Source organism: Rissa tridactyla, chromosome 1 (genome assembly GCF_028500815.1).
Source record: "Rissa tridactyla isolate bRisTri1 chromosome 1, bRisTri1.patW.cur.20221130, whole genome shotgun sequence".
Classification (NCBI taxonomy): domain Eukaryota; kingdom Metazoa; phylum Chordata; class Aves; order Charadriiformes; family Laridae; genus Rissa; species Rissa tridactyla.
This window is the reverse complement of record NC_071466.1, coordinates 145,279,881-145,557,181: the sequence shown is the minus strand read 5'-3', so window position 1 is coordinate 145,557,181 and position 277,301 is coordinate 145,279,881. Positions and strand designations below refer to the sequence as shown.

The window sequence follows — 277,301 nt, the reverse complement described above, 5'->3', positions numbered from 1 at the left end:
ACCGTGTCAAAATTGCTTGGTCAAAGTGCTTGATGATCATTGTAGTGTATCCCACAGCTGCCTAGCAGGTTTAAAAGCACTATTTGATTCCTGAAGCAATTAATCTTATTCAACATACACAATCCCATGACAGAAAGCAAACATAAACCAACTGCTGTCGACATACCGGATCTCCTTGCACTATAACCACTGTGCATATGGTGGTGTATACTCACCTGAAGGCTGAACTTTGCTTTTTCATGTTTTTCCTCTAATGGAGGAGGGTGTTCCCAACAGCCGCACAGCTGTTTTGTTACTAAGCAGGGTGAGAAAGGGAAAAAGTCTACGAAGCAAATTTCACTTAATTTCATGTAGAGTTTCTTAAATGCGTTCCCTTTAGGAGCAGTCTCCTTAGGCTGTGGTGCATACATGGTAAAGAAAACATCAGCCTGGAGACTTTGCTTCTTTGACTCTTGTCACACTGCCTCTTCTGCCGGTCAGCCCTTACTCTCTTGCCACATTCTCTTACCCTCCTGCTTGTATCCCTGAATGCTCCTAATTCTGCCTGTGGCCTCCCACTCCTTCCTTATTTAGCTCCATACCCTCTGCTCCATTTCCTCTCTGGCACAGCTCTGCACTCAGAAAAAAAACTGGTTTTCCCCAGCTTTCTATCATAACACCCCTCTTCAGGGGGACACTTACTGTAGTGTTATCATTTTGGATTTTTGTTTGGGTTTTGTTTTTTTTTTTTTTCCCAAGCATTAAACTAAGCAAGCTTTCATCATTGTGATATTACGCTCTAGAACTTCCTTTTACTTAGTTTTTAATGCAAACACTGGCCACACGTACATTTCTTTTAACTATGGACGGAGGAAAATCATCTCTGTGAGAGATCCTAAATTATGTTTCTCATCTCACATGCATTTCTTTTCCTGTTAAGTGTTTCTGTGACAGAAGAAGCAAAACAGGAGTAAGATCCCTTGTTGCCAGTCATAGGAGTATAGAATCATAGACTGGTTAGAGCTGGAAGGGACCTTAAAGGTCATCTAGTTCCAACCCCCCTGCCCTGGGCAGGGACATCTCCCACTAGACCAGGCTGCTCAAAGCCCCATCCAGCCTGGCCTTGAACACTTCCAGGGATGGGGCATCCACAGCTTCTCTGGGCAACCTGTTCCAGGGTCTCACTACTCCCACAGTAAAGAATTTCTTCCTAGTATCTAACCTAAATCTCCCCTCTTTCAGTTTAAAACCGTTACCCCTTGTTCTGTCACTACACTCCCTGATAAAGGGTCCCTCCCCATCTTTCCTGTAGGCCCCCTTTAAGTTCTGAAACTGCTTGTGCAGCTGTTTATGGAGCCACAACAGTGTTTCTCAACCTTTGATTTTTCAACCAGTGGGTTATCTTTCCCACTCCTTGAGCTGAGTCTAATGGCTGGCATAGATGAGACTGCTCCCTTCATGGACGTGGCCTTTCATCAAACTAAAACAGCTAGCGGCTCATTACTGCTTTTTCTAAACTAGCAATATCCCATACAACCTTTGCATTTATTACTGAGCCAAAGCTGACTTGTGTTGGGAAACACACTGTCGGGGTTTTACGTAGTTCTTAAAGCAGCTCCACGAGCCTCTGCCATAAAGCAACGCTGCTGACAGGTAGCAAGGGGAAGCTCTTCCCTCCTCAAGATCCAGTGCTTAAAACAGATCTCTCCATCTATTCATTTTGCTGGCGATCTACATCAGCACAGTGGACGCTGGGATTCATCTAAGGTGAATCATTTTGAAGATGTTTTCCAGGCAATTGCAGCTTGAAAGATGATGAGAATCTCCTTAAGAATAGCTTTGCCTGAACCACTTGTGTTCTGCTAATTGTTATTTATGCTTCAGGGATTTTGGGAGCATGACAATTGTTTGGACTTGACATTTCAAACAATACAGTTACCAAATAGGAAAGTTGCGATTTTTTTTTCGGGTTTTTTTTTTTTTTGAAAGGAAATAAATCAAGTCAGTGGCTGTAAAGACTCCTAATTCTGAGCTGAGTTGCTGATTTTTTTTATAACTTCAAACTTGTTTAATATTATAGGTTATTTCAAAGAGTCCCTTATAACTAACTATTCACATTCCTTTCACTTTGTTGTGAAGACCTCTTAAAACCACCTGGGTAAGTTTGCCATTTGATGTCAGTATGTGTTTTCTGTGTGTGTGTGCGCTTATATACAAAAACACACACGTGATCTTTTGTTCTGAAGAAGAAAACGGTACAAGTAACACAAGGTTATTTTCCTCTCTGTTCAGAAGAAAGGTTTTCAGGAACAGAAGTATGCTTTTTCCAACGCCAGGCACAGATCCAGGTCAGTCAGTCAGTGGGATGATGCACTCACTGGAGGTGCCCGTCTTTCACCCACGTCTGCAGGAGTCTAGGCAATGAGCTTGAACTAGACGTCTGCCTTTTCAATCGCTAACTTTATAGCCTCAGGGAGCCTCTGAGAGGGCCGAGATCGACAATCAGTGGGATTTTTAGCCATGTGTAAACCAAAAAAGATGCACTGATCCACCAACAGTTCCTGCAAGGCAGACATCCCTATAGAAGTTTGGGATAGGTCTGATAAGCCAGGGGCATAAGCGAGGCAAAGTCTGCAGGGAGAGGTCATTGCTTTGTTAGGCCAAATCGATACGCAAAAGAGGTATCATCTCAAGTGTTTATAAGTTCTAGTTTCATTGCAGACCTGAAAAAGCTCTTTATTTGTGAGAGCGTGCCTCCTTCTTCCAACTGCATCATTCAGTGCTTGGATGGGCCCCTTTTCGGCTAGTGTAAACTAGCAGAACACCTCTGCTGTAAATTAATGCCCTGAATTCAATCAGTACCAACATGAATATGGCCTAAAGGATTTGGCATCTCATTATACGTAAAACCTCTGTCAGCAAAAAGTAATTGTAGTGAATTATGTTTTCTTAAAATACACGACATCCATTTTGAACGTGGTCAAGCAAGTCTCTTCAAACTTCTTACACAATAAATTGTTTGATTTACGCAATTGTGTTCTTTTTGCTTCCTAAAGCAACGGGCTTTTGTGCTTTGTTGTGAACAGATGCCCATACGTTCACATACCATTCTGCTAACGTGTCATGAGAAGCTGAGGGAAACGTCACACACACATTTTACACAAGCTATGTCGGCATTTTATCACAAATGGAGATATAATGTATTTGAGGCAAAGAGTTAACTTTACTGAAAAGCTGTGGACAAGGGCCACACTTTCATTATGTTTCCGTTATCCAGTGGCAAAAGTTGGAGTGTGTTTCCCTTGCAAGCACTATGGCCCGGTGTCCCCAGTGTGATACTGCCAATAGAAAACACTTCTAAAATATCTAGCGAAACCACACTGCTACTTGTTAAAATCTCTTTGGAGCAATGATTCTCCCATAAATGTGTTTAAAAGCAAAAATTAGTTCAGCATATTTGCTATTTTATATCCTCAAGCAGTACCTTTTGAAAGCCTAATTTAAAATCAAAATATGTTATGTAAATTCTCTGATATGAATTCAGTGATGGCACATAAAGAGCTCTTCAGTATCTTTGGAAATAAATCCTTTCGAAGGCAAAACTAAGAGCACTAAAAAAAGTCCGAAAACAAAACTGTAAATCAAATTCTTCATTGCCATGCAAACATCCCAATCATTTCCACACTGGTTTTTTACTGCTCTGTTTTTTCTCCACCAGAACTGACCTCTGTGTGGAATCGTGGGGAAAGATTATCAGGTTTTCAAATTATCAAAAAAACTGTTGTGAGGCAGAAGTTCTCTGACTTTTACAAATTAGCAATGTGCTGATGCTGTTTTGGCAGGACGGCTTCGAGTATTGGCTTGTACGAAGCCATGGAGTTCAGAGAAGCTTCCAAATGTAATCCTTCAAGAGAGTAGAGATTTTTAGAAAAGCCTTAATCTATTTACTACACAGTTATTATTAATTATTCACTATTGATAGCATCTGTCTGCTGCTAGGCACTACCCATGCAAACATAACAAGACATTCCTGGCAGGAGCTGTTTATTTCTCTAATGTAACAAGCCACACTCTGAAGAGACTATAAACAAGCAGTCATTTAAAAATATATATATATATTGAAAAAAAATTAGTTTCTATTTGGTGTAAATGACATTCATCATGTGCAAGATGCCTTCTTTCATTTTCATCGAACACAGAGATTTTCACCCTGTGAATTACTATTTAATAATGCAGCATTCAGCTCACATGTTACCATGTTGCCCATTTCATTGAATTCATTCCCATGTATGTATACTAGTTGTTTTTATATCTAAATACATTACATGGCTATACATCCTTTGGATAAAAGGTATAAATAAGTAATGAACAGTGCCAGTTAGCTCTGCCCATAAGAGTGTCTCATAGCTATTCCCATGACATTTCTTAGCTCTCCCTTGAATTTACTTCAGGGTTTTCTGGCTGTACCAGCTTACATCCATAAATATCACTTAAACGTCCAGTAAAATATTTAACCATGTAACTAAGGAACTAATGCAGCTTAGTGTAAATGACATGGTCCAGAACCACCACCCTTCAGTCTCACAGTTACAGATGCCCCAAAGCAGCGTATTCTTTGAAAAGCAGAAAATTACAGATTCATGTTGAACTGTTATATGTGTTTTTATCGTACCAGCTAGACGAGGCCCCTACTCTTTCAGCAATACCAACTATGACCATTAGACCTCTCCCTCAGAGGCAGGAACCTGAGGTTCTAAGAGGCTCTGTGTACTGCAGATTTTCATGGCTGAACCTTTTGGGTTTGGGGCCATCTGTCTCTCCAGGTCCCACCACAGTATCTGATATCAGAGTGTCTTGGAACTGCCAGTCATTCTGTGATATGATCTGAAGACGAGAGATGGCATCTATCTTCCATCAATGGCATCATCTTAATTTAACCCTCACTCTGCAGCCAGCAGAGATATCAGTCACTTGTAGGCAAGGGGACCTGTAAGCACAAAGATGGAAATTAAAAAAAAGTTCCATTTCACAAATCAGAAGAAAAATCTCCTTCAGCTGGTGGTATGGCCCACTGAGCCAGCTCCAGACTTCTCGAGGAGATGAAATTGTATTGTGCTATTCTGAGGCTGAAGCCAGCCAGATGCCTTCTGACTCCTGCTACAGAAGAGCAATAAGCAGAGTCTGGACAAGGAGATGGAATGAAAAATCCTTGATACCTGGCTCTGCTGCTCCAGGTACCACCAGAGGAAAAGAAGACAAGAAATGGCAGCTATCATTTGTCCCAGCAGTTGGAGCACATACCCTCTCTTAGTTTCTGGGGTTTTGCTGCCTCCAGCACTTTGCCTCCTGTTCCTAGAGCCTTACCCATTCCCAGAGCCAACTCAGGGTCTACCTCCACTGCTAAATAAAATGGGAAAAGTGGCACTGCCCACCTGTTACACCATCTGTGTGTCTAAAAGCACAGCTATCCCAAAACAAGGTTGCCTTGTCCATCCTGTGCATTTAGAACAGTCTCTGGACCGTTCTTGGGGCATTTCACACCCCAGCCATACCTGGATACTGGGTGGGAGGGTGCCACTTGACACAAGCCAAAACTTTGCCATGAAGAACTGGAGAAACAATACTGCAGTGGAAGACGCTTTAAAAAATTCAGGTATTGGACACTTTGAGATATCATTTAGTGAGGAAATCCCTGTCCCGAAAGACTTAAAAACCAAATGTTGTATGGAAATCTGGGATGAGACTGAGCAGACGGAAGAGGGCAATGACACCAAAGAAGTACAGAGCTGTGCCTGGTTGCTGAGGAGCGGGTTAGCAGACGTTGATCTGAGACTTTCTTGAGTTTGGAAACAGCTCAGATGCCAGGAGAGCTCTGCTGTTTTGCGTGTAGTCTGCTATGGGTAGACCTATGGGGAAAAGGGGAGAAGTGCAAGAGGAAGACGTTAAGGAGGCCAAACCCTCATTTACCTTTTCCCCAATGCCCTGATGATACGAAGTACAGCACCGAAGCTTCCCACCAGCTCTCACACCCCAGCTGCTGGGAGGCACTTTGGCACTGGTCAGCCGTTTAGGAGCTTGTACGAAGTTCTCCTTCGCTGTGGTTTGACCTGTGAATGAACTTAAAACATTTGATGCCTCCATCCGATGACTGATCGTAGGAGTTTGGCAGAGCGGGAAGAGAAACATTCACACCTCCACCAGCTAGAGGAGGCAAAGAGTTCACATCTCTGCTCAGCCTATGTGGATGTTGGTCTGGCCCATAAACTCAGAAACGCAAATCGTCATAGACAGATGGATCAGCAGCCCGTTTTTCCATAAACAAAAAGTCAGGGAAATAGCCAGTGAGCCAGATGGAAGAAGCACCTAAGGGAAAGAACACTCCAGTGAATTAGCAACACAGCTAGACACTTATTCTAACCATGTTCAACCTACCTAGAAACTGATTTACAGCCTTTCCATAAGTTACAGCACAGGGAGACAGACAAAAAAAATCCCAAACTGGTCTCTTCCCAAAGCATTAGAAGAAACCCCTGTTGCGGGAATGGGCATGTAATGAGACAGATGCACTTCAGGGCATCAGCTATCAGAAAAAGGCTGTACCACTGTGACAATTGCCATCTCATCCTGTAGCAGAGACTTGGTAAGTCCCTCATGTGACAGTACAGTATTTCTGTGCTTTGAGATAAGGGCTTAAATTGAAGTATGTGGGAGTTAATATCTGCTGTGAACTGAAAAATGAGAGGATTACCTAGCTTTGCCGGTTAGGGATCATAGAATCATAGGGTTGGAAGGGACCTCTGGAGATCATCTAGTCCAACCCCCAATACCATGGTCATGGATACCATGACCTAAAAGGTGGACTGGGTAAAAGCGGTGCCAGTGCTCCTGATTCGGAGATGATGCGACAGGCTGAGTCTCTGTAGCACTGAGGCTCAGCAAAGTGCAGCCTTCGGTTTTCAGCCTGCACTAGAAACAAGAGATCTGTGAAGAAACGAACACACAGCTAAAATTAAAGACAAAGATAGGGAGACCGATAAACAGTGTGGGGCTGCAAGAAATCTTGCTGGGTTTTGCACGAGGATTTAGGATGACGTGGTCATCTCTAGAGGGAAATGAGGCTAGGGCTTATGGCAGAGAGTGAGTATAAGGTATATCCTGGAGCACAAGGCATCTCTTTCAACTACCCCTTTCTTGGCTCATGCATGTCCCTGGAGCAGAGGTGGAGTTAGGGAAACAGAGGCTAAAAGATGTTGGATTTCATAAATCAGATGACTGAAGGAACCATCTGATTTGGGTGTGATAATCCTTCCTCTCCTCTCCCCGCTCCTCCACCCACACTGCTGACCGTGCAGGGGACCAGGGGCAGCAGCCCCAAAACGGTTCCCTGCCGGCTCTCTCACGCTATGGGGCTGAATGTGTTTCTCTAAGATCACGCCCCCTCTCCTCGACACATGCTGGTGGCCCATGTGCTGACCCTCTGCAGAACCAGGCAAGCCCTCAAAAAACAGCAGCACTTCTTAGAAGAGGCCACGGGAGCCAGCGGGGCCAGAGGAGCGTGTGTCGCACTGCAAGCGGCATTAGGGACCCAGCTCTGGGCAGGTTTGGCTGGAGTACCACTGCGCACCAAGCCCACGGAGCCCCCTGCGAGCAAAGGTAGGCTGAAGTCAGCCTAATTCTGTTCAATCTATAGCAAGCTCAGACCTGCTTGAGGAGCTAAGGACATGCTCTTGGGGGATATAGCTGCTGCCAGTTAAGACAGTTCACCCAAGATGGTGTGGCTCTCTTTTTCTTCCCCGTGCTATACAGGGAGCAGATACAAAGGGAGGGGATACCTTTCCCATGGCCAGCAGTGCTGTATAAGCCAAGCCAGCCCGTCAGCTGATGGAACTGCAGAACCTAAACCATAACCTGTCACCCCATCTGCTGCCTGGTGACCACATGCAGGGAGCTGGAAAATACTAAACTCTCGGTGACAAATGCACCAGACCCTGTTTGTCTGCTCTGCAAGTACCATAACAGAGATTTACAGAACTGCCAACATATTGCTAGCTTTGTGGAGGGTCGACAGCCTGCACCCTGTAGCCTGACACACACAGAGGAGTCAGAGTACCAGGTTTTGTCAAACAAGGCAGATGTATCACTTCCAAACCAGATAGTTTTAATGGGAAACGATCCCTCTGCCAGCAAATGCACAGAACATCTGCAAACTTCACTGTGTGGCTTAGTAATACTGGATGAGGGGCACCAGTTACATGTATTTTGATGATAAAGACTATTTTTGTCCTGCTGCTCTTGCATGAAACAGAAAAAAAAAAAAAGCTGGTTCAGGGTAACAGATGCCCTTAGTTTGCAGTTTCTGCTCTTTCATGTTTGATGGATCTGCTGCCAGTTCAGCTGGGGAAGAGTTCATCCATGCTATCCGAATATGGCTTATCAGCTTTGCGTCTTTGTAGAAGCCTCGTGCTGAGTGCATGACATCTCTGGACGCCTGCAAAGTCATCCTATCTCTAAGCTAAGATTAGAATTTCAAACAAAACTTATTACGAAGCAGGGTTTTCTGAAAGGGCTGGACACAGTTATAATGTGGAAATTTCAGATTCATGTCTAAGCACATTATTTAATCCTTTTTTAGATAGGCATAATTGCAAAGTGATATTTACCATAATATCAGTAACTCTGGTGGGTGGAGGGGAAAGGAGCAAGATGCGAGAGGCATGATGGGCCACAATAAAACTGGACCCAAACCTGCCATCAATTCTGATCATTTTTTGCCTGAAAAGGCTGTGTTCACAGCACTCAGACACTATGTTCCTTACAAAAAGGGTTAGGAGACATTTCGGGAGATTTTCCCAGCTATTACTTAAACCTCAGACTTAAATGTGCCTGTGGCAACCAAACAAGTATTTAAAAGGGCAAAGGGGAACATTTTTTGTAGCTGTCACTCTCCAGAGCATATTCAGACACTGTAACTTGGGGAAGTGGATGCGGTTCTCAAAATCATGTCTCATAATGTTTAACCAGGAGGAGAGAATAGTCCCGGCGCTCCTGATCATCACACCCCGGACGTCGGGGCCCAGGCAGGCTACCTTGAAGCTAATCTTAAGTGTAAGAGAGGAGGAAGGCATCCCCCCTCGTGAGGGGGGAAGCTCTTTCGGTATTGAACAGGCAGAGATGGAAAGAGACGATTTTATGAGCACTTTTCTTCCAATGTATGGTGACGGAGAAAACGATCGATAGCTTCGGTTTAGTCACGCTGGAGTTGTGCCAAGGATATTTGTGTGCGTTTGGTGGGACCCCTTCTATCTCAGCTGCAAAAAATCCACCCTCTGAATGGTGCCCAACTAAGGGGGAGGAAACCTCCAGCAAGTTAGCGGGGCACGAGGGGGGCTGAGAGGCCGTAGGGGTCTGACAGTACCAGCGCTGCCAGCACTTTCTGTTCCACCTGACCAGCTTGAGGAAGGTCCCTCCGTGCTCCCACCTGCCCTCAAAGATGACTTTGGACCATTTTGCCAAACTAGCTGCTAATCCACACGCTAACTTGGTGTCGCACAGCCCCAGTCGCTGCCAGCAGAGACGGGGCGAGGAGCACCCCGGCAGCAGCTCCTCTTGCCTCGCAGCCCAGCACGGCTGAGGGGCCTCGGCAGAGTGAGAAGGGGCTGAGGCTGCATACAGCCTCAAGGCGGCAAGTAAGTAAAAGTGACATTTCTTGGTGTTTCCGTGTCCCTGTTTATAAAGCTGTGGATTTTGACAGCTTCAGAGGAAACTGGGCGATTGGGCACGTGACACGAGTGAATCTGTGTCAGAAGCAAAATAGTACGATTCGAGGACCTTATGAAAAAAGGAGGGGGAGTTCCATGCAGTTCCCAGATAGTTCTTCATTTTTTGAAATGCAGCTAGCATCCATACTGGGCAACATCAATCTTGTTTCTAGACCTAGCACAGAACAAATACTTCATAGGAGCTAAAGGGGAGAAAGGAGGAGGAAAAGGATAAGGAGAAGGAAAAAAGGAAAAGAGAACAGGTATATTTTTTTAATGTGTATTAAATCAGTTATTCCCAATAGTTACACACAAGTGAGATGCACTTTTGGAAGCTGCATCAAACAAATGAGTCGGCTCCCCAAGACCAGTCTCTGCCACCCCATTTGCGGCAGGGTAAAGTCCCGAGTTCTCCAAGCCCAGCCCATGAAGTGCCATAGGTGGCACCGACGACGCTGATCCTGCAGATACGCACCCAAATGACTTTATGTTTGTGTACTCAAAGTCTGGTTAGAATCTAGAGGAAATTGGTTCAGCTCCTGATTTTTCAGACTGGCGCTGGTCATCTGCTTAAAGTTAATTTCTTACACAAATGTTTAGCTAATTGCCGAATATGACTGGGGCTTTTGAGTTTGTCTCTTTTCTGACTACTGGATATCTGGTATTAGAAAATGATAGTGCTAGAAAAGTTTCCAGGAATCACTCATCTATTTAAAGTTGAGCACGTGCATGTGTTCAACAGGGTAGATATCTTCAAGCTGAGGATTACACTGCCTGTCAAATGTACCTTCTCAATTTTTCCAAGCCTGAATATACTTAAAACCTTCCTGATCGCAGCAGGCCTGTCAGGCATTTCTTTCTTTCTCTAGTTTACAGAGAGAAGTAAGGTATTTTGTTCTGTATAAATTTTATACCGAATTACAGGTAATTCGAATGATACACAGAACAGTTTAGAAACCTCCCTAATGTCCACACACACATCCCTTAGACACGGGGGAGTTAATCTGACACAACAAATTCTCTGCACTTTGCTTCATTAAAATCTAAATTTAGATCTTTTCATAAAGTTGATGCACTGTTTATTCTTCCTACTACAAACCCTAAGACCTCGGGGAAAAAAAAAAAAGCTACAATTTCCAAGAATGCAAGTTTCCATTCAACGCAAGAGCCAAAACTGTAAACCTTGACCTGTGGGAAAAAGAATGAACTTGTGCGATTTCAGTGCTTGGTTTTTTGCCATTGTGCGTAGTTTCTCCTATACCCATCCCATATACAAATATCCATCTGCCAGTGCCCCTTACACCAGCTGAACATTGTAACGGACCTGACCCTGTGCCCAACACGAGCTGTGAACTATAAAAAGGAAAAAAAGGAATGCTTTTTTTTTTTTTTTTTTCCTTTCCCCTTGCAGAAACAGGTAATTAAGTTTGTCAAAAGCAGCAAAGGCCGTGAGATTCTGGCTACGGTCCTCCAAACACTTACGCACATGCTTCGCTTTCTGCCTGCCAGCTGCCTCGCCGAGATTGGAGGTACGATAAAAGTTAAAAAGGCGCAACCGGCGCCGCTGCCCTGCCGCAGCCGGGGGCTTGCCTTTGCCCGCCCACGCAGAACCACCTCCCCACCGAAAAGGCACAAGCAGCCAGCGTTAAGCACCTCGCCCTTCCGCTACCTTGGCTGGACCCAGCCTAAAATGCCCCCAACCCTCCCAATCTGCCGCGCAGGCACCGCTGGGCGCAAGGAAGCGTCTGCCCGTGTGTCCGAGCCCCGCACCGCAACCGGGGGCTGCGCTCCCCGCCCGCTCCCGTTCGTTCCCCGCCCGCTCAGACCAGCCCCGGCCCGGCGCTGCGGGGCCGAACCGGCCGGGCCCCGGCTCCGCTCCGCTCCGCCCGCCCCGCTCCGCCCCGGCCCGGCCGCGTCCCGCCCCGCGGCCGCTGAAGGGGGCCGGCCGAGCCCCGCGGTTGTGGCGGGGGGTCCCTGGGAAGCGGCGGGGGGTCAGGCAGCCCCGGCCCTCCCCTCCCCCGGTGGGACGGGCCAGGCGGCGGGGAGCCGCGGGGAGCCGGGCTTTCCGTAGGTTCGTTCTGTCACCCGTTTGGGGACAAAGTTTGGGAATAAAGGGAGGGTTCCCCCGCCTAATCCCGGAAAGGAAGGAGAGCTGCGAAGGGGAAATGCGACCGCCTGCTCCGCGGAGTCCCGTTTCCTGCCTCCCGCACTTCCAGCTCAGCTCCTTCTTGTGATGCTTGCGGGGGACGGGACGGGAGCTCTCGGCAGGGCTCCTGCCTGCGCTGCGGGGCCGGAGCCATAAGAAATGCGTCTCCACGGTCCCTCCGCACACTAGCCTTGGGTAACACCGGAGAAGTCTGATTCTTCACGTCCTGAAGGATGCGAATCACTTAGTGCTCCACGTTGCGGTACCCACCCGGGCACGGCTACCTCCTGGAGATACATCCTGAGGAACCGACCTGTCGTACGTCGTGGTACTTTACACCGTTTGCAAGACTGTTCTGCAGCCTGCCTTCCTGTAAAGAGTGTCAAAATAGCATCTTCTGTTTCTGTTGCGAGCTGATACCACTTGCTCATTTAAAAATGATGGTGTGAAAGAGGGAGGGCACTGTAGAATAAGTAGTCACGCAGTGACATTTAATGTAATGGTACAGGGGTACCTACTCGGGGCTTCTTGCTGTAGTGCATAAGTGACAAATCTGACCAGGTTCTCTCTTTTTGCAGGGTAGAGTGAGCCCTGCGGAGACGCACTAGAGGGGACCACCCCCCATTTCGCATCTTGCTAAGTGGACTATGGTGGCAGGAAGATGTTGGCTCGGAAAAGTATTATCCCTGAAGAGTATGTGTTGGCACGGATCGCTGCCGAGAACCTGCGCAAGCCGCGCATCCGAGACCGGCCACGCAAAGCCCGCTTCATCGCCAAGAATGGGGCATGCAACCTGGCACACAAAAACATCCGCGAGCAGGGGCGATTCCTCCAAGACATTTTCACCACCTTGGTGGACCTGAAGTGGCGTCACACGCTGGTCATCTTTACTATGTCCTTCCTGTGCAGCTGGCTGCTCTTCGCCATGATGTGGTGGCTGGTGGCTTTTGCCCACGGTGACATGGACCCAAGCACAGAAAGCGCTACGAACAGCACAAAGTGGACGCCGTGCGTGACGTGTGTCAGGTAAAGTACTGTCAGTGGGATGACAAAAGGGGGGGAACAGAGCTGCCTGCTGTCCTGCCAATGCCTAACATGCAGCTTTTGGCTTACGTGAACCGTTGTGTTCGGTTGAGACAATTGAAAAGTGCGGTGTTTTCCTCTAGATTACGTAAATTCAGCAAGCCTTCTGGGCTTGGAAAATACTGTACTGTAGATTTCTTTGATTCCTTACAGGATCTGAAAGAGGGAGACCTGCTGCTTTTCATGTGTCTCCACACTCTGTGGGTAACATACCTTGCCTGTCGAGATAAGAGCCTGCTACAAGAGTGGGTATGTGTTATATGTATTGTAACGTTGTCTTCGGCAGTGGGAGCATCCCCAGTGTGGTGCGAGCCGCTTGCCGTGCCGGCGAAAGGTGGCCACCCCAAAAGCGGTGTCTGAGAGGCAGGGCACTGGCCACGCTTGTCAGGCAGGGCTAGCAAGATAAGTGCTGCTTAGGGCAAAACTAGATGTCTTCCAAGATGGGGTGCTTCAAAATACCTTGGTGAAGCTTTAGGCCAGCAGTTTGACAGAGGAGCAGTTTCCATGGCATGCATGAAGTGTCAGACAGCGAAAATTTAAGGGACTACTAGATTAAATGTCACCCATTGAAGTATTTCACTCCCCATCCCCAAAGCCACGATGATTTTCAAGGCACTGATAACCTGACATGTACACACACGGAATTAGAAGTGTGTTTGTTGACTGGAGGTGGGGGTAAGCAACAAGATTGCTTTGTCATCGCATCAATAAGATCTCTTTTTCCAGCACGAGGTTTTTCGGCAGAAAAATCCTGATTCGTTACAGCCCCGCTGCCCCAGATCAGCCGCCGTTACACATTGTAGTGCTGTGAGGGACTGGGGGTGGGGGGGGGAGGCGCTGCAGGGTCCGCTGAGACATCAGGGTATCCGCTCCCCTCTTCTCCTTTCTCCTGCACATGGGTTTGAGGCACCTCACCAAGTGTGAAGGGACATTGTATCTGGCTCACGAAGGAGCGGAGATTTCATTCTCCCTTTGTTTTGACGCTTTTTTGCTAAATGTGGGTTTTCCAAGCTAAAGGAAATGGGGATTTTTCCAAGCTAACCTTCATTAGGGTGGGAGGTTGGGGCAGGGGAGTGGGAGGGGGGGGTTTCTGTCTTGTTTCTTTTCCAATAAGTGGCCCCAGGCAGTCGCCTCTGAAACAAGACATCACAACCCAGCTTGCACCCGCCGGGGTGTCAACCCCGGCGTGTCCGGGGTGTGTGGGATTTGTCCAACCCGAATTGAGTAGCTACACCCCGCCGGTTCTTCAGGGTCAGGCGGGGGGACATCCTTCCACTTGGTTGGTGGTCCCCTCGGCTCAGCCCACCCCGGGGGGCTCCTCCTGGGGCTCCTGGGCCACCCTGCAGAGCCTGAGCCGGCTGCTGAGGGCTTCGTGCGGCTGGGACAGGGCAGCCCCACAGCCATGGCTCTTCCAGGAAAGCCGGTAACCTCTGCTGCAAGGACAGCCCGGAGGGGTGTGAGAAAGCAGAGCAAATAAATAGGTGTAATTTTCTGGTTTAGCCCACGACAAAGACACACGTCGCTCCCTCGTGCGAGTACCTGGGGTGGTTCAGCCAACAGCTGCTCAAGTGTCCACGTCCAAGCCATGGAAAAAATCTTTTCCCTTCATAGTGAAATACTTCATCTTGTTAAATCTGGCTACCGCTTTGGACAAAGCCATGAAATCGCAATATGATTGCTGACATTTTTAAGAATGGTGAGCTGTTAAATGTAAAATATATTTAACATTGCAATGATATGTATGCCAAAATAATGGCAAATATTTTTTAACCTACTTTCCTGAGATTTAGGCTCACAGGTATTTCAGGAGAGCTTTCCTGGGGAAGCGCCATTACAGATTTACAGGACACCTGGTTTGGGAAATTTTAAACCAGTGCCTAAAACTTGCACGGTGCTTTAATTTTTCAAAGTACTGCAGAAATTTCTAAATCTCACAGTTCTTTTCCTGGAAAGCAAATATTTTCCAAAGAGGAAAACACTTACACAGCTCTAAGGGGAAGGACCTGGGAATTAGTGTGATTTTGAGTTTCTGGCTCCCTCTTCACGTGGTCAAAATGCTGTACGAACTTGCGGCTTCAGTTACTTCCACTGTAAAAAGGTGGATTCTCTTTTCTTAATTTTTTTTTTTTTTTTGAGAAGGAGTACTGTTAAGGGAATCAGAATAGTTACTCCACAGGTAAAAAAAGAAAAATTTACTTAAAAGCAAATTAATTGAAAAGCAAACCAAAGCCAATGAATGGTTTAGAACCGTCTTTATGGGCAGGACGTATTTTCCATAGGTAAAGCCACGCTGAGCGTGGTGATGCTTCAGATGTTGGTGGATTGCGCTGTGTTACAAGGGTGACTATGACATTAGTTCATATGAGACCCACTGTGCTGCAAGTCTACCGGATAAACCCCAAGGTACCCATTTTAGACAGTAAGAGACTTTGGTGAAGGAGGTACCTGGTTATAAAAGGAAACTCAAGGCCCTGGTATATACAGGGGATATGATATTGTGGACTACTGTAAATAATGTATTTTGGAAAGTTTGTAGACGGCATCCTCTGATGTCAAGCACTATAGCATATTCGGGACATTTAACTCAACTCACACTTCTACAACCCACTTCTGTGTTGAAAATTTCCACCTAGTCTTGCCATGGCAAGCGAGCTAAACCCGAAGCCCGGGTCACAGTGTTGTCCTCCTGCCGGGATGTGCAGAGGGGACTGTGGAGGCCACTGGCCCCTCTCTGCAGCTTGATCTTGCAGCCTCAGTCAGAGGGTGAGCAAGGGTGAGCAAATTTCCTCCAGGAAATTTTTCTCCAGGAAATCCTGCTAAAGGGGGTCACGACTCAGGTAGTAGGAGTGAGATGCTGCAATTTTCCCCTTTTCCTTTCCCTGCAAAGGCTGGTGGAAGAATCTCAGCGTGCCAGCCAATTGCTCGCTATTGCCAAAACCACTGCTGTCTACCAAACGCTTCACGGGGTGGAGAAGGTGGAAAGCCCAGGTGTTACAGCACTGTCAACCAACACAATGGGTAGTATGTGTTCCTGAACAGGGGATCTAGTGAGCTTCTCAAGGTTACTTAGTGTTACAGACGGTCTTTTAGGAGCTCGGGCTCTGAGGTCTTCCCCGTCACCATCAGATACTGCATCAATCATACACGAACAGAGTCACTGAGCACGCAATGCTTTTGCTGGTGTTAACAGAAGGCTTAAATGTACCAGGACTGTACAAATAGGTCCTTAAGTTTGTTTCTGGAAAGTATTTGTTAACAGCTTCTCAATTTGTGTTCAGTGTCCTCAGAGTTAACTTTGTGCAATCTTCTTCTCCAGGTCTTTCACCTCCGCTTTCCTCTTCTCCATTGAAGTTCAGGTGACCATTGGTTTTGGGGGCAGGATGATGACAGAGGAATGTCCCTTGGCCATCACAGTCTTGATCCTGCAGAACATTGTGGGTCTGATCATCAACGCTGTCATGCTGGGCTGCATATTCATGAAAACCGCACAAGCTCACAGGCGGGCTGAGACCTTGATTTTCAGCCGGCAGGCGGTCATTGCAGTTCGAAACGGCAAACTTTGCTTCATGTTTCGAGTGGGAGACCTGAGGAAGAGCATGATCATTAGCGCCTCGGTGAGGATCCAGGTGGTGAGGAAGACTACGACCCCTGAAGGAGAAGTCATACCCATTCACCAAGTAGATATCCCTGTGGATAACCCCCTTGAAAGCAACAATATTTTCCTCGTGGCTCCCTTAATCATTTGTCATGTCATAGACAAGCGAAGTCCTCTTTACGATATCTCTGCTGCCGACCTGGCGCTCCAGGACCTGGAGCTCATCGTGATACTTGAAGGAGTCGTAGAAACGACCGGCATCACGACGCAGGCAAGAACCTCCTACATAGCAGAGGAGATCCTGTGGGGTCACCGCTTTGTGCCCATCGTCACCGAAGAGGAAGGCGTGTATGCAGTCGACTACTCCAAGTTTGGTAACACCGTCAAAGTGGCGGCGCCGCGCTGCAGCGCTCGAGAGCTTGATGAGAAGCCGTCCATTCTCATCCAGACCCTGCAGAAGAGCGAGCTGTCCCACCAAAACTCCCTGCGGAAACGCAACTCCATGAGGAGAAACAACTCCATTCGGAGGAGCAACTCCATGCGGAGAACCAACCCCTCCCTCATCGTGCCCAAGGTGCAGTTTATCACACCTGAGGGGAGCCAGAGTGCCTCAGAAACGTGATACACAGCTCCATGTGAGGACGGTGGGCTTCGGAAGGAGGCAGCACCCGTGGTGTTTTGTTTAAATTTTCTTTTACTTAAGGGAAAAGAACACAATGCAGGAAAGAACCATGCAGGAACTATTTATTCTATTACTTACTGAAAGCACCACCTAATGGCATTAGGAAACACTTTAGCACTTAGTGTATGAATTAATAAAAAATGGCACGTACACTCAAGAAAACACAGTTCACTCATGTAATATAATGTGTATTTATACTTGTTTTAATGGCATGCTAACTTTTTTAATCGTGGTTTTCCTACCAAGGGTCTCTTTCTTATCTTTTTCTGCTGGCTGTCACAAAAAGTGCTTTTTTCTATGGAAGTGGGTCACCCACCTGCAGGCAGAAGTGAGTCCTTTTTTAAACCTACTGCATACAGCAGCTCCCACAGATTTTGTGCGAGATAGTTGGATATCGATCTTTTGGGGATTAATTCCTTGTACTCTTGAAAGGAGTCGCTAAATTCCTCAACGGTTTCCCTGGAGAAGAGCCAGGATTTTACCTTCAGTTTTCCAGATCTTTTCTTTCCATTGGTTTATGGCAAAGGCATTTTGAGAGCAAATTCAGGTCAGCTGAAGTGACCTGACCATCCCACAGGAAAACTGGTGCCGCTCTGGGCAGCACCAGCAGAAGAAGCAGCGGAACAGCACGGCCTCTTGCAGAGCACTCCTCTTCTTCTCAGGGTGCCATACTCTGCTGCGGGACACCATGCGTCTGTAACGTAGCCGTAGCCCAAGCTGAGAAACTCAAGTCCTCCCAGCTGCCTCCTGAGCATCCATTTCACTGAAATTATTCAAGCTGAAAAAAAGCACACGCCTCCTTTAACATCCTCTTCATAGCGGTGGAAGACCAAATCCTGGTTTGTTTTCTCTTATAGGTGCATACACTGAAAGCAACGAGCGTACTTCCTTCACTTCCAGTATTTTTTGTAGGATTAAGTCTGTTTGCTTCAGCAGAAGGTTACTTTTTGCCAGTGGTAATTCACAAAGGGGAATGAGAGGGAACCGTGCCAGTAATATTAAAGACAGTTTTTTCAAAACGATCTGAATAATTTTCAGGGGAACTTGGGCGCTGCTGTTGAATTACTGTTTTTCAGCAGTGTCTCACCCGTGTTTTTGTATGATATAGCATTGAGAATTGGTGGTAAGCAGCTTTTCTTCAAATTAAAATGGGCGTTTGGTATCTAGATACTTCCCCAGAATGTCATCACAAGTTCTTGTAAAAGAATAAATATGTGTATGGCAACTAATTGTATCGTATTTGGTAATGCTAGAATGATGAAGGCTTTTTTCCTCTGTGAATTTGAAGTCTAATTATGGACAAATTCACGTTCAAATTTCTGACAGGAGTTGCCTTATATCTGTGGCTCAAGAGACATACTAGCCCTGTGCTGGCCCTCCGAGCCACTCAACCACTTAAATACTTTTATAATTTTAAGTATTTTCTTATTCCTATCAGGTAAAATAGTCAAAAGCAATGCTGGTTTCTCTTTCTCTTTGGAAGTCAGTTCATCAGCACTCGTAGGGAGGGTTTGCAGGCTTCGTGCGGTGTTGGGTGGTGGCACGGAGGGGCATTGCTCCGTAGCGTAGGCTCCCTGCATTTGGAGCAGGTGCCCTCCAGAAAATAAACACTGACAACATACTTCATCTGAAGCAGTAGCGGAAACTGAAGTTTCTGCTAAAAGCATTCATTCCTTGGCCTGCCCGTTAATGTTCTGGGAGGATGGATGGTGAACATCTGGAGACGTTAATCTGTCTATTGTGTGCCCAAACAATGAACATCTGTAGCTTCCAAGAAGAGTCAGAGCGAAGCATATACAGTTTGTCTCTGGCCTCTGTTTCCAGGGCTGTGAATTTCTTTGAGGCTGTCTGTTTGATCAATGGTTAAGTCAGATGCTGTACAAAAGCAAATTTTCTACAAAATAAAAAAGTGACAATAATGATTTCTTCTGTCTCAGATTTTTCCCTATTTCTTTCCCTTTTTTTCTTTGTATTCTCCATTGATTCTTCTATACTCTTAGTCCTTCTTGTATCCCAGCCTTTTCCATGGTCCTTTTGAGTAGTAGTTTGACATTATCTCAGTACTCTCTCAGTACTTCAGCTGAGATTTTTTTTTTACCTGCAATCATTTTCTCGTTTTCTCCTTAAGTACATTCTCCCTTCCAATTTTTATTTCGCCTTCATGTCTCTCTCTGCTTTACACCTACTGTACTCTCTTTCCTGTAAGGCTATTATAGGGATATTGGTATTTTGAGATAACACTAAGGCACTTCATGTGCAAGGATGCTGAATCATAGAATGGTTCGGGTTGGAAGGGACCTTAAAGATCATCTAGTTCCAACCCCCCTGCCCTGGGCAGGGACACCTCCCACTAGACCAGGCTGCTCAAAGCCCCATCCAGCCTGGCCTTGAACACTTCCAGGGACGGGGCATCCACAGCTTCTCTGGGCAACCTGTTCCAGTGTCTCACCACCCTCACAGTAAAGAATTTCTTCCTAATGTCTAATCTAAATCTCCCCTTTTTCAGTTTAAAACGGTTACCCCTCATCTTATAGCAGATACACAAGGCTGAATCATGACAAGGCATGTCGTGAATGTCACGTTCATATGTGGTGTGCCGCTGCTCCTTGCAGAAAATCCCTTAGAGCAAAGCCCCTTCCTTGAGCAAGTTTGGAGCCCTGGAAGAGGTCCGTGGCAGAAGCAGTCAGGGTACAGAGAGCGGCGGGCAGGTTTTGGGGCTGCGTTCCTCACTGAAGGACAGGTTTCAGACCCGGCTTTGCAGCGTCATGCCTGCTGAGAGGGAGTGAACTGGCAGCACCACGGTTCAATATGTTTCATTACTTATTCTCCCTGGCAACTTTGTCAGATGAAAGAGGCTTTATTTTAAATTTGAAGTTTTCTGTTTGAAGTGTTTGAAGTACACTGCCAAGTTAAGGATGACAGTTGAGATTTCTACCAAATACCACCGGCAGTTCATGCCGGCATTTAACTCTCTGTCTCTCTCATTGTTAATAATTTAGAAAATTAGAAGCAATAATGTATAAGCATCGTCTCACTGTTCTCCCTTCACACTTATTTGTGTCCCTGCCATTCCCATCCCCCAGTAACATGGTGTAACTGGAACTGCATTATTTGACATCGCTCATTCCGTGCATTTAATATGCTTTGGCTCTTTGAACCGCCCTCCAGGCAGATGTCGCTGTCACTGGTGTAGCCTTCTGTAGGGAACAAAACTATTTACGAAGAGCAGAAAAGTGATTTTTAAAGTCCTTCCAGGACAGACGTAATATCTGGGACTGCACTTTATTTTCTCTTTCTAGTCTTATCTTAAAGAACTTCTCTATTTTAAACAGAAAAATGGCAGCGAGACCCTTTGTCCTCTCTGTGGACACTCAGGAGATTCAGGGTTACCGTGGTGAGGACGTAGAGAGCAAACAAACACAGACAGCGCTTACAGGGGATATAAAGCTTAATGCTCCAGGGTCGAAGCCAGCCTCTGAGTAATAGGATTTGGAGGAAAATTTCCCTGATGGCAGGTTATTCTGTAGCTGTCACCTTCAGGATTTCTTGTGCTCTCTTTCTGGTGTGAGCCAAGGAGAGAGGCAGGACCCTGGCGCAGGCGCACCCTGGGCCAGGCGGGTCCGTCAGGTCTCTGCAGGAGGGCTGGCACACCGCAAACACGAGGGCTCTTCCTTTCCTCCCGCCCGGAATGATGCTATCAAACCCCGCAGCGAACCTAGCTGCCAGACAGCCCCGCCTGCAGCCAAGTCTTGCCAAGATGGTCATCGAGCGCTGCCCAGAGCCCAAAAAGTCTGGCTTCAGGGAGGAGCCCTCAGCACCTGTGGCGTAGAGGAGAATGCTGCCAAACCAGAACAGGGCTCGATGTGGGGTTTGGGGCTGCCCACTGGAGGGGGTAACCTGGCTGGGTGGGACTCCCAGTGAGTCTGTGCCACAGGCAAGGCAAGGGGGTTGCCCTTCAAGCCTAGGCTGGACCAGGGCTGCTGAAGACAGAGGCAGGATAGGCACGTAAACCTTCAAAGATGATGAAAAATGAGATTGTGACTCAATGAGTGACAACTGGGTGTATTTCAGGTGCCATGGGGCATCCTGTCTGGTCCCCAAAGCTGCTTGGATGGCCACTGGTCTCCCATCGGGACCATGACACTCCTGCCCACTGAAAGCACCCCTCCTGGGCACCCTCCAGTGCACCCAGCCACATCCTGCTCTGCGTACCAAGCCCCCATAGAGCCTGCTGAAGGCCACACTTTGAACCTCTCCGTAACACTTGGCGTCACTGTGGCCTTGTAGAATGATCTCCCTGCTGACCGTTGCTTCATGGGCACATGTTGCACCACAGCAGCTTGCCTTTGTGAATGCTTGGCTCCATCCACAGAAGGGTTATCCCAAGCTTTCTGGGATATTCAAGACATCATACAGCAAGAGAGCAAGAACTATATTCAGATTTAGTTAATACCTCATGTATGTAATAGGCCTTTATCCTAACACCATGTCTTACCGTAGTCCATGAGATCGTTTCAGAAGCACGGGACTCAACTTACCTCACCACTGTCTTGAATGATTTCACAAAAATACAGACCTTTTTCAATACTGCATGAAGTTCAGGTGAGGATTTATGCTTTTGCTTTTCCATCTGGAAAGCAGTATGCACACACCATTCTGCTGACTGCAAAAACATGGCTAACGTTGCATATCTTTTCTTCTTTCACCAACTAAGATTGAGGTCATTTTGTGAAACCAATTTCCAAGCTGTCCAATTATTATTATTAGCAAATGCTTATTGCTGCAAGCTGACAAAGTAGCTAGTGCAAGACCAGAAAGGAACTTCAGAGAAAAAAACATTAGATATTAGATGATGAAAGAAACAAAGCTTTCATTATTTTTGACAAATTATATTCTCTGCGGAGCCTGATATTTTCAAAACACTGGTGGGGGTTTGGAAGAGACCATCAAGCAATAAATCCTGTCCTGCTAGACTATGTTTTTGTGCTGTGCTACTATTCACAACAGAGTTTTGTCACCCCAGCACGGCATCCTACAAGTGTGCATCAGCCTGGTCTTTAGATGCTTGCAGTCACCAAACATGATGCTGGGGACTCATGGTGAGCTGGGTGGTGGCTGACTGCGGGAGCTGTGGTCAACCAGAGTCTATGGGGAGTGATGCTGGAGTTCGTGGATGCCGGGATGGGGCTGGAGGCAGCAAAGACCCTGGTGTCAGTGCCCTGGGTTGGTGACTTGTCCCCAGGAGCAGACTGGGAAGCAGTGTGGCTCCCCAACTGATTTACACAGTGTTCTTCACAGGAAGGTATCATTCTTCATGTCAAGCTGGTGGGGGACACTCATGCTGTGTGTGACAGATGGCAGTGAAATACAACATGATGGAGCAAATCCCCACTTCTCTAAACCTGATTTCCTGGTCTGGGTTGCTTGCATAGCCAGGTGAGAGTTAACTTTTTGGCCCCCAAATGCTTATGTTAAAATATATTTTCCATATATGTGTGTTTACATCACATCCAGACTAATCTAAGCTGATAGGCAAGAATTTCTAATACCCCTAGCATATTAATAATGCTTCTCGGCCCTATCTCTCTGAATTATGTTTCCTACTTCCCTTTGAGAATTCTTTGAACTTGAAAAAAAAAAAGATTTCTCATGTGATAACTGGACAGTAAAGATAAGAAAGATAAAATACGTTCCCACATTCTCTTATTGGACGGCGTAGAGAGATTTAGCCCGCAGAGACAAGATCAGTGCTGTCCAAGAGAAACAGCCACTGAGATTGAGGCACTCCCAGTTAGGACACATCACCAAGGGGCTTGGATTAAAAGAAATATTTAAAAATACTAAGTATTCAGCAGGTTTTTGGCTGAGAACTCTCCTTTCAGACCATTGAGTTGGTGGTCTTTCAGAGACTGCTGAGTTATCAGTTAAGAGTGAAGGAAATATGCTAGGATCATCAAGACATACTACAACGTAGAAAAAAGACAAAAAACATGCATTCAAGGAAAATATTGTCCGTATTTTAGTTATTGCAACCAATAATTTTAACATTTAGGTTATTAAAAATTCAGAGAGGCAGACAAAGAACTGATGGATTCTCTCTTCACCTTTAACAAAGGTTTAACAGCTTCTTTTTTTTTTCCTCTACTCTAAAAAAGAATTGATCCAACTGAAGACATTACTTCTACCCTCGAACATGGTGTAGTTTTCCAGAGGATACGTGTTAGCCTGAACAGACTTTTCTGGGCTCAGTGCAGGAGTAGCTGTGTTTGATGTCGTGGCCTGTGCTGCTCAGGAGGTCAGACGGAGTGATCTAATGGTCCCTTCTGCACTCCAAATTTATGAGAATAGGGAGGGTTAATGAGTTTTGGTCAAGAGAAAGGCTTCTTCTGATTCAAAAGTCTTAAATTAAGCTCCCACTGAGGAAATAAACAAACATGAAAGAACCCCAAGGGTTAGGTATCACCAAATGGTTGATTTGTTTTGACAAATGCATTTCAGTGCTAATTACTGATCCTTCAAACAGTACTGACAAATGTCCCTGGGAATAATTTGTAAAAATTAGGATATCTTATCATTACAGGAGTTTACTTTGTTTCTACTGTTGTTAAATTTTGGCTTAGTAGCAAGGATGAAAAAGCCAGCTTCTGTGTGGGCCAAAGTGAAATTGTATTTCTTGGCTTTATGGTCGAGGTCTACTGCAAAGATCATTAAATTGAAGAATGGCACTGGAGTGACTGCAAAGGGCTGACGCGGTTTGGGGCTCAGTGTCTTCCCCACCCAGGCAACATCAATGCTCTCCTCAAGTGCTATTTTTGTAACCACATTAGCCACGAAAATTAATTGCATCCTTCCATGGCCCAGCCTCGTTATTCTTCAGGGTATATTTTTTGATGTTAGGTCTTTGATTCTGGGTGATCCGGGTTGGTCTGTCAAAAAGGGGTTGCTTCTGCTGACTGTGACAGTTTCCAGATTCAGCGAAGGCCAGGATTTAAAGCAAAACCGAAGGGTTGCAACACCCAGAAAATGAAACTCCACTGAATGTGAGGGAGAGCAAGTGATAATTGTTAGCCCCTTGGGTGGTCAGCTTTGCATCTCATAGCATTTTAAAAATATATCAAATAATAAAAGATGTTCTGTGCTTAGCCTTAGCCAGTGTTTCTAAATTGTGTTATAAACAGACACTATTCCTGGCTGATCAGATTAAAGTGCTTATGATGTGCTATTTTTTCCATATACAAAATCTCACCACATTCTCTAAATCTTTTGTGTTAAATTAAGTGAGTAATAAGATTTCTGAAGCTCTCCTTACAGTCAGCCTCTTTGTACTGCCTATACATCAAGGTGAAAAATGGAATACAAGTCTGAATGGGCTTTTTGAAATATTCAATTTAACCTAATTTTAAAGACACGAGTATCCTTCCGTTTATATCGGTATTAATTATGTCATTATCAGTCATGGGTTTTTTTCTGTCAAGGACAATAATCTGTTCAAATACCAATTCTGATATTCTGGTTAAAGATAAAGAGTAACAGGCAATGAGCAAAGAGTAAGTTTACATTTTGATCAACTGCTCAAATACAAAAAAATTGCTTATGATATTGCATCATGTTTCTGTGAAAGTTTGTAGTAAACTGTGTGACTGAGGCCAAGTTTTTCAGTGTGTCATTTTTCAGGGATTAAAAAAAGAAAAAAGCCTTCCACAATCCATTTTATTGTGGTACATCTTGAGGAATGACCCCAAGAAAATATACAGTTGGGCACGAGTGCATTTATTACTGAGGTCCAGCTCAGTACTACAATTTGCCCTTGATTTTGAAGGACAGCTGTCCCATCACTAAGCGCATAAGGCTATGCCCAGTATTAAAACTGGGTGTATTTTTTGCTTGAATAAAAAAAGTTTCACCGGTTTCACCTGAGGCCAGACAATCCCTGAAAAAGCGTTAATGTGGAGTAAGAGGTTGCCATCCTTCCCTTAGGGGCATGGGCACGACATTAACTTCACTGCATGTTGTGTGTCTGCTGTAGGCCAGGGTTGACTGGCACAGGACGTCAAGTTTACGCGCAAGTTGTCATTCAGTCACAGCCTAAGTCAGGAACGCCAGCCTGGTTGATAGAGAAAACCTACGTATGTCACCTACAAGACATAAGACACAGAATTAAACCAGGAGTAGTAAGATGACCACGTAAGGCCACAAAGCGGCTGCCAGCAGCTGAGCCACATGACCTTTAGTTCTGCCCCTTCTGTCAATGAAAGCTCCGGGCAAAGTGGGACATCTTCTGGGGTTTGTCTTTCCTTGCTTCAGTCCTAACAAATGCTTCACCCCCGTTTATTTAAACTTGGAAACAGTGCAACCCAAATGATACACAAAGCCCTGAAACATTTTGTCACAATAGTTTAGAACTTCTTACATTTATAAGTAATGGAAAATCCCACATTTAAATGCAAAGGGATATGCTTTACATTGTTTTCAGGGGGAGCTGGAGACAGTCCAGGGCTAATATACTTCAGTCGTATCAAATAGTAGAGTAAAGGCAGGAAACCAGAGTAATGAGAAGTTAAGATGACTAAAATAAACATTTCCTGACCACGCACTGAATGGTAAGTAGAACGGTCTTCAAAGCAGAGGTGGCACAAACTTTACTGATGGAGATGTTTAAAGTGAGACCGTACACAGACGTGTACAAGCACAATAATGTAGCAGGGAAACCTGTGGATTAAATCAACCGTATCTTTCTCTTTTCACTTGTTGACATCCGGACAATTCACTGAGAGGCTGCTAGCGATGTCCACAAAATAGAAAGACTGTCTTAAGTAGGTAGTCACACCTTCCACACTGCTTGCAATTCACTGCAAATCTCACAGCTAGCAACTACTGATAACTCCTTATGTCCTTCCAACATAATACAGCTATGTAGATTAATACATTCTTTCCTATTCCACCTCAAGCACAGGACTATTAATTAGTCAGCAAATTCCTTAAACTTAAATTCTCCTTGTGTACATTATCAAATCAAAGGAGAAAAGCTTGTTTAATTTGGTATTTATATAAATAGGTATTTATATACAGAGGTAAGAGTTTGCACTGCCAGATTTGGCAGTAGGGATTCTCCAGGTTATTGTAACTTCGGCTTTCCAGCCCATAGATTCCACTTAAAGCTTGGTCTCTGGCCACACAAATTTTTTTATATGTGTATGTATTTATATGTAGGTACGTATGTGTGTATCTCACAAATCCTTATGTCTCAGAGACCCCCCCATGTGCTTTAAAGAGGAAAAGACCATCACTGTAATGGACTTCTCTCCCATCCAGGGCTTCGACTACCCACATTGACCTTTGAGCAAAGCTACCAGCTCCATCTGTTCTGGCAGACGTTAACGAAGGTCCAACACAACAGAAGATGCATTGTTTGTTTGGGAGAACATGCCGTGAGGGGGGAATTTTCATCCTTATTAGGGCAACCTAGCAGTGATTAATGTGACATGATGTCACTGGTTTTGAGACTGATTTTTGTTTGTAACTCTTAGCAATGTGTTGGTTTAGATTTCAGTCAAGTGCCTCGGAGAGCTTCACATGACCGCTTTCCTCTTTGAAGTTTTCAACTTGACTTACGAATGTATGCAGTGGCGGAGAAAGGCCGGTATGTGCCAGTGCGCCATCTGGACAGAAAATGGGGCAGGATAGTTACAAAGCAAAGATTATTTTTCCTCCCCGGTTCGGATTTCCAGGCATTTTGTATGGATACTTCAGAAATGTCATTTGGAATATTACACAGGGCAAATAAACAGTAATGGGAAAATGTGTGCATGTGCAAGTGTGTGTATGCAAACACTCATGTAAAGACCATTTATGTTTTGTTCATGAACTTTTTTTGTGAAAAAGGAAGGGTTGTTTTAGTAGAAACAGATTTCAGACCTCCCTTTGAAAAACTTGCCCGTAGTAATTTGGTACAGGAAATCGTCAAGAGGCTGTGGCAGTTCAACTCGGTGAACTTGCCTTACGTAGGGACCCATCTTCTGCCAAACAGCATCAGTCATGGCGTGCACACAAATGAGGGTACGAATGGACCTTCCAAGGGGTGAAACATTTATTAGCAAAGACATGGCAGGCATGCCAAATGGTTGCATTGAAAAGATCTGAGTTTTTAAAGGCTAACGTTTACTCTCAGTGGCCCCAGGGAGCTCCGTGAGCGCTCTCAGCCACAGGCAATGCCATGTGGGGAGCTGCACACACCGTGCAGGACATGCACGTTCGGCCACGAAAAGCGGTAGCAACCACACAGCTACGTGCCTCCCTGTTCACATCAGGCAGGGACTCACTGCCAGCTGGGTCGCATGCCGTGGCCATGCGGATTTCACAGAAACAGTGAGGATCAGCCCCAGATCTTCTTGCTCTCAAAAACACATGTGCCTATAATGTCCCCCCGGGGAAGGCTCGCTCGGAGCTGCCAGAAGCACAGTTCAAAGGACTGTGAAAGACAAACCAGATTCCCGATTCCCTTCCGCAGCTTTTGCTTTGCTAAACAATTGATGATTACATGTAAAGGTCTTGCACACGCTCTGAACTGGAATAGTCCCTTGTGCCCTCTCACTGAGCAGTAACCACCTGGATTCCCTGTAATAAATAGCGGATAGTGAACACTGAAACAGTTCCTACAGCATCAGCTGTGCCACTATGGTGCATCAGCTCAACAAAGGACGGCTGGGCAAAAGAAAGAGAAAAACAAAAATGGTAGGGCAGCCGTCTTCAGCACATGTGGAGTATTGTAAAGAAACAATGACAGGGCAAGGAGGAGTCCAGGGATACTGGAGACCAAACTACTCCAGCAGACTTGAAGGAGCACATCATCCAAAGGAGGAGAAGACAGCGCCTCCAGGGAACCAGGCTAATGTGGGAATGCACTGAAGAAGTCAAGGGATGGATGGCTTTTAAAGAAAGCAGAAGTGAATATCAGTTGTTCACAGTTTTAGAAATATTTCTTACTAAATGTACTATTCTTTCTGGTAAAGTGAATGTGATTTTCGTTATTTCAGATCAAAGACTGCTGAAAGGGAGATCTGCAAGTACTGGATTCCGGTTGCTGTGCTGGGTAGGACACGATAGGACATCAGTACCTGACTAAAGTGTGAGCTATAGACTACCGTCTGCTGAAATGAATAGATGTGACCATAGATACAACACTGAGGATGCTGTTACCCAGTGAGATGGAGAGAAACACCTGAGCACCTCTGAAATCCCAAAGAGTTCATCAATCTCTGGAGACTTGCTTTAAGTCCCTTCCAAATTAGAAGGGTTCTCAAGGAGGCCTCTGAAGTTAAGTACATGCTTAAGAGAACAGAGTGCAGGCAGGAAGAGCACTCAAAGTGAAAAGTGGCAGGAATCTCCAGAGCATAAATCTGTCTAGCAGAGGAGTTTTCCTAATGCTGAAGCAGCCCTTCCCGAGCAGCGTGGGTGTGTGCCTTCCATCCCCAGAGAGTTTTTTAACCCTAAACTTGCATACAAACACTAGCATCTTTGTGTAGACTTTTCAATGCAACCTCTGCTGGAAAGGAAAACAGCAGTAAGGTTTTAGCTGCCCTTTCCATATGACAGCAGTGTACTTTTGTTTCATAGATTTCTGGTAAGAAAAAGAAGACAGGAGCTCAGTTAATAATGAAAAAAAAAATATACATCAGTAATCAATCAGCAACAAGATTTATCTTTCCCTATTTTATACCTGATGGTTCAGTACTGGTTTCGAAAGCGTTGTGTCCTTTTTGATAGAGACAGAACTACAGACACTTCAGGGTAGACTGGTGCTGTTTGAAATGGCAGATGTGAAGGCTGAACAATGAAAATAAAATTAGGTACGCTGTTTGGATCACCTGTGTGAATTTATTAGATCTGTCCTTCCTGTGAGCCTGCAAAGCGCCTTCCAAATGCTGTGATTGCAAGCAGCTCATAGCAGAAAACAGTATCAGGTAGAAAGTGGAGGTCCAGGTTAGCTAAAATTTGTGATCAGTTCTGACATAATCTGAACATAATATGAATCTTTCTAATCCTAGCTCCTAACTGGCACAGTGTGGTCTTCTGTGGAGGACTTCAGGTTTTCCAGATGCAATTCCAACGTATGTTACAAGCATTATTCACGCTAACTATGCTGTACTTCCAGAAGATAGAACAAATATGTGTTTTAATTTTATAAACGAAGCAAAGTTTGTTTCTGGTTCAATGATGTAATAAGTACACCGTAGTTGCAGCAGGCATAAATCATCACTAGCCCCTTATGCCATAGATGCTGCCCTGGTTTGCGCTCAAGTTTGTTGTCTCTGGCCCCCAAATTCCCCGCGGGGGAATGTATGAAAGCGGGGATATGCGATGGCTCAGTACTGAATGAGGATTTGCAGAGCTCGCCGAGCTACCTGCCACCAAAATGCAGCCAAAGTAGCCCAGCCCAGCTCAGTCTTGCTCAAACAGGCACTGGGAGGACAAACTCCTGTATATCTGCTGTCATAAGCCAATTTAGCCTTAAGCGTAAAGGAAAGAGCCTTACCATTCCATAATTACATGTACTACTTGAAAGCAGGGAAAGAAAAATGATTTCTCTCATCCGAGCACAGGCACAGGAATCACTGGAGAAACTAAATGTCAAACAAGAAGCATCTCCAGGGTACTGAGCATTCCCAGAGGAAGCAAGAGACACATTTCTCCTTGCGAAATTTTCCCACCGGCAGTAAGCATGACCATCACGCAGTTTATATAACAAAAAATTTAACAGATCCCAGTAGTAATAGATCAACTGAGCTTTTTGGGGGTGCGATTATTTTGTTTTCTTTGTTGTTTTTTTTTATTTATTTCATAAACCTGAAATTAAATATCTACAAACAATATTTATATTATTTTCCTGTTGATATGGCTTTCTCTTTGCCATTTAAAACAGAAGAGCGAGGCCATTTAAAACAGAAGAGCGAGGATTGCAATGCAAAATCGCATCAATAGCAAAACAAGACCACACTGCACTCATCACTTTCGAACATACATTCTTATATTATATGAAAGGAATTGGAAAGCATGATAAGGTTGTAATAACTTAAATCACAGGAGCCGGTTTACTGCTGAATTCTCCTCTAGAATATGTCCCAGAGTACAGGAGAGGGAGGCTCTCTCTAGTCCTTCGTGCACCAGCCAAACTTGGATTCATCACAAAAAATGGAGAAACACCCTGACACCCAAAATAAACGCTGTCTTTTGATATAAACTTTCCTTACTGAGTGCTAAACCCCAACATGCTAAGGAGAAGGATAAGTCTTCTTTCCCTTGCATAATAAAATGGAGTCCTGGAAAATGACTACTCTCTGAAGTACTCCCCTTTTCTTTCCTCAGTCTAGCCCTAGGCTTTGGTTACCTCCACATACCCATGCACACCCCCTCTTTTCCTCTGACTATAGTCAGCCCTGTCCTTTCCCGCTTCTTGTTCCCATATGGGCAACTCAGTGTCTCAGCACGGAGCTGCCGGTCTGGGGCTGCAGCCTGGCTCGCACCACCCTTCTGGAGGCAACGTGACCATGGTGCCACATGGTGACCCAGCACTGGCGGTCTTCTCTGGTGATTAGCCTGGCAAAAAAAGAAATTATCAGAAATGTAACTGAATTCCAAGAAACGTTAAAAATAAATTTCTACTGAAAAGCCATAGACTGTGAGAAGACAGGAGAGGTAAGGTTTAAATTCCATGCCTTATCTCTTTCACTGTTCAGGTTTCCAGGGTCAGGGCTTTTGGGGTTTATTTCTCTTTGGGATGGGAATCTCTGATCACTTGCAGAATACTATTAATTTTTAAATATTTGTAGCCTGAAATTTGACTGAAGATGCTAGACTTCTTTTTATTTTAAATCGGAAGACAACACAGATTTTAATGTCATGGTAAGGCACTACTATGACATTTTTCACACTTCTGTTTTGATCTGAACTCAAGGAATCACAGGAGTGGAGACAGAGATATTTCCCATTTGCCTTTCTCTTAATAGCCTCTTTCATTGGATTCATGACAAATCTTGCTGGAAATATGTTTATCACACCAACTGAAACAGCCAAACTATTTCTGACAAACTATAGGGTAGGGTGAAATTATAGACATAGGAATCAATTCTTACTAGTGATCAAGCCCGGAGGCTGTTTATCAGGCTGGCTTTACAAGAAACCAAACCATAGAAATCCCCAGACATCCATTCCTTTCCACAAAATACAAAGCTTTGGGAGAGTGGAAAATCAGAATAAACATTCTTTACTCTGTGTGTCTATATCTATATAAATGCATGCGTATATGTAGCTAAAGGAAGATTTAAGCAGTGAAGATTAACAGATACACTACATTAGTCCTTCATGTTGATTTTCTAAAAACTGCAATGGATTTCTTCTGAATGCCTTCAAAGGATGGATCCTGATCTCTGCTGTAGTATTGACTGGATGGAAGAGGATGCAGAGCAGATCAAGACTCGTGTAAGAAATACAACATTGTCTTGGACAGAACAGTATTAGGAAATAAGCCGCTGAGACTGTATGTCATCCTTCAGTGATAAGGAATTATTAGGTCATGCCTCACTCAGAAGAGAAGGCATATTGCAGCATATTTCTTGTGCGATCATCAGTAAGAAGGGCCGATCATTCACCAAATATTTTTGCAATCCATTCTCTGAATTTCCCAGCAGACGTATTGTTCCGTAACTTAGCAATGTCCTACATCAGCGGTTATTTCTCTTACTGAAAGACATGGGATAGGAGTTGAATGAAACTCACTTGCTTTCCTCATGCTTTTGTCCCTGTTTTGGCGGAGGCAGACAGAGCTAGACAGGGACAAACAGAGATATTCAATAAACACACCCATCATTTTGTTCGATGAAGAGAAAAATGGTGGATGGATGAACAAACTTTCTTGACTATTAAGGGTAGCTGGGAGCATTGCATTCTGCAGTATCACTGGCCTGTCACCTTGGGGAGTTCATTTCCACATAAATCAAACGTTAACCAGACAGGGTAAAACTGTTCTCACTGTCACAAAGGAGGCAGCTGGCCAGCTCAAAAGGACTAGATCTCTGTTCCTCTGGGACATACGGAAATGGTCATTACGAGACAATATTTATTTATAAACACACTTGGCCCCGTCAATTGGGCTTGAATATATAGAGGAATGGAGCTTATTAGTAAGATAAAGCTTTCCCATGACCTATAGAGGACACTGCATAGGGACCACAGATGTTCCGTATTAGAAAAGCTGGAAACTTTAAGTCAATGGCCATGAAAAGCCTAGTTTGAAAATAAGTAAATAAATAAATAAGGAGGTCACCAACAAAGACAAGGTTAAGGACACTGGAAAATGGATCTTCCAGGATATTTAACCTTTATTTATTTAATTAAGTGGAACAGATCCTGGCCTCGACTGCATGTGTCTCTCCTGAGGAATTTTGCTAAAGTTACCAGAATTATTCTGGATTTGCACCGGTGCAGAGGCAGGCATACAGCAGCCTCTGTGGTAGCTGGTCTGTCATGCAGGGGAACGCACACACACAGAGGTTTGCCTTTGCAATGAGATTCAAGTAGTGCCAGGAAAGGGCCAGGGAAGAACCGTACTTCTGAAGTTAATCCGTACCACTTTCCATACGCAGGTGTGGAAAAAAATCTGTCCCCAACAGACAAACTCATAAGGACTCAGCTTCGGCTGCATAACTTAAACCATGGAGCTTCTTAACACAGAATTTGTAGCCTATTTTAAGATGGAAAGCCAGAGAAAGCTACACAAAAACATCAGAAGACCCGATTCAATTTTTATTTAGTGGGGCCTGTTTCTTCAGATGGTGCAAGCTGGCCCATCTAAGCCCAAGGATCATTTCTGCTCACACCAGCTCTGAATCTGTCCCTGACCAAATGCAAACCGTATCACATCCTGGCTGGCCCGAAGCCTTGAATCAAAGGTTCTGTGTATCTGTGCAGGCTGTGCTCATGAACGTCTGCTCATGAAAGGCTGATATTGTTTGTACAGCTGTAGGCTCACAGTACACCTGCTGTCTGGCTCACAGCCTCCTTCCGCACCTCAGCTGCTTCTTCCTCCAGCATGACATGGAGCGATCAGACCAGCATCTTCTCACCTATCTGTACAGCAAGGGACTTTTCTGTCACACAATAGCTCCTTGGGCAGTCTTGGTCCTCCCATCTGCCAGAGGGTGCTGGCTAGTTACGTTCCAGTAGAGCATTCTGAGAGACATCCAGCATGGACTACTGTTTTTTCCAACCATTAAAATGGCCTTCTAATGTTCAAGTGTGCCAGGCCACTCACTGATGCAGCAGGAGAAAAAAAATCTCTGTTTTTTCCAGCTAGGGCTGAAAGAAGCCCCACTAACCTACAGGAACAGGAACAAGGCCACAGAACACGTGGGGTGGTGAGACATCTTCCCTACCACAGTTCTGCAATGAAAATGCAACAGCTGTCTCATGGCTGAGAGCACCACAGATGTGTGAGTGACTGACTGACCACCATCAGGCAACCGAAGCCTAAGTTCTTTTAAACCCTTACGGTGCTGCAGGAGACTTCCAGCTTTTCCTGAAGGCCAGACAAGCATTTACACAACTACAAAATAGGGGTGCACCTCTGCTCGCAGTTTGCCTGACTTTCTGTTTTTCCCTAAGCACCTGGTCTCGCAGATTTCCCCACCTTTCAACCCACTACAGTCCAGAGTTACCCAGCTTTCTCCCAGGCATGGAGAAGGCAGTATGTCCTCAGCCAGCTGCCTACAGAAGCATGGGCCCAGGACGACGTGCTCCCATTCTCCTAGGACCCACTGGTGTGGACCTTCCTGGTAGCACCGTTTGCACCGTGGTGGATTTCCTGCTGGGCAAGAGCTGGAAAATGCCAAAATGAGGGCACTTGTCTTGCCCCTCCCAGGGCAGTGCCTTGTGAGGCGATGGAGGAGCAGAGGACTGTGAGCACCCCAAAATTGAAGCAGGTGGACACCTACTAAAGATCAGAACTTGTTGTGTTAAAAACCAAACAAACCACACTGGAGTTCAACATTTTTTAGTATTGCTTCCCATGATACAATACATATAAAATATCAGTCTGCAGCTCAGGCTGGGTTTACTGCAAGGGCAATTACTGAAGAATTTTTTTCTTTTCCTGTGAGCTTGGTATAGTTTACACTGAGAGAAAAATCCCACAGTCCTGTTTTGCAGACTCATTTTCTTTATGTTTGTTCTGTTTCAACTTTTTTAGGGTTTTTTTTTTCCAAGTAGTCAAGAAGAAACAAAACACTTGAAGTACATATAGCCCTCTGGCTTATGAGAATTCAAGCAATTCCCACTAGCTTTCAATGCTGAGGGGAAAATTTTCATCTGGAGCGTAATAGTATCTGCAATACGGATTTTGTTCGATATGGTATGTTCAGTTCAGTCTTTGATCCGTTGAATCTTCATGGGGACTTTTGCAATTGGATATAAAACAGGATCCACGATCATTTATTATTTCCAATAAAAATACAAGACAGAAACAAAATTATCATCATTTTTATAGCACATCACCCTTGAGGATTACCAGATGTATCACAAACAGGAACTGCAAGCATTTCTTTAGACAAGTGATACTTTTGTCAGTTCTTTGACTCTCCTTTGCCATCATTCGTCCCCTCAAACTTGGAATTTTTTCACTTGTCAGTGAAAAACAAAACACTTGCATGGCCCTCTCAAAATCCTACAGTATAAGACAATATACAGAATCACTGAAGGGCTGAGGTTGGAAGTCACCTCCGGAGATCACCTAGTCTAAACTCTTTGCTTAAAGCAGGATGAACTGCAGCAGGTTGCCCAGGACCATGTCCAGTTGGGTTTTGAACAACTCCAAGAATGCAGGCTCCACAACCTCTCTAGGCAACCCATTTTAGTATTGGGTCACCATCACAGTAAAAAAAGTTTTTTCGTATGCTTAAGTGGAATTTCTTGTGTTTCAATTTGTGCCCAGTGCTTCTTGTCCCATCACAGGGCATCACTGAAAAGAGTCTGGCTCCCTCTTCTTCATCCCCTCCCATCAGGCATTTATACACATAAGTAAGATCCCCCAGGCCTTCTCTTCTGCAGGCTGAACAGTCCTAGCTCTCTCAGCATTTCCTCATATGAAAGATGCTCCAGTCTGTTAACTGCTTTCATGGCCCTTCACTGGACTTGCTCCAGTATGCCCATGACTCTCTCGTACTGGCAAGCACAGACCTCGACCCAGCACTCAAGATGTGCCTCACCAGGGCTGAGTAGAGGGGAAGGGTCACCTCCCTCAACCTGCTGGCAATGATCTGCCTAATGCAGCCCAGGATGCCCTGGGCCTTCTCTGCCACAAGGGCACATGGCTGGCTCCTGGTCATCTTGTCCACCACCCCCTTCAGCTCCTTTTCTACAGAGCTACTTTCCAGCCAGTCAGTCTCCAGAGTGTACTGGTGCCTGGGGTTAATCCTCTCCAGGGGCAGGACTTTGCATCTCCCTTTGTTGAGCTTCATGTGATTCCTCTCAGCCCAGTTCTCCAGCCTGTTGAGGTCCCTCTGAAAGGCAGCACAACTATCTGGTCTATCAACCTCCATTTCTGCAAACTCACTGAGGGTGACCGCACTGTGCCCCATCATCCAGATCATTAACAGAAGTTTTAAACGGCCTTGTCCCCAGTATCAGTTCCTGAGGTATACCACTAGTGACTGGCCTCCACTGGACTTCATGTCACTGATCACAACTGTTTGATCCTGGCAGGTCAGCCAGTTTTCAGTTCACCTCACTGTCCACCTATCTAAACCTTACTTTATCAGTTTCTCTATGAGGATGTTCCAGGAGACAGTGTCAAATCCTTTGCTGAAGTCAAGATAAACAAGATCCACTGATCTTTCCCATCTACCAAACTGGTCATTTCTTCACAAAGGGTGACAAGGTTGGTCAGGCATGATTTCCCCTTTGTAAATCTGTGCTGACTACTCTTAATCACCTTCTTGTCGTTAATATGTTTGGAAATCATTTCCAGGATTAGTTGCTCCACCACCTGCAGGGATGAAGGTGAGGTTGGCTGGCTTTTAGTTCCCCAGATGGTGCTTCTTGCCCTTCCTGAAGATAGAGGTGATATTTGCATTCTTCCAGTCCACAGGAACATTCCTCGATTGCCACAACTTTTCAAAGATAATCAAGAATAGCCTCACAATGACATTGGCCAGCGTTTGTGGGAGGAACCCATCAGGCCCCATGGACTTGTGTCTGTTTAGCTTGTTAAATACAAGTATTTCTCCTTAGGGAAGGAAAATACTGACAGTTACTCATTTGTTTTCATTGGGTTTAGGCTCATTTACCTGTTTTACTTCTAGAAACACTGGTGCTGAACTTACCATCTCACAGTTTGCAAATTTTTAAATCCATCTGTCATCCCATCCAATGGAGTCAGAAGTTAGAGACTTCACTTTTTCACCACTGCAGTCTTCACTTCTTCATCCCTGAAGGTATTCCACTGCTTCATCCCTGAAGGTATTCCAGTTTCTAAAAACACGAAGAACAGGGGATAAAACCATTTTAATGCTGTTCTTCGTGCTTTTAGTTGCAACGAGAGCCCAGAACCTGTCTGTTGGTGTGCGTTATTTACCCTCGCTCCCCTTGAAACAACCAGCTATGTTTCTAACACCAGCACTCCCTGTTTTGACACTAACCTCTCCAGTTCTCACAGAGGCTATTCTATGTGGAATTAGAAACACTGATTCATCCCAATTAGTCTATGGTTAGAGCCATTCCTCATCTTCCCATGCGAGATTCTGAGCAACCCACAAAGGGAAAAATACTATCACAGTGCAACCTTTCTTTCCAAATCCTCTGCTGTCCCTGGATACCACAGGAGCCCATTTCAGCCACAGCAGGGACAAAGATATTTATTTTGATTTGTGCTTTCCTATCTGCTCCCCCTTAGCCACAAGAAGCTGATCTCCAAGCAGACGCATCATCTCTGCGTGTATCTGCTCCCCAACCAGACAGTGACCTATTTCAGAAGTCAAACTGAGATCAAATGTTACTCTCTGGTTCATGGGTAAAAAAACTTTGAATCGCAAGAGGAACTAGAGGAAAAAGATATCCATCCTGCACACTGCTGTGTTCACAGTGAGTACGGTTGGTTCCTTTCCCACACATCTTTGCTGTTTATTTGGTTTTTTGATTAAGCTAACATGCATTTCAACAGCTGGATCCTTGAGACTTTTAAAACAGATCAAGAGTAGGCTAACCCATTAACAAGAAAATAGGACTGGGAGAAAGAAAAATTCTAACCTGGCAGATGCTGAAGCTTGTTTTTTTTTCTAGTGGCTCCATGTACTCAAGGAAGCGGTGAGGTAAATGCATGTGGGAAGATTTCACAAAGCACATAAACGACAATTCAATGTGTGCTGATCGGCTTAAAATTTTGTTACATCTAGAAGGAAAAGGAGACAGAGAGGCAGATGGAGAAGGAAAGGGAGATGGAAAGGAAGATAGAAAAGGAAAAGGAAAAGGGGACAGGAAAGGAAAAGGAGATGGAAAAGGAGATGGAAAAGGAAAAAAGGAAAAGGAAAAGGAAAAAAGAAAAGGAAAAGGAAAAAAGGAAAGGGAAAGGGAAAGGGAAAGGGAAAGGGAAAGGAAAAGGAAAAGGAAAAGGAAAAGGAAAAGGAAAAGGAAAAGGAAAAGGAAAAGGGAAGGAGAGGGGGAGGAGAAGGAAAAGGAAAAGGGAAGGAGAGGGGGAGGAGAAGAGGAAGGGAAAGAAAGAAGAGATAAAAGGGCCCAGCCAAACCTCCTTATTTCAGCAAATTAAAGCTGGAGCCATTGACCATAAATAAGCCACTTGTAAGATTGGTTCTGAGTCCCAGAGTTCATATGCATGAACTGGTAGCTCATGGTAAGGCTGAGGCTCTTAAATCAAGGTACTGAAATAACATAGCAATAGAGCCTCCTTATATTTAAGAGTATTTCGACTTGAACTCTATACCCTCAGCTTCTGGCCACTTCTCCCTTTCCACTTCTGTTGCACCACTAAAGCTTCACTTTTTTTATGGGTTTTGCTGTGTACAACATGCATGAAGAAAAATGATTCTCTGCACTCCAAAGCCACTGGCTGAAGTGACCAAGCCATAAATTTTGTCTTTGTTCAATATGTCATCAAAATATCAATTAAATAAACTTTCTGTTTCTTTTTATGTTCCTTATATAAATAATGCAGAACTTTGCCTTAACAAGGACAGATTAAATGCAACACGCCTATAGTTTGTTGTTTGGATTGCTTGTCTTTCTTTCTAAACCAGGTCCACCAGTTATTTGTCTTAGATGGAAACCAGTGAACCTTTAAAAAATGGGTGAAAAAAAGGAAGGATTTGTCTGAGAATTAAGGAACTTCCTGGTACCTGCCCTAAGCTTGATCAGTCCAAATCTGTGTTATTTTTTACGGCTACTCATATTCCCGGTACTGGTGGTATGAAGTCACTTGGTAATAGGGGCTCAATCTGATTCCAACAGAAATAAAAGGAAAGGAGTGATTTCTCACATGTGTTGCCCTAGAAATAGCCAACACCATGTGAAAGGCTCTACTTTGTTATGAAACACTGCACTAGCACAATGGTTTGCCCACAGTTTGTTTAAAGAGCAGTGGAGACAGGGAGAACGTAAAAGAAAACACAGGTTTACATCTATTCAGGATAGAGGCACAATTATTTCCAAACAACAAAAAGATAACGTTGCTAAGTGCTGTTTCAAAGTTGACTTGCCTGTTAAACACATCGAGGTTTAAAAAAATAGAAAGCAAGAAAGAAAGCAAGAAAGAAAGCAAGAAAGAAGGAAGGAAGGAAGGAAGGAAGGAAGGAAGGAAGGAAGGAAGGAAGGAAGGAAGGAAGGAAGGAAGGAGGCAAGCTAGCTTTAAAGTTTTAAAAAGCAATAGTAATCACAAGCTAATGTTTCAAAAGCAATTTATGTGCCAACTTTAACTAACTCACATTACACACACAATTATTTTCTTCCAGGATGTACCGTGCTAAAGGAGTGTCTGAAAATGGGCTCTGCAATAGGCATGACGGATGGGGCTGAGGGAGTGGGCTTTCTGGGGCTGTCCTGGCCAGTCCTGAGGGACCAGCTCTTCCGTGTTCTATAACCCCAGGAAAACAGAGACTGGAGGGGGTAAACCACTAGATCAAAACCAGTGACACTTCTTGGACAGAAATTGGTGAGCAGTCTGCTGTGGAGCAGCCCACAGAAGGAGAGATACTCATTTAAAAAATGATCATTCAACCCGATACAGAGAATTTCTGTGGTATGTTTCAACCGCCTCATTCAGCTCCTATAAAAAAAGGGTTAAGACTGCGCAGCCTTACCCACTTCTTTGATCTTGTAAGTGCAGATTTCCCTTGCTAAGAAAAGGGAAATCTTTTTTCAGATTAGCCTAAACTATGCATGGGCTTAGTAGCTGACCCTCTCATAGACACCAGGCCCTGAGCTGGTTCAACTGGCAAACAACACATGCTGATAAGAGCCTGCTCCCCTTGTCTCCTGCGCCAAATAAAACCCAGTGCAGGTGGTTCAGGGACTCTGAGGATACTTTTGGATTGCTTGAGTCCTTTGCCACAAAGAAAGGGGACTAGATTCTTCTGGCTGGGAAGCAGAAAGCATTGCAGAAAACCTGCTTATAAAGGCATAGAGTTTAGAATAAAGTGTGTAAAAACTCACACTTAATCAGAAAGCCATGCTCTCTACCACTTTACAGAAGAGCTATTTTTATATATACATCAAATATGAATGAGTACATAGAAGACTTCTTGACCAGACCACAGATTGTAACAATAATCTAGATTATTGCCATTTTTGAGAGAAAGGATTTCAAAGAGAAACAAGCAATTACTTGAGCAGCCAAACTAACGACAACTCCTTTCATAAGGTTTTTACGGTTTTAGTTACTTCACTTTGGTGTCCAAGGATGTAAGATTTCCAGGTGATATTGGGTATAATTGGGCATTTGTTTATAAAGGCACTCTCTTATGCAGGTTCTCTACTGACTACAAAGATGTAGGCTTACACTACAACCCTTCCCCAGTAACAATGCTAATAAAGTCTCTCTCTTCTACTTGGATACTTATTTTTACAAAACTTAGAGCATCTTAATTAGCCTTGAAACCTCTGCCCTTTGGGGTTGATTGTTGCCAAAGGATCTGCGAAAACTCTGTAACATAGTTTCGGGGCACGAAAACCAGTAAGTTTTATACCTTCTTTTTTTTTTTCATATGGGGAGAAAAGTGGTAGGAAGGATAAAAATTAGCTTCATCTTTGGGAAGACCCAGTTATCTTAGACTAAGGTAACACAAACAAAAATATGAGTTACAAGTAACAGAAACAATATACCTGGGAAGAGGTGAATGTGGCAGACCTTAGCAAGACTGAAGATATCTCTAGCCTGCTTTCCCAAGCCTCTGAGGAAGGAGTACAAGGTGTCTTGCAGTGACAAAGTGGAGGAATGCCTGGGCCAAATCTCCCTGCTGGGACCTGTAGTCAACAGGCTGTTGAGGGAGTTTGCTGCTGCAGGTAATCACTGTCATTATCAGGCATCCTGGTTCTGTTTCTCACTTGGACGTGTGCTTCTTTAATCCTAGCTGCCAGCTTTTGTTCTGACTTTGTCAGATTAAGGGGCACTTTAATGTAATCTTTGACTGTTTTTCTCTCAGCCTTTTAAAGTCACACCTCAATAAACTGAACAGATTTAAATTTTCCTTAGTCTCCCCATTTTCTTTAGCACTGCGTCAGTTTTTGTGACACTCCTTCAATGACCCCAGATTTTCAGCCTTCTTTTTAAAGAGCAAACACTATAAATCTCTTACTTATTCCCATGTTGGTCTCATGACTGTCACATACCAATACAACTGTAGCTCCTTGCCGCTCCTTACTGCACCCCTATTCCTCTATCTGTGGATCATTTTTGTCCTATCGTAGTGTCAGATGGCATTTGGGTTTTGTCCCTACTGATCTCAGCATTTGGTAAGGCTTGCAGTGTTTCCTCAGTCTGCTTTTCTGTTTATCCTGTCCTGCTGTGAATTTGGACATAGCTTGGGCACCCAGAAGCTTTGAGTAACAAAACATAAGGACACCGTATAAGAACAAAAGGGCATATGTACTCAATCAGACCAAACGCTCCTCTAACTCAGTAAGTTAGAGGAGGTTTAGTTATGATCAAATGTGATATCTCTTCTTAATGGCTTAATGCAAGAGATGCTTGCTGTGAGGACTTGCCATTAAAAGGTTTTGTTGAGCTGGGAGACAGATCCATACTCTTCCTGTTTATTACCCAGTAGCACAGCGGCCCTTTTCCACAGAAAAATGTCCTGAAGTGACCGATAAAGAGTGTGCAGGGAGCAGGTAACAGTATGCGCCCCCAGGAAGCTCTACCAGCATTTACATTTTGCTGTCCAAAGGCCTTCTGAGGCACAGGTGTGGTCTCACAACCCCAATCTTTTATGGATTTTTGTTCTCTGAATTTGTTAAATCACTTTTTGAATATGTGTACATTGATAGCATCCACCAGATGGTGCAGCGAGGAATGACAGCTTAAGTATATTTTGTGTGATGGATCATATAGTCACAGAATGATTGAGGTTGGAAGTGACCTCGGGAAGTCATCTTGTCCAACCCCACTGCTCAAACAGGACCACCTAGAGCCAGTTGCCCAGGGTTGTGTCTGGATGGCTTTTGAATGTCCCCAAGGATGGAAGCTCCACAGCCTCCCTGGGCAACCTCTTCTAGTGCTTGGTCACCCTCACAGTGAAAAAGTGTTTCCTGATGTTCAGACAGAACCTCCTGCATTTTAGTTTGGGTGCATTGCCCCTGGTCCTTCACTGATCACCACTGAAAAGAGCTGGCTTCATCCTCTTTGCACCCTCCCTTCAGGTATTAATATACATTGATAAGATCCCCCCCACCAAGCCTTCTCTTCTCTAGGCTGAACAGTCCCAGCTCTCTCATCCTTTCTCACATCTGTTTGCTTGTTCTGAACCTCCTCTGACAGTTTGAAGTGATGCCCATTAGCTTGCATTAGATATAGTGAGAAGCCAACACACATCTTAGAATCATAGAATCATAGAATTGTTAGGGTTGGAAGGGACCTTAAAGATCATCTAGTTCCAACCCCCCTGCCATGGGCAGGGACACCTCCCACTAGATCTGGTTGCTCAGAGCCCCATCCAGCCTGGCCTTGAACACTTCCAGGGATGGGGCTTCCACCACCTCTCTGGGCAACCTGTTCCAGTGTCTCACCACCCTCATGGTGAAGAACTTCTTCCTAACGTCCAGTCTGAATCGTCCCATCTCTAGTTTTAATCCATTCCCTCTAGTCCTACCATTACCCGACATCCTAAAAAGTCCCTCACCAGCTTTCTTGTGGGCCCCCTTATCTTCTAAACATCTGCCACGTGCTCCTTCAGATACCGCTTTTCCAGGCTCGGGGATCCTACCTCATTTACTCCTTCCACTTTACTGATCACCCTTGTTGTGTTTCTTTCAGTTCTACCATGCCTTTTCTGAACTAGGAGGACCAGAACTGAATACAGTATTCAAGGTACACCATGGACCCATAGAGGGAGACCATGATGCTCTCTGTTTTCCTTAGTTTTCCTTTCCTAATGATTCCCAACATCCAGGTGCCATGGGGCATCTGAAGCAGAGGTCTCCAGGAAGGATGCTGTGGTTTGTGCTCCTGAAATGCCAGAAACAAGGAGTGAGGATTTTGCAAGTAATAACTATCCTTTTCCACCAATGGTTTCAGCGGCAGCCGTGTGAACTGATTAACAGGAAATTCAAACCCTCTCTTTTATCTTTGACAACCTGAGTTCAGGCTCAGATTCACTCATGAAGCAGCGAGGCAGATTTGGGGTTTTTAAATGCTCGCTACTTGCCTACCAACATCATTAGGTGCCCAAAGAGTTAAAGCCTGGATCTGAGGGTTTTGAATAAAATCTACAGAGAGACAAGGTAATTAAACTCATGCTTTCTACTTCCCATGCTAGTCAGAGTCAGGGCAAAAAGACACACAGTGGCTTGAGCTGAATGAATCGCTTTCTGCATCAGCTCATCCAGCAGCACAGCGAGCTAAATAGAAAGGGGGACTTTCTTTAAAAGGGCAGGAGAGAGGGGGACTTCTCTGCCCGGTTTATCAGCCTGAGCAGCTCCAGGATGGGTGCGACAGAGCAGGATCGGCACAAGCCAGCGGGCACCGGCCTGGCTGCGCCGCCCGACTTCATCGCCAAAGAGGTGCAGGGACCCTGCTGAGGGCTCCCGCGCTGCCCACCCATACCCGGGTGCTGTGCCCCCACAACCTCGTATCTCCCACAGGGATGGGCCCTCCCTCCATGGCTGTCAAACCTGCAAACTGTCAGCTTGTAGAGCCGCTGTTGTTGAGCAAAACCCTAATTTACCTGACAAATGCAATGACAAATGATAAAGCTTCAGTGTACTCTGGCTTATTTGTTACTAGCTGTGGTGCAAATGTTCTAGGAAAACAATGTTTAATACCGCTGTCAGCTAATAAAATGGCTTTTTCGGTGGTATTTACAGGAAGGGCTCGTTTCCTTTGAGTAAGTTTGCTTTGATGTTATTGGGAGATGTTTTGTGGCAGATATTTACACTCGACTGAATTCCTGTGGCATCCTCCAAGCGCGTTGGACACAGGCTTGGGACCCAGGCTGCCAGAAGACGAAAGAGCACTTTGCCCAGCACCTTATCAATTTGTTGTGCTGACTGAGTGGCGTGATTACTTTTCCATGGCCGGGAAGGCTGGCTAACCCTCCCTGAACCATTAATCTCAGGACAGTTTGAACTAAGAGAGATCTCTGTAAAAATAGACCACAAAGAATGCATCAGAGAGGGGAGGCTTTGCGTCTTTTGCAGCTTCTTGACCTCTTCTGGGTGGATTTTTTTACTAATGGGAAGGATTAAACGGAATATCCTGGTGCCTCAGCGCAACGCAGTGACCGATTTGCACAGCTGTTCTTAGTCACGCCTGCAAACAGCATGGCTGCTCGGGCTTTGCTACCGAGCTCACAAAATAAGGGCCTGACTCATCGCTGCTTCAGCTCGGTTTCTGACGAGTAGCTCGGATTTTTCAGGTCTCAAACTCAACCCTGACGTACGCTCACTTTTTTGAAGCTTGGTTTCACTGGAACCAGGCTGGAGAAAAAAATGGAGGAAAAGGGCAAAAAAGGCACACGTGAGAAGACTGCTATTTTCCTAGCATATAACTTTTGGCTAGTTGGTGATTAGTTGTGGTGGCAGGCCACCCGGGTCCAGTATATCACAGCACTGAGGAACCATTGCACACCCAGTAATGTAAGATTCATGACAATAAAACAATTGAACGCTAATGCAACGTATCCCACAATTACAAAACTATGAAGTGCATGGGGCAGGGAACGATTTGCCTCAAACTGGGAAAAAAAAGCCTCCTACTGTTTAAAACTGTATTTGTTGTATATGGTTATTTCTGTAGTCATGTATTTTATCTGATACCATAAAATAGAATATAGCTTTTATATTGTGGGAGAAATGCACTCACCTTACCAAGTGAGTCTTGGAAGGCTTCATAAATTTAAGAACTGGAGTAGTAAAGATTGCAGAATATGGAAGTGGTTCTTTTCCAGGGTTCATTTTGCAAGTGCAATAATCAAGTAAGTCTTCAACACAGATTACCATTGGGCATATATCAGCATAGCTCCCTTTATTTTCATATGCTTTTAGCTAAAACATCAAATTCACTGCTAAGTGGAATGAACACATAAGTAGTTACACCAGCTGAAGTGCTTATACCGGCAGATATATATGCTAATTTAGACACACACGGAGGGTGTTCAAATTTTACATCCCACTGTGATTTTTTTGTGTCTGTAAAGCCCGGTTGCGCTACGGTTGTTGGCGTGCTGCCCGGGCAAGGACGTGGCTGCAAAGGTGAAGAAAGTACTTGTGCAGTACAATGACTGGACGTTGCTCCAATGAACACAGATTCATTTTCTTGATTCGGTGAGTTTTCTGTATGAAAAACCTTAACTATTGGGGAATGCAAGACCAGGGGATTGGTCAAGATACATTTGAGCCTACATTAGCTTCAGTTTTGTTCCTTTGGAACTGAGCCAATGCCTAGCAGCAGTCTTATGGCCCAAAGCTGCAGACAAAAACCCACTCAAGCAAACAGTAAGAGAGATCCTTATCTTATCCTCTATAATATATTTTATTTAATTTCATTTTTTTTTTAAAAAAGTAATTCGGTTGGGCTTTCAGGTTTTAAACTTTACACCAGCTGAAGCTGCTGCAGCATGAACCTTACAACGCCTGGGTGCCGACGTGAATATGGGTACCAGTGCAAAAGTGGGAATTTAACAATGAATCTAAACCTTCAGCCTTTAAATACAGAAGGCATTTAAAAAGTAAATCTGTAACAAGCAAGTAAACAGTCAGCTTTACAGTCAGCTGCTCTGTAATTAGCAATATCTACTCTATCTCTAGTTTCTTTAACTGAGCTGTTTGTGGCTTTTTCTGGGGGAGCCACATTCTTTCCCACTGCTGGACTGTGAGCCTGTGGTTTCCGATTCACATCTGAAGCCTGGTGGGTGTTTCATCACCATTTAACAAAGTGTTCACGCGGTGCCATGAACACATAAAATCGTCAAATCTTTCCTCAAAGAAAAAGAAGAAAAGAGAAAGAAAAGAAAAGAAAACAAAACAAAAAAACCCACAAAGAACAAACAGACAATAACAACAACAAAAACCCAAACAAAACAAAAAATCACCAAGAAATTGCGTTGTTACCACCATCTAGTGGTGCTCTTGGTAGACTTGCAGCAAGCACTTTAATTGCATAAAAACTACTTCAGAAAAATACGATGTGCACATGATTTATATGACCTTTCTTTCGATTCCTGGGTCTTTGGTGTGAGTACAAAGGGCCCGCTAACTTTTCCACTTATGCTTCTCTTAACTTGCTTTTAACGATTCAGGAGGCTGACAAGTTTTCAGTAAATTACTTACAAGCATCTTTTGAACAACTTGAAGTTGAAGCTGTTCAGAAGCCAGCTGATAACGTTTCTAGAACGAACTTCCAGAGTCATTACCACACACTTTAATGTCTGTCCCTTCATGGTGTTTTTCAGTAGCCAGCACATCCTCGATGAAAATGAATGGAGTCTCAAAGACCTAGAGACAACTCGTTTGTAAACCCCAGCAAACAGAAATCGTTTTCTCCATATGGAGACAGTCATGGCTCTCCTAGAAACTGTCCTGACCTCACTTATTATCACCATTCTTCCAGCACTCCTGGTAACTTCTAGGAGAGGGAGTACAGCACGGCCTGTCCACCAGGCTGGGTTGCAGCGGGACTCCAGAATAGGAGTTAGGAGTAAAGAGCATGCATTAGGCAGCAAAGAATAGGTTTGTAGGATATGTTTCTTTTTCGGTTTTCCAGCAGACTCCTCAGATTCCCTCCAGGTAGGTGTTAAGACAACACTGTGTTTAAGAATGTTGCACAGCTTCAAACACAGGGCAAGGAATACGGGCAGGTAAAGCCTGAAAACAGTTCCCTGTGGATTACAGGGAACTTTGAGAATAAGGTATAACAAATAATGAAGTCCATTAAATAAGCATGATCAGTGGTCATAATAACACGGCCGGCTTTCACCAGAACAGAAACTGGCAGCCTGTGGAAGAGCAGGCTCTGATTATCGACTGAAGTGGACCTGGACCTAGCAGGAGTGCTGCTGCACAAGCTCCACACCTGCACCCAGGAAGTGAGGGACTGCTGTCACCAACTGCTAAAATCCGGTCACGTTCATTCCCCAGACCAGAGGTGGGATAGAGAGCCCACCCGTCTCTGGTTTAGACTGTCTGTTTACTCTGACCTCTCCCTGTGGGCTCGGCTCCTCCAGAGACTTGGGGAAGTGGGCAGGGGTTGCTGTGCTGCTCCCTGTGTCTGTCTGCCACAGCAGCTCTTGGAGCAAAGGGAGCTGAGGGGTGCGCTGCCCCTGCACCCTGCCCTCTCCCAGCACAGCCCCCAGCACAGACCGGCTCCTCTGACTGGAAACCGGGTACCAAGAAATCCCAGGGGAAGTGCTCTTGTCTCTCCTGTTCCGTGAACTTGCCTCGGGCCTCAATTTCTTTATAATATTAAATGTTACATTATTAATTTTTACAATAAATTAATTGATGAAACGATATCATTTAAATATAATCTGTATACACATACATACAAGCAAATAAAAATTCAGATGTGGACACCTGAAGTCAGGTTCACGCTGACCAAGACCAGGACCCTACGGCCAGCAGGACAGAGGATGCACACCAGGGGGTGAGCCCTGGCACAGAGCACGAGATTAAGGTGTCGACAACTCGCGTCCTTGAAAACCTGGTTCCTTCACATGCTGTTGCGCTGTGTCATATCAGACACCGACAGAGCCACGGCTGAGAGCAACCTCTCTGTGAAAGACGTTAGGTTGCTCCTTTATTCCTTCACCTCAAAATGTGTCGCAGTCAAGCTGTTGGCAGGAAAAATGTCAATGAATCGGCAGTCGCTTCTGACGCCGATGAGGGCATTGACCAAGAGCTCTTGTAATTCAATATCTCCAATAACTACATCCGAAGTTGTATTTTATTGTAGGTGGCATCGTTACAATCCACCACTATCACTATATAGACAAACAAAATAAAGGTTTAATAGGGGAATTAATACATCCAGAACTGCTCATTGTATTTTTCTTCATAGTGGCTGGACAGCTTTCCACAAACAAATTATCAGGTCCACTTTTTAGGGATTTTTTGGGGCAGAAATTTCTGTCCAGCCCTCTGCTCTCTAGTTTGCCATCACCTCTCTGTAAGGGAAAAGCTCAGGTTTCTAACCTGTAGTGAAATATATGTAGGAGTTGGGGGGGGGGGTGTTGCCACTAGAGGTCAGCGTACACCTCATTAAGTAGCAGCCATTCCTAGCTACTATAATCTGAATTAAAGGGGAAAATCCTGGGCATCCAGGACCCCGAAGGGCCATCCTCTAAGGACGCAAATTAGTCACGGTGAGTACAGATGGGGCTGAAATCCTTTTACATGGGGGGAGAAGATTTTCTGTGCGACCCAGTCAGGTCAGCCAGGGGTTGGAATGACTCATCACTGTGTAAGAAGCTCTCCCTTTCCCACCTGTAGAACGACATGGAGAATTCAAACCATGCCTTTATTGTGCAAATGAAATGAGAAACCCAGGTCTGGAGTTTAAGATTGCTCTGTGATATCCGCAGAAGCATGGCACAATCGATCTGGACTTCATTGACAAGGGGGTTTCTCATCCCTGCCTGGAGCCATTTTCCCAAGTACGGTGCTTTCCTTCCTCCTTTCTGAAAGCCGTGTTCAAAATGTTCGATCCTTTCTCCTGCCTTACCCAAGAACACCCCAAACCCAACCTCAAAGCACTGTGCAATAACAGCCATAAAATGCAAACTGAATTGTACTGCTTATACAGATTGTGTCTAGAAAGAGTTTTGAAAATATGATGCCTCATAACGGCACAAACTTTTTCCTCATTCTTTACGGATGTTTGTGCTCTGATGATCTTACCTCTAAATATTAAAAGGGGCCAAAGACTCATGTGAGTTATTGGGGTTGTTGCTGAGGTAGTCTGACAGCGTAGCATGAAGCATTTACTCTTTAACCTAAACTTGTTCATTTCAGAATAGGTATATAGGCGTAGAGTAGATATTCTACGTCGGAGAATGTCTCCCTTACTCAGCTCCAGGAAACTCAGGGCCCGAGGTCTGGGGTTTTTTGTGCGTGCTCCTTTTGGCCTGACCAACGCCAGGCTCGTGCCTCAAGCTGCAAAAGCTGCTGCAGCTCTGCACCTCCGCACCAACAGAGAAAACCCACAGCAAACAGGACCTGGCTCTTCTGCGCTGCGTACCTAGGGATGGGTCTTTATCGCTTGCAGTCTTTGTGCTTTGGAAAGTGCTTTGGCTGAGCCTGGCCATAAACACATCTGCCCATTGGTTTTAGCAATGACTGGGATTTATGTATTTATTTATTTAGTTGTGGCTCCAGGACTTGCCTTAAAGGAAATAGATATAATAAATGAATGGCAGGCATTACAAATAGAGAGAGGCCTGGCCGACTCTTGACAGAAGGAGGAATCAGAGGATTCAAGATATTCAAATCAATAGATGATACAGCAAAGGCAGGTTGGGTGCTTGTTTTTCTTGTTTCTTGTAACACAATGAAGTGACAAGCAGGAGACTTAAAATTATTTCAAAAAGATGTTCCTACAGGTGTCTAATACCTTGTTTATTTACCTGCTCAACAGATAATTAAACAAGGTATTAGGGACCTGTAGGAACTTTCACAACTTCCAGAAAGACTTCAAAAGAAAAAACTTAAACATTTGTGCTTTGGAACGGGTGAAACCCATTAACAGATAGGCACGTGACAGGCCCACTGGTTTCCTACATGCTCTCTTAACTCTTCTTCCGAAATGTTTGGTACGCTCTTCAGACAGAGAAGGATTAATGGGCTTCGATGACCAATCGTGTGATATTATTGACTTTCACATGTCTTTAACGAGGGAGCCTGGAAGACAGTTTTGCTGCCTGCTTATCCAGCTTCCTCCGCAATCTATTTATTTACAACACAAGAATGAGACTTGTTTCTGACTAAAAGTAGATCAGATATTTATCCTGCTGATACCAGCTCATGCAAGTTTTTCTCATGCAAGCTTTGCCAGTGCAGCCTTGGGACTGAATTTCCTCCCAGGTCATGCCTGCTGCCATAGGGACACAGCCTGGCTTTCCATGCTGTCCCTGGCATGAACTCGCACCCCTTAAGTAAGCACAGCTCGTCTACAGGGACCTGTAGCCTCAAAGGTCTGGAAAATGTAGTACAGATATACTGGGATGAACACAGTGAACGAGGCAGTGATGCCTGGGTGATGCCGGCAGTGGAGTTTCTGCTTGGCTTTCTTTGGAGAAACGCCCTAACACCACGCCACGGATCTGGATTCAGGATTGCTGAGCAAGAGGAAGATCCAAATTTTGCTATCAGCTGTTGCTTTTAGCATTAAAAGACACAACTGAACACAGTTCCCGCCTGACAAGGCTGTGTTTCTTAACTCGGCCGACAGATGTCGGCGATACACATGCACACTCGCACGAGGACAAATTTTGAAACCAAAAGGCTTCAAGAAAAAGACGGCACCCTTTTTTTTTCTCCCTGGCGTCAACATGCAGCAGCTGGAAAAGGGTAGGAATGAATGTCGTTCAGAGAGAAAATGTTCCTGAGAAACATTTGAGATCCTTGTGTCCCACTTGCGAATACGATGAAAAACTGGGCAGTGACAATTTCAGGAGTGACATATAATTTCAGTCTGAATTCTGGAAAGCTTTCATTCATTCTTTGTGAAAACATGCATTCTCACCTCCCTTTTTTCAGACTAGTGCCTTCCGCGCAGCTGTACGGTTAAAAACTGTATTATGTTTAAGTTGTTAGGCGAATCCTAAACATTTCTCTACTGAAAACTAGTTAAGGACTGACTCATTACATTTCAGCGCAGTTTATAGTACAGTTTATTAATAGCACGGTTTATTTTGCCAGCATAGTAAATCAGGCAGGCGAAACTGGACATCTCATTCAAGAATAAATACGATGTGGCTTTTTAAACCTCCAGAAGCTTCATGGCTTCCCAGCTTGCTGAATTGCTGCACAGTGCTGCAAAACTTTCCAAAAATCAGCAGCTCAGCCCAGAGGGTCCTAGACGAATCATTTGTCATCCCCTTTTGCGCCAAGTGAAGCACCAGATTCCAATGAATGTGCCAAATGGTAAAGCGTGACACCTTAGCAAATCTCCCAGAGCCCTTTCGTCCCCGATGACCACAGCTGCAAGTCCATCAGCTCTGAATCGAGTCTCCCCTGCACCCAAAAATGCTCCTCCCTTGCGCTTCCAAGAAATGGAGGTAGAAGCATTTTGGGCTAATGCTGGGAGAGACCCAGGCCCAAGACTGGGCGAAGGTTTCCAGCAAATGGAGATAATAAGGGGGAAATTATGCATCATGAATAAAAGTATAATGCATATAGATCAAAGAGGGAATTATTAGAGCGCTGTTGATGTTTTTTTCTGTTTTTAATTTGGTCAATGCAAAGGAAATCTGTGACATAATCACTATTTAAACTGTCTTTGACCTAAAACTCAATTGTAGGTCCCACCCCAAGTTTAGATGGGGACATGAATGCTACACCTCTAACCGCAAGTTCCTCATGCAATATGCATAGCAGAGGCAGAAATTAAAATCAGTTTAGATCTTGTGAGTGCCCTGGTGTGACCACACAGGTTTAGCAGGGCTGTCTGAACACTGCCAGCTGAGTACAGCAGCTGGAACACCTCAAATGAGGGCACTCACAACATTTGCAGGGAGGTTAATCCTCTCCTGATTACAAAGCTTCATACACCTGCTCTGAATGATCGAGATCTGTGTCCAGGTTTGCACTCATTCTGTTTGACAGAAATGGATTGACAAGCCATTGACCAACTGGCTAGAGACAAATGGACGCGACACCAAGATGGATAGGGGCCTGGAGTGTAACGTGTATGAGGAGAGCCTGAAGGCGCTGAGTTTGTTCAGCCTGTAGACATCTCTGGGGAGATCATAGAACCATAGAATGGTTTGAGTTGGAAGGGACCTTAAGGATCATCTAGTTCCAACCCCCCTGCTATGGGCAGGGACACCTCCCACTAGACCAGGCTGCTCAAAGCCCCATCCAGCCTGGCCTTGAACACTTCCAGGGATGGGGCATCCACAACTTCTCTGGGCAACCTGTTCCAGCGTCTCACCACCTCAGAGTAAAGAATTTCTTACTAATATCTAATCTAAATCTATCATCTTCCAGTTTGAAACTGTTACCCCTCGTCCTATCACTACACTCCCTGATAGAGTCCCTCCCTACCTTTTCTCTAGGCCCCCTTTAAGTACTGAAAGGGCACCATAAGGTTTCTTTAAAGCCTCTCTTCTCCAGGCTGAACAACCCCAACTCTCTCAGCCTGTCTTCAGAGAAGAGGTACAGATGAAGACAGAGGAGACCCGTCTGTACCCTCCACTACTTCATGGGTGAGAAGGCAGAGTCAGGCTCTCAGAGGTGCACAGTGAGGCTGTGAAATCTCTGGCCTTTGAACTGCTCAGAATTTGACTGGACACGGCCGTAAGCATCCCGCTCTAACTGCAAAAGTCACCCTGGGTTAGGCAGGAGGCTGGACTAAAGGAGTTCCAGACATCCCTTCCACCAACACAAATTACACTTTGATTCTGTTCTTCACACAAACATTTGGGGAATGGCTGTTCTTTCTGAAAACACAGGCATTCGCACACAGCTATAGCTGTATGAAGCAGGGGAAACTAGTATTGCTTGGTTATTACTTTTTACTTGCTTTTGTTATTTATACTCTCCGTGGGCAAAGAGAGCACGTCAAAGAGGGGAAATGCTCCTGGTAACACCAGCTACCATTCATCTGCCAGGAATACCAAGTGGTGGAAGTGAGTATTTTATTATGATCTGCTTAGGAATCGTTTCACATCTTTTCTATATGACTACCTTGGCCACCTGCATTTCAGGTAACTCTGTCTGTTAATTACATAAAGCCCACAAACCCCAAAGAGAGAGTTCTTAACATGCATTTAACCCAGCAATCGTCGTTGAAGCCCTTGTGCCTGAAAACTTTTCTTTTTTTCCCCTGGTAATTTAATAAAAGAGAGTACCACTCACTGCAAGCTTTACATGTGAAGCAGTGCTCCTCAGAGTATTTCTGGTGTAAGCATTAAACTATAGAACAGGCCTCCCATGCTATGCCGGGTATTACTATCCATTCATTTGCACTGCTTTTGTGTTGAATGCTTCCAAGCTATGAATACACTAATCAAGAGGAAAGAAAAAGTTGATGCAAGCTTGCTATGTAAGTGCAATACTCATTTTTTTGTTTTATCTTTGCCTTCCATATACGGCTCACTCTCTTCCTGAAGCTCCTCAACAGCCTGAGTACCCCTCACGGGAAGCATGTGCGCTTACGGATTGGCACCAAAGGAGAAACTGGCATCAGAGGACAAAACATGATTATGAATTGGCCCTGTGCAGACCTCAAGATGCCTGGCTAGGAATAAAAGCTACTTTAAAAAACCTTGAGCTCAGCACTGAACATCTGATGGGCAGAATACGAAGCCACTATGCTGCCAGCTGTCTATGTACATCTCCATCACCTCTTCCTGCTCTGGCTTTATTCCTAGGGGACCTTTCCACAAATGAATTGTCTTACCAATTATTTTTTTTTTCTAAAATCCTGGCCCACCTGGGAACACTAAAGGAAGATCAGATTGGCTTAGAGTCCTTGCAGCTTCCAAACTTTTTCAATACACAAACAAGTAAAAAGAGTCAGTGACAGTATTAACCCTTTTCCATGAATAAGCCAACAAAAGAGCTTTCATGTGCTTGCTTCTTTTAGTTGTTGACACACCTACATACATATGTGCACATCCAGACACAGAGCTACAGATCCCCGTTTGAAAACCGATTTTCCCGAAGGCTTTCTCTGAAGGCAGTCATTGACAAACTTTTCAAGTACAAAAAAAGGTGGCTTTGAAGACACATGTCAATCGAGGAAGCTTCTTACTAATCTGAGATAGTTGGAAAATGACTCATTCTTATGAATAAGGACATACATTTCTCATAACCGTTTATCTGGTATAGTGTAAAAGTAGATATCAGTCAAGGATGCCAAGTCCTTTTCAACCTCCTCTTGCATCCTGACCTTGTTTAAACACTGTAATATCAAAAAGCAGACCCCATAGGCGGACTGCATGGGGTCCGTTCCGTGAGTTTTCGTTTGCCTGCTTCTTCGTTTGTGCACCACACTTGGAAACACCTCGGAAATACTTTCTTTAGAAGTTAGAGTCTGTTAAACTGTGAAAGGAATAAAGAAAGACGGGGAATAAGGGGCAGCACTCATGCTGCAAGCTCTCTGCAGAGCTGGGCTGTCAGACAATGTTCAAGCCTACACCCCTGGCTATTTTTAAGAGCTGGCCTCTCTAAAACCTGCTATCTTCCTTTCTAACTATAGCATAGACCAAAAAGGTGAAGCACTTATGAGTCAAACTTTTATACACCTGCCTTTTTTCTAACCACTTGCTTTATGGGGATGTTTCTTTTTTAAAGGGATTTCTCCTCATGGCACCCACATCTAAGCAGCAGTCTTGCAGAACTGCGGGCAGCTGAGTCACCCTGGAGGATATGCAGGCTTGGTATAAAAGGACTTTTTGTTTTTAAGGAAAATAAGGTTGGGGAGTGTTTTCAGTAGGGTTATGGAACAATTGGTATATGAGCAGGGAAGGTGCTGTAAGTTGGGGTGTAGCAACCCAGCAGGACTTTTTAATCTTCTTGGTAGCGTGATCAGCTCCTGGTATTTGAAGTCATTAAGCACTCTGCTGTTCTTGAAATAGTGCAATTTTGTTAAGGCTGTTTTCTGTTGTCTCGCTTGGTTTGGCTCTCCGTGAGCTTTATCTGGGCAATTGTTAGTTTTGTTTCTTTTCCCCTTGCAGAGGGAGGGAGCGACTCTGGGGCTGGAAACTGCCCCTTCAAAATGAAAGCTGGGGCTGTCTCGTGTCTTTGGATAATTCAAAAGAAAGGGAAAAAAAAAAAGGGGATTCTACAAAAATGCGTGGATTGGCAACGGCTTCATCATAAGTGGATTCCCCTTTTCTCTTCCTTCTCTGTCATTTTATAACTCCAGAACAGTAACCTGACTTTCATGTCAGTCATATATTTTTGCTTAGCCCACGCAGGTGTTGGGAGGGGACCAAGACGAGATGATTGCGTAGTGTTGGGTGTTTAAAATACGGGACTGAATTAGTGCTGCACTTCCCCCTCAGTGTATTACACGATCATTTGAAGTGTTCAGAGAGCATTTTCTTGTCGTTGTTTCTGAGTAACTCTTACGCAACTGAGGGTGCAGAAAAGAGGACAAAACAGGAAAGCAAACAAACAAACAAAAAAAACAAACTAGAAACCTTTTCTGGAAACTACTTATTTTACTACTATTTTACTTTTTTGCCTCTCTTGAGTATTTTTTGCAGATATTCCATATCAGTTGTGTACTGCCAAATAGAAGTCCCATAAAGGATTAGGATCTTTGCCGTTAGCAAAACAGACCCATCAAAAGTGAAAGGCACAGCTTTTTTTTCCCCAAAAAGTATGGGGCTCCTGCAGCGTTTTACCTTTACGATTAATGTTGCATTTGCCTGATGCAGCTAATTGGTGCAGCAATTAATGCAAACCTTTTGTCCTTTAACTCCGTTTGTAAGCTAACTAACTTTGGAAGCATTTCTCTGCTGACAGTACCACACCAATGGTGTGTATACTTCAGCATTTTTTTATATAACATTTGTCCTTTGCTATTTATGCTGTGCAATCAGCAATGGGGGTTTTTGTTTTCTTTCTGCACATGGGCGACTGAATTGTTAGAAAGCGTGTGTGTTCCTCAGATCTGCTAAATTTGCTGTGAGTGCCCCACTCCATTTGTGACTACGGTATTCAGACCCAGCAAAGCCATTCCCCATGTTCATGGGAACCCTTACCCGCTTGTGTGAAGGACTGAGGGACTGAACAAAGGCCAACTCAAAGCACTTTAGAAATATTATGTTATCTTCTGTGGGTTTTTTTCGGTTCCCCCCCTCCCCGCAAAAAAAAAAAAAGCAGGATGAGCAGACAGAGGGAAAAAATCTGCAGCATACCTCTGTTTAGTAGGTAAATATCCTGTCATCTGGGAGATGGATAGATTGTGACAGGGAGAAGAATGATGCTTTGCCAAATCCTCGTCTGAATATCGCATTGCAAAGCTGTCATGGTTTAACCCCAGACAGCAACTAAGCACCACGCAGCCGCTCGCTCGCTGCCCCCATGGCGGGATGGGGAGAGAATCCAAAGACTAAAATGAGAAAACTCATGGGTTGAGATAAGGACAGTTTATTAGGTAAGCAAAAGCCACGCACGCAAGCAAAGCAAAATAAGGAATTAATTCACCGCTTCCCATCAGGCAGGTGTTCAGCCATCTCCAGGAAAGCAGGGCTCCATCACGCATAATGTTTACTTGGGAAGACAAATGCCATCACTCCGAATGTCCGCCCCTTCCTTCTCCTTCCCCCAGTTTATATACTGAGCATGACATCACATGGTATGGAATAGCCCTGTGGTCAGTTGGGGTCAGCTGCCCTGGTTGTGTCCCCTCCCAACTTTTTGTGCACCCCCAGCCTACTCACTGGTGGAGTGGTGTGAGGAGCAGAAAAGGCCTTGACTCTGTGTAAGCACTGCTCAACAATAATGAAAACATTTCCATATTATCAACACTGTTTCCAGCACAAATCCAAAACATAGCCCTATACTAGCTACTACAAAGAAAATTAACTCTATCGCAGCCAAAACCAGCACAAAAGCCTTAGGACATCTCCCAAAATTGCCACCTTTGAAGTCAGAGTTAGTAGCAATCGATTCCAACTGATGGCTGCCTCTCGGCTAGATTTTTCTAGTGTTCGCTACAAAGGAGACGGGGCTGCAAACAGTTGGACTCGTGCTTATCCAATACATCTCTCCACGCTCCAGGGTACAGTGGGACATCTCCAGACACTGCAGTTGTAAGCTCTAAGCCTCTAGGATGCTGTGTGAGGCAAAACTGGTCCAAACTTTTCTTGGGAGAGAGTGTTGGTTAAGTTACGTTGACTGAACTCTTCTTGCAACGTATGCATAGGTGTAGGAGAAGGGGATGACCTGCTGGGGTGTAGATGGGATGATGCTGAAGGGACAGGGACACGTGAGGCTGCCCTCCCTGGGGCAGCGAGTTGTCCTGCTCTATTCAGGCCCATAAAACCTGCTCTAAACAAGACTCTTCCAGACACTAACCAAGGCACCAAACGGCATCAAGGGAAAATGACCCTCTTGGAGTCCAGGTAGATGGAAACATCAGACCCTGCTGTAAATACCATGAGATAAAGGTTGTTCAGCTTTTGTTTACGTATAATTCTCCATGTAACTATGGAAATAACCTTGTTTTACTCACTTCCATTGTTCATACCAGTTTCCAGGCAAGCCTTCAGCCCATTACCTTTCTCATCTGAGCTCTTCCTTATCTATTGCTGTCACCTGAAATCTTAACAAAAAGTTTCCTGTAAAAGAATGTGTGTTGTATGTACCTTATTCTCTTGTGACAGTCATCCTAAAAGATTGAGAGAGAGATGTCTTTTTCCCTTTTCTTGTTTGCTGGAAATTGCCCCAGCTTTGTTGCTACAGAAATAAATGGTAACAGATGTCTCAGCACCCACGTGGAGCTATGAGAACATCATATTCAGGCACAGTCCAGAAGCTCGACGGAGCTGAGCAAGGGCTTTGGGCTCTTTTTTCAGCTGGTGATTGACTTCAAGTAGAATGAGGTGAGACCCCTAGCTCTTGCAGAAACAGCTGCTCATTTGTGGTGGCTCTGTTTGGGGACACCATAGATGTGGCGAGCAGCCCCAGCCCAAACAAATTCAGCACAGCAGTGAAAACCAGACTTTTCCTACTCTGGGTTGGGCAGCTAATAGCACCAGCTTTTTTTTTCTTTCCTTTCCTTTTTGTGCCATTGCTTATCTGGCAACAGTTAATATGATGTGCTTCAGGAGGTGCTGTGAGGCACAAGTAATCTCTGTTTGCAAAGCACTTCAAGGCGCTCGACTGGAAGACGGTAGGAAAGTGTCACCCCTGGCTACCAACAGAGCTAGGATCTACACAACAGCTTGGCCCTGGAAGCAATAATTTCTGTAGAATGACATGCCAATAGTCGCTTATTATACCTCAAAGCAGCTAGCACTCTAAGGTACATGCCCTCTTTCGAGTGGCAATCTATCTGACACGTGTTTGTGCACGGAGGCTTTAGCATCTGCAATGGGCTGTATGTAGCAGCAGGTGCCCAAATAAGAGAGTAACCTTCCACTCTGAAAATGTCAGTAATGGCCACTCTGACAGCTCACCTGGCCTAAAGTGGATGGTAAATATCCCCACTGTTATTTCCATATATGCCCAGAGCACCTAAAAGCCCCCACGCAGCTCAGGACCCCATTGCATCAGGAACCATTCTCGGGCAGAACAATGCCAGAGGTGGCCCAGGCAGCTTGTTATCTTGCACAGGTGGCAACAGATGGATGCAGGTCAAACGGAAAATAGAAGGAAACAAGGAGAAAGCATCAGGCAGTACAAGTTATGTCACCCTGTGGTCTTAACCGTTTTCCAAACTTTTGCTGGCATCCCTGCGGGAAAGTTCTGCTGAGGTCAGATACAATAGGGGAATGGGAAGGGGGGAATGATGTGTTTTCTCTGAATGCTTCTCAGTGAGTTGGGCATCTCGCACTGAAGCTGGGGGGCATAACACATGGCTGCTCTTCAGGGTAAACGAAACTACAACCAGCTAGACAGTCTTTGACCAAAAAGGGGAAACAATAGAAAAGCCACAGGGGACAGCAAAATTACTAGGCGGAAGCTTGCTGGATGACCCTGGGAGACTTTTAAACTAAGGTTCAAAACAACAAAGGGGGGAAAATTGGTATCTTTGTCCCCAGTTTCTCCCGTGACCAGGCAAACGGCCCTTTGCTATAGGGTCTCTATAAATGAACTGAACTGTATCAAAGAAATATTTGACTCTGTTATCTGGTTTTCCCTCAAAAGGAGACAGACTGCAATTGCTGAATCCCGGCTGCCTGCTTGAGCCACAGAACAGTATATGCTTGGGTAGAAGCAAGGTGCACAGGCGATGCTCTTCAACACAAGCTAGGCAGAGCTGATATCATTAACCTTTCCTTAGGTGTTTGACACTTTGGGGAGGATTAAAAAAAAGAAAAACACAAGCAATTTTTTTGCTTTCTCACTCTTGTTCTGAACTTGGGCATTTTTTGGAAGCAGATGCAAGTTAAGTTTGCTTAAGTTTTGAGTGAAAGCATGCCTTTGTGTCCTGTTGAACAGTCCCCTGAGAACAGCAGCATGCTTTTAAAAAATACCACACGTTGCATCAGAACAGCTCATCAGAAAGGAGCTCTTCAGTTCATCCCAGCACTTAGTGTCTCCTTCCTTTTTTTTTCCCCCACAAGTGAGATCTTAAAGTGGGCACAAAGCCCACCCAAATCCACATCAAGTCTCTTCAAGCAAGCAAACTCACTGCCGTTGGCCTTGTGAGTGCCTGGCCAAATGGCTCCCCCTTGCCCTGTGTCGGATGGATGACAGAAATTAGGGACGTGTCTCAAAGGTCCTGAGTACAAGGCTGTGCTCGGTGAGGAGCACCTCGGTCAGGAAGACCCTATTTCCCATATTAAAACATCATTCTCATAATACCAAGAGACTGCAGAAGGTTAACTTGTTATCTAATTTAGCATAACTCTATTGTAAGTAGCTGGCATCCAGAAGATCGGAATTACCCTTTCTTTGTATGATAAAATGATGATAAAATTCACTAGGAGTGAAACGAGTTTCTGCATCTGACTACAACACGACAGATATGAGGAAATGTGCCAGGTTTCTGTGCATACACTGTTCTCTGTGCTCCTTAAATTTGTTGTACGTATATTGTGGAATTTGGACAATGAGGTGAAGTCTCTGTGCTCAAAGAGCAATTAAGACTGGCTTTGCTATCTCTTGTGCAACCCAGGGGAGTGAAGGCTTGTCTGGCTATCACAGGATACATAAATGACGGGGTAGTCTTGGGGAGCCAGGACAGCCCTGCTTTTCGTCAGCAGAGACAGTAAAATCAAGATAACAGAGACTTTGTGTAGCTCTTTGTTTCCTTGACAGGCTGCCATGCCCGGTAATTGACCTTTGCCTTATTACCTGTGAAATGCATATTAAAGTTGACACCCCTGTATATGCTAAGGAAGATTTCAGAGATCATGCTAAACATATATGACTATAGCACTCGTCTCTCCACCCAAATCATACTACACGTCACCTAGGGGAGGGAAACCTTGTAATTTGGGGGATAAAAGGATGGAGAAAATGACTGTTCAATTGGGAGAGAAGAAACCTGATACCTGACGGACCAGTGGACGGGCTGCGTTCTCTCCCTCCACCCCAGGCAGGGACGCCTTTCTGGGTAAGCGCTGCGCCTTTCACCCTCTGGTGAATGTTACCCTGCGTTGTTGTACTATCGTTATTTTTGCTAGCAATATTAACCTTAAGTAATTAGCGCTATTGTAGTTAGTGAATTTATCAACGGCAATCTCGAATCTGCCACTGTCGCTCTCAATAAAATAACTAATTTCGATTATTTGTGAATCTGATTCAGTGAAAATCCTTTGGTGGGACTCTGATGGTAAATCAGTGAAAGTCCTGGGACTCTGACAGACAAATATCGAAACTACAGTCCTTTTAACGCAACATATATAAACACTTAATACCTTAAAAGGAAAATATACATACACACATACGCATATGCGTCTATATACGTATTGGTGGATGGGGGAAGTAAACTCCTAGCATCTTAACATTTCACAAAATACTCTTTTTGGGTAATTATGCAGAGCCATTCACTGTTTAGTAGGTTGGTTTCGTAACAGACCAGTTCGACTGTAGTGGGTTAGAACATGCCAATTAAGAAGACAAAGAAACATAATTCTGCTTCATAAATTGGCTAATTACCATGAAAGCTTTGCAACTTTGAAAGTCTGAACTGTTCTGCAACAGACAGTGTGTAAGAAAAGCAATGTTCTGGTTTAAGTTGAAGCCCTGCCTGGGGGTACCTGGGGCAATAGCAAACAGCAATAGCAAAAGCAATAGCTCCCTTACAGGAACAGCAGCTATTTCCACCACTATGACCCATGACGGAAGTTTGGGTGGATTGCTCCATTCCCACTCTGCTGTGAAAAAAATCATAGTAAGCCTTTGTCTCCTAATTTTAAACATCGAACTGCTACTTGCCTTCTGGCTTGGCTTCTTCAGAGTGCAATTGGATTATTTTCTTTCCTCAAACTTTAAGTTAGAAGAGGTGATTTTCTCATACAGTCACACAATCTCAGGTGCTATGGACTTTAAGAAAAATTATATATATTCGTATTTCTATTTATAACCTGAAACTTCTGGTAGAATCACAAGAGTTGGCATCACTGGCTCTTGGAGTACCTGGACTTTTTTTCATGTGAGGACAAAGCTTTATGTACCTTTTCTTTGATTTCACTCTAAACACAATTACTCCTTTGTTGGTCACAGAAGTGAATAATCATAGCTCCATGGAGTTCAGCATGTCCTTTATTTTCATTGAATCGAGCTGAGTCAGTTCACAAGTGAGATCTTGGCTCTTAAAATTCAGTTCACCAAAAGCTCGAATGCAGTCTGTGCCGTGGGGGAAATACTGGAAAAGCCTGGAGACCTCTGCTCGGGTTACATCTGGATACCTGCTGTCAGATCTCATCATCCTTGGGATAGCAGCATAACAGGAAGGCTAAGCATGTATTTTCCACCACAGATGCCATTAGGAACATCAGAATAGAGCCTTTGGTAACAAACTCAGCAGCAATACTCACAGGAGTCACAAACCAGCTAAAAAGAAAAGACTAGTAGAGAGAGATGGAAGTGCTCCCTCAGGACAACCAAAAAGTACTTTGTTGGAGGCAAATTGTTACAGGTGGCCCAAGGATTAGAAGACAGATAGGTATCTGAGGCAAAAAGACCCAGATTTGTGCCCCCACAATTGAGACGCCCAATTCAGAGCACAGGCAGTGAAGAGAGAGAAGCCTCTCCAAGGAACAAATCATAACTCCGATGGGATAAGCTGGGGCTAACATCCTCGTAAGGGACATATTCCTAGTGTCTGCATCTCCAGCTCTGTGTGTGAACTTCAAGTAAGGCCCTGGTTAATCTGTTTTAGTTAGAGGTACCGCTCAGTTAAAGCCATTGCAGTCACACCTGTAAAGAGGTGCTTGCTGTCGTATCATAGGGTCATAGTTGGAAGGGAACCATAAGGTCTTCTTTGCATCTTACAAACTCCGATAACACAACAGCTTTATATTGCAACACCTGCCCTCCCATTTTGAGGAGTACCAATGGAACACGCGTCTCTACATGTACATCACGCCAAAATGCCACATTTTATATGATAGCATAATGAGACAAACTCAGTGTAAATTGGCTGGTTAAAATAATATCAATCTTTTAAATTCTTACTGCTTGCCCCATTGTACTTTTACTGGCATGGGTAACACTGAGCTGATATTTTGGTAACAACTCTTGGTGCAGATCTTTCCTGGAGCTAATTTCATAGCTCATGGCTGGAGCTAAAGCAGTGTATGGAAGTAACAATGCTTTGCTGAGTGCTTTTAAAACTCTTGCAGAACTGAGGACGGTCACATCCAAAATGGTTCTTACTGATCTGGAAAGGCCGAGCTCACACCTGCCCCGCTCCAGCGGCTCTCAGGAGGAGATGACGGCATCCCCGCAGTAGCCAGCAGCAGCAGGCCCACAGCTGACACCTCTCCTGAGTCTGCTCACAAAGTGCTGATGAGGAAACACACAGCACTCTGGCAGAAAGCCCAGGCTGGGCTGGCTTTGATAGGCCATTGGAGTTACTTCCTTGAGATTTATACCATCAAGACCCAACACATCATGGAAGAGGAAACGCAAAGACAAGCTTCCAAGGACAAGGTCACCATACTTGCCAGTAGCAAAGGCAGAAATAGGAACAATGATGCCTTCTGTCCCGGTGCCTTCATTATTCTAAATAACTTTATATTATGAATGTCACTAGGACACTAGTGGGCAAAAATGATGAAAATTAAAAGACAACAACTACTGGAATATAAAGTGGAGAAGTTATGGAACAAGGTTTTCAGAAAATGACAAAGAACTGACAAGGTGGTTTAATGCTGGGTAAAAGAGGAGCCTGGGCAGGAACTGATCATACTTCTAAGACCAGCATCAATATGAAAGAAAAATCTGCAAGAAAGGAAATTTTAGATGAATGACTCATGTGATACTTGTTTCTGGCAGGGAAAATGGCAGTCTGCAGGGTGAACTGGTGTGTACTTCTCCAGCTCCACAGCAGCCTGAAACGTGAATGCCACGACTGCAGCTCATCAGGAGAGACCAGGCCTCCAGAGAGACGTGGTTGTCCTGAAGCTCTGGAGGTATAGCTCTTGAGGGACCCTGAATGAAAGATTTCCTCCTGCTAGCCCACGCATGACAGAGCCCTAAACTCTTGGCACCACAAACAGCGTCTGTCTCAATATGGTGAAGTGAAAGTCAAAGTCAAGAGTGATTAGTATGCACGGCCATGAATGTGCAACTGAAATAGGCCAGCCAGTGGCAGTAAATCTGCAGTAAATAAGAGAGGCCAAGAGACAGCGCAAGGGGTACCCTTTGCCTCCCCTTCCAACAGGAGGAGGCCAAAGGCTGGTGCAAGTCTCTTTGAGGCTAAGGGGAGCAGCTGTCTGTTGTCCGTGAGCCCCTCTCACTCCTTGATTTCTGACTCGGCTCTCAACATCATAGGGGCAGTGCAATTTAAGGGAGAACAGAAGGCATGTTAAGGAAACCAAAGTCTCATTTCCTATTTAATATATGCATCCCAATTATCTGCAAAATAGGGGACTTTCACTCTGTTAATTACATGTGCAATGACAATTCAGGTTACTGACATGAAAGAGTATATAATAATTGCACAGCAAACTCCAGTGGTGCTTTCCAACCTTCTCCCTAAACAGTTACAGATTTCTAAACATCATACGTCTCTATCGTGAAAGTTATACACTTCCATTATAAAAACATGCCCTTTTTTTTTTTTTTTTCCCCATTTTACTTGCCTTGTGTGTGCATCTTGGTACGGAAATGTTACATTTCTTGTAGAAGTCTGCAAAACACAAGCACTGCTTTTGCCTCTCAGAACAAACCTGCTTTTGTTCCCAGATAACAGCATCACTCTTTTTAGCTCAGATAGTAGGGACCGAAGGGTGAGAAAAGAAATCCTCAGACATCCTACCAAAGACTCAAAGACTCTGCGGTACTTTGATTCTGCACAGCATCAGAGCACAAAAACACACAGGAGAAAAAGCATCCATAGCTGGTCCAGTGCTTGGGGTGAAACATTTTTTAAAAGCCAGGAATATTACTTTTGGAGCTATTGTCATTTCAGCTTCTGACATACCGTTGCACACCGCTACAAAGCAGCATTAAAATTTGAGGTTCGTCTCCCAAGGTTCAGCCTAGAATTAGCTCTGTGATTTGAAATAGCCGCAACTCACACAGCAACAAAGCTGAAGTGGAAGCTGCCACAGGAAAACCTTTCCTATGGGATTTCTACTCCAGCTTTCCTCAGCCTGGAATTGCCCTTTTGCTGAGTGTGAGCGGGACAATGAGACTATTAATCAGCTCAGCTTTGTTTTCCATGCTATCGAAACCCTAAATCCCTCCTGGGAGAGGATCCCTGTAAGAGGAGAAGCTGCTATTAGCATCTGTAATCAAGCAGTACAGCCAGAGAAACAAGTCGCCTCTTCAAGGACGAGCCTTGCATCCTGTGCTTTACACCGCTCAGCTCAGGCAGCTCCTCGCTGCTGCCCCTGATAACGCTGGAGAAGCTGGACTCCTTAAATTAAGTTTGGCTGAGATAAAATGAGCAAAGCCTACACTATCTGTATGCACAGAAAATATTTTACCTACTGACAGAACCAGCTGAACTTTCAATATCCTCTCTTTTTTTTTTTCCTCCCTGCCCTCACTGTATTAAATCTAACAAAAATTGTTGTGAAATACACTTTAAGTAAAAAGTGAATCAAAAAGGCTAGAAATATGAAAAACGTGCCCTGCCGTGAAATCAAAGGCCATTACTGGCAGAGTGTATAACAAATGTTTTGAAAAGCACTGAGTGCTTTTTTTTTTTTTTTGAAAAGCACTTAGTGGCCAAATGTGAATGAGGGCTGGGATATACGTCCAGCGTTGTTCCATCTGGCATTCAAACCCCACGCTGTTCCCAGCCCAGCTCTGACTTCAGGCAGAGTACTGATCTGCTGCCTGCCAGGGACTAACAAAAAATATGCCTTCCAAAAATGTCTGGCTTCAATAATATTGGATATTAAGTGGTTTCTTCGCTGTGTTTTGTTTTTGTTTTTTTTTTTTAACTCCACAACATCAAACATTGTCTACTAAGGAATGCTGAACAACAGCCCAGCTGGAATAATCTGACTTCAGGAGTCAAATCCTTACGCAGTCTCAGAGGAGAAGGATTCCTGCACATTTGCATGAGCATGTCAAAGCCCACAAGGAAACAACAGAGAGGCAGCAAAGGGGGACAGCCCTGCCAGATAATACTCAGAAGCGCTCAAGCCACAGCAACAGGCCATCCGCAACCACCACCTTATCACGCAACTTTTCATTCATTGCACCGTGTGATTGCATCTCCAGAGCTTGCCTTGGATCATCTTGTTTACGGTCCCCTTATTTGGAAAAAAAGCTGGCTCCCAACTGTATACTCTTTCTGCTGTATTAAAGGTAGGTGTCCCATGGCTGATGATGAGATGGTTCATACCGGGAGGTTTCCTGGCTCGGACTCATAAGCTGCTCTGCGTGCTTATGGCACAGGTGTACGCTGTCCCCCGGGGCAGCACGGGTGGTTTGCGGAGCCCAGTGGGTGGAAGGGCTTTGCTGAGTTCATCTTCGTTTTGCTCAGCCTTGCCTTATACAGCCCTTCGTCTCAAATCTAGCCTGAGTTACAACTAATGAGCTCATGACCTTCAGGTAACGCGAAGAGGGAACCGAGGGAGGGCATCAACACGGTCCAGACTTCAAATGTAGCATCAGTCCACAGACCAAAGCAAATCTGCCTCACCGGTTGGCTGCAGAGGAATCCTACACCACCTCCCTCAGCGCTGCCCACATCTGAACTTAGAGCTCTGCTGTTCGCCATAGCCCACATCTGCCTCCGAAAGAGGTTCTCACTCATTCCTCCTGCCACAGGGGCTGGTACCGGGCTAGTGTCTAAAATCATCTCCCCTAGTGGAAGGCAACTCTGTTGTTCTTAACGATGCTAACTGGGTTACTTGGAAGGTATCACCTGTTGCTGCTGTGATGCAAACCGCTTTGCTATAGTGTTGATCCTCCCGATTGTATTTGTACACTTGTCAGGCTTAACCATCTACCTGGAATTGTCACAGCAACATCAAAATTAAAGGGAATAAAGATAAAACAATTAAAGGACAAATACAAAGAATTAACAAGCTTTTTGCAATGCCACCATGTGCCAGCCAGACATATTAAACAAAAAGCTCAGGTTGCTTCAGCTTAAAACCAGCAAGGTTTTGAGTTGGATTTTTTTTGACAGTGTTATTATAAGCATCATAGCATAAACAATGAAGCACTGGAAAATAAACCCTAACATGCTAATCAGAGTATTGAGCTTTAAATCCCACTGATGATGCTTTTCATCTCGTTTCCTTGGGGAAGAAAGGCTAAGGAGGATCATACTGTCCATCCCATCCTGTCTGTCTTTTCCTTCCTCCTCGTTCCATAAATGTTGAACCACTTGACCAATTTCAACCAACTTGACAGAAGACAGAGAGATGAGGTTCCCAGAAGTTTCAGTAGACAGGGACTGGGTAGAGGAGAGAGACCTCCTCGTAATGCCCTGAGCAATGAAAAGGCTGACTAACTCACCCTGTACTAGACCTCAGAGAATCCACAAATGACAGAGCCATTAAAAGTGAAACCTATTACTACTCCCATTACTGGAAGAACTTGGTTTTTCTTGAAGCACAGTCCCTATCGTGCGGATCTTGCTAAACGCCTTCATTAACATATCTTAAACGGAGCTGTCAACCAGCTACAGATTTCTAAGCTGTGCATCCCTGTGCAGTACAGCCATTGCGGTATGCAGTAGTCCACCCTTGCGGCTGATCCCAGAAATCACTTAAAAATTATTTTTCTAGGCCTTTACCACTACATAAGTGAAACAGGCGTGATGTTACTGAGTAGTGGAATTAATGCTGTCTCTTGCTACTAAGATTTCATTCTGCTTTCCCTTGTTACCTTCTTTATCAATCAGAACAAGCCCCTGACTGCTAAACACTGACCTCTCATTTGGTAACTTGGGCAGGGACCACCTATTCTTGTGGAAAAAGACAGCCATAGGTTTGGGATGGTAACTAACTGAATTTGGCCATTTGCAACCAAAGCAGGATTCGAGATGATTTAAAGATAAAAGACTCTGTATCTCATTTACCAGTCTCTCGAGGCCACCTGGCTTTCTGATAAGAAACGAAGCCACAGAAATAAAGAGCCAAAAATTAAAGTACACTCTCGTACTATTAGCTCTTTCATTTCATTCTTATTAAGATAAAGAAGAACTCATTTTGAAAATCCATAATGCAAGACCTCATGCATTGTTTCCTTGAGAGGTACAGATATCTGAAAAAAGCTTTCTAATTAAAATAGGACATCTTTAACATTTGGTTTGCACATCCTCATAGATGCACACTTACCGAACATAAAGTTAATAAAAATTGTGTCTACCACTAATGTCTTGGATTTGTACTTTAGCAGTATTAGAAATTTTCCGGTGTCTCCATCATGACACCCAGATTCACTGGAGTTCACACACGCCAAAGCAAGACACTGATTTTGTGGAAAGGTGTTACTACAACCAGAGGACTAAGCAGGCTTGTCTTTGCTTGCTGGCTTCTTGGTCCTTCCTCCCCTGTGCCGCTTAGGTATTTATTTCCCCCATCCACAAGCTAACACGGACACGATTTCACCTCACGAAACCTTCGACACGGTGGTGTCACAGAAAAGCAGAGATTGCTGCTGTCGCTGGGGTCGTGCCGCAAAGGGACTCGGTCCTGGCTGCCTTTAGGCACCGCCAGGAGCCAGATGTGCACCCCAGCACGTCCCCCCAGCACAGCCCTCTCTCACACGCTGGGAAAGAAGATGCTTGAGAGCGCTCAGGGAAATGCAAATTTAGCTGGTTCAAAAAGAAAACGAAAGTCAGAGGGTTTGCGCAGGAAACAGCCTGGGGGCGGGGAAAGGAGGCTGAATGCCTTTCATTGAAATGCAAAGTGGAAATTTTCCTTCTCAGCAAGAGCAAAAAACCCCTCAGGGCGGTAATTTTTTTAAGGGAGCAGGAGAGTAAGTGGTAGCAAAACCCACGCTAGGTTGGTCCTGAGAAAGAGTGTGAGTTAAATCATCCCTTGTGTATTCTTGCGAACGCAGCCCCGCTGCATCGTACTTTCTGGTTTTGTCGTCGTCGCTGCTGGCTTTGAATACACAGAGGAAGAAAAAGCCTATCGGGATTTAATGAGAGTAGAAATGATGCAAACAGGAATCCATCCAAACTGATACCAGCATCTCCCAAGCACATCTAGCAATTGCCATCTGCACGTGTTCCCCATTAGCTTTAGTCGTTGATCTCTTCAGCTGCCTGCGCTGTGCCGCTTCTTGGTGGCTGAACCTCTTGCATACAAAACCAGCAAATGCAGAGGCCCCTACTGCAGAACGTGTGGGTGGCTGCTTCACAGACAGCCATTCTGCCACCCTTGGAAGCTTTTTTTTAGCTTTGTCAGGCTGTGTTTGAGTGGATTCATCCTATCCAGCAAATGAGGAAAAAAATGGGAGTGGGTTTGACGGGCAGAAACAAATTACGATTTGGCTTAGTCTGAAAATGAGAAACACGCTGGTACAACCAGCAGAGAGTGTTAGATGGCAGAGGGAGCAGCTAAGCGGAAGGTGTCTTGGAGGGGGCACTAAATTCAGCAGGAACCGAGCCCAGTGAGCAATGGTGTGTATTGGCACATGGGCCAGCCATGGAGGCACAACCCCTATGGCCGGCACTGCTGGCGTCATTTCTCACAGAGCACTTGTACTTCTCTTTCAGACTTACTTGGTCTCCAGCCACCGCTGCTGATGCACTAATTGGCGACACATCTTCACAAATCAGCCTTACCTCCTGGTTCTTGTCCCCAAGGTTTTGTTTTACCATTGCCCTGACCACCCCGGCTGTGCAGCACTGACATTACACAATTGCCTGTCCTGTTTCATCAAAGCCCTGCCCAGCTGAAGAACAAAGAAAACAAGCTGTGTGGGCAATGCTTTTTCCACTAATTAAAAAGCTAGTAATTTTTTTTCACACTCTCCTTTGTCTTTCCCAGCCACCCAGTTTCTGCTTCCGCTGCATGCTTTTCACTGTGTGTGCATGCCAGCCCACACCTACTCTCTGTCCCATTCACGTGATGGAACCGTTGCTGCCCTGCAGTGACAGGAGTGGCAAAATCTGCTGATTCTTCTGGTGACCGTGCATGTTAAAAAATGCTACAGGCTGCAGAAGGAATGTAGTCTCTTTCCAAAATGTCTCTGTCGCATGGATTCCTTAATGGCTATGAAAAAAACAAACTCATTAACTTCCCATGTAGGACGAAAGCATGAAAAATTCTCTCCTGGTCCTCTTTTGCTGAGTGTGTAGAAAGTTAGTGGTTTCGAGAACCCTACTCTTCTCCGATGTGTAACTGAAATTGCCCAGGAGTTACTCAGTAGTTCTCAGGAGAGAACAGAGCAGCAGTCACACAAGCAGAGCCTGTAAAGATGATCAGATTTGATGCTCTGTTACCTTTTAGGAGACAGGGCAGGTAAAAAACAAGCACCCTAGGAGAGGAGGAAGAAAGTGCTGGAGCTTCGCGTCTCCACAGCTCTGATCTGAGGGTTGATGGGAGGGGTTGGTACCCTGCTCTGTTTGCTGGAAGAGAGAGGGCTTTGGGCAAAATGCTTCAACATTGCTTTTTTTGTTGACTCCAATAGGTATAGCAGTTACAGCCATCCTCTTAAGTACTGGAGATAAAGATTACCTTCAGTATAACTGGAGTCAACAAGCATAAAGAGTGTTAAGAGTACTGATGTATCTAGGTAGCCCTTGTTCACAAAGCAGAGAGGAAGAGTTAAGCAAACTCACTACAGACTTTGGGGAAACACAAGGGCACTTCAGATTTTTGTGTGCTGAGTTAAAGCTTCTGGTAAAATTTTAACCTAGCCTTTCTTCATCTGTTTGCTTTCTTAGAAAAATCTGTGTGGACCTATATGAAGAAAGAAACAGAAATGTCACGAAGAAAATTTAAAATACATATAATTTTTTTTTTTTTACTGTCACTTTCTAAAGGGAAGGAACAAATCCAACTCCAGGAAGTCTAACTGAGAGATGGGTTAAATGTATTTGAGTGTATTATGTTTTTAAACTGAAAGAGGGGAAATTCAGATTAGACATTAGGAAGAAATTCTTTACTGTGAGGGTGGTGAGACACTGGAACAGGTTGCCCAGAGAAGCTGTGGATGCCCCATCCCTGGAAGTGTTCAAGGCCAGGCTGGATGGGGCTTTGGGCAGCCTGGTCTAGTGGGAGGTGTCCCTGCCCAGGGCAGGGGGGCTGGAACTAGATGATCTTTAAGGTCCTTTCCAACCTAAACCATTCTATGGTTCTATGCACTAAAATGTGATGAAATTCTATGGTCTACCTTTTTTCTTCTGCTGCTGTTGTTCATGTATATTTTAGGCTCTCATTCTGCCCTGAAAAAGATGGAGTTAAAAAAAAATGAGTCTTTGTAAGCTTCCTGTGTGGCTGTGTACGTGGAACAACCTATTGAAGAGAAATGTCAATCATAAGCACCTAATAATTGGTGTTACGTATTTCTGGATTATTAATACTTTGTGGATACTCTGTTTTACTAACACAACGCTTGAATAGATGGTGGCCTCTTCACTGTTGATCATTTCTATTCCTTCTTGGGATGCTGCTTTGAAATTCTTTCACTGGATTCAGTGAATCCAGACTCTGAAGAGGAGGAGCACTGCTTTGTGCAGTTGCTTTATCTTTTGAATTTCCTTGCTTAAATGCCTCGGAGCTTACTTCTGCCTGACAGGCAGAATATCTAAATGAATGGCCCCTGGCAAAACGTAAATATCTGACATTGTGCTGGGGGGGGAGAACACAAGTTATTTTAACAGTGAAAACAAGCAAATACCTATCTAAACAATACTGTATCTGCTTTAAAGAAGTAAATATGTGTCACTAGATAAGAAATGTTTAAGAAATTTCTCAGTATTCATTTTAAGGAAGAATTGTAATAAGCAGCGTGAACATTAGTATTTCCTCTCCACATTGCCAGCTTGCACAGGGGGTCAAAACACACTCTTGTTTTGGCCACTTTATGATGCCCTCATCAGCCCTGATTACTTTGCAAGCAATCCCATTGAGTTAAATGGAACTAAATAAGGAGAAGATTATTTACTCCAAGGTAAAGAAGTTTACAAGCCCCTCAGACAACAAGGTTGCAGAAATAGGATCTCTGTCCTTGAGAGGGGTCATATGAGCCGAGGAAGACGGATTTGCTTTCCAGAAGGGCCAGTTACACAGGTAGTGGTATTACTTGCTTGTGTCAGTGAGCAGTTTAAAATGCCTGAGACGATCACCTTCCTTCATTCACAGCACCACAGCGGGGCTTTGAGTTTTGCCTGATAGTTACTTCCATCTATGCTTTACTGGAGATGCCTTGTTCAGAAAAATTAAAAAAACACCTTTTATACAACTCGCTCTAACCGCAATGTAAAGTTACAACAAAGCAGACATAGCCATAAGCTGAAAATGTTTCTACTGAGGAATAAACTTGGATTGAATGAGCTAGGTCCTTTCCATTCTGGGACTCCAGAAATTAAGTTCTTCGAACATGGCTGGTTTAGATCTGTGTTTTTGTACCGGAGCTCATTCTGAAAAAACTGTGGCCAGATGTCCCCAAGGTTTAACCACTGTCCCCTCCTGCTGCTGATGCTGCTTTGGGGACTCCTTGCCAGGGTGTTGTTAGGACTTTACCATTGTGAATTCCAACACATGACAGATTTACCAGCAAACTCCATCCCTGGTTGCTGGAAGTTAGGACGACATACCAGAAGTAACTTCTCTCAGTATTTGTCACGCTTCTTGTATTCCTTTTTCACTACAACAGGCGTCAAGATCCTGGACTAAATGACCCATTGCTCTGACCAAATATAGCAGTCGTTAAAAATCCATTCAGCGCAGCAGCTTGCTTGTTTTCTGCAAATCTCAAAGCGCTTTACAAGGAGCACAGGCGCAGAAGCATGTCTCTGAGAAGTGAAGGGACTTGCCAGCAATCTCTGAGCAGACTGACTCCTAGCACTCAGGAAAAGCACACAGATCTCCTTAGATCCTTTGTGGTATTTCTTTCTCTTCTGTGGCTGTTCCTAATCTGGCTTTCATAAAGTCCCTAGTTTATGATTTTGTTGGTGGTGTTTGTAAACTGCTGTCTCAGTTGTTCTGGTAAGTTTGACACCCCTACAATCTCTAGTGTGCTCTCTCAGCTTTATCCGCGCACTGATTCTATGATTACCACCCTTCCCTTATTTATTTATCTTGCTATAACATGAAATGCAGTGGAAATAAATAATAACAGGCTGTCATTCACAGTGCAAATAATGCATTGAGCTCTTTAGAGGTCTTGAGGTTTTACTACGTGATAGCTGTCTCGCTGTCATCCTCATTTGGTAGCAAATCCAATTACATATAAATTATAAGCCCCCAGGCCTTGACACAACCTTTACTGCCCCTTTTATATTGCCTCTTGATACCGCCGTCTCCCAGACGGCTTACCCTATCTGGAGCCATCTATTTGCTGTTTGCTTACGTTTGCTGTAGCATGCTGTATTCCCTCCATAAGAGATCTCAAGCTCCAACTGTAAGTTTGTGCTTTTGGATCACAGAGTCTGAAGACAATTTGTTTCTGGGTTCACGTTCTTCTGCACCTAGTGGATGAACACAATTAAAAAAAAAAAACCCACAACAATGCATTTTCAGAGAGTATGTATATATGCCAAGAAAAGTATCTGGAGCCAAGAGGAAAATGAAATATCAGTCAGTGCTTGGGTAAGGTTTCCTAAGGTTTCTCAGGCTGAGAAACACACCTTGAAGGCAGGACCAAAGGGAACTTAAGTCTGGATATTACAAGCATCATTAAAGACAACGGAGCTTTCATGTAGATGATTGACACTGTGAATGAAAGAAAAATCAGCTCCATGGTCAAAAGAGTAACTGAATAACAGAAAAGACCATGAAAAGAAATTACCACTGAGATATGATCATTACAAATACTTTGGAGCTGGGTGTATGCAGCACACAAATATTACCCTGACATGGAATTCAGGACAGAGTAGATTTCACTGAGAATAGGAGTGAACCATAACTTTGGAGGTGGCAATGGTGCTGAAGCAAAGGGGCAGCCAAGATAGGCAGGGTAGGGATAGATGCAATACGCTGTGAAACACCATAACCTAATGTTGCTTGTGCTGTGATTGTGCTTGGAAATCTGAATCAGACTGTATGATCCTAGAGCCTAAAATGCCACACCAACTACTCAAAGGCAATCCCCCCGCACCAAATCTTTAAACCTCCATAAAAGCAGTAATACTTTTTGCTCCAGCTGGAGTTCCCACTGACTTTCAGGCTGAAGCTCCAAGTAGAGCATAGAGCAAAAGATACTAATCAGGAGAATAAACATTACCCTGGCACTCCCTGAGCTGACTAGCTAACAAATTTATCCCTCCACAGCACAAATCAGAAAGTTGTCATCAAAGACAGATGCCAAGAAAGCCATCGAGATGTATAGGTCTGATCTTCATTTTCCACCTGAAGGAAACCATAGATCAGTACAAGCTGGGCTATCTCCAGTGTGATTTTCAATCTTCAGACCAGTTGGAAATGGATCAGAGTAATCAGGAGACTCCGCACACTCAGAGTAGGAGTGGCAGCAATAAAGGGCTTATAAGAAACTCAGCTAGTCGGAAGGCGCCCTTTTATTTCCTGACCCAGATACCTGAAATAGGGGAAGGTTATACTAGTGTCAGTGAGGGCAGCACAATGTAAACACCAGAGATACAGACATAACTACTTACATAATTCGAAAACCTCAGTGGCTCCTGACATATGTACTTCACAATTACTTATTTAAGAGATGTTGCGATTACCTTGCTGCTTGAGATAGAAATATCCATAACCTTTTGCAATACTAAATGCTACCTTGTAAGACATTTTATTGGTGAAAAAGCATACTGGCCTAAATAGCATAAAACTCCCAGAACCAGTACCTCTGAGGCCCTTAACAGCCAGAAGCACTTAGCTTTTCTCTTTTTCTGTTTCTGTGATGATAGCACTAGTGTCATTTTGCATCCTGAAGAGCCATCAGTTCCCTAAGGACTGGCCGACCCTAGTTTTACGGAGCACTCTTTGCAAGAGTCCACCGTGTCATTCATACAGTAACACAATCTGATTTCATTTTTTTACATCCGCTAATGAGATCATGACAGAATTCACTGTAGCTGTAAACCAGACTTCCAGCACATGAGCACCAGAGGGAACCTGAGCTGGAGATGGTGTTCCTAGACCTGCTCATTTTCCTTTGTTAGTTTGGGCACTGAACGCTGCTAATGGCACTGCCCTGCTGCTATAAATACACAGGCAGTCACTTGACCTTGGCAATTGCTTTGGCTGGAATAATTCTCCTAGAAATTGGCAAGGGGACAATAGGAGCACGTGCCTACCGTTCCCTGCAGCCCAGCGCTCAGCTGGAATGAATGACCTTCGCTTTGCTCTGAAGGTGCAGCTTCAAGACTGGCTTATGCTGAGTTAAGAAGGGCTAGTACCAAAAATGGTGATCCCATCTCCTCCTTTTCCCCTGCTATGTGTCCCTAGCCGCTTCTGTGACTGATCAGACTGAAAATGCATCTTTTTCTCCCCCCCCACCCCCTCAGTAATTCAGCTCACTTTTAGAGCGAAGGGAAGGAAAAATGTCCTTGTAGGATTCAATGCATTTGTCCCCGTAATGGACACTGAGATTAAAACAGATGAAATCAAAGTAACTTCTATATTTTTCCTTTCACTGTAAGGTGACTAGACAGTTAGAAGTCTATGTTCGGTTTATCTAAAGGCAGATGAGATAAATTCCATCATTAAAGTGTGTATTCATCTCTTCTACATCTCCCCATCAGGAAGTTTTCTGAGCCAGCTGACCAGAACCGTTTATGGTCCTAGTGAGAGGTATGCATCCCTACAGGCACTTCATCCTCTTAACCTGTATTTTAGGACTAGTCAAATTGCCCTCAGGATCAAGCATCAGGTGCTATATTGTGCCATTAATGTCTGTAAGGATCTGTGTTTTCTCCAATTAAATTCCCTAGGTCAGCAGTTCACTACTGAGAAAGCCCAGGATGGCCTCTGTCACGTCAGATTTCAGAATCACAGTGTCAGCCTCATGCCAGACAGATCCTTCAATGAGGTGCTTTCCTTCACTGATCAGCCATCCATGGAAGAAAATGTTGCCCAAGTTCACTGCCCACAGGTATTTTTCATGGCAAAAACAAGTGGAAAAGGGATGGGCTCTTTCTGCATATTTTTTCTGCATTCCTTTAATAGCTAACATATTATAATTTATATTTAGATAATATTATAGTTCACAAACTACATTAAAAGGCAACTGGGAAGTCGTTCAGATGTCACAACTGTATTTTTTTGTCATTTACTGCACCAAAAATAAAGCAGAGCCCTGGTCTATTCTTAGAATTGTTGCTGCTACAGTAACACCATTTTGAAGCTTGTCAGAAAACTACACCGTACCAATCGAACTTACTATATAGAATAATGTACTTATACTATAGTATAACTATTCTCTAACTACATGTACCCACACACAGACTAGATATCAAACGTAGTTTGTTTGACACGTCATGTTTTATATACAGAGGTGACATAAACTGTCCCAGAAACAGGATCTTGCTCTCCAAGGTGAGCCTCCACCAAGAGAACTGGCTGGCATACTTTCACAGTCTAACTAACTGCACTGCCAAATCCTTTCTAGCACTAATGACGTCTTAGCATGGACGGAATTACAATAAAAGAGTTAGTGCAAAGAGTAAACAACAATAAGCAACAGATGAAGATAAGCATCCATGCTCAGGCAGGTTGTTCAGTTGCTATTTAGAACTCATTACCTTGTACAAATAGGGACAGATGTTGAGTTTCTTTATTACGTGAAGCAACGTTCAGGGACACAGGGCTGCAAATGTCCTCTTAGTGTATTTCCTATCATATGGCAAGACAATTTAATTATGTTTTGTACAATGATGAAACTAAAGAGAAGGTGGAATGTAATCACTTTTGTGTATGTATTTGATTTGAAAGGTAAGCACCGCATCCCCAAGTAGATACAACAGCTGCAATGATATTAAAAATCACTTGTGTAATAATACAGGCAGATACAATATACTTTGAAATGCGTTAAGCAGCATCATATATTCAATAATTTCAAAGGGGAATAGGTTTGCAAAAGTGAGCGACTACAAGGTGCACCAGATGTACTGAGGAAAAGTAAACATTAAGTTTAGGACATCACGTAGTTTAAAGGGTTTTTAATCCACTCACTGATGTAGACATAAACATGACATTCACTAAAGATGGCAATGAGTAGGGTGCCAATCTGTAGCTAAAGGGATGAGTTGGAGAAAAAAGCAGGTATTTGATACCTATCACATAATGTTCTTTCATTTTCTGTCTTTGGTGCTATGAACTTCTCAAAATAGTCAGGGTAAGGATGTCCATCTTTCAGGAACATAACAAGCCCGAGCAGGCAGAGCAGTCACAGTAAAAGTATAAAAGGATAAGACAATTCATGGTCACACAAAGTACAGTTGTCACCTGCTTTCAGAATGGCTTTCATGCACAGTGCTTTCCTTTTTTTTAAAACTTTCAAAATAAACCACTTCTTGTTGCACCTCTGCAAGCCAAAAGCCCCAGCCATCTAACATGCACCCTTTTAAATCTATTCATTTTAATTACTATTCCAAGTCCTGATCAGTAAAACTAAAATCCAGGCAGGGTAAATTTCTACCTACTCTTCTTAGGGTGCTAGAAAGCAAATCAACAGTTTCCAGGGAGCTTGTGACTTTCTGAACCTATCAAAGCTCCTGCTGCCAACATGCACATGTCTCATCATTAGCCAGGAAGTTTACAATGACACAGAGATTTCAAGAGTACAAACTAAACGCACACAGCAAATCTCTGGCACATGCCAAGGAAAAAAATGTTGTGCTTATCTAGCCAGTGTTAGCTGATACCGCTGCTGGAGTTGATTATGCTATTCAAGACAACTTAAGATAGTTTCTCTACGTGAGTTATTAAGAAGCGTTGGAATTACAACACCGGGTACAGGAAGAGGTATTCACATAGACTAAATTTAGCTGAGTGAAGCTAATTCCCATCCCCAGCTCCTTCTGTAGTCTGTGGAAACGTGTGCTTCTCTAGAAGGCAGCTCAGAGCACAAGCTTAATTTAGGCTGAAGTTGCAGGAGAGGCAGAGAGCTGATTTAGTGTTTCTCAGCCACAACAAAGGGAAGGGACCCCCCTTGCGCCTGCTCGTCCTGGCCCTTCTTGAGCTGCCTCTGGTGTTTGCTGGGCACTTCACTGAACCCACTCAGCTGGCTAACGAACAGAGAGTTACTTCAAGGAAAGAAAAATTATTTAAGGAGCTGAACTCTTTTAGGAAGAGATTAGAGAAGTATCAAAGCTGGTGGGTGTGAGGGATGAGCAGGGGTGGAGGGCAACACTTTGAGACTTGCCTGTTCCTGCAGCGCTGAGCTGATCCTTTGACTCAGCTCTGCTGGATAACTTCACCCTTGGCTGCTCTGTAAATAGATGGTTTTAATGGTGGTAGTGGCTTAAAGGAGTCCCTACACCCACATCATAATTTCCCACTGTTCTCATGCTGCTGTCACTGTCATGGGGCTGGAACAACAAACTGAAAGAAATTATCTCCCTGAAAACAGGGGTTTGCTTTCGAGCCAGTGCAATCGCAGCAGCAATACAGATAAGACAGCAGCAAACAGCGACGCAGAACTGGAAGCTGACAACATGGGGCAAAAACATCAGAAGCTGGCTTAGTTTCTGAAGCCAGCATATTTTACTATGCCTTGAATTGCTTCTGGAGGAGAGTTTCTGCTGACTATGGTGGGGGGATGAAAATAGCTTCCCTGGGCAAGAACTAGCATTTGGGAATAGGCCCCCCAGAAGGTTCCATTTATTCACTCACTATGGTGAACTCACACAGGAGGGGTTCAAGTCCTCTCTTCCGTGGGCATCTCGCTTAGGTGCGAGTCAGAAGGTCAAAGCTGGGAGTCTGCGTTACGTGCAGACAGCAGTGGGTGTCTATGGTGGGCGAGCAGTGCCTGGAGGAGGTGATGTGAACAATGAGAACATGAGCTACATCTTAAACTTGCTTTGGGGATGACTTTCTAATGTCTTGGCTTCTTTGCTTAGACGAGAGGGATATGAATATCCAAAATAATGGTACTTAGATGGAGTCAGACAGTCAGAGAGCAACATCTTCTGATCTCTGCTGGTTTGACCCAGTTTTGGAGCAATGAGTTTGCATTGAAATCTTCCAGGTCACATTACCGAATTACAGCCATGAAGCCTTTCACTGGCTCTTCTTTCAGTATATAGTAATGGCGTGTGCTAAAGGAAACAACATTTCCTCACAGCATTTTCCACAAAGCTTGCTCTGTGAACTGAAGAGCAGTATGGGTCCAGAGTGCAATATGGCAAAGGTTTGTTAAGATATCAATGGACACTTCCCAAAAAGGGGGGTGGTCGATCAACCTTGACCCTTAACATCAGCAATCTTCTTCAAAGGCAGTGGCTGGAAAATTAAACAGAAACTAGGCCCAATGCCAAAAACAAGGATTCATTCCTTCACCTAAAACTGGGGTAAAAGAAGCTTGCAGAATTGCCACTCCAAGATAATTTTTCTTTATTGTGTGATGCATTTTCCCTTCAAATGGAAAATCCAGATGAATAACCACAGAATTAAAACATAGGTGGACCAGAATTTTAAGTCAGCATCTGACAGCATTGTACAGACATCAGAACTTTGTGATTTCCAGCAAGTGAATTCAGCTCTCTGTATTTTGCAAAACTGGATCACTGATTCTTATTTCTCCATTACAGTCATGTGAAATAATGAACATATCCATCCTGCAGTCTAATGACCTGATCAACCAGGTGTGTCGCAGTCACGTAAGATCACCCTTTACTTGATGTTCTCCAGCCATCAAGGTCTATATCCCATGTTCTCGCAGTGTAATGGGCTCTTTCCCTTCCTAGGTTATATTCTTCATGATGTTTCCTACCTTAGGACTACGGCCATCACCAGACCATGGCCATCAGGCCATCAACAATTTGCTGTAGGAAAGGGTTCCATTAATAGAGTTTTTCAAGTGAGATCTCTGTCTCTAATCAGATTTAATTGCAGTTTTGGAAAAAAAGAAACAGCAGGGAACTCATATCTACTTTCACGTGTTTTAGGAAGATGATGGGACAGATGCAAGTAGTGGAGTATCTCAGACTTATCTAATTACAGACTCTGTATACAAACCAAAAGTTAAATGTGATTAAAATGTACACACAAAAAAATGTTGTAACTGTATGAAGGTTACCAGGCAAATTTATTTAGACTCTGTCCCTTAACAGTAGGGTTTGTTTTTCAGGAAAACTGTGCTTCGTCAAAAATACCAATGTTGCCAACTAGAGTTGAACTTTGAAACTGTGACCTGTCATGAAGAAACTTCCCATGTGACCCTGGGGAGATCTTTTCCCCTCTCTGTGCCTCAGTCCTCCATCATCTGGAACAATAACTAACTAAGATCAGGAACAGGGAATAATCTTTTTTCTGCTGTCTTGCACCTGGCTTGTCTATGTAGATTGCAAGTGCTTCAGGAAGGGGATTAAATACCCCGTGCTTCTAAGACTGTGAGCAAAAGAAGGCATGACCTAAAGGAGGGCCTAGGAGAGCTGTTCTGAGATGTGGTACATGGTCTGGTCTGCTTTTAAAAGCTTCGGAACTTGCAAGTAGGAAAGTAGCATTTTCCTCTGTATTTAATTACAAATGCTACTATGATAATTGATTGTTGAATGCTCATAAGGAGTGAGAATGATCCTGTCCAAAGAAGACATAACGCAGCAGCGAATGCTGCTCACTACAGGCCCAGGCGGGACAAGCACAGCCCCTTGGTTCTGGTTCAGGAATGAAAAAGTCTTGCTCTGATCCTTTTCTAGCCTCTCCTGTATCTTTTCTTCTCCCTTCCCCCTTCTCTTCTTAAAGTTAAGCTCTGCATGTTCTCATCTCAATTATAGAGGATAGACTTTCTCACTTCTACATTTCATTGTGTAATTATTATTTACCTCCAGCTCCCACTTCAGCTGTAGTTACCAGTCTTGAATTTATTTGCTTATAGCAAGTCACTACCTGAAGTGCCCCGTGGATGGCTTAACTCATTCCTTTCCCCCAGGGGACCCTTTGTAATTTCAAAAAATGTAAAGAAGCAAAGTAGGTCATGGTTGGATTGTCATTTAAAGCCAGCATGAGTCCGTACTGCTGCCCAGGAAAGCAAGTTTCACCCTTTCCTCACCACTCTTGCTCGCCACATCTCTTGTGCTGGCACCAGCGTTTGTTTGGCTGCTTGGTGAGCCAGAGGGAATTAATCCAGTTGTTACTAACCTGGCAAAATAGCTGGAAAAAAAAATAATCAATGAAACTAATTTAAACTGGCCACAACAACAGGAAAAAAAAAGGTAACCATAGTCTTAGACGGGAAGGGCTAGGCTCTCTGCCTAGTCACGTTTAACCCAGTGACTTATTTGGGAGGACTCTGGAATCTACCCTTCTGTTTTCCCTCTTGTGAGAGAGTTAATCGCGTGTGACGAGGAACCTAAACCCTTCATTTTTGCTGCCAGTGAAACTGGAAATACGTACAATTCAGTGTTTTGTCTCTACTTTCTCCATTGACAGCTAGAAAGAAGTGGTATTACAGCATTAGGAGAAAATATCCTTTGCTATTCTTTCCTGTTTCCCATGCATTGCTCCTGCAGGAATTGCAACAAATCACTTCCTCCCCGTTCAGCAACCGCGGGAAATTGTATACCCCAAATTTCAGTTGATCGATTCCATAGGCCAGAGGAAAGGCGTGTCATATCGTCTGATTTTTCCTGTTACAATGACAAATGCGCTTATCACTTTAACAAGGCCCAAAACTCCATTCAGGTTCCAGGGGCTCATTCCACGGGCCCCACAGATCACAACTTTAAAGTGATGCTCCCCTGGGATAGAGGGAAAGAGTCAGAGACAGCGTGATGCCGAGGGGAGGGGGAGCGGTTGTGGCACCGCATCAGGTTACATTCCTTCTTCCTCCAAAGCATTTCTCTGCGCCTCCAGGCGCGCCATTCTCCCCTCGCGGACAATGAGGGGAAGGTGGGAACGAAGCGGGGGAGCCGGGGGCGGGCCGGCGGCACCCTTGAGCCTCCGTCCTTGGCTGGGATTGAGCGCGGCGGCCGCCGCCCCCCCAATGGCGCCGGGGAAGGCGCGGGAGGGGGCGGTGGGGGGCGGCCCGGCCCTGCCCGCTGGCCCGCCCCTTCCGCTGCGGAGCCCTCATTGCCCGAGCCCTGTTTGCTTGCGCCCCGGACGGCAGCGCTCCTCTCCTCTCCTCTCGCCGCTCTGAGCCTCGCCGGTGGGTACGGGGTGAGCGGAGCTGGCGGGGTCCCCTCCCCTCCCCTCCCCTCTCCGGGACGGGAGATGCTGCAGGGTCTCCCGGCCCTTCCCTTCCTTCCCTGACCCGGGCGGCTCGGTCCTGCCGGGCGCCTTCCCTCGGGGCCGAGCATCCCCGGGCGGCCGGATGGCGTGTGGGGCGGGGGGCGTCGGCGCGCGGTGGGTCCCAGCACCGCTGGGACGCGGGGGCCGGTGACCGGAGCCAGGCCGTGGCTCCTGAGGGAGGTTTGGGCGGGATGGCGGCAGGAACCCGCGGGGTGCTCCCCTGTGCCGGTCCCGGCCGCTCGCTGGGCTGCGGCTGGCGGGGCGGGGGCAGACCGCCGGCCGCGGGAGGGAGGGAGGGAAGGAAGGAAGGATGTGCGGGTGGGCTGAGCGAAGGGAGCCGTGGGGCCGAGTGGAAACGAGCCGGGGAAATGGCATCAGGCTGACTGGTCCCCAACTGGGTCCTGGTTTCATGACCAGCCCCGCCGGGCGCTTGGTTCCCGCTCGCTTGCTTTGAACCAAACCTCCCTGTCTCTCCTTGCAGAACACCATGGCAACGCTGAAGGAGAAGCTGATCACCCCCATCGCCGCGGCAGCCACCGTCCCCAACAACAAGATCACCGTTGTGGGGGTTGGACAGGTTGGCATGGCCTGTGCCATCAGCATCCTCACAAAGGTACGGCTCAAGGACAACGTGCTGTTCGAGTTCCCGCTGCGGTTATGTCTCAGCGCCGCCTGTTTGTCTTAGCAGGTGGTGGGAGACTGGGTAGGTTAGTACAGGAATGAATCGCTTGCAGTTGGTGTAAGCAAGCAGTGACCTACACTGGTCATGCAAGGTTGACCTCCCCATTCAGTTTCTCTTTGTGCCATCACCTTTCCATCTGTGCTTAGCAATAAATCAGTCGTTCGGCAGAGTTATTTTGCCGGCTGCTGGGAAAATGTAGTGAAGCCCCTGCCAGACTTTCCTTTCTTTTTTTAATTTTCTTATTCTTCCACAACAAAGCTAGAGTTCACTTGGTGGGAGAGCTCTGCTGGGCAAAGAATGCAAACAGAGCAGGAATCCATGTGAAATATGGGATAGGAATCAGAACTATGCATGTTTGACTTTTACTCTTTTAATGCATATGTGCTGTAGTAACTGAAAATACTGCGGTTCCCTTCCATGGGCTTTATTGTTCTTAAGCTCTTATTGCTTGGTTGTAAGGCTTTGTTTTTCCAGAGGGGTTTTAGCTAGTTTAAAAATAGAGGGCTGGACTTAGAGGTTATTCTGACTTTTCCTGTTAGTGGTTTCAGGATTTTTGGGCAAATCTCATTTTGTAGTTTTTGAGCAAAGCAAAGGCTTATTATACAATAAGGATCTCTTGTACTTTGTGCTTTGTTTTTAGAGAATATTGTGAATGACTTAAACTTGATTCCTCTCATGCTGTTTTTGAAAAGACAAATGGGAGCTGCAGATTTTTTATTTTTTTTTTTTAAAAGAAGGTGCAAACAGATATGCCCTAGCCACTTGCAGGGGCAGATCTTAAATCAAGTAGCTTGCAGTGAGATAAAAAAAATCTTGCAGTTACTACTAAACTAGCTGTAACTTATTTGAAGATGATCCCTTCTCTACCTGGTACCTTGAGGATGCATATCTTAGAGTACTGGGGTTTTAAATATTAAACATTTTTTAAGGGTTTTGACTTGCTGATATTCATGAGGCAAGGAAAAAACTGTCAGACAGTAAGAAAGGGCCACAGTGAAACTAAGTACTGATGTGAAAGTAACAGTTTTTAAAACTATAGAACTAAAGAAGAAATTTAATGGAAAACCAATGACAATTCATTATGGGTATTTATATTTTTTTAAGCGAATGTTTGCCTCTGTCTGAACTCATTTGTTCTTGAAGGAGTACTGTAACCTGTAAGGTTGGCAGTGAGGGAGCCAGGTGAAGCTACCATACGCTTCACTACAATCCAGCATTCGTCTGCTGCTCTAAGCAGGATCAAATTGTGCCTTCAGAAATCTAGGCACAAAGTTTTACTATTAATGAGTTGTATGCACCAAACCCAGAGTAAAAACTGATTTTAAATTTTTCAAGTTTGGATTATGGCATGATGGAGTTTATTTCAACCAGGCTTCTGCTCTCTTTTATTGTTTAGCAAGTATAAGCTGCAGTAAAACACTTTCATAACAAAACTGTCTCATTCTTGTCACTGAATTAGGTGTGGCTTTGATTTGTGCATGATGGTTGGCTCCCAAGATGTCTTTTTTTAAACCATGGCATAAAATTTTGTACTTAATTTCCAATACTTTAATATGTACATGTGGTTGAATTTTAGATGTCTCTGGCTTTTATAAAACTAAACAGTGTGTTAATACTGATTTCAGTTTACTGGTGTATTTAATATATAAATTTGAATGACGCTAAAACTTTCACATTGGTTATTTTTAGCTCCCTCTCAGAAACAGGTCACCGATGTTGCCATACTGTTTTAGAAATGGAAACATCTCCACAGTCACAAGTCAGCTGCTTCCAGTGAGAATATTTAAAGCTGCATTTGGTGATTCTGTAGATTTCATTCCTGTGTGTGCTAATAGTGAGACGAATTCCTCTCTAGGCAACTCTGATGCAAATTCATGAAACTAGTCATTGGAGCTCTTCCAGGTGCTCTTGTATTTCAGTGAGAACTGGCTCCTTGAACCTGCTGACCCTGGTGACTATTGGTTGCAAGGTCTGGAGTGAGAAAGTCCCATATAATTAGACTGCCTATGTATACATTGATCCATAATCACACACATGCACACAGTCTTCTTTCAAATTCTGAATACGCTAACTTCTTAACACTAGTGACTTCAGTTAAGGACACTTTTTCATAATATTTAAATAACTGAGACTTTAACTTTACCCTGCAGACTCTTTCAAGAAAAGACCAAGTGCAGATACAGACTCTTAGGGTTTTTATTCAGCAGTTGATGAATTCAGCTGCGAAACAATGCAGAAAAGCAATAAACTCTTAACATGACTTCTAGAGTATGAAATGAAAAACTGAAATATGCCTGCTGTTAAATACATTTTCCCACAGAAAAAACAGCGCATATTGTTGCTTGTTTGTAGTAGTTTAGTTGATGGGAATAATTAATATTTCCGTGTGAAGTAATGAGTGTTAGCTTCTTACATAAAAGTAAACAAAGAAGCTTGCTGGTAGTAATACACTTTCAGTAGCATAAATATGTGTTTACTTTTTTCAAATGGGATGTAGATACCTAGGAAAATAGAAGGAAGTAGTAGCTTGAATCTCAGTGTGATTTACTGAATGATAAGCCTTAAGTATAGTAGAATTTACAAGGGTAGTAAACACTTCTGTCAAAAGGCAGTAAAACTTTGCATTACAGCAGAATGCCTTTTTCCTCCACCTCTGTATTTCCCTATTTTCCTGTTCTGAGACTATATGATGTCGTCTCCCAACTTAACCTGGCTGGACAATGAGCATATGTGGCTAAATCTGTTCTGCAAAGTAAATATAGTGTAGTAGCTCTAGTAGAGAAAGTTAGGTGAAGACTCTGTTTTCTCTTGATACTATTTTTACTCTTGAGGAAAGTCTGTTCCCATTCTACTTCTTGTGAAATGAACTGGTTGAAGGAATGTTATCAGAGAACATTAATTTGATAATTATGCGGTTTGCTGTTAGTATTTAAGTATTTAAAATAAGCATATTTGCTGGATAGATTTAGGAAGTTTGTTATGACTCTGAAAGATGCAAGTTTTTTTCTTAAGTGCTTTACTAGCAAAGGGTTAGCTGTGCACTCAAACTCCCCACAAATAATACCTTTTTTTTTTTTTAGAGAGTCTGAGTTTTATGAACCTGTGCTGTAGTAGCCTCTGACTCTGTTACTGTGAGACACATCAGGACACTAAGACAGTGCTGTGCTACTGGTTTCCTTGGGAGAAGAGATGCTTTCAGATGTGTAACATGTCACTTGAAAATGTAACATAGCTTAACTCAGGGGGGACTTTAAAATGCAAGTTAACTGCTTCATTGTCTCCTTCAAATTTTGCTGTTTTCTTCAGGATCTTTGTGATGAGCTTGCTCTGGTTGATGTTTTGGAAGACAAACTAAAAGGAGAAATGATGGATCTACAGCATGGCAGCCTGTTCCTTCACACTCACAAGATTGTGGCAGGCAAAGGTGACCCTCTGTCTTTTGTTTAATACTGGTATTCTGTGAATTTCCTTAAGGGTGGAGCATTAGTTGTGTAATCTTAAAGAACTCTTAAAGCCTTGGCATTGAAAAGTTAAAGTGTATGAATAGGGCTGAGATTTCAGAAGAACACCGTAACAAGGGGTTAATGGTTTTAATGGTTAATGTCTCATGGTTTTTGGCTTTGAGTGTATGCACGGTGGGGAAGCTACCTATAATGCCTCTATGAACACAATGCTATTGAAATTAGTGATAAGTCTATTTAACATGTTCTGTACCTCTTCCCCCATGCTGTGTTGTAGACTATGCTGTCACAGCCAACTCCAAGATTGTGGTAGTAACTGCAGGAGTTCGTCAGCAAGAGGGTGAGAGTCGTCTCAACCTGGTTCAGAGGAATGTGAATGTCTTCAAGCACATCATTCCTCAGATTGTTAAGCACAGTCCCAACTGCATCATCCTGGTGGTTTCCAACCCAGGTAAGGCAGTCTTATCCTAGAACACTTGTGAATTCTATTTGTTGGAGAACCAGTGTTTTGTTTTATCAGTCTTCTCAACTACAAATTGAATGTTGAAAATTAATACTTCTGTTTGTGTGGACATCTGCCATGTAGTTGCTAGCAGCAGAATACAAAGAAATATTCTGTACTTTGTGATGCTCTCTTTATTCAGAGCTTCTCATGGTGTCTGTACTTTAAAAGCATGCTTCACAGTAAATATGTCAGTTCTTTAAGGTCCTTTGGCTTAAGCAGTTAGGTACGTTAAAATTTTCATCTCTAAAGGAGACCTCCATTTTGCTCTTGAAAGTTATGGTTTACAAACAATTTTTTTTGTCTGGATATGATATGGTGATTTTTTTTTTGGGGGGGATGAAGAGTTTACCCTCTAGTCTTGGCTATATTTTCGGGAGAAAAATATCTGCATTATGAAGGTTATGGTGGGGGAAAGGTTAACTGTACTAGATCATAGAATCATAGAATATTCATTTAGATTATAACTGATTGTAATATATATATATATATATATTATATATAACTGAGAAAAGTGTTATAGCTGATTGTACACATCTGTGTGCTCACTTGCAAGTATCTCTTTGTACTCATACAGCTGGGACACTTGGATGTGTAAAGCTGATATGCTTTGTAGGGTGTCTCTGTAGGGCTGTCTTTGCTTGAATTGACATCTGAGTAAAGCCCTTACTACAGAGCCCTGGCAATGAGGTAACACTGCTTTTGAAGGTATCTCGGCAGAGTCAAAGCAGTGCATGTAAAGCTAGTGACTCGGTGGTTGAGTAATTAGCTGTTAGACAATAACTACTACTGAATACTAGTTTCCTGAGCAAGTGGCTACTGTGCAAGTATAATAACTTATAACAATTTTAAACACTTATCCAAAAATCAAACTGAGTCAAAGATAAAATTGTTTTTGTTCTAGCAAGGGTGAATTCAAACCATAGACATTTCTGCAGTGGAGCAGGTGTAGGAGGAGAACTGCATGTTGCTTTTTCAGAATTATTTTTATACTGCTTTGTTTTGTCAATGTGTGGAATTTTGTCCACTGGTCTCGTATAGCAGAAGTTATTGTGAGCACATTAGAAAGGACTTCGAGGGTGCCAGAGCGTCAGGGGTGTCTGCTGCCTGTGTGTTGGTGTGTGATCTGATGTCCTTCCCTGTTTAGCTTCCCTAGATCTGCCTGGGCTCTAGCTTAGACAGCACTGTCCGCAGCCTGGCCTGACTGGGAAGCCCTACTGTAGGCAAACGATGAGATTACAAAGCACAGCTCAAAGTTTAGGGGTGTCTTGGCACTTAACTTGAAAGCCAGACGGTGCAGACCAAATTTAGGTGTTCAGTAGAGAGGTACTCTGTAGTCTGTACAAACTACTGTGATCCTGGCAGGAACTGCCTCGACTGAAGCTGCAGGGAAACTATGCCTGTGAGCATGTTACTTGCAACAGCAAGGTGTTATATATGTGTACACAAATACATTCCCTTCTGAGAATTGGCTGGCTTCTGGGAGTGCTGGAGCCATAATTATTGTGATGTGTTTATTATTGTTATGTTGAGCTACATGTTAGACTTTTTTTTTCCTCCCTGCTCACAGCCTTCTCTGTCTGCCCCAACCTAGGTTTGTATTTTTTTCTAAAACTGTATTTTTAGAGCCACCTGTAGTGAAAGCACAGAAGCATGGAGCTCATCTGGCTTTTCATGCTACAGAGACGGTGCAAAAAAACTGCTTAATGCACAAATCTGTTTAAGAAATGAACCTGAAATAGTTACCAACTAGAAACAGAGTATGTGAATTTCAAACACATTTCATTTCCATTTGCTTCACCTCTTATTGTGATGATAAAGTAGAAGGTAACATTACTTCAGGAAATTGCTTGAATGTCTTAGCCATATGGAGAGTTCAGTCCCAATTCTGGATGCACTAGGGATTTAGCTGTGACAAAAAAGTGCCTCCAACTTTAGCTAGCAGGATGCTAATCTCCAAAGACCTTCCTCAATTTTAGCTAGATGGGTCCTAAATTTCCAGCAGTCAGACCCCAAATAGTCAGACCTAATATGCTGTGACCAATGAGCCCAGCTGTGTTTGGAGTCCTCCTGATTGCCTACAGCAAAGTAATTGTTGTAGCATTCTTCCTGGTGTATGTGAATTGTGTCACTCACTGTGCATGTTCTTCTTTTCAGTGGATATATTAACCTATGTCACATGGAAGCTGAGTGGCCTGCCAAAACACCGTGTGATTGGAAGTGGCTGCAATCTAGACACAGCAAGATTTCGCTATCTGATGTCTGAGAGACTTGGTATCCACCCAGCTAGCTGCCATGGCTGGATCTTGGGAGAACATGGTGATTCTAGTGGTAAGGAGCCCTTCTGACCTCCTAGGGAATAAGCAGGACTGTGTTAGAGGTTGAGGCCTAAGCGGTGTTGCCAAATTCTGAAAGAGCAGATGCAGCTTGACCTTGAGTAGCTAGCACTTTGCTGTATTTTTATGAAGGTCAGTGGTGAGACAAGTCCAGGAAATCTAGCTATGCATTTTTAATAGAAGTGTCTGTATGATTAAACCCTGAACTGAAAAGGCCAATTTTGTTAGCTTAAGTTGTGTTCTAAAGACAACAGCTTATACTTCTGTTTATCCTCAGTTTTTGGAGCGTCATAACATAGTCTGTAGCACAGTTCTCTGCTGAAAGCAACACTAGCTCTTGTTAGGTTAACGGCAGAGCTTGTTGCAAGTAGTAAAAATAGCTAGCAATCCAGATTCAGGCTAACAAAATTATCCCTTAACTTATTTTGTAACTTTTGTCCATGCTATTTAAGAGAAGATAGATTTAAAACACTGTGAAATCAAAGAAGCTTATTTGTCTTAGTTCAGTCCGATGTGATGCAGCAGAACACCTGTGTAGATTGGTACTGCTCTATATTTTAGTGATGTGTATTTTTAAGGGAGCCATCTTTTCAATGACCCATTGTGTTTGATCAAAGTACAATGTCTGATCAACAACGGTGTTTATGGAAGCCAGGCCTACTCTGTAGTGGAGGCAGAGGTTGGATGAGCATACGCAGAGCTCATCTTGCTTTGGTGTTACAGCTGCTTTTGCTTTGAAGGAGCTGAGAAATTTCCTTGTTAATTCACAGGAACAGAGAATAAGTCTGCCCGTAAGCTTCCAATATGAAGGGAGATGTGCGAATTCCTCTTCTGGTAGTCTTAAGTTTGCATATTGCTATCCTGTTATTCAGGGAAATAAGAGTAGAATTCTTGAAGGCTAACCCTACTACCGAGTAGTGGGACAGCAAATATATACTTGCTGCAATTTTGGAGTACAATTAGTGTTAAAAGGCTGAACAGCTAAGATGTGCCTTTTTGCTAGACTTGGAGGTTTCTGACTTCAAAAGTAGCTGTCTACACCTTTCAAGGACTGAAAGTTCTGTTGTTCATGTGCTGCAACTGATTTGTTAAAATGTCAGTACTAAAATAGTCTCATATTTGAACCCCCAAGTTCTCAGAACTAACTGTATCACAGAATGGTAAGGGTTGGAAGGGACCTCTGGAGACCATCTAGTCCAACGCCCCTGCAGGGTCACCTAAAGCAGGTTACACAGGAACATGTCCAGGTGGGTTTTGAATGTCTCCAGAGACAGAGACTCCACGACCTCTCTGGGCAGCCCATTCCAATGCTCTGTCATTCTCAAAGTAAAGTTCCTCCTTCATGTTTAGATGGAGCTTCCCATGTTCAAGTTTGTGGCTGTTACCTCCTGTCCTGTCACTGGGCACCACTGAAAAGAGCCTGGCCCCATCCTCCTGACACCCATCCCTTAAGTATTTATAAGCGTTGATAAGATTCCCCCCTCAGTCATCTTTTTTTTTCCAGACTAAAAAGACCCAAATCCCTCAACCTTTCTTAATAAGAGAGATGTTCTGGTCCCATAATTATCTTCATAGACCTGCTGTAGTCACTGTAGTGAAATGAAAACTTAAAATGTGTCCCAAACATTATTGTTTCCTATGCAATTATCTTAGACAGGAAAAGTGGAGGGGGAGCTGCTAATGGCTACTGAAACTTAAGTCCTCTCTCTGTTACAGTGGCTGTTTGGAGCGGAGTTAATGTGGCAGGCGTTTCTCTCCAGGAGCTGAATCCTGCCATGGGAACTGACAAAGATGGTGAGAACTGGAAGGAAGTCCACAAGCAAGTGGTTGAAAGGTACAGTGCCTTGAGGAATGAGGTGGATATTTGTGAGGCCAAAAAAAGCTAGTCTGCCTCCTTGTCACTGCCTCTCCGTTCTACTGCAGCTTTCATGCCCTTTTATTTAGAGGACTGCCTGAGTAAGTGCAACTGCTGGTTTAAACACAGAAACGCAGGATTTCAGTTGGTAAGCTTTACGATCCTGCAGCGAGACAAGCTATTCCATAACATATCCGCTGCAGTGCTTAGAGCCCTGTGCACTTGTTTTCTCACAAATAGCTGCTGAAATGCTTAACTTTGTTCAAAGGACACAACAAAAGGTGGTATGTTTCTGTGAGCAGAGTGGTGGAGTTGATTTGGGCAAAACTTTGTTCATTGATTTCGTAAAACTTGTCTAGAGGTAACTATTCATGTTGCTAAATCACTTGTCTCACTTGTGAAATAAGGACCATACTAGTATAGGGCTTCTTTATTACATATGGTATGGTGTAGGCTTAGTGCTTTATCCTTTAATACTGAAATATGTCACTCTCTTTGATGTTTTAATTACTAAACTTACAATGTGTCACAGGTGTTTCAGATTTTTTTTAAATGGGAAACACTCATCTAAGACTTGTCATTCTCACAGTATCTTGAAGACTTCTTAACACAACTGTATTTCAATATTTCCTTAGTGCCTATGAGGTAATCAAACTTAAGGGATACACAAACTGGGCTATTGGCCTTAGTGTTGCTGACCTCTGTGAGACCATGCTGAAGAACTTGTGCCGCGTTCATTCAGTCTCAACACTGGTAAAGGTAAGGAGTGGTGGCTAATTGGATGCTCTGGTTCGTTTTGTTGTTACGGAAAAGCTATTTAGTCTCAAGTAGCAATGTCCTGAACAAAGGAAGCTTTGTAAAATACTACTTTGAATTTAAAATGGGAGCTTTGAATTTTGTCCACTATTTGCTATATATATAAGTGAGGGGTTTGGAGGGTTTTTTCCCTGAAATCTCCATCTCGGCATTGCCAACCACTTGGTCTAAAACAGCTCTGTACTTTTCATTTTCTCAAATACATTGTGACTGAAAACTTTCTGCATGTTGCAAAATAATTGCCTTGAGCTCTGCTCTCAGAAGGCTTCCTGCTGTAGAAATTAAAAGCAGATCCGGTGTGATGGGTTCTTGTCTGATCTCTTTTCTTTGTGGCAGGGCATGTATGGTGTTGAGAATGATGTCTTCTTGAGCCTTCCTGCTGTCTTAAATTCCTCTGGATTGACAAGTGTTATTAACCAAAAGCTGAAGGATGATGAGGTGGCTCAGCTGAAGAAGAGCGCAGATACACTGTGGAACATCCAGAAAGACCTCAAAGATCTGTAACTCATGAGTGTTAGATTCCAGCAACAGAAAAACAGCATGTTGTGTGCGAATACACATCCTTATGGTTAACATTTAATGCTCTTCCAGACTGAGCTTTGTCCACAGTAGCTATACTTTTGCTTGCTGTAACGCACAGGCCTTATGAACAAATAAAGCAACTTTCAAGCATGTTTTGTTGTCCTAGTGACTTGCTTTCAGTATTTAAAGTATCCAGGTTACTCTAGCCTTCTCCTTTAATGATTGCCACAGACCACATGGAAGTGTAGACACAGATAGCCTTTTAAAAGGTTAGAAACAAGGTAGTAATCAACTGTGGTGGCATTTCCCTAATACAACCTTACTGGAAGCCTTTTCTCTATGACTTAGTTTCAATCCAGGTGCTGACTAAATGTAGTTCATTCCTAGAGTTACTTCTGCTACAGTTAAGTCTTATTGTTTCCTGACAGGTAGAGGAATTGGAATGGGGATTTGCCACAGGACACCTGCCCAAAACATGCCAGCATTAAGATTCTGTATGCCACTGCTCCAAAAAAAGGGTCCTGTAGATCCTTCTCTCTCCTGGATTCAACTCTTTGCTTTGTTATTGGTGTCTACTTTTCATAATGTTTAGCAAGAAGAAACAAGATTTTTTTTTCTATTTTTGATTACCAAAACCCAAGGTTTTTAAGAGACTGGAGTCCCATGGTAATCTTCATAAAAACAAGTCAAACTGGGTTATTAATTTCAGCATGATTGTTTCACAAGAGCTTATATACTTAAGGGGGAGGACAGATTTTAAAAAAATACCCCAGGGTTTTATTTCTTAATCGCTTACACTTTTGGAGTAGATATAACCATAAAATAGCCAGCACTTGCTTGGAATGCCTGGAACTGCTCCACCTAAATCTCCAGGGGACAAACAATACCAAAGCCATCTATCTTGTATCACCATGCAGAGGCCTGCAAGTCTTGTTTCATAACAAATGAAGAGACTAAGTTGGAGCAATTTAAAGGCCTTTTCTATCTCTGCTAAAGTGCTTTGAGTTGTGGGCTAAAGCACTTTCGCAAGCAAGTAGCTTGATTTTTTGTAGCTCCTTTTCAAAAGATTGTGCGAGTCCTGTTGTATTGCAAGAGAACTATCCTGTGAGTCAGTCAGTACCATGTAGTTAGTGAAAGATTACGCGTGGCACTCTGGTGACAGCATTATTTACTAAGGGTATCCCAGGGAGACCTTGGGAGATGTTTTATTCTCAGCTGCAGGCTAAATGTCAGGCTTCTTTACAGGAAGGAGAAGGAATATTATAGGAATAGAAGGAATAGGAGAAGGAATATTATAGTCTGCTTTTGTAACTTGTTGTGGAGATCTTACTGGAAGCCCTTCCACATCCTTGTAGCTTAAGTTCCTGCTAATAGCTGTTCATGATCAGCTTTGCACAGTTCCTTCTTGCCTTTGTTCTTGGTTAGTGGAGTAATTCAAAATTATGTTGTGGGACGTCATCTTGCAGGATGCTTGAGACTGATGTGCATGAAGAGGCATCAGTTGTCTTAGAGGAGAGGGAGCAGGCCCTTTTCCCCTTTGATAGTGAATCTTGGCTTTTAAAGGTCGCTCCACCTACATTGAAACTGGTTTTCTCCCTGATTGCATCAGTGTACATGCCTCACCCACTAAGTGTAGGGTCATACTTTGTTTTGTGGCCAGCAAACTGAGACTCAAAGTAGGTTGGGACATAGAATTATAGAATGATTATAGTTGGAAGGGACCTTAAAGATCACTTATTTCCACACACCCCCCCCCCCTGCTCTGGGCAGGGACACCTCCCACTAGACCAGGCTGCTCAAAGCCCCATCCAGCCTGGCCTTGAACACTTCCAGGGATGGGGCATCCACAGCTTCTCTAGACAGCCTGTTCCAGTGCCTCACCACCCTTACAGTAAAGAATTTTTTCCTAATATCTAATCTAAATCTACCCTCTTTCCATTTAAAACTGTTACTCCTCATCCTATCCCTACACTTGTCCTTCCCCATCTTTCCTGCAGGCCCCCTTTAGGTACTGGAAGGCCACCATAAGGTCTCCCTGGAGCCCTCTCTTCTCCAGGCTGAACAAGCCCAACTCTCTCAGCCTGTCCTCATTGCAGAGCCCTCTCATCATCTTCGTGGCCCTCCTCTGGACTCTCTCCAACGTGTCCATGTCCTTCTTATGTTGGGGGCTCCAGAGCTGGAAATAAAAGCTCATACACACCGCCCTACGCTACAAAGAAACCCGCTGACATTTCTGCCCATGAAGTCCGACAGCGCCTCCCCGCGCCACCATTCCGGGCGGTGCGAGGGAAGGCCGCGGCCTGACATGGCGGCCGTCCGGTGGCGCCCCCTGGCGGCCGTCGGGCAGCAGAGGGGCCCGGCGGGAGGGTCGGCGGGGCGGGCAGCAGCCCCCCCGCACCGTGAGGCGGATTATGGGCTGCCCGCCACTGCTGTCCCATGTAAAACGCCTACTTTTAGGGTGTATTCGTTGGCACAGGGCTGACGGAAGGCTCTGGGATTGGGGTGGGCTCGTGGGCTGCTTTGTTCTTATCTTCTCCACCTGAGGTGGCCTTAGTGATACTGGCCAGCTCCAGGTAGTGAAAGCCACAGGTGCTCCAAAAATAATGATTCTCAGCCTGGCTTTTTTTCATAAAATGGTAAATAGGGCAACTTGAACCATTGAGACAAAAGGACACCCAGCCACTGAAACCCCGAGCCAGGCTGTAACCCTGGGCAGGCTGTAATACCTTCCCGTTAACCGGGAAGGGGAAACCCCTTTCCTCCGACCCACGGCCCAGCTCTGCTGGCTGGGTGGCCAGGGCAGCATTCCCTCTCACCCTTCCCGCCTCTCCCTGTTCCCAGCCGTGCTGCTACATCCTCTCTTGCCAGGCTCTCTGCCGAGGCAGCTCTAGTTCCTAACTCAGCAAAAATTTCTGCATCCTTAGGTTAGTTCGGTGGGCTGTGTCCGTCAGCTCAGGGAAGGGGCTGACCACCGTGAGCGCAGAGAGGGCATGGGAAGGGTAAGTGGAAGAGCAAGTTTTTTGGGGGGGGATAGTTAGCTGTTAAAGTAAGCTCAGCTGTATTATATTATGTCCAAGAGACTTTTATGCAGATGGACTGCCTGTCTTCTAAACCAATTGCCTTGGACTTGTCTTTTTTTTCAAATGAGCTCAGAGACTTTCTCTCTATGCTCCTATGTAGTCTGTGCCTGCTGGTGCAATGTTATTCTCCGCAGTACTAGAGATGCCCTGGATCTCACCTGGAGATTTGCTCACTGCTGAGCTGCGGATTTTGGGTAGGCTGTGCTCTAAGCTCAGAATCAGATTCAATTTACACAGCTGTCCCAGAAGCACTGGCTTCTCAACCAGATGCGTAAGCACATAAGCATCTTCCAAACTGGCAGCTGCTTTGTGGAGCTTTGAGGATCTTGGGTTGTGAGTTAGGGACCAACATCTCTGCAGATGTGTGTGCACCGCTTGCAGCATCCAAGCTCTGTGCTGGAGCAAGACAGGGGCATACTGTTCCCTGTCTTACTACTCACTAGTTTCCCTGGGCAGAGGACACGGGCCCAGTGGCCAGAAAAGAGCTGTGGCATAGGAACCAGGCGGAAAATCAGGGACCGGGACTGCCAAAGTGCATGCCAAAGTTGGGATAGAGCCTTTGTAGCTCTGTTTGTAAAAGCTGCAAGGCTGCTCGAGAGCGGAATGAAGCCAAAAGATTGCACAGAGACCTGGCAACACAGCTGGAGTTAATTGTGAAGGAAGGGTTTGAGGTAAACTAGTGCTTACAGACTGATGAACTGAACAAGAATAGGTAATGGCATTTAACCTGGCAAGTAATCTAGGAGACATCGTGTAGAACGAGTCTACTAACCCAACGATAAGTGGCCAGCAGATAGAGAAGGTCCATGGTTGTTAATGGGAGGGTATATCTGAAGGGGAGGACTCAGGGGCCGGACTCAAATCAGGTGGTGAACTCAAAGCGTCCTCCCTGCTGGAGTTTGCTCAGGGCAGTGCTGAATTTACAACCATCGAGTTTCAGTTGTCCCTGAGGTCGTAGATACTGAATGCTGTGGCTGAGGAGCTCAAAACCATTTTTTACCTCCCTCTAAGAGAAGAAAACCAAAGAGCCCTGGCCCCAAAACAGTCAAGACCTTTCTCAGGTCAGTCTTAAATTCTTACCTCTACCAGCAGCTGCTTCTCAAGCCCTGAGGATTTCACTGAGCCAATTTAATGCCGGTGGTCAGACAGTTTAAACCCATTAGCTCCCAGCTATCTGAATAATTTTCTCGTCGGAGACCAGCACACCAGCAGATTGCTCAAACCAGAACTGGGGAGAACTGCCACGTTAACTGGACATTTGCTAACTGTTGTGGCCGGCGTGGTGAACATCCAAGGGCTGAAGAAAATGCCACTGGCTAGATCACTGTCCATGACTTCTCTTAACGGGCTTCCTCAGTGGGAGGATGAAGACCTACCAGTGGAGGATTTGTTGCTTTTTGAAGTTTCTTGGGAAGTTACCAACAAAGGTTTGTACAACACACTTAGGAGTTAGTATTGCTGTTTTCATAGGAGTGGAGGGAGGCAGGAAGGGTTTGGACAAGAAAGGCATTAAGGGGAGCTTGGGGAGAAGTGAGCTGCAGAGCTATTGTGTTAGAAAGAGCGCACGTAGCATCCGTGTGTAATCGTGCGTGCTGTGTCTGGGCTGCATCTGCCTGTGCTTGTGTGGGATGAGCGTATAGTTAGGACGTCGGAGTGTCTTTACATGTTTAACCACCAGGGACAGGTTGTTTAAACAAACATCTAAGTGTTATGCCTGGGTGCACAGATGTATGGATATATAGATGTTGCTTTCTACATATTTATATTTTTACCTTACATGCAAATTCACTGGGAATGTAGTGCATGAAAATGAGCTGTAAAATAGACATCAGATTCAGAGCAGTTCAGCTGTCTCCCTCAGCCTTCTATAGCAGTGTAGAGAAGAAGCCAAATTTGAAACAAGTATAAATAAACATAGTTGCATTGAAGCCACGGAACAAAAAACACACGTCAATGACCGGCAGTCTTTATGCCAGCTGAAATCCTTTTGGACTGTTCTTTGCAAACACAGGTGGTGCCAGACAGGGACTTCACGCTTTGTGCATGTGTACAGATTCAAAATCTGTTCACTGCACAGAGCTTGTCAGGCAAAGTGCACGCTGCTTATTATGCAAAGATCTTTATGCCTCCATTTCTAATTCACTCATTAAATCATCCTCCTTCGCTAGGTGTAGTTCACCAGGGGGGAACAGGCCCCATTTTTGCCACAAAAGTGAGTTACTATGAGTAAATGATTGACCTCATGTGTCTTATTGTCCTGGAAGATAGATTAGTCAGGAGAGGGGATCAGTAATCTGTTAAGATTTTAACTCTAAGGGGGAAACATGTGAGAGGAACAGACAGTGCTAGGGTTTATCCCCATGGGGAAACTGGAATTACTATTCTGTGATAGCTTCTGGTATTTAATCTGCGTTGCAGCGCAATTTTACGTTGCTCTTTTTAGGGTGGTGAGGAGTACCACTACCCAGAAGTAGTACAGAGTAGCTTTTGCACTTCAAATCCCTGTGGGCTTATTTATCAGTAGCTTCAGTCAAGCTTTTTGAGTTAATTTACTACTATCGCAACTCAGAGCATGCAGCATTTAATTTTGCAGTGTGCATGATAAGTAAAGCACTGGCAAGCAGATGGCAGCAGAAATCTAGCAAATTCAGTTGTTCTTGCTAACATCTCTGAACACCATTTATTTTCTGAGTCATCTGGACCCACTGGTTATAGATATCATACAATATGTTTTAAGAAAAAGTAAAACACAATTAGATTTATCTGTCTTTCTGTCTATGTACAAAGTGCAGTGAATCATTTAATGATCCATATAGCTCTTGTTGACTTTACTGAAGCCAAATCAACTGACACAGCTAAAATTTATTATTCTCACATTTTATGAGAGAATTAATATTTATGAGAGTGAATATTTATTCAGTTAGTTTAAAAATAAGGTGCTGTTACTTACACCACTTACCAAACCCATATATTCAGACAGGGCTGACTGAACTGCTCATGGCAAACAATTTCTTTGTTAGAACTGGTTCTCTGTGCAAAGTTTGTGTTAACCAAACTTGTCCGGAAACATTTGTGCAAAAACTCTTTAATAAGCCTATTTCAGCTTATTTTTCTGGTAAATTCTTGATACTGAAGTGTTTTTTCTATGTCTTCCAGGCAATTGAATGTCTAAGTCATGTTATGAGATACTGTTCCCTGGTGACCTAAGTTTTATAACCGGTTCTTGGAAAAAGTTAGGGCACTTTGTTTGTTAGGAGAGAGAGTAGCCAACAAAATATGGGGAGAGAGATCACAGAAGATACATAGGCTTAGGAAATAATAGCTTATACTGTATTTTTCCTGCCTCTTTTATCAGAAGGAAGAACGGTTTATTTGACTAAGTAGGCTGACCCCATATAAATTTAGTACTGCTACGTGTTTAGTGTTTTAGTTTTAATGTTGCTATATGTATTCCTAATATAGAGGGAAAGATAAGCATTAGCTGGGTTTATTGTCTGACAAGCTAACTCTGAGCATTTAACATGAAGGTTTCTTTCTTCCTTTCTGGCAGTGTAAAGGTGTGTCAGCATAGTTCAGCATGAAGCTTCCTTGCACTGCTGAAATGGTGCAAAGCTGCTGTTGCCTACAGGAGAGAGTTCAAGTCTTTGTGTTAACTTTATGTGCATTACTAGGTGCTTTGGGTTCATTTTCTCCTTGACCCATGCTCCTTCTCAGTGGTTCCTCCAATTCTCTGTGACAGTGACAATAAAGCTGAATGTCTTCTTCCCTGCGAGGAACATACTACCAGAGCTCACAGATGCCTATCTGTTCCCACAACTGTAAACAGAGCACTTTGCAGGTGTTGAGCTGTTTTCTGAAACTTTCAAATATATTCTCACTCAGAGATTGAGGATGATGAAGGAGTCCTGCAAATTGGAGCATGTCTGATTATGTATTGTGAGAGGATCTTCATGTTCCAGGCTGCCCACAGGGAGTGTGCGTTTACTGGGATTTCCCTGAGCAGGAGGTAGTGCTGGTTGGTACTGAGGCATGAGATGCAGCTGTAGAGAAGGACAAGTCAGTTGTATGAATGCAGTGCTCGGAGATCTGCAAGTATCCATTATTTCCAGAGTCTCATCACTTCTTTCTCAGTAGCTGACACAGTGGAGGCGTCTCTCTTTTTTTTTTTTTTTTTTTTTAAATCTAGATCATATTAACACATGCTCTAACTAGGCAGAGCTTTCTACTTCTTTTTATATTCTCTGTCCTGGCCACTGCCTGTGCTAAGTGGCAATCTTTGACATATATGTTGGAAAGCACTGGCAGCTCTTCTTTCTCCTTTTCTGTCTCGAGCAAGGAACACAAGGTAGTTGAAAGAAAGAATGAGAAATAAAAAAGGCTTATTTGCCAGTGACACTTTCCCTGTGAAAAGGAACTTGCCTCCTAAACCAAGCACAACATTGAAATCCTCTTGCATTGAAAGTCCCCTGCCAAAGAAACAAGAAAAATATAGTTAGTTTTGCAAGATTTTCCTCACTTTATTTGACTCTTCACTGACGGGTAAGACATATACTGTGAAGTGGATCTACTGTGTTTCTGTGGCTGAAGGGGGAAAAAGCGGGCAGGCAAGGGTGCCAGTGCACTGCAGTACCACATGGTTTGGTGGTAATCTTGGGGAAGCTCAGTTTTTTTCACCCTTCTGCTTCTCAGCTGGCTGCCGTGCTCCAGTAAAGCCAGGACTGGTCACATCTCTCTGCGTGTTGGAAAGGAAAACTGCTTTTCTTTCACCCATATCATGAAGACTAATAAAAATGTTAAGGACAGGAGCACAAACCAAGTGGCTACAAGCTGTGTAGATCTTGTGTCTGAAGCCCCACAGGTGGAAATTGTCAACAGGGAGCAGCCAAAGGCCATTGCAGGAGTAATAGCAGCAGTCCCTTTTTCCCACTGAAAATTTATATTTAATCTGGGTGTGGGGGAAGTCTAATTCTGTACAGTTAGCTGTAGCTTAGTGTGTTTTCTGATACATTAATGAGAAGGGATGATAATGTTCAAGATCGGGTCTGTGCTCTATAAAGATGTCTTTAAGATCATTCCAGTAATATTTAGATTAGCATCTCCTGCTGTAATGCTAACAGCTTTTAGATAGCAAATAGAAGAATGCTTGAAAATGCTGGGCAAACAGCCGGTGTGTATCATCATTCAGCTGTGAACAGATTAGCTCAAGAGTCACTGATAGATGAATCCTAAACATTTTTTCCCATCCCTATTGGAATGAAGGCTCTGCTAAAAACAAACCTTGGTTCAGTTCTCCCTGGAGCAGAGCTCTAGGTACAGTTTCTCTGGTGAAAATCTGGACTATTGGAAATTAAATCCTGAATCTACTGAAGTCAGTAGGACCAGCATTTCACCCCCTGTGCATTAAGCGTCGTTCCATGATGAAAGTTTCTTGGGAGAAGGTGACACACCTGAACTAACACACTGTGGGGAGTGGGGATGTGCTGGCATAAACTTGGCATAAGCACAGCATCAAAGCCCTGTGCATTTCTAGAGTGGGGTGGTTTGTCAATGTCAAATCAATCTCAAATGAAATCTTGTGCACCGGGAGTGATGCACACAGAAATAGCTTCTGTATTGTGGACATCTGTCATAAATTTCAGTGTTTTGGTATTATTTCAGAACATGTTTGGAATGCCAGAATTTCACAGAATTCAGAGAACGTCTATCTTCTGATGAGTCCTGGCCAGAAACGTAGCCAAAAATACATGAAAAACATCTGCTGGGGCATCTGAAGACCCTGTTTTTTTTTTCACCTAATGTGTTTTACAACCTTACTCTAAAAATGATCCCCAGATAGCTCAACAGGCAATCAATAAATAAAATTCCAACTAATCGTTAGGAACAAAAAAAAGTTTAAGCCCAATTTTATCACATCTCTATAGATCAGAAATACATTCTGAGGAGAAGGTGTGAACGGATAGTTGAAGTAACTAGTAATTGTGGCAGAGAAGTCAACCTGAATCCTGAACCTGGGGTGCCACGGCTTTCTTGGATTCCATGGCAGCTCTGGTCCTCTGGAAAGCTTTAGTGATTTCAGAGTGGCCTTGTCAGGCTATAGCAAAGAAGCTGAAGAGCCTCGGGAGCACTCTGATCCTCTGTCTCTGTGTAGCAAAGGTGTGTGTGGAAGGGATCTCGCACCAATCGGTGACAGTCTACAGTTATCTCTGTCTCACTTGCATAGCCACGCTTCCTATCACTCTCCTTCATTTTTGGTTTCTGCTGCTCCTTGCCTCTGTCCTTCTGCAATGTGGGCTGGGTGGGAGAGCAAGTAAAATGAAAGGTGGGTATCTCTGTCAGTTTTGAGAAATATGGGTAATTCAAAGCTCAAAGGGTTGCACCTCCAGAAGACATTTTTTGTCAGCCCAATTCCTGTGTAATCTTGGAAGTTGTGGACCCTTTCTCATTGGGTGACAAAAAGCATTGGAAATGCATCTTTCCATATAAGCTTGCAGAAGAAAGAGCACATCTGCATACTAGATCTTGCACAAAGGTCTTCAGTTGCACAGTTAGATCTCCGCTTCTGCCTAATGTTGTCCTCAGTAGTGATATAACATCAGGACACTGTTCTTGACTCACAGACTTTTAATTTATTTAGATAGTTCTGATGTCTATGCTGAAGGGCTCTAATTGCTGCTTGGATTTTAAATGTACAAAAGAAATAATGCACCAGGACCTGAAATAAGGAAAGAAGAAAATGACTGAAGTGATGCAGAGAACTCCTTTAGACAAATTCATAGTAGTGGTAGCATGTATGAAAACATTCAAGCTTTTAAAAATAATTCTATGAAGTTTTCTGAGAAAATATTTTGGTTTCATCTTCTATTTTTTAAAGAGGTCGCTAAAAGAAAAGTCAAACTTATGTTAAATGAACAAAACCGTTCTTTCCCAAACAGTTTAGTTTTCCTTTCCATCTTATTTTTTCCCTGGAAGAAGACGAAGAATGGAAAGGAAATAAATGGGGGAAAAGACTTGTTGTTGATTTCCTTTTTAACTTGATTTCCTTCATTCCAGTGGAAAAATGAAAAACACATCTTAAACAGAAATAATAGAAATATTTTTTCGTCAAGGATGCTTTAAAATAATTAAAACTTAATGCTTTAATAAAATAATTAATGCTTTAAAATGCTTAAAACATTTTATGGCAATCAGAACACTAAACTAGCCCTGTATCCACATTTTACTGCTAATTCCCCATGTCTGTGATGATCCAAACCAATTCTCTGGATCTGTTCTTTCCTAATTCTGCATCTATTTTTCATTTTGTCTTTTACTGTTTGTTTTAAAACCTGTTTCAAAGTACAAAACTTCAGAGGCTGCATACAGAAACTTGCAACATCATGGGATTTTGGTACACCCCTGTTGTTTGGAAAAGTTTTCTGTTTATAATGTGACCTTAGAACATCATATTAGAGAAGAATAAGGAGGTTTACTAAATTGTTGGAAGTAATATGAGAATTCTGTTAGGCTCTAAGTGAATATATAAACACTTACTCTGTTAGTCAGTAGGATATATAATGCATTGCTTACTAGCACAGGTATTTCCAGGGAATTCAAAGTAACTGGGCAGATATAAGCTATCTTTTAATATATAACGTGTTCCTTGAATTTGCTCTGGAAAAGTGTCATTTCAAAAGTCAATACATTATTCTAGATGTTGCTCTGTTCTTCTCAAGATGTCTTTTTTTAAGTTATGCCAAACACTTTCCACATACATAGTTTCACTTGCACATTTTCCCTCTCCTGTCAATTAAAGCTTATGCAAAGACATGCTTTGGTGAGTCATATTTCCATAGTAATGGAGAAGGCAAAAGCAAGTTTGGGGACAAGGTAACCCAGAGCTTTTATCGCAGCTACCTTCTGAAGAGTTTTCACAGTCCATAAAACATACATTTTTGTTTTTATCCTAAGTACTTAGTTTCATGACTAAGATTTCTACCAAGCCCTTTATTTATCCATGTTGGATTACGGTGCTTTATGCTCGTATGACGCACTTCCACCCCATAAGAACAGACGTGTCATCATTACTGCATCACTTTATGGGTTGTACATTCTGACTTGTCTCATATAATTAAAATTATATGTTTATCTGAATGAAAGCTATTCAAGTAGTCTCTCTCAGCTTGTGAGCAGAGGAACTTGGAGGGAATATGTAGTATCACTTACCTAAGATTTCTCTAAGTCCCTGTCCAGAGCAGCCATGGAAGAATATGGTGACTGTAAGTTAGTTTCTTAGCTTTCTGGTCCTAGTGAAGTGGAGAAGAATAGTCTTGTGCATAGATTTCCGTCTGCAGTTCCATGTCTATATGATGTGAAACTCTTGAACTGTGAGCTTGATTTAGGAACATATACCTGTGAGACTCTTGTCTTCTTAGTCTTGAATTACTATGTAGGGTAATAATTTATTATAATAATTCTATTTAGCAATCTGGGAGATTAGAACAGCATTTGTTTTTCTTTGTAAAATGCCTAGCGTCCTGAGACAGCTTGACATAAAAATAGTAGGGTTAGGGACCCTTCAAGCATTCAAAACAAATGGTATATTTCTTAAGAGAAGGATTTCAAGCACGTGGTTTCTTTTCTAGGAGCACAATTAAAAACATAGCTCTGTTGTTCGGTTCCTCGGGTCTGCAAGGTACCAGGCTTGGCAGGAGGCTTTCTGCAACTGTCAGGTGATACAGTTGAATTAATCTGGGAACTAATCTCCCAAAGTGCTGAGCAACATCAGCTGCTGTACAGTAAATAGTGGTCATTTGCTGCAGATTTTTAAGGAGAATCAGGTAATCTCTGAAGATTCTTGCTATGTGCAATTGCATGCAGTGCATTGGCACCTCCGGATGCCCCAGTACCTTTTAAAAAGTAAGTGTGGAGTACCTGCTATCAATCACTGGCAACTTGCAGTACTGACTTCTTATGTAATTTTGATGTCACTGCTGAAAGGCATAGCAGAGTCTTCTTGCCTGCAGCATTACCGAACTTTTTCAAATTCAGTGGAGGATGAAATTTTTAAGTAGGAACACTAATTCCCTTCCTGTTCCTTCCTTTGTTGTTTGCTTGTACCTGTTGAGCTTCATTTATCTTGCCGTGCTTTAAAATCACTGGAGCTATGCTAAACTTGTCTCTGAGGCAGCTACCTAGCTTCTGATTTTCTTTTCCCTTGCCTTCCCTTCCATTTGCTGGATTCATGCATGTTCTGTTGTTCTTCTGAATTTGTGTTGGTGGAATGCCCACTGCCTGGCTCCGCAGGTCTCATGGCAAAGGGGGCTTTGCAAGGCTGCCCTGCCAATACATGAATTATGGGGCTGGCTATGGAAAACTGTGAGGAAGAGTAGCCAAGTGAATGTTGCATACCATGCACAAGACTAGCTAAATCTGTACTGACTCATCAGGGGATGTTGTTGTCGCATTCTTTTATACGTTTTATATTGTTTTTATTTTTAAAATGGACAATATTTTGGTGGAAAGTGCTGCAGACATTTATATTGGCAGTGTAGGCTATGTTCCTTCCAACTTTCACTACTCTTTAGAATGGTGATGACACCTTTTGCCTTGAGGATATTGGTTTAAATTTGTTTTTATAGTCAGTAGTCAATATCTCTCAACTTCTCTCAGTGATTTGTGTAAAACAAGCTGGAAGTGCTAGCTCAGTTCTCACCACATGTATTTCCACATCAGAAAAAATATGTTTGAAAATTATATCTGCTGCAATAAAAAAGCAGAAGGCTGTAGTTGGGATGCAGTGGAACCAAGATTAGGCATGGGAGAGGGGAAGCATGAGCCCCAGGATTTGAATCCCACAGTCTGAATGTAAAGATTTAAAGTTCCAAAAAAGTGGGGAATAAAATAATAATGAAATAATGTATTCATTGAACATTTGTGGTGTGACTTTGGCCACCTAAAATAAATTTAAAAAAATCACAGACTAGATAAAAATAAAAGTTAAGGATAGAAAGCATCCATTTGAGATTAGAGGAGAAATTGACGGAAGCCATATGCAGTCACCCGGGAGTAAGCAAAGTGTTAAATTGTCATTCAAGAATTATACATAGTCTACTATCTGTGCATACTCCTAAGTTGTATGGTGAAGCTCTGATCCCATTTAAAAGACCGAACTTCTATTTGTTTGATAGACTCTGGGTTTCACTTAAAATCTGAATATGTGAAGTCATTTAACTGGAGGTATATCTGATCCACCAGTGTGTTGGACTTATTTCAGATCTTTGTGGCCTGTACCCCTTTCTCCTTCTTGTTCTTTGTGATCTTCTTTTGCAGTGGGAGGCATTTACACTGTGATCCAGACAAAAGCGAAAATTACAGCAGATGAATGGGGTGAAAACTATTTTCTGGTTGGTCCCTATTTTGAGCACAATGTGAAGACTCAGGTGGAAGCATGTGAGCCTCCAAACCCCGCAGTTAAGAAGGCAATGGACACCATGAAAAGCCAAGGGTGTCAGGTAAATAAGATATGCTACTGCTTCCCAGGGCAACAAAGCTGACTCTGAGGAGATTACAGTTTTGGTTAATGCTCTTCCCGTTCCACTTGACACAGCAGTCCTGGTCAATGTCACAATAGGAAAGGCTCAGAACGCACTGTTAGAACAGTAGAGTCAATTCATTAAAGGTTCTTTTTGAGGAAGAACCAGTTTATCCAATTACAGGTTTTAACAGTCATTTATCTGCAAGTCTACTTAATTGGATTACTGACTTATTTATCTAGTCTCTAAATACAGTGAGATTTTAGTAGATATAATGTGACCTTAGTTTGACTAAACCCTTATGTTACATTTGATGTTCTTGTGCTGGAGAGAGAATTTTTCTTATATCGCATTATATTGAGTTGAAAGCCAGAAAGGGACAAACCACAGGTGGAGTCAAGAAAAGCACCCAACTGACAAAGAATCTGCTTCATCGGATCAATGCAACTAGTTGTCTTTTTCCCTAGGAAGAGAGGTTAAACCACAGCACAAGGAATGAGTTCATCTGTGTTTCCTACGCAGTTTTTAACCAGTGTTTTCTGTGTGATCCCAGTCAAACCTCATAGCCTCTCTGTGAATGTTTCTCCAACAATAAACTAGGGAAAGGAATAGAATCTGCTGTGTTGGCGGGCAAGCTACTAAGCTGCAAGCAGCTGCAACCTTGATTTTGATTACCTGAAAATGAGAGGAAAATAACACATGCTAAGTCTGACCTCCTTTCTTGAAAGTCCTCATCAGATATCTAGAACTCACCTTCACTTTGATTCAGCATTGAGTCCCTCAGAGATGCTAGCTGGCAGGAGGAAATAATGTTTGCTTGAGAGGCAGCAGCAAGAAAGCATTCTTACAAGCTTCTGTTGCTGAGGGGCATGACACCCTTTAATGTAGAAATTCATAAGCTTCGTGGACTGACACTAGCTGTGGCACCGGCAGTGTGTTATCTCCCTTTGTAACATCAGTTCTGCTGTTACTGGGATCCAATGTCCTATTGCATATTATGTAGAAGTGTATTGTTGCAGGTTTATGTGCCACAGTTTGGGAAAGTGTCTGTTGGGGACAATAACATTGTGTGATGCTTGCATTGTTCAGGTTGATGTTCCAACTAAAAGGTCTAATCTAACTGCCATTTCTTATTTCTAATCAAATTTTCCTAAGTGATTGGTCAAGTTTTCTTGTTGCCTCTGTTGCTTACAAAGAGATGTCTCTGCAAGCTGTGTAACACTCCTTTGGAAAACAGCTAAAGATTTGTGGGGCAGATTAATTGCAATGCTATATCTATACACTGCTTGCTGTTCCAGCAATACATTCAATTTAATCGGCCAACCCTGCCAACCAAACATGTGCATTGTGCTGCTGGAGTATTCACATATAACAGCAGATCTGTCCCAGGTACGTCAAGTATGGCTTTGATCTCTAATAATGACGCTCTAGTTTCCAGGAGCTGTGCTTATCCTATTAACATTTATGTCTGGATTTTGCTTATGCATCACAATGGATCCCTGTAAACCAGGGGACCGAGGAACGCTTCCAGACTTCTCAGGTCAGGTGCATTCCTTGCCACAGCCTGACTTCATATTTAGGTGAAGTCTGGGTTCACACAAATTTCCTGCTATTTAACCTCATTTTCCTGAATAAGAAACCTGGATATCCTGAAATAAGTACATAAGGAACTGACCTCCTTCACACACCGGTCTTTGTTACACCCTGCATTTTTTGTACAAACAGGTGTAAGAGCTTTTATCTCATTGTTTTCAAGACTTGACCTCTGTTCAGCACATTCTAGCATCAGGGCTGGGTTCAACCCCTGAGGTCCCAGGGGTTGGTGAATGAAAAGAAATTGAACAGTGTCATAAAATATTCTTCTGCATGGGGTATAAACTGCACTAGTCTCCCTGTAGTACCTTGTTCTTCATGGTCACAATGTCTCTGCTGCTTAGAATCACAGAATGGTTTAGGTTGGAAGGGACCTTAAAGATCTTCTAGTTCAAACCCCCTTGCCATGGGCAGGGACACCTCCCACTAGACCAGGCTGCTCAAAGCCCCATCCAGCCTGGCCTTGAACTCTTCCAAGGATGGGGTACCCACAACTTCCCTGGGCAACCTGTTCCAGTGTCTCACCACCCTCATAGTGAAAAATTTCTTCCTGATATCTAATCTAAATCTACCCTCTTCCAGTTTAAAACTGTTACCCCTTGTCGTATCACTACATGCCCTTGTAAAAAGTCCCTCCACAGCTTTCTTGTAGGCCACCTTTAGGAGCTGGAAGGCCTCTATAAGCTCTCCCCAGAGCCTTCTCTTCTCCAGGCTGAACAACCCCAACTCTCTCAGTCTGTCTTTATAGGAGAGGTGCTCCAGCCCTCGGATCATCTTCATGGCCCTCCTCTGGACCCACTCCAAGAGGTCCATGTCCTTCTTGTCTGAGGGCTCCAAAGCTGGACGCAGTACTGCAGGTGGGGCCTCACCAGAGCAAAGTAGAAAGTGAGAATCACCTCTCGCAACCTGCTAGCCACAGTTCTTTTGATGCAGCCCAGGATATGGTTGGCCTTCTGGGCTGCAAGCATGCATTGCTGCGTCATGTTGAGCTTCTTATCAACCAACACCCCCAAGTCCTTCTCCTCAGGGCTGCTCTCAATCCATTCTCTGCCCAACTTGTATTTGTGCTTGGGATTGCTGCCACCCAGGTGCAGGACCTTGCACTTGGCCTGGCTGAACTTCATGAGGATTGCATGGGCCCACCTCTCAAGCCTGTCCAGGTCCCTCTGGATAGCATTCCTAAGCCTGTCCAGGTCCCTCTGGATAGCATCCCTTACCTCCAGCGTGTCAACTGCGCCACAGAGCTTGGTGTCATCAGCAAACTTGCTGAGAGTGCACTCAGTCTCAGCAATGTTGCCAACAAAGATGTTTAACAGAACCGGTCCCAGTACCAACCCCTGAGGAGCGCCACTTGTCACTGGTTTCCACTTGGACATCGAGCTGTTGACTACAACCCTTTGAATGTGGCCACCTAGCCAGTTCCTTATCCACCAAGTGATCCATCCATCAAATCCATGTCTCTCCAATTTAGAGACAAGGATATCATGTGGGGCAGTGTCAAACACTTTGCACAAGTCCAGGTAGATGACGTTGCTCTCCCGTTATTCACAAATGCTGTAACCCTGTCATAGAGGGTCATCAAATTTGTCAGGCATGACTTGCCCTTGGTGAAGCTATGTTGGCTGTCATGGATCAGCTCATTTTCCATATGCCTTAGCACCGTTTCCAGGAGCATCTGCTCTGTGATCTTGCCAGGCACAGAGGTGAGACTGACTGGCCTTTAGTTCCCTGGGTCTTCCTTTTTTCTCTTTTTAAAAATGGGGGTTATGTTTCCCCTTTTCCAGTCAGTGGGAACTTCATCAGACTGCCACAATTTCTCAAATATAATGGAATGTGGCTTAGCAACTTCATCCGCCAGTTCCTTCAGGACCTGTAGATGGATTTCATCGGATCACAGGGACTTGTGTACCTTCAGGTTTCTTAGATGGTCTTGTACTCAACTTTCACTTATGGTGAATGGTTCTTCATTCTCACAGCCCCTGCCTTTGCCTTCTGTGACTTGGGCGATGTGGTTAGAACCCTTGCTGGTGAAGACTGAGGCAAAAAAGTAACTGAATACCTCAGCCGTCTCCATATCCTAGATGACCAGGTCTCTTGCTTTCTTCTGGAGAGTGCCCGTATCTTCCTTAGTCCTCCTTTTATCACTGAAATACTTACAGAAGTTTTCCTTGTTGCCCTTGATGTCCCTGGCCAGATTTAATTCTATCTGGGCTTTAGCTTGCCTAACCTGGTCCCTGGCTGCTTGTACAGTTCCTCTGTATTCTTCCCAGGCTGCCTGCCCTTGCTTCCAGTCTCTGTAGGCCTCCTTTTTGCTTTTGAGTGTGTCCAGGAGCTCCTTATTCATCCATACAGGTCTCCTGGCTTTTTTGCCTGACATTCTTTGTTGGGATACATCAGTCCTGAGCTTGGAGGAGGTGATCCTTGAATACTAACCAGCTTTCTTAGCCCCCCCTCCCCTCCATTCCCTTATCCCATGGAACCCTACCAAGCAGATCCCTCAAGAGGCCAAAGTCTGCTCTCCTGAAATCCAGGATAGTGAGATTGCTGTGCACACCCCTTGCTGCCCTAAGGATCTTGAATTCTACCATTTCATGATCATGAAGCTACCCTTGAGCTTGACGTTCCACACTAGCCCCTCCTTGTTGGTAAGGACAAGGTCCAGCATAGCTCCTCTCCTTGTTGGCTCCTCTACCACTTGGAGTGATGCATTGCAAGAATTTCCTGGATTGCTTGTGCTCTGCTGTGTTATCCTTCCAACAGATATCGGGGTGGTTGAAGTCCCCCATGAGGACCAGGGCCTGTGAATGCAATACCACTCCTATCTGTGTATAGAGGGCCTCATCCACTCTTTCATCCTGGTCAGGTGGCCTGTAGCAGACCCCCACTGTAATGTCACTTGCCCCTGCATTGCCTTTAATCCTGACCTATAAACTCTCTGTTGGCTCTTCATCTGTCCCCAGGTGGAGCTCCATGCACTCCAGCTGTTCATTGACATAGAGGGCAACAGCCCTCCTCATCTCCCCTGCCCGTCCTTCCTAAAAAGCCTGTATCCTTCCATTCCAACACTCCAGTCATAGGAGCCATCCCACCATGTTTGCGTGATGCCTATGAGATCATAACCCTGAAGGCGTGCACACATCTCTAACACCTCTTGTTTGTTCCCCATGGCCTCTGCCAAAGGGCATCAGCTGTGCTGCTTGGAGAGAATGAGGAAATGTCACAGTAAATGCAGTTCCCAAGCACCCGTCCTACATAATCTATCTCCAGTAATCTAGCATAAATAGCGAAAGATTGGTGACAAATCTGACAGAAAGAAAGTAATAATTTTGAAATAAGAACGAAAATGGCACAGGTACTTCAATAAGAACATAAGACCTCATTATTCAACCAAGTATAGTCTTCCTAAGCTTGTTTTCATTAAAAAAAGTTAACATTGCAACAAGAATCTAAAATGAAAGTCTTAAAACCAAAATGTTCTTAAAGATTGGAGTTTCCTTTTACCCCTGCCTTTGGTCCAGTATTACTCCATGTGTTTTGCAAGGATAACCACAGATCTTGGGTATGTAGGACTATGATCACATACTCCTTATGTAAAATACTTAAGATTTGATGGATCAAGATGGTTATGCTAACTGGCCTTTACATTAACATTTCCTGCTTATATCCTTGCCTCTTTCCCATAGGTCTTTTTTGGAAGATGGCTGATAGAGGGCAGTCCATATGTCTTATTGTTTGATATAGGATCAGCAGCTTGGAATCTGGACAAGTGGAAAGGTGAATTTTGGGATGTCAGCAACATAGGCATCCCTTTTCATGACCGAGAAGCCAACGATGCTGTGATTTTTGGATCATTAACAGCATGGTTTTTAAAAGAGGTACAGTTGTTAATAAAGATTTTCAAACCTCAGCCTTGTCAGCAGGACAAAAAAGCTTTGGAATGTGGTTCCTATTCTCCAGTTTGAAAACTATGATTTTAAGGAAGTTGATACCTGATGTAGATCAAATTTGTATTTAAAACTTAAATCTTAAGTGGTCATTTAACTGTGTTTTCTGGGAGAATGTGGGGTGGTGGTGGGATACTGACCTATGTGAAATCTGCTGTATCTTTACTGTCACTTCCCTCTCTCTTTCTTCTCAATTCTCTTGTTTATCACTGGATGCCCTTACAAGTATGATCTCAAACTCCCTTTTTCTCTCCAATGGTAGTGAATTTGTGACACTGACAAACTGTCCTTGAAGCCAGTCAAGCCGTATCTCAGCGATTAGGGTACTACCTTGCACGGGGAATGTAGACAGACAGCAAGAATTAATGATAGCACTGTGACTTCACATGTCTCTCTACCACGGCCTACCTGAAGAGAGGAAACTTTGTTAAGCTGCAGAATCATTTGTGTGTCACGGGTGTTTATGGTTTTCTTATCCAAACAGGAGTTTCAACAGCAGAAGGGCAAGTTAAAAGAAACAAGGAGTGACTGTGCTTGCCAGAGCTCCCCAACACTCTAGGAAGGTTACTGTTCTGAGGCACTAGTGTGCTCCTTGTGCTAAGGATTAGGGCTGATGGCAATCAGGATGCATCACCACTTTAAATGCTGTACTGATTTGTCATATGAGAGAAAGCAAGCACACAGAACAAGGCATGAAAAAAAGAGGTTTCTGGGGCTTGGATGATGAGCAGGATAATGTGTGTTTCATATGTTCTTTCTAATTATTTTCAGCTTTCCTGTCAATTTGATGACAAGCCCAACATAGTTGCCCACTTCCATGAGTGGCAGGCAGGAGTGGGTTTAATACTGTCTCGATCTCAGAAACTTCCTGTTGCCACAATTTTTACTACCCATGCGACTCTGCTTGGGAGATACCTGTGTGCAGCCAATATAGATTTTTACAACAATCTTGACCAGGTAAGAGTCATTTTTCTCATTCCTTCTTTTTCCAGTTAATCAGCTCCTGGCTTCTTTTCTATTTACTGTCCTACGTCATATATTGTGCAATCACTTCTGTTTGACCCACAGCTGAGTCTTAGGCTGTCCGTTCCAGAGCACAGGAAATAGTATTTGTAAGACCATGTGGTGTCTGGGTAGGAGTGCCTTTGTCTCTGTATCAGCAGACAGATCTTAAAGCTCAGTGGAGTCTAGAATACTTGCACTACCTTCAGTGAATTTTGATTTATCAGATTCGCCCTGGTAATTCATGCAGAGTAATGAGAGTAATTCAGTCTCTAGTCAAGTCAGTGCCTTAGTCCAATCCACTGATACATGGAGTAATATTTCAGCAGTAGGAGACTGAAAAGAAGGTTAAGAACCTCTGTTGGCAATGGTTTGGGACATTTTTCGAAAGCAAGGGGAAAGTTACAGGCCCAGACATTGCTGCAGGTCAAGCATCCTTGAAAAGCTTTCCCTTTGTGTTCAGGAAAGGCATCAATTGCTTGAGTTGATTGCTATGGTTTGGGAATTACTGCTAGCAGCATGAGTAACCAGTGAATGTAAAACCTATTAAGCTGCACTCATCATCTGACACTTCAGGTGCTGCCTCACAGTGGTCTGTCTTAATGAAAGGCAGTAGAAAAAATAGCCAGTAGCCCTCTTCTTGCTGAAACTACCGTGGAATTCTATTATTTTGTTTCTTTCCCCAGCCTACTACTTAATTCTTCCAAATCGTAAATCCTACTGTCAAGCTTCTCAGATTAGGCTTAATTTGTAACTGGAAAATGCAGGAAGTATTTTCTGAGTTCAAAAGACCCACATCTGTTTCTTGGAATTTTTGTAAACTGTCTAGTGGTTTTGGTTTTCACTGTTCTCTTTCCGCTCAAAGCATAACACAAACCAACATTTCAAGGACACGGGTGTCTCTAGCACTGCCTTCAGCAGAGGTACATTACTTGGTCTGAGATTTCTAATACAGTTACAGACACACGGAGTTCAGGAGATTTTTGCATTCCAGCATTTACTGAGGGTAGAGGTAGTTAAAAGGCTAAAACAACTGCTTTATTCACTGTCCATGCATTTCCTTGGCTAAAATAAATGAAAAAAAAATTACTCACTTGGCAATTTTCAGTTCGATGTTTGAAGTTTGATACTCTGTGAAGCAGCATCTTCCAAAGACAAGGCCCAAGCAGTAGTGTGCTACTGGCCTTATTCAGAAGCACAGAATAGATTGTCAGTCCATTGTACTCCATGGAAACAGTCATTCACCTTACTCTTTTTTTTTTTTTTCCTTTCACACCAAAGGCAATTATTGAATCTACTGAACACACTAAGAGTAAAAGACACTGTCTACTCATTTACTCATACACGTAAAGGTTGCAGCATGGTGGTGTTTAGGGGGAATTCTCTCTGCCCAATATGAGATAACTAACATAGGTGGTTACTCCTCCTAGGCTCCATCTGTCATCAGTGGAATTACACTGGCCTCTTCACAATCAGTGAAAGGTAAACATCCTCAAATTACCATCTGAAAGATCTGTCTCCACCCATCACCTAGGAAAACTAGCCTCCTGCATCAGATACACTAGTTAGGCGCTTTAAGGAGGCAGTGTGAATAACCCAGTCATACTGTCAGACCCACGTTTCAGGAGTCTAGACATTCCTACTCCCTCATATTCTCCTTATGTGTATATATGCCAAATCTAACTTTAAAGTCACATTAAATTATTTTTCTCTGGACAGACCTAGATTGAAAGAACTAAAACCTTGCAGTTTCAGGTTTAACACTTGAGAAATTGGTGACTCTTCGGCATTCATTCAGCCTTGCATCTTACAGATAATTTGTTAGTAAGGAAGCCATAGTAAAAAAAGGAGGAGGGGGTAATACTAAGAATGAGAAATTAGAGTTTTTAAAAAAAAGAGAATGCTAATTGTTTTACAAACTGATGCTAAAATTACTATGTTAGAGCCTTGTCTTCCTTTTGTAAAGGAAATACAAAACAAATCAAATTTTTTTTTAGACTTCTGGTTAATTTGGTCAACTACAGGTATTCTGGTAAAATAGCCTGCTTTTCTCAAAAGCAACCTTTTTTTCTCCTTCATGATAACTTTGGGGACCTCACCCTTGTCTGTGGAATCAAAAGAAAAAGTAATGATCTTACATCTTACAGATTTTAATACATTTATAATCTAGTCATGGTATTAATATAATTTTTACTGCTCACACCTGACACAGCCAACTTTATGTGATAAGGTACTGTCCATCCTTCTGCAAAGCTTCACAAGTCCCATTAGTAACTATCAGCTGCATGATAAATACATAAATTTCTCTTCAGATTTTATTTTATGAATATATGGAATGAAACATATGTATCATTTTGAAGTATTATTATAAACTGCTGTAAATAACATTTAAGGTAGGAAACTTGTGGATTTCTGGACCTTAATGCTTTATGCCCTCTGTGGAGGGATTGATATTTAAAGGTACTAATGCCCACCTGTTATACTACTGTTTAACATGCTTATAGCATGCTAAAGCTCTCCCTGACAAAGTTAACTTTTAGTAAGAGATCAGATATCTTAATGAGGGCTTTTTTGGCTGTAAAAAGGTCAACCTGGCCCAAAAGTCAGTTGAGAAACATGAGAGGTTGATCTGGAGTACAGTAATTAAATGATACAGATGATAGCTAAGTCTTCAGAGGCTATTCTTGTTGGTGTCTTCTAGTAGTAAACTATTAAGGCCAAACAAGCAATTTGTCCAGTGGAGAAGATTATTCCAGGCTTCCTAGTGTTTAATCTTTAGATGAGGCAATATATTTTTAGGGTGTGTCATCCTCTCCCACCCCAAAGTAGAGTAGCTGGTTTTCCTGTTTCAGTGCCGTTGCATAATTTTCTTCCTTTAAAGCACGATAATAATAATTTACTTTAAGTTCTCACTTTTGATCAGCGTTTCATGGTTAGAACGCAATTTCTGCCAGCTCTGAGCACAGCAGCTGCGATGTATGGGAAAGATGCAACTGTAGTATGCGCTGTGCCACATAACACAGAAAAATGCTTGCAGCACAAAAGGAAAGGCTATGGTTTAATTGTGCCTAGAGACAATCAGGTATGCACAGCTACTGCAGAGGAAAGAGGAAACTTCCTGTTCCCTTTTCTAGTCCACAACACAGTCCACAGAAACCTGGCTCATAACGCCTGCTAGAGAGAGCTCTACTCACCCCTCTGAAGCCAAGTGCTGTTCTGCAATGTCGAAGGATTCAACGGCGGAATCCACAGGCAAAACCGTGCTATGATTGTTTGATGACTGATAAAAGATACTAAACCTGCATCTTCACAGTCCTTTCTCTCTCTCTTTTCACAGTGCCCTGAGTGTGTGTGGCCAGTGTGGTGTTCCTCAACGTAATATTTCCTGTTAGTCCTGACACTGTAACACACTCTCAATTTGTCTTCCACTGTCCATCAGCCCTGCCTGCTCTGCGCACACAGACGTGCATGTGCATATGCCCACACAGTGCAGCACTCTTCCGCTTCAGTGTTAAAGCACCCTGTAGATAAGCAGGACCTGAAGATACAAGATGAGTTGAAAGGTCCCTTTCTAAAAATGTAAAGGATTACAGAGATTTTCTTTCTTTCTCTGGATTCCACTGTGGAAAATACCACTTTAATTCACCATCCTAGCAAGGCTCAATAGGTGCCAATTGGCACAAGTATAGCAGGTACACACGTATTCTTTGGAGTAAGCCAGTAAGGTCAGTAGCTTTAGACCGGAGAAGACTTTGGACGAAGTCCCAGCCTGTTTGGAGTGAACGTCAATATCAATGATCAGGCAAAGGGCTGTGCAGTGCAGGGTGGCTGACATTTTCTCTAGCACTTCTGTGAACAAAGAGCTCAAGTCAACAGCCCCTGTCAGGTGATAAAGCTGGAAGGGGAGGCTCCATTGTGCTCTTCTGATAGCCCTCACAAACACCGATCCTGTGAAAACTTGACCTTCAGCCTTACTAGTCTTTTGGGGAAAAGCTAAGAATGACTTAGTGAAGGGTTGCCACGCTGTGATGCGTGATTCTTATGGACTCCCTAAATCCTGTAGAGGCCTGAACCGTAGGCTACCAAAACTCTTTGTTTTGTGAGCTGAGGGCACATGTCAGCCTGTGAGCTGTAGGAGGATGTCTTCTGGGGAACTGAAAACCTAGTCAACCTAGTAGATTAGAACAGTAGATTCCTGGAAGATAGGAGGGTGCACTCTCGGTATAATGACTGTAATGTTGTCTTGACTCATGACCTCTTCCCGAGCCATCTGCCCTTTGCCTCAATTAGAGACAGGATCCTGGTTCTTATACAGCGTTACTGTATGAGATTATACAATTCTTATATTCTTACAGTCTTAACTGAGTTCATCTGGACTGGGAGAAATTTAGCTGCCTCTGCTCCAGTGGAAACCTGGGTGTTAAACGCTTAACAGTGTGCACGGGAGCAGTAACACTGTTGTGTTCTCAGCAGCGTGTAACAAACAGAGGGCTCTGTCTGAGCTAAGGAACCCTGAGCCGATAACCTTGTAACAGTGATTCAGTGTCCGTTTCAGTTCCTAGATTCACATTTAAATCACTTTGATTCTGGAGGAACCAAGGCAGGGAAAACAAAAAGAACAAAACAGAAGGTGACTTGCATGGTGACTGGTACACTGAGTGATATTTTTATTTACTTTTAAGCATCTGAAGAACCCATGGTAAATGTCTGGATCAGGGACTGCTAACCCTACCTACAGGTTACTGGCTTGAACTCTTCCAAAGTCAACACTTTATAATTTCAGTAACAAGCAAGGTATGTAGTGAGCTTAATTCCCAACAGAGATATTATCATAGATTTAACTATGCTTAAGAAGTTTCACAGATTTAAATAGTCCAACTGTGTCATGGTTTGGGCTGGGCTGGCCAATAAAACCAATGACAGATGCTCGCTTTTACTTCTCTCCCCTTCAGAGAAGGGAAAGCATCTCCCTTCAGGGTGAGAAGGCCATTGAAGAAAGAGGGTTGACCCTTTGATGCCTCAGCTTTTATATTGAGCATGAAGCAGATGGGATGGAATACCCTGTTGGTCAGTTTTGGGTCACCTGTCCTGTCCCCTCCTCCCCACATGCGTGACCCCTCTAACCTTTTCTGCTTCTGACCCTCTAATAGGGCATGTATCAAAATTAGCTGACCTTGGTTGTTATAGCAATAAGTACAAGAAAGAGTCTCTCTGTGTACCATTCCTTGGTATACATTTATAAACAATCAGGTCTCATTGCTCTGGAAGCGGTTTACTGTCTTAAAAATTACTGAACAGAAAATTGTTTCTGTTTTACCTCAAACCAGGACAAACCAGCAATGCATTTTTTCCCATTGTCCCCATGTCCAGTGTAGCTTTTATACCGCAGAAAGTAAGGTTATGTTTGTTGCTAAGATAAACTGAACCAAAATAGCTAATCCAGCAGGTAGAAAGTTCTGTAAAAAGGGTCCTGAGCCTGTGCAGCCTTTTTCTCTTTGGGAGGAACTGACTTCTCAGCTGAAGATCAAGAATGTTAATCATCTTTTATTGCTTTCTCCATTGTTTAAGGGGACTATCTGATTTAGTTGTTTGTTTTTTTTTTTGTCTGGTTGTTTGGTGGGTTTTTTGGTCTCATTTCACCCCTGTGGATTTTTAAATAGACCACCACCTTTCATAAATTGACTGAGAGATACTGATGATCCAGGCTAGTTCAAAGGTGAATAGACAGCTGTCTCGGGAGCAGTCCTTTTTGGCAAATGATCTAACCTGTAATTTCATCTGAGAGGTGACCATATGAAATGGTTTTGTGGACCACTGGCCTGGCATAATGGAGAAATTTGTAGGCTTCAGCCTCTGATGCTTCTTACTAAAAAATCACCTTAAGTTATAATGGAAAAAGTGCTCTAAAGAGAAGAAAAAGAAATTAGTCTAATTCTTCATTGCCTTTTTCCCTATATAAGATTGACCTGATAATGCGTAACACTTTTATTTAGACCTAGTAACATTTTACATTCAACTCGTACAAATGCAGATGAATCTAGTTTGCAAAGTGGTGGAGAATTCTATCCCAAGAGATCTCAAAGGAAAAGTACTAAAAATCCCAATGAAAATGAATAGTCAAGAGCTTTTATGCTGACAATATAGGAGCACAAGCTCTCATTCCACTTAGTACAGTACTGTCCCGGCTGTCACTGAGCTCGCTGTTATGCAAAGCTGATCCGCTTTGTTAGTAGAGCAGCTAATGGAAATCTGACTTAAGCCAGGAAGTGTGAATTTCATTCTTACTTGCCATGGCAGAGCTATACCAGAATGAAAATTCTAGTTGCACAAGATAAAATTCAATGGGAGTTATATTTGACGTAAACTGGATTTTAAAAAGAGTAATTCTTACATAATTCAGGCAATGGCAGCCAGTGAGATTATGCGAGAAGTGAAGATCTTTCCATTCTACCTTTTGTTTTGTTAGATTAGGAATTTGAACTTCAGGCCTATCTCTGACTGTTCCTGATTCCACTGCAGAATCACCTTGTGAACTTGAGTGTGCCACTGATTTTAAAGACCAGAAGAGATCATTTCTTTCTCTGCTTAAAATCCTCAGCTAAAAATTTGTGCATCAAACCTATACCTTTTGTTTGAGATACAAACTACATACAAAAATATTATCCACTCTTGAGGTAAGGTTCAAGTGGTGAGGGGAATCTATATTATTTATGCAAAGGTGTCACAGTTATTCATTATCAAAACTATGTATTTTAATTCCAGTTTGAATTTGTCTTGATTTAACTTCTGTTGGCTTTCATCATACTTTATTTTTTTTCTTTTTGAAAGCATAATCTGGTATCAGTATCTATAGATTGTATGCAGACTGTGACAAATAATTTATCTGTCTTTCAGAAAAGTATTTACATAGCTGGTATAGTCTTTCCTGGTTTTCAACTCTCAAATCATTCTTCTTGCACTTTTGTAAATTCTTTGAAATTTGTCTTTATTATTTTGAAGTAGGAATGTCTGATTTGGATTTTTTTTTTTAATTACCTCAATGACCGCTCACTGTTTCCAAGAGAAGCATAACGACAGTATCCCATAACTGCTTGATATTCTCTCCTTTTTGCATTCAGAGATCATCTTAGATGTCTTAACCAGAATGTCATATTGGGAGGTTCAGTGGTTACTTACTGTGCCCTCTAGCATGCTAAATTTTGAGACGTGAATGAAATGTTATGCCCATCACTTGGATCCATAGAAAGAACAGAAACGAGATGAAATTTTTCCTCAGAATTGCATTGCAACAAATGCAAGTTTTACTCCAAAGCCTGTGGAACATCTTCCTGGTTTGCTTTGAAATTAGAGTGGCCTTATAAGGCAGGCCTTTTCCCCCCTTGCCATCATGTAAGTGCTAATAATCTGCTTGGTTTCTAACAGTCAGAATGGGAGGGGATCCTCACTGGGAGCAGTGGAATATTTACAGTGGAATATTGAAGTCATTAGTCTTTAAAAGTCACTGAGGGAAGAAATGGTTGAACTCAATGATCTTAAGGGTATTTTTCAACCTAAGTAATTCTATAAAGAGTTAATTCTGGCATAGACACCTTTCTCTTGATGCAGCTTTCATTTGTGACTTTGCTAGTGTTCCCGTTTGCTGATAACAGCAAACAAACAAAAGTAAGCGTGACGCACTTCACAGGTATTTTGCTTTGCTCTTGCTGAACATGAATGCTATGGAACATAGTTCACAGATGCCTGAGCTACGGCAGACAAGCATTCAGACAGCAGAGCCAATTGCTGAGCAGAAAGCGTCGTTTGAGGGTGAAGAGCAAACTAGCTGCACTAGCGTTCCGCTTCATTTCAGCGTATTGGCTCAATACGGTGCCATGCCCCGTGTTGCCTCTAATTCTGGAGATAATACTGTCACAGCAAGCTCAGCTGTCTTTGCACAATACTGTGTGGACTAAATTTGTTTCCTGTGCTGTCTCATCAATTAAGTTCCATTTAACCTGCCCTTCAACTTGTCTAAGGCTTATTTTCTGTAGTCACTCGTCTCGCCTGCTCAGAGGTGCGCAGTGAGGTTTCTAACTCCACACTGTAAGTGAAGTCAAAGGTCAAGATCTTGCTTTACCGATCGGTGGAGGGAACTGCTGGAGAGTGAGAGCAAATGAAATGTGAGAACTCTGTGACCTCAGTTTATACTTGCTAATAGGCATGGAATTATGTACCTTTGAAAAAGCGTGCCAAAAGTCATGCAAGCATGTGCAAAATAAAATATTTCCCATTTTCAGAAGATGAAAAAATGAATAGCAATGAAGAAATAAACAACAATATGTGTACATGTTAAATGTTTTATATGCTTTCATGCGACCAAAGAAATAAAAGCTACCAAGAAATAAGCCATAGTGCGAGCAACCCTTTTATGAACATTTCTAGTGTTGGCGGGGGTGTTTGTTTACAGTCAGTGTATATGTCCCAAATTTACTTTTTAATTACATTTTATAAAGAACCCATTCTTGGTGAAAGAGGGAAAAGAGAGCAAAAACCTCGTAAAGTTTGGCCGGCTATTTGTTTGCTAGCAATTTTTGAATCTTTTTTAACACAAAATCAGATGTATTTGAAAAAATTTGCATAGTTTTGACTGTGCAGTGGTATCCCACCCCATTTGTGTGTTTGCCGAGCATGCTAAAGAACTGTCCTATTTTGTATCTTTGGTACATAGAATGGTTGAACAAGCATCATGATTTTGGGTTTCATTATTGTTCAATATGCAGCTTCCTACCTTATTTACAATGTGTAATTAAGATTTCTGCTTTGAAGAACATATTTCTTAAGAGCTGTTTTGCAGCATTCATCAGTGGTATCTGAATGCTCCGGAAAATTAATTAGTTTATCACACCCATATGAGGGGAGATAGCTACATCATCCACTTTTTCTTAGGGAAGCTTTTATTTGAGTTAACAGTATGAAGTGCATTATAACCTCAGAGCATAGGTACGTTGGATTTCAGATGCAGATTTGAATGTTCAGCACTTCAACAAATCAAACTTAAAGATACCAAGGTAGTCTCCCAGAAAAGGAGGAACACACAGTTAAGAACTGCATGTGGAAGATTTGGTTTAGGGTAAGCAAAGCATCATGCTGGAGATCTGTGGCACTCTAAGGAGGCAATTTAATTCAGCTTTATTTTTATCTTCCTCTACCCTCCTGCCCTGTGCTTTTTCTACCATTCAACTTCTGTGACAAATGAGATGTTATGTTCTGGAGAAAAGATCTTTTGTGACATGGTTGCATTTCATGCACCAAAATTCTCATGGTGAACGCGGCAAATACGATATATGACAATACAACTGAAAAAATGGTATCATAATGTATAGCATGTTATGCGGTAAAGCATATTTCCTAGGTTTTCTAAAAATCTCTTTGGTAAGGTTAGAAACTCTTGACATGGAGGATCGTCAATACCAAGAGAAACCATCTAGTTTCTCTAGAACTTTTCAGCTGAAATTTTTCAAGACTCCTTTTCTTGGTCACATTAAGATGGCACTTTCAAATAATATAATGGAAGCCACTTTAGAGTGTGCCTTAGAGTTCTCGGTGGATAAAAGCACTTAAGTTTCTTAGCAAAACAGTTTTAACATATCTATATCTACATCTATACCTATCTGAGTAAAAATAAAAAAATATTTGCTTAGATCTTGTTCCCTGACATGGTTCGCATTTGCTTATTTAAGAATTATTCAATTTAAGAAATTGAAATTTCTTAAAATATCTTCTATACCAACGTTAAGCATGTACTCAGCATGAAAAGCTGTGGTCTAAATAGCTTTACTTCTAAGTTCTAAAGTTCTAAAAGCAACTAGCCGTGGCAAAGGTCATATAGTCCTAACTATAGAAAGTGCTGCCTGCCTGGCTTCTAAGAATGGTTAAATCTATTATGGTCAATGAAGTTACAGAGTCAAATGCAATCAAAATCAGACTGCACCTAGCATTAGGCAGTGATAATGACAGAGCTCATTGAGAGTCACTGTCACTCTCATGTATCTCACATAGTCTATTTGGTGCCCATGCTGTTGACCTTAGGAGGTCAAAGCTTCTGTTCCCAGAAGTGAAACATCATGTAAGGCTAAGAGGATTGTAACTTAATTGTAATCATTGACACCCCATAAGCATTATTCTGTTTTAGACTACATTGTAGTGCTTTTGCAGTGGGCATTGGCGAACATTTGAACACTTAAGCGTGGGTTTAATGGGTATTGTGCATTTTCTTCCCATCAGGATAATGTAAGCTCACTAAAAAAAACGGGGTAGCTGCAAAGTTTAAAGGTGATTTAGAAATACTTTGGTGTTTGGGATGGTCTTATCTAGCAGTTTAACTTGCATCTGCCTTTAGAAATTAAAGGAATTCAAATTGAAGTAAAAGGAGCAGCAAAAAATAGTGGTGGAGTTGGAGGAAGAACATCTCTGAGTACCAGAAAGTATCTCATTTTCTGTTTTCTTTGTTCCCTCAGGATTTGTGACTGAGTTCTTACACCCTACCTCTCTACCACAATTCCATTTCTCTCCTGTCTACCCATGGTTCCCACCATTCTACCCAGTCCCCAAGTTCTCTACTCATCCCCATTCCTTTTTTCTTTTCTCTCCTCTACCCTCAGTCACCAGCGACTTCCCTGCTCTCCAAGTTTTTCAACAAGCCCAGGAAAGATGCAGTATGACATATCGCCAAGTAGCATGGTACCTTACCTTTCACAGGATCGTTAATCTAGGTCTCCCTCCAATGCAGAGCTGACATTTTTTTTCACAAACATGCAAGAACTGAGACATCTCTTGCTCCTTCATACTCTTTGAAGTTGATAAAGTAGTTCAAAAACCAGAAAGAGAAACCAACAGCATAATCACATGATTCTTATTCCATGGGGAAATCAAGCTTAACACGAGCAACTTTCTTTGTGGTAATAAGTCTGATAAGCATATCACACAGGTCTTTTTTTTGTTTGTTTTATTATTTAACAGTTTGACATTGACAAGGAAGCAGGAGAGAGACAAATTTACCATCGGTACTGTATGGAACGGGCATCTGTACATTGTGCCCATGTGTTCACCACAGTCTCACAGATAACAGCTATAGAAGCAGAACATATGCTTAAAAGAAACCCTGGTAAGACCTGAATTCTGTTCTTATTATATTTCCTCTGAGTACCAACATTTCCTCAGACTGAATGAAAACAACAGACAGGTACAAAAACATGAAGAACAAGGACACATGCATGTGTATGTCTGGCTACATTACAGAGAATAACCAATTTTCAAAAGAAAAGTGCAGATAATGTTCTTGAAACACATTCTAGTAGCATATGTAATCCAGAAGAAATCAAGTTCAGCACCACTTTCAACATTTAACTACCATTCCAGGAGAGCATTAGTTTAACTTCATGGACATTAGGCTTTCTTTGCAAGGACATCTCAGCTTCAGGAGTTTTGTCTATGGTAGTATATTCAGGTCAACTGATGAAAGCAGAAGCTGCAACCTTTGTAATTCATTTCACCATCTTTTACAGTGTGAGGTTTGTTGCTTTGCTAGAGATGATGGATATATTCTTTTAAAAATGTAGCAAAAAGTTTCATATGCAAAACAGAATGTTAGATAAGTTTTGATTTCCAGTGCTAATGCTGTTTTTCTTTACTTAGTATTGAAAGAGATGAGAAGGCAAAAAACAAACTGTAAATCATTACAGTTTATTTCCCTGTATCTCTCACGGCTAGGAATAGCAGTATGGTTGTGGCCATGATTGATCTTAGGACCTAACCGTGATAAGTTCAATAGATACAATATTTTCTTATAGACCAAGCAGTACAGTTTGAAAAAATAGTTGAGATACGTGCCCAACAGTTTGTCTGATTTCCCCCTTTGTATTAGTCTAATAAAATATGGAACTTACCAACAAACCGTGTTGTGTTCCATGCATGGAGTTTGAATAAAGTCATGATCCCCATTTGATGTGTCCTTAAAGTTCTCTCTAAATCAGGAGAGTGCTTTATAAGGACAAGCCACAATACTCCATCTGCAGGTAAGCATCATGGGGGAAAAACTGCAAAAAATTGTCAATAGGATGATAAACTTAAGAGATTTTTCCTTTTTATTTTAAATATGACAGCCATGTTTTAAAAGTAATTTAGGTGTTCAGTCATCTAATCTGGGATATCCCTGAAAGGTCTTGGTTTTTACCAGGTGCAGAGCACATGATCTCTGAAGGTCAGGCTTTTGAAACTGTTTTATATTGGCACGAGGCTTCACCCCACAATAGCTACTCTTGAAAATCATAGTTTATGTTTTGGGATTTTAGGAGACTGAAATGAGTCTGAATCCAGTTTAATTTGGGAGAGAAAATCTGCAGACTGCTCACAGATAGAACGTCAGTTGAAGCTGAAGAGAATTCCATGCACAGAGATCCACAGGCCTGAGATTTTTTTTATTTTTCTTGAAACTTTGAAGAAACTAAGTAAATATATTTAATGTTTGGGTTAAAAATTGACATATTGTGCTTCATGTTGACGCAGCTAGAAAGAAATCCTATAGGAATTGGTACCCTGAATTCTAGGAGACAATTATAAGTGGAAAAATATGTTCTGATGGGAATAGTTTCTTTGTATCTTAGACCACAAATAAACTGTGTAGGAGTCTATTCTCGTACTATTTATTCTCTCTGAAGTTGTGAAATCAGCATAGACATTGGTTGTTCAGAAAGGTCAGCAATCTTTCAGTAGATCATTAAGACTGAATTCTGCAAAGGAACGTGAATACTGAAAGAATTTGTACACTTCTCAATGTGCTTTAAAATTAAAATTTTAGAAGAGGGATGCAGAATTGGCACAATTAACTTTTGTTTGCATTTGAATTGATTGGGAGGTAAACTTTGTAACAAAGTTGTTAGCTAAAATAACTGAGGAAATGTGGTAAGTATAGCAGTCTGTTACTTCTCATTAATGTTAAACTTGGATTATAATTTAAATTATAAATTTCATCACTTGGAAAAGCCCCTTTAGCACCAGGACAAAGGCTGATTTGCCAGTCTAAACCTGTCAGAATGACTTCTTGCATTACACTGATTTCACTTGCTGCTGCTGTTATTTGATCCATAATTTATCAAACCATATTTGTCAAAACCTTGAGTATCTAATTTTCTTGTCAGGCCCACCAAGACTCTCCTTTCTTGTCACTGAGAACTAAATCACAAGTACCTAACAAGTAAAGATTTCTTGGTAAAGACTGGTCTTGAGTTTGAAATGTGGTATTTCAAGACAGATCCATCAAAATTTTTTATATTGCATGGTTATTAATAAAGGTTATATTTTTATGTACTGCTGTTTAACCTAAAGAGTCTCAAAATGCTTTACAAGACAAAGAGTAATCGGTGATCACTTACCTGACAGGGAAATACATATTCTGCTAAAGTACACTGTAAATTTCAAGAAAGTAATTAAAAATGGCCACAGTATTTGCATGAAAAATGTGAAGCAAGTACACTGGACAACATATGGAGAACCGTTTGTACTTATTTTAAGATCATCTTGATATGTAATCAACCAAAGGAGCCATAGATGTTTTAAAAACGTCTCCCTAAGTCTCTCCAGAAATAAGAGACAGTTTTGTACTAGGTCAGATGCTTAATGCTAGACACACAAACCTGTGCTTTTAGGGGAAGGGACAGGAAACCCTGAATGTCAAGCACCCTTGACTGAAAGACCACAGTAGAAGTAATGTTCAAGTCCTGTATCAGTGGCAAGCAAGAGACTGTCCTCCCATCAGTATGAGGGAGAGTTAACCATGTGCGCTGAGATCAAAGGAGATGCTGTTTTGCTTGCATGAACCATGTGTGGTAGGGAATGAGATCTTATTGAAGGTTCTTTGGGTGATGCATAAATCTTTTAAAATTACTACAGTTAATGATTGTGGTTACGAGACACCTGTTGACACTTTCCAGGAGAAAAGTATGAAATAGACACCAGTACATCCTTTAACAATTAGCACTCCTTGCTTCTTTGAAGATTCTTTGATATCATAAATTAGTATAAGTCTACTGACGTCAGTTGTGTTACTATGAAACACATCCGCTGAGGAACCAGCCTCCTCTTTCATTTCCATACATGGCTTTCATAAGCCAACTCAAATAAAAGAAAATCACATTCTTTTCATTTACTTTAACTAGATTTATGGCAAGCCTTTAAACAACTGCTGTGCTCTATCAGAAAGATGAAGAGTGACTGAATTTCAGTGTTGGTTGGAATGAGCTATGCCTATCCTTATAACTCTATGGTATATCCTATAACTCTTGTCTTAGCAGATACTGGAAATGAACAAATTTTAATTGTAAGATACTTTGGAGTCTTTGAGGAGAGCAGCCATAAAAGTGTAAAGCATACTATTCTGTGGCTATTTTTAGAAGAAATCCAACAGATTGCTGAATGGTCGTCTTTTTAAAGTGTTCTTATATTGTCCCTTTTCTGGTAAATCCTCAGAAGTCTTGACAAAACAGACCTCTCTTGTGCCATGCAATAAACAAGTCAATAGCACAGCACAGTTTCAATCTATAGTAATAAAGCAAGCAACAGTGATACCAAGAATAAAGAGGTAAAGGCCATATTGCACAAAAAGTATATGGCTAAATGGAGGCATTACTTAAGTCTTGACAGGACAAAAGGGCATGGGAAGACCTCACAGGGTCTATGCTAATCTTGAGTACAGGTCAAGATGGTGCAAAGCCACTTCAATGCTATAGACAGTCAAGTGCCACATACAACAGCTTTGTAGAGTGAGCTGGTGGAGACCATTGTGTTAGACAGTGCTGTTCCCTATCCATGAGTAACAACAGTACATAAACTGTTCACATACTGACAACTGAAAGACATGCTGGTTCTTTCCTGAAAGATTTCTCTGACTCTGAAGATGTCTACCTCTGCCTTTTCTCTGCTTTTCCAGATGTTGTCACCCCAAATGGCTTGAACATTAAGAAATTTTCAGCAATGCATGAGTTTCAGAATTTGCATTCCATGTACAAGGCTAGGATCCAAGAGTTCATTCGAGGTCATTTCTATGGGTATGCTTTTACTTTTCAAAAATTAGCAATGGTTGTCCAACACTATTTAAAGCAAGAACCAAAGCAGGAAGACTAACAAGTACTTCACAGAGTAGGTGAAATGTTACCAACTTATTCTAATACTTTGGGATTTCTCAGTCAGAGGCTAAAGGAATATTAGACACCAGTTCTAACTCTGCTTAACGGATTTTGGGATCAGGCAGAAGGTCTTGATTTTTTCAGTATTTACCCAAGATGCGGTTTATCAGATTAAGATAGTCATCTTAATTTAAAGAACAGCAGAAAAGCCTCCCTTTCTTTATTTTCTTGGGATAATAAAGTCCTCAGGAGTAGAAAGCTGTTGTGTGTTTTGTTTGATTATATCTTGAGAAATACTTTGTGCTTGTCTATTTGTTTGCTTGGTTTCAGCCACCTTGACTTCAGTCTTGAGAACACCTTATTTTTCTTCATTGCTGGGAGATATGAGTTTTCCAACAAAGGAGCTGATATGTTTCTAGAAGCCTTATCAAGATTAAATTTTTTGCTGAGGGTAAGAAAGCTTCTGCAAATGTAGAGAACATAGAGCTTATGCTGAAACTTACCATACTATGGAAGTCACCTGCAAGAATTTCCATGCCATACTCTGATTTATAGGAAAATAATGGAATATTCAGAGTTTTCATAAAGCTCTCTCCCTGAATCATCAGAGTATATAACAATCTTGGTCTGCTTAAAAATAATCAATTACATAGTTCAAGAAATTAATCCATGGTTACCTCCCTTGTTTTAGAGAAAAATACTGAAAATACGAGTCAAGAATTTACCCTGAGGTAAATAAGGTTTACATATTAGATGGCAAATAAAAACAATGCTTTAATGATGCAATTTTAAAATATCTTTTTAAGCAAATTCCTTAATTCATTAGGACCTGACCATGATCTTTTAAATCTTTGAGTACTATTATCACATTGGATAGGAATCTTGCATTAAAATTCACAGTGTGGCAGTAGCCTGATGAATAAGCGTGGGGTAGCCACTCACTCCTCCATGCTTCTGTTTCCTCAAGTGAAAAATGAGTTCAATGTTTATAAATGAATTTATGGAATACTTTAGTGAAGATAAGTCTTGTCATGATCAAGCCTTGTCATGATCAAAGAGCAGAGCACTTAGTACCCACATATGAGGTGACACTGAAAATGTCTCCAGATGTGTCCAAAAGACCAATACATTTAAAATAAAAAATTTTCAAAATGCTAATAAGTTTTCAATCATCTAGCAAGGATCAATTGGCTGTTGTCCCAGACTCTGTCTTTTGTGCTCTATCATTTAAATGATGTGGAAAAAGTGGATAAAAATCTCGGCGCTTTATTGTCAGCAGGGCTGAAGAAATACTAATTTTTAAAGTCCCAAGTACACTTGTTCTACTGCCACCTTCTATTAATACACCACTAAGTCCAGTGGAATTTCTGGAAATACTGAATCCATTCACTCACACAACAGGTCACCTCACATAACTTATGTATTTCTTCTACAACTTTGACAAACAACCGACTTTAGTTGTTTGGCAATGTTGTGCAATGTCAGCTCCCTTTCTGTGGCATTTACATAGCTATAAACTATAAACGCTGATAATGTGGAAGATCTTATGTGGTAAGAGCGAAAGAATTGTTTGAGCAATGATTACAGCAATCTCTTATTGTATCTAATGATTTATATGACATCAATGACAAGCTAGGCTGATGGAAAGTCAAAGGAAACTGAGGCTAGTTTTCCAAAGCTCTCTAGAACGGTGTGCTGGGACTTGCTTCTCCATAAGCTGGGCCTGGCTTTATTGCATTACTGTTCCAACATGCATGCTATCACCCAATTACCTGTTCAAAGAACACTTGCTCGGTAATTATTTCAAGAGGTAATTCCATTGAGAACAGCAGAATACCTGTACTACTTGTGAATCTGGGAATGATGGTGTTTCTTAAATGATTCCCAGTGGTGTGCCTGAACCTAAAAAATATATAGCATTTGAAGGAATTATTTTATTTTATAGAGTCCTTTTTCTTTGCTACTTAAAAACCTCACTAACATTTTGGAAATAAAATATGAATGTTGGAACAGATTATTGATACACTCTGAGATCATAGCATGATGGACTTTGAACCTGCCTTGAAGAGAGGGAAGAACCTTAAAACGATAGACGACTCCAATAGTTTATTTTAAACTACACATTTCCCTGTACCTCAATCTGAGAAAAGGCATGCTCATAGTATGTTTGTGTGTTCAAAGTTTAAAATGGAGGCAATCCAAAAATAATTTAAGTTTTACAGCTCTGAACAGAGTTCACCCTTAGCTCTTCTTTAAATACCTGCTGACAGGAGCTACAACCTTGTTCTGCTCTGTGTGAGGTATCCCTCAGGAGGCCAGTATTCTGAATCTTGTTAGCTCACAGGGGAAACCAGCAAGTGAAACCGTCAATAAGTAAAGGGACAGATTTTACAGCCAATGTTTTTTGCCTTTGCAGTATCCGGATGCGAGAGATGAGCAAGAAGTTACTTATAGCTTTTTGTGTATCTGGCAGGTTCTTTGCCAGGGGTTCAAGTAGACAGTGGTTGCTATCGTGCATCTTTCTGCCCACACTTCTGGGGCACTATTGCTACAGAAGGTAGCTCTGCTTGCTGCTGTAGGGAATCCCTTGCCCCATGTCTGGGCATACCCCACCCTAGCTAGTAAACTAATTGCTCACTCCCTTGAGCCAATGAAGTTTGTGTCATGTGAGAGAATGTGTGTTGGATTTTTATTTTTTGCATTTTATGCGCACATCCTATGCCATGACCTCTAAACCATGAGAAGTCAGGAAGATCTCTGTTGCCCAAACTGAAACTGGGTGACATCTGTTTACCTGTATCTATCCTCAGCTATATCTCTGACTTGACAAAAACTTCATAGCTAAGGGGAGAGGTCTAAGATCAGAGCCTTCCTGGACAACCAGTCAAAGTGCATTGGCTTTTCCTGTGACTAATTCATACTGTCTGTGATACCTTGGAGTGAGATTTTTTTTTTTTTCTCTCCATCTTGTGTCCATGTAGGTTCATAAGACTAATGTTACAGTTGTTGTGTTCTTCATCATGCCAGCAAAGACAAACAATTTCAATGTGGAAACCCTGAAAGGACAAGCAGTCCGGAAGCAGCTCTGGTAATTGCCATTCTCACTGAGGGCCTTGTTCAGTGAACTGAAGAGACATGCAAAAGTTTGTGATGAAGAATAATGGTCTTTCTTTTTGCTCTGGCAAAATCAAGGATTGTGGGTAACTAGAATGTATTTAAATAAGGGCAAATACTCCTCTTTTTTTTTCTCCTAGGTTATTTTTAGTAAACCTGCCTTGCTATTCTTTGTAACAAGTTAGAAAATAGTACTTGTTTTGCAGTGCCAAAGTCAAAGGTTCTAGAAAATTTGGTGTTCTGGATGTCTTCTGACTGTTTCTAATTGGATACACCATTGACCTTCCACAAAATAAGGACCACCTGCTAATTTATCAGAGTGAGCTTCTCTGCCACCAGTGGGAAAAAGAAATTAAATACACGTCTTCCTTTATTTAGAAATATGGAAATTTGTACTGTCTACTCCAGCAGAATAACAGTTGATAAAAAATGTGTGTCATTTTCTGTATAGCCTACAATAAGCAATGGCCATATCCAGGCAGTGAAACTTAGAGTTATAAAGGGAAAATTGTCACAGCCCTTCTCAGTTTAACAGTTTTAATTTTACAACTTCCCAAACAAAAAAGCAAAGCAGGGTCAGATTTAATCTTTACGTGCTACATGATTCTACATAGGAAAAGGCATATGTTGTGAGGTGCTCCTAAGCTGAGAGATGTGGCAAAACTGAAGGTTGAAATTCATAAAGAAAATCAGCGATGGGTTATCAAGGATGATTTTTGTTTAAAAAAGTGAAAAATGCCATTTCACTCAATGTATTTACACATTAATTATCTAAGCAGGGAAATGGAAATGTGCACCTTATCAGGTGGCAAGAGCGGTTAAACTCTACTGCAGAAGTAAGGAACCTGGTCTTAAGGCTAAGGGACTAAAACCCACAAGACCTAGCTTCTGCTTTTATGCCTGTGTCTCACACTGTTTAACCTCTTTGTGATGCCAGTTCTATATTTATAAAACGATAGAAATCTAAACGACTCAGAGATCCGTAGATGAAAAGTACTCTGTAAGAGAAGGATACTATTTTTGTTGTTATCTCATTAACTGCCTCCAAGCAGGTGATCTCTGGCTCAGTTTCTGGCTATCGGTAATCAAGTTGAAGTCTTTGATAAACAGATACTAAACCTGCACAAAAACAGTGACAGAAACAGTTTAACAAGGATCATTGAAATAATTTAGCTTTCGCCATATCTAGAAAAGGAGACAGATATGAGAAATCTGTCTACTCTCCAGATTATCCCTGGAGTCACCACAAGGCAACTTCTTGGGACTTAAAGGAAACATTCTACCTGGTTACCACTCTGGAAACAGGTACCACAAATGTAGAGGTTGGAATTAATTGTCCAACTCTGGCTTCCTTCTGAGATGCGTTCACTGCCAGTGGAGCGTGATGGTTCACTCCAAATGATGTTTCATCCTATACCACTTCAGGAATAGATAAGTGAAGGGAATCATCCTCTGAAATGGACTGTCACCCTCCGCGGATGTGTGGAGGATCTGCACAACTATCTTAAACTGTAGATGGCTAAAGCGAGGTAACATAGCCAGAGTTTTTAATGAGAACTGTGTACGCAAGAACTATAGGAAAATAATGTGAGTGCAGTTGTATCGCTGCTGTATCTCTGCTACATGGTTATTTCTCTGGCACTCAGTAATGCAGGCACAATAGTAACTGTAAAGGTAAACCTGAAGATGTGAAATCATGCAAAAAATGCTGTTTCCAGCTATTCTTCCCACTGTGGTCTGTGAAAATCAAAAGACCCTCTGCATCATCATATGCAGCATTATCATAATCTGGAGCTCCTGGAAAAGCCACCTGATATCAATATTACATAATAGTATTAGATTATTTTAAGGATGCCACAGAAATTAAATACAAGAAGATGCTGGCACTTATAAAGGAATAGACGATGGCTGATCGGGGATATAAAATCAATTGTTTCCTCTGCTTCTGAAAAAGTGGTCTATCCTGTCTGGGTAAAGTTCTGGATATTGTTCATGGCACGAGTCTATGAAAATATGTTCGTGAGGGGACTAGCTTGCTGGGATTTGGTTTAACATTTAAGTTGCTTTGCAACTCGTCCAAAGTTAACTAACCCACTGTTGTGTCTGTGTGAGCTGGGAGAGAGCAGCTAACAGGTATGTGGGATTCTCAGCCTTGTAAAGTTTAGGGTTTTACTTAACAAGTTTTGTCTTAGGAAAAGTTCCATGAAGTGGGTGGTTTACTCAAATTGAGAGTGCATTTGCTGTTTTAGCAACAGCACTTCCAGCTGTACTTTCAAGTTATTTCAGCTAGGGGCAGGATAATATAATGTGTTTAGAAGAGTTGTTCACTGGAGTTCTTTCTTAGATAAAATACAATATTTGTCTGGCACAGGCTTTATTATTAGCTTAAAACATGGCCTGAGCTTTCCAGGAAGTTTTTTGGTTTGCAAACCAATTTATGGCAAACTACCTTTTAGTCTAACACTTGTTTTCAAAAGTCTTTGAGTTAGAAAATAGGGCAGAAAGTGATGGGAGAAGCTTGCTTTAAAATCCCTATCTGTTTAACTCTTTTAACTTAGATCTTTCTACTAGGTTGGCTTAAATTGGAGACCTTTCAGTCTTGGTTAGTGTCCAATGTTAATAGCATGTTTCTCTGTGCAGAGTCATATATATGCTCTCTTTTGCATAGCTTAGATGAAAGCTTGGTCTACTGATCAGAGCAAAATATTAGAAGTAATCACTGGTGAGGTCTGCTCCTGGTTTTCACAGTGCCTTCATCTTTGGATGCAGGTCAAATCCTCAGTTGTCCTGAAATCCATCAGTATGGCTGCTGTCTGGATAAAAGAGCTTTGAGAACCAGACCTTTGTCTGCTGCTGCATTCTTGATTCCATCAGCACACGTGAAAGCACAATTTAATTTCCAACAGCAGGAATTTCTTTTATTCTGTCTTTGTCCTGGATTCTCCTGTTTTTATACATTTATTTATTTATTTTCCTAGGGACACTGCGCAATCTGTGAAAGAAAAGTTTGGAAAGAAACTCTACAATGCCCTGCTAAAGTGAGTCTATATGTTACTTTGCTCTGCCTTGCAGAGCCACACGTTCAGCTGGCTTTCCTGTGGTGTTTTTGTGCTTCTACTCTTTGTGTAAGAAATTTTGACATGCATCGTAAGGGCAAAGGAGAAGGATATGGGACTCTCAAGGTTACATGTTCAGTAGGCAAATCACAGAGAAAAAAAACCACAAAGGCTTAGTCACTGTCAAAAATTAGCTACCTCAGCTTAAAAAAGCACCAGAGACAAAGTAATATTTATTAGTGGCTTAATTATATCCTTTCAAAAGACAGTTGGAAGTGAAGGACCCAAAGCATAGAGGAGAGGACTGGAACATCAGCAAAAACAATGGGTGTCTAGAAAACAGAAAAAATAATTCTTTCGCTTTTTTGGAAGATAATTGGAAGGTCAGCGAGTTCATGGGAGAACAAAATGTAGGGAATATAGAAGGGCCATGAAAACAAAGGAAAGATTCATGTTGACATCAGCAGACTTCAGACCTTGTTTGACATTTCTTCATTTTCTTTATACAACTGATAATAAGGCATTTGTTAAAATAGGCTCTGTGTTGCCTCTGCAGAGGAGAAATTCCAGACTTGAACAAGATTCTCGACCGAGATGATATAACCATTATGAAAAGAGCCATCTTTTCAACTCAGGTCAGAAAATGTATTATTTACACAAACATCTAGTATAAATGATAAACCTGACTGTGTACAAGGATTGTGTATGACATAGTGATATGCACGTATTGAAAAAGTTTTCAGGAAATATACTTCTCCGCAGTAACATTTAAAGATTAGCTGTGATTGTTTTTAATGGCCCAAACTAATTCTTTTGGGGAATTCATGGATATTCCCCCAGTCACACTCAGGACCCCAAAATTCCTAATTCTTTTCTTCTGCACTAAATGTGAACTTGGCATTGTTCCTGAAGCCCAGATTCTGCCATTTTTATTAAATATGTAAAATCAGTCTCTTAACAAGACATAACATATTGACTAAAAACCTTTAAAATTAAATGGTAGGCCTTTCTAAAAGTTAGTACAAATACCTTTATATTGAGTCCTGTGACAGATTTTATGGTCTCATTTGTGGCCTTAGTTATATAGAAGACAACATTATATGAACATAGCTTTCCTTTCTTACCTTAAAATGCAAGGGTAAAAACTTGTCCACATCGATGACAAAATCTTCCACTGTCTTCCACTAACCTTAGAAAATGGTAGCAGGACTCTTTGCCAACAGTTCTGTCTGGCTTATGAATTGCCTTTTCTCTCTTTAGAGACACTGTCTGCCTCCAGTGACCACCCACAACATGATTGACGATGGCAATGATCCAATCCTCAATACCATCCGACGCATTGGCCTTTTCAATAACCGGACAGATAGAGTAAAGGTACATTCTGTCATTTTCATTTTAGATATAAAATGGAATTTGTTTAAACAGTTTCAGTCTGGATCATTAGCATGGGGAGTGCAGTCAAATTCTTGATAGGCGGTATTATACTAATAGAGTACTTCTTCCCTCTTCCTCCCTTTCCAGGAATAACAACTAGTCACTTCACAGATATCTTCAGTTGCTGTTTAACCAAGCTATTTTCAAGTTAGAAATCTGATGTTAGGGTATTGTTCTCATTGCTGCCTCCTGTACTGAATGAGAAGCTACTCCAGAAATCCAGAAAGTTCCACACATCATTTGCACCCAGATGTAAAACTCTATAATAGGTTCATTTGCTTAAAACTGGAGGTCCAGAGTTTGAGCACAGATGTTTCTGGAGTATTGGTTCATTTCTTAAGAACAGCACCCTGACACTCGGCATTTGCAGTAGAAGGTAACCAGGGCTTTGATCCTGAGCAGAAATGCTTCCTGTTCATACTGTGCTTATGTTACATCAACTGTTGAAGCTAAATGCATGTAAATAATTCCTTTCCTTACTTCCACGTCTGTCTTGCCCGAACACAGAAATTATCAGCTCCCACTTTCACAGGTCTCCCAAAACTTTTTTTTGGCCTGGCAATCTCTTGCATTCTCTCTGTTAATTATGACTATCTCATCGTCTCTCTATTCAAAGTAGAACCTAAAATTGCAAATACTTCCTCTTCCAAACCTTCTTTTTAAAGTCAGATCCATAGTATCTCTGGCAATGACATATCACTTCTTCTCAGTGTTTTGGCATTTAAACCCATGACAATAACTAAGTAAACATTCTCCTCAACTTCCTAGTTACTTCTTCCTGGCTTAACGTATTCTCTGCTAAGCATGTGTCTCCAATGAGCTCTGAGAGCATAATATGGTAATATACTAGATGTAACACAAGCAGGGTGGAAGGATGCCTTATATATAAGTGTAATAAAAAATTCCTCGAAACTAAGTCATTAGAAAGCAGATAGGATATAACACCGCAGACACCTCTTGCTGCTTTTCAGCATACTTGGTTGGCTAGCTGTGTCAAGTTTGTACAAAACTATCATTACCTCTGGAAAATTACCTGCTGCATGAACTGGCGTAATACTTAATGAGCTGAACGTCATGGGCAAAAATTCCATAAACTTCAAATGGAAAGTCATTTTGAGAGATGTATGTCATATCCATGCAGACACAGTTGGTACGTGAAAAATAGCCTCAGCAATGCCAAAGGAAAATCTTATTTGAATCACTGGGATCAAATAAGCTTGCATAATGAGTTTACAGCCCGTTTACTCATTGAGTAGCATGACTATATTATTAAGAAAGGATAAAAGCATATCCTTGACATGGGAAAATGGATGCAGTATGTTTGTATGGGGAAAAAAGCCTAGAAAAGGTTAAACCCTTCTCTCACATTTCTTCCTCACAAAGCTGACTGGACAGCATACGCAAGGCACTTCTCTACTTAGCAGTGGAATATGGGGCAGTGATTGCAAGCCCTGGAGAGTCATGCAGATAAATTAGCTTGGGTCCTGAAGGCAGACATTAGCCAAAGTTAATAAGCTTTGTCTTTCAGCAAGATTAGTTAGCCTAGGGACAAGATTGTGATGAAGCAGCTATAATATGTCTGGTTTCAAAATTCTCTCAGTTCTTGAGAGATCTACTGAGTGCTCTAAGCATTCCTGTATTTCAGTTGGTTACTGTGAAGCTCAGAAGTGCTGTATCCTCTTGAGGCCTCCTCTGGCACAAGACATCTCAATACTCTGTACCTTGGTACAACAGACTAAGAGAACAAATTTAGTATTGCTAAGTGCTACAGCCTTAGGCGTAATTCTCAATGCACATGTTCTTCATTGATCAACAAGGATAAAACTGCAGACCTGTCCAGAAAAAGCGTTCATTATCAGTACTATTTCCAGGACAATCCTGTACGCAGGCAGGACACATTTTAGTGTGGGAAGTGAATTAGGTAACAGATGGGCAAAGGAAGTGTTGTCCATATACTTAGGAAAGACCAGAGTGAAGAAATTGCTTAAGCTTATTGATAGTTAAAATGTGTTGATGATGGTTTTCTTTCACCTCTAATGTAAGTTTTGAATATCCAGGTGATCCTACATCCAGAGTTTCTTTCTTCGACAAGCCCATTGCTGCCCTTGGACTATGAGGAGTTTGTTAGAGGCTGCCACCTTGGTGTATTTCCATCATACTATGAACCCTGGGGTTATACTCCAGGTAGGCAATTTTTACACTTAACTAGTATCGAAAGATGACTACCCATTCTGTTGATGCAGAATAGCTTTGTACCAAGTTTCTTCTGGAGTGCTGAAAACTCTTTTGGCTCTGCTGCTTCTGCAGTGCAAAGGTCCTACTGCTGACAAAAACTGGGGGCTAGGTGGTATAAAATGGCATCTACTGCCTGACAACTACACACATATGTCCCTGCGCTGGATGCTTTCCCATACTAACATGTAATCTTTTGATTTTCTGTGACTTTAGAACAAAAAATCATTTTTTAAACTCAATTCTGAACTTGATTCAAGGATTTAAAAAGATTTAGAGGAACGTACATATGGAAAAAAGTAGGGCAAGAAATCTGATGCTGCCAGCCAACATACTTCAGTGGATTTAATTAAAGATAACAATGAAGTTTGATAGAATTATGTAACACCATATCTAAGATATTTACCACAAATACATGCAGTGGTAGAGAATCTCACAGAATTAAATGGAAATTTCTAAAGATACAGAGAGCATATAGTCTCTGACTTGAAAAAATTGCCCCAGATTTACAAAAGGCACTTAAAACCTGATGAAATCAGTGCAAACTATGAACTTGAATACCTATGAAGATCAAAGCCTAGGTGCCTGGGGTTTTTATGTCCTGCAAAATACCTCCTGTAGAATACACATCTGAAAGGTGGGGTGCCCCTCTGAAGAGCATTTGTTGTAAGCCAATGAATCAGAATAGAAATTTTGCAAATTTAGTCATTCTCCAGTTCTCTCCAAGTAAGAGAGCTATTTAATTCCAAGTAAGACAACTGTTGTGCATTCCAGCAATTTCTCTTCCTGTTCTAATGTTGGCTAAGTTATAAAGAAAGTGTGACAGCCAGGGATGATTTTGAAATGAACATTAAAGTAAACCTGGACAGAAAAGTTAGAGTGGTACTTAGCAGTTTTGAGGAAAGCTGTGATTTACACTAGCTAAAAGGGTAGTTTCTCTTTCCATTACTAGTGCAAAAGTGATTCTCTTTGTTGATACCCATTTAATTCTCCCAGAAATAAAAAGTGATTTTTTTTTAAGGTAGATTTATAGCTCTATTTTATAGGCACCATTTTTATTGTCATATTAATGAAGGCCATGTAGATGGCTTTCAGCATTTCAGAGACTAGAGTAAATCTTTATCTGCATGCTTAGTTTAGGCTCAAGTTCATTGGCAAAAAACTCTTAGCCTGAGTAAACAGTTATACTTACAGCAATGATAGAAATAATATGAAATAGTTTGAAATGCATGCATTTTCTAATTTTGTAAAACTAGCTCCACATCTACTTTGAATGCAGTCCTGAGTTAACCATGGGATTTGTTGGGGGTTTTTTCTTGCTATAGGGACCAGTTTACAAACAATATCAAAATACAAAGCTTAACATGCTCCTGCACTTAAGAGATTCAGTTTTGTAAACAGTTGTGAACAACTAATGAACATATGTGTACAACAAGCTTCAGTTTAAAATGCAAACAAAGAGTACGGACCATATATTGCAGTTCTGTTTCAACACTGGACTCCCAGAAAGTTTTCAGTTTAGCTGCTGGGAAACACAAAGATGTTCGCAAAGAGTGTGAAATTTTCTTTTTAAAATTTCTTTTTCTTTCTTTCTTTTTTCTTTTTCTCCAAATCCACAACAAAGCATAATAGTTTTCACTTGACCTTTTCAGAGCAGCTCTAGTGTTATGGAACCTTCTGTCTGCCTCCCTCTTTTTCTTTTTTCTCTCAAGGTGAACCCATTCAAAGCATATTTCCCTGAAACGCTTTTTGTCTGTTTCTTTCGGCAGCTGAATGTACTGTGATGGGCATTCCCAGTGTAACCACAAACCTTTCTGGATTTGGCTGTTTTATGCAGGAACATGTTGCTGACCCAGCGGCTTATGGTAAAATATTTAACACCATCTCAAAATACCACCTCTCAGTTAGGAAAGAAAAAGCACAGCAACAATTCTGTTACTCCTCAATTTCGTGCTTTCACTAGTGCAATGGGGTTATTGGGGGAATATATTCCGAGCTCTGAACATCTCGTTATGTTGAACAAGCCATTCAAGCTTTCATATTTATCCAAGCCCTTCCCAGGTTCTCTCTCTTTTGTCTCCCTTTAACCTTTTGTCTGTTTTATCCTTCCTAACTCAGCACTCCTCATACCTGCTCTGGAGTCTTCCAGCCCAACCTTGTAATGCTTCTGGTTACAGTGTAACCCTTTAAGCCCTTCAAAAGCAGCAGTGAAAAACTGCTTCTCTTTGAAAAGTCCAAGAATTATGTGCTGGGACCTCGAGGCCAGGAAAACGTACCCCCACCAAACAAAGAGTAAATTATCACGTAGGCTAAAAAGTAAACCTGTGAAAATAAAAGCAACCTACTTACAAATAAGAATCTGCTCGTAAGGGTTTAGAAATGGTTCACGGATGGAGTGTGGTAAGGAAGAGGGTAGCCATCTCCTGGTGTGCCAAGACAATATTGGCGCTGTGCCCAAACCGGGGCCTCTTTCTAAGTACCTTGGCTTGTCTGCACAATCAGGCAATGACAGCTCCACACTAGTACCAACTATGCCCTGACCTAGAGGCAGGTGTAGAGCCAGTTGCGAAATATATCTATGCCTGCCTGGGTAGCTGTGTCTTCGAGAACCTTCAGAAAGGTCACAGACCAAGAGCACAGGTCACTTGCTTTTCTCTGACAAAACATAGATGCGAGTGTTGACATAACTTACTGTACATTCCTAGGGGACACCGGGCACTTCAGTTAAGGTAGTTGTGCATCTGTCTTGTCCATTAAGATAGCTGAGGTCTAGTACCCTCTTCTAGTGTACTAGAAGGTGGCACGAATAAAGTATTGATCTTGACAAACTACGTAGCGGCAAAATTTACCTGGGCTGTCTCTCTGCCAGAATTGTATATTGGCTAACGTATGTGAGTTAGCTATCTCTATGGAAACACTTGTATTTCTACAGAAAACACAACCTCTCTCCTACAGGCTGATTCTGACAATCCACACTTCTAAATTCTACTGCAAACTAGGGAAGCAGTAGTTTGGTTTTTTTTTTATTTAAGCAGTCAGTATTTTAAAAATTATGGGAGATAAAAATGCCTTTATCCAGGAAGTCTGGAATCCTTTTGGACATACTTACACAAGAATAACAACAAAGTCTCTGAGTTTTGAATAATTTACTGAATTTCAGCCTGACAGGTAAAGAAAATTAAAATAAATATACATATTTCTCTGCAGCTTTCCATTCCATCAGAATGGTAACAATGTTGCAGTTATAGCTACCTTTTCACATGAAAAAGAACATATAATACGTGTAATGTTTGTAAGATTATGTGACAAAAGGTAGAATGGAAATGTGAGAGGTTAGATCCCATTTTCAGTTCCACTTATCTTCACCTTTTTTGTGTCCTTCAGGCATCTACATAGTTGACAGGAGGTTCCGCTCACCTGATGAATCATGCAACCAGCTGACTCAGTTCCTGTATGGATTTTGTCAGCAGTCCCGTCGCCAGAGGATCATCCAAAGAAACCGAACTGAGAGGCTCTCAGATCTGTTGGACTGGAGATACCTAGGCAGGGTGTGTGAAATTATGTCATAGAGGTGTTAAAAATTCCAAACACATAGGTCTGACTATCAGTCTTCATCATCATGCTACATTTCAAAACATCCCGGTTCTGAAAAACACCTCTCAAAGGTGCTGAAGGCAAAGCCTGCCTTTACACTTCAGTGTAATGCTTCCATTCGCCACTCGTAAGGACAGTCATGACATAAGGTTAGAGAGGAAGACAGTCACACTGAGGTCTTTGTATTCCTCATGCTGAAGACAATGGAAAAAGCTTGTGTCTCTGACAACGCTGGCAACCCTACACTAAGTAGGATTTGTGCTCCAAAGTCATCTGGGCTTTCTCAAAAAACCTACCTGTTCTTCCTAAACTGTTTCTGGGTCTTGTGGCTCTCAACGCTCCTAAACTATCTGTTGTGCCTTAAAGGTAAAATAGTGGGTTTAATTTGACGTAGGAAACACTGCAGTACTACCTACTAAGAAGACTGTAGCAAAGCAGTATTCTCAAGTCCATAGGAGCAAAGAAGTGGATGTGCATATATCAGTTTTGTAACTATTTTGGACCTTGTCCTGCCCTGATATCTGTGTGAGAACCTTTCTGTTTGTATGGTTCCCAACAGAGCATAAGACCCTGACACAACAAACTATTTTTTCAGCACATGTGATGGAGACTCGTGAGTATAGTGGATCCATAAATACTTTTGCCAGATTCTTAAATACCAGCTCTGAATAAACTCATAAATGTTACTTCTCTGTAACTGTTACACATGCTTCCTATGCAAGGATGAGTCCAAAATTTAGGTGTATACACATGCACACTTAAAGATATAAATTTTCCTGGTTAAAAAAGAACCAGTTCTATCTTGAGGAACAAAGAATACCTGTCACTCAATAAGAACTACACTGACTGGGGCAAGTGCTGGGTTCTGTCTTGATACATCTTAGTCTTACAGAAACCTTCTTCAGCTTCTGTTCCAGATTCTACTTTGGTGTGAATCTAACATGAATGGCTCACTATTTCACACCAATGTGTTCATTACAAGCAGTGATATCAGTTAGATTCTTCTTAACTGAAAACATTTTTAGCCTTTGTTCAGCATCGTCTTTTAGAAGATACTAATTTTATATTCCTTTTTTTCCTGCTTAAATCTACCCATGACTTCCTTGACTTGTAATGGCTTCTCTTTTATGTTGCAGTATTACATGCATGCCAGACATTTGGCTCTCAGCAGAACATTCCCAGATAAATTTGAGATGGAACCAAGTGCTCCACCAAAGGTAAAGTCTGCTTTTGGAGATGCGTTCATCCCCATTTTAGCTACATTACAAAGAGAGAGAGAAAGAATGTGTGTTTGTATGTGTGTGAGACAGGAAGAGAGAGAAGAGAGTTAGCAGGTTTTGTTTTAACTGAAGGGGAATAGGAACTCATAGTTAAAAGCTCAACAAGTTATTGACCCAAACTTCAGTCAGGAGTTTTAATGGTATCAAATGCAAACACTAGGGGTAGCAGGTGCAATAGAGGAACTGTTCTTTAGGTGATTTAGGGTGACCTGGATGGTACTATGCCACTTTAGATGAGCTGAGGACCTGGCCCTTGAAATTACTATTAGAAGAGTGGCAGCTTCTAATTTTTCTTCTCATAAATGCCAATGAGATGTTCTGCACAAACCAAATAGAGGGGAAGATGGGAAACGACGTCCTAGGGAAAACGAGGCAAAGTATCGCCTTCATCTAAACATGGTATGTGAGGAGGAAGCTGAGGCTGGAACTACAAGGGGTCGGTTTAAAGGCACACCTTTGAACAGTTCTTGCGTAGTGCATATTAGCACTAATTTGAGAAGGGCGGCTGCTCAGATCCAATGCAAGAACCATGTTATTTGAAACCTCCAGAGAACAACTCATTTGTTTAAATAAGAAGGAGAAGGGAGGCTCAGGCCAAAACTCCTTGCTTGGTTCTGATTTTGCAGATATTGACATTATATTGAGAAAACTGTTTTAAAACTTCCGACTGTATTCTGAATTTCAATAAGCATATTTAACTACGGAGTACAGAAGGATTTTGTATTGTGTTGACAGTTTTAAGGCTCAATAGAGATAGTCATATTTTGCAAAAAGCAGTGCTGGAAGCGTAGCGTATTTTTTATGGCACAGGCTGAAGATCACTGCCATACAAGGATGTACTTAGTGGCAGAGAAGGACTGAGGGATCTGGGTTCAAGGGAGATTAAATTTAGAGTGCAGAGCAGGTCTAGCTTCCATCCCACCATTGGTTTCCTTTGAAGTGTTGATAGCCTTAAATTGCCGTATGCAACCAATTGAGGAACACTGTGATAACATATACAACTTGCTTCTCTCTCTGCCAGACGGAAGGTTTCAGGTATCCGAGGCCTTCATCAGTGCCACCATCACCTTCTGTCTCTCAGCATTCCAGCCCTCACCAGAGTGAAGGCGAAGATGAAGAAGAGGATGAAAGATATGATGAGGATGAGGAAGCTGAAAGGGATAGGCAAAATATCAAGTCTCCCTTTTCACTTGGAGTATTGCCGCAAGGAAAAAAGAAGCAGCATGGAGAATACAGGAACTGAATTTGTTGCTCTCGCCCTGGCAGGGTCTCTCCACCCATTCAACAGCTTCTCCTGTAGGCTTGGCAAGCTTTGTATTAAGGACAGTGTGATATAATTAGGTGAATCTTAAATGTTACTTGAGCTACGCTGTTGTAAAGCCTAGTATTATTTCACCTTGAAAGTAGTTTAAATGACAATTCTTCTGTGCCCCTTTGAGGTAGAAGAGATTTCTCAAGCTTAATAAACCTAGAGAATGCGACAATCCCCTTAGAAGCTTATACAAACTGCAGATCATACCTTTGTCTACATAATCATCTATATTGATCATAGTCTATGCTGATAGCTCCATTATGACTGTCCCAAATGTATTCCTGCTTCACTTATGTTCCCCCTTTTCCCCTCCTAAACTAACATGAACTTGAAGATAGAGCTCAACAAATTTAGAGAAAAAAGTGTTACCCTGGGGAAACCTTGGCAGGGTTAAAAAAGATACACTGAAAAGAAAATGGTCTTTCTTTTTCCTGATGCTGTTTATTGTAAGCTTACATCATTTAAAACATTTTTTTACAGCACACAGAAGTGTCTTGATCCAGTGGTAAAACATATTTCCTGTGGAGCAATATAAAGTCTTCTGCAGTGGGCGTTTTAATTTGAGAGACAACTGAAGTCATCTTTCTGAAGTCATTTAGACCCACAATAAACAGCAGACCGTTTATTTTCTGATTCCTCTGGTATGTCTCTTTTATTGTTCTCATCTTGTCTTAGAGTCTAAGTTTGTTAACAAACTAATTTGGGAAGAAATTAATGTGACTTGGCTACAGAGAATGACAGCAGTTCCTTAAGTAAGACCTTCTCCTGCAGACAAACCTACATGCCGTAGAGCAATGTGACAACAGTCAAAGGTGAGTAACTCTAGTTCTTCAAATCGCCCCATTAATCCATGGTCTATTTCCCTTCTTCTAGAACATACCTAATCACAACAAATAATGCTAAAAGAATTCCAGGAACACATCTCCCCCACAGACATAATTTTGAAAAATACCTGAAATTTAAAAGTGTTTGGGGAATAACTGAGGCTCACAAGGAGAACTAGACATTTCATTTGCCTTACAGAAAGCTTTCAAAAGTATTTCAATTCCTAGAGATGCAGTGAGGGCCAGAACATGCTCTTCAGAAGTACATCTTGACATGAAGACATTAGGAAGGAACTTCACCTTTTATTTTAGAAGTTTGTGCATCAAGAATTTCTCATGCTGTTCAGGAAAAGACATTTCCAGGAATTGATTCAGCCTATTCTTCAGCAGGTAGAACAATGTAACCTTTCAGGGTTATTTACCTTCATTGTCAATCCCACGGGGAAGCAAGATGTGCAACTTTGATTAGACACCTACCTTTCAAACACTTAACCAAAGTTAGATGACATGGTTCTTACTATAGACCATATAGAATAAAAGGGATTAGGTGCCTATTTGTATTTTTGGCCACCTAAAATCAGTTTTAAAATTGGACTTTCATTCTTAAGCTGATTTGGATACCTGAAAGAATAACTATTCTCAGAAGATAGGTTCAGGCTCTTATGGCAAAAACTTAATTGGATTTAAAAGGAGTCAGTATTTTTTAGCCTTTTTAAAAGTAAGTAAAACAATGAGTAGTTATTTTTCATTTGTGGTGAAAGCAAAGATTCTTCAAATATTTTCCTTCATACAGTTTACTAAGTGGAGAACAACTGCATTTTGTGAGTTCAGAAATGTATATTCTTCCCCAAAGTGCTTTTAATCAAAGTTCCCTTGCAGAGTCAAAGAATGTAATGGCAGAGCGTCTCAACAAAAGAACATTTAAAGGCCATATTGGTTGAAAGTTAACATTCCCTTAAAAAAAATAATTTAAGAAATCTGACATCGTGTGTATTTCAATGCACTGTTGTACTGAAGAAAAGCATTTCACCCCAAATTCCCTGTCACCAAAATTGTTTTAACATCATCTGAGAGTGACCCAGCACTTCTTTTGTTGCCTGAAAATATTCTAGTAGCCACGGGCTGGTGAACATCTGTTTATCATCATTCCAGACCCAGCTTCATTGCAGTGCTGAAAGATGTGATCACTACACACATATTGTAAATATTGCTAAATGATGGAGGCACAGCACAGACAATATGGGAAGTGGAAAGTTTTTGCTAGGGTTTGCATTAAGACAGCTACACTTTTTCTTTCTGGACAAGTCCCAGAGGAGAGAAATAAGCAACATGTATGATCCAGATTGCAGGTTCTCTTATATGTGTTTATGATGTTTGAGTTCCCTGGGAACAGCAGAGAGCTGGCATGACGTCTCGCACAAATCCAGCTGTATTTGTGTCAGCACACTCACATGTTTTGAGCACTTGCCTGGTGACAGAAAATGCACAACTTTTGAGGTATAACTAATGTGAGTATTATGCCCATTCTTCTCAGCAATGGCCCTGCAGTGGTCAAAGCGACCTCTACCTCACGCCTCTAGGTTTGTTTTAATTCTGCCTTGAATGGTAGGACTAGCCGTCAGTAGCAAGGCAATTCAACCACAGCAAAGCACTTCTGCCTTTTGAATTTGCAATGTTAGAGGGAATGCCTTTTCATTCAGTCAAGGCGAGATTGTCTAACTTGAATGCCGCACATTTCTAACAGTTACTGACATCTGACAAGCTTGGTAGCAGCTATCTGTCACATAAGCAATTATCTGCCAGATTGAAAATATTAGGGTTTCACAAACAGCTCACCAACAAGGAGAATGTTTATCCTATTTCACAATATTTGTAAACAATTGTTTCAGCTAGTGAGCTTAGATCAGGAATACATACAAAAATCAGTCAACTGGGAATGTGTTTAGTACGGTTTTTGCATGCCTGCGACATTGAGAGGCGTATGAATTTCATGATACTACCAAACCAAAGGATGTGTAAGCCCTGACTGATCATCCTGCAAAATATGCTGAAAAATAACTTAGGTGTACCTGAGATATTCAGAGTATGCTTGAAATGGAGAGCAATTGAATTAATGAAAATATTCTAGTGGATACCATTGGTCTTCAGATGAAGTTCATCATGGACACGTTCTGTCACACGACACATACTGCTATTGAAAGATACATTTGTGCTTAAAAATGAACAAACAACGACATTTTGATTTCTCCAGTTTTGTTCCTCCCTGAAATGATATGGATTACTGAAAATGCCAACAGTCCCATGATAGAAATTAATTCCTCTGTTTCTTCAGCTGTGTTTCTTTGTGTCGGGGAGAAGCAACATTATAGCCAGTTGTTAGATAACAAAATTAATTAGCAGTGTCATGAGAAAGATCAGAGGAAAGTAGCATTAAAAGATGGAGAGCACAACTAGGGTTAAAGGTTAAAAAAATAAAACATAGTTGCTTGGACACAAGAATCATGAGGCTGCTTTTTAATTACATGAGAACTACAGAGGACCTTCCAGTAAAGACCACAAAACTACATAAATAATGTTAAATATATCCTTATCAGCATGGAATGATAATTAACCCATTTATGTAAAACTCCAGTTTTGCAACTCAAAAACCAGAACAGCAGAAAAGTACAATAACGATGTAATTAATATTCTGTGTGCCTGTTGTCATGCATGACACCAGATTTGTACCTACTACACCAACACTAGCTCTAGCAGCACTGCACCTCCTGACAACAGTAGTGACTGTGAGGTCATTAATGAGGCCCTGATCCTGTAAGACCTATCCCCATACTATCTTTATGCAGTGGGACTTGCTCAGGAGGATTGTTCAGAGTATACATTTCCGTATGTGTGTAACCGGGGCAGCACTGAGGTCTAAGTAAGTGCTGTTGCCTGTTCTCTGTGGTGACAAATCATAGAATGGTTTAGATTAGATGGAACTTTAAAGATCATCTAGTTCCAACCCCCTGCCCTGGGCAGGGACACCTCCCACTAGACCAGGCTGCCCAAAGCCCCATCCAGCCTGGCCTTGAACACTTCCAGGGATGGGGCATCCACAACTTCCCTGGGCAACCTGTTCCAGTTCAGTCCAGTCTCACCACCCTCATGGTGAAAAATTTCTTCCTGATATCTAATCTAAATCTACCCTCCTCTAGTTTTAAGCCAGTATCTGCAAAAAAAAAAAAATCACCTGCTTTGCAGTCAAAGATAGCTGGATTGTTTTAATACCTCACTGACTTTATTGCCCATCAGCAACTTACAGGGCCAGCAGTGAAGTGCTGAGGGAATCTACCTTTATCAGAAATAAATCTACCTTTATCAGGTCTTCAGGGTGGAAGGTCGTAAAAGGTTTCCCAAATACTATTGAAAAATTGTCTTTAAGGAAGTAGTTGACCAAAAGGACAGTTTTAATCACCTTTTCAGGTAAGATGGTACAGTGTACTTTAAATTTTGTGTGGGACGTGCAAAATGGTCTAAACAAGGCAGGAACTTTATAAAGAACTTCCTTATCTGAACTAGTAACTTTTAATCAGTTGGCATTCAAAATGTTACATTGAGTGTGTACGTCACCCTTTGGGAAATTAGGTGAGGATGGATGAAATACTCTGTTTACACAAATCATGATTTCAGGGTATATACAATACAAACATTAAAGAAATTTGAAATGTTTCACCAATTTGACAGATTATCTGTCAAGTAGACAGGGTGATCACTGTTTTCTTCTTCAACTGTAAGACAAGACACAATGGGGAAAAATAAGCTGTAGATAAAGGAAAGTTCAGTCAGCCAAAGTTTTCATGAGATAGGTGTGCCTCAGGCACAGGACTAAGGTACGTGACTGCTTAGCTAAGAGATGCAGGCACCTGTAGAAATGATCATACCTTCTCCCATTTTAAATGTAGGAATTTTTCTGTTTGCTGAAGAGCAAAGATACAAACCATCTCCAGGGGGATGTCTCAGTACAAGGCGCAAATTTTTCATGCAGAAGAAAATAATGTATTTGTTCTTTCTTTGCACATTTCTCTCAGACAAGAGGATTCTAAAATCAGCTGACAGTGATTACTTTCAGCTTACCCAGGTTTGACTGCGTTGTTACTCCCTTCTACGATGATGGCAACGTTATCCCACATAGTATTTTTCAAACAAGCTGCCAGTTCTGCTTAGCTCTCTCAGATATGTCACCTTTTTTCTTAGGGGGCTGTTACCCTCCTCTGTCTCCTCCAGAATAGCAACAGCAGGCAGGAAAATAGCACTAAAATTTATAAATCGTGACCTTCAGAGGATTTTTTCTTTTTGTTAGCATACGAACGACACTTTCACTGATTTATTTTTAGGACTTCTCATATATTTTGTCCAAAGCATTCTGCTCATTTTTAATTTGATTTTGCATTAAATTAATTACATTTAGTTTTAATTTTTAATTCTGCCTTTCTCTCTCAGTCAAAATGCCACCGAATTTTTTTGCTTAGCAGAGTTCTGCCAGGGCAGGGAAGAGAGAGCTAAGCAGAGAGCCACAGCGCTACATGACATGCAGTGGGAGATTTTAGGAAGTGGAGAAGACAGGAGTGATTCCAGCATATCTACACGTACACCAGGTAAATTCTGTCAGGTGGTTCTCACACCGTCTTTTCATTTCAAGAAAGCTTCAAACTTTAGATAACTAAGGAGGGGTGGTATCACAGCACTGGCAAGACATTTATTACGTGCTGTTGATCATGTCAAAGGCAATTAGGCAATAACAGGCCTGTCGTATCGCTCATCTATGTGAAAGGTGCAAAACTACCTCATACTTTATTAGGGTTTTACTTCACATTTCCTAATTCAAGCAAAGCACTTTTTCTGACAGGAATCGAGAGTCTGAATACGGAACTCACAACCAGGAGCGGCTGTGGCTTCTAGGGTGGCTTCTAGCCACCTTCTGTTCCTTCCTGTCCTGGACCAGAGAGGGGAAAAGCGTAACTTAGACAAACTCCTGGGCTTGTAGATGCTACAACAGCCGCCTCAGCGCCCAGGGGCCAGACAGGGGCACAGCACGGACTCGCCACAGTACTGTAGAATGTATCCTACTTTTACAACCTCCCTGTCCCCAGCTCCATTTCCGAACAATAGTCTATGTACCTGAAGAAGTAAAAAACGGATAGCATTGACTTAGGGTCTCAGCCCAGTGAGCTGTACATGTGCATCAGACGACGAGGGGTTCAGGATAATAGCTTTGCAGGAAAGGTGGTCTAGGGAGGAAAGGTGAACTACAGAAGGGTGAGGGAGCTGGGGAACACATGATAGGGGTCCTCATCTAAGGGGGTGCGATGTGCATGGAAGAGATGAGGAAACACAAGTTATTTATGCCTGACTCCGTAGCTGGGTTTTGCTGTTGTGGAAGGGGGACGTGGCTTCTGAGGTTCTGAAGTGAGAAGTGGAAGCACGTAGCAGGTAGTGAGAAAGCAGGCGGTGAGGAGACAGAGATGGGAGGGTTAGACAATACATCTGGGAGGCTAGGAATTCATGAATTAAGTATGTGATTTTTCAGGATATTTCAGGGCTCTGCCTCTAAATGTCGTTGGGACCCGTTGTCAGCTATGCCAGCAACACAGCTCTCAGGAGCCAGATGTGCATCCCACAGCTCCTCTGCTGGGGCTTTTTAGGATTCTTTTAAGCCTTTCCACCAGGTCATAAAAGACAATGGAGGAATGAAAAATTCACAAGCAAAAACATTCTGCAGAAAAAGGAGCCCCAGTAGAGTTTTCATTCAGAAAAATCAATTCAAAATAGTGATTCCCTTTAATCTAAAGTAATAAAAATCTGAAAAGCAAATTAAAAGCAGAATGAAAGAAATGAATCATTTATCTGATTCATGTTCTAATCTGTGTAAATGTACACTCTAATACAATGCAGTCTGTGGAATAATATCTCTTTTCAAACCAGGCCTTTTAGATCAATTTACTAAATTGTTAATAAATGAAATTCTGATAAACCCCTTTTAAAAAAGTCAGGGTAATACAAAACATGCATTTACCTTCTTGGGCTTCCCGTAAGGAACTAAGGAACAGCGCTGCAGCTTCAGAAAGAGATAAAGGATTTGTGTTTTGGCTGCGTGTTTCTAGAATTATAAAATCAGAGGTGTATGGTTTGTTACTGTTTACTGACATTTACTTATTTTATTCTTTGGGTTTTTATCTCTATAACTAGAGACCCAAAGAGAAAAAAAATACTGCTGTCTCTTCTGCTCTGTAACATTGTCTGCTCAAAATCAGCCTGATAAATGTCTAGCACAGAAGAGACTAGCAATGTTATTAAAAAGGGGGCTGTTTTAAAGTCTCCTAGAAGGTAAAAACAACATTTTTTTTTCATACATTTTTTACTTTGCTACATCATTCTGTTTACCCAGAAACATTGTCTAGCATGAATTAATGTTGTCTACTTTTGTCACGTGTAAGTGCAGCACAATTAATAAATTGATTTGATTTTTTCCAGTGGAAAAAGAAAGTCAAAGGTACCGATGATAATCCCACTTAACAGCCAGGTCAGTCTGGAACATCACTTAAGTAAAAGAAGTCACACATGCACAAGAGAGGAAAGTCAGACAGTCTTTATCATTTGCTTTTTTGAATGCAGGAACTAACAAAAGAGACTTTCATTGCTTCCTTGAATATAATTCCAGGAAAGCAAATCCCCTCCAGCTTCCACAGATTTCTCCCATAGGATGTGTGACATACACTTGTGCACATGTACTTACCAAGCTGCGTTCTGTCATACAGATCCTTTCGTTGGCTCTCATCTGAGATGAATCGACGTCCCTCTACAAAAGCAGTGGGAAAAGGATGAAAACAACCTCCCAAATCTGTTGTAACTCCTACTTTACAATCCCTAAAGTAGCCTTTTCAAAATACAAAAGTATAGCAATACTTCTACAAACATAAAATGGGAGGCATAAGTCCATCCCGGGGTTTTCCCAATCAGCAATAGCCCATCCTGAACCGGAACACTCAAGACATACTTTATTCCATAGAACTGGTGTTTCGGCCCTTTTCCTTCTTGTATTAACCTGCTTTAGGAACTGTACTTAGGGAGAAGTTTACTGGTTTTTCCTCACTCTTTCCTCGAGTGCTGTACGGTCTCTTTGCTGGACTATAAAATATTGTCTTTTAAAGGGATATTTCTATTAAAAAACAAACAAACAAACAAAACAAAACAAAACCAAAAAACTAAAAACCCAAAATCACATTACTTCCTATGCATCAATAAGAATGATACACAGGTCAGTATAGAAGTAACACAGTGCATTATTCAGTTGGAAGATTTAAATGAAAGAAAAAGGGGACAAATTCTCTGCTTTTATGAATAGAAATAATTTTACTAATGTCACTAGAACTTCTTCCAGTTACACTTACAGTTCTTTGGAGCCTATATTTATTTTGTGGTGTTATTATTTGTATTGTCTCCCTTTTGCATTTCTTTCAGGATTGTGAGCTTCAATATTTTTTTTAATTTCAAGGAAGATATTTTACTTGCTCTCTTAACACCTACCCTACCTGGTAGCTTTTAATTTTGAAACAACAATTCAGAATAGATTTTTTTTAAAAAATAATAGTTCCGTTAAATTTCGCGTGTTTGCATCAAAGAAAAAAATCTCTCTTTGGCTCTAAATTTTATCTTTATGTTTAATGCTTCTTTAACTCTGGACTAATGATAGAAACTCAAAAGGTCATTTATGCAACCTTAACACCACAATACTGCTAACACTGACATCCAAGTTCTCCTTAGAAGAGGTCGCTTGTGGTCTTAATACCAACTCTAATGCAAGGTGCTTGTAATAGGAATGTGTGTTCTTCTATTGCTTGAGAAGATGTTTTCATAAAGCCTAGGTGAGAATAAGGAATGAAAACTATACCCAGTGTGTCTTAAGCCCCCTTTAAGATTATTTCAGATAAGGAAACTGCTTTTCCAATAGGTATTACAATCAAGCTTCAAACTCTATACATTTTCAGTACGTTGTTTTACTTTGCTTCTTCCAACACTTGCTTTCTTCAATCTGATTTTTTCAAAAAATAAGAATAATACTGTCAATGCCACTCTTTCAGAGACAAGAAGACATAACAATTAACACATCCCTGCAGGCCTCAGAACTTCTACCTCTGCAACATCCTCAAGGATTTACTGCTTGTGTGGAGCCAAGCAGATTAGGAATAATCCAGCGGTAGAGAAAGTTATCTCCTCAAAACGGAAAGAGCTCGGGACTTACGTGCACCCTTCAAATAGAGCATAGCCTGAGGAGTCCAGTTTCTCCTTTGGAAATGAGCCTTTATGCCAAAAAAGAGACAAGATACATGTCAATGTTGCATGCTGTTGCCAACTAGTGCAAATACTTAAACGGCACCAACCTGGGAGATTCCTGGATGATGCACATTCAGCCTGAGCGAGCTCTTTACCTGAGGCGCGCTCCAGGAGAAAGATATGAAGGACACTGCCAAGAACAGTGCCATTGCAGATGCTGTCAGTTTACGCAGTCCCTGTGCATAACAAAGAACCATGAGGTCCAGGAAAAGCCTTTCAGGTCCGTAGATCCTCTCGACTTAAAATCTAAATGTGAGGGTATTTCCAGTCCCTCATTTCTCCCTGCCTTGCTGCCAAACCTCCTCTTGCACAGTGTCTATTTCAGCTTCAATACACAGTGATCCGAGGGGAGGATGAATCTTAAATCAAATATACTTTATTCTCTTTACTCATATTCATTATAAAGGTTCCATACTGGTGAGAACCGACATTGAGGCAAGCAGCTTTTGTGCTCCTATTTACGAGGACATTAGGTCCTCCAGAAATGAGAATAACGTACAAACGCCAAGGGGGAAAGATGATATAAAGCATATCTTGATTTCACCAAGCCCTGAATGATAGAGTTTAGATAACAAGCAAATGTAGGGGACTTGCCATTTCAAACCAACCAACCAACCAACCAACCAGAGAGGGGGTCCCTACTTCCTCAGGAAAAAAAGTTTTTAAAATTAGCATCCTATTTGCATCAACCATGATTACACTCATGTCACGAGAGAGGCTTGTTTGATTCTTGGAGTTTGTTCACTGATGCAGCACATGCAAAGGAAAGCATTGAACATGAATCTTCTGCAAACAAGTTGCATCTCTGCTTGTTCGCACAGACCGTGTTGTTATTCATGCATTGATAACAGTGATGGGCAACAGAGAGTATTTAACATCATGATTCACAATAGTTCATTTCATCCTGGTTTTGAGAGCACGTTGTGCTATTAATGTTTTTTTAATGCAGTTTTTTCAAGCACGCTGAATATAACTATGTGTATATTCCTCCTGGGTTATTTTTAAGTTTACAGTTATGCAGCCCCCCTGCAGTTCCTAAGTATTATACTCACATGAAAAAGCATAAATTGCAAACTAAATGTTTCCCACACACCAAAAGAATCTCACTCACCTTCATGCTCTAGTTCAGTGGCAAATCTTCAGTCTTCTTTTCTTGGGATAACGTGTCACAAGACCTCCTACAGGTTTGGGGGTCCCTTTTTAAATCTTCGGAGTGAAGAGACCCTCCCCTTCTTGTGGCAGGGTGGAGGAGTCTAAAGGGATCTCTTGTCAGCCCTGCAGATGGAGAAGTAGGTCTGATGACTCCTGAGGGAAACCTGTAGTCTTGCAGGAAGTCAGAGAAATGATTGAAAGATGGATACACTTGGAGATGCACCCCATTAGCCAGGTGAATACCTTCTGAATACATCAGCATCAACCCTGTGCATTTGCAATACGTCACCTTCTCGCTAGACGATCAATAACCACAGCCAGTAGCAGGTATTAATATGGATGATGAGTGTTTACCTAGGATAATTTAACATATATCAGATTGCTATCCATTGTAGGAGCTGAAAAAGTTAGTAAATTACTCTCCAGTCGTAGCATGCCAACATCAAGAAAAAGGTGACTTATCCAGTGTTACCAGCTTGGGGTTATTCCTAGTGTACATTTAGAGGACGCAGTTTCTCGCTTGATTCTCTAACAATCTCTAGCATCTAGTTTTCTTACACACAAGTAAAAATACAAAGCTGAATTAAAAAAAAAACACTCCAGAAAACCCACCAATCCCTAAAAGTCAGAAACGCTTGTCTGTCTCATGGATTGGTTGGAATAAAAGCCCAGACTGTGGGCTTGAATAGGTCAAACAGTGGAGCAGTAAACAGAAAAAAGGCAGGAAGCGGGAATCAGAGAAGCCATTTCCACAAGATATTTCTAAGTGACTGTTGGACTCATTGCAGCCATGGATAGCAGGTTTGATCCTCAGGCAAAGGGCTAATCGTGCTTGATGCCTAGCTTTGCTGGTTCTGTAGCTAGGGTTTTCCTCTCTCCTTCATTTTTTCCTTTCTGAAACGGGAGGGGGAAGCAGAAGGGGAAGCAAAGCAAACAGGGAGCTAGAAAATTGCTGGTTAGGAGACTGGCCAATAGAGAGTTTACTGTGGAAGCCTCACAAACAGGGCCAGGCGGTGGTTTAGCAAGTATACAGGTCAGCCTGTGCGTGTGACAAACACGTGCTCGTGTATGTGGCTTCTGAGTGAGGAGTATGCAGATAGGCACTGCTAAGGCTTGTTATGAGCTTTTTCCTGATGTGTCTGTGAAGACTGCTCTGAAGCACGCTGTTAGCGAAGGTGCAACTGCTCCCCTTGCTTTTGGGGGGATATTGTTCTGTTCTCTGCTCATGCCAGACAGAATTGTTCATCGAATATACAGAAGTGGCATTAGCTGCAGTTCATTCTGGTACAGATACAAGAAATGAGAGGCAAATGAGAGGTTTGGTTTCATGAAGCTCTTGTGATGGCTGGGAGCTGGTGTTATACCTCTATCTTTCTAAAAAGGCCATGCCATGATGCACCCTAGCCAGCAGAAGGGAATCTACTTGCATCTACTTCAATGTGAAGTTTACATTTTCCCTGCTCTTTTCCTCTTGCTCTGGCAGATCAGAGACATTTCTTGATGATGTTTAACCCTTAGCCTTAGAAGGGGGCTATGCATTGCATCCAGGAGACATTTAACAAGCAGAGACTTGGAAAAGACAAAGCTACTCACCTCTTCCATTCTGGAGTGACTTCAGAGCCTCTCTTTATGCACAGACCACAGGGCCAGAATCAAAACATACAACTGAGTCTGTGAAAATTAACGCCCTGCCTTTGGTATTCGTCAATGTAAAATATATTCTCTTCACAATGGTTCTCCTTGTGGTAGAAAAAACAGAGCGTATTTGGTGCTGAAAATAAGCCCTGGTTCTCCTGCCACTGGAATGAGACAAGTTAACACAAAATAAACCACGAAGATAACCAACTCAGACCCTTCTGTTGGAACTGGGGGAAAGGGGAAGAGATCACAGAATCATAGAATCATAGGGTTGGAAAGGACCTCTGGAGATGATCTAGTCCAACCCCCCTGCCACAGCAGGGTCACCTAGAGCAGGTTGCACAGGAACGCATCCAGGCAGGTTTTGAATGTCTCCAGAGACAGACACTCCACCACCTCTCTGGGCAGCCTGTTCCAGTGCTCTGCCACCCTCAAAGGAAAGAAGTTCCTCCTCATGTTTAGGTGGAACTTCCTATGCTCAAGTTTGTGCCCATTACCTCTTGTCCTGTCCCCGGGCACCACTGAAAAAAGCCTGTCCCCATCCTCCTGACACCCACCCTTTAAGTATTTATAAGTGTTGATAAGATCCCCCCTCAGCTGTCTTTTTTCCAGACTGAAGACACAAATCCCTCAGCCTTTCTTCATAAGAGAGGTGTTCCAGACCCCTAATCATCTTGGTAGCCCTTTGCTGCACCCTCTCCAGCAGTTCCCGGTCCTTCTTGAACCAGGGAGCCCAGAACTGGACACAGTACTCCAGATGTGGCCTCACCAAGGCAGAGTAGAGGGGGAGGATGACCTCCCTCGACCTGCTGGCCACACTCTGAACCCCAGGATGCCATTGGCCTTCTTGTCCACGAGGGCACATTGCTGGCTCATGGTCATCCTGTTGTCAACCAGGACTCCCAGGTCTCTTTCAGCTGAGCTGCTCTCCAGCAGGTCAGCCCCCAACCTGTCCTGGTGCGTGGGGTTATTCCTCCCCAGGTGCAGCACCCTACACTTGCCCTTGTTGAATTTCATAAGGTTCCTCTCTGCCCAAATCTCCAGCCTGTCCAGGTCCCTCTGTATGGCGGCACAGCCTTCCGGTGTGTCAGCCACCACCCCCAGCTTTGTGTCATCGGCAAACTTGCTGAGGGTGCACTCTATCCCCTCATCCAGGTCATTGATGAATATATTGAAGAGGACTGGACCCAGTACTGACCCCTGGGGAACACCACTTGTCACTGACCTCCAACTGGACTCTGTGCCCCTAATCACCACCCTCTGAGCTCTGTCTTTCAACCAGTTATCTATCCATCCCACTGTCCATTCATCAAGACCACTCTTCCTAAGCTTCCCTATGAGGATGCTGTGGGAGACCGTGTCGAATGCCTTGCTTAAGTCAAGGTAGACCACATCCACCGCCCTTCCCTCATCTATCCACCCAGTCATGCCATCATAGAAGGCTATCAGATTAGTCAGACATGATTTCCCCTTGGTGAATCCATGTTGGGTACTTCTGATAACTTTCTTTTCTTCCACATGCCTTGAGATGACGCCCAGAACGAGCTGTTCCATCACCTTTCCAGGGATGGAGGTGAGGCTGACCGGCCTGTAGTTCCCTGGGTCCTCCTTCTTGCCCTTTCTGAAGACTGGAGTGACATTGGCTTTCCGCCAGTCCTCAGGCACCTCGCCTGTTCTCCAGGACCTTTCAAAGGTGATGGAGAGTGGCCCAGCAATGACTTCCGCCAGCTCCCTCAGCACTCTCGGGTGCATCCCATCGGGGCCCATGGACTTGTGAATATCTAATTGACCTAATTGATCCCTCACTCGATCCTCCTCAACCCAAGGGAAGTCTTCTTTACCCATTACTTCCCCCAATGCCTGGGACTCCTGAGGGCTGGGCCGAGCAGTAAAGACCGAAGCAAATGGAGGACTGGAGAAAGATGTGTGTTGTTACCACACTGTAGAAAAACAGCTTCAGCTTTTCTTATCTTTTCATGACTTTGCAAAGTCTGAGCTGCTCTGAGTTAGTGTTGCTGGAGTCTCACTCTCCCTTCCATGCTTGGCTGTACTGCCGGAGTCCCACTCACCTCCCTGTAGAGACTGGGGCTTGTGTGAGGCTTCCTGGGGGGCAGCAGGGAGCTGAACTGGACAGGTTAAAACCTGAACTGGCTTGTTGTGGGGTCAGGTGACCATCAGCTCAAGAGCAAATGCAGGGCCTTGACAGCGTCCTCTTAAATTACGTGGTTTTAATGTTGTACCACCGGATGTCTCAATGGCACCAAGGTGTCTAGAAGTGAAGTGTTCAGCTTCAACCAGTAGCAAGAGACAGGCTACCTTGCCCAACACCATCCGGGGCACCTGAGACACGCACACGGGACTGCTGGCTGTGACACAGAGCCTGCAAGAGACCCAAGACTTGTGGAGAAGCAGCTGAAGGGCAGGCAGGATCCCTAGGGCACCTAAAATGTCACTAATTGCTTTTGACTAGGAACTGAATCACTCCTACAGAGTGGAGGGAAACAGGACTTCAAAGAGCACCCTCTGGTTGCAGAGTGTAGAGCATTAAGAGGTAAGGACTGAATTCCCCTCTGGAGATGTCTGTGTCTCTTCATTGGCTTTTTACACAGAAAACATCAGGTGAAATGAACCCAATCCCAAATTGAATTTCCATAATGTTTTCTTTCCTTCAAAAGGTTTTTATTTTTCCCTAAAATTCTCAGTGCCTTTGTGACATAGGGCCCTACATCCATTTTTTTTCACTATGACCAGCTAGGCTTTGGTGTTTCAAAAAAAAACCACACAAATTTCAACACCACCTTCCTGGAAATCTGTAAGAAGTCTGCATGCAGAACAAAGGACTCCAGGTTTGTCAATGCTACTTTAGTGATTAAAATTTAAAAGACTTTTCTTCTCCCTTCATAGCTCTTTCTTGTAATCTCACTCTTCCCAGAAATCTAACCACTTCTAAAATGGCATAAGGGACATCACTTATTTGCAAACAGCAACAAGAGGCAATGCTTTGGGAAGGAAACGCATGCACTGAGGGTGTTTGCATTCACAAGAAAACGTGTGGATGTGTATGGGCATATGAAAGTTTGTACTCTTGAAAAATGAAGCAGCCTATAATTGGGTTATGGATCATAACACACTAAAAAACTACAGCACTTTAGGATGATGAGCTGTATGTGAAACACTCACTGTCAACCCTGCCATTTATCAGCTGATTCACATAAATGAGGAAGTGGCTTTGGCATGTAATCAATACCTTAAGTGAGGGAAGCAGAGTGAAGCTTGCTGTAGCAGCGGGGCCCCTTATTAGAAAGAACATAACCTATTCTTATTCTTAAAGATGATCTAAAGGGCAGAGACTGCTTACCCTGACACTGTAAATGATAAAAAGCCAATTTCTGGAATTGAAGTTCAGTGCTGAGGAGGGTGAAAAAGTTCTCGTGTGGTGGAGTTTTACCTAGTGAGGTCAAACGTACATCACTGACTTGCGTCATGACCATGTACTTGCCCAAATCTTTCCCTAAAACTATAGGCTGTAGTCATTGTGCCTGTCTATTTTTAAGCTACTGGTAAGGACACCAGTGATCCGTTGCTTGCTCCTGAGTAAAAGGTGTAGCAGTTGTGTGTAGGCGGCCAGTAGCTACGTCAGCAAATATGTGTCAGGGTACAAATCTCCTGAGATTTATGACCTTTGCCTCTTGTGCTTATTCTCATTTCCTTTGTGCTTTACTACTGGTTTCTTAACTCCTTGGGAAATACATCTCACTTCTTTCTGGCGTCTGAACAGCACCTAGCAGAGTGTATTTCTGGCTTGTACCTGCTAGCCATAGCATCTTAAAAGGCTGTGAACTACCATGGCGGAGTCTGAAAAGTAGGAAATTGCAAACAAAGAATTTTGTGTTTAATTTGCAGTAAGGGGATTTGAGTTAGATAGTAAGGCAAGTTTTCTAACAGTACCACAGTGAAATATAAATAGATTGCCTTGGAAGGCTGGGAATCTATTATCACTGAGAAACGCAGCCAATAGCTTAGCCAGCCCCTTCTTAGGACTCATTGGTAAGCTGGTCCTGCCCAGAAACATGTTGATGAACCGTATGACCTCTTAACATCTTCTTTTGGGCCTGTTTTCTGTGTTGCTGTGGTCTTTCCAAGCTGACTCTAGACTTTAATCCCATACATCCCACTCAGACTAGGGGGAACTTTGTATACAAGTTCCATATTCGCCTTGTAAAACCTGTTGACTGAGCAAACCTTATCTGCAATCCATCAATATATTTTATGTCCGCCATGTCACACTAACATGGTTTTCACTATTATTTTTCAGAATCGGTCCCAACTTCTAGAATCATAGAATAGTTTGGGCTGGAAGGGACCTTTATAGGTCATCTAGTCCAAACCCCTCTAGGATGAGGAGGGACATCTTCGACTTCTCCGGGAAGCTGTGTTTTCATGGTGCAGCTCTGAAGGGAAGAGATCCTCTCTGATGAAAACCAGGTGCGTGGTTACAGAGGCCATTGTTTGCTGGCCCAAAATTTAGCTAACCACTCTGTTGCACATTCAGCACCATAACGTCTGCGGGCCTGATTCCAGTGCTACTGCATAGTTACTAGAGTTGCTTTTCTTCGTTTCTCTAGACTGTATGAGAAGAACTGTGCTAAAAAATAATTGAGGTACAGAACAAGCTGTAGAAAAGCCAGTCTGCTAGGGATCATGTAAACGCCTCATGCAACAGAGGTGACAGAGCCTTTGTTGAGGACTACAGCACGACCAGTGCTACATTCAGGTCCAGGCACTACTGTTCTCAAAAGTGTATTGACGAAAGAGAAGAAACTTGAAGGGATAATTATAAGTAAAAGTAAAAGTTAAGTGTGTTATGTGGGGAGAGTGATGTTTAAAAGTATCCGTAAAGACTAGAAATCCACAAATATTTGAAAGATGTAAACATCACAGAAAGGAATTACTTCTAAAGTTCAGTGAACCATAGGATGGTCCAACTTTTTTTTCAGTAATGGACACGTCGAGGGCAAACACCAGGAAAAAAAGACCAGCTGAAAGATAGTTTTCTCCAGTTTGCAAGCTGGAAAAGAGACCTGACCATCTAATTATAGGCATTTACAAAGTACGTTAGCTGAAGCTGTACAGCTCTTCAGACAGGCAGATACTACTGAAAATATCCCGCAGAACATTGCTTTCTGTAATGACAGAAGCACCAAAGGCCGAGGAGTCATCTGACCTTTTCTTCCACCCCCATGAACTTGGCAAAGAGGATTTCTGTCTTTGTCAAGCAGCTACCTAGCGGGCTACAAACTGTGCTGAGCATTATGCATGCAGTCGTCTCCTCTTGGCTGAGCAGTATGTTTGTCACACAGTCTCACCCATGGAGCTGGGCAAGAAATACACGCTGCTGCTGAGCAGCTGGATGATGACATTTCATTGTAAACAGTGGACGGAATTGGGCAAGTTACACTGAGAGACCGCATGATAACCAGGCAGTCAGGTGTCAGAGAGAGACTGAAAAAGCCTACTCCATGTTCTTGACAGACAAAGCGCCTAGCCTCTGTGAATGTGGTCCATAAAACGTGCAGCCTCTTGGGCTGGTTTTCCTTACCCATGCATACCGCAAGGGATGGGGAGGGGTTGATATATTACACATATTTATATGCAAAACAGAATCATAGGATGGTTTGAGTTGGAAGGATCATCTAGTTCCACCCCCCCTGCCCTGGGCAGGGACACCTCCCACTAGACCAGGTTGCTCAAAGCCCCATCCAGCCTGGCCTTGAACACCTCCAGGGATGGGGCATCCACAACTTCCCTGGGCAACCTGTTCCAGTGTCTCGCCACCCTCATAGTGAAGAATTTCTTCCTAGTATGTAACCTAAATCTCCCCTCTTCCAGTTTAAAACCGTTACCCCTCGTCCTATCACTACACTCCCTGATAAAGAGTCCCTCCTCACCTTTCCTGTAGGCCCCCTTTAGGTACTGGAAGTTTGCTATACTGCATCACTTATGTAAAGGAAAATGCTGTTAAAGGCCGAACAGGAAACCCTGGGCAGTGTTTTCAAAAGAAACCAAGTAACTTAGGAACTCTGCAGCATTAATGTTTGTTAAACTTTGAAAACATTTGTCCTCAATATTTGCCTATGCACACTGAGCATGAGGTACACTTTACCCTTGAATAGCATGTATTTTAATCTCACCATGCAGAGAACAGGAAGCCTACTCAAATGAGAGTTATTTTTTTGTGTTACACTGTTGTAACAACAAACACCATGGTTGTTTGAAACAAAGCTTGGCTTTAGAGGTAGAAGTCCAGTTTAAGGGAGAATAAACAGCTCTACCTGATACATGAGGTCACCAGGACTGACGGGCATTTCAGATGTTCCCAAAGTGGGCGGGAAACCACTTCAGCCGGGTCTATCAGTGCTTCCCTGTCTCAGCCCACAGTGAAGCTCTAAGCAATACACAGTGTAGCACAGCAAAGGCGGGCCGTGAGCCACAGGTGCTCCAACTGCACACCAGGCGAATGGGGGACGGTGGGAATTTCCTGCTGCCGGATCTCCCACATCACTGAATCGTGGTCTCACAGCAAGTTGCAAGTATTTCTTTTTGAAAAGCTGAATAAAACAGCGGAAAACCCACAAGATGATGCAGCTGTTACAAGAGCCTGTGATTCTACCTGTCCTGACGGAATACGAAGGAGAGGACCTGCTATTTTTTTAAATTAGAAACTTTATTGTGAATTTTGTATTACCAGAGTTTGTACTCAAGCAGAGTAACTAACAGCTTAGCTTTTAGGCAGTTACACTTAACTCTTTACAAAGTCCCATGGCATTTGTCATCTGAAGCAACTTGAGGAGGAGGCGGACTATGTCATTGAGACTTTCGGGAGTGCATCAGGCACCTAGTTTATATCTCAGACCCTGTGAACGAAGCACTGCTTCCTGTGCTCCTACTTTTCTCTCCATCTCTCAGTTTAGCTTGCAAGGTCTACAGGCAAAGGTCATTTGCTCCTGCTCAGCGCCTACTCTGCTAGCTGTACAGCAGCACAAACAACTGCCAACCGGAGGAGCCTCCCTGAGTAGAGGTCACTTGTTCCTGTCACAGTATGAAAAAATTAGGGGTGTTATTTTAATGTGTGAGGTTTTCTCTTCAAACCACTCACTTAAAAGTCTTCCCGTACACATAAATTTCTCGAAGGCAAGAGGAAACCTGGACTGGTTTGATGTCAGAAATGTTACCTCCATATTATTATCAGCTTTACTCCTGGAAGAAAGAGTATCTAGTCAAGAACGCCCATCTGCTAATCAAACCAGAACCAAACGCATCAGCTCCATGGTCTTTGGTAATGCTGCTGGATGACAGTGCCAAGTTTTCACTTTTATTTAACAGTTTTCCCACAAAACAGGGAACATCAATGTCAGCTCACTTCCGCATTTTGGGGTTTAATCGCAAAGCACCTGTGAGAGCACTTCTTACTTTTTTTCCAGGAGTGCTGAACTAGCCTGTGGTAGATTGGGAGGTGTCATTTCTCCAAGGGTTTGGAGAAGTCTGATGGGCAGTGCGGTTAGTAGGTACTGCCCAGATGGTAGTATTCCCTCAACAACATTAGTGTATTATTTCCAGTTATTTTGTACAGCATACACCTAAAGATCCACAGTTTTAAAATGCAAACTTGTTTGAGAATTTAATACTAAAAGGAGGACTTGGTTAACAGTCCTAAGGACAAAACTCTTTCTTTTTGCTCACAGAAGCAAATGCAGAGCAGACAGTAACACAGAGACTCTTCAAGACATTATCAGCCCAAGACATAGCAACTTCTGCCTTCCTTTAAAAAGTGGTAAGAGCTATGAAATTTATACAGTTTCTGGATTCTCTGCTCAAACTGTCACAGGAGAAACTAGGAGAGAGCTGCTCCTGCCTGAAAGTTTGCAGTAGGTGCGAAAAGTAAGAAAGAACTGCTAATAGAAGTGAGAAACATCCCAGGTTCATGAACCTGAGTTCAGACACAGCAGTGAGCTATATAATTTTCCTCACTGTTTGAAAAATAAGGGTAGGGTAGTGGGGAGACATCAGGATGCCTTGAAATTCCAGGCAATTTGTTTAACAGCTGCAGGAGAGATGTGAGAGACCAAGCAGAAAGGCTAGAAAGCTGGAGACTGATGGTTAATTTGCACCTCATTGCAGCTTGCTGTCCCTCTCAGCCTGAGAGCTGGGTGGCAGGCAGCACCAGGTGGATCTTGTAAAGCTGATTTTCCAGCAAACGAGCCCGCTGGTAATTTAAGTACCAGAGTCCAGTCGGCTAGACCTCCCGAGAGGAAGAGCTAAAATAGCTGTTGTCCTCCTGTGCTAGCTCTACCAGAGAGGAATAGAAGGTATTTTTGTGTATGCTGTTGTGAGTATAATGTCTTGGACTGTTGGGTTTTTGTTTGTTTGTTTTTGTTTTTTTTTTTTTTAATGGGGAATTACAAGCAAGCGATATTTAAAAACGCATCGTAGTTAAAAAGGCTAATATTCTTTAATGGAGGGTTACTTATATGCTTGAAGGCTCTTGTGTGTTTAGAGAGCATACTTAAATCCAACTGTACTGGTTTTAAGTTTCTCTTTTCAAAGACGTTCTGTATCTCTAATATAGGAGATTGCTTTAACTTCCTGGCATTTATTTTTAAGGAGTAAAACTTTCAAAACAGCCAGAATAATAAAAAGTGGTGTCTTCCCTAAAACTATTTGGAGACTCTTACTATTGGTTTGTTGGGGTTTTTTTTAAGTATTCCTGTGGCTAAAGACATAGGAGGCTGAGGGGAGACCTCATTGCCCTCTACCACTACCTGAAAGGAGGATGTAGAGAGGTGGGGGTTGGCCTCTTCCCCCAGGTGAATAATGACAGCACCAGAGGAAATGGTCTGAAGTTGTGGCAGGGGAGGTTTAGATTAGATATCAGGAAGAATTACTTTACTGAAAGAGTGGTCAGGCACTGGAACAGCCTGCCCAGGGAGATGGTTGAGTCACCGTCCCTAGAGGTATTTAAGAAACGTGTAGATTTGGCACTTCAGGGCATACTCTAGTGGCAGAGACTGTAATGGGGATTTTTTTGTGCGTGTGTATGGTTGGACTCGATGATCCCAAAGGTCCTTTCCAACCATGAAGATTCTGTGATTAAGGTAAATGTTACTACTTACAGAAACAACAACTAGAAAAATAAACCTGGAGATCTTGACTCTGCACATATAAAACCAAGCTGCTGCCACTCAGAAAACTTGTAATAAGCCAAGTTAAGAAAAACATTGAGTATTTACGGCTGTTGTGATCTAGATTAATAAATACTTACATGTGATTTTCCTCTTTGCTTCACAAGATTGTACAAGTAGCAACTCTTGTGTTAAATGCTAGTAAAGAAAGTTGCTATTTTTGAGAAAAGAAATACATTTTTCTACCTAAAAGAAAAGCAGGGAGCTAACTGCTTGGGGAGTAGGAGTTTGCTTCATTTTGTTTCTTGATGCACAGTTTGAGTAAAAAGAAGGAGTTCAGTGAAGTTTATAGCCTTCTGGGGGCAAGTTGGTATTTGTACTATGCAGGGGGAAATCCCTTCATGGTCAAGGAGCCTGGTGTTCTGACCCTGGGGGCAACCACGTTAGTCCCTCTCACATGCACACACCTCCTCATGAGCTCTAGTTATAAAGCTGTTGTTTAATTTTCCTCCCACTCTACCCCTAACAGAAATGTGATCTGTAATGGTACTATTCTGATAGGCTGGCTCCAAGTAAAACCTAATCTTGGAGGATCTGAGGACTGTTGTTGCTGGTCATTTAGGTTATGCAGTTGACATACACTGGGCTCTTGACTGCTTCCCTGCTTCTTACTTCAAAGCAAGTGTTGGTTTTGGGGTGTGTTTTGGGTTTTGTTGTTTCATGTTTTATATAATCTTCTGGAGAGAAGCAATGCAGTGTATTTTCAGAGCTGAGGAGTTGAAAGTGATGGAGTGGTAGAAGGTAGGTGTAAAGCTGCAAAATATCACTTAAAGGTAGCTGAAGCTCCCAAGAATCAAATTTTATCTGGTGCATTATTTTTTTTTTAAATAATATCTCTAAACGTCATACCTAACTCTCAAAAGTATTGCTTGTTTCCCTCTTGTTTCTTTCCAATGACAAATATTCAGCCGAGCTGCTGACAGCTGTCACAGAGCTCTGCTCAAGTCTGATCATGTTCATCGGGTTACGCTGGATGGTGTTTCTCAGTGCTGATGTTCCAGCAGATGCTCTTTTTTTGGGTGAGAAACTGTGAGTGAAGTCCACAGTGGCGCAGTGTCAGATGAAAGCTCCCAACTACTCAGTTCAGAGGAGAAGGTTGCAAATTGCAAGGTGGAGACAAATATCTTGCTTGAAAGGTGGCTTTATGCCTGCAAAATTCACCTTCCGTGCTTTGGTTGCACGCACGTGCTTATCTTTTTGGAAATATATTTTAAAACATTGTTTGGGAGAACAGACAATAAAAATATAACTAGAACTGAAGTGCTGCTGTAGGTTATGTATCTTGGGTAAGTCCCTGTGTGGCAGTGTGACAGCTGTAGTTGTGGCTAATTAGTATAAGAAACAACTGGGTTTTGTGGGTTTTTTGATCTTGTAGGCTCATGGAAATGCTGACACTCTTGTTGCACTTGCTTTTCCAGCCTCCCCGCATCCCCCAAGCCAGTACCTACAAAGAGCAAACCCATAAAGACAGCCTAATGTTTTCCTGAAAGTAAATTCTTAGCTTCTGAAACCTGTTATGAGACAGTATGGAGAAAGCTGCAGGCTTGGAATATTTCATCTGATTTCTGTGGCTGTGGCTTGCAGGGTTTGACTGGGAGGCCATTGAAAGGGATCAGAAACTGGAAACATCTATAGCCGTAGGACATACCTTCAGTAAACAGATGGACGGTTGTTGCTGTTAGACCTGAGCAAAAAGCTATGGAGTCAGGGAAGGAAGTACATGCTGCAGACGGGATCAAAAGTAATAGCCACAAAAGTTGTGTGAGGTTTCTGTTTCTTTTTAATGAACACTTTATATAAAAAAGGAATACACAATTTGGGATGAATTGGTCTAAGTAATGTTGCTTGGTGCTTCCTTTAATCTAAAAAGATAGTCAACTGCTAGGTTGCAGGGAGTTCTTCAGTTCTTATTGTTGTTGTCATTGTCACCCCACCCCCCACCTTGGTTATTATAATTTAGAATAAGCAGTGAGATTTCTGAAAGTATTTCTTTTTCTTCTCCACCTCTTCCAAATCCACTTTTAGTTCCCTGGAGAACTAACCATCGTGACTGAAGGTTTACATCACAGCTGGTATATGCATCAAGCATTTTCAGATCATTTGATACCAAAGCACCAGGTTGTCTGCTGAAAGAAAAATTGGCGCAAAAGCTATGTGTATGTTGATCATCCTGAGTCTTGTATCTTGTCCTTATTCTTTCCAGGTGCTTTGCAAAAGAGGTGAATTGATAATGGCTTCAGAACATGGAGCTAACAAACGGCGTCATAACCCAGTGGACAGTATACGCAGAAAGATCAAATCTAATCAAATGATGGACCAAGTCTCTAATCCTGCTTTGCAGATACCAAAATTTCAGTCCCAGAACTTTGACAGTCCACAGTACAATATAAAAAAAAATCTAGAAGAAATACTGAAGAAAAGAACTTTGAGAAGTCATGGTAGTACAGGTCCACACTTAATCAGTCCCAGGAGTGATGGTGTTTTCTCTTCAGACTTTGAGTTGTTGTCACCTTGTTGCAGGCATATCTCAGAGTCCTGTTCTGCAAATGCTTTGTATACAACCATTAAAAGTGAAGAGAGATCCAGCAACACATGGATGGCAGTATGCCCTCTGGAGAATTGTTCTCCATCCTACTTCAGATCCCGAGAAGCCAATACCCATAACAAACTGTGTGCCTTATCAAGTATTGAATCTAAAGATGTGCCTCGTGAAAAGAAGTATCTTATGTCAAGTCCAAATTTATATTTCTTCACATCTGATAAAAAGTCAGAAAGTGCTGTGATCCAATCTCCTGTGCCAAAGAGATTACCTTTGAGTGAAAAAGGTAAAAATCCTGGGCGGGAAGTGGGGGGAGGAACTCCCAATCCAAAATCCTAGACGTCTGACCATTCAGCCTACATAGACGAATAGCTGACAGTTAGTTATTCACTACTTAAGCTAGAAACAATATGTTTTAGAATCACTCAAATCCAATAAGACTGCAAAAACAGTTGAGTAAAATCTTAGTTTTTCCTTAAAAAATATTGACATGATTGTAAGAAGTGCAGAAGTAATGAGTTTTATATGCTTACTTCAAGCAAAAGAGTAACCAGAGTTGCCTGAAGTGCATGTGTAGAAGTAGATATATAAACCAGTTCCCAATGCAGAGGCTCCAGCTACGAACAGTTCCTGGTGTTAGTTGTCAGTAAAAGCTCTGGTTTTATTGGTGGAGGGGATGCAGCTGGTTGGTTGGTTTTGGTTTTTTTTAATCACCCTAATATTTTTTTTTTAAAAAGCGTTGTTCAAACTACAGTAGGCTCTGTGTGCTCATGCTATTACATACATAATACTGTAGTTAGAACCCGTGGTGCATGAAAGTTACTAGGAGAAAACAAAGATGGATGGCAGCAAACTTTTTCTTCATAGGATGGAAGCAGTCACCGGGGTACAAAGCTGACAATGTGCATGACGTGAGCTTGATCTGTGAAGAAGACCTACTGACAACTGTTTTCTGTGCATGTGACATAGAGCATACAGGTTTGACAGTGACTCTTCATTGCTCCATTTTATTCTTCTCTCAGAAGAAATTTTCAAGGCTGAGATCCTGTTATGATTCCTGAGACGTGCAAATCTGTGATATGACTAGCTCCCTTAGCTAGGTGGCTATATGTGTGGCAGATGCAGAATAAATGTCTGTGCCTCTTTTGCACAGTGCCTGTCTCTTCCCACCTCCTTCCCCTTTCCCCCCCCTCCGCCACCTGATCTCTGCTGAATTTTAGTGTAGAGGAGCAACATGCTTCTAGAAATCAACCTTATTGTAAATGACTGCTTATTTCTTTTAGGCTTTTTCCCGTTAGAAATGAGAACTTTGGGAAACTTCAGAGCTAGAGATAATTCTTCCAAGTTCCACCTCAAAAGTGACTAAAATGGTAGAGAAAGGAGTCACCTAGCAGAGTAAGATAATGACAATCACAGGGTTTGCCCAATTTGATAAGAGACCTGAAAGGAGCAGCATACCAAATGTCGTTTGTTGTTCTTAAACTGAAGTCCACAAAACCAGTGCAGATCCGTAGCATGCCCTTTAACAGCTTTTTATAATGACCTACTGGATTTCAGAGTCTGGCACATGGACATCTGTATCTATTTTAGGAAAAGTAGCAGTTTCCAACATAGTTGACTTTTTGAGACATACAACTAGTCGGGACTTGGAAGATAGTGGTCTTGAAGAGCTGTGCAACATGCTTGACCCAGATCAGAAAGATGTCTCTATTGACCTGGAAACATATCATGCCATCATGAAAGAGTGGATTGAAGACTGTAAGAGAAAATGGTAATTGCTTTTTATCAATGTCTATCTCATAAAAACTTCTGTGAAAACAGGACAGTAGAAAGTTCTCCTGTGGCTTGTGCCTTCCGTACTCTGGAACAAAGATGGTATCGGGACACTGTGACCACAGTGTGGGTTTTGACTGAAACCTTCTAAATGTTATGAAGTTGGTAAGCAAACTAGTGTCATACTGATTTTGTGACTCTTGATGCTTCCTTGTTTCAGGGAGGATGGTGCCACCGAGGAATCAACAGCAAGCATGGAAGACCCGGAACTTAAAGTACATAAAAATGTCTCTGAAGGTGCAGACCATTTTACTCTGTCTTTATTCAAGAAAATACTACTTTCTTACTCTATAACTAAAACCACCTCGTCTTTCAGCAAAGAAGATGCATGTCCAGATGAATGTTACATCAGGAAGCTTGGAGGCCTTTGGGGGTGATGTGTCTAAAGGAGACATGTAAGTTCACTTAAGCAATTCTTTCTCACAACTTCATACTCCTAGCTTTGAATTACTTGAGAGCAATTCCTAGAACTGCTGTTCCAGAAAACTATCTTGGCAGAGTTTCTAATGCTGACCTCAGTCTGCACCAACTCTTGATGTTATCGCCTTCTTCTTCACAGCTTCTGCTGCAGCTTAAAACCACACTAATAATTTTTCCTACTGATATCTTGGTCCTTCTGTGTCCATTTGCCTCCTTAATTCCCTGTGGTCAGAGCTCTGGCATGTGTTTCTTTTCCTTTTTAAACTGGTTTGTTCCTTCCCTCCCCCAAGTCTTAGGTATATAACAATAGAAGACATTATCTCCTGAATATCTGGTCCTTGGTTTTGTTTGTTGGGGGTGTTTTAATTTTTTTTTATAGTCATGACTCTGACTTAGATTTTGTTAATAGCAAAGCACTTATCTCTGAAACTTCTGGTGTTTAACTTTTGCATTTTATGCATGGTCAGAAATCTTAAAATCTGCTTTCTGGTGGTTCCCTATCATTTCTCAGGATCTCAAAAGGGTGATCTTTGTTCAAGTTTCAGTTGAAAGCCTAAATTGGAGATAGTTAGGGGAAAGGAAAGGATCCAGAAATTTTGGAGTTAATCCAAAAGTATTAGTGGTGGCCTTAAGAGCTGATTAGCAAAGGCTTAAGATCTGTCATTTAGACATTCAGATGTGGCACTTGTTTGGTGGCATACCTCAATTGCAGGGCACATTAAAAAAAAAAAGGTGATTAAAAGCGAAACAGTTCCTGGTTTCCATAGAATTACAGAACTGATCTGAAGACGGTCTGATATCTCTGTGCAGAGCAAATGAATACGCGCTGCAGTGTTACAAGTCTCTCCTCTCACCTCTCTAATCAGTGCAGCACAGCCCTGGGATTTTTAGAAAGCCTAAATTAGATCAAATCATCTTTCTCAATCTTTCCTGTTTTTGTTACCGGAGCAGGGAGACTTCTGACTTGATAACCTGTGTTGCGGACCTGCAGTATAAGAACCAGAAGCTTCAGGAAGAGAACACAAAGATGAAGCTCACGTTGGAAGCTGTGGATGAGACCAACAATAAGCTACTGGCAGATAATGAGGATCTGCATCAACAAATAAAAAGGTTGGAAACCCTGATGGCACCAGGCCTACAGTGTAATGGCTGTAGGCAGGCTTATCTTCTTCCCAGTGGTCCAGCCTTGCTTTATGCTTTTAGCCTCACCGATGCTTCATGACAGCAACTTTCTTGACTTAATGTAATATCTGTAAGGTTTAATTATCTTGCTTGACTGTTCTGCTCCGTACCTCCTGGTTATTATAAAATCAGCCATTCATCTTATAGCCTGGCTCTTGCGGCGTGAGGTGCTGCAGGCGCACACAGGCAAAATCTTAGGGTAAAGCAAAATCAAACAAACAAAACAAAAATAAAAAGGCTTAATATTACCAAGAGAACAGCTGGGCACTGGAAGGCTTCCAATCCTAGACCACACGCTTGCTGCCAAGCAGAGGGGAAATGAGCATGTAAGAGCTATTTTGTTAGTCCCTTGAGGGATTAAAGTGAGTTGTCTCACTAGCTTAGTATTGCTGCAGCCTGGGGGCCCATCACGTGTGGCCTATGCCATGAGTATGAGCCTATTGTTACAGTGAGTTCCTAATGTTCAACTGACCCAATTAATTCAAATGTGATATAGTTAAGGCAACTGCCAAACTGTTCCCGCTATCTTGTGGGAGATTAAGGCGAGAGTCCTGCAGTGTAGCTGGCATGGGACGTGTGCCCTTGCGTTGGACCATGTGCTCGGCAGCCTAGAGCTAGCTGGGAAAAGGGCCTTGCCCCATTGGTTAAATAGACAGTGTTTGGGGTATCAGATCAGGATAAGAAAACGATGCAGACCTTATCCTTGAAAACTGAACTGAGATGATTTCCATAAGTGCTGGCAAACTCATCTTTACAAGACTTCATTATGTACTCAGGTAACCTGATATAGTTGACTGTAACAAGCTAGATTGTTTGGTGGATGCAAACAAAAGCATGCTGTCTTGGATGTTACGTTTGCTTGGGGTTTCATCCCATGCTGTGAGAGCGGAAGGGAGTGATAAATAGAGGGTAAGTCCATGAGCCCTTGCTTACTGGACAAAAATGATGGGCTGAAACTTGATTGTCGCTCTTCTGTTAAGTATCTGTGCCAAAGAATAGAAGCCATCTGTGGCAGCTTCTAAAAATACTCTTCTTGGTATTTCAAGCCTAATGACCAACAGTAATTTGCTAAAGTTTCTCTGGATTTACTTTCCCCCCACACAGCATCCGGTATTCCGTGCTGAGAGCCAAATCATTGGAAGAAGAACTAGAAGATGCAAAAAACAACCTGAACCTGTCAGAAGAGAAGAGACAACAGATTCTCTGCCAGAATAAACAGCTAGTAGGTGCTCTTATTTCTTAGCTTCCACTGTACAGCATTTCATACCTTTCTGTAGCAATGGCATGACTTCTCAATGGGTAAAACCCATCAGTATGACCTTCTCTGTAATAGCAGGTGCTGAGGCTTTTTGAGAATGTTTGAAATGTGATTTACTAGTGTTACAAAAACACTGAAGTTCTTGCATGGAAGTTTCTTTAAATTCTTGTCAGTTACAGTGAAGTAAACAATTAAAAGGGCTGGTCTCACATGTAATTATGCTTAAAGACAACAGCCCTCATGCTTCCATCATCGAGCCCTGTCTGTTTTGAAGTTGGTGATGTTCTGCTAGAAATTCACACGGCTTTTCTAGAACCAGCAGGGACAGGAGACTCTGTTCAGATGTCCACACAGAAGAACCTACCAGAAACCTGTCCGTTCTGGACTGACAGCTGGAAGCCAGGCAGCACACCTTGGTGTGTCTCAAAGGGCACAAGCTGCCTACGTGAGAGTGTCTGAATTGCGTACCGTGTGTCTGAATAGCAAAGCCCGTGTGACGACTGTAGGAGGTGTAAAGCAGCCTGGTAACAAGGCTGATGTGGCTGTAGCTTTAGCAGGTGTTGCCAGACACCAGAGCCTAGGCTGTCTGGAGAACGTATGTTTATGTTACTGCCAGGCGTCTTGTTCATACTACAGCAGCATCTCTGTGTCATCTTGTGTGGGCATTGCTGTAAATCAGTGTTCCATAGCTCTGTGTGCGGCTGATGGTGGGTATTTAGAAATCAAAAATCTTCCATGCCAAGCAAGAACACAAGGTATTTTTTTGGTGTTATCCTGCTGCAGTGCATGTATATTTTTTAATTTGAGATTACGTGCATAATTCACCTTGTGAGAAGGAGGTGGGGTGGGAGAGAGGAATATTATTAGAAGTCTTGTATCTGTGCTTATAAGTCCTTTAGTTACTGTTCCCTGTGCAGTGGAGGCACTGAGTGGGATGCCACAGTCTTCAGACATTCTTCGTGTCTGATATGGAAAAAAATGTGTAGTGTGGCATATAGGCTTTCCAGGTTTGTCTTAACTCAAGCATGAGCACAACTCATCTGGCTCACTCTGGCCTTGAATACCTTCTTCCTACAATCTAGTGGTCTGCATCTTACCCTCATTTGAAATGCCTGTGTTAAACCCTTCGGTGAGGGTTCATGAGCTGGAGCAGCCCCAGTACTCTGCTTCTTGCTGTGCTCTCTGAAGCAAAGGAATGCAACACCACAGCTTCATATTGGGCTCTGGATGTGTCTCTGGTCTGTTGCCTTTGGCTTTGTTTGGCTTTGAATGTTGAACTTGACATGCTGAAAAAAACTGTTTTGTTTTTCTCCTTTTTTCTCTTTCTTTTTTTAATAAACCTGATCAGGAAAAAGAGAATCGGTCTCTCATCGTCAAAATTACTTCTCTGCAGGAAGAGGTAAAGTAAATCAAGACTCTGCAAGCACATGTTCTTGTCTAGCTAAAAGCTCACCATTAAGAAGTGAAATGTTTGTTAGACTTTGAAGGCTGACATGCTAATTAGGTTATCAAAATATCTTGCATTTTACAAGGATGACTTATCATAAACCTTTATATCTTGGAAGTTGCACTGTGCTTCAGATTTTCCGCTTGCTGGGTAAGTAAGGATACAAGGTTGGGGAAGTATGGGGGACAGGAACAAACGGCTTTTTTTTCACCCCCCCGCCTCTTTCAAAGCTTTATAGACAAATTCCAAATACTTCTAGTTAACACAGCTATATATATACACTAATTCTATATTGAAACAATATCTAGCTAACACTTTTTTTCTTTTTGTGTTTGCTTCAGTTTCCCTCCTTTAAGATCCAAAGGAGGAGCCCCCTGTATAGAGCTGTAAACCCCACCAAAAAAAAAAATGCAGTGCCTGGGGGCTTCACTCACAGAAGGATCCATTGGCACTGGCCAAGGACCTACAGGAGGCTTGTCGGGAACATACTGCTAATGCAGCTATGTCTCTAGGCTTTCTTTCTTTTTCTTTCCTTCTTTTTTCTTCAGAGGAGACCTATTCATTCTTACTTTGCTTTATTTGTTTCATTAAAGTAAACATTCTATAAACCAGATCTATCAGGTGATTAAAATGTTTTAAAACTTGGTTGCAGCCTGTATTTTAGAATGTTTAGGATGAAATAGAGAAACAGGTTAAATCAGACATAGTAATGAAAAGAAACACCTCACGGATTCAGGAATCTACTATCTGTTATAACCACAGGTTAGTCCTTGTTCTTTGCATGCTTACCATGCTGAAAATCAGGCTTCCCAAAAATCTCGTAAGCCCAAATAGCTATTAAACTGCACCTTTCCAAAAATAATTCTCATGCTGAAGACCTGAAAGCTTTTCTTTAGCTTTCTAGGTCTGGTAGTGCTTATAAATCAAGTCGTGAGGCTTTCTCTTCTAACAGTGCTCTGGAGAAATGGGGAAATAAGTAGCAGAAACAGTTTCAGTGGGGCAAATATAAACAGCGTACGTGCGTACAGGCTGGTAGTGCTTTAGAGTAGGCAGTAGCTTGTGGGTGGAGATGTCACTTTTGCCTTGTTTCTTCAAGGAGAGGCTGTCAATCCATTCAGCTGTGCCTAAATGCTCTGTATCTTGTTCAGGCTACTAGGAATAGCATGGACACTGATGAACTTCAAAAGAAGATTTTGGAGCTGTCTAAAAATGCAGCGGAGCTTCAAGTAAGCATTTCAAGTCTAGGAGGAGCAAAAAGACAGCCTATCGTTTCCTCAGCTCTAGTGAGGGAAATGCCTACCTCTGGAAGGCAGACGGCCCTCAACCTGTCTGTAATTACAGAACTGCAGTGCAACCATAGCTTGGACGGTACGACAGCTTTGACTAAGAAAGCTGTTGTCTGGAGGCTAAAAACTGGGCTAATACGAAAAAATAAAAATCCCCAGTTTCATTCTTTTCTCTAAGTTAAACTTTTAGGAAACTTTTTCACTGCTGTTTGAGCAAATATGTTAGAAAGTCAGGCTTTGGCTGATGTTGCTGAAACTAATTAGCCTGGACAGACAAGAGGAATCAAAAGTGACCAGGCAAGCTGAGAAAGCTCTTGCTTTTAACTGGGTGCAAGATTTGGACTTTGAAACACAACGTGGAAAGTATTCAAAGAAGAATTTGGTTTTTTGGAGCAAGGACTGTTGATACCCTTTTCCCCTTCCAAGTGTAGGAGACAGGAACAGACTTGTGTTATGGTACATACTGATGACTGAAATTATTTTTGATCTTTTCAATCTTTAGATCCAAGCACATACCTATGAGAACACTTTGGTGAATAAAGAGGCAAGCTTGATCCAGGTTAGTTGCTTTTACTTCATTACTGTCTCAGCTGAAAATACCGACTATGGGATGATTTGTAAAAAGGCAAGGCAATAGTCTTCGCTGTAGCACTTTTATCTCTACTGTTCTCACACTACAGAACCTCATCCTATTAATGGCTTCAAAGTAGGCGAGATCTGCTTTAGGACCTGCTTATGAGTCAGCATAATTAAAGGTCTCAAGAGCTTGCTTTTATTTAAAAAAAAAAAAAGAAAAAAAAATCACAACCTATTAAAACAAAACAAACTTGCAAGCTTCAGAAAAACATGTAGAAGCTTCTAAAGGCTACTTCCTTCAACAATTGGTCAAAGGGTGTACCTGTAGAAGATCCTTTCCTTTGCGTCTTTTAATTAAATTGCTTAATTTTTGTGTCACAATTATGATTCAGAGCCCAATGGAAAAATCAAAATTTTCCTTTCTCATTACTGAGGTGTAATCATCTAGGCTTTGCTGAAGAGCGAACACTTCTGAGGTTGTTTTTAAACTAGTATTTTTGTATTAGAACACAAAGTCATAAAACTACATAAGGGTGTCGGCATTCTCTGGATCCATGAATTACGCACACAGCCTTCTAGGCTAATGGAGTTTCTATTTAGCAGAATGTGCTCTAAACTAGCTGATTATACAGTTGACTTTTTTGCTATCTGCAAAAAATGAGTGCAGCTGAATTTAACTAGTGACAAGAGAACCTAATTTCAATGTGATCCAGCTGATGATAATTTTGTTGCTGAGTGGTTTTGAATAGTTTTTTTGGTTTTTAGGTTTTTTGACAGAAGCAGCTTAAGGGCACAAATAAGTTAACTTTTTTGTTTTTCTTTAAAATAGCTTTCACTTTCTTCTCCTTGAATGATTTAAAGCTTTTGTGGTTTATGTAGTATCCTTTTATTTTTAAAAAGGCTTTTTTAGTCTATTGACCAAACAAGAATTTTGAAAGCAGACTGCTAAATTGCATGTTTTTGTAGATAAAGGTGACTGGTTTGTATAACCTTGAAGAAATTGGTGTGGAAAACTGACTTTGCTTGTTAGCATTAGGATCTGTGGGATAAGGGTTTACCTGTAAGCTAAAAAAGCCCTCTTGTGGCTCTCTATCCAAAGGTAAATAGGACAGGATTAATAGTCACTGAAAATTATTAGACAACCTTTCTTTTCCAGGCTTGCAGAAGGTATGTGAAGATAGAAAACACTTTAACTTATTTTCTTTTTTGGCCTTCAGTATCATACATCAATTGTCCCTGCCAAGGCTGGAAATCTGGCTCAGTGACCTCACCTCTGCTTAGCTTTCTATGTATTTCATCTCTTTCAAAACCCTCAATTCTTTTTAAAGAGGAAGAGTAGGAAGAAGTCACAAAAGGGGTGAGAGGACCAGAGCTCCTACCTGAAGTTCCTCTTTTCTCTAAGAAAGGCTCTTTGTCAGCTGAGACATTGTCTTCTATTGCAATGGCATAACGTGACTGAAGCCCGTTCCTAGTTTGCGATGCTAAGCAAGCTACCGCTTCTACTAACCTCTCGGTCTTACCATGAGGGTTGATACGTTCTCTATGAGCCCTTCTATTAGGCAGTGTTTAATCTGCAGAGCACTACACTCTGCCTTTAATCATGAAAACTAATGAGACTAAACTGAGAACATTGCAACTTGTTTTAAGGGTCTGTTGGGTTTAAAACCGGTGCCAGGCATAATATAGTCCAGGTTTTCAGCTAAAACTAGAGTGCTTCTGTCTAGTTCAGTCTGCTACTGCTGGTACAGAAAGCAGATAAGCAACACACTAAAATACAGCACCTGGAAAGAGTTTTTCTGTCTCCCTAATTTCAGGAGTTACATAGAAAAGGTCTTCTGAGTGCTTTCTGTTAGCCAATATGCAAGGTAATTGACTGTTTTCTTCTCAACTTGTGTTACTCAATTAGATTGCTGCTCAACCTAAATCATAGAGCTTAGTGATGTAATGTAGGTTAGAATATAGTGTTATTTTGGTTACAAAGCATCACAGCTGTAAATATTACAAATGCACTTCAATGTGCTAGTTATCAGGTTGTGTACTTTAAAGGTTCTTTTCTCCACAATCTCTGCAGAAGGAGCAAGACATCAAAGAACTGAAGTTAACCATTGTGGAGTGTTCCTCAGTAATAGAGGTATGGGACCGGCTTTATTTTTTGACTATGTGAGGGGAAAGCATGCATATCCTATGTTTATTCTGCATGATAAACTAATGACCTAACCAGGTGTGATGTATGTTTTAGACTTTGCGGGCAGAAAAAAATAAGCTACTGGAAAACATGCAACACATGCAGCAAGAGCTGATCTTGTGAGTATTGTGAACAAGTCCAAGGAAACACAGTTCATCAAAAGTCAAAAAGGTCTGATATATTGGGTTTTTTTCTGCTTCTTTTAGAAATGGGTTGAGTCTTCCATTGTTCTACAAATTTAACAGTAATATTCCTGAAGGGATGAATTCACTGCACTGTGAACTGGAACTTGCTCAGTCTTCTGAGGTATGAATCAAATCTTTATTGAATCTTATACCAGTTCTTGCATGAGTAAAAGAACAAAGCTACCCTGTAGATCATTAGATAACCCTGGAATTGGAAGCCATTAATCCTAGCACACACGCATAGGATGGGAAGGTTATAATATTGTCCCAAGTGCATCGGAGAAAGTCAAAACAAAAGCAAAAAAAACCGTTGGTGATCTGAAAAATGAGTCCTACAAAGTAAATCTGGAAGAGCTAGGGTCATGTGTTTAGCTGGCAGAAGAACAGACTGAAAGGAGAAGACAGAAGTTTTCAAATGCCTAAAGGGTATTATGCTGAAGAAAGTAACAGTCTGTTTCTTCTTGTCCTGCCTACACCAGCCACAATGATTTTTCAATTGCAGGAGGGGAGACTTTCCTCGAAGGCTAATATAGTGAAAAAGAAAATTAAGCATTAGAGTATGCATCTTGACAAGGTTGTAGAGTCTTCATCTAATTTATTCTTTAGAAACTTTGATAAGCATCTGCGTGTAGGTACCATTCCCTTCTCCTTCAGCAGGTACAAAGGAGACCTGAACTTTAGAAGTCCTGTCCAGCTCTTCTTTTTCTTGTTCTGTTTCTTTTTTTTTTTTTCTTTTTCTGAGGTCTTTGGATAGTGACTCAGGAGAAGCATCCTTCAGATGAGTCTGGCACAGGGTGACAAAATCTTAGTAGTGCAGTTGAGCCTATCAGTTTGCATTGTAGTGTGCCCTGTGCCCTCTGCAGAACACCCAGCAGGTGGTTTGGTGACTTTTTGGAACTACGCTTTTGATCAGACACACTTCACAAGCACTGGAAGTTTGGTCTCTTAACTTACCGTTCTCATCATTTTCCAGCACTTAAATGGAGAACTGGAAAAAACCCAAACAATTTACATGTATGTTACAGCTTTGGTTCAGATTTTTCTGAGCTATTCTGTGCCCATTTCTCTGAAGACATTCCATGGAGTTCCCGTCCTTCCTTACAGTGCTGTATTCCCTTCAGATGCGAGCTGTGCAGCAGAGCTGATAACAGATGTATGTTATTGCAGTGATTTCTCTTGTAAGACTTCACTATGTTGTATGTGGTGCATTTGCAAAGAGTTAGCAGTTGCAACAGAAAAAAAAAGAAGTCTATTAATGGATTAAAACTACAGGCCCAGAAACGGGAGCTATACTTGGCTAGGCAGCTCTGTTTCAAATGTAACGTATTGTCCCCTATTGCAGCTCCCCAGAGTCACAGTGAGTCACTGTGTTTACCCCTCAAATGCTGTAATGAGACACGATTCCACCAAATCACCTGTAAAGCAAGCAGGGGCTCTGCTTATTCACCACTTGGTAAAGCCTCTTCTGAATAAAGATAACTAATTATTGACTTCCTCTGGCCTACTCCTGACATGAAAACTTACGTTGGATCACTCGGCGGCTTGGCCAGCTTGCTTTTTTTTTTTTTTTAAATCATCATGACATGATGGTTTTGAAAAGCTTTTGCAAGCATCAAGTTTCGGTAGCTCTGACCTTCTGGTAAATACAATGCAGGGATACTTCAGTAAAGTCTAAATGTCACCGATGCTGGTTAGTAATAAGGAGATGTCAAAATAAGCTAGCTGGCTCTTCTGTCTCTTCAAAGATTACCGAGACTGAATGGACGTCCGTGGATGAAATGCTGGACCGTGAAGTGCTGGTTTTACTTCATGGACCTGAATACGCAGGAGAAAAATTTAAGACTCTCATGCAAAAGCTGGTCAGTGGCAGAGCTTATGTGAATAAGGATGTGGTCTTCTATCAGCATTTTCATTAGAATTTCTCCAAGCATTGATAATCAGATCATGTTTACTCCTTTTGAAAAAATAATAGCTGCTTTGGGGGTGGAGGGTGGGGCATGCTCACTCTAACAATATTACTTGGCACCTATTCTAACACTGTTCCTTATAACCTGGGTAATTCTGGGCAGCATTGTGTCAGACTACTACTAGAAATGCCAAGATTTGGGATTTTGGAGGGGTTTTTTTGTTTTGTTTGGCTTTGGGTTTTCTGGTGTTTAGTTGTCCGTCTTCTTTTTCAGCAAGAGGAAGCCTCTGAAGCAGAGGAGCTTGTCATGACTTCTTTACAAGGGGTAAAAGATCCTGATGTGAACACGCAACAGCTCTGGGAAAGAAAACTTGTGGTAAGTAACTGTTTCTTCCGACGCTGTTTTATGAAATAGCAGGGCTGTGCAAAAACTCAAGGTGGGTATCTTACTCCTACATGCTATGCACATTGATTACTTGAGATTCTAGCAGTCCATTTAGGGTGAGAGTTGGCTGTATGGAGAGAAATATGGTTTGTAACTTTTTTTTTGAGGAGGAGGAAGGGGAGCATTGCTTATCACTTTAAAGTGCTTTTCACTGTGCTTTTTCTGATGTGTCTTGTGCAAGAGCTCACTTTGTTAAAACTATGCTTGAAGGAAAGGGTAGATGAAGCAAGTTGATTTGAAGAGGAAGATGAGGTCAGATGGCGACACTGTGAGCTCTGAAGCTTTTCTGCCCACTGCATGCTTCTGTGTGCCTCGAGCCCCCGTTTTCCACCGTGCTCTGAATCTGACTACTGTAGTGGATGGTTTCACCATCAAGAGGAGAAGGGGGGTAGCTTTCTAACTGGATTTCCAAATCAAAACCTTCACGGGCTTTGCTTTCTTTTGAGAGGTAAAGAGTTCTGCTGTTGCTGGACACACTCCACAGGAAAAGTCTCTACAAAAACATATTTTACAACTTAATCTTGCATATGTATTTTAACTATTCCTCATACCTCTTGTGAGACTTGAAAAGAAAGACTTTTGCACAAGGTAACTGACAAAAATAACTGCTCCGTGTGGTAGCAGCAGTCTATGGACACAGCTCAGTTCTCCTGCTCTTGTTCCCTCCTCCCCTCCCATGTAACAGCACGGTTTCTGAATTTTCATATTGCTGGATGTAGCTTTTTTCTAACCTGGTCCTTCTTGCTAATCTATTGTCAGGAATACTGCTACAGAGAACTTCACCAAACTGTATATTAATGCTGTCTTTCAGCTCCTTAATAAATGCAAAAACCTCAGTTCATCCCACTGGCCCTCTTCATCTTTTCCTGGGCAGGCAGGAGCAATGACTGGAGCCATCCAGTCCCCCATCCAGCTCTTGATTTTCTTCTTTTTTTCTTTTCTATGTAAATCCTGAAAGCTTCTCCTTGGAGACGGTTTCAGTCACTTCATCCTGGTGTGTCCTTTGGGTAGACTTCAGGAAGCTGCTGGCTCATGTGTTGCTGTAACTTTTTTTTTTTTTGATCTTGACTAAACTTCCCCCTTCAAAGCTGTCACAGCTGAAAAATGCTTGTTAACTTACTATTCATGTTGGGATCATGTTCCTGTTAAACATGTGAACATGTTTAACATGTAAACAAGTTAAAAACTTTTGGTATGGGCATTGGAGTTGATCATGGCAAACGAATCCTATTCTGGTTCCTAGAGAGCAATGCCTTTGGAAACTAAGCTAACAGAGGATCAAGGAAGAACAAGATTCTTTAAAAATACAAGGCCCTGTCCTGGGACTCATGGGGATGGGAATTGACTTCATGTCAAATGCATTGTCTTCACCTAGCTAGAACAAGCCAGATATGGGGAAATACGGCATAGGGAGCTGAACACAATAGATCGGGAGGGGAACAAAAAAAAAAAAAAAAAACCCTCAAAGTGGCTTCTTCCAGCCTTGGAGAAAGCTCTTGTAAAACAAACAAAAATTTAAATTTTAGACCATGCACTGTCACTTGAAGCTTAAATACTTCCCCACCATTTCCTGGGAAATGTTTTATGGACACGTTTTCCTGGGTTTTAGTATGTTTTAAAGTATATTACACATAAATTGTAAGCGTGCCTGTGGTTTTGTGCATGTATACATATATTTAAGCATGTACAGATGGTGACAGTAAAAACTTTTTCACCCTTCTGCTGGAGGATAAGACAGTGGTGTGTGTGCCCTGATAAGCCTGTACCACTCGTGTCAAAACCATGTCACTTCTAAAAGCAAGTGCTGCCTGCCTTGGCCAAGAAACTGATCTGCAGGATGTGGGCATTTATACATGGTCACGTCCTGTGTCATCCTAGTAAACCTATCTAGCAACACTGCTCAGGCTCTCTTTTTTTTTTGTAGCATGATGCTTGATGTGCTACGCTTTTTTGTTTGAAGCTCATGAACAGTGTTAGACTCTAACTTGCAGGTAGGTGATGTGGCCCGTAGTTGTAGGATTGATGTTTTTCCCTTGGAAGTAGTGTAAAATCCCAGAAATATGAGCCTTGTTCTTACCTCATCTCTGTTTTACTCCTATCAGGTATTCTTTAAAAGCTGAGGACTCTTTTGTATGTTCAGTTGAACAAGGTCAGAGAAAGAGGACTGGATTCTTCCTTCTCAGTACTTCCTACTGCAAGTCACTGTTCAGAGAAATACAGAGGACGCAATGTTACTTAACACTTCATTTTTACCCTCTTCCTCTTTTTCTTTCCACAAATTGGAGGCAAAACTGTCACAAAGGTCATCCCTTGGACAGATTTCATCTGTTAGGCATGTATGACAAGCTGAAATAAGAGTTTATTGAGGTTTGGTTTGGTGGTTTTTATTTTGCTGTAATAGAAACTCAAATTGGTGCCAATGGACTTAGTTGTACTTTGAGGAAAGGGTCACAGAAGCCTAAATCGTTAGTTTTAGGGCTTCCTGCAAGATCGTCATTATTAAAACTTCCCCTTATGAAATGTCTCTTGTTGCTGTATCTGGGCATCTTGTGATGGAGGTTTTCTGGGGTAAGTTGTTAAGACTCCCTCATGCACCATGTAATCCTCTGCCATGCTTTCCATAAATACTTGCTATCTGTATATCTGTTTTACAAGGGATGAAGAGGGCTATCTGTGTACCCTAGATCTGCACAGAAAGAAAGGCTAAGAGTGGCTTTTGACTTGGAAGTAACGTTTGGAAGAAAGAGGGAGCCATTTGTCAAACTGAACCACCATACGGAAGGCTTATGGTTTTTTGGGCAAACTGTTATGCACTGCTCCATCCTAAAAAAAGTCGTAAAGTACTAACACTTGGCAAGGGTCTAGCCTGTCTGTCCCTGCATCCCATCAGATTCAGGAGTGAGAAGGCACAGGTTTGAAGCTTAGGTAGCTTGGTTAACCAATTAGACTGCAGTTTTGTACAAAACAAACACCTGTTTCTCCTTTATAATCTTTTCCTTATGAAACTGTATTTTTCCTCATTTCTCTCTCTCTCTTCCCCCCCTTCCCCAACCAGATGCTATGTGAGTAGATTACAAAATATTGTCAACCATCCACTTCATTGCTGAGAGCGTTGGATGTAGATGATGATACTAAATGGTGGAAATCAATTCCCATCATGTAAACTGGGGCTCTGGTTTACTCTCTGGCTCTGCTCCTCGTCTAAGCACGTGGCAACTCAGTTTGAAAATTCCACAGGTTCTCAGGCAAGAACTAGGAGAAAAAAGACACCTTTGGATCCAGAAACTTCATCTCTTGGAAAGATACAAAGAAGCCCTAGAAAAGGACTTTATTCGGATGGCAGGCAACCTGAGGAGAACAAAGACAGAGCAATTCTACCTAAGGAAAGAGCTCTCTGCCAGGTAGCCCTTCAAAGCGTCTGTGTCTCTTTTTCTTTAGTTTTTTTTTTTTGGTTGATTGCTTAGCTGTTTGGTGGTATGTGGGGGGGGGGGTTGTTTTTGATCTGGGTAGGTTTTTTGTCTTGTGGAACAAAGTGTACTGAATTCGGAAGGCTTTTCCCAGAGGAACTTAACCTGCTGTTTTGGAGAGTGGATCTGGTTTTAGCGTAACGTTAACACTGTGTGGGAGTTAAGGTTTGTGTATGAAGTAACATACAATCTTGGGGATGCCTTTGAAAACACCAGGGAGACCACAGACTGAGCAGTTAAAGCGAGAGGGCACTGCCTGTCTAGCAGGTGCGACCATTAAAGGAACTGCCGGTTTTGTGTGAAGCAGCAGACCTGTAAAATATATGCCAGCAGGTTATTACTGCTTTGGGAGGCAATTGCTAGCCCCAGTTAACATAATGTCTCCTAGTTTCCCAAGGGTATAGCTTCAATGAGTTATCTCATTAAATATGCAAATGTAACTTTAAATTTTAATTTATTGGCCCGTGGTTCCTGCTCTGAGTTTTGATGTTAGAAATATGGCAGCAAAGGACGTAAATGCCTGCCTGCCTGCCCTGCCTCCTCTCCTCAGACATTCAGGAAAGTAGCTGGTCAAGTTGTTGGGGGTTTCTTGCCAGAACAATTAATGTGAATTTGTTGTCTCTATGGAGCCCAGGCTTACTCAGTGTCAGCCTTCTGCTATCCTATGCTAAATGTAAATTTTTGCATATGTGCCTTTACCTGGGTTTGGGGTGTAAGCAGCTTCCTAGGGCTTTGCATTGCTGAGGGCTCATGCAGAGCAGTCACACTGCACTTCTGCCTGACTCTTCTTCCACTTAGTGTTGTTAATGTAGACCTCCCACGTGCTATGCCTTCACTCAGAAGAGAGTGATAAAAATACTGATGGCTTGGTTTCTTAAAGCTGCCTCTCTGTATCAAACTTGTTTGTGGTGGTAGCAACAAGAAAAAAAAATAAATGCATGAAGGCGAGTTGGAGAAGTGGGAAAAGGGTTTCTGCAGTGGAAAAGAAGGGGTTCCTTGAAAGCCATTAGCTTTTGCACTGGTTCTGATGGCGTCTGCTTGCTGTCAAGTGGAATACCCTCTGAAACACTGGGAAATTAATCTGATGAAGCTGTGTATCTGCAGTAATAGCTCCAGGGTATCTCTCTTAGAATGATTGACTCTCTATCCAATTACTAGCTTTCTCAAACTATGAGACAATGCATTCTCTTGACTGAACTGCAAAAGTTTGCCCCACTAAGCTTTTGTTCTTCAAGAGTTGTCAGGATATCCCCCAAGTTTCCACTATGGTATCCAGCTGGTTGGGGCTGGCACAGCTGGGGAGAAACCAGGGAAAACCTCCATCCCCTTCCTAATTCTGGAGCTGCTGTAGAAAAGCCTTGTCTGCCTACTGGGTGGAATTGCGCTTAGCAAGAACAAAGTCCCTGGGGCTGGATCCTGGGGAGCTGCAACGTATAACAGCTGAATGTGATTCTTGATGCACGTCTCAATGACTAGCGTGTGTCATCTCCTGGGCATGCCCGCTCTAAAACGTCAGTAACGGATTGTGGTTTGTGCTCTCTCGCCCCACAGGCAGTGTGAGATAGAAACTGTGAAACAGCTACACGAAGAAACTGCTGGCCAGGCAGAAGCCCTTGGTTTAGAGCTGCAAAAAGCTACAAAGCAGCTTGAGGATGCCAGCAAACAGGTAAGGGACAGTCTAGTTCCTTCTGCGCAGAAAACAAGCGAGCAGATGCAAAAGGCTACGTACAATGCCTCACTGCTCTTGGGAAAGGAAATCGTATGTTCAGAATGGAGTGCCTCATTGCAAAAGTGGAACCAGCAGAGGAAGTAAAATTTGAGGGGGTGGTGACAACAGTTTGCTGATGAAAGAGGCAGCATTGCATATTTGCGGTGGCTTAAAAAAAAAAAAAGAAAAAAACCACCAAAAATAGCTTCCAATACAGTCCACCCCAATGTAAAAATGCAGAAGTTCAGAGGGAGCTTTATCACTTCCTGAGAAAGAACAGATGCAGTTTGGTTTCATTTACATGAACTGTAGAGGCTCCTTGTGTTAGCCGGGCTGCTCTATTTTTTTTTTCCTTCCCTTCTTTTTTTCTTAAATATTGTTTTGTGCTTAGGCAGAGGATCAAGTTGAAGCCTTTCACTCTGCTTGTGAGGAAGCCGCGTCCTTGAAAGGCAAGTTAGAGGAAGCCATTTCTGAGCAGCAAAAACTCAAGGATGTGAATGCAGCTTTAACAAGCACTTGCCAGTTTCTTCAAGAAAAGGTGGAAGACCAGAAAAGTAAGTAACTACTGGTAGTGTGCCAGCACTTGCTCTTGCATGGGCAGATCCTTTATGGCTTAGTTATGGCAAGGGGGAATAGGACTGATCTGCAGGTTTTCAGGAAAAAGGCTCTGTGGATACTCTTTTTCTTTTTTTTTCCCTTTCTTTCTATTTTTCCTTCTCCTTTAAAGAGATCTGTAAACACGGAAGCTAGGCTGAGAATCAGGTGGGAATCCTCATGAGTGGGTGCTGGGCTGGACCAAAGCTGCAGAACCTCCTAACAAAATCGCCGGTTGTAGGAGGAAGGGTTAGTAACTCCATGGGTGACACAGGCGCTCCTTTACCAAAGGTGCTGTACCCACACCTAAACAGCCCACCTTATTCCTAACAGAGTCGTCCCTCTTTCTTAAGCTTCCAGTAATAAGTAGACCTGATTTTTATGTTCTGCATGCTGCTTGTATTTGCTTTGTGCTTTTGAATAACTGCATGATGTTAGGCTGGTCTCTTTAGTAGAAAGCAATCGTGTCGCTGCATTGTGCACGTGCAACTCCTGCTACAGAACCATGGAAACTTCATACTACCTCTTGCTCACTTGCTAACATTAATACCTCAAAAGCTTGGGCAATTAAAGAATGCAGGTGGCTTGATTCCAGCACGTGTGGCTTTTTCTTTCCAGAGCCTGGAGTGTGTGTCACATACTTATGGGGGGGGGGGGGGGGGAAATTGACTGACTTAAACCTGCTGAACATTTGGTCTCAGGCACGCATTTCTCAGGGCGATGTAGCTGATGCTGAACATACATGTGCGTTCTAAACAACTTTATGTGAAACTCCGATTTGCCTCGTAGGAAAAATTACAGTGGGGACTCTGTGTCTTATCTCTGAGGCGCACCTGTTAAGCACTGATGTGGCAGAAACAGCTCCAGGCTGTGCTTGCTGGCTTCTGAGCAATATTTTGGCGTTGCTCACGTGTGCGTTTTCTCATGTTGCTTCCACGTTTGCTGCTTCCTTCAAACTGTGGGGGTCGGCTTTTTAGCAAGAGGCAACAATGGAAATAGCGTGTCATTTTTTTTTCCAACCCTGAATAGACAAAGCTCTTCTGCAAAGTGAGCTAGAGTCAATGAAAAGAGAGAGAACCCCAGGCATGCGGAAGAGACTGGTGCCACTGTGATTCAAAACAAAAAAACAAAAAAAATCCCCTCCAAACACACCCCCAGAAAACATCAGCACCCTGAAAACGGCTGAGACGTTGACTTTAAATGACTCAAGGTAGCTTGCAGAAATCTCCTTCTGTAAGATAAACTGAAATAAACTGGTAGATGCGGAGAGAAGTTCAAGGCATTATAAAGAACAGGGCTGACAAACACAGAGGGGTCTGAGGGAGGACAATGCTTTATATTGGTTCCTGCGGAAAGCCACACAGGTCTAGTGCCCCTTCTGACTGAAGGGCTGGGCTGTAGTCTCTTCCCCACCCACCTGCCCCCTCCATTCCTCTCCTTCCTCCCACCCACATGAGAGATGAGAAATGAGGGAACCTGTTGGCCAAGGAAGCCACTTCAACCTAAGTCAGCTTTCTATATTTCAAATGTCTAATCGTGCCTTGCCGCTAGTTACTACAGCCCTCATCCAGTGAAAAAGCTGAACAAGTTACCGAGGGCTTGTCTTCAGCTTTTGCTTGGGCACTGAGGTGACGGTGCTACTGAAATATCCTTCCCCTGCCATTATCCGCTGTGGTATAAAAGCTACTGTAGACTTACATCAAGGTAGAAGTCACCAGGCCCTGGCATTACCAAACTTAAACAAAGAATGTTTCTAACTATAATATAAAGCCCAACGATTTTTATTTTATTTTAAACTTCTGTACAGGATGGAAGGACAGATGTGCCTCTTCCAATAGGTTGTAACAGAGTCATCCACTTCCACAGGGAACTGTGGTACCTCGACGCTGACGATGTGGGGAAGCATTTCCCCCCCCCTTTATAGCAAGGGGAAACATAACCACAGGGAAGAAAAAGTGCCCAGTGTTTTCTGGAACTTGCAAAACAAAATACATTTTTAAAATTCTCTTTTCCTGTGAAAAACTGCAGTAGGTATAACTAGACTGAAGCGAAGTGCGATGGCTTTGTGACAGGTCGTAGTCGGGTTTAAAGACACTATAACATCTGACTACTTGTTATCAAGTTATAAGGAACCCTGTAAGACTTGTAAATGTCTCTTCGTAGCAACTGTTAATACGCTGAGATGGGAGCTGCTTCAAAGGCAACTCTGCGAATTGCTGTGTCAGGTATGATGCTTGTCTGGTGGGAGAAGAAAAGGTAGGCTCGCACAGGAGGTGCTCTGGTGGAAGGTCATCTACAGCTGGGCTGAACTGCAAGTAATTTGGCCGCATCTGATTTCCTCTTTTCTAACGTGTACATAACTGTGGAGGCAGTAAACTGTATGTACTGATCTGCAAACTATTACTTTCCTTTAGCCTTCTGGGAAAAAAGGGGCTATAACTTACAGGTGTGATGTTGGCCTTCACTGTAAATAATTGCTGGTGATCATATCAAATGGGGCTGGGGGAAGCTTTCCCTGATGCATTGGTGTGACTTGTCCTGCACAAACAGCCCGCTTTTCTAAACAAAATCTTGAAAACGAACGTTTAAAATCTTGTAATGAAATATTTCTCCGTATCCAGCCATTGGAATAGGCAGTGATATGATTACACCTTTGCACTTTTCTGTGGAAATATGCGGGGAATTGTATAATTCTGGAGTATTTCACTTTGAATAAACATACTTTCTTCAAGTTTGGGAGGGGGTGGAGGGGGAGACATTGTGGGGAGACTTTTGTTCCCCAACCAGCTCTGGTAAGGAACACTATAGCTCAGGGTCTGAATGGCTTGGATTTAGCATAGAATAACACCGTATTTATAAAGACAAACAGCAGATCCTAAAATGCACCCTAGGCTGTAACAGGGGCGTCAGAGGAGCAGAATCAAAACTGTGGACTAGCTGCACGTGAATAAAACCTGTATTTGTGCTTAAAGGTCTGCAGAATTAAATGCTGAAAGTAGCAAGGGGAAACAATTGCATGGTTTTCCTGATAGCTGAAAATACTTCAGTTGGAAAGTTAAAATTCCATTTTGCTCATAATCAGTTGTAGTGCTCCTTCTCTTTTTTCACTCTTTTTTTTTTTTTTCCTTCTACATCTGTCTTCCTTAAACTATTTCTCTATTGCAACAGTGCTGTGCAGAGTTAAAATCTGACTGCAGTCTGCTGCCCACATCAGCTGAGCCGGTAAAAGGGAAGGTAAGTGTGTTTGCTGTGGTCCTTACTGAGCCTGTTAAAATGTGACACTAGCTTTGTTTTTATCTTTTTTTTTTATGACCAGATGGAAACAAATAACTTTCCTTGTGAGAAACTTTGCCAAGTTAAACATTCAATAAAAATAACTTGAGATACATATTTACGTATATACGCATGCACACGTATACACACATACAAAAGTACATTCAAAACCTTATTGCAAAACCAGTTCCCTATTGCTTCTGAACAGTCACTGTGACAAAATACAGGTGCTTGGTAAATTGCGTTTTGAGAAGGATCAGGGGCTGAAGATGGGGCTACATCTTCCAATTTCTTTTCCGTGTTTTTTTTTTTTTGTCACTCAAGCAACAGTAGGTGAAACGCAGCTGCCCAAGTGCTGCTTCACAAGTTTCCTCCAGCCACCTTCAGATGACATGTCTTCAGAACTAAACAGCAAGCAAGCCATGTGTATCTGGGGGCAGGGGATGTGGGGGCAGTGCTTTGTCTCCGTGCAGCTGAGCTGGAGCTGCCCCCCCTGCTCCCGCTGGTGGAAACCTGACCTGTGTAGAAAGCGTTGGACACTGGACAAATATTCCCCTTCTTGGTCTGTCTAGTTGGCTTGGCTTCCCTGAAAGGGTGTTCAGACTTTGGTTGGTTTATATTTATTTTTTTTTCAATGGGGTTTGATCGTTTGTTGGGGCATTTCTTGATGTTTGGGTTTTTGTTCTCCTGTCCTGCTGCTCATCTTGTCTGGTTTCATAGTATCTAGTTCCAGACCTAGCTTGAACCATGGTCTATTGCAAATGTAAAAGTTGAATTATTCTACCTCTTCCTGCGTCTGCTCTGTCCGTTTAGGATATGAGCTTTTCTAGACGAAAAAGCGACAGATGATGTATTTGTATAACTGTTAGCGTGACATTATGCAGGTGCAACTGTGTGGGGGGGGGAGTTGGTGGCATTAATGTATTCAGCGTGATTGAAAAACAGCAGCGCTTTCTATTTTTCAATTAGCAGCTCCATTGCTCGAAACGACTGTGGAGTGAAGGACCCCCCTTGTGCACTGAACTTCCCAGGACACTGTCCTCAGGTACTTCATACTGGCGTGGTACGCTTCTGCTAGGTAAGACCTGGTGGTGTTGGCCATTTTTCTGTCTCTCTCCTAAAACATAGGAAGAGTTCAATAGGTAGCATAGAACAGCATCACTAGTGCTTAACGTGCTGGAAAATCTATTGTTGGCTTGAGCCTATTTTTGCATGTAATACATAATCATAATGTTTGCAATTAATGGCCTGAAAAGGTGACTGCCTGTCAACCTAACAGGAGTCCCCAAAAGCTTAAGGAATGGTATAAATCGTACATCCAAGTATAGTCCTGACACAGTCTGGATCGAGAGGGCTTGGGTTACGTTCTTCCCATGCATCCTGTTGACTGGCACAGGCTGAGATAGCAAATGATGTCCTCCTCCTTTCCTACTGAGCTGAGGTCAGGCCTGGTTTAAATACTTTAACAAGTAACATAGCTGCTGAGAATCAAATAATCATATTGGTTGCTTTCTCCGGCATTCATAAGCTCTTCGTACTTCCCTGTACCTCTCGAGCCTTACAAATATTAAAAGCAACCACTGAGAGATACGCATTGCAGGGCCACAGATGGCACAGAGTGCATTTGGGAATTTACAGACAAAGCGTCTCTTCCAGGATAAGCTGGTACAACACAGTGTCTATTCTCACGCAAACTGTAAAATGCTCAAATGTAACTCTGTACCATACTGGGGGAAATGGGAGATCTTGTCTGACTGCACACGCTGTGTATAAAAGCACTCTGCTGCTCTGAAAGGGCTAACTCGGAGTGTTCTTGCAACTTGGTGTAATATCATGATCTAGCCACAAACAAGGCAGGTATTCTTGGCTTGTGCCAATCAAGTATTGATACAAATAAAAAAAAAATAAATCTGTTTCTCAGCCCTCTCTGCCACACAAATCAATTCACAACAAAGCTGTTCTATAACCTACTGATGGAAAATCCCCGGGTGCTGCAGATTCTCCATCTACAAAATATGTTAAGGCCACGTAACCTAACCCTTTCATACCAAGACAGAAGCTGCTGTATTATAGATCGGTATTTGCTCGGTCTGCTCTCTGATTATTTTAGACTTTGTCAAAAGTTGATAGGGGACTAAATCCATCTTTGCTGATGACTGTCACTCTTCGCACTTGTCCCTCTTAACAGATGCTCTGACCTTGGAAACCTCATGCCCAAATAACTCTCCTGTGCACGGCTGGGATCGGCCTTGCGGACAGAGCTCTGGCATCCGCACGGTTGGAAGCTGCGATCTGGGACACGCGTCCACTTCAGATGTGATGTCAGCAGGGTGCAAGTAAGAGGGTAGAATGAACTCTTTGGGGCGAAGGGTGGAAGAGTCCACGGGATCTAGCAGGCTCCAAGGGAACGCTGCATCCCTGACACGTGCTGAGTTCAACAGTGGGGCATCTCTTGTAGGAAGTGCTGGATGCTCAGTGGTCAGCTGGTGGAGTTATGGGGTAACACTTTGCTTCTATTAACCAAAGTAAAATTAAAACTTACTGAAGCTGTTGGTATGACCACCAGCCAAATGCAGGGATGCTGTTTCCATTTCATGCTGGAGAACTGAGGCACGATGTAGACGCTTTTGTATCTACTTCCAGTGTCTAACTCACACCTGCCACGTCCATTTAGGAGCCAAAATCCTATTGGCTTTGAGGAGTCACGCTTATTTTTTTTTATTTTTTTGCAAAGCTTAGAGCAGGAGTTCTGAGGTCTTTGCTTATCAAGCTGCCTCCTTAGATCTTTAAAATTGAGATTGAACTGCTTGAGATTACAAAAGCTAGCTGACTGTTGTTGGTGAATATTTTAAGATAGGGATGTTCCTGAAGATGCAGAGGCAGGCAGTCTGCAGCAAGACTCGGCAGCTCTTGAAGCTTTTGCCACCAGTTTTCTATAAAACCGTGCAGCGTGGAGGAGGCTGGGAGAAGGACTGGTGGTGGTTCTGGCTGCTTGGGGGAGGACGGATTGATGTTAGTGATGAATTTGTCTTTTTCCGAGAGGCCAGCTGCCTGGCTATACAGATAGTGTTGTTATGTGCTTAAGGAAAAACGGCATTGTGTCTCCCTGTTGTTTGGGCAATAGGCAAATAAAATGTGTATTGCCAGGTGGAAAACATGCCCTGCTGGTAACTATACTGATGCAGACCTTCCTGTTTCCATTACAACAATGGACTCTTCGCTTACTGAGGTGAGTGCTGTCTCTGATTCTTGAGATGTGGTGTTGAACGGGTTCAAGCATTTAGTGCCTTACTCTGGCCCAGATCCAGACTAAGCAGCTATAAATTGGCACTGGTCCAAGGTGAACGGGGCGGGCATCAGCCAGCAGGGTGCTGTTGGCATATTGTTCTGTGTGGGGTAGTCCCTTCTGGAATACTGTACCTATACACCCAAATGCTGTCTTGATGGTCACGTGCATCTGGGTCACGCTTTTAGCCTGGGGGAGTATTTTAAATGTTGTTTCAAGGCTTGAGACTGCTGTTTAGGCAGTAATACTCAGATCTGGCAGGGAAGTCTGAGTGATTTTGCTCTCTTTATCCACCTGCAAGAAACCACAGGACGTTTTAGTCATGAACGCTGCCTTTCTCTGTGCTTTCTCCCGTGGCTGCCATGTAACAGCTGAAAAGTGACATCTTTGCTGTACGAAAACTTCCCTTCAGCTGGTGTGCCTAGATATGCCTTCGCTGCTGTATTGAATCCTGCATCTACGGCTTGAGCTGTCAGTTGGCTTTCTCATGGCAACAGCAAGACGAGCTGCAGCTCAGCACACCTACTCATGCTCGGTGCCACAGCACTCGCTATTGAAATCTAGACCTCAGCCCTGCCACGAAGGGCTTCTAATTAACTTTACAAACTCCAGCGTTGGCCTTGGTGTTGATGATGGGAGAGTATTGGTCGGTGGTTTCTGTGAACCTGGAAATAACCTTTGCCAGGCTACTGAGCCAGCACCCTCAGACCTACCCCAGCTGGTGTGTGGTACCTGGAAGTGCAGCAGTGGTGCAGTTGTAGCAGTGAATCAAGGCAGAAAGTGTAGTGAGGGGAAAAAGCGAGAGCGATGGGGACTGCCTGTGGTTTTGGCACGCTGGTCAGTTGGGGTAAAGCAGGCGAGGAACTCCTACCTTATGCTGCTACTACTTAAGCTACCTTAAAGAGGATAATCTCGAGGGCTCTGGCTTTCTCCAGTACTTCTGGAAAGTCCCGGCCTTGCAAAGTTATTTGAAATGCCTGTGCTTTATTGCTCTGGAGCTTTCTGTAACTCCAGCAGGGCTCAGAGATGTCATTTTCCATTTTTGCTTTTTTAATATAAAATTTCCATGTGAATATTCTTGAGGGGGAAAATCAAAACGTTAAAGCTTGCCCCAGAGAAAAGGCAAATGGGCTCTGTCCAGTATCTGTTCTAAAAACTGTGACGTGCAGCAAAATTTGAATATCCTTGTTTAATAGGAAAAGTCTCCCTAGGTTGTTCTTTTATTACACTGTGGTGGTGGATGTCTTTGAGCAGATCAAGCCCTTCAGCATGTAAGTAACTCAAATTATTTTGTAAAAGCGATGTCACTGTAGGAGTTCAGGGGCTATTTATTAAAGGATCTCTTGTGAAGCCTGGGCTTTTTATACTTGTTTTGCTCTATAAATGTGAAAGTCGTATCACAGTCTAAAAACCAGATGATAGGCCTTCCAAATGTTAATGCTTGTTTGGGAGGAGTTATACAAATTCTGGCCACAGTCTTGTCTGTTGTGATAGAGGATCTTTGGATTATTATGCTAATCGAAGGGACGGAGGGGGGGAAAAAGTGATTAGGATTGTAGCGCAGGATCATCCTTGACACAATCCTTTTATTAGGAAGAAGAGTCATTCTCTGATGCCCTGTGCAACAGGTTTAATTAGGAAATCTAGAATGTCAGGGGTTTGGTGGTTGTTGTGTCTCTTTAAATGTACACTGTGAGCTCCAATCCGTGGGAGCTCACAATCCTGATAAGTCAGTGTGGGGTTTTCAAAGCTGAACTGAGGGGTTTCCTTCATTTCAAACAGGAACTGGGGAGGGAGAGGGCATGTAGAATAACGCATTGCTTTAGTCGGTTCCAGGTGATGCAAGGATGTTTGTTTGTTGGGGTAGGGGGTGTGTGTGTGTTTGTTTTAAAAGCCCTTTAGATTTCTCTTGTTTTCATTCCAACATGCTGTTCATTTCCACCTTTTCCTTCCCCAAAACTCCTGTAGACCTAATGGCCTGAACAAAGCAAATGCAATGCTGTATTTCCTTAAGCTTAATAGAAAATTCAAATAAGAATAAAAATAGCCTGGATTTGCATTAGAGGAAACATCTGACTGGCTGGGGCAAGGCTCTGTGAGTGCAGTCAAGGTCTGATGGGTGGAGGAATGGAGAGAAGAGAGAAGGCCCTTACTGATGCTGGGAGCAATTGGTTGCTCTTAGAAGTGCCTGGGGGCCCTTGGTCACCTCCCCTTCAACTTCCCTGTGTTTCCTGGGACCTCTGAGGATGTTTGAGGAGGAAGGGAACATACCATATCATGGATGATCAGTTGCTGATATGGTTTTTCTGTTGTGTCCTCCCCTCCCCCTGTTTCAAAAGTGCTCTTGGAGGCTTGATATGTAGGGAGCTACACAAAGGTGGCTAGTCTCAAGCCTTCTGTGCTTGGAGATAAGGTTTGGGGTGTTGGTTTTTTTCTATTCAGCGCTCCTCTTCAGCAGTGGTTGGAGTTCATTGCTAGTCATTACTGACTTAACCCTTCAAACTTCTGGTTTACCCTGTATTTTCACCCACAAAGAGAGACCAATCTATCAGTTGAATAAGCGAGCTGGAGCTTTCCAGGGTGAAATGAGGAAGAGGGATATTTCCCATTCAGTACCTCCCTTGCCATATTAAAAGACTTAAGAGGATGTTGGTTTTGTCTGTGACGTGGCAAGACTGGGGTCCAGAACCCCACGCTGCAGCGGCTAAAGGAACGTGAGCAAAACTACATACCAGCCTTTAGCTGCTGAATTCCTCTCCGCTGTTTGCGTATGAAGGAGGAGGCCTGAAGCCTTCTGAACTGGTTAGGTAATTATTATATACAATATTGGAAACAAGTGTCATTCAGAGACACATGCAGAAACACACATACAACGCAACGTGCAAGTTTACTGTGTTCCAAATCACCTGCTCGGTTGAGCTGTTGCTATTAATGGTTATTTGTTACCTAAATGAGTCTGACATCTATAGCTGAGCAATGCTCCGCGCACCTTACTTGTGCGGTTTGAGGTCAAGGCTTTGAAAATGGATATACCCTCATGCGCAGCAGTAAGATGGAACAGTAAATACGGTAACACGTATGTCGGTTGTTTGAAATTGTATGTTAGAAGCAAAACATGAGGTCAGGAACCGAAATGCATCTCTAGGGGTGATATTCCTGAGATGAGATTTCTTCAGAAACATAGTTATTATTCCTAATGATGATAACGTGCTAAGCTGCGTCCTGTATGTATGGGTGGCTTTAGACCAGCAGGCGAATCTGCATGCACTTACCATCTAGTTCTTCACTGCTGATATAATTTAGGCACAGCTGGGGGAATTGTGAAAACTTTGACATACAAATCTTTGACTCGCGTGGCAAACCTTTACCTGATACTAACTCTGCTCTCTTTCCATCTCAAGATCGACAGTGCAGAGCCAACGTTACCAGCCAGTCTGATCCCATCCAGGTCAGATTTTGTGCAAGCTTTTGAAAGCCTTTATCAAGGTTGTATAATCCGGATGAGTATCTGAAAGAATTTTGTTTTGGCAGTGATCACTTAACGTCACCCCGAGAAGTTCTTACATCCTCTTTGGAAAGCACTGCCCCAGTAACAGGTAAGACCTTAACTTGGGGTGCAGATGTGTGAATTTTTTGCGCTGAAAGTCTTGGAAATAGATATGCTTAAGTCTGCACAGTTACTGAACAGTAAGAGCCCTGTCTTCTCTTGCCTGACATTATAGCCTGCCTTGTGATGGAGGAAAAATCACCCAAGTGCTCACGTGAAAAAGAGGAAGATGTGCCAACTTCCGTAGCAGTGGAGAAAAACAACAATAAGGATCCGGCTGGTCCCGTGTCAGGTACGGTAACTGCCGCAGCTCACACGGTGAGAAAATAGCTTGCTTCCAGTGCATCTTTGAAGTGAGGAAGTCGAATTAAAAAAAAACAAAAAACCAAACAACCCAACTTAATGACGATTTGTGAATTTCTGGGTTTGCAAATACATTTTCCCGCAAGTACTCTCAGCCCTCCTTGAAACTCTGAGTAGCAGTAAGGCTTTACCTACTTACAGGTGGCCACAGTGGCCTACAGCACTGCAAGAAGTAAATGTGAAATAACTTAGTGAAGTCTTGATGCTTGCTTAGCTGGCAGAACGCTGTGTGGTTACTAAACCCTAGGAAGTTTTGGGAGGAAATAAAAAAAATAGAATGTTTTCATGGTTTTAAAGTTTGGTGATGCATAGCTAGACTAAATAATGCTTTCCTCTCTTTCAAATCTGATGCTCAGTGTGCAAGAAGCTGGGATGGCTCAAGAAGAGAGATGAGGGTAGAGGCTTTGTGTATGGTTCTGTCTTTGCTATAGCTGTAAACACCCAGAAAAATTAATCTTATCAGATCCAATGGTGCTTCTTTAAGTTAAAAACTAAAAGCAAAACAAAACTGGAGTACACGTTACAGGGTGTATTTAAGCTATTTTTAAAAAAGCTTGTCTGAATAAGTAGTACAGGATACACGTGCGTGCTTGTTTGTAACCTTTTTTTTTAAACCTTTACCTAAATACAAGACTTCTTGTTTGGTTTTGTTTCTTTCTTTAGTACTATCTTTCTGACATCTAATTCAGTCCCCTCACTTAAGCATATTTTCTTTCTAGCAGTTTCCCTCTGCAGTTAATTTTCATTTGTGGTCTAGGTGCCTTTGGCAAAAAGGAAACATATGCAAAACAGATCAGAAAGAGTCCAAAGAGCTTTAAAGTCTGAGATCCTGCTGCCTGTTGTACATCTCTGAATAGAAAATGTTTCTAGTGTAAGAACAGAGGCAGTGATGAATCTCCACTTGTGGTTTTTGCTAGTACCACGCAATGTCTTCTAAAGGTGCTTGGGAGCCGGGTCAGATAGGTAGGGCTGCTGCAAAAATCAGCAGGGACAAAAGGGAAGAGCTAAAGCAAGAGGATGTTGTTCATGTGAAGGCTGAAAAAAGAAAGCACTTCAAACCTGAAGGTTTGGTTGGGTTTTTTCTTGTGCCGTTTCTTCGGCTTGCATCTGTGTGGGGGTGTGTGTATGACTACATAAAGAGAGAAAAAGGGAAAAAAAAAATAAATCTAGATGTTCTAAAAGGTATAAATAGCAGAGTTACTGCTATGCAAGAAGTTAGTGTGACTCTCAGACTTTCTTCAGTTTCTTAAATGTTTTCCTTTTTTAAATCTTTTTAATAGCTGTCTCTGGGGAGGTCATTTTTGTGGTCCTTGAAAGTCTGTGTTGTATTGGAACTGGCAACATCAGTTCCCAAACTTAGCAGGAACTTCATTACCTCTCTTCTGGCAAAGAGAGTTCCCTTCTTGGCTCTATCAGCACCCTGCTAGTTCAGTTTTGAGGTACAAAGCACAGTCCAAGGGTCAGACTATGTTCGAAGCTTACCCGAAATACCACAATGGTGTGCATTTCATGACCTGGTGACGCTCAAGCTCCTCTGTAACAGCAGCTGAAGTAGCATCAATTTCTCCCCTTCATCTGATATTCCATAGCATGAAAGAAGAGAATTGCAAATACTCATCGCTTTTCCTGTTAGTTTGAGCATGGGAATTTTTTTTATGTATTCCTGTGCTTATAGAATTCCCAATAAAAATTAAATAGCAAACAGACCAAAAAAAATCCCTTGCTGGTAGCAAAATAATGAAACTCATTTAACCAAGGGAATATTACTGTAACTCTCGCAACTTCAACTAGAGCAACTACAACCAGGAATAGTCTCACTTATTCATATATTAACACTTCTTATAGGGATATTTTTTTTTAAGCCAAACATAACTGTCATCACACTTCTTCCTTTATGTCTTTATAGTGTTCTCTGCTGCTGGCTCTCCTCCTTAATGCCCTCTCCTGGAGTTTCCTGCAATTTCTTTTAACCTCTTGGTCCGTGGCTAGTACACTGGGTGTGGGAGGCTTGTTTTGTCCCTTTTCGTTATATTTGGTTTTGGGAATGTTTCTCCCCAGGAGCGCATCTGACCAAGAAGGAAATCTGCCCTGTGGTGGAAGAACACAAAACCACATTTCAAAACGTTTTAAAGCAAGACTCGGTAAGAGTCCTAGTAACAGGTTTGGCTGAGCAGTGACAAAGAAAAACACTGCAGGAGGGGACAGGCCCCCCCAGTGGTGTTGTGTCTGTTCCCTTGCTATAACTCCTCTCTGATATGCTTTTTTAGAAGGTGGACCAGGAAAAGAAAAATAATAAAGAGCAGAGTGAAGAAGCACCGGCTGTGGTTCCCAGTAGGAAAGGTAAGAGGCTTTTGCTGAACACATTTGTGTAACTCACAGGAGCGCGTGCCTTGGTGAACTGTGTCAGGCGCCGCGTAAAGAGGTGCGGAGAGCTGCCTGCCCCACACCGATTATTACGAGGGGACTTTGTGAGGGTGCAGTTAGGGACCAAAATGGATTAGCAGTGATGAGAGGGAAGATGTTATCATGCAAAACCTGCTTCTGAGTTCTACAGACACTCATCTAACCAGCTCCTTCTTTCTCTAGACAAGAGGGAAAATTTTCTTTTGGAGTTGCAAAGGAGCTGGGATATGTGAAACGGTTCTGATATGCCTGCCCTCCCCAAAGTTTTCTAGAGCTAGAGTTTGGGGTAATATGATACAGACGAGGAGGCTGATGTTTCTACTTAACTGTGTGCTTAGACATCTCTACTCTTCTGATCACCTCGCCTTTTGCCTTTGGAGCTAACTGAAAGTTAGTGATGTAGCGAGTCGGGTAACCTCCTGAACCCATGGGCTGGGGACTTAAAGCAAAACCTGTAATTGTCCATTCCTATTCTAATTAAATGCTGGTGGAAGCCAACTAAACAACTAACTTTTGGGGCTATGTACAAGTGACAGAGCTGTGCTGTCTTACCGATGCTAATCCTAATGTACTCTGAAGTGCACATTTTTTTTTATTGGCAAGAGCTTAACACTGGAAATGTTTAACAGTGCTTTCTGTTGGAGCTTAAGACTCTTACAAGCTGGTTTTGGGAAGCTGTTTTTTCACTTTAGTTTGAGAACTTTTTTTTTTCTCTTTCCTCAGGGAGTTCACCCTCTGTAGGCGGCGTGAAGGGAGATAAATCAAAGCAAAATGAACCGTAAGTGTGCTGACTTTCACTGATCACCTGCAGGCATGAATTTAAAGCTACAGTCTGTTACATGATTGCTTCTTCTTATCCTACAGTGAATCTCCTAATGAGAAAGAAGTGGAGGTAAGTCTTGACCCCTTGCATCCTTAAATATCTCAGACAATAGAAGGATCTTGTAGATAAACCCTGATTTGATAAGTAGTCCTATATAAAACAACAACACTGAGTAGCTTAGACTGGATGTATTTCTGTAACTTGTCTTCCGAGATCTGTCTTTCCCATCCCAATGGAAATTTTGCATGGGATGGGAAAAGGTGCCAACCTGTAAAACTGAACAAAAGATTTCTCGCTACTAAAAATTTTGTTTGCAAGCTTGAAGGAGTGTAGCTGTGACCTCCTCTCGGGCAGAATGTGCTGATTTAAGACAGTTTTGTCAAAAGACACAGATGGCACACTGTGTGCTGCCAAGATATCACCCATTCTGGCTACAGATGGGAAGACTGGCTTTGCTGTATGTGCTTTCTCTTCCGTATCTCTCCTGTAACTTTGTTTGTGGGGTATGGTCCCAAATGTCACGTCAGTATCCAAATCTACTTAAAAAGCTTCTGCATAACTTGGATTATTCTGATATCTTTTCTTCTCCCAAAACAGGCTGAATTTCTGAGGTTGTCTTTAGGTTTTAAATGTGACTTGTTTACCTTGGACAAGAGAGTGAGGCTTGAAGAAAGGTCCCGAGACTTAGCTGAAGAAAACTTGAAAAAGGAGATTACGAATGCTCTAAAGATGTTAGAGGTTAGTGTTGGCCAGGGCTGGTAGGGTGGATGGGATGAACGATTGTGAAAGTGTCTCTCTCCTGCTTTTTTTTTTTTTAGGGTGTGTGTAATACATTATAAGCAAATCTGAATGAACTTCTGAAGTGATGCATTTGAAATATGAGAGACAGCATTTGAGGGGTAGCCTTCATCTGAGTGTGCTCAGGCAGTGGGTAGTTTTTCTGTTGCCCAGGTGTCAGGCGAGAACCCCTGTCTTCAGCTGATTTTATCCTAGATAAGCTGAAGTCTTTGCCCACTGAAGGTCTCTATCAAGTTACACTGATCGAGGATGTTGGATGCTGATCTTATAACTGTGCGGGCCTGAACGCAACCCCTCAGTGTCATCAGTTGGCTTCACCCTTCTTTCTCTACTGAGTTAACCCTTCTCTTGCTAACAGTAGCTCACAGTTTTTCTTACCAATATGCCTCTTAGGCTTTAGTTCCTTTGTGTGAAGAAGATAACCAAGCGCAGGAAATCATTAAGAAGCTGCAGAAAAGCTTGCAGTTCCTTGGCCAGTATGCAGCCCGAGTTGCCAGTAGAGCAGAGATGTTGGGAGCTATTAATCAGGTAACTGTTTCCATGTAAATGTATTTTGTACAAAGCTAAAAACTTCTAGATGTCAAGGGATACCTGTATCTGTTTGCCAGGCATCCAATTCCAGAATAAGATTCGGGAATCTCGTGTATGTAATGAAAACTGACCAGTACAGTTTAGTCCCAGCTTTCTCTTCTTGGATCTGTTTGTGGTGTTATAAGGAATCCCAGGCACTGTGAGAGCAGCTACATTGCATTAGCACTGTGCAAAAACACACAACAGACTTAAAAAAAAAAAAAACAACAACAAAACAAAAACAAAAAAACAACCAAGCAAAAATTCAAGAATGAACTTTGCATCAGAGGGATGCAAAGTACAGTAGAGAGCACAAGAACACAATGTGGTAACAATAATCTTGATGCTCTAATGGTAATTCTGTGCCTTACAGAAAAAGTAGCTAATAAGCTAAATCTATGAAAACTTACAAAGAACTACCCAAATGTTATGTGTAATTGTGTAAAATGCCAAAGAACAGCATGAAAATATGACTTGGCAATACTAGCAAATGCGTGGTGGCAGCTGAGACTGTAGATCAGAGAAAGAGATGAGGAGGAGTTGTAAGGGCTCAGAAAATGAAGACTAATTTATGTTAGGACACGGGTAATCACTGAAGAAGTGAGACTTGTGTAAATTGGGCATGTGTTGAGAGATGAGTTGTAGTGCAACTTTTGAAAGGGTGGACAAAAATGAGAGGATGTTGCATCACAGTGATGCAAGATGAGAGTAGATGGTTGGGGGGGAGGTTAAAAAAAAAAAAAGTCTTAAAATCTAAACACGATGCAATTCCTCAGAGCCAATTCTTTTTCTCTGCTGCTGTTACACTCACTCTGTTAGGAGAGCCGTGTCAGCAAGGCTGTGGAAGTAATGATTCAACACGTGGAAAACCTGAAGCGCATGTACACAAAAGAACATGCAGAACTTGAGGAGCTGAAACAGGTCCTGCTCCAGAACGAGAGATCCTTTAGTTCTCTTGGAGATCGAGGTAACTAAGAAAAGCTGCTTCATCCTTCCTCCTCCTAGCACCTGCCAGATAGGCCCTTAACTAATCGTGGGTGGAGGGGTTGTGTGACTGTCGTATCTCCTTTCCTACAAACAGATGAAAAATTATCAATGTACTAATGGCATTGGAAACAACTCTGCGAAATTAGATGTGCATGTACCCTGCCATGAATCTCAGGGTGGGGGAAACGTTGCAAGTACGCAGTAGCGTTCTGGCTTTTAGAAAAGTGTGTTGTGTGTGGTGGTGATGATAATCCTTGTGAGCAGTAGATTTGGGTGCTCGCTCACACTGGAGGATTCCCAGTAGCTATTTCTAGGTAGCTGAGCTCTGAGTGATCTTTACAGATGGTTCCTGCTCTTTTCTAAATACAAATTAGACTCCTTAAGTGCAGGTGCTCTGAATTCTGTCCCCCCCTAAGCAGATGGTACAGTGGTCAGGTTTTCAGATGGCACTGGGCACTTGTGTCTTTGCTAGGAGAAGTATTAAATTCTTCTGAAAAATAGAGGATGCATTTTAAAAACCGAAAGGGCAGTTTTACAAACTGGTAAAATCATCACAGGAGCCTTCTTGATCACAAACTGTTCCTGACTGGAAGAGATCATCCTGTAACAGGACACTGCCATATCATAGAAGAACACGTTCAGTGATAGCAACAGAAATTGATGCTTGTAGAGGAGGTATAATGTGTGAATATTATTAACTTACCTAATGAAATAGAAAGCTTTTTCCTGAAATCTTATTTCTGCTTTCTGAGAGTAGTTGGATACGTTCTTCACTTAAACAGACACTGCAAAAAGTCAGACCTTTAGTTTAAAAAAAAAAAAGTCACTGCATCCTGTAAGCCTTTCTGATGTTTGATCTCTTCACAGATGAATCTACGAATAAAAAGCTACCAAATTCTTTTAACTTTAAGGTAATGGCGCTCTCAGCCTAACATGAAATCTTAAGTGTGTGTGTGTTTATGTGTTTTTCTTCGCTTTTGTCACATGCTGGTGCTCTGCTACATGCTTGACTTGATGGTTTTCTGTCTCAAATATGGCTGATGTCATCAAACATGAGGATGTATTTCCAATCACCCCCACCAACCCAAGGGAACTGCATGTGGTCCCACTTAGAAGACGAAGCGATCACAGAAGCCGAAATGGCTGTGCACTCATGCTACGGTTAAGAAATACTGTTCATGTACGGTTCTCTCATCAGGGCTACAGGGGAAGGGTTTAGCACACAGAGATGAAAAAAAACATAGGAGCAATTCAAATTGCCTGTAGGAATTTCTGTGAGCACCATTAGAGGAATTTAGGCACATTAAATTTTGGTATTTTGCCGGAAGCTGTGCAGCCAGCCTCACTTCAGACGCTTAGTGGAAGAAAAGCAGTTCATGTGGAAAGATACTGCTATAAAGAACATGGTTTGGGCTGTGCTTATGATTTCGTTCGTCTTTGTGTGCCACTTCAGGCCAAGTATCCCCATCTAGTTTTCTATTCAGTTTGTATAAAAATAGATGGTATTTTATGTGATCAGTGAGTAATCCGGTCATTCCTTGATAGAGTCAGTAATGCCTCTTATTTGTATAGCCATCGTCATCCCTACGAAGAGTTAGCATTGCAGCGTTGCCTAGGAGTGTTGGAAATGCAGGTATTGGGTTGCCGCTGGTAAGTAAGGGCTCCCGGAGGGCGAGGTGTTTTACCTTCTCAAAACTGGCTGGGCTGAAGTGTGAAAATGCCAGTGCAGTAAGTGTGTCGAACTTCTTCTCCAGGCCCAACTCCACGAACCTGATGGCGATGAACAGAGCGATAAGTTCAACAGGAGATCAAGCAGTTGGTAAAGTTGCTTGGGCCTTTGCCTTTGAAAAGGCTTAAATACTTTTCAACTCTAACTGTGGCTGTATTAAGCACCTTATAGAGCATCTTGTGGTGTAATAATGTTTAGGCTACACCTCTCACATTAGCTTTATATGCTTCAATAGGTCAAGAGCCTTTGACTAAATGTTACGCTCTTCTTTATTTTTTTTTTTATTGATGGTTGAGAGTTTAAAAAAAACCTACCTCGACTTTCTTGGTTTAGAACTAAAATATGAAATGTAGGCAGCTGGCATCAATGGATCTGGGTGTTTTGTTTTGTGGGGTTTTTTGGGAGTTGTGGTGTGTTTTGCGTGGGTGGGTGGGTTGGTTGTTTGTTTTTAAAAAAGAGGAATCCTAGTTTCAGGCAACTAATTTTGAAATGTACTTGCCTAATCCCTACCCAAATGAGTGGGCCTCTGCTGAATTTCTAATTTCCTGCCCTGATGGGGAAATTAAGGCAAATGTCTTCAAAATATGACAGGGGGCGACTGGGAGCAAAGCAAAATGAGAAGCGTCCTTCACTACAGCGGTTCATTAGCGCGTATTCTTGGGCGGAGTATGGAGATGAACATCCTGAAACAAAGTAAGTTCAACAGCAACCTTCTGTGAGGTGTGTGTACAGGGTTGGTTGGTTTGTTGTTAATGAACTCTTAACTGTCCACTGCCTGACAAGGGCTATAAAGTCAAGCTATTGTGATCCTGTCAAACAATGCTTGACGGAAAACCTTTGGAACTGTTGATGCTTGCTTACAGACATGAGCAGTCGGAATCACCTGCTGAAGCACAAGAAGAACTGTCAAGGAAGGAAAGTGTCTCTGAAAAAGGAAAATATTCATCAAAATGGAGCCTAGAGTCAGTGTAAGTTTTTTCTCATGTCATCATGAGGTAAAGCAGTGTCTGGGTGGTGGACATGGGACGAGGAAGCAAAGCAGTAGCTCTGGTTTGCTTGTTAATGCTGACTTCTTAAACAAACCAAGGGCAAATGAGTAATGTCATGTGCCAGAGACTTGCTCGCTCCACCAGGGATTCATAACTAATCCTAAATGGTGAGGTAAAGAGGAGCCTCATGCTATGATCCCACCTCTTCCGGTTACACTGTGATAGTGGTTATAGCTGGGACGCTGGGTCATGCTAACATGTACTCTTGTAGGGTACAAGGGTTTGAGGCCTGTGCAAAACTTAACAGCAGCTTTGGCACACACTGAGACACAAGTAGTTATCAAGATTAACTCCGGACTGACTGCTCCAGCGAATTTACTGGAATATCTCAAGTCAAGGAAGAGAGTGCTGTCCTAAACAAGTATCCCTTGGAAGCCCCTAGCAGGAAAGGAGGTCTGCTTCCTCTGCAGAGAAACTGATTTTTCCGTATGAATGTCCTATGCTAAGCCTCTGCTGTGAGCATTCCTGATCAAGGGGGAGATGAGGCAATTATGCTAGTGTGTAAAACTGAGAAGACAGCAAGAACAAATATATTTTTTTTCTATTGTTTGATAAAGCACGGAGGTATCCAATGACATGCAAGGTCTAGGATTTGGATAGTCAGTGAGGGTAAGACTTCTCCTGAACCTCAAGAAGGCACCAAAGCCCTAGAAAACAATAAAGTACTTATAAGCCAATACTCTCAGAGCTTTCTACAAGCAAGACTTCTTGATGATCTGCAAGGCAGCATTTTAAACCCAGAACATAAGCTACCACTGTACGTAGCTCCCAATACAGTAACAACCTTGTCAATTTTGATGGTTAAGGATCTGTATGTTTGTTTGTGGGGTCTGGTTTGCTTTAGGGGTTTTTTGGGGTGGGAAGAGGGCTTCCAAGTTTTGAAGAAAAACTGAAGCACTCTTGACTCTTCTGTGCAGGTGGAATTTAATGTCATCGTGGGCATCCCATTTCAAGGCCTCCTTTTCCAATGCGAACAAAACTCTCTGGGTTTCTGTTTCCATTCTGGTACTGCTTGCTGCTCTTACAAGCTTCCTCACAGGGCTGTCTCTTCAAAGACCAGCATACGCCGCACATGTTGGAACTGGGGACTCCTGGAATTCACTACAGCAACTGTTCTGGCCATATATAGAACTTCGACACAATGGACCACCCCCAGTATAACAAAGGTTCTGACTTTTGTAGTTATACTTCCAAGTTCTGGATGACAGTCTGAGAAGTTGAGATAGTACACTTAAGGTTATATATTGGGGTGTGTTTTGGGAGATGGTGTTTTTTTTCTTTAAAGCATGACTTGAAATTGCAAAATTTATTTTTTTCCTTTCCCCATCATTCTGACAAAAGTCATCTTTACAAGTACCCAAAAGTATCTTGGTTCCATTCACGTTTACAATAAAACAGGTACTAAGTTTGAACATACCTAACAATAAATGACTATGTGGTCTAGCCACAAGAGAATAAAGAACTTATTTTGCTGTAACAAAAATGGAATGTTTGCATTTTAGTCACTGGAGCTGTTCCCAGAATTCAAGACTTGAAATGTAACTTTATTGATAGCTTTTGATAATAAAGCTTTAAAGGAAAGCTTGCAGTACTTAAGAGTATGTTAAAACTCTCGTAGCAAGGAGCAGCTGATACACGACATCAATAAACAGGAAGCTTGCTGCTTCCACTTTATCAATTGCTTCTTTGCTGGCAAAGTCTTTAAGCATATGGTAGAGTGTGGAGTGAAATTCAGTATCTTCTTCTAGCTCTTCTGAAAAAGCTTCACTGGTCTCAGTGATCTTGAGCTTTTGTGCTTTCTGACCATTAAACATGTAAAGAGACCAGTCTTTGTCTTCAACAGAATCTGCTTTAAGATGCTCACTTACCTGTTGCAGGAAAAAAAGGTGCTGTTAAGATGAAGCCCATGACACTGACAGACTACAAACTATAGTATGAAATCCTACATTCTAGTACACATACTCATGAATGTAATACAAAAACAAGGTACTGTATCAAGACCAAAATCCTCCATCTTGTTTGCCCCTGTGAAAGGCAAGTTTTGGCTGCTCCATCTTTCTTGCCACTTCTGAGCCCTGTGTAGGGAGTAGCTAGGTGCAACAGGCATTATTTGTCTTAGTTATTGCTCCTGGGATTAAATATTGGGCTAAATATTTTTGTATGTCATGTGCATTTAACTCAAGAGAGGGGGAGAGAGAAAGATTTCAACAGTATGGTATGTTCTGTGCCTACAACCCCAACTGCATCTACATGTGTTTTTAGCTTACAGGTAGAAACAGATCAATGTTTAAGTTGCCTTTTTTTTCCCCCTTAAGTTTACACTAGGAAACAAATGAAAACCCATATGGACAAAAAGAAACGTCCAGGTATTATTAATAAAACTTGCAGATCAGACTGCTGTTCAGCTATAATAGGTTGCTGCTTGTGCAAATTGCCATCCAGATATACCGTCCTAGCCTTGGCTAAAGCCCTCAATAGCCAACCTATCAGTTATAGATCCTGGCCCATTACCAACCGTCCTTGTTACTGAGACACGTGACCCATTAGAAATCTCACAAATGCATGAGCCGTGAAGCAGGCTCTGAAATAGTCAACCCTAAATGTTAAAACTGCTGTGCTTGAAGACACTGTTTGAGGTTAATGTAACTTGTGGAAGTCAATTGTTTCTATCTCTCCAACTGCCCTCGAGTTCTGTGCCGTTTTTCTCTAGAAGTTTAGTCTAAATCCACAAACCTTGAACACTACTTTCTCTTGACCTGCTTCTAGATTCCACTTGCTCCAGGCAAAAGCAAAAGCAGATGCAACCAGTGCCATCTGTTGATATGCCCTGACTTCTGCTAGGGGAGCCTGTAATGCAAAAATACAAGTTAGGAAACATATATACCATTTTGTCTAATTTCCTGTGTTATACAAATGTAAGAAAAAGCTTGCTTTAACCAGAATTCACTGGCTAAGCTGGCCAGAACGCTTGTATACTTGCCACCCGATTCTGCACAACAGCTCTTTATACAAGAAAAATGTTACCTATGTGAAAAATAAGTTGAAAAAACTACACGGAAAACCAACCACTCCTGCACGCACCTTCTTATTCACAGAGACATACTTGTAAGAATACTCTCCTGGGAAAATATTCACACCAGCCTTTTTCAAAACTGCTCTTAGGTCGAGTGGACTTGCCCATTTTCCTGTCACATGGGAAAGCACATGCTTCTCTTCCACCACTACTGAAGACAACATACACTGGTGACCCTGTTGTACAAATCAGGGAAAGCAGGTCACTGGTCATGAAAGCTATTTTCTGCTTCAGGCATCAACGCTTAAGAGTATCTTTGCTTTTCTGGATACTGCACACATTGTCTACTACTCTGGGCTGTAAACTTTCATCCACATACCCTGAAGAAAGCCACTTTTCTATAGGAAAAGTTTCCAAAAGACTGTAGCAAAAGTTTCCAAAATTTTCTGTAGGAAAAAATTTCCAAAAAGACGCTGGTCTATGGGCCCATACTTGAGCTTATACTGACTCATGTCTGTTACTGAAGCGATTTATATAGCAATGAGCATGCGGATAATCCTGCATAACTTGAACCTTTACAAGGAAGAAGTAGCATTAGTAGTATGTTGCTTGAAAGGCTTTTATTTCTCTTGGTATAGTTGGGAGGAGAGGAACAATTTTTAAATCTTTAGCTGGTGAAACAGTTGAATTCAGCAAGGTAGTATCAGTATCAAAGCATTTGCTGGAACTTTGCAGAACAATCATACAAATGCTTTCTTCTAAGCAGTTCACAGAAAAGAACAGAAATTAAATGACTAGTTCTTTTCCTTACAGTGCTTGGAAAAGAAGAGATCTTCCCTCACTTTAAACCAGAGCACGAGATTCAAATTGCTCTCGTGGAAGCATCCCCCCAAGTTCTTAATAAAGGGCACTGCAGTAATTCGAGATTTTTTTAAAAAAATCTGCAAATGTTTTATAAAAAAAATTATGTACAGTACCTTAATTTGTATCTGAACTGTTGCAAAGACTGTAGTAACTCTGAGTAGTGCTTCATCCACACCAGTAGGTCGCAATTCCCATGCCCGATATAGCATGTTGCAATGAGCATCCTGGAGAAGTGCTATTGTGTAAAAGGCATCCGTCTCAAAGGTGATACTCTTTTCTTGGTTTTTATACCTTACGTTGCTGATGCCATCAGTTCTCCACTGTTGGCCTTTACCAAAGGGATGCAAAAATACAAAGATGCCTATGTAAAGCTTCTGTTTGTGATGGGTGCTGGGGAAGAATTAGTTAGTAAAGACATCCTGGGCTAACTAATATTCAGAGTTAAGATAAAATATGAGGCACGGAATATAAAGAATTCATTTAAGGCAAAAAACTCCCCTCATTTTAATTGTCTTTAAGTACAAGACTGGGCTAATTTGGCAGGAAAGCTTCTCCTTTATTTCAAAAGAAATACAAATACTAATGTAACTGTCATTTCTTACTTGCTATACAGCAGTCCGTAAGCTCATTTTCAACAATAACTTCAAACATAAAACCATTTTAATAGGTTCTACTCTAGCAGAGGCACTTCATACTTTTCTAATAAGTAGAATATCACGTTTGAGTTTTAATATTTAATTTTCATATTTTAGCTTAATACTAATATGTGTAGTTAGGAGCTAATTTGGCTCAAGGTGGACTTTACATGGCTTCACTCTAGTAAAACTTGATTTGTGGTGTACAGTTATACCACTGCCTGTAAATGGTGTGTATTTTTTTTCATTTTTATTAATAAGCTACAGTAAAAAAAGCCTCAACAAGCAGCTCATTACTAGATCTATGATGCAGAAGCAAAACACAACAAAAAACCCCAAACAATTAAACCCCAAATCAATTAACATTGCAGTACCTAAATTATTTCTGGGCTCTGAACTGGCTCTTATCTTTACAGCCAAATTCAGGAAATACTCAAACTCAGCTATAAATCCCATTATTTAAACTTAAAATAAATTTATGTCCTGAACTGGTACCTGCAGGATCCCATCGGGCTATCACAGGATCCTCAAAATACATCACATGATCAGAAAGCCGAAGGGTTATGTGTATGGGTGGATGTGCGGCCTCTTCAGCTTCTTCTGGGGGATATGGGTATGCCTCCAATCCAACATCGAGTAACTTTGGCAAGATGGGAAAAGGACAGATAACATTTTTATTAGAAAATGCAGTAGCCTACTTTTTTCTTTTCTTTTTTTTTCTTTTGGTCTACTTAATCACCTGTGGAGTTTCCTAACACACCATTTTAAATGTATTGGTTTTAATGGTTTGCTAATATTGCACGTTGATCTACAGACTCCAAAAAAAACCCCACGAGCACCTGAGAGGCAAACCCAGATATAATTCCACTTTGTCCAAACAGTGTCAAAGGGAATGAAAGAGGTCACATGCAATCGGTGATGCAGCTCTGTGTGCTTGACCGGGACCGAAGAGCCCGTGCCTCTCCATCTGCCCACAGTCCTGCTTTCTTAGTTTGCATGGGAATTTCTTTTATTGAAGTTTTTCAGCTTCACTAGAAACTGTGATGTAGATCAATGCTGCATCAGGCTCCACAAGTGGGAAAACTAGAAAACGTTGGCTATAGTCCTCAACTGCCTTACAGAGGAACTGAATTGGCCGTAATTTTGTTACCATCCTTCTCTAAGTGTACCTTTCACATATGCAAAACTAAGAACTTCTGTCTTTGATTTTACTTTGGTCGAGAGAATTTTCCAGCAGAGCGATCTGTGCTAGCAATGCTGATGAGCACCGACTGAGCACACAACTCTGCAGGTGCAGGCTGATCTGTTCCCCACAGCTGCTCCAAAAATTGGCCTAGTGTAATTGAAAAATTATTTGAAAACTTGGTCCTTTAGTTTGCTGCTCAAGCACTCACGTACACTGCTTATGTACGGTGGTGACGCACCTCAGACCAACTCTCCAAAGATGACAGGGAAGAGGACCGCACGGCGTGTAATCTCGTTCCTCACTTACCTCCACCATGTTCCAGTCCTTGATTTGTTTGACCTGAGGTGGAAGCTGCAGTGCATCGATATGGTACACACCACCCACCGGCACAAACTGTTGCAAATCAACAACGTTGTCATCGGTTATCGCCTCTTCTTTTTCATTTGTCTTTTCCTGCATCAGTGGATCCTGCACTAAAAAAGAAAGACAATAACCAAACAAAGTGAGTCCACCTGGTGCTTAAACAAAGCCACTGAATTTTCCCACTTTTACCATTTGTCCCTTTTGCACAAAAAGCCCATGCGCTTGAAGTGCTTTACACTCAGCATTTCAGCACCATCTACTGGTGCGCCCCAAATCTTTTAACAGTTCCTTGAAAAGTGGGGAAGGAGAGACAGTTGGACAATGAAAAGCACTTCTTGTTATGGTACTGAGCTTTTTAACAGATTAATCTCTGCTCTAACGTTGTAGTCAAGTCAAAAAGATTTATATAGGAATAAGGTTTTACTGACAAAACGATTTACATCACTAATCACAGAAGAATTTCACAACTATACACTGCAGCAGATTCTGGACAGGTTTAATAAGATTGTATTGTTATGAATAAAATAAGGCAAATAAAAAGACATAAGGCACCCACAGGTCATGTGCTGAAGGCGAAAGGCAGCTGATATTTATGAAGAGCAAGAGGGATTTAACAGGAAACAAAATTTTCAGATAACAACGATAATTCATGTTTTTTCTACGTATAATTAGGTATACATTACCTATATCTATCAATTGAAGTTTTAATTAATTGGAAAATGTTATTAGAAGGCATCAATGCCATGGAGAAAAATGCCTAGAAATATTTTCTTTAAAAAAAACAAACAATCCCACATAAAACATTGCACTGGATGATACAGAAGGAGGATGGAAGTTACTGTTGACAGGGATCAAGAAAAAGTGTTTAATACTGTAAAAACAGCTACCGCAAATTGTATGACATTTCCTTTTAGAGAGTGAGATAACCTCAAAAAAATGACAAATATCTGTATAAGTTGTATTCAAGCTTTTTAAAAAACAAGTGAAAATGGTGTTTTTTTAATAATGTCAGATTTAGTTGTATTACGCAGAGATTTTATTCTACTGCACTCACACAACAACAGAACATCCTTTTGCAGTTATTCCGAGCAAAAAATGTACATTCTACTACCAGCCACAACGGTAGCTTGCACTTTAACTTGCTTTTTAAAATAAGAATAAAAAAAATATTCAAGTGGCTTCTAAACAAAACTATTCATTCTCCCAAGATAAACTACCTTCTTAACACTGGAGTTTTAACTTAACAATGAAGTTAAATCCCGAGAGGAACCGGCTGTAATTCTCAGTGGTTTCCCTGGTGTTACATTCCTGTTTTTTAACTCTCTTCTACCTGGATGCCGGTTTTCACTGCATTTGTGGTAACCGAGTATCCTTTCAAACTCTGTTCTGAAAAGTGGTTGAATGAGTTTGCGAATCATTAGCATGCCAGCAAAAGCATAATTTCATAAGCCTTCTCTCCTTATTAAAGCAGATAATCAAGCTTGAAGATACTCAGGTATAAGTAGTACGCTTCTGCGCATGCACGTTTCACCTAATGCTATGGCAGGGATTTTCAAAGCCTTACTGAAATAAAATAGCAAAATCCTCCAAATGAAGCCCAAGTTCTTTAAAGTCTCTGGAAAAATCACCTTGCTTGGGTGGTCTCTAGGGTCTAGTCTTGACAACCGGTTGCTTGGCCTGTGCTCAGCAGAAAGTGTTGTTTGGTTGGTTAGGTTTGTTTGGGTTTTTGGTTGTGTGTTTGTTTGGGTTTTTTTTACAAGGAGGAAAAAGGCTGTACAGTTCAGCTAAACTATATTGAACAGTTTGCAATTGTTTCATTTAAGACAGCACTACAAGAAAACTGACTCTTATTAAACCAAAGGACACCACAACACTGAAGAAATTTGTAACTTAACTTATGTGGGACAGATAAACAGATTTAGTTCCTAGAATTAGGCCCTCTTTTAGCGAAGTATAGCAGCACGTATCTTGGTTTAAGCACACATTTAAGTAACACCTATACTACCTGAGCGCCTTCCATTATATGCATTTAAATCATTTTTTTCTGAGGAAGTCAATCTCACCAGACAGCCTGGCAGATTCATAAAGATTGTCTGTCTCACCCATAAACATATATAAATGTATGCTTAATAATACACAAACATACATAAACATAATCAATATGGCCATGAACATAAACAAAAATAATAAATAAATTAATTCAAATAAGTGTGGGGACAAAATCCATCTTCCTGTCTGTCCTATTTTCTCCCTGCATTTAACAATCATTAATAGAAATGTCAACAATCCCCAAGTGTTATCAAAACATCAATATATTTACGAACTTTGTTCCATTCACATAGAAATCTATATCACAATGTTTCCATATATAAAATGAAATACTAGAATAAGCAATTTTGCAGTACTGCACGTAACCTAACCAAATACCTTGTGACGGTACGTCCAAGATTTCTGATTTCTTCTCAGTTTTCTCCTCTGCTTCGTTTATACCAGCTATGCTACTGCTGTTTTCTTTGAATGAGCTAGCACTCTATATAAAAACCAAAAGACATTTTTTCATTAGGCAGAGACCAACACAGTAAAGAGGAGGGTATCACCTCCTTCAAGGAGCCCCAAGAAGACTACAGTCCCGCTCCTCCAGCAACATTTGCACCGATCTTGCTACAGGGTCAAGGTTTTAGGAGAAATCATGTCTACCTAGCTAGATTACTCTCCAACTTTGTTACCAGATAGATAAATAGAGATAAACATAAAATAATTACTTCAGTTCCACGGCAAATTCCATCTCAAGCTTCCCAAGTACCATATACACACTTAACCTTTTTTAGCAGTGTGCGCACTCCAAAATTTCTTTCTGCTGACGTAACAGCTAGGAGAGTGACACAAAGAAAACTTAAGCCAACGCTGAATCCAAAGCCACACCGAAACTCTGCCGGAACCCCCGCTTGCAGTCTTAGCCTCTGCCTTGCCCCTGATATTTATTCCCTTTCTCACACTGCTTTCTATTTTCAAAACATTACCCTAGATTGCCAGCCAAATTTCCAACCCCCAAAGCCAACACACTCCATTGAGAAGTGCTGATGAAGGGAACCCAGCAAACAAAAACAACAGTGGGAAAGCCCTCTGGTGGCAAAAGCTTCAGCCTACAGACACCGAGCAAACAAGTAACTGCACAACCAAGACCTGCTGAACTGAATCCTGTTCTGCACGCTGCTAGCTGTCCTCATATAGCAACCCATATTGGGGTCCTGCGGTGATCTTATGGGGCTGTCAGTTTCTCAGAAGCAGAAAATATGTCACAGATTTATGGAAATATCTTACAATGGCACCTAACATTCCTCACGGATTGATCCTACCCTTAACAGCGACCCAAACGCCAACTCATGCACGCCAACTGCACAGCAGCTACCACACCCTGTCCAAACATCCCTTTCTACCTCCTGTACAACAACCTTTGGTCATTCATCTTTCCACTCTCTTGAGAAGGTCTACAGCACTGTATTAAGACAAGTTGCCTTTTTTTAATAAAATGTTTAAGAACCTGGCTCTCTCAAGCACAGGACACATTAAGAAGCTGTTAGACTGTGACTGGGCTTCGAGTAACAATAGCAAGGTAGAATATCCTTTGGTGAGATTTTTTTTTACCTACTTTTCTCTCATCAGAACATATTTCTTCTTCAGCGGGCATGCTGGGCTCTTCTCTGTCTGTCTTTTTCTCTTCTTCTGGTTCTTCTACATTATCTTTTGAACGCTGAGTTAACTCTTCGCTATCTAAGACTTCCAATTTCGGCACACTCTGACACTGCAGCCAAAGTGGAGATACATGATCATACTGAGTATGCAATATGCGAACAGCAACATTGCTCACAGCCAGCGACTTCAGAAGATCAAATCCATGCTCCACATCACAAAACACATGATTTTTGAACCTGTAAATAACAGTCAAACGGATAACATTCCCTAGTAAAATTGGCAGCACTTACTTTTATATTTCTTTGTAAGTATTCAAATTGATGTTCTACGCTAAAAGTCACCTAAATTCTCTTTTGACGCATGGCACAGTCTAAGAAAGGGAGTGGGATGTCACAGTACGCTTCCTGTCTTGTACTGACAGTTGTCTGTAAGCCCCTCCAGAAAAACTGTAACTGCATCAAGGAGATGAGGAGCTGCAAAAATAAAGCTCCTGATAGGATGACAATGAGGCAAAATCAGACAGCAGCTCTTCTACACAGTATATTTCTGGTAAATTTAATTTAATTTAAATTATTTAAATTTAATTCCTAACTAGCTTAATGGGCAAATCCTACATAGGTGAAGTCACCAGCTGTCTACATTATATCAGTCTTAGCATCTTCCACACAAAACCCAAAGAGATACAGAAATGTAAAGGTAATTTTGATAACCAACAGAATTACACAGCCACCAAGCCTTGTGACAGTGGAGGAAACGGGCTAAGAGCAGCAGAGGAGGCCAACCTGCACCAAATCATAGAATGGTTTAGGTTGGAATGGGCCTTAAAGATCATATAGTTACAACCTCCTTGCCATGGGCAGGGACACCTCCCACTAGACCAGGTTGCTCAAAGCCCCATCCAGCCTGGCCTTGAACACTTCCAGGGATGGGGCATCCACAACTTCCCTGGGCAACCTGTTCCAGCGCCTCACCACCCTCATAGTGAAAAGTTTCTTCCTGATACCTAATCTAAATCTACCCTCTTCCAGTTTGAAGCCCTCGTCATATCACTACATGCCCTTGTAAAAAGTCCCTCTCCAGCTTTCTTGTAGGCCCCCTTTAGGAACTGGAAGGCCTCTATAAGCTCTCCCCAGACCCTTCACTTCTCCAGGCTGAACAACTCCACTCTCTCAGTCTGTCTTTATAGGAGAGGTGCTCCAGCCCTCTCATCATCTTCGTGGTCCTTCTCTGGACCCTCTCCAACAGGTTCATGTCCTTATGTTGGGGGACCCAGAGCTGGACAGAGTACTCCAGGTGGGGCCTCACGACAGCAGAGTAGAGGGGGAGAATCACCTCCCTCGACCTGCTGGCCACGCTTCTTTTGCTGCAGCTCAGGATGCGGTTGGCTTTCTGTGCTGCGAGCCACATTGATGGCTCACGTTGAGCTTCTCACCAACCAACACCCCCAAGTCCTCCTCAGGGCTGCTCTCAATCCATCCTGCATACAAGCCTGTATTTATGCTTGGGATTGCCGCAACCCAGGTGCAGGACCTCGCACTTGGCCTGGTTGAACTTCAAGAAGTTGGCGTGGGACCTCTCAAGCCAATCAAGTATCTAACTTGTGAACTTGGGTTCTTTAATCAGATACAAAAGTTTTTTGCTCATTGCAATTCCTGCCCAAACAAAGCCAGGACAATTCAAATAATGCTTATTTCCAGGTAAGATCAGCTGTTCACAAGTTCTAAAAACCTTCTAGCAAAGGAACGTTTATTTTTTAATTCTTGTTTGAAAATTTTAAGTGCATCTCTAAGCTAAGCTGACCAAAAGGCTTTAACACTAACTAAAATGGGCTCTTCCTGCAGGTCAGTCTGACATTGCTCAGCACCCAGCCTTCTAGTTGTCCTAGCAAAGCTTACAGCAACAGGTCCTGAGTCAATGCAAAGTCCTTTTACCAATTTATTCCTCATATTTGCGGAGTGGGAGTAGGAAGTCCGCTCCAAAATCTTGTTTTGAAAAATGTATCAGTTAAAGGGCAATCTAATAAGAGAAAATATCTTGGATTCAGAACGCACTATGGAGGATATTTGCATCCCAGGCCCTAGAATCTTTCATCTGACAGAGAACTGAGCACAAAGCATCATTCACCATTTTGCAAACAACTGTAACAGCTTAGAAACTATTTAATGCATGAGCAGGAAACATTACTTCAGAGGAATTTAAATTCTCTTGCATGAGTTTTATTGTTTTCCTTTAAAAATTGTTCTGGAAGCAACGAGGTTCTACTTTATAATTTTAAGAAAGAAATTATAGATATGTATAAGCATACACATATATAAAACACTCCTGTTTCTTTAATAAAAGGCTGATGTAACCAGTACCTTCCTTAGCAACAGGTTGGTGTGAAATCCATCGGTTGGGAGTCTGTAGAAGGCATGTTATTCAACATGAAAAAGATTATGAGAAAGTGGTTCTTGGTGTTTACTCGCCTTGGGTAGACAAGGCCAGGCCTCATTTCAAATTAAGAATTTCAGTTTGCTGTACCTTACTTTCTTCTTCAGATTGGCCCAAATACAGAAAGTAACATTTTTATCCTTTATGACTGCCTGCATGTTTCCAGTTTCAGAATCTTCATACATATTAGCTGTCTACAAAGAAAAAAGCCACATGTTTTCTTCTTATTTATATCACTTCGATTTACTTACATTTACACTTGAATAAATAGAAAAAGACACATAGGAATGAAAATACACCAGACCAAGCTCAGGTATGTTGTATTTATGTACTAAAACATGACAGTTATAAACTCAAATCTCTTTGTTAAAATTTGAACTACATTCTTTTTCTTCCTCTGACTTCATCAATTCTGTCAGTCAAATACTGCCAAATACGGGATCTTACATTATCCCCTTCAATGGTACTGCCTATCTCCCTTAATCATGTGCCCTCGAAAATGCTTCTCAGGACAACATAAAAAAAAAGAAAAAAAAAAAAAAAAGGAGGACTTACTGAGCTATAAAGCACTCCTATCCTACAGACACTACACAGATTATGTTATAATTTTGTCAATATAAAACTTGTGAAATGATAATTGCATTAGGAGTTTAATCCTAAACTCAAGTATTTAACATTTCTTAATGGGTTTTGACTGTGAACAAACATACAATTGCTTTACTATTTCCTTTACTCTTTTTCCTTTTTTTGCTTCTTCTAGCAATAGTCTTTTGCTAAACATACTTACATATATGATTAATACATTTAAAATAGCAAGCAAGATCACTACCTATACATGCAATCCAGGGAACAGATTCCCAAGCACCTTTTCATTTTCTTGTTTAAATACTCTTTATTTTTCCCAAGATCTTAGTTTAAAAAATGTTCTAGTCATATCAACTTGTATTAAAAAACATGTACAAGCTAACCTTATGACCTGCTTTTTACAGCTGCCATTTTTTTGTACAGTCAACTAGCTTTAATTTAAATCACTGAGACACAATACGAAACTAATTTCACACAGCACCCCTTGTTTTCAACATCTCCAGCTGTCACAAAATTTCACAATGATTTAATCTTAGAGGTCTTAATGATGGGAATTTCCACTGTAAAGCTAAGGTTTCTAGGGGTTTTGAAGAATTACGAGTCCAGTATCTGCTATGCATGTGATTTGGAAACTCAAATGCTAAATTTGGAAACTCACATACTAATCTGTGACAGTTTAAGAACAAACAAAACCAACCCTCACAAGAAGACACTTGTAGCTAACCTTATGTGCACTGCATGAATTACAGCTTCGAAGTCGTAAATCTTACTTACTTTAAGCAGGTGCTCTGTAGCTCCATTGTACTTCTGATGAAGCAGATTCTGCAATTCCAGAATAGATTCCTGGTACTGGACTGTTTCTTTTTCTGTTATCTCGTTTGGTGGTGTGTCCAATAAAAGAAACTGCAACTTCTCAATTAACTAGAAGACATTACATGTGGGAAAAGTATCTCTGTTTTGACGCCATCCTTAATATACTGTGTGTTATGTCATTAAAAAAAGGAAGCAAACTTCCTTCCTTTGTACCTAAACATATTTTGGTTGCAGAAATAATTTTTTTTTTCTAATAGCTCTAGAAATTTTGTTAAGCCAGCATTATCAGATAGACAGTCCACCATGCAAAACGATGGGAATTCCAGGGTCAAGGCTGCCTGCCTTCATTCCTCCAGTCCAATTCCTTCATTCCTTGACCTGTAGGCTGTGAAATCTTAGCTTATGAAACAGATCATTTATTGAATCATTTTGGTCATATGAAGAAACCTTTTGGTCAAAAATTAGTTTTAATGAAAAACTTGCAGCTTTATTTTGGAACCATATTTTCTATAGTAATAATCTCAAAAAAAAAATAAATAGGAAGACATACAGCAATTACATTCTAATTCTCAGAACAACCCTTGTCGTGAAGTTTGGAACTCTGTCATAACATTGCTGTTTGCTGCTACGTGCTAATATCTTAATACCTAAATGCTTGTATAGAACTAAAAAATTCCTAGCTGGCCAAAGCGACGTGCAGCACTGAGATGAAAGGGGGATCAGATTATTTCTTATGCCTCCCTTCCAGACTCTTCTTCCTCTTAGCCTGCGGAATCGCAGTGCTGCTGCTCATTAAAGGTGTGGGAAAGCAGCAGCAGAATTGTAACTACTACTGTCTTCTTTATATTGCCCTTTTAACATGGTCTACCTCAACAGTGAGGTGGTCCCTGTCAACTCTGAACTGCTGATCTCCATGATCTCACAGAGATCATGAGAGTGTTTAATAGTTTCCTCTAAAACCATGTAAAACGGGAAAGAAACGCACAAGTGTTTTAGACCAAGAGAAGACAGGCAATATTTTTGACATCACCTTGCATTTCCAGTAGAGGTGAAAAAAAAAGCCTATCTTCTAGTATCAGGTAATACTCTATTGAGCATACCGTGCAAGGCAGCACACGTTTACAGGACCTGAAGTACCTGTAACTGCTTCGGTGTTGGATGGGAAACATACAGCGGGGGTAGAAAAGGTGTTTGTGGGAAAGACGTGGCAGCAGGAAGAACAGTGGAGAGAAGGAACAGAAGTGGGCAATTGCATCTTTTTGCTTGGGTTGCAGCATAGAAGAGAAAGGGAGGAGGTATCTGTTGAAATTCTTGGAAGGGACCAGCATGTTCCCCACCGTCTCAGAAAAAGGCAGTATGCCCAAGGTGAAAATTGCAGCACCCCGCAAGCATTGCAAGCCAGGAAATCTAACACTTGGAACCAAACTAGCCCAATAAAAGTTGTATTACACATGCGACTTTCACCCCCAATGGTGGAGACCCCATTTAACTTTCTGAAAAAACACTATAAAGTTAGCATAAATGAAAATAAAGCCCTACCTTTACAGAGCAGCCACAAATTGCTTAAAATTTGCCTCCCGACCCATCAGTGGTTGGTGGCTTCCAGTTTGGGAACTCCTGCTCTTCCATGCCACCTTACTGGTTTAAGTGTTACACAATAAGGCTGCTGCCCACCGAAGCATCTATACGTGACATGAACTTATATGTTCCAGCTCAAGACTGGTTAAAGTGTACACAGCAGGGAAGACGGATGTTGGAATACTAGAGGTCAGTGTAGAAACATCACACACAAATCCCTCAAGTGCACTGCATATTTAAAGTCAATAGTCATCTCCGTCAGAGTTAACAATAAATGTGTAATTAAAAAATGTAAAAACTGAATAAAAACTTCCAGGCTTTGAATGTTATAGCCAATTTCATCCATTTGGTGGGGAAAAAAAAAAAAAAAGGAAGGGGGAGGGGGATGTGGCTGTTAAGGATATGTTCTGGTAAGCTTAAACTGAAAAATACCATCTTAGCACTTACACTTAGCACCTGTTCTCCCTTCTCCATCACAAGTTGAATGTCCTCATTTCGATCTTCACGCCATAAGCTCATGAAAGTATTTATTTCCTGCAGTACAGTTGGGTCAGGACTTCCATCACAACTGAGGTAACGCTCCCACTACAGAAAATGTTCAAAGGAAAGCAGATCTGGGCATGTGGTGCAAATGGCTATCATTATTACATGAAAAAGGAGGATTCTGAAAGACAAATATATTACAGTGATACATTCACACCTGCATCTAAACAGGACTGTAACACCACCTGGCTTATCATTATGCCAGAAAAAAATGGTTTACTTTGATATTAATGTGTTAAGATACTTATGCCCACCTAACGTTTGCTGTTTACACTTACTTCTGTTCTGCTAGGTAGAGCTTGCACGTCTACAAAAGCAATGTAGTTCTGTATTCAATACTGAATTCAGTACCTGCCACAAATGAGGAGCCGAAAGAATAAATGACCGAGAACATAAATGAGGAACCAGTGCAGGTGGAAGAGGCAGATGGTTCTCAAACCAGATACTGCCAACAAAACTGAAAATTCCTGCGCTAGCAATAAAGCTGCTTAAGAGCCTTCTACTCGAACATGTTTATTCCTCCTTTCTCTGCCTCTGAAGGAGATTTCCTCCTCCTTACCAGCACTGATTCAGCTTTACAGAAACCTTTGGTGGGAAAGTGAAACCCTAGACTTTTATTTTTTTTAATAATTTTATTTTCAAATCAATTATTGGTCATTCTTATAGGTCAGGGAAGAAAAAAATAATCAGTGACAGGCTAAACCCACTATTGGCTCGTGGTATCAATTTATCACCTATAATGCAATGTTTTTCATCCATACAGTAAGATATTAAGGAAACATTGCCTCCCTGTTTACTGTGAAGATTAATAACACAATGTTACTGAAGATTGCCTTACAATGTAAAATGGATCTTTTAGAGTAAAAGCACTTGTATAATTGCATTCCCAACCACTTCCATAACCATTTCCACTGACTTCAAAAAAAGTAATAATAAGTGAGTACTGAGTGCACTGGAAATTCCTGTATAAAAGACTGATCAGTCTTTAGTAATTAAAACATCTGATTTATTTTTTCACAACTTTGCACTTAAAAGAGAGCTTCGGTTTCATCATCAGGAAAACACATCCTTAAAAATAACAGCGCTTGTTATTTGATAAAAAGGAGAAATGTCATGATAATTTGTAAATGTATCTGTTAATCTGAATTAAAATTGTTCTGAAATGGATGTGGAAACTCAGCATTTAGTATTATGTATTTCTTTTGCCCTGAATATTCTTAACAAACATTTATTATCTTAATAAATAAAAACCACCCAAAGTTGTCAAGACGTAAGTGTGAAGTTATCGTGCTGCACCCTTGTGGCAATGAAGGCCAGGGAAGGGCACAGCGGGCTACAACAGGCAGCGCGTAAGCAGCAAGCCCAAGACCGTTCCCTCTGCAGGGCTCCTGAGGCCACATCTGCAGTGCTGCACCCAGCTTTGGGTTCCTCAGTACAAGAGAAAGAATGGTAAATGGGAGAGTCCAGAGGAGGGACATTAAGATGGTTCGGGTACTGGAGGAAACGACACAGGAGGAAAGGACAAGCTTTGTTAGTCTGGAGAGGACTAACAAAGCTAAAGGAGGAGCTAATTGCAATCTACGAGTACCTAAGGAGGGGTTATAGAGAAGACAGAGGCAAACTTTTCTCCGAGGTGCACAGGGACGATGTCTCCTGGCAAAGAGGCAAAGATCACAAGCTGTAACAAGGGAAATGCCAATTGCATGTAAAGGAAAATTGTTACAATGAGAGTGGTAAAGCTGCCAACTTGGCTGCCCAGAGCTACTGTGGTATTCCCACCCTTAGAAATTTTCAAAACCCAACTGAGCACCTTCATCTAACTTCAGAGTTTGCCCCGCTTTGTGCAGGAGGTTGAAGTATAAGAGTTTCAGAAGTCCCTTCTAACATGATTTATCCTATGATTCTAAATTCGTTCCACAGAGGCTTTATAAAGGATTAAGTAATAAACAACACAAAGAGAAAATCCTTCTGTCTACAAGTCTATTTAACCTTACTTGGAACCAAACCGACCAAACATCGTTCAGACGGTTACCAAATGATGTTTGACAGATTTACAAGAATGAAATGTTCTACTAATGTATTTCCATACCTTATTATTTAAAATTTAACTTTACAGGCATATAGTACTATTGGGTGATAATTCAACCTCCACGTATGTCACCCTAAACTGCAGACATTAACTCCTGGCTGCATTTTCACATATTTCAAGCCCTGATATCTGACCTAGATTTTCACTGTGTCCTTCGAAGTTTTGACCAACCACTCTCTGAATGATAACCTGTGATATCCAGGAACCACTGGAACAAATGTTGTCAACTGTCTCAAATGCTACCAAAATATTTTTAAGCCCTGGTAGAGATTTTTTTGTGGATTGTTTAAAAGTAGAATGAATTAAACAAATAGAAAAGGAAGGACAAATACCAGAATATCTGAAACTACAGTTCCTCTTGATCACTGGGGTAAGCTGTGGGGCCCTAATACTTCATCAGCCAGACAGGCTCCTCTTTGGCCAAGTGTACACAAAAGTATAGAAGACGGAGGAAAGTGAGGATGGCCAGCTACTACCTTGAGATGGAACTTGAAATGCAGTCATAGCACGCACCTAAATTCAAGAAATGGAAGCATTCCTGGGTCCTGCAATGGTGACATAGCATGAAGTCTCTCTACGACACCAGGCAGATTTTGGAAAGAAAGCTTACCTTTGCATTTGCTCTATAATCCGTTTTCCACTGCTGTGCAGACAAAAACTTCTGTTCCAGTGAATGAAGTTCTGCTAGTTCAGACTCCCTTCGTTCTTGATCCTGTTAATATATATATATCTCAAACAGAGGAGTTTAATATTTGATTTACTTCTGACTATTATTTTATATCAAAGAAAATAATTTGAGATATTTGAATGAGTTATCATTTAAACAAATCCAAACACTGGTAACTTGCTTTTTTATGAAACATTTAATTGAGAAGACTGCAGCAGTTCTCAATATGTTATTGTCATCACATTAGTTACTGAGACATATGATAAACATAACGTGTCATATGATTGTTAACCTCTCACTTGAACAGTTTCCATATCATCATCCTGGAACTACCTCTAATGAGAGCTGCTAAAAAATGTAACCATATGTTGGAAAAACGTGTGCAAGATTTTTTTTTTTCCTTATAATTTATCTTATTTTAAATTCCTCTTCTCCCTAGGGGAAAAAAATATTCCATGAAGGACAAAAGGCACAGGCAAGAGTGACTTTTTCTGAAAAAAGACAATTAAAAAAAATGTTTGCACTAAATCTCCTTTTTTTTTTTTGAAAAAAAAAAATTAGATATTAACAATCAGTTTTTGCTCTGAATTCCGGTCTTCTCAGAAAAATAATCATACGTATTCAAATACACACACACACATATATATATACAGACACATGCACACACACCAATCAATGCATATCCCCTAACGTGTAACCAATTGTAGAATTCATACCAAAATTTTCTTGCCAAAACTGTACCAAATGTAATTATGGGTAACACAAAAAACACATCCAATTGAAAGTATAGTGGAGATGGAAGAAAAAAAAAAAAAGCAGTATTCATTCGAACTAGAGTATCACATATGCCCAAAGTTAATGTATTTAAACCACAGCATCTTTATGTATCAAAACCAGGGAAGACTATCCCGTCGCAGGGAATTTTTCTGAATCAAAGCCAAATATTGGCTTAATGAAAGAATACTACAGAAAAAAAACCAGCACCATTTCTCTCGACTTTACATGCATTGTGTTTTAGTCAACTACTAATCCAGCTCACTACTTTCTCAACTTGCAGGATCTTATACAAGAGTACCTTTCATCGGCTTGGCTAGATTTTTCATTACTAATTTTAACCCAGTGATGCTAGAAAATTTTCTGTACATTGCTCCCAACACTAAGAACATAAGGAAATTCTATTCCATTCTCACACTAAATTAATAACGTTTTACAGACCTTGTCACCAGTTTAAAAATAGGATTAGAATTTTTCAGTAACAATTGAGCATGAACTAACTTTCGCCTCAAGGTTTTCCATCTGCTCTTGTTCAATTCTCTCCTTTTCAAGTCTTGCTGCTTCTTCTTGTTGAGCTTGCAATTGAGCTTCCTCTGAAGATTGGGAAATATATCAAGAGCATAAATATATTTTGCTGAATAAAACCAGACAAATTATTTTGTTATTCGCTGTAATGACAAAACCATAATAATGAGCAGCATAGTTATATCTTGTATCGCTCAGAAATCTTCCCAATGTGCCAAATTAATTTGAATCATAGTACTAAAACAGACTATCTATGGTACTACCCCTATCAGCCTGTGACAATACAAGTGGAGACAAGGATCACCAAGCCCTCTTCTTCCCTTCAGAAACAGCAGCAGGAGTGCCTTCTCCCTTTATCTACAGCTTGAACAGGCCCAGGTTCTTAATCCAATGTCTATGGCGAAACTGCCTGAGTGGTTCAGCCCCAAATTACTCTTCTCCTTTCCTACAACCTCCAGTGGCTACCACAGTCTTATAGCTATTTGTTCATTGAAATCCTCTCCAGGATCAGTTACTCCTGATTACAGTTTTACCTTTTCTTTGCTGCCATAGGGATTAGAAAATTAGAGAGAATGTGCAAACTAAAATTCATCTCAACCTCTAAGCCTTCATCTAAAGCTATGCATCAATCCAGATGTTCCCAAAGAGCCTGAATGTCACCACCTACATGTAAATCACTGCAAGTATATCTGTGTTGCACAGAGGCAAGAGCAATAGCAGTTCCCAAATCTGCCTGTACTCGCCGGAGCTGCTACTCCCACCCACAAAGGTTATTAGTGATTAGTAGGCACTTACTATTACTAGCAGTCATAGCATGGCCAAACCCCCACCAGTTTGGATTAATGGCAGAAAGAGAAGCAGAGGAGATGGATCTGAGGTTCAGACAGGGTTGTTGGGTTATGATACTAAACTGCAGAAGCCGACACGTTCAGATGGGGAGGACAGGTCAAGTCATGCAACTGGGATTTCATTTTAAGGGATACAGTGAGATACTATAGAACGACCTTGAAGAACTGGGTGGAGAATCACTCAGTAGAGACAGAGAAAGCACAAGCAAACTACACTTTAACCTATCGTAGTTTGTAGTTACTTTTTCCTGCTACCCCATCAGAACACCCACAGAAGCCAACAGAAGTATTCCGTTGGCCTTCTCTGGAAAAAAGTCCTTTTCAGAGAATTCTCTTGACTACTGATAACTAGGCTTGAGAGAAGAGTGAAGAAAAAAAAAAAGAAATGCAATGTTTTGTGGTTTTCTAACTTGCTGAGAATATTTCAAAAGGTAATGGTAAAAGAGAAAAAAATAAAGATCTAATTCTTCCAACCATCCTCCTTCCCAAGTTCCTAATGGCAGTAGAAATACCTAGAGAAAAGAGTATGGCTCTAACAGGAAAGTGAGAGGCAAGAGGTGGTTAACAGGTAACACAGAATTCGGCCCACACAAGAAAAGAGGGAGAAATCATCTGTGTTTGTGAAATAGATATTGATGCACATAGAGTTTATTAAATTACTTTCTGTCCACTTATTTAAAATAAATGGTTTGTGCCATCACATTCCCTACAAATGAAGTGCACAGTACCTTCCTCTTTCAGCCTCCTTTCTTCTTCTTCTTTCTGTAATCTCAGTTGTTCAGCTTTGCTAACTTTCTTTTTGCCACTGGACTTAATGTTTGCAATAAATTAAAAGAAAAGAAACATCAATATTACTTTAATACATTTTGGGATGTATTCACCCTCTGTAACTTTGCCCTTCTAATCTGATCCCTGAATTAAGATTTTAGACTCTCTTATACAGTCAATGGCAATCCATATCCTGGACTCAATTTTCTTCTAATTTTCACGCTGCAATATATGCTCTTACAATTAATATATTATTTTATGCTAGACACTCCTGAACACGGCCACACTAGAGGAATATTAAGATCTCTTGGTTTAATGGGGAAATTGAATAGCATCTACGTTTGCTAAGGAAGCGGATATTACAGTTTCAAATGTTTTGCAAAATAGTCGGAAATGCATTTTGGGATATAGGCAAGTTTGGCATTTAGAAGCACCTAATTCACAAGACAACTAACACAGAGTTCTCTTTACTGTCACAAAATCCTAACTGCAGCTCAAGACAGTTTACTGTTCGACCTCTAGGTTAATCCTAGAATAACTATATTTTAAATTTGGGTTTCTCAGAAATTATCTTCCTTATTAATTCTTTGCAGTCTGGGTATACATTTGAAAAAATAAAAAAAAGGCGAGGTAAGTAACATGCAAAATCTACCGGCATGTGACAGATTGACCAAAACAGAACACTTATTTTTGTCCTGTAATTCATAGCACTCGTTGATTCCTCACTGATGATACACATACAAATTTGATAATTGGATTTGTGCACATGAGGCCACGTTGTCTTCAAGAGACTTAAACAGCTAGGATGTGGAAAGCATAATTCTCTATGGACCTGAAGATTTGCATTTGGCCCCTCGCTTTTTTCCTCAAGAGCAAAAAGGAAGATTTTTGGATGGGGTTTTATTTTTTACTATCATTTTGTTTGGTTTTTGTTTTGACACAGTCTTGGGATGTTTAATCAAGCGTGTAGGATCAGCATTGTCATCAGAAAACAGCACTTAAAGACACACAAGAGGAAAACACTGATTTCCTGCTAATGCAGTAGCTAAAGCAGCCTAAGGCTGCAATCTTCACCAAGCACATGGTTACTAACGACTAAATTATCTTTATTCAGTTTTACTCAGTGTATACACAGGTAACACTGCCATTATATTGCACACATAATAAACTTGCAGTCAATGTGTCTTGACTCCATCTGGGCTTGATGGAACGATACCAGGGAGGAGTGCTGTTCCTGAAGGCAGATGCTACAAAGACAAGGCCTGAATACAAAAGATTTTAAAAAAAAAAAAAAAAAAAAAAAAAAAGGGGGGGGGGGGTGGGCTGGGGGTAGAAATGGCCAAGAAGGAAGTAAATCAAAACAAGTTTGTGGAGCTTGTGGAAACAAGGAGGCTGATTTAATACTGAACTGCAAAATGAATTCACAGCCAATGTTATTTGCTCATAAGTGGGACAGATAAGGCTATTTTATTTTTATTTATACATGAGAAAATAAACCATGGTATTCTGCACAGGCTCCAGCACGCGGAGAAAACAAAGAGTGACAGCAGTCTAAACTAAGGCTGAAAGCAAAGGTATGGATGCCAAAATACAAAATGTGAAGGAAAACAAATGACTTGCATTTGGTGGTGCTGTGTACTGGCTGAACAATGGTATTCTGCCACTGACACACACAAATGGAAGAGTTAAATTAAATCAAATGTTTACTTGTTTAAACCACAGAAAATATGGAATGTAAATGGGTTCAGAGGGCGAGGCAATGTGAAAAGAGGAGGAGACACATCCTCTATCGAAGCATCTAACCTGGATGTTGTATATCAGAGGGCTGAATCCCAAGTCCCCATGCCATCACTGGTGGGAGATGAGTGCTTACAAGGATTCAGTCAGGTAAGGTAAAATGACTAAAACAGCATGAGTTTCCTCCACAGTGTCAGCAAGAGAATACAATCGGACGGTATCACAATGTAAATAAGCACTAAGGATCAAAGGCATCTGCTAGGAATCCAATCCTCCTCTTCCGCAGAGAAATGGGTACCGAATGGCACCAAACCAGCACAGTAGCACAGTGCCCATCTTGCAGAGGTGTAAATGAGGCAGTAAAGAAAGAGGTCCAACAAAGCTGACAACAAAAGAGGACTTAAGTCCAGACAGTTGCAAACGAACACAATGGTATTATGAAGTCTTCCTACCCACCTCACCCGAGTATTCGTAATAATTTGGTAACTACTGTTACAAGTAATCCAATTGACAGGGAACTTAGAAATAATCAAGGAGAACCTTTGTCATTCATCACACGAAAAGAGTGTTACGAATGCTGTTATTTCACATTTTGATTCTGACTAGTATATTTTCAGCTGTAAATAACTACTTGGAAAGCTATTCACTTTACACTGCTTTGCATGGCAATAAATATATACATAAATGTAACTTTGAATACAAAGGTTATCACGAAGCTTGAACACAAGCAATGGTGAAAATTTACACACACCGGTTATCATGAATCTTGTCACATTTGTTACCAAAGCATTTATTTGCAAAATTCTCCTAGAAGAGAATCAATAAAAACCACAATTCTACACATTAAGATTTCAGGGAAGAATCAGTTCCTTCCAGTTAAAAAAAAATAAATATATATATATAAAACCTTTGGATTACTTTTCTTCCAGTGAAAATGGAAAATCTGCTTGTTTCAATTACTTTTAATCACTTTTTAGTCCACTTCTTTTCACATTCTTATGACTTAACATAGTACAGACAAAACTGAGATGCACAGTTCTCCAATCAATACTGTGTTCTTTTTTTTTTTTTTTGGGGGGGGAAAGCGTAGTTAATTTCATTATCACTGAATTAAGACTAATCCACAGGCACGAATCTCTGCAATCTAGGTTCCCGTGGACTTCTGTCTGTTGTTCGCTGCTACCCATCATGTTCCGTGTCGGGCCTGCAGCTCAAAGCCAGGACACTGGCTCTCTGCCCGGACACCGGCTGCCCAGCACAACACACAGCGACTACGCTGACCGCCTTCTCTCTAGTAGTTCCGCAGGAACACGGCTCTGCCTCCTTGCAAAAGGCACACAGGCTTAGTGTCCTGCAGACGCCTGTTCCTCTCTCAAATTTGACTGAGCCTGACCAACCAGCTTAGAAGAAATACAAGTTAAAAAACCCCACCTCTTTTAAAAAAAAACCCACCTCTTTCTTTCAAAAAGCACATTTGCACACGATTATGGTATCACAGCACCTTTATTACGACAGAACCTCTTAAAAATAATGTTTTGTAGACACTAAGTCCAGAAGTAACTTGATGCTTACTTTAATTTCAGTATGAAGCGCTTCTTAATTTTACTCATTTAAATTCCGAAATAACGGAATTGTGCTGGCACACTGTCTAAATGAACACTGCAAGGGCCAAAATGCTGTATGTGAATTAGAGCGTATTTCTGCCTACCTACCTTTTTTTTCTTTTTTGGACCCTAGAAGATCGGGGGAGGGGAGGGGAAGAAAAAAACAAAAAAGGAAAGTCAGCATCAGAGAACAGGGTATTGAGTATAAAGGAATAATTAGAAAATACAACTATTCTGTAAAATTAGATGAGATTAACTATTGAAAAGTTATAGTGACAATAATTTCAATATTGCAGAAAAGTAGCCGCTAACACTTGCCTCCAGACCATCATAATTTACCAGGCTGGCTTACACATACGGTTATAGAAGTACATCTACTTACTCCCGGTGCGAAAAAAAATAACGTACAACAAATATATAACTTATTCCGAGGTACAATTTAGTCACAAAATGTTTTCCGAACCGATGTACTGACACTGCGTGCTGCTGCTAATAACGCTAAGTTGCACCGCGCGATGATCCGTCAGAACACGGAAACGCCACCGGCGCCTCTTCTCATCCGCGGGGAAACTGCCCGCGAAGTGAAAAAATGTAATCAGGGGCCTTCTCCAGGGGACTGCCGGGCACAAGAGGTTTTAGACAGCCAAACGTCTAACGGTGAACCCCTTATTTGATTTACCGATTACCTTTTCGGTGCGACGTCCAAATATTGCCACGCGAATTCACGTCACTTCGGTGTGAACGGGCACCCGCCCGAGGGTACTCCCTGGGGGCGGGGAAGGGGGAGGAAGGAGGAGGCAGGCTGTGCCAGGGGACGCAGAGAAGTTCGTCGCGGCACAGCGGCTCCGACGGCAAAGCTTGAGCTCCCTCCCAGCTGGGTTTCTCGCCAAGCAGCCACCGGAACAAACCGCGGCGCAAGAACCGAGCTCGGGGGGGTTGCAGCAAAGCTACCCTGCCCTTCGGGTGATTTTTCAGAGCCTTCAGTCTTTTTTTTTTTTTTTTTTTTTTTTTTTACAATCTTTTTTTTACTTCAGTAGCCCCCGTGGAATACTTCAGCCCAACCCTTACCCGCTTCACCACCTAGCCAGCCTCCCGAGACGCCCGTCACCGTTGCTTTCCCTCAAAGCCCTGCGGCCACACGGCCCAGCAAGCCGCGCTCTCACCGCCGGCAGCTCGGTCACCCGGGCCGGGCAGCGGCAGCCACGACCCACCGCGGTGCGGGGGGTCCCCGGAACGGGCCGCCGTCACGGGGAGACGCCCCGTGCCCCCACCCGGCTAAGGCCTCCCGCCCCCGCCGCCGGCCCGCTCTCACCATGGCGCCGCCGCCGCGTTGCCTAGGCGACCAGCCCACCTGCTCCCCACCGCCAATGGCGTCCTGCCTGCCCCCGCCCCGCCCACGGACGGTCGGGAGAAGGGCGGTGCCTCCCTTTACGGCTTTGTCGTAAAGCGGCGCCAGCGGGGATTACGGCGCGGCGGCGGCCGGTGAGAGACTGACCTTCCCCTTCCCCTTCTCCCCCGGCCGGGAACGGAACGGGTCGGGGGACGCGGGGGTCTGTGTGACCGAGCGCCGGGGGTCTGGGGCAGGGCCATGGGGCCAGCCCGAGGGGCGGCCCTGGCCGGTTCGCCCCCCACCCCGCCTCCGGGTGCGGGCTGGGGAGGCTGGGCCGGGCTGGGCCGCAGCCGCTTTTATTTACAAAAAGGAAAAATCGGTTTACCCCGTTAGCTGACGCGTTACTTTGGTTTCGCGTTCCGGTTTGCCGGTGCGCGCTGGCCTCGCTCGATTCGTAACGCGGAAGAGAAAGGGAAAGGAGCCCGAAACACAAAAGTAGCCGAAAGAGAGCGAGCGGAACCAGGAAACGTGCGAGTCAGAGCAAGCAGGGCGACAGGGAGATAAAGGAATCTGGTTGGAAACCCGTGGTGGATGAGGCTGGGATTTACTGACGCCCGTGGAAGGCTAATGTCAAACTGATTATTCTTCAGGTTAAAAAAAAAAATAATCAGACGAGAATAAAGAGTTCACTGAAATGTGAGAATGGCCAGTTCTCTAAGAGGTGAAGTGTTGAATCTGTACAAAAATGTAAGTGTTTTAAATGCCACGAGCACCTTCCTTAACCAGACAAAGCCCTTTTACTGCACACTCGATCTATAAAAAAAATTCTTTTTTTTTTTTTTCTTCAAGCTGCTGTACCTTGGAAGGGAGTATCCCAAAGGAGCAGACTACTTTAGAAGCCGCTTGAAAGCAGCTTTTCTAAAAAATAAAGATGTGAAAGATCCTGAAAAAATTAAGCAACTAATTGCACGAGGAGAATTTGTTATAAAAGAGTTGGAGGCTTTGTACTTTCTCAGAAAATACAGAGCTCTGAAACAGCGCTACTACAGTGATGACAATAAATAACTGGTATTAATGACTGCATGTAATGATACCAATCCATAAAAATAAAACAATAAAAGAGCTGTAACCTCAGAAGAAATGAAATGTAAATCCTTCCAACCCATCTAAAGTACAAATTAGGACTTTGCTTACCCTGAAGTACTCACTTGAAGGGCTGGGGGCTCATATTATATGGGTGGTAAGTTTTTCCTCAGCTACTTTTGACCTCCTTGAACTAAAGCTTTGTGTGTGAAACAATTTTCCAGGAAATAGCAGCAACATAATTCTGTTCTGTTTCACTTGGATATGCGCATCGAACAGAGCTGTTGTTACCTGGGAGCTGTGTGCTGGTATGCCGATTCAAGGTGCTACATAGAGGATTAATCTAATTTGGAAAGTCTTCCACGTTTAATGATGCGTTTCCACTGTTAAATGAGCACCTTCTCAAAAGTAAACTTGTAAAGATTTTAACTACACCTGCTTGACATGTGGAGTCATGTTGGCAGAGGCGCCGTCTGGCTGTGTTAAAAAGAAGACTGTGGGGTCAGGAGGGGGGTGAATTTGAAGAGCAGTGGTTGAAGTGCTTAGAGCCCGAAGACAATTCCAGCTACTGCTGATTTCTGATGTTGTGTAACTGCTGTAGCAGGAATATAGGACTTGATCCTTCCCCCTGGAAGAGCAGTTTGACCGTGGACATTTGCTCCGTGGCTAACTGTAGAGCTTGGCTCAACTAGCACAGACCTGTACTCAGTACATACTAGAGTTGGTTGGTGTTTCTGCGCCCCCGCCCCAGCCCAAGAACTAAATGACACTGGAGATAGAACATAAATAATCTTTGAAATACAAGTAATCACTGCGGTGGAACTGTTGGCAATAGCAAGTCTTCACTTGCTATTCACAAATTAGTACGCTACCTTTTGATGAAGCGTTTGTGCTTCGGTTTCTAGCACCACATTGAAGTGAAAAGCAGTCCTTCCACATCAGCTTAACTCCTCTGCAACATGTTGCAGTTAAATCTATTCTCAACAAATACCGCCAAGTACAAAATTTAACCTACCCTTCATTAACTGATAAAACATTATCCAGACATGGTAACAGAGGGCCAAAGCGTAAGCTTATAGACCAGTAGCAGATTCACACTTTTTTCCCCACTGTGGGACACAATCGATACTGAAGAACGTCCTTCATATTTTTCTGTAAGTTTATGGAAGGCATTTGATAGAAGAAAACATGTACACACCTGGGAATGACCACAGGATGGCTATTCAGAGTATTTTAAACTTGTAGATTAGTTCACATCAAGTTAGCTGTTAAGACTAATGAAAACAAAGTCTGCGGGGTGCGACTGAGGGTGGTACAGCCCGAGCAGCCCACAACAGTGGGTGAGAAGCGCATTGTGTCAAAGCATGGTGGCACCCCCCCTCTTCACTGGAAGGGAACACCCCTGGGCAAAGACAACAGCTTCGTGACAGGCAATGAGATGTACAAGAAATAAACCGAGAAGAACTGCCAAACACATGCATTTTGGGATACTCCAGGGCAGAGATGAAAGTGCAAACTGGGACAGCAACTCACAATAACTATTTTTTATTACATTACAATAAATAGGAGCAGTACAGTTTGACGAAAAAATGACAAATTCCAGATCACCTCACAGCACATACTCCTAAAAACATTAAAAATTTTAAAACAAACAGTGGTCTTTTTTTTTTTTTTAACTTAATGTCTGGTATGACCAACATTCCTAGGTCACGCAACCAAATGATGGAAAAACTGGATCACACTGCATATGTTCCACATCAAATAAAGCACAATGTACAAAATGTGCATGTTTCAGTTTACACTATACAAAAATAGTTAAAATACATTCCAGGTAAACATATTACATTAAGAAGTCATTCTAGTAAGAAGTTGGCACTCAAGAGGAAAAAGCAGAAGTATTTTCAACATGAAAACACAAAGACAGTGGAATAAAGAAATGTTAGGAAAGATTTACCATCTATGTAGCTTTATGTAAACTTGAGACAAAATGATTTCTTTACAGTTTGATGGTCTTCGAAGGTAATAATTGTATTGCTTCATAGTATAGCCAAGAGCAGAAGAGTGTGTGTCAGTATCTACCCATTACAGAGATCCTGTTACTGTAACAAAAATCTATGCAGTGAAACTTTCTAAGTTTGCAAAAATTTTAGGGCAACGAGACTGGTCAAAAGAATTACACTGGAGTTTTGAGAAAACCAATGATAGAGTTGTTTACCAGAGTTACATAAAGCTACTGTAAGAAGGTGTTACTCCCTGACACATGACAATTTAATGTATTAACGTGGTAAGTGATTCACATGTTCATTTAGTAGTTGCTACCAGAACAGATAGCATCCAGGTGTGTTCTTTGAAAGCATTTCAAATAGGGAAAGACAGAATAATTAGGAGATCAACTTGTGCAAGCTGCAATCCAACATGCTTCACCAAATCTCAACAAATATTAAGATAAAACTGCACAACAGTGGCAAGGATGTGTATTTTTCTTCTTTTTTTTTTTTAAAAAAAAAGTAAATAAGGGCTAATCTAAACAGATTTTGTAGTAATTAAATTCGTAGCTACAGATCACATTTACTGAAAAAAAAAAACCAACCTATTTTATATATATAGCTTTATATTACAGCTATATAAATCCACATTCGATGATTACAACATTTCAGCTAAAATTTCTCCTAACAGTTTTTAGTTAAATTAACAGAAGAATTTTAGACCAGCCCTAATTTTACATGCAGTGTGACTCAGTTACCAGAAATCTTAAAGTAATCTTAAGATTACTTCCATTTCCTCAAGGTATACAATCCACTTTTGCTATGTTCTTCATATATAATCAAGCGTGTCTAAGATGTGCAAATAACTGTCTCCAGAAGGTTTTAACCTTGGAAGGTGTAAAATGTTTTGCGACCTTAAGAATCCGTTCTTATTCCTTATTGGTCCTTATGATACAATGTTAGGGTCTCCTATTACTGTTTTTCAAAATATTTCATAATCTAAAGTATATTTCACATCAAAGCTGAAAGGAGGGCGGGGGGGAGGGCTGGGTTTTGTTGCAGGGTGGGGAATGGGGGGCTCGGGCAGGGAGAGGCATTATTTGTCTCAGCCACACAGAAATCAAAGAACACGGAGCAATGCGGACAGTACACGTCCCCTGCCAGCTTTACAGCTCTCCACCTACGGGAGTCACTATGGTGTTGTTTTTTCCCCCCGTAGAAGCAAAAGAATACTTTTCTCATGCAGTTGCACCTTTGACATCGTATAAATGGTCCAAGTTACACAGGTGTATGAAAATTTTACTGTGTAAAATTTCCACATGATTGTTTAGGTATACCTTAGGTTAGGGCAATGCTGCTGTTCCCTGTCCCAAATTTTCCAGTGTCCTGAACTATCCTACTTCAGCGTCTCATGTTTTACTTTTTCGGGTACACCAGAGTCCCATTTTCAAATTTTATTCTGCAGCTGAGTTAGGTACTATGAAACAGCGTACCTTCAGGAACCCAGGCCCTAATGAAACAACCAAACAATGCCACATTTAAAGTAAGACAACAGGAACTGGCAACACTGGAATTACTGGCTCTTACTTTAGTTGCAGAATAACTGGGCTGCTGCAGTACCAAAAAACCAAAAGCTTATGCAAGAATTCTGCATTAATTCCAATCAGAAAAAAAAGGAGGGGGAAGGAAAAAAAAAAATAAATCACAAGAGAATTTAATCACAGAAAAAGACAACATTAAAATCTTGGTCTAGCTTTATGACAGTCTAGAGACTGGAATGCCACTCACCAACCATTTAATCTGTGCAACAAAACTAGTACTTCACAAACATTACACAAACAACATTGACTCTGGAAACCATGTTCTATGCTGACGATTTGTGCAAATTCCACACCATTTTTATGGCATAGTGGATTTCCAAATTATTTGCATGAAGCAGCTAAATTCAACTCGTTCATTTATTCATTTGTCGTTACTAGAATTTAAAATTTCCTCCCCTATTTTGCACAAAATGGGCATCTGGAAATATTTAATGCCACTCTTGGGGGGAAAAAAGAATGGTTTTACACTTCACTTTATAATTTAGGATTCATTCTGATTTAACTCTTACGGTAAATTCTGGATCCATGTATGAATTAACCTAAGAATTTGAATCAACTTATCTGTTAAGGCTTTCTAGTATTTCCTAGAGACACTAAGGGTGAAATCCTGTACCTACTGAACAAAGCTACTTAAAGATTTGCCACTGGGGGTCAGGAGAGCTAGGATTTCACCTCGGTCTTCAGACACAAAAAGTTAGTGGAAGTCTTAAAGCAATGCATTAACAGTAGCAAATCAACCTAATTAGAACTTTTACTTTTTCCATTGCCACATGTGCATTGTTGTCTTTTTTTAATTTTTCTTTTTTTTTTTATAGAAAAAATAGAGTATCTAAGGAGTGACCGTGACAAACTGCGGTGAAAAATTTTTTTGTGAAAGTTTTATCTTTACATTCATTAAGGTTGATCTGAAATGCTACAAGACTAGATGCCTAGAAGCAAAATCTACAGGAAGACTATAAAGGCTTCTGGTCTTTCTATATTGCAGTCAGTCTAAAATAAAAGAAAGGCTGAAATGAAAGTCTCTTTTGCTAACTAGTCCTTTTTCCCAACCAGATTTAAAACCCAAAAAATTAAAGGGGATGCTAGAATGTGTAGCGCATCACTTCATTGTTTGGTTTGCACACAGAACAGAAGTTCACCATCAGTAAGAAAAATAGGAAGTTAGCAACTGTGCATGCACCAAAGAGTCCTAAGACAGTTCTCAGGTTTTTTGTGTGTGTTTTTTCGTTTGTTGTTTGTTGTTTTCACAGGCATTGCTAGTTCAAGAACCAACAGTCAAAGAATACTGGCACTTTAAGAGGAATGAAGTTTCCACTGTCATTTAAAACAAGCATTCAGGTAAAGCTAACAGGATCATGAAGCAGAAAGTAAAGTAATGCTAAAACAAATGCTAATAATTTAGTGTAATGTACAAAAATTACTTAAGTACTTTAAGAATAAGCATAAACTGTATTTACATAATTATACACTTTGTCTTTGTCTTCTTTTTCTTCTTTTTACCATCTTTGCTCATCTTCTCTTTGTGTTTTCTGATTTCCCGAACTAATGTATAGAAGGCATCATCGACACCCTGAAAAGGTACAAAACACACACGCATTAAGATCACATTAACAGACTTACACACCTGGTTAGGGACAGCCTGTTTGCATCTGACCTGATCTGGTGAAGGGTGTTCAATGAGCAGTCTGTTTTGCTGCCTGCCAGGAGAAGTTACACTGTCTTCTCCTTTTGCAGGCTTTTGTAGTGTCCCCATGAGTAGACTGTGGGTTAGAGGAATTGCCGGGGCAACTGTCCTCTCGAGCATTCCTGTTTCTTGGGAAGGGGCGTGCCAGGAAAAACGTAGTCAGATGGAAGGGGAGCTACAGTTACCTCACGTGGTAAGAGGAACACTCCTGTCTGCATTACTGTGCATGGGCAGAGGGAGCTGCAGGAGAGCAGCTTTGGAGAACAGGCTGCCATCGTTTGAAAGATTACTCCTGGCTGTTCCTCTCCCGAGCTCTGAGGAGCACTGAAAGAACAACCTGAATGAACTGTTTTGACACCAGCAACAGCTAGCGCCGGCCTGCCCTCTCTCTCAGCTGTTCCCCAAACTGGGCTTACAGCAGCCTGCGGGTGATGCACTGCTCAGGGGTTGACCAGATACCCCATCGGTCCGGCTCCATTACTAATGCGGTAAGGAAAGTAATTTAGTGTACTGCCCTCTTCATCTCAAAGAGGGCACATGTCCCACCTCAAACTAGAAGGGTATAGGTAACATACATTTAGATTATAAGTATGTATATTATTACTACATAATAAAGTTCTGAAGCATTAGTTAACTTTGTTTATGCCTTGATCTATACGTGGCTTTAAGAAGTAAATACAAATATTTGTAGCAAGAATTCAATACCAAAGAGATAGTTATGATTATTCTACATATTCAGGTCATTTCTCAGGCACCCTGATAGAGTAATCACACCACAGTTTTATAAATCTTTACATATGCAAATCAATCCCCTCTTCCCATGATAAATTATTACTTGATAATCATTCTATTCGGATCATATAAAGACACATGGAACACATTATCTATACTGCTGTATCATGTACAGTCACTTAAAATCTCCACAGCCTCCATAGTTAAGCTACAGACACAAAAGCTAGTGTTTCTTCACATTGAGTAGTTTTTAGTTTTTGGGGGGATACTTATAGCTGACAAAAATTGACTCTGGTCAAAAGAGACGAGCATATTTAAAAGCCTGATATCCAGCACAATGTTATATGTTATACGGTATACTTTGTAACAACCTGTTTACGTGAAAGTTTATTCTATTGCCTAGCTTTCAGGTTGCTCCACATTCCAATCAAGTACCCACGTTCTCAATCAGCCTTTACATTTAATAGTTTGAGCACTGACAGTTAGAACATCATTAAGATAAAAATTTGTCTTGATTCTTCACTGCCTTACTCCTTATATTGTCTTTTAGCTAGATCAGAAATAGGTGTATAATCTTAACGTATCAACAGCAGCCAACTGCACCGCCACAAAACTGAGTCTTGCAATTTAGCCCTACAACCGGCAGGCAGCTTCCTACCTCTTGTCAGCCACAGAGTTTGCCTTCAAGCTGCCAATAAAAATTAAAAGTCTCTGCTTCCTCCTGCGTGCCTACTCCAGTAAAAGAACTGAAAGTGAACTCTGAAAAAAAACCCACAACAAGCCAAAAATCACCTAATTCACCACTGTTTCAGTCAAGCACCAAATGGTGATGAAACTTAAAATGGAAAACCCAAACAACAGTGAGGTGTTAAGTAGCTTCATGGATAGAGCAATGTTCCCAGAATAACCTAAATTTATTAAAAACCTTCACATTCAAGTTCATAAAACATTTACAGTTAGCTGATGTTCCATCAAAGTCCTTAGCAGTGTATCTCCTAATACTAATTGCACGCTTGTGCAAGGTCACATAATATACAAATGAAACTTGCAAATAACATTCTAAATTTATACATATTATTAATCAATACAAAATTGACGTAGCATGCCTAATGGAAGAGTAGCCTTGGTTCTGGAAAAGGTCATGCCCCCCATGAATCTTTTGAGAATTAGAAATGCTTGGTATTATTAATTATGTATTTAGTAGTTTGGTCCTGCCACAATTTGTCTTAAATCCAGGTAATGAATATAACATAGCATACAAAACTACATTTCGAATATTTGTGAATTAGAACTGGAGAACCCAAGATAAACTGAGGTCTTCCACTTTCCAGTCTGTGGATTAAATTTTAAATGTAAGTAGTGGATACTGTTTACAGAAGGCCCCTAAAGGCATCAATATGGTAAGATCAAAGGTGATCAACCTTTCTGGTTACTTCTTTCAGTAAGAAGGAACTGCACGCAGCTGAACTTACTCCCTCTAGTAACGGGCATATTGTGCGCAAGCTTTGCAGAAAGTGTAAGATGTACTGAATGAGTGCTTTAAATCCAGGCTCAGGAATAAAAACTCAGAATTCACTGGGCATGCTCAGAACGACACCACTCTGCCTCAATAAAGGTGCATTGATGGAGCTTGCTCCTGGCACCTGATTTTCCAAAGGGCAACTACAAAATGCAAACAGAACAGAAAAACCACAACCCTTCCCACAGAAACAGCCTGCTCCCAGCTACAGCTTTTCTTTGGAGCACCACATGGTCTCATGACCATATAGAAGTCTGCAGATGTGGTTACATGGCTACAAGTATGTATGAGACTTGGCAACTAACCTGACTCTTATCAATAAGAAACCCTAAATTCATAAGGAATTGGGAATTCCTAAAGATTCCAGGCCCAAATAGGCCCTTAAAAAGTTTTAAATTGCATAAGAGAGTCTTTTTACTTACATGTAATATTTTTTACAAATATAATACATACGTGCACACACACGTATGAGTCATGAGCAGAAATTATTTGTATACCTCAGTAGTACTATGGGAAAAAAAAATCTTTTGAGGATTTTATACTGTGTTTTAAAAATTTCTTCTTGATAGCTGGAAATTATAAACCAAGAAAAAGGTGCTATGTACTTTCTGCTTTACTGTGTAACAGGCAAAGGAATGAACCTCTTGGAAAGCATCAGCAGTTAACGGTAGGTAATCTGGGTAGTCAAAGTCTTCACTTACCTTGTACAAGATGAATATAACTAAGAAGGCATCCCATAAGCAGCAGAAAGATAAACTGAGTTTTCCAAGAGGTAGCAAAACACTCTGAACCATCAAATTTGATTACCCACAGACAAAAAAGGAAAATGAATACTGTCTATCATTGAAAACTGTTATAACAAATATTTTTGAAGTCTCAAATCCCAGCTGAAAGACTCGCATCATTAGGTGCTGCTCTCCTTAGCTTATCTACTATATATTGTTTCAGTCTGACGCGTATCTTCTTACTGAATGGAAAGTAATACAAGCCAGACTGTTTTAAATGCCAGATTTCTTATCCCACTAGAATCACTGCTGAACTACAGCTGTACTATAATAATTTTGGAGTATGCTTTCCCCAGCTTAACCTCTTAAACACAAAGTTGCTGAAATGACTATCAACACTATCTAGAATTCACTTGAGTATAAAGACAAATGTTTCCTCCCCTGAGCAGACACTCTCGAAGTTCTAGAGTCTTATATCCAAGACTTTTCTAAATAAGGTACGGAGGAGAAAAAAAAAACCACCAACAACAAATAACAATATATATTGTTGACAAAAGATTTCCCCCATCTGGGGAAGACACCCTCAGAACAGTAACAACAACGAACCCAAACTATCCTTCTCTCAGACACAGGCAGAGAGAAAGTAGGAAGCTGGAGGAAAGCAAGCACATGTTTGCTATCAAAGTGAATCTTAAGATCTGAAAAGACACTTCCACTTAAAAAAAAAAAAAAAAACAACAACAATCAAACAAAACCCACAATCCCCACTGTCCCATTCTCCTTCTCCCAAGGAAATCCACAGAGAGGAAAAGCAGAGAGAATTCAGGATCTTTAAAGTCCTAGTATCCAAACAGAAATTCTACGTTGAGGTACGGCTACGTTAGTAAGTCATCAAGAAATGGCAAAGTTGTTTTTCAGAAGGCTAATTGAAGGAGGCCTAGCAACTTAATTCATATCGCTTTCATCAAAAGTAATCTTGCCAAGCTGCTGTTAGTTGTTTTTTGATAACTAGGAAAGAATAAAACAACCTATTTTTATGGCATCAATTTTATTGATATTTGGATGCAACACTGGGGAGCTTCCTAACTGAAGCTTCCAGTTTCCTGCAAAGTAAACCTTTGATACAAAGAGTATCACAAAGTCTATCTGTAAAAAAACATCTAAAGAATTATTTTAGAGCTGTCATTCATCACCTAAAAGCTGAGAACAGAATAAGCCTGAGCAGACCTAGTAAAAACTGATGTGAAACAGTATTTCTCCTCCATCTCCTGGAAAGAGGAATAAAACTCCCTTATTGGAGGCAATATTCCTACGGTTTTGACAGTCACTCTAGGATACAAGTCAAATTCCACTATCTCTCTGCAAGACATTCTGAAGTATGAAAAAACACCTTGAAAAGGAAACAGTTTTTCTTTTACACAATGTGAAATTGCTGATCATCCTCCTGGTGGACAAGTATTTAAGGCGTAACAGCCCACTCTCTGCAGTGGTGCAGTAAGAGGTAAAGAATTAATGGGACAGCAATGTATGCAAGGAGCTATTCTGATGGTTTGTTCAAAAAGCACTGGAAATGGTTTAGACCTAGCACTTCTTCCATATTGCAGTTTCTTCTTCTCTCCTCCCCCCGCCTTTTTTTTTTTTTTTTTTTTTTTTTTTACAGGACTGTACTAAAAAAAACCCCACAATTTTGTGACAATTTGTCTATTGTTTGTTTGGGGGAGAGGGTCTGTTGTGTTTTTTCTTCTCTCTCCAGTTTTACTTCAGTGTTGCCTCTCCCCCCACCGTATAAATATGATCCTCTCCCCTCAGTTCATCAACCTGTAGGTCCAATCAATATTCAACAGTATCTGCAACATATCTGTAATAAAACTTTTTCCTCTTAACTTCACACACAAGTAGAGATCTTGATATGCAGTAAAGACTTCCTCTTCACCTATTTACAAAAAAAATCCATGAAACTAAACAAATCCATAGTACTTGGGTGTTTGCCAGGAATATTATTCAGAACTACTATACTAAAATCTGATTGGGTTTATATCTTAAATTATGTCATCAATTAACCATAAAATGTCTGATTTGCAAGACACTGTCAATCATTTTCATTTGGCAAGTGATTTGTAAAACTTACCCTGTTACATTACAAAACTTACCCTGTTACATTACAAGGCATTTTTTAATTTTCACGCACCCTGGAGTCTTTTCTTCTTTGCTGATTTTTTTCACTCTGTATTGTCGAATCTCTCGCACCAATGTATAAAAAGCATCCTCCACTCTCTGCATTGTAAAACACAACTCCTTAAAAACTGCTTAATTAACAATCGTGACATATTGGGACACCCCTGGCAGGGGAAAAAACCACAACAAAACCACTGAAATTATGAGCTTTACTTGAGAGTAGTATATGGATCTTCATTTATATATTTAAAATGCTGGGCTTGCACATTTGCTGCTTGACAGGTACTTTGTCATGCAAGTCAGAGAGACACACTCAAAGAATTCCTTGATTACCAATTATTGTAAATATCTACACTTCAAGCCCTTCTTTTTTTTCTGTGCAAGGTAACACTTGCCCAAAAAAGAATAGGAATTATTTTGTTCCATTGCATACCATGCTGAAAATAATACTGCTTGCGTTACTGAATCTTTTCACACAGTTTTGTGGGAATGGATGTATTTAGCAGGCACCAAAACTTATTAGATTGCTAACTGGGGGGGTACTTAGAAAGACACAGAGTTAACCACCTATTCTCACTTCTTAGCCTAAGTGAGAACCTGTTACTGTTTGGGCAGGCAAAGAAAAGTAAGCTCATTTATGTTCTGCTCTTCATGTAAGAAGGTGTAATTTCTTTGCAGAAGTCTGTGGAATAAACTAACAAAGTATAGGAAAAGTCTAACCAGGTCATTTCCTAAGAGGTTACAAAGGAATAAAGTCTTCTAGGAATACTAAATTTTGCACAATATTGTTTTTAAAGCTACTTTATAGAGCATGCATTATGCTATTCAATATAGGAAAAGGGATATTTGAGTCACAGCAAAGTGCTTTTAAGAAGCACCTTAAGTACATTATATTCCAGAGTAACTTCCAAAAGTAATTACTTATTCTAATTGTAGAATTTCTGCTCTTACATGCAGATAAAACAACTTAAGAGCTTGGTTCACATCAAGGAACAAGGAACGCCTAATCTGTTCTCTTTGGGCCAGATGCAGGCAACTGTGACGGTCCCATAATAACAACAACTAAGTGCAAACAGCCTGTGAAGTTCTGCTGCTCAGATTTTCCCCTGGTTGAGGAGAGCTCTTTAAGTATTCCAGGGATGACACAGAGCTACATGTTTTACTTCTCTGCTCTCGCATCCTGCCTTTCTGCAGCTCTGTGTTTAGGCCACTTGGATATGGTGATACCATAAACTTTTTTTTTTTTTTTTAAAAAAAAAAGTATGAGGACTGCAGATTATCTTTAAGCAAATATGAGATAAAGAGGTACAGCACCAGCTTTAAGTTAGAATATGTGCTATTTTAAACAGAGTACATCCACACATAAACTTAAAAGTTTAGGTATATCTGTGAGGAAATTCTTGTTGTAAGAAGATGCAAAATCTTTAGCTGCAGCTTTTAAAGGGGAGAGCAAATCTCTCCTCTGCCTTACTGTCAATCTCATTACTTGTCCCCTCAGTCAGATCAACAGGGCTGTTAATTTAACACAAACTCACTATTTGAAAATAAAAACAGAACAGACTGATGATCATGGAAAACAGTACAAGCATTTAAGCCCCAAAACTTTATTACTACCCAAATGCACAATCTGGGCTTTTATTTGGCAGATTTTCCATAAATTATCTCTCCAACCCATCTTCTTATTATGCACCTAATAACAAAAATAGCTAACGTTTACTGCCACAGTTATTGGGTCATTTTGCATGAACTGTGCCATAGGTTATCACATTGAAGACTCATTCTTAACATACTGTTGCTTATCTGAGGGTTCTTCTGAATTACAGCCACTTGAATTTAAAGATTAAATGAATTAGATTTATTTCTTGGATTGTATTTCTCTGTTCCATATAACATGCCATGTTAGGATGTAGTGAAGTATTGATGAGGTGACAAGTCCTACAGTCCAGGTCTGAGAGTTTGCAAAACAAAGAAAGTCATTAAAAACCAGCAAAACCCAAGTAAAGCTCATACTTTCATGTTTTCCTGGAAGGAATGAAAGTTTGTTCCTGAAGAGGAAACAGTAAACATTGATCAGCTGCTATGTGCCAAAGCACAGGCTGTACAAGAATCAACATTTTTTGCAGATCTACTGTTTTGCAGTAGAAATATGTAATTTGATTATGGAGCTTTCACATGAATAATTAGACAACAATTCTTCAGTCAACATTTATTGCCAACTTTCCCATCACCAGCATGAGCTGTAATTTGCTTTAGCAATGCAGAGAGGGGGAGAGACACAGAGTGAGAAAAGAAATCGCTACTACTGCCACCACCAAGAACAGTCTTATGAATCCTGTTGGAAGAAATTATTCTGAAAGAAAAATCTGTAGAGACACATTTGCTGATTTCATTAGCACAAGGTGACGTTTTAAAGAAACAGGTGCCAGTCTTATAAACTTCAGAAATCATTTTAATACCAATTTCTTTTAAGATTCTTCAGTATGTTTTCCTTAAACGAGCACAAACCATATATCTAAAATAGGATTAACCAGTTCTGTTAGCTGTCAGAACTGGAAGCAAAAAATATCCTTTGGCAGGTATTAAAACCTTCAAAATCTAAACTGCTGTTTGTTTTAACAGCCCAAAGAACCCGTGACCTTGAGGCTATGTTTTCAAGATGCTTTTGACTCCTGGGAGACAGCCAAACATTCAATTTAAAATATGACTATGTGCAAAGAAATACTATTTCAAATACAAACAAAAGTAGAAATAGGAATTTTCACATGTTCTGCTTCTGTAAATAGCACTTAAATGAAACTAACAAAAATTAGTCTTGACATCTCAGAAGTGTTGTGTGCCCACCTTTACACACTGCATCAGAGTTGGTCTCCTGAAACCAACTGGTAGACAAATAAAATTAAAATTATTCATCGGGACATGAGCAAGAAGAATGTTACTTGCATAAAAGCACTCCCAACATAAAACTTCGTAGTGGTAAAGTCCTCTTAGCCAACACTGGAGAATACACAAACCTTCAATAATCGACTAGCTCAGGTAACATTTAGCTTATAGGTTAAGACTCATTTTTTGCTGTCTCTAAACCAGACATACTTCACAGAACTGTTTGGAAACAGCTACTACAACTCAGCCACATGCAGAACCTCCACTAGTTTGGGGAGGGAGGGGGTGTGAGGCCGATCATGTTATCTTATGATGGTTAAATACCAGACGTACATCAATAAATTCGTACTAAGTATTGCACAAAATCATGATGAAAGTTACAAAGTTAATCACTCCAAGATTAAGAAGTGCCAGAATTACAGCTGTCTGTCCTACCTGAATTTCATCCATTGTGCACATGTATCCCTTTTTTGCTGCACTTAGTTATCTGTACATTAGGTAAAGAACAAACCTGTTTCCTCAGCATCCTGGAGTCATTCAGCATACAAGTTGGATGCCAGAATTTGTTTCAACATTATCAAAACTTTTTTTTCTTGGGGTTTTGCTCTTGGGAAGGACTGAACTTTTTTTGAAAAGTGACATGAAAGAGTTCAACCCAGATTGTGAAGTCTGATAAATTTATAATTAAAACAAAGTTTTAAAATGGAACCTGTACACATGAACTACATTAAAAATGGCTTGGAGTGAAAACACATACAGTATCATTAAAGGGATATGACAAATCCCCCAAAAAATGGCAGGTTGGTTCAAGTAAACTACCTTAATTATCAGTTATTCATGAATCTTAACTGAAAGGTAGGAATGAAGTTCTGTAAATACTGCACCGATTACTTCATCAGACCAAGCACAGGTTCTCAACTTATTTTCTTCACAAGTTTGTGGCCTAACCTATTGTACATCAGACAGCTGAAATAACTATCATGCTTTTTCAACAGCATTGTCAACTTCTTCATTAAACACTTTGAAAGTGTGTTTAAGTATATATTCTCAACAACGAGACCTAATGCTTTGGGGAATCCTTTACTATGCTTTTCCTTTGAATTCAATACCAGCAGGACAGTTGAAATGTTCTAAGGAAAACAAAATCCTACATTCATTTGCCTTACAGTTTTTCCTTGTGTAACTCACAGGCAAATGGAAGCCCACTAAAGAACACAGGATGCAGCCTTGGTGGGGATAAATCAAGTTTGCCTCTCATCTCTTATTGATAATATTGGAAGATATATGCTCATGCAGACAGGGAAGAATTTGAATTTAAAGCTTATGTCTAACAGAGAAAAGTGAAAACAGCTATCAAAATAAACCTAAGAAATTCATACCCTTCTGCATAAGGACTGCAAAAGAATGAATATTAGGTGATGCAACATGCCTTACAAGACGACCAGTATTGACACGTGTTTACATTTTGAAATAGGACTACCACTGTTTTTCATAAATTACACTATATTAATCACTATTTTTTATAAATTACATTCTATTAATTTCAGTCAGTGAAATTAGTAATCTACAGCCTTATACCCAAGTTGTAGGGTCCACTAAGCAAATGCTTCATTGATGAAGTCAATGATTTGTATGAAAATTCACACAGGGATTTCATTAACACACAACCTTTTTGCAGTAAGTTAAATTTACATCTTTATTGCCAGTCAGAACCAAATAAAAACAAGTACCCTTTTAGAACAACTTATTTCTGCACTTGATTTCAGTGCTTTTGTCTTCCTATTTTTGACCTGTCTATGAATTTTTGAAAATCTTTTTAAAAACTGACTTAATTAGAACTGAGACATCATTCTGCATGAGTATGCAATGCCCTAATTTTAAAAGAGTGTCTTGGCAATCAAAACAGACTACATGGACAACTCCTTTCCATTCCCATCTCCCCTGTTTCCTTCCCCAGAAACATTTCTGATTCTTTTCGAGCTCCAGCAGAAGTGAGGCATGGGGAAGGGCTGAAACAAGAAGATGGTGAGGGCCCCTTCAACATTAATGCTGACCTTTCAGTGTGGTGGGAGGTACATAGAGGAAAGGAAAAGAAGGTTCCTACTTCTAAGTATTCATGTCAGACTTTCTACAGACTCCAGAAGTTACCAGACCACCAGCTACACCTGTTCATACTTGGAAGTTCTGCATGTAACCAGAGGGGACCAGATTACTTACTTATTTTTAGCCAAGGACAGAATTCTGCCCAATAAAGACATAGTCCATGGGCCACAAACAGTTCACAAAACAGTCTGAATCCCCTAATTAAAAAAGTTACTTTGGAAGGTGTGTGTATATATACGCATATATTTTTTATATATGACAGTGTGACTGAAAAATCTGATGTAAATGCATATGTAAACACACATATATACACAAACACATACAGGAATATTGAGATGATCTTGCTGTAATTAAAGATCAGGTTCTTCCTCCCATTCCCTTTTGTCTTCTCAAAAATATTTCATTGACACAGCTTCTTATGAAGCTGGTTCATAACACAACCTGTTACAAACAGCACTGCTAAAGAATCAACAACCATACCTAGTGGTTCCAACTTTTAGAAGCCAACATTCTCAGAATCTATTGGGCATCTTTATTTTAAAATCCATGAGGCACATTTAGGGACTCCTTATCTGTAGGGGGTCTAAAGCTCAGCTTTGAAAAATCAAAAGCCAACAGTCAGATGCCTTCTATAACATTCAGTTGGCACCTCCAGAAATAGAAAGTCACAGATAAAAGCAGTCGAATTATAGAATGACAGTTCATATATGACTGATCTATTGTCCTCTGTAACAAGTATAAACCTCTGACAGACCTTTTAAAAGTATGCAAGATAATAAAGCAGATACTACTTTGCGTCAATAAATATTACAAAAGTGAAGAGGAGTGGTGATTTTTCAGCATGCAATTTTGTATGGGCTAGGCATGGTGGGGGTTGCTTGTAGAGCAAACTCCAGGTGGGGTGGGAGAAGAGATCTTTGAAAATACACCATCATATCAACATACTTTTATTAAAAGTGGCTATGCAAAAGGAATATTTCCTTATGAAAGCCTGATGCTCTGCAAAACAGGCTGAATAAAGTACAATCTAGATGTTCGTACAGAACTTCTGTTATTTCAAACCTCAAACGCAATTTCAGAGTTCTTCGGTTTTTATCCTAACATCTCAATAACAGCCACTAATACAGGACCTTCTAAGCAAGAACACTATAATTATTCAGTCCACTTGTATACCACATAGACCACACTCTTGTGGCCTAATTTATTATCAGCCATTAAAGTTGGGTAGTTCTGTTTTTTCAATCCTACCTAACAGAGACTTTCTCTATTTCCAAAAGTTACCATTCCTTTGACTTTTACTAATTAGTCCAGGTTTCAACTTGTCAGAAACTTGGGTGGGTGTAGCAAATTTGCACTAATAAAATATTAATTTCTTATATCCAAAAATAACTTACATACTGTCTGTGAGGAAATTCTGCCAAGCGATGCTGCTGAATCTATATAGCAGTTACATGAGCAGTTACTCAAACTGCAGTATTCTGCTCTTATTTCCCCTCTTTCTGCTACGCCTAATTCCTGATTCATAACCTGCAAGTAACACTTCCGATTATGCAGAGAGTATGAGTTATTCAGCCACTCAGGCCTCATCTAATTTGTACTGATAGTAAGTCTTTATTCTTAAAAGAAAAACCACAAATCAGCATTTTTCAAAAAGAATGCTTTCTTTCATAGAATCATAGAATCTTCATGGTTGGAAAGGACCTTTGAGATCGAGTCCAACCATACACACACACACACAAAAAAAACCCCCACCCAACAACCTACAATCTCTGCCCTTCAGAGCATGCCCTGAAGTGCCAGTATTTCAGAAGTACAGAACCAGTTTCATCTATATCTGTATAGCTTATCTTCTCCTGAATAGACAAATGTACCACCATGTGCACCTTTGTCCTAGCAAAACCTGAGAGAACCACTGAAAGGATCCTAATGGCTGCCTCTTTCACCTATACCAGAGGGGTACAATAAACCAAAACTGAGCTCTAAAGTCTTAGATGACTATCAGTTTACACAAGCAACTAAGCCAGTCAGTTCAAAAAAAGACTTACGGTCAATTGCTTAGCTATAAGAAGGTATACCCCACTAGCACGTCCCACTAATACTGAATCAATGCCTCAAAGAAAAATTCCTTTTGTTATTAATGAAAATAATTAAACCAGAATAAACTAATTAGCTGTTTGTGTGCTTAATCCTCTTGCTGAGGAAAAAAGCATTTCACCTTTCAGTAGAAGTGCTTTTTATTCCATTAAAACCTATCACAATGTTAAGAATGCTGGCAAACATCTGACAGTGAAGAGTAATAGCAGGCCAGGTCTCATTCTTTGAGTTTGCACAACTGAAGCAAATCACTCATTAATAAACAATTACCACTTGTCAGTGGGTTGACAGAAAGAAGAGACACCACAAGAATTTCTACTCTGAAGAAACAGATATATTGATATGACCAAGCAATTATCAACACCTAGAATAATTACCATTATGGCAATTCAAATGAGAGTTATGTATTTGTGTCTGCTAAGTTTTGAGCTTTACCTGTCTTGTTTTTGCTGATGTTTCAATGAAAGGAATTCCGTAACTTCTTGCTAAATCCTGAGCTTGTTTTGTATCTACTGTTCTGGAAGGCAAATCACATTTGTTTCCTACTAGCACCATTGGGACATCTTCAGAGTCTTTAACTCTCTTTATTTGTTCCCTAAGAAGAAAAAAGAAAAAGAAGAGACCTATTTTATTTAACAGACACAAATATTGTTTTAAAATCTACCATATAAACGATGAAACAAAATTAAATTCACAGATTCCAGCATCATTCTTTATGTTAATTTACTGCACATACACTATTAGAAGCCATCAAAAAATAAATTGACCAATCCTGTCACCATCAACTTTATCGTCTTATTTGGGGGGTGAGGGGGGGGAAGACATCGACATTTTGCAAACTACCATAGATTCTGATGTCATTACACAATTATTAAGTTTTTAACAGCTAATGCCAGAACAAGCTTAAGAAGCTCCGGTATAAGTCTTCCTACATCTCTCATACTCAGCACTCAATTAATTTGATAAGATAAAACACTGTCAAAAGCACTATGGAAGTGCTATGATTATTGTCTCAATTCTGGTTTGGGGTGGTTTTTTTTGTTGGTTTTGTTTTTTAGTTAAAGACAACAGTACAAACTTTCCATTTAGATAGGTTTTGGTTTTTTTTTTTTTTTGAAAGACCCCTGGTCTGGTGCTCTACACAGAGCAATTTGTTAAGGGAGGCCTTTCAAACACTAGCTAGAAAGCATCTTGAAATACTAGTTAGATGTACTTGTCAAGAATCTCAAATAACAATCATTAATTTCATTACTTTTGCCTTCCCAAATAATCTAGCAGTATATTCCTTAATTAATGTAGTCACTGTTTCCTGCAAGGTCATCTATGGGTGTGTGAATGCACAGTAGAAACTCCAGTATTCAACTCACAACATTCTTTGAAATAAACTGAGGCAGCTTTCTTGCACATATCTGCAACACTCTCTTTAAATAAGAAGAGCTCCACGTAAAAACCTCTAGCTCCTTTTCCCCCTTACATCAACATCTACCTTACCTTCGTCATTCCTCCTCTACAACCCATTTGTAATAATCTGGTTAGATAATGAAGAGAAGTTTACAGGTTTTTTTGAGGGCAAGATAAGTTGGTTTTTTTAATTAGTCATTTCTGCTGTGCTCTTTTTTTTTTTAAGAAGTCACCAGTACCAATACATTCAATTACAACTTTTCGTATGTAATGAAATTTATACAAAGGCTGACTAGCTCAATTTAAATGTAAAAATGAAACAGTCCTGAAAGAAAGCGTCCATGTTCTCAATATTGTTCTCTCCCTAAGTTGTTAGTATGCAGCAGTTCTGCCCTTCTCATTTCCAAGAGCACTCCCCCGATCCTGCAGCTGCTCCAGGCAGCTAGGCCAGCAGTAAACTATTTCCGTAGGTAGGCACCTACCTGTTTGCCTACTGACATTGGCACACTACACAGTCAAATGAGCTGATTTGCTAGCATACAGGAGAACAGGAAACTATGCGATCAGGGCATTTGTACCTTGTGACTTCGATTACCTTGAACTAACACGGTATCCCACCTTAAATGAAGAACTGTAACTTCTATTCGTAAAAAAAGAGTGCAACTTCAGCTTATGAGTAAGTATTGGATTTGTGGGTAATACTGATAGCAAGACACTCCTCCACCATGCAGTAACATAGATCTGACAGCATTATAAATGCCTAACTACGAATAGCTTAATGTTATGGGTTTGGGACTAATCTTAAATCGATGCTGATAAACTCAGTGATCTTCAGCGAGATTTGCATTGCATTCTAACAGAATACCTAAGGAAATCCAGTATAATAGTAAACTGCAAAGTTATATGTTATCTGGTATGGTAATCACCAAAGGCTGCTTCTATTTCCATATTAGTGTAGCTGACAAAGAAAGCATGAGTTGAATTTTTTTTAACTAATTATTAAAAAAAAAGAACATGAAGAAACTAATAACAGGTTGGTTTTTAGCAGCATCCTGGAGCTCAGATTTTGTGCGTCTCTTCCTGTGGCATCGGGGCTCACACACCTAAGTCTTCTGGTAACATTCCACAGGTATTTCTCCTCCACCCCCCGAACAAAAGCTAACAATTGACACAATTAGCATTACTGTCTGTAAAATTTCAATTGCATAAGTTTTTCCATCTTAACACATAATTTTATTTCCAGAATAGGCAGAGATTACTTTTAGATAAGTCTTCAGTATGAATAGGCAGAAATAGTAAGTCACATTAGTTTACAACAGCAGGGCTTTCAGATATTTTGCCTGCCTAACTTGCAAACGAGGCAGCAGATTTTCAGATTACCCCAAATTACAGACCAACAAATGCACAGATAAACTGCAATATTGCTAATTTGCAAGTTTCCCCTTAGATGTTATTTCAGAAGAGAATATTCTATTATCTAGTATAAAAGGAAGTAACTTATCCACCTAATACAAGAGTTGGTCAATTATCTTTCTGTATACACACCTATAATGGTGAATATCTTCAAAAGACTTTGTATTGTTTATAGCAAATACACACAGGAATCCTTCTCCTGTTCTCATATATTGGTCCCTCATTGCACTGTATTCTTCTTGACCTGCTGTATCAAGAATATCCAAGAGACATGTTTCTCCATCAATTACTACTTGCTTCCTGTAGGAATCCTAAGGAAAAAAACCATAAACCTTGGTGAAACACAAACAAGTAAGATTTCAAAACACCTAGAACTCAGAAGATAGTAAAGTTTACTAATAATCAAGCATAACTGAAAACACTTGAGAGTTAAAATCCAACTTTATAGATGGGCAAATGACAGCAAGAAAATAGCGTCCCATGTTTACACGTATACAGTAATCCAGAAGTGGAAAGAGCACTGAAAGAACATGTTCTTATCTGTATTCTGAATCTTCACTGAGTAACAGCCCATGTGCACACACAGAGTAAGAGGACACTCTTCTTATTTTGCACAAAAGGACAAAAAGTACAAATTGGATCCAAATCAAAAAGCATCTCCCCTTTGTCTCCGTTAATAGAAGAATTGAAGAAACTTGTAATCCCAATTTAAAGGGTTTGACTCTGTTTAAGCTTACTCAATTTACCAAATTTATTTTTTTTAAAGTAAAATTTGACCTGCATTATATGGATATTTACAGAAGTGTTTTACTGCAACAATGTACAAAATAATAAAACAGAAAGAGTTCACAAGACAACTCCAGAAATATGTGCCACTGATAAGGAGATGAAGTATAAAAAGCCTTCAGTGCTTGAGACAGGAAATCTGTTTTGTATGCCTAAACAGGCGCATATAATGATATTTGTTATTAAGTTATCAAAGTTGAGTTGATATATTTGAAATTCAAGCTTTTTAGCCAAGACAGAACAACAGTGTCATATAAGAGCCCTGACGGGTTCACAGAGATGTTGGAACAAATTATTTCAGTGCTATCAATTCAAAGTTTTCAGGTCACTGATTCAAATGGCTAAAATTTGTATGAATGCCTAAAGTCTGTATGAATGCCTATTTTCAGCTCTTTTTGGTGCTAGGCTTCTATGAGTACATAGTTTTAGCGATAAGAATATAAGCATTACTTTCCCAATAACTCTTATTTTCTATAGACATCTATATATTCAAAGTACAACTGCGTCAACAAGCTTTAAAAACAGGTCATTGAGCAGCACTATGAATTATTCTCAGTTAACAGTACTTGTAACAAGTAAGAAGTATAAACACAAAATCTTGGTATTACCTTTCAGATCCTTTAGCTAGAGATTAACACAATATTGCTATTGTTCTTTTTAACACTATACAGAAGTGAACCTAAGCTCCTGGGAAAGGAATTAAAGAATTAAAGTTGCAATTCTAGCCAACTTCAAGATGAATTCAGAATGACCTTCCTTCCTTTGTACCCATTTTAAGGCACAGTACACCTACTCCTGTGCACTTTCTATCTATTTGCATTTTTACAAAAGGCTCTCTTCTTTCCTGTTGCTCGTGGTAAAAACCAAGCAGGATGTAATTGTATAGAATCGGTATCTTAAACTAAACAAACTCTGTAATCTCACATTTATCTTGAGCCTGGATGACATTTAACAGTATTAGGTAAAACAATATTAACTGTTTACTTTAAAGATAAAAGTTTACTGCCAATATGATTTTGGAAATATTTATTTCACAGAAGTGCAAATTCAGCATACAAGTAAGAAGTAGGTAACTTACTTTAGAAATATATAAGCCACATTTAAATATCAATACAGTTGAGACAAATAACACAAGCTCCAACGCATTTTAAAAGTAATGTTAATATTCTATTTCATTGCTTAAAGGAAAAAAAGACACCACCAAAAGAACCCCAAAGGATACATTTTTATTCCAGTTCACTTAAACTCAATAGCGTATCCCCCATGTCTTACGATACCTTTATCACAACTGCAAGTAGAACTTCTAGCATTATACTAGGCATATTTACAAAGCTTTTGTTTTCTCTTCTTGCAATTTGACTGCTAGTTAAAAAATATGAAAAAAGGTTCTTGAAAAGCCTGTATTATTCCTTTACATCTTAGCACTTCAAAGGAAAAGGAATTCCCCTCAACTGAGCCCTAAACAAAAGCTTTAAGTAATTTTCATCAAAGAAAATCATTTTTAAGAGAAAAGAAAGTCACTTTCAAGAACTGCTGGCTTTAGCATGCCCACCATCTTAGCAGTAGTAGCAAAGATGCACCAGCATAAAGCACAGCACAGGTACAAGCAGAAGGAACGCTTTTGAGATGGTATTTGGTTTGCCCACTTCTGGAGAGAAAATTTTGTCACTAACTAGGAAAGGAGATTTGAGGCGGAAGAAAAAGACGTGGGAGAGAAAATTCAAGCTTATGATTTCCTTCCAAGCTACTGAAATAATAAACACTTTGCTTTTATGCCCCTTTTTCTTCCCCCCCTGCAACACATCAAACCTGAAATCACATTTGTCACTCTAGGAAAGAAAACTGAAGCACCACATTAAAAGGTCAGGCTACTGGGACCCCCACCCCTATCACTGTGAATACCAGTGTAAACATACCCAAGATAAAAGTTGTTTATTTAAGTGTTACCATACTGTAAAAATTATCAAGCCCTGCAGAACAGAATGTAGACTATAACAAAAAGAAAAACTGTGTCACTACAGTACTCATGGCACTTCTGCTTCAAAATGCAATTGCAGAACCCAAATGGTCGGACTCCCCTCCAACAACAAAAAAACCAACCTTCTAATCTATAAAAATCCAGTGACTTTACTGTACATTGGAAGATTTGCAGTAATGAATGCAATGAAGAAACAATGAAGAAACATCCAGTATAAGCCTTTCAGCAAAAACAAAATGCAAACTAGAATTTAACTTTGAATTAGGACCCGACTCCAAATATTAATTTGCAGTTTTTCCCCAGTATACAGACTCAGCATATCTATATCAAAAAGTTTTCATTTCATTAATCACTTAGCCTGCTTTCATTGGCCTTTCACAAGCCATAAAAATCAACATGAATTATGCAAACGGGGTAACAATTCCATCTGTTCACATGCACTGATAAAAAAATTTGATAGGAAATCTCAGCTATATGCTACATACAGAATTTATCTAAAAAAAACCCAATGCTTAATAAATCCCACCTAAGCAAGTAATTATTATTCTGTTAAAATACACTATACGCGTGATTTCATATTAAAATATCACAGCTACTAAGACTAACCAATTACTAAATATTGGTGGAAGTTTCACAAGTGCATAGGTCGTTTAAGAACACAGACTTAAATATCAGTATTCCTAAATCAGTCAAGGGATTTTGCTAATCCAATTGAAAAACCGCTGACAGGCAACTAGGAAGGCTGCTCTTTCTCTAGGACATTTAAAAGATGACACATATTTAGCACTAAAACATGCTGAAGCTGTAAAAAAAATTAAAAAATTAAAAATATGTTATCACACCATAGCTGCAAATAAAGATTTAACAAACCTCGACCAGTAGAGGGCACTAGTCCAACTGTTCTGTGTATTAGACCAGATTTACAAGGGTTAGTGTACATACAGTTAAAAAACAACACTTAAAATTGCTTGGCTATAAATCTGTGCTTGGACGTCTACTTAAAATACGATGTGAAACACATATAAAGTATGTATATTTGAATAACAGTAGCCATCCAAACATGCACCCAGTTTAATTCCTCCCCCTGCCCCCATCCCATCATCTGCTATACTCAAATGTAAGTAAATAAAATACTCAAGGCATGAAACTTGACATTTTCCAAACAAGTTATTTGTTGAATCATTAAGTCTATTCCACTAAAAACAGCAACAGCATTAACGCTGTAAATGCATCCGTGATTAAGCAACTAGTGTATTTTTTTTCCTTTCTTCAACTGCATCATGTCTTCACAATATCAGGATTTTAGAAGCACTGAATTTCATTTTGTTAATCACAGGAAAGATTTAACATTATTAACTGTGTAGTTATGGAATCCACTATAGCTACCAAACACTGAAGCCTTTTCTCCATCTACCCCAAAATATTTAGCTTGATTAGTTATCTGCGAGGGAAAACTAGTGTTTTGGCAACAGCCTTATGGCAATGAAAGAAACAGTAGTAAGTGAGAAACAATAGCAGTGACACTACTGAATTGTCTTAACTGTTCTTATTTACCAGTCAAAGCAGCTTTGGCCTTATTTCCTCATAAAAAATACTCTACAGCTATTGTTCTTTGATAAGGCCCTACCACCACAACTCCATCTATACAGGAAGCACAATCAAGCAACCAACCCTTCTCAACCGAATGGGATTCTGCCCAGGCAAGGATTGAAGCATTTGAACCCAATTACAAGCCCATTCTCTGGAACTGTTTGCCACTCCATATCACAGGCCACTCTTACTATAACCGAACTATTTCTTCCCTACAAGCTTACCTACACGACTATTCTATAGCACCGTGAGCACACAAGGTGATTGACCACATAATAGGAAGATATAGCCTCCATCCTCAAGGTCTCAGAATTTCAAGACAAAAATGGTAACTAGTGCTCAGACAAGAACTTGCAGGAGTTGCAGAAGATTAATACTGTTGCATGCAACAAGTTGTTAATGCTGGTAAAACCCATTAGGTTAAAGTCAGGAGTCAATATGTCTTTCTTTCAGAACACCACATTCCACATTGATTCTGGACAACACTGTTACTGTTATCTTGCACACTACCGAATACAGGCCACAGTTCTGGGATTTTAGGTTCTTTCTGTAAGGAACTGTATTTTCATTTTATTGTTTTACATTTAAATGTATTTGTTATTCCCCAAAATACTCAGCTTGTTAATTAGGAAAATGCCTCAAGTGATTTAGGAATACTGGCATTTAAGTTTTCGTATTCCTAAGTTGGTTACACAGTTCTGCCTTTATATGACAACTTCTAACTTAGAACCTCCAAGGTACTTTTTGTAATGTGTAAGCACACCTCTAGCCTAAGAGAAACCCAGATGATTACGAACAAGTAATCATTGACAAAGTAACAAAGACCAGCATCACCCAAAGCTGCTTTTGCAGGAAAAAGTAAAATCCCATTTTGCATGTTCCTTTCAATGAGTTTTGTGTGTTTTGTGTTTTTTTTAAGCATGTTTTGGGTTGTTGTTGTTTAAGATTTCACATCTTAGTAATCAAAAGACCTGCTCTCCTAGCGCAAGTCAAACACACTTCCTCTCTCCATAGGTCTATTCACAAAAATCTTCTAACAAGCACCCATGAGGTTACTTGGCCATGCAACAGAGAGACAAGACGGAACAACAGGCACATTAAAGGTAAACTCAAACTCAAGCCAACACACCTTTCTTTGGGGCATGTTAGCGAAGTACAGGCCTGGGTTTCAGTAAGACAGCTTCCTATCATCTCAGGGCACTGCCTCCTTTCCTTTATGTCTACCTGAAAATGACTACATAGTAATTTTCCAAGTCACCATTTTAAGCCTAGATTTAAACCCTTGTAATTCCTTCAAGTGAGCTTGGAAGTGCCTCATTGTATAAACATATAAATGAAGTCATAAGCTACAGAGCTTCAGTGCTGGCAACAAAAATCTTGTGTAAATTATGGTGTCATTTCTCCTTTTATACGGTCTGAGGTTATTAAATCCAATGATCCACGGGAGATTTCAGAAAACACTAGCATTCTTCTTGTATTTAAAAGGCAGAGCTTGCTTGCTCATTAAAAGCCTTTAAAACATCGCAACTTTTAAAGCTTAATTACACTTTCAGAGTTTGAGCGACTGTGACATGTATTTCAAAGACTCAACTACAGCAGCTACCTTGTAACATTTTTTCCAGATACAGAAACATACACTGGTTTGTTTAAAAAGAAAATAAAATAAATAAATCGGGTTCCAAATTTTTGCCTATTCACCATAGCATTCCAGAACACATTTCTCACCATGTGAAACGGATCCCAATGATGAGGGCTGAGAAAGCTTGACACACACATTTCAGAACTACAAATTTTGCTCCTTGATACCAAAAAGGAAAGTCACATTTAAGAGGTTGCATGCAAAGCCATTAAGGTTTTGCCAAGCATTTTCAACTAAGTCTAGCAAATACTTTGTCACCTAGATCCTAAAAACACACATCCAAACTGTCCAACAAAACATGACAATTAACACCTTACTTCAATTGATTAAAATGGTTAGGTTTTTTACTGCAGCTGTTGTTCCGCAGCCAGAGCGAGAAGCACAGCGATCTCTCCCTCCCAGTGCTGACCATTATCTTTGAGCCCTTTTTAATGTAAAGCCTTGTTCTATGTTTTTGTGGTAAGCGTCCAAAAGTAAACAACTACCATTATTACCAATAATCTCTCTTCACAAAAAGTATAAGATGAAATTGTTTACCTCTATTGTAGGGTCATATTCATCCACAAAGTGGTTCTGAATTAGCTGTATTGTCAAGGCGCTCTTGCCTACACCACCAGCTCCAACGACAACAAGTTTATATTCTGTCATTTTTTAGCAGACCTGATGACAAAGAAACCAACATTAAGCAGAAAGAGTCAGGCTCCGACTAACGAGGATGCTGTTGGTGCGTTTTCATTCAGTACCGCGTTCCTTTACTATTACCGGAAAGCAACTCCCTCCCTGAAAGACAAGACAAAAAGCTATGAGGGAATGCTATTTCTAAAAAAAAAAAAAAAAAAAAAAAATTATACATAGGAAACACAGCGCAGGGACTAAGCTGAAAGGCACCGATTACAAGGAGCTAAAAACTCAGGGACACACGAAATTCTGAAAAAGGTCGAAAAGTATTTCTTGACAATCAAAGATTTTGTTCTCCGCTCCTTTCTACCACAGCCCCGGTGACTCCGAGAGACCTCCCGGGTTTGGTTTGTTTTTTTTTTTTTTTTTTTTTTTTTTTTAGGAAAGCCGGGGCCAAACCGGGCGCCCCTCGGGTTGAGCCACGACGCCGGGAGCCCGCCTGCCGCAGAGGGCTGTGCCGGGAGGGGCGCGGGTGCGAGCACAGCTTCACCTGACGGCTTCACACGCACCAGCCCTCGGGTTTTTTTTTCCCCGGGCGAGCTCAGCCCGGCCGCCGCCCGCGCTCGGCTGCGAGGCCAGCGGCGGGACCCCCAACCACACCTCCCCCGGGGCTCGGGGTGCCGCTGCCCGCCCCGCCCCGCCTCCCCTCAGCCAGGAGCCGCCAGCGACGGGGCCGGGCCGACGAAACTTTCCGGCCCGGCCCGGCGCCTCGGCCCCGCGCACGGGGGTTTTAAGGATTTGGGATTTGAGGGGAGGGGGGGGATAAATATATGAAGAAAAGGGGAGGGGTGGGGGGTTGACTCGGTACAAGCCGCCGGGCTCCCGGAGGGCGTTGGCCACCTGTCCCGCCGCCCCCTCCCGCGGCCGCCGAGCCACCGCCCGCGCCGCGGGGAAGGACGGCGGAGGGGCAGGCGGAGGCTGCTCCGGGGGATGCCGGCGGAGGGGAAGCGGGACAGGAGCCGGGAGGCGGCCCCCGCTCGGTTGCCGGCGCTTCTTCCCCTCCGCGGGGAAAGGCGGGGTGCCCGGCTCCGGGAAGCCGCCGCACCGCTTACCCCTGCCCCACCTCGAAGGGAAAGGCGCGGGGAAAGCAAGCAAGTGCGGCGGCTTGTCCCGGTTCAGCGACGCGGGGATAGGCGAGTACCTGCCTGGCCCTGGCGCTGCCGCGGGAGCACGCCGGCGCCTCCCTTGCCCGGCCCCGCCGCGGCGGTGCCTCCGCTCCGCGTCCCTTTCCGTCCCGGTCTGAAATGGCGGGGGACGAGGGAGGGCTGGGGCTGCCGAGGGAGCCGAGCGCCGAGAGGCTGGATGGAGAGATGGATGGCCGGGCGCCGATCGATGCGCTCGGCGCTCGCCCGGCCCCTCCCTCCTCTTCCTCCCCCCTCCTCCCGCCGCGCCGCCTCAAACGCCCGCGGCGGGAGGAGGGGGGAGGAAGAGGAGCTCGGAGGCGGCGTGAGGGAAAGCCCGGCCGGGAAGTGCGCGCTGGAGGGTGGGTGAAGGGAAATAAGTACAATTCCAGCGTTTCCTCGCCATTTCCCTCTCCCCTCATCGCCGGGGCGGGGGGAGAGGCGGCGACTGAGGGAAAGAGGATTAACGGCCGCCGTAAGGCTTTCTACCTGAGAGGAGCGGGTTGGCCGGCCGACGCGGGGCAGGCGTAAGGCCGTGCCTGGCTAAAGATAAAAAGCATTTTATCCACAAAAATGTCAGCAGAGGCCTTGCGGAACTGCCGGGGAACTTCGGAGCCCGCTAAAGTTGGTCATCTTTCACTCGTTGCAAAATAAAATGGCAAGGCTTTGTTATTAGCTACCGGGGTGTTCTGTATAAAAGTTGATAAACACAGGGGGTTTTTTTGGAAGCAAGTTAACAATTGGCATAATGAAGCCTGCTTTCTTATTAAAAGGCCAAAAATATCATTCCCTGTAATTGAAAGGCTCTAATGTGTTGATTAATACGCTCTAATGCCGTTTATACCCGTGTTACATCCCAAGCAGTAAGATTTGACACACATCGCCAGGTCTCAGGCAAAGGTAGTGAACCTTATTCCTAACGAAGCTTATTCCGAGGGTAACTCCAGCGATGTCGACTGGCTCACACAAGGGATTAATTTGGCCGATTGCACTTTCCGTCTTTAAATTGGAAGGTCAAAAATAAATGTGTCGTGTCTACGCATCTGGTGTGCAAGAGTTTTAATGTGTTTAATGTGCTTTGTTCTCTGCAACTGCGTGTGACAGCTTCCAGCTTCTTTCATTCTCAGCGTGCATCTGAGGGGCTCTGCTTTTGGGCCGTACCCAGCTGAGCATGGAAGGCATTAACCCTCCGGGGCTGTGCCGGCTAATTTACAAAGTGCGTTCCTGTGATTAATTCACACAAGTAAGGCAAAGCCTCCATGGTGGTGTTCAGCACTTCTCCCTGGTGCTAAGGTGTTAAGACTCGAGTGTAAAACAAACACATCTTCGAGCTGTTGTGTGAAACACGATGTCTCTTCAGGCACAGACTGCGAAAGATCAGATGAGCTTTTCCTGTATTCTTGAAATGAGTCTTTTGTCACTGAAATCAGTGACAAAAGTCCTGTGGACTTTTCCTTCTTTTCCTTTCTTTTCCTTAATTCTCCTATGGGAGCTTCTGTAAGGATACTCGTGTGCAGCGGGAGGGTATATACTGTCATGAACTGTGGGGAAAATGAAATTGGGAAACTCTTTATGATCCCCATTTCTCCTCTACCAGTGATTTAGGTGTTAGTAACCTGGTCATTTTTGTGTTAAATATTCTTACTAGATTGTTTCCCAATAACCTCAATAAAAAAAGACTCACAAAAACACATATCACTGCTTAACGTGAAATCATCTCCCAAATTAGAGTTAAAACTGAGTGATTCAGCGTGCTTATCGAGTAGGCTACCTCACATGAGCAGATGTAAAAACCAAAAGAAAGACCTGCTTTCAAAGAACAAGTAGCCTGGTGGTAAAACCACAAGCTTGGGATGTGGGAAACCCACATTCCCATCTGTGGTGTGAGAGGCAAAGAAAGGATTTGAATGCAGATGTTCGGTAACTGAGGTAAACGCCCTGATCAGCAATTTTAGGATAGCCGGATCTCACTTTCGTATTTTTTTTACCCCCCCTAGGAAAACTATTTGTGTGTTGTGGTTCTTCCTAATGCAGTGGGGAAATGCCTGCTTAACAGGAAAACTTGCCCAGTTCTGCACAAAATGCTGGTGTTCCACAAACAGCTTGGATGGTTTGTTCTCATCTGCAGCGCTTTATATGGGGAGAAGCTGTTCATCTTTAAAAACCCACACAGTCCCAGCTGGGATCAGAAGAGTATCCGGAGAGCAGCTGCCTTTGGTGCAACCCTCCCTGTGAAAACTTCAGGTCCCTATGGCAGCTTGAATCGCCGTGTCTCAATGAAATGTGTAAACAATCATTTTGCATATAGTTGGAGGGAAAATGAATTATTGGGATTCTGGAGATAGCAGAATGCAAAGCTTGATTTATTTATTTTTGTGCACAGATTTGTTTATAAATGCCTATTATGAGATTGCTGTTTGCTTTAATTAAATTTCATTTAGAAATATCTTCTCAGGCTTAGGTATGAAGTGGTTTGAATGCAGGCTAAAATAAATGAGCTGATCAAAAATACTAAGTGCCAAACCATACACCGAATTGACGTGAAAGCTGGTGAAAAGTCATCACAAGTGATGCAAAACCCCCTGGATTTTGCAGAAGTGCTGTTCTATGAGCTACCAACTTCATTTTGGTTATTGTTTCTTCTCAATTTGCCCAGAGAATTCTGAACACAGGCAAAGAAGATGCACATCCTCAAATCACAAAACACTTCAGTGTGCTAGAGCTAAATACTTCCATTAAGTTAAAGAATATTCATCAATTCAAAGGCTTCTTCACATTTGCATTAAAATATTCCAGTCCCAGTCTTCTGGATCCTGCATGGATATGGATCTTTGAGGACAAATCACCCGTCACAGCTCCTTATTCTGACAAGATGTTTCCTTTATGATATCAAGCGCTAGGCCCAAATTCAAGTATAATCCCATCAGCCACATACGCACGCTAGTCAGATTTGCCCAATCCTAAACATTATACAGTAAAGTCAATGACATTTTAACTTGGAGAATATATGAGCTTTCACCACCCGTCAGCAGTTGCGAGGTGGGGGGGAGGAAATGTAAAATACAGCTCCAGCCTCAAGATAAATAGTAAGCTTTCCCTGTAACAGAGAGTGTCAGACAAGCTGAGACAAGAGTTAATTTTCCTGTGGCTTTTCCTGGCATTGAACTCTATGCAAAGCAGATGCAAAGCCAATGCAGAGTTACTACAGGAAGATAAGTGGGTTTGTGCAACTTCGAGTTTGCCTGCCGTGAATGAGGAATAGCAGTAAAGAGACTTTTTCTGTCACACATAGATAGACCAAGGGTCCCTAGCCCGTACGGCCAGTAGTGATGCATACGTTGTCAGGTAACCACCAATATAGATTCCGTCCTGGCCACGAGTAAGCACGCAGTTATACTTCAGTTGGTTTAGCCAGAGGCCACAATACCGGCGTTAATGGCGGTTTCATGCTTTTAGGCCACCATTATGGCACTTTGCGCAAGGACAGACACTACCTGATCGGGCTGCACATGCGACGTGTTTACATTGCAAAGTGTTTGAAGACATTTGGCCTGGCTGCATGAGTTTATATGGGCTGCCTGTTTTGTTTTATGCAGGCACCTTATTTTGCTCTCGTGTAAGACTCCATGTGTCACCCAGGAACAGCATTTGAGACATTCCTGTCATTTGGGATGTACCAGCCTTTAGTTTTTACCTTTTCTTGTTCTCCTCCCAGGAAAATTAAGACTTTTAAGGAAGCCCTGCCAACCTCGTTATGCTGCCCTACCGTTGTTAAGACCACCTACAGAAGATTTTTCTTTTTAAGTCCTACCTACAGCAGTACCAATGCCCTCACAAATTTTTGTCTGCTGACGCAGCAGACAATTGCAATTGTATTCCCCAAGACTTTTAACTCAGTAACTCTACACCAGACAGGATCTACAAGACAGGTATAGGACAGCATACAGTGAACTTAAATATATAAATGTTTACATCCATAGATAAATATCTCTATGTATGCCATTTTAAATATGCGTGAGTTTATATCAAGATAAAGGCTATAGTTCACATGGGGTGTTAATTTTTGTGCCCTATCAAATTTCCTGTGGTGGTATGGGCCTCCTAGTAATTTTACACGTATGGACTGAAGTTTAACATAGATGAATTCACACAGTCTATGGACACAGCATATATGGACTCACACTTAATACGAACAGGTTTTGCCTTGTCACTGCAAATCCTTTTCAAGTTATTTGATGGACCCTGAGAAATCCCCAAACCCTAAACCAAAAATTACCTTTCAAATGCTCAGCTGTATAGAGCGCGAGTCTAGATTCTGCTCCTTTGGCTTCAGTGGCAGGTAGGTAGTCCACTACTATATAAAAATAGTGCAAGGTCCTGCAAACCTTCCTTCTTTTTTACACATAGGCACTAAGGAAACATGGTGATTGTATTTTTCTGCAATAACATTTGGTTTGGCTTGAAAGTAACATGCTAAGATACACCACATTACTGGTATTCGTAAATGGTTTGACTTTTGGTTTAATTCAGCTGTTCCTGACTTTTTGAATATAGTTCTCTGCTAAAAATGGGGTGGAGAGAGAGGAACAGTTCAGCTGTAAACTACTCTTTAGAAAACTGGATGCTTTTGCGATCCCACTAATGTCATCTGGCATTAATTAACATAGCATCTCTCTAATTATATTGTCAGCATACAGCCACTAAATTAAAATACAAAGAGAATTGTTAAAATTTCCCAATTTAACTTTGGTATTTCTTTTAAAGCATAATTTTTCAAGTTTTGTGTATATAGGAAATCATCCAAAGCCCACTGAAGTTAATGGGCTTCATTCCGACTAGGCCCAGAAATGTTTGGAAAAATCAGTGGGGTGGCCAAATTGCTTCTCTAAAGCAAGCGATTAGATGGCTCATTTCTATTATTGGCACCCGCAGCTCAGCACCCAAAACTAAAGAAGTATGCAGCACTGCAGATCCAACGGGTCTCTCAAGGGGAGAAAAAGAGAGCATTAGACAGAGTGGCAGTTCACCTTCCCGCTGCACCCATGCCTTTAGGGTGCCAAAAAGAAACACGAGGGAGAATGACTTAAGTAGATCTCTCCTACCCCAGACAGCGTGGAAGAGCAGCGTGGGGGGCCTACACCGCACGCTTGCAGTGTGACTGGGTCGGCTGCAGCAAAACGTAGCCCTGAGACACGCCAGACATCCACTGTTCCTCAAGTGGAACCTGCAGGAGGTGAACAGAGAATGCCAGCCCTGGCACGACCCACTCCTCGCGAGCGGCTCCCACCTCTCCCCTGCGTGTTTTGCTCTTCCCGTCCTCACGAGTCGGGGCGTCAGGCACAGCGCAGTGACCGCCTCTGCACATTGCCCCTCAGCTCTAGCTGGCGGGAGAAATCAGGTAGCTGAGGAAACACGGCAGTGCTGCGTGGTGACATACCTTGCTACGTCCCGTGGTTTTTTTGTGTCGTGTTAGGGTCAGCAGCTCCTTGACGCTCTCCTAATGAATTTTGTGTCTCTCTCTCTTTGACTGGGGAGAACAGCGGAGAACTAGTGCCTTAGCAGAGCTTGTGCTCTCAGTGCAGAGCTGAGAGGCCTTGAGCAAAACCTTTGGTTCCAGCTAAGTCATCCTGCTTAAAGCATCCTCCCACCCTCTCGGTGGCTGAGAGGAATCTCTGTGTGCGGCTGAGCCAGGCTGGGGGCGACACTGAAGCAAATCACCGGGCTAACTTCGCCTTTTGGCATGACCTAGAGTTCAATCCTGCTCTCAGAAAATGGCCGTTCTGCCGCTTGCTTATGCCTGGGTTTATATGTTAGCATTGCCTACCTTTCAGCATCACTAGCCTCCACTCATATCCCTTGGTATTATTAAAATCCTTGAGATCTAGCTGATTTCTAGCTCACCAAGAGTTTTATTTCTCTGGAGTTTGGTAAAACTATACATCTCCCTGAGATGATCAGAAACACATGGAAAAATACTAAAATGGTGCATAAAGCAAAAAAGAATGAAATATTTTCTTTCCAAGAGAGCTACTCTTTTGCTGCAGACTTTTTACTTTAGAAAAAAGAATCAAAATGTCATCGTCAGTTTGGAAACCATGTCCCTTTTTCTGGCCCAACAGTTTTTTGCCTGTTTTGCCTGGACCTGTAAGCTGAACACGTTGCTACAGCTCAGGACAATGCATGAAGACCTAACGCTTTTCAAAGTAGTAAAAAGCATTCCAGCAGTAGTAGCAGTTCACATTTTTCTTGGACAGGATGCGTTTCCCCAGCTCCCCTGGGAAACTGGAAGCAGAATCCCAGGGCAGCCCTCCTCACAAACCGCTGTGCTTGGGAGTCAGCTATTTTGGGGATATGAACCAGCCTGGGAGACTCAGCCACTGGAGATGCTGGACAACTTGCAGATTTAGGGAAGGCTGGAAACCCCTGATGTCAGTGATCCACAGACCTCTCAGATAGCAGAAGAGCTCAGAGCTGGAAAAGCCTAGGCACCTGGGCTTGCAGTCCAGGGAATTGCCTGGTGGGTTTGGAGCCCAAGATCCCGGCAAAGCAAAGGACAGGCAAGCAAGAAGTTTAAATTGAAATTACCAATTTCACACAGAAAGTTCTGGTTGGCAAATCCCCGCTTGTCGACTGGGGCCATGGTCTGGATGCAGCTGTTTGCCAGATGAAGCTTGGTAAGCAGAGGGCTGCATTAACTCCTGCTGGGACACTCCAAACGTAGATGGCAAGGAGCACAACAGCCTTATCTTACACAGCCTCTCCCACAGAAGAGGTGTGGGAGGCATGGGGTGCTTCTGTGAAGAAGCACGCGCATCTTGCTGCGGTACCGTCATGACCTGTCAATGACTTTCATTCACTGCTGCCCCAAAGGCTAAAATATAGCCCACTGAATGATATTTTTGGCCCATCCAAATGATGCAGGACTGGACTCCTGTGCCCCGTGACTTCTGCATTCATGCACACCAGTGCCAAAATATGTGTGGAGAGAGTGCATTTACAAGGCCACTAAATCAAAGTGGCGGGATGTACACAGGGATAGGGGTAAGCATGCACCCACATTCCCAGTCATGGGGCACTTAAAACGCATTTCGTCCCTGAGCAGATTATTCTGTAAACTGAAAAACAAGCTTGAATACACCAAATTTTGTGTTTACACCTCTTGGTTACATAATGCACTAAGTTAGATGGTAAATGGTCTGGGACAACCCCTGTGGCCAGACTCTCCACCAGCATAAAGGAATATGGCATGTACGGAGTGATACCAGAATACCCCATCGCGGCCATTTCTGGGCTTCCTAAGGCTATAGGTGAAACTGAGTTTTGCAGCTCAAATGACACAGTGGTCTGAGGCAGAGAGGACCTTGCCACTTCTGCGGTGGGAGACAAGGATGTGTAACTGGGACAAAACCTCTGGCAAGCTGGACTGCCAGTTCTGGTTGCTGTCAAGGCACGGGGAAGCACAGGGCAGTGGTTGCTATTGCTGGGTACAGCCAGACCCAAACCATACTAGTGATCTTTATCCCATATAACCAAGCTCTTCCTCGGCACAGCAGCCTCCACATACTGTCACAGGCATGAGCAAAACAGAGAGCGGGCCCACACGGTTCCTGCCTCTTTCCTTACTGTCCTGGTCTGCTGTCCTTGCTCTACATCTAGAGCCAGCCCAGATAAATTATGTATGCTAATACATGTATTTTATAGCAACCTACAAACCAATTCTTTGATCTCAGTTTAGGTCTTTGGTTGTTACTATGATACGAGCAATAATAAATAAATAAACACAGGAAGAAGTAATGCGTATCTGCAGTAGCAGTTTGGTTACCTGTTTCCTTACACATACACACAGCCCAATGCTAGAATTTAATTTTAAGAAAAGGTCACTGTACTCAAGATCACAGGTTCTACTTTGCCGCGCTGTAATTCAGTTTTCATCCCATTTCATTTCAGGAGATTCCACTGTACATTTATCAGCTTACACACTCAGAATTATTCAGGAATGGCTGCATTTACTCCGGACTTGAATTAGAACAAATTATAGCAAAATTTGCCTAACGGTGGTTAGTAAGTCCAATAGCAGTGTACAGCTCTAGGAAATGCACCTAGAAGCACTGCAAGAACGTGAATACGGTGAGAAGTATTGCTGAGCTGTAACACATACACTTAGAGATGGTTATAAAAATAAAAGAAATTTCTGTATAATCACAACAGCGGGATTTTTAGGATTGCTTGCTCTTGCAAAGGCAGTCAAGTAGATCCTGACACAGAGTACCAAGGAAGGAAATGTACATGTTTATTTTGGAGTGTTTGGATCATCGGATAGAAAGCTTATAGGAAAATGGAAAACATACAGCAGAATTTATTTCTGAAGGGAAGGAGGAGAAAAGTCAAGGAAATTCCCTCGCAGTCTGCATGGAGCCAAGTTTTCAGCTGGTGTAAATCTGCAGGCTAGGCTAAAATTATTGGAACCAGCTCATGTCCTGTATCAATAGAAAGCAATACAGCAATGTTGATTTACATTAGCTGGCGATTTGAGGCCCTAAGGAGAGTCAGCACTACCAGACTCCTGCATCAGGGTAAGACCAGGGTCAGATCCAGCTCTCATCCGCAGCGGAGCTGTGTGGCCAGGTAGCAGCCCCTGTCCCTTGTTACGTGTCAATAAACATCAGCCTCTGCCTCTCTTTCCACCACACTGGTAAGTCCCTCCCTTACCACATTAAAATAAAATTTGAGCTTTGCAACAACGATTCCTGTTTGCTTTTCCTTAGGTCCCTACTCTCAACAGTTTTGCAGACGGAAAGTCTATTCTTTGCAACCTCCTCAATATGTTTGCATTATCAGCTGTTACATTTTTTATTACACATCATTGAATTTGCCACATCAAGGCTTTAGCACAGATTGACCCTGCTCTCTAGGAATTTCACAAATAAATCACCGATATGCACTGCACACTGTCAAACAGATGCTGACATACTCTACAGTAGAAAGGCATTGGATAACCTTTTGCACTAGAATGCTATTTTTAAGTGTTTTAATAAAGAGCACTATTGTTTTTGAAAATATATGACAATGGTGAAACTAGTTAATGGTTTGCACATGATGTATCACACCCATAACATTCTTCATGGAAAAGTTAAAAATCCCAAGCAGTAACCACGCACAGAAAATTGTTAAGGATACTGTGTGAGTTGAAGCTCTCTTCTTTGTCTGCGCATTTAGACCTTTTTGAGCGTCCTTTGTGTAACAGCACAGATATAAAAGCCAGGCATAATGATCCAGGCACTTTTCCACACCATGGGGTCAGAGCCTTGGGCAAAGGTTTCCCCCATTCAACGGCAGGGACGGAGGAGAGAAAAGGGTGCTCAATATGTCTAAACAGCTGCCTTTCGGTTTTGTGAGAGCCCTGAAAAGAAAGGATACCAAAGCATCTGTTTCTTGGGACAAGGCCATGGTGTTTCTGCAAAGGGGAATTGACTGTGTGCCGTTTATAACCATCCTTGTGGTAATCAGCAAGTGTCTGTATGTTCTTTAAATAGATACATTACCCTAAGGAAATACCCAAGTCAGCACCTCTGTATCCTGCTCTTAGAGAGGAAACCTGACCTACAAGGCATCAAAATTTGCTGCAGCTTGGTGAAGGGGCAGAAATATTTCAGCTAAGGCCTGACTGCTGCTTGCTTTTCTTGGAAAGGTAGCTCCATCGTACTTGGTTCAGCTCTCACATATGTCAGTTTTACTCTGGGGTGACTCGAGTTACTTAGAGGAGTTGCTTCATAATTACACAAGTGGCAATGAGAAAAGAATCAAGCCTGATGGGACTGCTTCCTAAGTAAACCAAGAACGATATGATGGAGTAATTGATTAACGATTCCTCATTTATTCTCACTAATTGCTGTTAAATATGGAAATACATATTTCCAAATATTTGTCCCAGGAAATTACTGCTCTTTTATCTGATACTCAAGTCTTACTGTATGAATCATTTACAACTAGACAAGACAAACCACCAGAGAGTGTGTTAAGCAGAATGAGGATAGAGTTGCAGTTGATCAGAAGAACAGACAAGATAGTCTTCCTCCTTTCTCAATGCCTACAGAAGAAAGTTCTGCAATATAGTTTTTTTAACTGCCATGGTGCTTGGGACAGTAATTCTAAAAAGAGCTTCTCTAAAATTCTTATCTCTAAAAGGTTTCCATAATCAGGGGATGTCTGGGAAAATATGACTTCCAAAATATTATCTAAATACACATTTAGAATAGAGAAGGAGGGAAAAAAGCCACCAAAAAGGCGCTGTGAACTGTAGCATTACACACATCCATTAAACTGCATTTTGCTATCTCAGCGCAGTCAGAAACTTTGCAATTATAAACAAGAAACAGAAGACAGAGCTTAACATGATAGATCTGTTACACAGTATTTTACATCAGAATCTGGTTGTGTAATCTAAAGTGAGGATACTGAAGTCAATGAAGCCACTTGGGACAGACCCTACCATAAGTGAGATCTGAACTAACTGTAATAGTATGTTGTTAAAACTTCATTAACACCAGAATGAGTGGGGGAAATGAAATTTTTCTAACACATTTTCTCTATCACTTGTCAGATTTTGATCAGCCTTTCCTGAAAAACCTGCCATTTTGGAGGAAATGCAATAAATAAGCCAATTTAGTTTTGCAGGAGATTTACCAAGGATGCACATACACTTAAAGTTTTCATAAGTCTTAGTCTAGGGGAATCAGCTTTTACAAACATACACTTCAGCCTGTTGATCATTAACAATTCCTTACATTGTCCTCCTGCCATAAGGCCCGTCTCTGTCACAAATCTGCCCTTTGAATTGCTGATTCACACTCTCACTTTTCAGAGACATCTAAATGACTCCTTGTGAACAGCTGACATCTCACTTAATTCATGTCAGAGAGAACTTCTGTGTCTAGAACAGCTTCTTGTCAGTGGACCTTCCCTGAACAGGTAGAAGGAAGAAAAGTGCAGTGGTTAAGGAAGAAACATGAGTCACTGGGTTTGTTGCCCTGTCAACTCTTAAATTGCTGCGTTCACACTCACATTCGGCTTGAGATTGAGCATGACCGAGCTGTGGCCAAGCCATACTTCTGGCCATGTCTGAAGTCTGTCCAGATGGCAGGCATCCCTGCTCCTCACAGAGGCAAGATCTTAACTTCAGTGACAGGCCAGGGCTTCTGACTCACGCAGCTCCCGCTGAGCACAGCAGCCACGGGGAGGTACAGCCAACGGTGGAGACAGGAGCATGTGCCAGGGACAGGAGCAGTAGCATCCAGGGGACAAGACCTGATACAGCAAGCTACTTCAGCCTGTACCCTGCCTCTGCTGAACTGAGACAGGCCTGCTCTGTCTCAGATGTGAGGAGATAAGACTGGCTCAAAGACATGCTTAGGGAATGCCACTTACATGCAATGTGGAGCTTTTTTCCATTCAGATGCAAACAGTGTTAAAACAATCTGGAGAGCTGAGCTAAATTGTCTGTGTAGACATAGCATATGTGCTTCTGATGTGGACTTCACTGTGAGCTTCTTTCTTGCTTGGCCTGATTGGAAGATGTAGTCTCTGGTCACTAATGTTAACTGGTGTTTAAGGAGCAGAGACTGCACAGTTTTACAGAGGACACAGCCAAAGAGTTAATGATGGCCTCCAGTGTTTTCTTTTCTTACTGGAACCACTTCACTCTTGATTGGGATGAGCAAGATACTGTAGGCACTGTGTAAGTGTTTGGAAGCCTTGTTATAGCATCTGAGAAGGGACGGGAATATGAGTGCTCCGGAGCACACTGGCAGCACAGGACGACTCTGAGGCTCTATACAGCCTCCTCTAGGTTTATATATCTATTTAACAGGGCAAGATCATTTCTGCGCCACTCTACACATGTGAGTCTTTGTGGGCAGGGAGTGGCTCCACACATTGGCGGATCAGCCTGAAAGGGACAATCATGATTCATTTACACTCTCTGTTCCCGGTAGGTCCTGTGTGTGGGTTAGCAGCTCTCTGTAATCAGTAATCCTGTAAGCCATTGATAGGCATGAGCAGTATGACCGCCGTGGTTCGAACTCTCTGCATTCGCAGACAGCGGCCAGCCTGACCCCTCACGCAGCACAGAACAAAGCTCACCCAGGCATTTCTGCAGCAAACTCGGAGCTTGTTTGTGAGGTTTTACACATCTGTAAAGGAGTCACCTACTAGCGCTACTAAATCTTTCTTCACGCCGTGGACTGACTGAAGCTTTGCAGTATAAAGGGATAAAGCTGCTGAGGCAAATACATCTCTGTAGGAGACCTATTTCCTACATTCTCTTCCCCAGCACGCTTGCCAGGGATGGTTCACCTGCCACCACAGCTGTCAACGCAAGTAAGAACTCTTAGAGAGGGGAGCAATCTGCTTCACCACGGAGCATGGATGGACCAAGGGGAAGTGCGAAAGCCTGTTGATGTGAAAGGCAAGCGTAATAGATTAGTGGAAGTGTATGAGCTGACAGGTATATTTTCTGTCAAGACAAAGGAACACATAAGCATAGCTCTGCTATGCTATTGAAGAACAATTCTTCATATACAAGGAACGTCACCTACTGACTTTCGAAGAATTCCTCTAAATTTCCTATCAACCATCACTGCTGGTAAAGCTTATAAATCTGTTTGAGACCCAGGAAAGGAAGATGACACAGGACTGCAAGATGTCATTGTACAAATAGTGTAGTTCACCAAAAATAAGACCCTGAAGACTTACCCCTGTCCTCACCCTACAATTATGGGGAGGGAGTGACTGTGGAACACAGCATTTAGGACACCATGGAATATATTTGGCCTCCAGACACTTCTCAGAGCACCTTGACATACATAATTAGTGAGGATGCTGGTGTTTATTTAGGACTTGTGTTTGTGAAAAATAGAACAAAGAGATTTTTCGGGGGTGGGCAGTAATCAAGGCAGTAAAATAATTTCATTCCTCTCTTTGCTTTTTCTCTCAGGTTTTCTATCGTAGAAACAAATCAAACCCCACCCCTATCCAGTTAGTTCACTTAACTCACACTTTCTTGACAGCTAACACACGCTATGCAAGATTACTTTCCTACATTCCCTTTTGTCTCCTACCCTTCCATTTCATTCTTGCTGTATCATCTTAAAGCTAGAAGATCTTACAATTTCAAATAGTTTTTGAGAGCCTGCAGTCAGACTGACAGAAGGCAGGAGGGAATGAGCTTAGCTTGCTATTTTTCTCAATAGCTCTCTTTGAGATGAAAATTCCTCCTTGCCACATACAGTCCTAAATGAAAGAGTCATTTCTGACTTGCTTTTGCAAGCCTTTTGATTTTCTTCTTCTTTAGTCTGCACATGTCTCAGATATTTCTCTAGCCCCTGCTCCTTACGGACCAGTATCATCTTACATCACTCTTACATTTTCATCAAAGCTTTCCTTTTAACAGAGAGATGCTCCTTATTAAAAGTTCACATCTAAATTTCCCTGAGCTTTGGGAGAGGCATCCGCCTGGAATTCCATTTTGCTACGATGCTCAAGTCAATGTTTTTCTGGGATTTTTTGGGGTTTTTAAATTGGAAAGAAAACTTGGTTAGGTTAAAATTAACGTTACTTTTTGTAAATATAAACAGACATTAGCACCTGAACTTTGTAGCTTATGCCCACCCATTCCTTTAAATATTCATTAGTAAAACACTCACTTACTGAAGGCAAAGAATTAGTATCATCTGACATTACAGTCAGAAATAAAGGTTGTGTAAATATATATGTGATCAAACCGTAGAATTAGAGATCGTTACAGAAATCTAATTCAGCTGACTATTTAAGCCTATTCTGCTCTGCAGTTCCTTCGTTTCAACGAGAAACAAGATAAAGACTGGGTGGGTGAGTAATAAACTTATATCACATACATTAATATACAGTAATTAGATAGCAAAATCTTATTCAAAAGGCCTATTGTGCAAGACACTGTACAAACAAAGACAAACGCAGTTCCTGCCTGGCAAGTCAGTAAAGGCAAAATGGAGAATGAATCAATTTTAGCAATTTAGATCTTAACATGAAGCATAGTAAAGTCAGTGCTGGTCTTTCCATTGACTTCCCTTGATTTCAGACCACATGTGTCCATATACACACATGTGTGCACACACATGCACAGAAATTTGTTCCACCTATGTTTATAGATACACACATTTTACTTAGATGCAAGTCTTGGAGTGACAATATACATGCACAGCAGTGTGCGTGATCATATGGAAAAAGAATCCAGGCTTCACTTGGCAATGAAATCAATACCTACTTTGTTTAATTGCTGCCGCTCTCCTGAAATGCATTTGTGTCTTAACAGTTGTACTATGACAGAAGCAGTTAGTGAGGGAAGATCTATCGAACAGAAGTAGAGGAATAGATCATAGAAATAAGATCTTTTTATTGAGAATAATAAGCATATACTTTCATTCAAACAAGCTGTTCTATGAAAAGGAGAAGGAATTTTACTATTTGAATTTTCTGGATTTTAGCGTAAGCTGAGATATTAAAATCCTACACTGAATGCATGAGCTACAAAGGTTAAACCTCGCAAAGCAGAGTTTTAGCAATGTGGGGGCAGAGTAAGAATGTATCTTTTCTTTAGCAGCATTTCAAGAACTAGTCCTCACAAATTTTTGAAATATTTCATGTGGCATTTAATGAAGTCATATCGAGACTCCCTCCTCAGCCCTTAAGAGATGCTATTGTCTTTTTCAAACACGCTTTTTTGAAGCATACTCCTTCACTGGTAAACTTGCTGTGATAAAAACAAGCATGAAACACAGCAAAAACTTTGCATAAATAAAGCATTCTGGTTTTGTGGCAAACAAGTAGCTCAAAAACTTGAGGAAAGAAGCCAGTGTTACAAAGTCTATATGCATGGAGGACAATTTTCAAACTTACCCTCAACAAAGTTTGGTGCCCTACCCCATACACAAATTCACCAAAACCAGTGTAAAGTGCTTGCGTCAATGCAAACTTCCAAACACAGGATTTTCTGCTTAGATTTAGCTTTTATTTGTGAACACTTACTCCCGATTTGCCCTTTAGCCTGTCATGTAGGAGGCTGGCTCCTACATAAAAATCACTGTACCTGTTACCCAAATCCTACTTCCTAGCCTATTCCTAGCCTTTCCTAGCCTAGCAGGAGTAATGTTACTCTCAAAGTCCTGTCCAAACTTCAGCAAATAAATGCACTCTGCCTACCTGGCTTTCCTAATTAGTTTTGATTAGAAAAAACTATGCTGCAGGTTCTATATTGCTGTGTTTTACAAAGTTAGTACAACATCAATGTACTGAGTCTTTGTCAAAATGTGTTCTACTTCAGACACAGCCACAAAAGCGGTTGAAAAATTGCTCAGCGCATAGTGTACATTGATGGCTCTGAAATCTCTTTGTGGAAGGAGTTTCTATAAATCATGTATAAACGTATTTTTGTTCATTTAAAGGCATTTCTTTTTGTGATTTATTGTCTCAGGGTAATGTAAGCGGCTATGCCACTGTTACGCATTTACAAACTGGTGTATGAATAAATGACAATTAAACTGTTTATACTTTCATTTTCAAATTTTATATTCTACTGCCACTGAGAATGTATAACTTGAAGGTTGAATCCACAACTGACGAGTCACTATAAAGGAAGGATGCACATGGCTAAGGACTGGTTTTATAATATCTTGCTTGCAGATATTTCCTTTTGCAAACTTTAATGGAAGATGAGGGAAGATCCATGTTTCAGTTTATCTGAACCACCAAAGCTTACAGAGGAGGAAAAGAGTGGGTGGGAGAAGAGGAAAAGGGAGGGGAGGCTGGGGGAAAAAAAACATTTCAGCTGTTGTCTATCTATGTTCTAAATACAGGATCCTCTGATCTACTGATACGTAATTCATACCAGCAATCTCATACCTTGACAATAGTTTGCACAGACCTGATGATGTTATGGATATTTTTCCTCCACCTCCTTTAATAAACAGTGCCATCGGATGATTTTCCTCTCTTAGCCTGAGTCATTTCCTCTTCCGTTGCTTCAAGCTCTTTTAGCCTTCAACTGACACTAACCACCTCTCCATCGCGGGAGTCCTTCAAGCCTGTCAGCTGCAGTTAGCTTGCAAGAATTAGGTATTACTGTTTGGGGAAGCTATTACGACGCTTGCCAGGGTGGTTTAAGTGCCCACACGGACAATCTTATTATGTACTAAAAATGCCTTTTTTGTAGTTTAATTTGATCCATATCCGAAGTAGCCTATGCTAAAGCCACATGGACAGATATACATGTAAAAATAGCTTGTAATAGCTTGTATTCCTCATTACGTCCTATGTGGAGATGCTTATTCCCACCCTAATTACACTCTGGAATTGGTTACTTAAATCTTGGGTAGTTTTACTTAAAAAATCTACTTTGTCTCTATTATCTCTTTATGCTACCAACTGCCAGCAACTTTATCCAGCTGTATAAAATGCTATCTTCCCTGACTTCCCTTTTTCACAACCATTTCAAAATGCCTTCAGTGAGTGACATTTTATAGACTTACTGTAATATCACAGATAAAACGCAGCGTTTTAGCAAAATTCATGCTGATGAGATGTTGCTATAGAAATACTTAAAATATAAACAGCTTTAATCCGCAGCCATTGTGATGGGGAAAAGTGACACATACTTACAAGCTTTTACAACTCTGAAAAGCTGCTCCAAACCAGCAAGCAAGGCTCTTGAAGAGACCTACCACAGATCCAGTTTTTCCTCTGATGTGCCCATTTCTTCTCCCAGCATCCCATCTGGGCACACTTGTAGGAAGTGCAAGCTGAGCCAAGTCTTCTGTAGTTCCCACGAGAGCAGGTCCGTGGTTTTGGCATTTATGGCTGAGCCTGGCAGGCAGCGGTATGACAGCAGCAGGTAGCAAGCAAGGAGAGCCAACATGTGAGGCAACAGCGTTTCAGCAGGCAGAGCTGAAGGAGCCAAGAAGACAGAGGCAGTGCATGCTTAATGAGACGTTGGAGTTTCTGGGGCATATTCAGAGGAAGGGGTTTGGGCTTAGGAAGGAGTGGAGTGTACTGGTGGGAAAAGGGCTTGGGAGGAAGGACAATCCTGGCAGGAGGGAGGGGGAAGTGGGGAACTGGAAGGGCTGAAGGGCTCTTCAGTGGTAGAGGAGGGGCAGACCTCTGTGGCAGGCAGTGTCAGGCAACCAAAACAGAAGTACTGGTGGTGGGATCTCTGGCTGGGAAGTGCAGGAGGGCTCCAAGACACGATGGGTGGATAGCTGGGATGCCCGTGGATCAGACAAAGTTGGATTTGTCTGGGACGTGCTCCTTCCCAGGCATTCCCAGTTACACCTGGGGTCTAATGGGGGGTGACCAGGGTTACTTAATGCTATTACCTTATCACTTACCTTTACCTTCCTCACTTTTACTGTTAGAAATACAGTAGCTCAGTTCAAAACTCTGTGCTTACTGCTGGTGGAGCCTCTTTGAACTTTGGGGGCCTCAGCAATAGACTTGAAAGGACTTGCTGCAG

At 41.9% G+C, this 277,301-nt stretch overlaps 8 protein-coding genes across 44 annotated transcripts; 5 read left to right on the top strand and 3 right to left on the bottom strand.

Moving 5' to 3' along the window:
- The first annotated feature begins 11,671 nt into the window (after positions 1–11,671).
- On the top strand, positions 11,672–19,162 carry KCNJ8 (potassium inwardly rectifying channel subfamily J member 8). 3 transcript variants are annotated; one of them, XM_054187396.1, is made up of 3 exons: positions 11,672–11,808; positions 12,462–12,909; positions 16,283–19,162. In XM_054187396.1, the coding sequence occupies exons 2-3, from the start codon at positions 12,545–12,547 to the stop codon at positions 17,181–17,183; spliced, it is 1,266 nt and encodes a 421-aa protein (XP_054043371.1). In that variant the 5' UTR covers positions 11,672–11,808; positions 12,462–12,544; the 3' UTR covers positions 17,184–19,162. The 3 variants fall into 3 exon arrangements, with proteins under 3 accessions (XP_054043371.1, XP_054043365.1, XP_054043378.1); XM_054187390.1 differs by lacking the exon at positions 11,672–11,808 and adding an exon at positions 11,815–12,201; XM_054187403.1 differs by lacking the exon at positions 11,672–11,808 and adding an exon at positions 11,815–12,211.
- A 62,593-nt stretch (positions 19,163–81,755) lies between these two features.
- On the top strand, positions 81,756–92,290 carry LDHB (lactate dehydrogenase B). Its single transcript, XM_054187877.1, has 8 exons — positions 81,756–81,881; positions 82,446–82,577; positions 85,953–86,070; positions 86,385–86,558; positions 88,767–88,940; positions 90,662–90,779; positions 91,436–91,559; positions 91,953–92,290. The coding sequence occupies exons 2-8, from the start codon at positions 82,452–82,454 to the stop codon at positions 92,118–92,120; spliced, it is 1,002 nt and encodes a 333-aa protein (XP_054043852.1). The 5' UTR covers positions 81,756–81,881; positions 82,446–82,451; the 3' UTR covers positions 92,121–92,290.
- Positions 92,291–95,900: 3,610 nt separating this feature from the next.
- On the top strand, positions 95,901–153,555 carry GYS2 (glycogen synthase 2). 3 transcript variants are annotated; one of them, XR_008464535.1, is made up of 17 exons: positions 95,903–96,645; positions 105,527–105,708; positions 111,006–111,197; positions 112,038–112,223; positions 123,267–123,411; positions 127,231–127,348; positions 127,757–127,877; positions 130,408–130,514; positions 133,519–133,578; positions 134,153–134,231; positions 134,857–134,970; positions 137,088–137,214; positions 139,032–139,127; positions 140,647–140,810; positions 141,993–142,073; positions 143,158–143,477; positions 143,929–153,553. XR_008464535.1 is itself a non-coding variant. In XM_054189064.1 (16 exons), exons 1-16 carry the CDS (start codon positions 96,525–96,527, stop codon positions 143,377–143,379), a joined length of 2,115 nt encoding a protein of 704 aa, XP_054045039.1. In that variant the 5' UTR covers positions 95,903–96,524; the 3' UTR covers positions 143,380–153,543. The 3 variants fall into 3 exon arrangements, 2 of the variants coding, with proteins under 2 accessions (XP_054045040.1, XP_054045039.1); XM_054189064.1 differs by having other exon boundaries at positions 143,158–153,543; XM_054189065.1 differs by lacking the exons at positions 123,267–123,411; positions 127,231–127,348; positions 127,757–127,877 and having other exon boundaries at positions 95,901–96,645; positions 143,158–153,555.
- Positions 147,981–153,759, bottom strand: SPX (spexin hormone). Its single transcript, XM_054197029.1, has 7 exons — positions 153,754–153,759; positions 152,738–152,818; positions 152,551–152,608; positions 151,045–151,107; positions 150,325–150,408; positions 149,227–149,229; positions 147,981–148,039 (listed from the first exon to the last, which is right to left on the bottom strand). Exons 1-7 carry the CDS (start codon positions 153,757–153,759, stop codon positions 147,981–147,983), a joined length of 354 nt encoding a protein of 117 aa, XP_054053004.1.
- Positions 153,760–166,886: 13,127 nt separating this feature from the next.
- Positions 166,887–206,111, top strand: IRAG2 (inositol 1,4,5-triphosphate receptor associated 2). 8 transcript variants are annotated; one of them, XM_054189043.1, is made up of 39 exons: positions 166,887–167,496; positions 168,078–168,188; positions 168,801–168,981; positions 169,204–169,280; positions 169,360–169,438; positions 170,415–170,573; positions 171,750–171,867; positions 173,252–173,302; positions 174,499–174,576; positions 175,139–175,195; positions 177,284–177,343; positions 177,452–177,516; positions 177,604–177,703; positions 179,328–179,441; positions 179,763–179,864; positions 183,171–183,334; positions 184,952–185,066; positions 185,500–185,662; positions 187,866–187,927; positions 188,871–188,936; positions 189,948–190,020; positions 191,164–191,311; positions 192,123–192,204; positions 195,663–195,709; positions 195,793–195,857; positions 195,984–196,100; positions 198,230–198,312; positions 198,439–198,511; positions 199,298–199,352; positions 199,439–199,466; positions 199,995–200,135; positions 200,589–200,723; positions 201,585–201,732; positions 202,620–202,663; positions 203,325–203,402; positions 203,507–203,571; positions 204,073–204,174; positions 204,345–204,449; positions 205,448–206,111. In XM_054189043.1, exons 1-39 carry the CDS (start codon positions 166,902–166,904, stop codon positions 205,689–205,691), a joined length of 4,350 nt encoding a protein of 1,449 aa, XP_054045018.1. In that variant the 5' UTR covers positions 166,887–166,901; the 3' UTR covers positions 205,692–206,111. The 8 variants fall into 8 exon arrangements, with proteins under 8 accessions (XP_054045018.1, XP_054045015.1, XP_054045016.1 ...); XM_054189040.1 differs by having other exon boundaries at positions 189,948–190,053; XM_054189041.1 differs by having other exon boundaries at positions 189,945–190,020.
- Positions 206,054–230,623, bottom strand: DNAI7 (dynein axonemal intermediate chain 7). 15 transcript variants are annotated; one of them, XM_054189054.1, is made up of 17 exons: positions 230,558–230,623; positions 229,354–229,374; positions 225,865–225,946; positions 224,265–224,356; positions 222,933–223,034; positions 220,138–220,275; positions 218,074–218,220; positions 216,805–216,908; positions 216,642–216,684; positions 214,241–214,393; positions 213,019–213,121; positions 210,535–210,701; positions 209,538–209,682; positions 208,521–208,735; positions 207,612–207,779; positions 207,264–207,377; positions 206,054–206,398 (listed from the first exon to the last, which is right to left on the bottom strand). In XM_054189054.1, the coding sequence occupies exons 1-17, from the start codon at positions 230,558–230,560 to the stop codon at positions 206,123–206,125; spliced, it is 2,073 nt and encodes a 690-aa protein (XP_054045029.1). In that variant the 5' UTR covers positions 230,561–230,623; the 3' UTR covers positions 206,054–206,122. The 15 variants fall into 15 exon arrangements, 14 of the variants coding, with proteins under 14 accessions (XP_054045029.1, XP_054045023.1, XP_054045026.1 ...); XM_054189048.1 differs by lacking the exon at positions 216,642–216,684 and having other exon boundaries at positions 214,241–214,520; XM_054189051.1 differs by lacking the exons at positions 216,642–216,684; positions 225,865–225,946; positions 230,558–230,623 and adding exons at positions 227,708–228,023; positions 229,932–230,023 and having other exon boundaries at positions 214,241–214,520.
- Positions 230,624–230,679: 56 nt separating this feature from the next.
- On the top strand, positions 230,680–236,576 carry ETFRF1 (electron transfer flavoprotein regulatory factor 1). Of its 4 annotated transcripts, none has more exons than XM_054212576.1 (3): positions 230,680–230,729; positions 231,229–231,322; positions 231,425–231,815. In XM_054212576.1, exons 2-3 carry the CDS (start codon positions 231,278–231,280, stop codon positions 231,638–231,640), a joined length of 261 nt encoding a protein of 86 aa, XP_054068551.1. In that variant the 5' UTR covers positions 230,680–230,729; positions 231,229–231,277; the 3' UTR covers positions 231,641–231,815. The 4 variants fall into 4 exon arrangements, 3 of the variants coding, with proteins under 3 accessions (XP_054068551.1, XP_054068565.1, XP_054068558.1); XM_054212590.1 differs by having other exon boundaries at positions 230,686–230,727; positions 231,226–231,322; XR_008468173.1 differs by lacking the exon at positions 230,680–230,729 and adding an exon at positions 236,495–236,576 and having other exon boundaries at positions 231,278–231,322.
- KRAS (KRAS proto-oncogene, GTPase) lies at positions 233,188–259,918 on the bottom strand. Of its 9 annotated transcripts, none has more exons than XM_054212564.1 (7): positions 259,783–259,903; positions 258,501–258,743; positions 252,103–252,281; positions 249,592–249,751; positions 242,063–242,178; position 240,486; positions 233,188–236,814 (listed from the first exon to the last, which is right to left on the bottom strand). In XM_054212564.1, the coding sequence occupies exons 2-7, from the start codon at positions 258,609–258,611 to the stop codon at positions 236,698–236,700; spliced, it is 684 nt and encodes a 227-aa protein (XP_054068539.1). In that variant the 5' UTR covers positions 258,612–258,743; positions 259,783–259,903; the 3' UTR covers positions 233,188–236,697. The 9 variants fall into 9 exon arrangements, with proteins under 9 accessions (XP_054068539.1, XP_054068531.1, XP_054068522.1 ...); XM_054212542.1 differs by lacking the exon at position 240,486 and having other exon boundaries at positions 236,719–236,814; positions 242,055–242,178; positions 258,501–258,623; positions 258,726–258,743; positions 259,783–259,891; XM_054212536.1 differs by lacking the exon at position 240,486 and having other exon boundaries at positions 236,719–236,814; positions 242,055–242,178; positions 258,501–258,623; positions 258,726–258,739; positions 259,783–259,891.
- Between the last annotated feature and the right edge of the window lie 17,383 nt (positions 259,919–277,301).

Excerpts from the sequence above, each read along its gene's own strand:
- KRAS (XM_054212564.1), bottom strand. The coding sequence starts at position 258,611 with ATGACAGAATATAAACTTGTTGTCGTTGGAGCTGGTGGTGTAGGCAAG. Across the intron at positions 249,752-252,102 it reads GAAGATATTCACCATTATAG|GGAACAAATAAAGAGAGTTA; the intron begins GTGTGTATACAG and ends TTTTCTTCTTAG. Across the intron at positions 242,179-249,591 it reads CATCAGCAAAAACAAGACAG|AGAGTGGAGGATGCTTTTTA; the intron begins GTAAAGCTCAAA and ends TTTACAATGCAG.
- LDHB (XM_054187877.1), top strand. The coding sequence starts at position 82,452 with ATGGCAACGCTGAAGGAGAAGCTGATCACCCCCATCGCCGCGGCAGCC. Across the intron at positions 86,559-88,766 it reads CCTGGTGGTTTCCAACCCAG|TGGATATATTAACCTATGTC; the intron begins GTAAGGCAGTCT and ends TCTTCTTTTCAG. Across the intron at positions 90,780-91,435 it reads CACAAGCAAGTGGTTGAAAG|TGCCTATGAGGTAATCAAAC; the intron begins GTACAGTGCCTT and ends ATATTTCCTTAG.
- DNAI7 (XM_054189048.1), bottom strand. Across the intron at positions 214,521-216,804 it reads AATCTGAAGAAGAAAGTAAG|GTTCAAAAATCATGTGTTTT; the intron begins GTACAGCAAACT and ends TGTTATTTACAG. Across the intron at positions 207,378-207,611 it reads ATGTCTCTGTGAATAAGAAG|GCTCCCCTAGCAGAAGTCAG; the intron begins GTGCGTGCAGGA and ends TTTGCATTACAG.
- ETFRF1 (XM_054212583.1), top strand. The coding sequence starts at position 231,278 with ATGGCCAGTTCTCTAAGAGGTGAAGTGTTGAATCTGTACAAAAAT. Across the intron at positions 231,323-231,424 it reads TGTTGAATCTGTACAAAAAT|CTGCTGTACCTTGGAAGGGA; the intron begins GTAAGTGTTTTA and ends TTTTTCTTCAAG.
- IRAG2 (XM_054189039.1), top strand. The coding sequence starts at position 166,902 with ATGGCTTCAGAACATGGAGCTAACAAACGGCGTCATAACCCAGTGGAC. Across the intron at positions 192,205-195,662 it reads TGGACTCTTCGCTTACTGAG|ATCGACAGTGCAGAGCCAAC; the intron begins GTGAGTGCTGTC and ends TTCCATCTCAAG. Across the intron at positions 203,403-203,506 it reads CAGGTATTGGGTTGCCGCTG|GCCCAACTCCACGAACCTGA; the intron begins GTAAGTAAGGGC and ends CTTCTTCTCCAG.
- GYS2 (XM_054189064.1), top strand. The coding sequence starts at position 96,525 with ATGCCACTGGCTAGATCACTGTCCATGACTTCTCTTAACGGGCTTCCT. Across the intron at positions 127,349-127,756 it reads ATTCGAGGTCATTTCTATGG|CCACCTTGACTTCAGTCTTG; the intron begins GTATGCTTTTAC and ends GCTTGGTTTCAG. Across the intron at positions 139,128-140,646 it reads TGCTGACCCAGCGGCTTATG|GCATCTACATAGTTGACAGG; the intron begins GTAAAATATTTA and ends TGTGTCCTTCAG.
- KCNJ8 (XM_054187396.1), top strand. The coding sequence starts at position 12,545 with ATGTTGGCTCGGAAAAGTATTATCCCTGAAGAGTATGTGTTGGCACGG. Across the intron at positions 12,910-16,282 it reads CCGTGCGTGACGTGTGTCAG|GTCTTTCACCTCCGCTTTCC; the intron begins GTAAAGTACTGT and ends CTTCTTCTCCAG.
- SPX (XM_054197029.1), bottom strand. Across the intron at positions 151,108-152,550 it reads GCTCTATTTGAAGGGTGCAC|AGGGACGTCGATTCATCTCA; the intron begins GTAAGTCCCGAG and ends CTGCTTTTGTAG. Across the intron at positions 150,409-151,044 it reads GTATGACAGAACGCAGCTTG|AAACACGCAGCCAAAACACA; the intron begins GTAAGTACATGT and ends TTATAATTCTAG.